We start from the raw sequence: 288,358 nt of genomic DNA on the forward strand, positions 1-288,358 counted from the left end.
CCAACAGTGAGCCAGCAAGATTGCACCATAGATGTGAGGAAGAAAATACACACCATCATTAGCTCTCTCAACTTCCACTCTGCTTGACTACCGCACGGAGCAGGCCTCCAGTTGTTCATACAATATTCTGTCAGCTAGAGTCGTCCTGGAAGGGGGGCCACGCAGCAGAGCTGACAGAAAGCATACTTCCCTTACTGATGTTAAGATGAATACTACTGTAAACCGCATACTGGAGGGGGAAATCACAGCGAGATCCAGAAATATCTGTTGAGTTCAAGTTGGGATTTGTGTACTATTGTATAGGGAGACTATGGCATAAAATACACATACAGGACATAAACAAAATGTAGGTTTTATGTTAAGACCTGAACAGTGTGACACATATATGTACAGTACTTGTGATGATTTTGCTGGCAAATTCATTCAACAATTAAAGCTGCAAGCAGCGATGAACGGGCCCTCGCACCCGGGCTCACCGGCAGTGAGTGGCTTTAGTAAATAGGTGAACAGTGAGAAATATGCATTTAAACTCATAAATATAAGTGGAATATATCAAAGTTTATTCATATATGTGCAAATCTTCCTGTTGCCAGCAGGAGGTGCTATCATTATAATGGAATATTGGCCTTCAGATGTGTTCAGGGCAGGACTCTTATCGAACGTGTGAAGTTTGGGGAAGATCGAACAAATTATGCCTGAGTTACAACAACTTCTCTTGCTGTGGCGAGACATCAAATTTTGTCATGGCGCCTTGAATTCACCCTTTAACAAAAACTCAAGATCTCCACAAGTTCACATTGCACAGGCCTTTAGATTAGACTGACCACAAAAAATACATTAATCTCAAAAAAAATTCTAGGAGTAGTTTGTCGCAGCGTAAAACATGTCACTTCCTGTTGCCAGCAGGTGGCGCTATGACTATAACTAAATATGGGCATGTAGATCTTTTAAGGGTAGAAGTCTTATCTAACGTGAAGTTTGGGGCAGATTGGACATTGTATGTCTGAGTTACAGCAACTACCTTTTTCATGGCGAAACATCGAATTTTATCAGGCTGCCATGGACACGCCCTTTATCGAAACCTCAAGATCTTCGCAATTTAACATTGCACAGGCCTTTAGATTTAACTGACCAAGTTTGGTGTTGATCTGAATAAATCTGTAGGAGGAGTTCGTTAAAGTACAACCCCTGAAAATGGCCAAAACAACGCCAATTTTGCAGAGAAAAGTCTAAATAACCGACTTCCTGTTGGGATTCGGATTTCACACCAAGCGACTTTTTTGTAGGTATTGGTGTGTTACATGTGTGTCCCGGTTTTTGTACATGTAAGTGAAACATAGTTCGAGGCGCACTCTGTAGAAAGTGTATAGGTGGCGCTATCGAGACATTTTGCCACAGCCGATGGAATATTGTCCTTCAGATGTGTTCAGGTCAGGACTCTGATCAAACATGTGAAGTTTGGGGAAGATCTGACATTTTATGCCTGAGTTACAACAACTTTTATTCCCTTGGTGAGACTTTGAACTTTGTCACGGCGCCATGGACACGCCCCTTAACGAAAACTCAAAATCTTCACAATTTAACATTGCACAGGCCTTTAGATTAGACTGACCACAAAAAAGACATTGATGTCATAACATTTCTAGGAGTAGTTCGTCGCAGTGTAAAATATGTCACTTCCTGTTGCCAATAGGTGGCGCTATGACTATAACTGAATATGGGCATGTAAATATGTTCAGGCCAGGAGTCTTATTAAACATGTGAAGTATTGGGCACATTGGACATTGTATGTCTGAGTTATAGCAACTTTATTTTTCATGGCGAATTAACGAAATTCGCCAGGCCGCCACGGACACGCCCATTAACGAAAACTCAAAATCTTCGCAATTTAACAATGCAAAGGCCTTTAGATTAGCCATACCAAATTTGGTGTTGATCTGAATAAATCTCTAGGAGGAGTTTGTTAAAAACTGAATCTAATCGATTCATGAATGATTCATTTGCATCATCACTCAAAAGTGTTTATGGAAGTCCGTGTGTGGCACTTTTGCATATTAAAATGTCTTGGTACTAATACATATATGTAGAGAAATGTGGCAGCTTATTGTTATTGGTCAAATGAAAATGATGAAATATCGTTATTCAGTATCAATTAGGGGTTTAACGATTCACTCGTTTTCTCGATGCATCGTTTACAAACCCTGTGGATTCATATGAATCGATCTTGAAACATGATTTTTGAATCGTGAATCGCAGATCTTGGACAGTAATCGATTCAAAATGCTAAGAATCGAATGAATCGCAATATCTATAGCGATTCAATGTTTTCAAAATGTATACACATTAAATTACTACACGCACAAATTAATGGAGACCTTGAAGAGTGTTCGTGAATCGTGCCTCTTATCTGTCCTTCACGCGCTCCACTGTTTACCGCCTGATGAGACTGTCACAGGATTGCGCTCGCACTCCGTTCATCTCTGATGCAGCTGACGTGTGATCCATAGGACTCGTGGCCAGTAATGCTAACGTGAAGTAGTTTTACTTTTCTGTAGTTTGTCAATGGCTCTCTGCATCTTACCATCGGAGTTACCGGAGCCGTCGACAGCTGTATTTATTGCATTGACGGAGCAGAAATGTAAGTGTCTAAATCATACGCACAGATCCATTGAATGATAAATGTTTTTAAACAATGCGGATGAACCGAATATACGAAGGAAACTTTTAAAATTAACCACAGCATTAACAACGACAACGATAATCAGATGCATGAAAGTAGCGTTTGTTTCATTAGCAAACAGACATCTGGCGCGTTTTCTCTAAGAATCATTCGCTGATGGAGAGGAAAAGTTAAATTGAGATGAAGGCGTTTTCACACTGAAAGAGAAGCGATCTCGCTCTCATAGACGTGCCAGGTATATCTGCTGCTAAACTGAATAAAAGCAGAATGAACTGATGAAACAAAAAAACAAAAAACCCACAAACAATTTATGAATGATGCAGTGCTAATTGACATTTATTACAGTACAGAAACTATAAAGTATATTTTCTACCTTATTCTGTGCAGAAAATTTAAATAATTGCTAATTAAATGTAGCCTAGTATATAAAACAATCATAAAATTGCCATTAGGAAAAAAATATGGATTACAAATGATTGATTATTGTCCAGCAGTGTATTTGATTTATTAAAGCTAATTAAAAGTAATTAAAAAGGAAAATAATTCCTTGTAAAAATAATAATAATAATAATAATAATAATAATTATTATAATTATTATTATTATTATTATTATTATTATCATTACATACATAAAATGCTTGTATTTGACATTTCTGTCACTTCTGAAATTATGGCTATGCCCCTGGTGTGACAAAATGTTAGCTTATACATAATACTCTTTAAGCTCTTTTTTAAAAACTTGGCTTACATACATGTTTACGTATGCCATGTCGCATCATTAAACTAGCATTTAACAATGGACAAAAGGTTTTTTTTGTTGTTGTTTTTTCCTAACCTATGGTTCTCTAACCATAAATGCTACTGTAATTTGCCCCCTAACTAAGCATTTAAATAATCCCGTGAATGCACTTAAAGAATGCACAATCGAATCGTTATAATCGAATCGAATCAAATTTAATTGTGTATCGAATCGAATTGAATCGTTCTGAATTTGCAAAAATCATTCTTGAATCGAATCGAAAACCTATGAATCGTAATCGAATCGAATCGCTGCCTTGCCAAAGATTCACAGCCCTAGTATCAATATATTTTATATCAATTTATTGAAAAACAGAAAAACATGGCTTGTTTATTTAAGCTGTCCTGCATTTTACTTCTTGCACGAACATTTAAACTTAACAATACCTCATAGTAATAATGATATTATACTGTAGCTTATTACAATAAAATAATTTTTAAAAAGTAATTTTAAAATTATTTTTTGTTATGTTATTCTTTTTTACTATTAAATCTAAATACAGTCATATCATTTTTAAGGACAAGTGAAAGACGTGACATTAACACTTTACACACGTGACACACTTTAAATTACAAGGGAAAAAATAAGCAAATATAATTTGATTCAGTCAATACTACTCTACATTAAGTGCTTATTTTGGTTCTGATGTGCTTATCGTAATGGCAGTGCAATTAGTCACACGAGGTCAGCAGGGTCAAAATCCTTCAGCCAATCATTCCTTGAGTGTAACAATCAGGCCAGTTACAGAATGACATGATGGTAATGGCACGCAGGGCCAGAAAAGGTTATTTTCGGTGATATGGATTGTTTGTTATAAACCTGGCAATCAAATTCACTAATTAAATTTTTTAAATTGGCAGGATTTGAATATTTATGTATTTCAATAAAATTAACTTTTTCTAATGGAGATGTCACAAAGGTCATGTCTGCCTTTTAAAATACTCACAGAAACAAGCTAGGGTCTACACAAGGGTTTTTCAAACTTTTTGATAATAAAGACCCACATATGAGAACTCCCAAACATGCATATGATTTAATAATATAAAAGTATGCATATTTTCATGCATAATTTGATACTGTATGAGGAAAAATATTAAGTGTGATATTGATATATATATTATATACTACTGCACATACAGGCTCATAGTAACCACACACATGAAAGTTAGGACATTCTTTTTGTTGTTGTTGGCAGGTCTGACTCTGTCCTTTTGTCACTAAAATTGGTCTGTTTTATCATCAGAAATAGTTTAAAAAAATACTTTTTATTTTGATATTATATTTATATTATGATTTTACACACACACACACACACACACACACACACACACACACACACACACACACACACACACACACACACACACACACACACACACACACAAACACATTCATATACATATATATACCGGTTTTTATAGCTAACTACATAGAAACCATTTATTTGACAAATTGATCTCTCAAATAATCTTTGAAGCTATACAGGTGAGCTTGTTGTTTTTCTTCTTATGCAGTAACAAAACGGCAAGAAGACTTGGAATCTGAAAAAAAAAGCTTTCATGTGTGTGGTTACTATGAGCCTTTCCAGGGAAAAGCAATTTGTTGTACGTGTGTGAAGTATAAAAGAAGAAAGCATGTGTATGTGTGTGCTTGCACGTATGTTGCCTCCATCCTTTTATAGCTTATCTCTTATCTTGACCAATACCTCAGTATCATCCCTTTGCAGCTGCACACATCAGTTGTAGCTCTTCCATAAACAGACCCATACAGTTTCATTAACCTCAGGCGGTAACAATGCAATTAATTTTTTCCATCTTCTCAAGTCTCACTCAAACCTTTCCTCATTATGTAAAGGGAAGGGGGAAAGTCTCCTAACACACTTGATAAGCGAGGAATCCTTGTGCAGTAGGTGCTGACTTACACAAGGGGATTTAAAGGGATAGTTCCCCCAAAAATGAAATTCTGGTAGAATTTACCCACCCTCATGTCGTTTCAACCCTGTATGTCTTTCTTCTGCAGACAATGAAGAAAAATATTTCAAAAAAGGTTTGTATATATATATATATATATATATAACATTCATACATAACATTTTCCTTCAAAATTTAAGTTTGAATATTTAGCAAGAGTTAAACACAATGAGTCAGTAGATACGTTTACCTTTTCTGTGAGATGATGTTTATTGCCCCATTTACAAAAAAATAATTGAGAAAACCCACAGACCTAGAACCGGAGGTGCTAAAATACTTGTTTCTGGATTTCAGCCTACAAAAAAAAAAAAAAAAAAAAAACCATCATCCCTGCAGCTCTCTATAGTTTCAGTTTTTGAACTACGCTTGTAAGACATTTCACCAAGGTGCTTCCTGCACCAAGCATCTCGTTTGAATCCTACGACCTCCTGCTCTTTGAATTATTAAACAAATCTATAGTCCTCAAGGCCAAGAACTCATTCGACTGGTGCATTTGTAACTAAAACATCTGAGAGTTACCTTGAAATCTCCATGTTTGTGGATGCTAAATTAAGTTATATCCAAGCCAAGCGTCTGACAAGTGGTGGTGAATTCAAAGCCTAAAGGCTTGCTGACTTTGGGCAGTTTGGGTGAAGTCAACTGAAGTCAGTCCAAACATGAATCCTCTGCTCAGGCAAAGAAAACGGGAGTGATGTGGTGCCATGAGCTGTCTGTCTGATCTAAGGCAGAGGAGAAATTAGCTTAGATCTCCCTGATATTCATGCCCATCTGGAAAATGAAAACAGATGTCCTGGTTCTACTGGTTTTCTGCTCCATCTTTATGGAAAAATGTTTGATTTGTGCCCCTAAGAACACACATGACTATTTATTCTATGTAACCAACATTTTTCTGAACACCCAAAATTATCTCATAATCTTCTGCAGTAATTTATGCACCTATTTTTTGAAATGTTATTTGCCTTACAGGATATAGCAGAGATATGTGCCGTGTCATTTAGCAATTTACCGTTGGTCTTTACAATACACGGGAAAGTGCAAATGGGGAGGAACGTGTGCACAAAAATTACGTTCCACTCTATTGTGGCCGTGTATTATGCAAACTACCAGCTCCGTTCCTTTCACATTGCATGATTGGGTTGAATATGCGCATGTCTTCACTAATTTCCACTACAATAATCCTCTCACTTTGTGCTCTCCGTAATTACAATCATCGGCTGCATAATTACAATTTTAAAACATTGTATAGGGGAGCATCAGTGTGACAGAAGCATAATAGAGAGGAGAAAACTGAAATCTGTTTTTTTCGGACAGTGTGTGAGATGCACAATTGGAACGGGCAGCCAGCAGCTGCTGAGTGGGCAGATGTTGGGCTTGCACTGCTAATGAACCCCGTCGTCAAACTTCACCTCACATTATACAGTACTTATATGATGTACCCTCAGATTAATGATTTCTAATATGAGGATTCATTTGGGGTTACATGAAAGGTTCGTTCAGAAAAGTTCACTGGTGTCTGGTACTCCCCCCACCAACTGTTCCTGCCAGTACCGAGACTCTAACCTGCATCCTTTGGGTTACAAGTTCGACCCTCTAACCACTGGTCAACACATCAGTATATGGTTTATCAATATATGGTTCATAATTTTCAGTCATTACCACATTGAGAAACCATCATTAATCAATCCAAAAAAATTTTAAGCTTTTCTCAAACCAAATTGAATTTAGTTTACATAAATTCAGGACAAACATATTTTTCAAAATAAAACAATAGACAAACTGTTTAAAATGAAGGAACTGGACATTTACTCTGCCAACACACCTGTGTAAATGTGAGGAGAACTGACTTCATACATCCAATAAAATAAATTGGCCACAAGTTGGCTTAAAATAATTGCAAAAACAGATCACAAAAGTAAGCAAGCTAGTTCTGAGAAAACCTCAGCTTCATTTGTTTGTAGATGCCAGTTGGTTTTATATTGTGTTGATCTAGTAAGAAACATCTACACTATTTTAAGTGTGGCATATGTCACTGTATGCACTTTTTTCAGTTTCATACTTATTACAGCATACTTCCACAGTTACAAGGTCAACACATATCATTATCAGTCATTACCGCACTGAGAAACCATCATTAATCAAACACAACACCATTCGTAGCCATCTGCAGTGGATAACAACATTCAACACAACATAAAATAAGTTTACCCACCATCAAAATGCATAATAAACCAGAGGAAATATGAACGGGGGGAAAACACACATTTTATAGAGACGCTTAAAAGAGTAGATAAAACACATTAGCTATGCAATCAACATTTCGATGCAATTTCAGGCTAACCCTCCCTGCAGTGCTAAGCCTTGATCCTTATAACGCACAACAGGACATAACATCAGGCAGCACACAAGAGCATCCTGCCACAAGAGTAGCAGCTAATGCTTGCCCGCAGGGCGTCTGGAGACACTATACGGAAAGCCGCTAGGAACAAACACTGCAGATTCATTTCGAAATGCCCCAACACTGTGGCTATCACGCTGTACCAATACACACGAAATGTGCTTGACACTGTTGAGCTGATGGTCACTTTCAGAGTCGCTATCAGCACTAACAGATGGCCTTGAGATGGCCAACCTTTCTTAGAAATCATGAAAACCTTTATCTAACTCCAATTCAGTAGCGACGGCTGCTATACATCGTTGTAATGGCCTTCCGAGAGCCCAATTTACACAGAGAGTTCATGGAAGCCCATCATATGATCTTATCAAGGTTGGGATTTCAACAGCTCAAATAGTGTTAGTGTGCTACTTCAGCTCCAATTTGTGAGCAAAATCTGACATCTAAATGGCAAATGAAACCATCTCGGGCCAGCTGATATGAGGAGTTACTCAAGCATATCCTCAGTAAATGTCCCCATCGAGTCAATAATATCGGAGCAATTCAGCAGCTAATTCAACGCCACTCAATTGCTGTGATGGTGTTAATGGTGACTATCAAATATGAAGCTATGTGAAACATTAGCATGTGGAATCTGGAATATCTGAGAGCAAACACATTTACACAACAAATAGATCAGAGTGATTGCACAGAAAAAGTATAATTTATCCTCTTAAATGAAAAATTATCATATGAAATTTGAAATGAAGTGACTCCCGCGGCTATAATGTGTTGTATTATCAGCATCAAGAGCCTTTCTATGGCTGGGTCCTCAAGGGATTTTAACGGCTCTGAGTGGATCTAAAGAGTGAAGAGTGAAGTACATCACAATGTTAGTTTTAATGTTTATATTTTAAAATGTTATATTTATTTACCATGAGTAATTATATAAAATTAAGGAATTATTAATTAAATTAAGCAATTATTATAATTGAAAATGTACATTGATGTCCCATTATATAGTGGGATTAATCATACTAAATTAACAAAGGATTAAAGGAGTGGTTCAATTTCAGAATGACATTTCTGTCATATTTTCTGTTGAACTCAAAAGAAGATATTTTGAAAGATGTTGGTATCCAGATTGTTGATGGGCATCACTGACTCCCATATAATGTTTTTACTAGTCAGTGGTGCCCATTAAATGTTAAAACAAATGTTTGCACACTATTTTTTAGGCTAAATATAATACATTCAGAATTTAAATAATAAAAATGGTTTTTCTGTGCTGCTAATGGGCATACACCCTAAACATGCAGCAAAGTAAGAGGCTTTTGGGTCAATCTCGATTTATTGCAATATTGAAGCATTCAGGTTTATTTCTATTTTAGAAAGCAGACATGTGATTGCCCTTCTCTCAACAAAGGTTTCTTGTTTTTCATTGGCATGTCTCGAGTGTTGAGGACTAGTGCATGTTTGAGCCTACATTCAGTATGAATAAAATACATAAGTACTATTAAAATCAGAAACTGATTATGACTTTACTAAAGTGGTATTACATCTCTGCACATGATCCTTCAGAAATCATTCTAATATTTTGATATACTGCTCAATAAACATTTCTTATTTTATCAGTGTTAAAAATGTAATACTTTTTTTACTATTATTTGATGAATAGACAATTAGAGCATTATATATTCTCATAAATAAAAAGCATTGTATTTGAAATGGTAAATCATAATAGGGCACTTAGAGTCAGATGCAAACAAAAGCAATCAGAAAGCCTCCAGCCTAATCAACATACCTCTGAAGACCCAGTGAACTTTGAAGTAATTATCTCATCATGCTCGGCTGCACATAAACCCAGGCATGCCTGAGTGTAAAACAGTATTGATCTCAGCATTTAAGAGGAGAAAACATGGAAATCATAACTGATGAAATTATCCTTTGAGCCTTTTGTGTTTTTTGCCTGTTTTCTTAAACAGATCAAAACATTGATTCATTAAATTGCTTTAGACAAAAACACTTAATATACAGTTGAATGGCCCAGACAAAACATTGCAAAATTTAGATAATCTGAACATCCACAAAAGGGCCTATATATTAATTATGTTTTAAAACCGAAAAAACGTTAGACATTTGTGAGGATTTTGAATGTTTGTTAGAAAGCTTGTCTGGATTAGGTTTAGAACATGGGGGTGAATAAATGAAGACAGACTTTTTTAAATATACGTTTTTTTTTTTTCTTCAGGGGAAGTATCCTTTTGAAGACAAAACCATAATTCCAGTAGTTGCCCAGTAGTTGGTTATGTGACTTTGTAAAGAAACTTGTGCACATCTAAAGACTGAATCTGTGAAAATGGTGACATCATGCACGTGTATATTACAGGAACCTTAAAAATAGCATAATAGGGGCACTTTAAAATGAAATCATGGCCACTTAGCCAATATTCTCATCTCTGCTCATCTTGTTCTTTCGTTGAGCATTAAAAAAAAAATGTCATCTATACTTTGTTTTCCCCACACTCTCATCATACTAAAATAACTCACAATTAGCTAATTTAGCACTGAACTGCCCTCACAGAAAGAGAAAAGCAGAGAGAGAGCGAGAGAGAGATAAAGCTACTCTTGTATCATTATGTAAAATGGCTCTGAGGCTGGATGCATTTTTTCCTGACAAAGTAAAACAAGCTAAAGTACAAAATTTGCTCCAAGGGCTATCAATGAAAAGGCATCTGAACAAAGTATTAAATATTTTAACCTCTGCTGTTGAGTGTGATCTTGCCTTGGGCACCAAGCTTTGTTAGAGACCAGACTCTATTGCTTCGGTCTTAAGTCACTCTAGCTACTTACAGAGTCTCTTACTCACACAAGACCACCAGATGGCTTCTGAAGCCATGAATATGTAAGGAATAATTGATGATGGGCTGTTGAATTGTTAGAAAATAATGCACAACTGAGGTGGCTACTGTCACACTACGCTGCTGGAAGGAACACAGAGCCGAGGATAATCAAAATAGTCTTTATTAACCCAACACAGGTGTAAATCCAAAAGGGAAAACAGGAGGAAAACACACGTATGGAACTGGTAGACCCAGTTAATAATAGATAATAGGGGAAACACAGGGGTATTGAATCAACTAACAATCAGACTAAACTAGGACAGGTAACAGACTAAATAAAACAAAACAGGAACTGAAACACATGACAAAACCGGTCCAATCCTGACATTTCGCCTCCCATATCAGGGAGTTGATGGTTCGAAGGTTTATGGTGGAGGCAAGGGAGCTAGGAGCCAAAGTGGATTCACTGGGACTATGGGCCATGGCGGGCCTCTGAGGCTGAAGGCTGAGGTGAGGGAGACCTGACCATGACATCACCGGAGGACACAATGGAGGACACTCTCTAGGAGCAGGCACTGGAGGACACTCTCTAGGAGCAGGCACTGGAGGACACTCTCTAGTAGCAGGCACTGGAGGACACTCTCTAGGAGCAGGCACTGGAGGACACTCTCTAGGAGCTGACACTGGAGGGCACTCTCTAAGAGCAGGCACTGGAGGACACTCTCTAGGAGCTGACACTGGAGGGCACTCTCTAAGAGCAGGCACTGGAGGACATTCTCTAGGAGCAGGCACTGGAGGACACTCTCTAGGAGCAGGCACTGGAGGACACTCTCTAGGAGCTGACACTGGAGGACACTCTCTAGGAGCTGACACTGGAGGGCACTCTCTAAGAGCAGGCACTGGAGGACACTCTCTAGGAGCTGACACTGGAGGGCACTCTCTAAGAGCAGGCACTGGAGGACACTCTCCAGGAGCAGGCACTGGAGGACACTCTCTAGTAGTATGCACTGGAGGACACTCTCTAGGAGCAGGCACTGGAGGACACTCTCTAGGAGCAGGCACTGGAGGACACTCTCCAGGAGCAGGCACTGGAGGACACTCTCTAGTAGTATGCACTGGAGGACACTCTCTAGGAGCAGGCACTGGAGGACACTCTCTAGGAGCAGGCACTGGAGGACACTCGCTAGGAGCTGACACTGGAGGGCACTCTCTAGGAGCAGGCACTGGAGGGCACTCTCTAGGAGCAGGCACTGGAGGACACTCTAGTAGTAGGCACTGGAGGACACTCTCTAGGAGCTGACACTGGAGGACACTCTCTAGGAGCTGACACTGGAGGATTGGTAGCCTCCTCAGGGCTGGACGAGGAAACCTTAGACGAAGGAGGGCTGGACGGGACCAGCGGAGACACTTAAGAGAGGAGAGGGGGCAGTTAAATTTCCAGTTCCGATTCCCAATCTACAAGATTCTCTTCCACATTTTGGCCCTTTTGGCGCTCCATATTCATTCCACCCTCAGCCGCAATGCAGGGGGCAGAGCTCCACTCTGTGCTCTCATTGTCCACGGCTCTCTCCCTTGAGGTGGGCACTGTAGGCGGCTCTCACGCCTGGTCTGATGGGTTGGACACATCATCCCCTTTGTTGGTGAGGGGCGATATGATCCAGAACAGTCTTGAGTGTGCCCCAAGCAAATTCTCTCCCTGCTTCAGCAGGAGGAGGAGGTATTCTGGGCGAAGAATGGGACTCATACAGCACAACGAAAAGAAAAAGGACTGGGGAAAAAAACACAGAAAACAAACGGAGGGTAGACAAGCAATTTACACTGTTTCGGTCAGGTCTTCATTCACACTATGCTGCCGGAAGGAACACAGAGCCAAGGATAATCAAAATAATCTTTATTATTCTAACACAGGCGTAAATCCAACAGGGAGAATAGGAGGAAGACACAAGTATGGAACTGATAGACCTGACAAAACTGAACTGAAAGGACTGGGGTTATAAAGGGGATAATAGGGGAAACACAGGTGTATGGAATCAACTAATAATCAGACTAAACAAGGAAAGGGAACAGACCAAATAACGCAAAACAGAAACTGGAACACATGACAAAACAGGTCTAATACTGACAGCCATGATGTGTAGTGGATAATGGACTGGAGTCAATTATTCCACTTATACTGTGGTTACAACACCTCAAGTCAAGATACTGCTCAAATGATGTAGGCCTATTTTTACCAAGGTCCCCCTCTGTAAAGATGACATTACGGGCCTCCTCTCCCTTACAATTGTCCTAACCTCTCCTGGGCTATGGCCCCTGATTACCGCTAGTGAGACATGTCATGTACCTTTTAAGTTTCTAAACCATTTTACTGATAAAATCATCAGAGAAGTGCTGACAACACTTTCTGTCCATATGTCTGCACTGTTTCAGGAAGAACAGGCAACAATAATTCCTTATCTTCAGCTGTGATTCCCCGGAGGGTTAGTACAGTACCTAAACTCTCAGTCATTTTCTGCACAGCAGGTAGTTTCATACTGTATCCTATTTTTTTTCTTTTGTTCAAACAGTATCTTCATGTTGCTGCAATTCTCATGTAAATTCACCGGAATGCTGAAATCAACATATACAAAATACATTATCAAAACTTAGAATAAATTTAATAAATTTACAATTTAATGAACAATTTAATCAGTGCATGGTATTGCAATGGGAAAAAGAGTTGCAAATGTCATTTGACTGTGCACACTTCAAAACAGTACCTTCACACTCAGAATACTTGTGAGACAAATGAATGCTGTAGGCTGATGATACTCTTATAGCTCTGTATTTCAGCTTAGGTGGTCATTGGCACAGTAGTTGCTTTTGTCTATGAATATCAACTCTAATTGAGTTGCTTGTAAAATTCCTGTAACATTTTATAAGACTTTTATGGGAACCAGTGTTGCCCAGCAGCCTTTCACTGTTAATGTGGTTGATACTTCTAACATTTATTGAACTTGTACTACAAATGTTGCAATTACAGAGAAAGGACGTATATTTCCAATTCCTGGTAAAGTGTAGATGAATCATAATAAGGCAAATGGCTTCAGTTTCTTTTCCCAACTTCAAAGAGTAAGCTTGGTGAGCAGGTAGGAAACTCTGAGAAAAATGTGCTTTATGGTCACCAACATATTTCAGTGTCGAAATTAACAGCCTCATGTTTTGATTTAACGTTTATTTGAGAAGTATGTGGTCAGTTGTGTGCAGTCTACAAGATTTGTTATTTTGCTAGAAAAGGCATGAAATAAATGCTCAATGATTTTTTTAGCTGTTTGCTGTTCATGCAGATGTTATTTCATATATATATATATATATATATATATATATATATATATATATATATATATATATATATATATATATATATATATATATATATATATATATATATATATATATATATATATATATATATATATATATATATATATATATATATACAGTATACTGGAAATGCATTTTCTTGCCCCTGAAATACATTTTGATAATTCTAATGTTTTATCCAATCAAATGCTCTCTAGAACCAGAATGTCCAACACTCTAACAAGTAGCTAATCAGGGTTCACAGACAAACAATTATATTAAACCGCCTGTTTGAACTACATAGGCACTATTTCACCATCTCTTTTGTTGCTTCCTATAATCTCCAGAGATTTTATAAGAGTCAAGATCCTGCATAATGGGATGCAATCCACGTCCACGATAGGAAGGGATTAAACCCCACGAGCTATATTTAGAGTGGAAAGTTTACTACTTCACAACTTGCTCGCACCTATCAGCAGCAAACTGTAACTGTGATGAATTTTAAAGGCTGCTTAATCCTTTTAAATCTCTGTCACATCCGATACATTGAGGTGCCCGCTAGAAAAAAAGAAAAAAAAAAAAATTTCAAACTGGCTTCCTGAATAGTGTCTGCGCTCAAAAGGCAACCTGTGTTGGGAATCTATGCTTGTGCTGCCTTGGCAGAGATAACCCAAACACTCCAAGGCTTTCATGGGGGATTATGGTGTGTCAGTGCCTGGCGGCTTTGACCAGAAGACCTCACCTTCAGAGAGCAACATTCAGCAGGGGTTCAAATGTTCTATCTGGGCCACTGTGGGATTAGGATGTGAGACAGGACCAACGACTGTGAAAGGATTCCGAATTCATCGGAACACCCATTTCCATGGAGCGACTCTCTTGAACGCCGTGGCTTAAATGGCTGAACACTGGATGTGCGATTAGTGTGAGAGAGTGGCGTTAATCATTTCTTGATTTCTACATCAAACAGGATTGTCAAGCTACAGATGCAGTGCTATCCTATAGTATATTAGCATGTTTTGAAGATAGTGTGCACATTATGTGTGGAGGGCAGGGTAAGATGTGCCACTTTGTGCCTAAGCTGTTCTCTAGGCAAGGAGAAATATGGGTCTGCTATCAACTTAAAGGGGGGTGGGGTACAAAGCTGTTTCATGCATTCAGAAGTTGTTTACACTGTTAAAGAGTTGGATTCTCATGCTACGCATTGACAAATAACGTTTTCATATTTTCAAAACAATTTGGACTTATGACATAGTATTTCCGGGTTTGTACAAGTTTCAGAGAGTTTTTTTCAATTATGGCTCTTTATGATGTAGACGAGGGTGGAACTCCTTATATGGGCACTTCTCCCAGAAAAACGAACTCACGCACAGATCGACTGTAGCGAGAGCGAAATCACGTCCATCAACAAGTTTCATCCGGCGGCAGCAGTGCACAGGACTTGCTCAGGAGGAATGTCTCCAAAGAAGTGTGTTTTTGTGGTTGAAAGGGAAAGATAAATTTGTTCAGCTTCCTAAAGAACACAGCGTAATGTAAACAGTGGATACAGTTTGTTTTCCCAGGGCAGCAACGCAGTTTCACAAGTGTGTTTGTTGACAAACATTTAATAAACAAGGCCCAGTTCGACGCTGGATTTGTACATCGTTTGATACTGAAAGATGGAGCGGTCCCAGCTGTAAAAGATCCTGGTCATGATTTAGAACTGCAGACGATAAGTGAAATGGAATGAAATGTCTGTTTTGTTGGCATTTTGTTGCTTAAGTGATATGATTAAACTAAAGACTTTTTTAATCTATATCTAGATTAAATACATTTAATATATAATTTATACTTTAAATCTGTATTGTAAATGTATGTATATATATATTAGGATATATATATTAGGGCTGTGAATCTTTGGCAAGGCAGCGATTCAAATCGATTACGATTCATAGGCTTTCGATTTGATTCAAGAACGATTTTTGGAAATTTAGAACGATTCAATTCGATTCGATTCACAATTAAATTAGATTCGATTCGATTATAACGATTCGATTCTGCATTCTTTAAGTGCATTCACGGGATTATTTAAATGCTTCTACTAAATTCTTTAAATGCTTAGTCAGGGGGCAAATTACAGTAGCAATTATGGTTAGAGAACCATAGGTTAGAAAAAAAAACAAAAAGCCTTTTGTCCATTGTTAAATGCTAGTTTAATGATGTGACATGGCATACGTAAAAATGTATGTAAGCCAAGTTTTTCAAAAAGAGCTTAAAGAGTATTATGTATAAGCTAACATTTTGTCACACCAGGGGCGTAGCCATAATTTCAGAAGTGACAGAAATGTCAAATACAATCATTTTATGTATGTAGCCTATATAATAATAATAATAATAATAATAATAATAATAATAATAATATATATTTTATATACTAGGCTACATTTAATTAGCAATTATTAAAATTTTCTGCACAGAATAAGGTAGAAAATATACTTTATAGTTTCTGTACTGTAATAAATGTCAATTAGCACTGCATCATTCATAAATTGTTTGTGGGTTTTTTTTTTTCATCAGTTCATTCTGCTTTTATTCAGTTTAGCTGCAAATATTGAGAATGAGAAGTTGTCGTCATAGCACAAAGCCCCTCCCTCGATATCACGGTCTCCTCCATGCTGGAAGCAGAAACAGAGGAAGCGGAAACAGGATTGTTTACATGTGTTGTTAAGAGGAGGTTCTCGCAATTCTGCACTGTTTTACCATGCCTGGAAGTTACTGCTGCAGTACCTCACACGATACATATGGAAAACATAGGAACAATGAAATAGTTTTTTTTAGGTTACACCAAGCGCAAAACAGCGGTATTTGGAGAAGCTCTCAAGCGGCACAGAGACCTGGACCATTTACCTCCACGCACACATATGGACATTAATGGGAATTATATAGTTTTTGGTTTAAGTTACTACACAATGCAGGAGTTTAAAAGCCACAAGTCTTTGGAAAGTTACGAGGCTTTTTGCATGGGTCCATCTACAGCAGGTGATGAAAACAGTGTTGTACTGGCCAAAGTAAGTTTATTCACATGCGTTTTAGCGTATTGTAACTACATTGCATTTAGAATGCACTTCTTGACCAAAATGACAAAGTAATTAACTGCGAATGAACACTAGATTGTAACGAGATGTTCAATGTATACGAACGTTTCCAACATGTTTTGATGTAGGCTAAAGCTGTGTATGTTTAGTTATAATTAGATTTTAACCCAATGACACATACTGTACCAGGTATTTTTTGTTGGGGGCTGCAAAGTGGACAAACCAGTTCTTGGTCAGCTAGGGTAGTTAAATGTGTGATTGCAAGATGTAAATGTCCTGGTTAGATTAAAGCAATTAACAGCGTGAATGCAAAGTGACTTACATTGTAAACAATATAATTCCCAATGTCCATATGAGGTATGTGCACTGAGGTAAATTGTTCAAGTCTCTGTGTCGCTGCAGGGAGCTGCCTGAGAGCTTCTCCAAACACCGCTGTTTTGCGATTGGTGTGAGCTTGTTCCTGTAAGGTCCCCTTTCTTTCGCCTTATGTTTTTGCATTGCTTTACTTTCTTCCTTTTCTTTCGCGTATTCGTAGATCCGTCTCGATCTGTTCCACCGACAAAATAAATGTGAAAAAATGAAAGCGCTCTGAAAAGTTTAGTCGCGCCTCTGTGAAGTTCTGAAGGCATTGCCCCTGGCAACAGATTGTGTATCCTGCCATCAGGGCCGACCGGCTCAGACATCTCCCAAATCAACCCAAATCGGCACGTGACTCCTCAATCTCAATAGCCTGGCACGTCTATGAGAGCGAGATCGCTTCTCTTTCATTGTGAAAACGTCTTCATCTCTATTTAACTTTTCCTCTCCATCAGCGAATGATTCTGAGAGAAAACACGCCCGATTTCTGTTTGCTAATGAAACAAACGCTCCTTTCATGCATCTGATTATCAGATAAATCTCGCGGTCTTATTTCAAGGTCGTTGTTAATGCTGTGGTTAATTTTAAAAGTTTCCTTCGTATATTCGGTTCATCCGCATTGTTTAAAAACATTTATCATTCAACGGATCTGTGCGTATGATTTAGACACTTACATTTCTGCTCCGTCCATGCAATAAATACAGCTGTCTCCGGCTCTGGCCACGAGTCCTATAGATCACACGTCAGCTGCGTCAGAGACGAACGGAGCGCGAGCACAGTCCTGTCTCATCAGACGTAAACAGTAGAGGTGTGCGATACCGCTAGATTTGGTATCGATCCGATACCAAGTAAATACAGGGCCAGTATCGCCGATACCGATACCAATATCGATACTTTTCAATAATTAAGGTGGATGCGTCTTCAACCTAAATCTAAATGAATTTTCATGACTTTTAATTTGTTTTTGTGATTTGCATTTTGGGTTATTAATCAGTACTACGAAAGCTTTTGTTCAGAAACAACTTTTGGTTACTTCTGATTTATTTAAATAAACAAAGTTACAAAATGATTACTTCACAAATATAAAAAATGTAAAAACAAATTCTCTTTTCAAGTAGCATGTTAATAAAAAAATGTTTCTCCTCTTGTGCACTTCTTTTCAGGATTGTTTTCTTAAAGTCACAACGTTTTACTTCACAATGTAAAACAAATTCTCCTTATACAAAATTCCTGAAGCCGACATCTTCCATTATGGAAAGAGGCTGCAGGTCCTTCACAATCATTTCTGATAGGCGCCTTGTAATATCCACTGCTCTTGGAGAATCAGTTATTGATAAAATAATAAAAAATAATTAATTCTGGTGCACATCTAGGTGAAGTTTAAATATAGAAACTAGTATCCCTTTCACAGCTAACACAAAAAGGGTAGATCGGCCTGAAAATACAGCCATACAACGCTCTTCTTTCTCTCCGCCTCTGACTGACTGCTGTTAGAAATGCGCGGCTGAGCGGTGCGCGCGCCTGACTGCTGGTGGTAGCGCTAGTGGTGAGTCACGTGACGGTACAACACAGGAGAGGGGGCGGAGAGCAGTGTCGAGCACGAGCAGCACTCTTAGAGCTTGCTCTGCTCTGTGACAGCAGCAGCATTTTGACAAACACGGCCAGGTGGCAAAACGAGAGAAACTGAAACTTAAGTATCGATATTTTCCCGTTGGTATCGATCAATACCGATACCAATGTTGGTATCGATATTATCGATATTAGTATCGATCTGCCCACCTCTAGTAAACAGTGGAGCGCGTGAAGGACAGATAAGAGGCACGATTCACGAACACTCTTCAAGGTCTCCATTAATTTGTGCGTGTAGTAATTTAATGTGTATACATTTTGAAAGCATTGAATCGCTATAGAAATCGCGATTCATTCGATTCTTCGCATTTTGAATCGATTGCTGTTCAAGATCGGGCAATTCACGATTCAAAAATCATGTTTCAAGATCGATGCATATGAATCGACAGGGTTTGTAATCGATGCATCTAGAAAACGAGTGAATCGTTACACCCCTAATATATATATATATATTAATATATAATATATATATATATATATATATATATATATATATATATATTTTTACTGTATGGGTCCAAAGAATTTTTCTTCAGTTACCTGTTTTTCTTAACACATAACTTATTTTACAACAAAAAAATGTCATAATATTGTTGTTGTTTTTCTGCATCTTCCTATATATCGTTCAAGTACAAAACATACTTATATATAACATTATATTACTTTTTGAATATTAAAATACATGTAATATATATATATATATATATATATATATATATATATATATATATATATATATATATATATATATATATATATATATATATATATTAGGGTTGGTAATTTAATGATCTACTGACTGCAATATTATTTGTAAAATAGGGTCTTTATAGAGCGTATGTATACATTGTTATAAATACAATCAAAAAGCAAAATGTTATTGATAGTGTAAAAATATCAATTTTGAAACACATACTGATTGATGGACTAGCACTGCTCAACATTACTTACCACTGTACCTTCCAGAAACACTACATTCAATGAAGGTAAAATAGTAAAAAAAACATAATAATAGTTCATTTAAATGGAACCAGAACCGGAAAAATTCTAACAATACCCAACCCTACTTATGAAGATCCGTATACTGTAATATATGTTGAATTTTGACATTGCCAACCTTTAAATTAAGTAATTTAAACAGATTTATTTTATTTTATTTTTATCGTAATATATATTCTACATATTTTAATAAAAATATACTTGTAAAAATAGATTTCTTGATAAATTAATTTAAAGAATATATTTTGAATTTAGTTTTCTTGACACATAATTGATCTTAAAACCTAGTATCATATAAGATCATTTTATTCTTGTGTTTAGCATAAATCTTGCTTACAAAACCATTGGAGAAATTGACTATTTTCCAGTGGTTTGGCTGACTGAGAGGTAAATGACAGATCAGCGCACTGTATTGAACTATTCGTGGAAATATCAAATATAATATAAAAGAGTTAAAATAGGTCAGCTACTGACAAATCCCCTTGTATGACGGTGAGGACGTGCACACAGAGGATTTTACAGTGAAGATACTTATAAAAAACGATGCAGAAAGAAGACATTCAATGCACTTTGTGTGGAGCTTTCATCTCACTGTTTTCAACACTCTCGGATTTTGTGATGGATTGCCCTGGGGTAATTTCAGCCACTTTTAGAGAGCTAAATAGAGAAAGCGAATGACAGAGAGGTGACATTTTAAGAATATTCACAAAAAAAAAAAGAAAAAAAAAAGAAAAAGAAAAAAAAAATTGGCAAGTGGGGATATTTTGTCCTTAAAATGCCTACAACTGACTCTGAACCTGAAACAAAGCTTCAAAACTGTAAGTTTTAGAATTTGAAAGTAAAACAAACATACAACTGTGGTCGAATAAATGCATTAAAAATAATTAAAAGTGGCATACAATTTCAAGTTTAATAGATTTTTAAAAATTCAATAAAAATTCTAGACTCCTTATCATATAAGTACATTTGTGACTGAATTTCGTCATATTTGGTTTTTCTGCCTTTTGCTTAAGTTTGCACAAAAATGACAATTCTGTCATAATTTACTTTTTAAAAACTTTAAAACTACATTCTTCGAAATGGATTTGATATATAATTTTTAATTATCATTTTTGGGTCAACTGCTCCTCTACACATAAATGGGCAAACCAAATATGAAGAAATTCACAATTAATACAAATTATGTTAATATTTGAATGTTACACTTAAATGATGTTATTATAATGTCAAATGTTTGGACCCCACAGAATCTTTAATAACTTTTTAATGAAATGTGTGTCAGAACTATTGACATTTATTGTAATTACTATTGTTATTAAGTTGATTTCATGGCCTTTGGTTAAAAAAAAAATAAAAAAAATTCTACTGACGCAAGCAAGATAAGAACATTTGGTAACACTTTAAAATAGCTGCACACTATTAATCATTAATTAAGCATTAGTAAACAGATAATTCATAATTTATAAAGCGTTAATAGACAGTAATAAGCAGTTTATAAATACAGATATAAATGCATTATTCTTGATTTAAAAGCATATCTATAATGTGTTTAATAAATGTATTTTCATACTTTATTCATGATCAATTTATCATTTCTCAATGAAGTATAGCATTATTTACAAACCAGCTATTTAGGAGTTGCCAGTGATTCATAAGATCACAAGAAATGTAGTAAATTCAGGTAGTTATGAAGCATTTAGTAGTGGTCAGTTAACTATTTATGTGAGCTCATCTAAAGTGAGGACTAGTTATGCCTTGTAAAGCATTTATAAAGTATATTTAAAGGCTCAGTTATCTTCTAAACAAAAAAACGGAAACAAACACAACACAGTGATACAGAACATATAAATATTAACAGCCTTTAAATCTCATTTGTAAAAGCTTTACAAGGCATAAATAGTCCTCACTTTAGATGAGCTCACAAAAATAGTTAACTAACAACTACATATGTTTTATAACCACCTGAATTAACCCTGAATTACAGTAGAAATACATGTTAATAAACCATTTATTAACACTATAAGTAACTATTACTATATGTCTGAATAAAAAGATGTATGAATGCACATTTAAATAATTTATTAATCATTTACTTACAATTTCTAAGTGATCTTATGAACCACTGACAACTCCTTAATAACTGGTGTGTAAATAATGCTATACTTAATTTAGAAATGATAAATTGATCATTAATAAAGTATGAAAAAACAATTATTAAACACATTATAGATATGCTTTTAAATCAGGTATAAAGCATTTATATCTGCATTTATAAACTTCTTATGAATGTTTATTAATGCTTTATAAATGATTAATTAACTGTTTCCTAATGCTTAACTAATGATTAATAGCATGCAGTTATTATAAAGTGTTACCGAACATTTTCCTATTGCAAAAATAATAATAAAATAAAATAAAATAAATCTACTGACAAACAAGACAAGAACATTTTCCCATTGAAAGAAAAAAACACATAAAAAGATTTTTGTTGTGGTTATACGCTTCCACAGCACAAATAAATTACAGTGGCAAGACACATAGAATAAGTAAATAATAATAATATACAACAAATATTTAAAACAAATTGATGACAGTCCCCTCAAGATATGTGTCCTGAACTGAAAAATATGAACCCAGAAAAATCTAAGTTTCACTTTGCTTTGTCTCTAAAGGTGTATAAATAATAATTTGATCACAACACCAATTGCTCAGGTCCACACAGGTCTGCACCTCACTCTAGGTTTTGAGGCAAGCTACTTTGAGAAAATGATATTGCATAAATGTCAATAGCCATTGGTTTGAATAGACACATTTACATAAAAGTCAAAATTCAATACCATTAGACATTTTGAGGGACTGTGGAGTGTACTGCTAGCATTTCTAAACCAATTTGTTGTTTTCCACCCTGTTTTGCACAACACATTGTGAAACCCAACAGAATTGCATTCACAATGCATGCGGGCATTCATTTTTCACAAGCCACTAGCAGAGTGAACTTCCTGGCACTTAACAAACACATCCTCAAAATGCGATTCAAATGCTCTCTCAGCTGCTCAACATTAATGTCAGTTCAGTTGTTAAATTAAAAGTCAACCTTATTCTCACTCGTCTTTGGATCACACTTGAGAGAAGCAGATAAGAAGATGAGGCAGGTGAGCCGTGATTTGCAGCTGATTCAACACAAAAGGCATTTTCTTTGCAGTTGCATCCAGGGGTGGGAAACAATCAGTCTTGGCTTTGACATCCTTGGTAAAAGCATCGATCGGAAGAGGGCGTGAGGTCCAGGAGTGTGTAAGAACCATATCATATGTCTGTCGTATCACTCCTACACCAAATCAGACCTTTCGCCAGCCCAATCATTTGGAGGGGGAGTCAAAAATCAATGGCCATTACAAAGCATTGCAATTATCTGGCCCAAGGCCATTTAGATCGACCATTATTTTTTGTTTGTTCAGCAAATTGCGAGACAGTCTGGCCGCTGTGGGCTTCTAATAGAAGCTTACTGGAACTTCCTGTTTTCAGAGAAAGTAGACAGGATGATTTTTTTTTGCCAATATTGCAATGAGAAATGGAATTTAAACCTCAGAGCTGATTGTTTCAGTTATGAGCAAATGTCAATAATCTATCAGCAATGTTAACGTTTCATTAGGGACAGTCTATCAGAGGTTTAGATACAGTTTACAATAAACAACATTAACCCTATAAAGCCTACTGTATCATGTTTGAGACACAAGTTTCTAAAGCCTCTAAATTATCAACATGATCAAAACTGCTGACAAACCTATTACATGTAATCTACAACATGCCGTTTGTGATTTTATTGATAGTTTATACTTTTTAATAAATAAAAGATCTTAGTGTAAACATGTCTTACATTTGAACAGATTTTTATAAAGTAAACGTAAAAAAGAACTTTTATATAGTTAGTAAAATTTCAAGATGATTTACTGGACTAAATCAATTTAGGTTTACTTATCCATTTATTTATATGCATTTAAGTAGTCTTTTATACTTTTTTAAAGATATTACTGATGTACATTACAAGCTATCAAATTTTCATCTAACTGTCTAGCCATATAAACATCAGTAACAGAATGGCATTCCACATGTTTGCTCAATTTGGGTCTCAGAATAACAGAAAAAAAAAAAAAAATTCCCTCATTGAGGAAGAGCTCCATATTATCAAACCATATGTACCATAAAAGCATGTATCAAAGCATGTATCAAATATGACAAAAATAAAACAATAATAAAAATAAAGTGTGCACAATTTGTGTAAATATTCACTGAAATGAAAGAAAAAAAAAAATTAAAAAAAAAAAAAATTTGTTTTACTATTATTATATGTTCCCCTTCAAGGGAACTCCACACTGCATCCCCTAGGGGACACTTTGGGGAATGCCATCAGCATGCACCTCATGGCTCGGGTCCCGCTGGTGCTGAGGCACAATGGAAGCTCTGGTTGAGGGGATCTTAGGATCTTTCTGTTTCTTCTGTTGCAAGCTCAAGTGAGCTGCAGAATCTGGATGTGCTCTTTTTGGAGTCAGCTGATTCGGCGGACAGCAGGCTGCTGGTGTCATCCAGTCGAGATGAGAATGTGAATGTAGTAGGTGATGACAAGGAAAGTGTGAGTTCTGAGTCATCCCAGCTTGCTAGCCCGCATACATGGAGATGTTTGAGATTACGGCTCGTGCTCCTAAGAGAATGGAGCAAGTTTAGGGGTTGAGAAACAGAAGCTTGCTCGTGGTTTTCTGTCGGGCCATGACTGTCCTTACCCCATGAGCCTTATGTTTCTCGCCAATCTCCATTCAGAATTTGAGAGACTGTGGTCAGGACTGTATTCAGCTCAGCTTCATTTTTTTTAACATGTTGATTATGGAAATGTTGAAGTTCTAGCGGAGCATGGATATGTGAGGATGCTACCTGTGGAAGAGACGTTTGCAGGCTATCTTTCCCAGGGCAAGTCATCCCCTTTGTAGGCTATACAATGTGCAGTGAACGTAAAACCAGTGTGTTCATAATTAAGATAATACATAAAATGGTAAATAAAAATAGCTGGACATGGATGAGACCCGAAGCCAGACAAATGGCCACGTCTGTTCTTACTGGAAAAATAAGGTGGATATTGTCAACAAAAATGTATGTGTAAAATGCTTACATTTATGATTAATGAATGGATAAATTATTGTAAAATTATTTCACACAAATTGAAATAAATTGAAAACATGAGGGTATCATGCAAAAATAGAGCATAGACATTTAGATATTAGAGAACTTGGCATAACAAAACAGACAGACAGACAGACAGACAAACAAACAAACAAACAAACAGTTACTCAGTCAACTGGACATTCACAGGAGTAGCTGTAGGGAAACACTATTTAATAATTTGGTTTTAAAACACCCTTGAAATAAATAACACTTAAGCTATGGTGTGAAAATTCATGGCTATGTTTATGCTCACAGGGACTTCAGCGCAGCTTGCTTGATTACATAAATTACATGTGAGAACGGCCTGAAGGGACTGTATTAACTTACTATTAACTATGACTTTTGCCTTAATAGACTCCTAAATACTGCTTATTAATAGTTAGTAGCGAGTTATTAAGTTTAAGTATGTAGGATGTAGAATATGGTCATGCAGAATAAATATATAAATAATAAATAAATTAATAAATTAATTAATATTTGCTTTATCTGTAATAAACTCAATATGCATGCTAATAATGAACTAGTAAATAGTGTGAATTGGTCCCTATACTGAAGTGTTACTGCATGTCTGTTATTTGTGATAATACAACATGTAATAAATGAACATGTTACAAATGAAGCTTATTTACCAGCTCATATTAGCACAGCAGATACAGGTAGCATGAAAACTATGATTGCAAAAAGTCATGTAAAATATCTCAATTGAAACACATAAATTGTGGAAAACTCACGTTAGTCCTCGTAAAATCTGGAAGTGGAAAATTGAGTGAAGTGGGCAAAAGAGAGTCCAGAGAGTGGTGAATCACAGTTCTGATTGCAGTAATGTCCTAAGGGACATGTCAATTTAAGATGAGATTTGCCCTGTTCAGGGCAGGATGAGTCTGATTCGCTGGTAGATTAGTATAAATTACTATAATCTTCCTCTGGGGAAAGCAGCAGTACATTGTCTGCTCACAAAACAGAGAGTGTAAAGAGCTTGGAGTCGTATGGATTTTTTTTTTTTAATAAGCAGGAAAGAAAATGTGTGTAAAAAGCTGGATCTTGAGTATAGGGCTGAGTTACAATGATCTAGATCTCACAAAATAAACGGGTAGCAGACATTTTATGTTTTACTTTAGTGGAAATAGCTATGAAAACCTTAATTGAAAAACATTTAGCTTTTGTGCAGGCATTTGCAGTATTCCTAAATTAACTTACCACCTTTCATTTTAGAAATAAGATTAACTTTTTTTATAATATAAAAATATCAGAAGTCCAAAATGTAAAATGTAAGGTCGAAATTAAAAGTGAAAAAGATAAAGATATAAACTATCATAAAAATTGGGGTCGGTAAGATTTTTCTTTTCTTTTTTGTTTTATAAATAGTCTCTTACAATCACCAAGATTGATCCAAAAATACAAATATTGTAAAATCATATTACATTTTGAAAATGACTGTTTGAATATATCTAAAAATGTAATTTATTCCTGTGATGCAAAGCTGAATTTTCACACATAATTGCATAATAAAATAAAATAAAATAGAATATAAAAATATATGAACGGTAGTTAGATTTTTTTCTAAAGAAAAGAATTAGAATAGTGAGTGCTAAAGTTAGAGGAAGTTGTGCTTCGAAGTTAGAGTTCACTTGCAGAACGCAAGCTTCTATAGGGCACATAAGTCTGAAGTAACGAATTTAGGTAAATGGGTGCAGAGCAAGTGGTAGTTTTGTAGGCAAACATCAATGCCTTGAATTTTATGCGAGCAGCAATTGGAAGCCAGTGCAAATTGATAAACAGAGGTGTGGATTAATTGTAAAGGTTTGATAGAACTGGCTGGAAGACCTGCCAAGACCTGCCAAGAGGGCATTGCAATAGTCCAGCCTGGACAGAACAAGAGCTTGAACAAGGAGTTGTGCAGCATGTTCCGAAAGAAAGGGCTTGATCTTCTTGATGTTGAATAAAGCAAATCTGCAGGATCGGACAGTTTTAGCAATGTGGTCTGAGAAAGTCAGCTGATCATCAATCATAACTCCAAGGCTTTTTTGAAGGAGTTATGGTTGATGTGCCTAACTTGATGGTGAAATTGTGATGAAACGATGGGTTTGCTGGAATCACAAGCAGTTCTTTCTCGGCAAGGTTGAGTTGAAGGTGATGCTCCATCATCCAGGAAGAAATGTCTGCTAGACAAGCTGAGATGCGAGCAGCTACCGTCGGATCATCAGGATGGAATAATAGGTAGAGTTGAGTGTCATCATAATCATTCTAATATTATGTTTTGCTTTACAAGAAACATATATTATTAATAATAATGATAATAAGAATATAATTATTATCAGCAATTCTGAAAACCATCATGCTGCTTAATGTTTTTTTGTAGAAAATGTGATGCATTTGAAATGAAAATCTTTTTAAAAAAGTGAAAAAAAAAAAAAAAAAAAATTGGTTAAGCACCAAGCCTTTGTTAGTCAAACCACAGCATGTAACATTAGCTAGATCAGCACCAAACCAACCCAGACCAGCCTGTGAGAGGAACCATCTTCATCTGATCTCCAGAAACAAAATAGCAGAAACAGGTGAGTTTGATCTTTTTCCAGCGCCATTGAACTGTAGCATGAAGGAACTGTTTCAGCAGCGCAAAATGGCACAGTCCCTTGAGATTAATATCTTTTGCAAACACGAGCATGAAAATGTTCTTCAGTGAGTTAAAAAAAGACTGAGAAGTGAAATGTATCTGGAGAGACTTCTCTAAACGCAGCACAGTTTGTCAAAAAGCACTCCAGTCAAGTCTATCCCCTCAAACATCTAAATACCATAATTTGTTCCTGTAACAACTTATGAGTGACTTGACACAGACATACAGATCCTCATTCCGTTTCTTAGCACATGCTCAAAAAAATGCTGTCTTTTAATGCTGGGAATACCAAGTGTCTAAATGAAACGCAGCTAAATGAAATGAGTTTTTATCAGAGTGATTAAATGTCTTGCGTTTCATTTACCCTCCATTTACTCACTGGTTCCAGCCAATAATATATTTTGTCAAGTCCTCAATTCGCTGGTACTTGACATCTACAATGGCATAGATTTTTGAGAGGCCTCATCTACATGAATTCAATATCGCAGCTAATCGTCCAAGCTTTCAGGCGGGGACTGATTTGTCTGTTTCAGCGGTGATAACACAAGTAATTATCTTCACTCTTTGAAGCCCCGTCTCTCTGGTTGCTCCTGGATTCAAGCATAATTTATGTTCAATATGATTCAAAGGTACTGGAGGAATTACAGTGGTTCGTCATTCTGAAAACAAGGAATTATAGTGAAATATCTGCTTTCAAGGAAAGACTATGGGTCAACAGCTCCAACTGACAACATTTTTACAATTTAAAGACTGCATGGATATTAATATGTATAGGGTCATTCGTAGTACATCTCCTTATATACTGGATGAAATATTACATAAAATATTAAAGTGTGAGAAATGGAACTCATTAATTTTCCTTTATCTTGGTATAACTGTTAAGTGAACATCACAGGAGAGAGTTTTAAATAATTTCACTAATTTGGTTTGAGGGGTGATATGCGCTCCTACAAAACAATAAATCAAAACAAAAACAACAACAACAACAACAAAAAACTGTATTTATTATAAAATGAATACCATGTTCTACATAAATAAAGTTTTAAATAGAGTTCAAACCCCTAATTTTATGTTTAAACTTCCCATTTAAAAAAATAAAAAAAATCATACTTTCCATTTAAATCTTTTTTTTTCATAATAAATTAACAGGAACTTGATGATTACATGCTATACTATAATTTAGAGTTATTTTAGTATTATTGATTTCCTATTAGTTTTTCTTTTTATTATTTTCTTATGTATATTTTCCATTTTTATTTTAAAGTAATTTTGCTTTTATTTTAGTTTGTAATTTCAGTTGTACTTTTATTTAGCTATAATCACCCTGTGTCAATTTATTAAATAATTTGTGTAACTTAAGGAAATGGGATGAGACTATTTGACTATTTGAACAAACTGACTAAGCGTGTCTGAGACACGGTACGATACATCACAGCTGTGAGAATGTAAACATTTTGCTCGTTCCTCCGCTGGAGGGAAAAGAAGAGCATCCTCTTTCATGTAAGCCTCCCAACAGTGATTCCTCTGTTAAGAATCAGTGATCAAAAACACCTGACGTCGAGCTGATGGAACTTCTGAAATCTCATTTTGACACATAAGAAAAACATTTCAGCAGGCCAGATCCCTTTTCCATATCTTATTTTTGTCAGCTCTGGTTGATGTTGTTTACTCTCAAGGCTGCGTTTTGACTGTGACATCCCAAATAAGCTTCATCCCCAGTCTGCTGGCGTTACTTGTTGCTGATAAAGCCGGCATGGTGAGAAGTTTAATTCAAAGAAGTGTGTGAAGATGACGTAAAACAAATTCTGGGAATGGAGCTTCTTCCAAGCCTCGCTGCAGGCAGAGATGTAAAGGGAAAGAGAGGAAGCAGTTGGCTGCAACATAAATGGTCACCAGCAATTGTCTCAAATGACTAATTTAGGTGTCATTCTCTCACACCGCTGTGAAAAACACAGCATACACCACTGTTCAAATGTATGTGGTCGGTGGGATGTTTAAAAAATGCCAGAAAACTGTGATTGTGAAATTAAATTAAATCTAAAACTGAAATCTCAGCATTATAACTCCAGTTATTTAGTGTCACATGACCTTCAGAAACCAAGTTATTGTTGAAAACTGTATTGCTTAATATTTCATGCAAACTGTAATAAGAAATAATAATACAATCACGCTAAACATTGTTATCGGTTTTAATAAGGTTTAAGTTCAATATTCTACATGATAATTTTGTAGAATTATTATTATTATAACTACACCTCTGAATGGTAGAAATATAAAATATTATGCCAAACTTTCTAATGCTAATTTTTTTTAAAATGTAAAGATTAAGAAAATAAAAACACACTTATGATAAAGTAAAGTAGAGTATAGTAAAATAAAGTAAAGTAAAGTAAAGTAGAGTAAAGTAATGTAAAGGTTCATGCCATTGACCCAGAAATGCCAATGCTACATGGAAAGTTAGCAAACTAAATACAAATATAAACAAGGGAAAAAGTAATCAAACTCTATGGCATTTCAGTCCAATTTCAATTAGATGTCTCCCAGGCCGAGACCAAATAACATAAACAACCTAAAAATGTCTGGCCTTTTAGGAAAGGTAAAAGCATCAACACTGACTGAACGTCAAAGCACTTCCAAACATAATCGCAAACTGAATGTTACTTATATCTGCATCGTTTCATACAAATGCAAAGAAGAGATCACAAAACGAAGAATCTCAATGCGCAGCAATGGCACTGAGTGAGATCTAATAATCTTCTCTCTCTTGGTGCGCATCTCTATCATAACAGGATTATGCACTTGGAAGCAGGCAAAAAATCATTACAGCAGCCCACTTGAATTTAATCACACACACTACAGCATAAACAGCTTAGATTTCTCATTAACCTGAGGTGCATCTCTAATCAGAGGAATACTTAAACAAGGCCACTAGTTAGAGGCGCATCACTGATGCATATTCAGATGGTGTAAAATGTTAAGATGAAGGCCCATCATCCTGCAGTGTACAGGACAAGGGTCACAACATTTACCCACCAACATTTTTTTTTTTTAAGAGAAATTGTGTTTTTGCCAAAAGTGTTTCTCTGTACAGTAAATGATTCTGTTATGAGTATCTTTTTAAAAACATGCATCTTCCATCTTTCCTCAAGTAGTGGAAAGATTTTTATAATTCATTTGCAAAATGAACAAACTGATTACATGCAATGTCAAAAATCACATTGAGCATGTGCTTCAGTAACATGGTGTCAAAAAGACTGGAACTAATTGTCTGGACTGCAGTCACCTTCTAAGATGATTAAAATTTCAATTAAGCATGACATCTACACCAAGGACAGTGGAGGAAAAGGTTATTTATAGTACAGTAACTTCAACCAGTCGTGCAGTATTTTTAAATGTTGGTTTCAATGTATCCCACCTCATTAATACTTTGTTGACATATTTTCTTTTGAAACAGGAAATGGATGGAGGACACATTTAATTACTCATCCCTTTTCTTTTAAAATTGCTAGTAAGCTTTAGTTTTTTCACAGTCATAAACGTTATAGCCAGTTGCAGGTGGAATTAGGGGCGGGGAATTCTATTTCTAGACAGCATCTGATTGGACAGAAATAGAGTCATCCACAGGGTTGAAAGGGGCAGAACATTTCCAGGAAATTTCCATAAACTTTCCAAAGGTTTCTAAAAAAAAAATCTGGAAAGTTTCTCAAAATCCCAGAACGTTTCTGGAAATTTACTGGAATTTTCCCACCCCTTTGCAAACCTATTGTGTGTTTTTGATCTGCTATTTTGCAAGATATTTTACATTTTAAGTGCATATCTGCTAAAACACAAATTATGTACAGAGTAAGTCATCAAGGTGAGTGCTGATGCACAAAAATGTATCTTTTAATATTTGGTTACTTTAGACCTTGGACATCTTGTTATTCATCATTAAACCTTCTTCCCTTTAAAACCATCAGTGGATCAGTACAAAACAAAATCTTTGTCATACAGCATCTCTATACATGTCTTTTATCTCTAAAGTGCCTCAACAGCTGAAAAACTATCCTTCTGCTACAGACTGGTTGCACTTCCCCAGTACTTACAATTAAAGCAATTCACACAACCATAAAGAGCAGCCCATTTCAGACAGCACAGTTGCTAGGTAACACCTCTGTCCATCCAGAATGAAGTACAAAATGACATATAAAGAACTTATTATTAAAGAGCTTATATTGCAGACATTCTGGAATGTGACAATTGCAGATGGATTTTTTTCCCACATTTTCAATAATATATACACCACCTTCTCTCTAAGAAGCAAAATGGCTATTCACATGTTTATATGTAAAATGTAAACCTCTTTATCTGTTATTATCATTCATGTCTTTTGCACATACACATCCATTAACCCTGGCTGGGCTCCCAAAGCACTTAAATTGCACTTAATCTCGACAGAATTCCTCGTTATCCAAGGAATATGTACAAACATTTGTAAATTAACGAGCATAGCACACCACTTGTAAGTCCATTATGTGAAACTTGATATATCTCTCGCAATACTTTCACAGTTAGTCAGAAACAAAACCACACTGTTGATCATTGCAAAGTCAGTGAACATTTGATCTAAATGTTAAATGTAAAATGTAAAGTAAATGTGTAATAAATTGCCTCAGAAATTTTTCCTCCAATAGCCTGTTCAAGTCACATCTGGATCATGGAAGTCACATACTGCATGATACAATCAAAAGTAACTATTGCACAGCACTTAAGCCTTGTTCAGACTGTCAGCCCAAATCCGTGCATATCTGTATGGAATCTGATTTGAATAACAGACTGCCCACACAGTGTAGTGCAACTGTTTATATCCGATTTGTGTGTCTATATGCTCCCTTTCATTTTTATGGAATGTGCATTGGTTTCTATGGTACTGCCGTTGCGTTGTTATGCCCACGCAAAAAAACAACAGTAACAACGATACAGTTTGCAATACTGACGGCATGACAACATGTACTGCATGTACTGTATTATTATATTTTGTTTTGTGAGGCAGCAGCAGAAATGGAGGAAGCTGGAATGTGTGGCTTCTTTCCCTGCTGCCATCTCCACTACATTCAAAACTCAAAGAGGTGCGTATACTATCAGTATATTGTGTTTTTCCGCTTGGCTTGCACTTCACAATGACACAAGCTTGTCTGAAGTGTTTACGCTTTACATGTCATGAGGGCGTGGAAAAACTATGCTAGATATATATGAATAGGATTTCCAGGAATGCAATTTGATTTGATTCCAAATCACATATGAATGTTGCTCAAAACAGATTTGCTAAAATCGGATTTCATGTAGTTTTTTGCCATTCAGACTTTCTAAATATGATCCGATTTCAGTCAGATTTGCACCAACATTTCTGACAGTCTGAATGAGGCTTTAAACTCCAAACCAGAAATTAACACATTACAGGTGCATCTCAATAAATTAGAATGTCATGGAAAAGTTAATTTATTTCAGTAATTCAACTCAAATTGTGAAACTCGTTTATTAAATAAATTCAATGCACACCCACCGACTGAAGTAGTTTAAGTATTAGGTTCATTTAATTGTGATGATTTTGGCTTACTTTTTACAAAAAAACACCAATTCACTACCTCAACCAATTAGAATATGGTGACATGCCAATCAGCTAATCAACTCAAAACACCTGCAAAGGTTTCCGGAGCCTTCAAAATGGTCTCATAGTTTGGTTCACTAGGCTACACAATCATGGGGAAGACTGCTGATCTGACAGTTGTCCAGAAGACAATCATTGACACCCTTCACAAGGAGGGTAAGCCACAATCATTCATTGCCAAAGAAGCTGGCTGTTCACAGAGTGCTGTATCCAAGCATGTTAACAAATAGTTGAGTTAAAGGAAAAAGTGTGGAGGAAAAATATGCACAACCAAACGATAGAACCGCAGCCTTATGAGGATTGTCAAGCGAAATTGATTCAAGAATTTGAGTGAACTTCACAAGGAATGGACTGAGGCTGGGGTCAAGGCATACATGACATGTCAAGGAATTTGGCTACATTTGTCATATTCCTCTTGTTAAGCCACTCCTGAACAAAATCAGAGGCATCTTACCTGGGCTAAGGAGAAGAAGAAATAGACTGCTGCACAATGGTACAAAGTCCTCTTTTCAGATGAGAGCAAGCTTTGTATTTCTTTTGGAAACCAAGGTCCTAGAGTCTGGAAGAAGGGTGGAGAAGCTTCTGGGTGGAAGGGTGGAGAAGTTTCTTGAAGTCCAGTGTTAAGTTTCCACAGTCTGTGATGATTTGGGGTGCAATGTCATCTGCTGGTGTTGGTCCATGGTGTTTTTTGAAAACCAAAGTCACTGTATCCGTTAATCAATACATTTTGGAGCACTTCATGCTTCTTTCTGCTTACCAGCTTTCTGAAGATGCTGATTTCATTTCCCTGCAGTATTTGGCACCTGCCCCACACTGCCAAAAGCACCAAAAGTTGGTTAAATGACCATGGGGTTGATGGCTTGACTGGCCAGCAAACTCACCAGACCTGAACCCCAGAGAGAATCTATGGGCTATTGTCAAGAGGAAAATAAGAAACGAGATAAAAAAAATGCAGATGAGCTGAAGGCCAATGTCAAAGAAACCTGGGCTTCCATACCACGCCACAAACTGATCACCTCCATGCCATGCCGAATTGAGGCAGTAATTAAAGCAATATGAGTTCCTACCAAGTATTGGATTAAATGCACAGTAAATTAACATACTTTCCAGAAGGCCAACAATTCACTAAAAATGTTTTTTTTTTTTATTTGTATTTTTTATTCAAAATGTTTTTTATTTTATTTAGCTGACACTTTTATCCAAAGCGACTTACAATTGCTACATATGTCAGAGGTCACACGCCTCAGTGGATTCGAAGCCGGGTCTCTAACACCAAAGGCATGTGTCTTATCCACTGCGCCAACACCACCCCACATTGGTCTTATAGAGTAATAATAACGTAATTTGTTGAGATAGTGAATTGGTGGGTTTTTGTTAAATGTGAGCCAAAATAATCACAATTAAAAGAACCAAAGACTTAAACCAATTCAGTCTGTGTGCATTGAAATTATTTAATACCCGAGTTTCACAATTTTAGTTTATTTACTGAAATAAATGAACTTTTCCACAACATTCTAATTTATTGAGATGTACCTGTATATATTCGGCCAAATATATTGAAATTATTAATTTAATTATTAAAGTATGCCTTAATAATGAGCAATCAATGTGCAAGTACTGGAAAAGGGAGATGATCCAATTTAAAATAATGTACAACAGCAGTAAACCATACAACCATTTACTCACCTGATCTCATCCAATCTCAATGCAATAGCTAGAACCAGAAAGTATGACCACATTCACCTGACTCTGTCAACACTGCACTGGCTCTCTATAAATCATTGTTTACATTTAAAAATATTGCTTATTATTTATAAAGCCCTGAATAGTTTAGCTTCTCAGTACTTGAGCGAGCTCATATCATATTATAGTCCTTCACATCCAATGCGATCTGAAAACTCTGGCCATTTGATAATACTTAGAATATCAAAATCAAATGCGGGCGGCAGATCCTATTTAGCACCCAAACTCTGAAACAATCTGCCTAGCATTGTGGGGAGGCAAAAACACTCTGTCACTTTAAATCCAGATTAAAGACCCATCTCTTTAACCTGGCATACAGATAATACACTATGCATTTCTATAATTCAAGGATTGTTAGGCTGAATCAATTAGGTCAACCGAAACTGGGAACACATCCCATAACAACATATGTACTCCCTACATCGTAAAAAGAATGGCATCTACATTAATATTTGTCTCGTCCATTCTTATTCTGAGGTCACTGTAGCCATCCAGATTCAGTCTATATCTAGACCACATGGTTTCAGCGGAGACCTTGTCACCTCGACAACCATCGTCACAAGACCGTGAGAACCAGATGAGTCCTCTGCTCAATCTGACCTGTACTGATGCCTGGAATTAAACGACACCATCCTGGTTTCATCTGGCTAGAGGATAAATGGCCCCCTGACTGATCCTGGTTTCTCCTATTTTACACTATTAAGAAATCCTGTCCAGAAAAATGTGGGCATATAGTTACCCTACCAGATTTCCTGGTTTATTTGTCAGAAAAAGTCTGCCGGATGATGCTTTTGCTAAAACATTCACATTTTTGTATTCCCATCTACAGACATTCAGATCGACCAAGGGGTCCAACATCAAAAGTTCATAATGGGTGTACTTGGCAAGTTTTTCTCAGTTTTCTCTAGTCATATCGCCTCATTTAAAACTTTTTCTGAGTGTCTTCTCCAAAGACAGTCACATTTTTTCTGAAGCCCATCTCGTCAGCAGTGAACTCCCGCTTTAAATAAACATGCTACGTTGACATTATGCCTGTGATATGGTGCATTAAGACAGAGAGAGGCAACTGTAAAGGAGGCAAAAGATCGAACAGACTGGGACAGTGATGCCCAAGAGTCCCCTCTAATTACAGTGGAGAACTGCCAAGTTGATGCAATGCAAATGCCCTTCAGACAATTATGTGCTGCCGACGCTTGCATTCTCAAATGTTTCTAACTCTAATTCATTCTAACTTTTCACTACATAATTATAAATGAGCAGCGCTGGAACTGAAAGCATCCAGGCTCATGCATTTGCTGTTATCCTGGCTCGGTTGCCCCCTTGTAGTCTACTTCATCAGACCACCATGCGTTGAACGGGCAGACACTGTAAATGGAAAATGAGCTCCTCTATTGACCTTCCTCATTTAATATAGCTCACACAAAAGACACAGCGGATGCGTTTTAATTACCCTGCCCTCTGATTACACATCATCATCTTGGGCAGCTGTTGTTGTAACATGATGGAGGTACAGGCTAATGCAATTTGTTGGAGCATCACAAATGTGGTATCAAGAAGCAATATGCGATTTGGGTGCAAATTATGCTATGGGGACAGAAAAATTATTAAGCAACATCTTCACACAGGTGACATTTAAATTTCGGTTTCCCAGTAAAATCTTATCTGGAGATAATGTAAAGTTCACTGCTGTACTTTGGTAAATATTGTTGTCAAAAGCCTCGATAATGCCTCATAATGTAATAGCCATATTAAAAAGACTTGTAATTTTAATTAGCCCTGGATGTTCCTCGTGGCTATGGAAACTAATTTCCCTCAGGCATGCTTCTGTACATAAACTGGAGGAGTATGAAAATACGCAGCTTATTATTACGAAATAATACAGCGCTAATCGAAGGTTGTTGTCTTTTAATAGGCATTGGGGGATTAATGGACTCAGACCATTTTAATGGATGATATGTGCAGATCAAACTCTTTGCTGTACTTTGAAAAAATGTCAGTTTTGAAAATGATAGAAAACATCATTTTCAGTTTCCTATCAAATTCAGAAAAAGTGATATAAATCCTCTCAGTGGATCTTTTTCACATTTCCAGGATTAGACGTGGAAGTAAACAGTAGCAGCTGCTGCACAGCATTGCAAATATTATTGCATTGAAGAAGAAGTCCTTGTTTCCACAACTTTACAAAAGAAAAAGAAAAGAGTGAAATTGACTGACTGTCAGAAGAGAGGAAGGTGCTGCATTTACTGTCACTGTCTTTGTCAGCTGTATATACAATATAGTTGAAGGCTATGAAACCACAGTCCAAATGTATTAAATAAATACATATTTTTTTTGTCATTATGAAAATGCAATTAAACATTTTTTTTAACTTTATTATTACTGTGGTCAATGTGTTATCATATACAATCATATCTCAAAAAATGGCAACATCAAACTACTAAAACTAAAATTCTGATTAAAGCTAAATAGAAATATACACACTCTCAGGAAAAAAGGTACAAAAGCTGTCTCTGGGGCGGTACTTTTTCAAGAGCTGCGCCTTGTAGTGTACAAACAAAAACAAAACTACTAAAAAAATACGAAAGCACAAAACACAACATCAGAAATTTTAGAAAATACTGTGATAAATTTTTTTTTTCCTTTGTTGGGTTTTTATTTGCACATTTGTGTCATTGTTTTATAAATGTAATATCTAAATTGTGGCCATGCGATATGGCTATATATCATGTGATTATCTACACCTGAATCGCACGCACACATAGTACAGAGTAAAATATAATTTTTACGGTACTTGCCTAACTCCACAGAAATTTCTTCATACATCTCATCACATCATGGAAACCTTAAACAGAAAATACAATTTAGAATCTACATCTATAAAGTGACCGTGAGTGAGTGCTGTCATCTGATCTGCACTTTGGAAAGTGACATATACTGAACACTTATAGCATGTGTGCCGTACCGAGGAGAAAGAGTGTTCCCAGAATGACTTTAGAGGTCATAATTATGATATTATTCAAAAATACCCTTCTCCTGAAAACCCTGCTTTCACTGTGAACCACGGATTGAGGTAAATGGACTCTGGGAATCCAAAAATGGCCTCTGCCTAAGAACATTAATAATGCAATCAGAATGACTGGCTAAAAACTTTTCCAACCAAAGTCAGATCAAAGAGTTTGAGAAAACGCTCCTGAACCGTTGGGGTCAGGAACCAAGGGAAAGGAGGATTTATTATAAAGACCTGCTGTAAACTGGGGATGAAAAGCACGGCGTGTAAGAGGAAGTAGATCTTTTGAAGCGGGGCCCAGTGGTGGAGTCTGTTCACTCACGTGTGCGACTATGTTGATTTTCAATCTTGCCCGAGAAGCATCTGCAGATTTCATGTAGTGATTCCTAACCAGAAATCTGAGTATCAGACACTTTAAGGATGCCAACAAAGAACTCACCTTTTTTATTATCACCTCGCCATTTATTTCTAGTCCAAGAGGGCTAAACATCACAGAAAGGAAGTTTTTTTTGTGTCCCTGTGGTAGGTTTGCCTGCAGTTACGCTTTTAAGTATGAAAACGTGCTGACGTGCGCGGCCCCCCACTAAGGAGAGAAACTACATTACTGACATCAGACCCTTTGAAGCACTTTCCCTCCCTGCAGCTTCGACTTCATTTATAATTTCAAACATTCGACGGTAACAATGAAGTGAACAAGGTGCAAACAACTGCTATGCTGTGTGACTTTTCCCCCACCCATTCACTATGGGTGCACATGTTCTTGCTACAGGGCTTCTGAGAAATAATTCAGCATCTGCCATGAGACGTGAGTGTGTATAAACTGCAAAGTGCAAAGAAGAACCCTCTGGGCGTATCTTTTGTGCATCTTTCTTTCCGCGTTGGCTATCGTTTCAAAGGAAGTTCAGCAGGGGTGTGCAATTACGGCCCAAGGCAATCAGGCGCTTATCTTTTTCCTAGACACTATCTTACACTAATTGTGACTCAGCTAGATGATGCACAATAACACAGACTACCCGAGGAACTTGGCTTCAGTGTTATCTAATGTCTGAGTGCAATCCTTCTCACTTTGCGTTTATATATACAGTGCCATTCAAAAGTTTGGGTTTGGTGAGATTTTGCTAAATAAAAGTATTAATTTCTAAGTAAAAACAAAAAATACAAATAAAAAAATAATAATAATAATAAGAACTTACTGGCACCAAACTTGTGAACAGTAGTGCACAGAGGAAAAAATAATCTGTTAATCTGAATTAGCCTAAATTATTAGCATTGTAGGTTCTTTCCAGACTGGTAAAAGAGGAAGATTTACTCATATTATGTAACAGTTTCATTACCCTCACAATGACTGCTGCATGCTGTTCTTTCAAGTCAGTGGATGGAGATCAGTTGAACTCAGAAGTCACCCTGAGGCTCTTTGTTTGAAAACACATGGCCAGAATCACAGCAGAAGTAAATGAAGGGTTTATGCAAAAGCATTTTTTGTGTTGCTACTGACAGGTCCCCAAATGCAGAAATTACAGTTATACAACAGTTAGTTCCACTTCTCAAATCTGATTGATATAGAGCACAACAGCACTGAGATGATTCAAAGTTTGTATGGTCCACACACACGGTGGATGTGTATTTAAATAACACACGTAATCTTTCAGAATATCTTGTGTTTCCCAGAAGAAAGAAGTCATTACGTTTTGGAATGACATAAAACATAATAAGAAAACTTCCTAGTCAGATATAAAAAGTATATATTATTGTATATTTTATACATTGTACTTTATTATATTGTAATTCATCCAAACATAAATATTCTGCCATCATTGACTACGTTTACAAGCTGTTAAAATTCGGGTTATGGTCGGGTTAAGGTTACTATTCGGGTTTCTGAAACATTCGGGATAACCCGTTTACATGCGTGAGCAGAGAGAGTTACTCCTGTATACATGGAATGTGTAATCAGTCGCCAATATCCCGATGTAAACGGCGACGCACGGTTAGCGTCTGGACGTACGGACAACATTAAGATGCAATATGCGTAATTTCCTATTCTTCTTCCTGTATCCAATTAAGCGCTTGAATCAAAAACAAATGCAATCTCACTATCTCTGTACTTTCTGCCATCAATAAAAGACATTATATTCTTGGTTTTCACCACACTAATAAAGAAATTGGTCTCCTCCTCGCTCCAAAAGTGTGGTGCTGTGCTGCGTCTCGCCATGTTAACCTCGACTTGTTTACTTCCGCTATACTGCACGCGGGTTTTTTTTATGCGCCGTCTCTACTCAAAAGACCAAGATTCCTTGCGAATAGAACATGCGCAGAACACACATTTTGATGAGGATATGCCGAAACGCGTTTACAAGACCAAATATTCGGGTTAGAAAAGGGGTACCCCAGGTATAATATCCCGTTTTTTAAAAACCGGGATATGAGCATATCCGGGTTTTTGCCGGTGTTTACATGGCTGTGCGCGACCGGGTTATTGCTAATACTGGTTATTGCTAATATTTGAACGGGTTATTGGCTGCATGTAAACGTAGTCATTTACTCTCATGTCGTTCCAAACCTGTAAGACTTTGGAACACAAATGAAGATATTTTCAATGAAATCAGAGAAATTTCTCTCCCTCAGTTGACAGTCTATGCAACACTTTGACGTATCAATACATTTATAATGCGATTGTAATTTCAATATTATTTAAAATTATAAATAATATGATAACATTTATAGTATTATAAATCATCAAGTGTCTGGGGTAAGAATGATCTGTGATTTTTTTTCAGGATTCTTTGATGAATAAAAAGTTAAAAAGGAAGAGCATTTATTTAAAATAGTAATATTTTCTAACAATATACACTACATCTGGTTTGGGGTCAGTAAATATTTATTCTTTCTTTTTTGTAAGGAATTAAAACTTTCAGCAAGGATGTAACAAATGGTGATAGCAAGTGATAGCAAAAGGTGAAGATTTATAATTTGAATAAATGCTGCTCTTTTTAGTTTTTTATTCATCAAAGAATCCTGAAAAAATGTATAGCAGTTTCATTAACACTTAAAATAAGCAGCACCACAAGGACGCAGACAGGACAGCTTGGAAGTCCCATAGTCATTTCAGAGCGGAGCACACATTTGCATCTCCCAAATTCTGGCAGAGAATCCAAACTCCCACCGGGCTTAATTTAAGCATCACATATTTATATTACCAGCTAAAAATGAAAGGACTGAATGGAGCTGTTGGAAATGTCAACATCATTCAAAATAATGCAGGACTTAGTGTGAATCTGCAGTTGAACGCCAATGTCACGTCCACTAGATAACTAAATAACTACGGCCAGATGCTGTTTGCACTTAATACCCTCTTTTCAATTTGTGTCGCTATGGCAACCATCTGTGAATAAGTCCTCTCTCTTTAACCTATTCGCTTCTTTTGTGTGCATGATTTTTTGGCGGCCTCCCCATGTTGTTTTTCCTCTTCATCCACTCAACATGTGTATTCTAAAGGGAAGTACTGGCAGTGGCAGCCTTGCTATTCCCCACTGTATCATTAAGCGTGCCTGCAGTAGTGCAGAGACTGTCGACAGCCTGACAACTGTCTCTCCAGCCAAGCATCGCCTGCCTTACGAGCACAAACAAAGACTTTCCTTGGCAAATTTTGCCTGGCAATTACCTAAAACGGCATGGGATTTGACATGATTAATTCAGTTGGTGTAAACATTTCATTACAACGCTAACAGGTGGATAAACAGATGTGGGTTGATATAGCATGGCTTCTCTGTCGTTTCTTGTGAGAAGATATATATTTTTTGTACATATCCTTTAATGAAAAGAGATGCAATCCAGTTGAAGGATACGATTTTAAATGACATTACTTCTGGAACTTGGATGACGTTTGTTTTCACTGCAGAACCTCCGACGGGATTTGATAAGTTCACATGCAAACCTCCAAAAATCTTTCTTCGAGATTTAGATCAACAGCTCTAGTTGGGGCCGAGTGTACTAAGGATGGAACATCAGATCAAATTTCCTTCTATTGAGGTGAAACACAAAAAGCTGGCATATGCATGGGTGCAAAAAGAATATAAAACATATGCAATGCATAGGACACCACAAAAAGATAGCAAAATCATACTGTAGATTATAACAGATGTATGTTCTTTAAGTACTTAACTAAAAGCACAAAGCATTTTTTTATTTGCAAAATGTCTGTAGCTTATTCTGCAACAAATGGAAGCTTGTTTAAAGGTCCCCTTCTTCGTGATTCCATGTTTTAAACTTTAGTTAGTGTGTAATGTTGTTGTTAGAGTATAAATAATATCTGTAAAATTCTAAAGCTCAAAGTTCAATGCCGAAGGAGATATTTGATTTAACAGAATTAGCCTACAAAAAACGACCCGTTTGGACTACAGCCCTCTAGTTCCTGTAGTAATGACGTCACTAAAACAATTTTTTTGACTAACCACCGCCCACATGAATTCACAAACGGGGGGCGTGGCTTTGTTGTGCTCCAACGGAGAAGAAGGAAGAGCTGTTTGTTTTTGTCACCATGTCGTTGAAACGCAGTTTTTTCATCTCTGAGTCCAATCACCTTTGTTTGGGCTTCCCAGGAACGCTGTACTTTGAGATTAATGGTTACAATTTATCTTTAACTCGGTTCCTGAGTTAAATATGCACATGTAAAACTATGTGCAGCTCATTTTGCTGAGGAGAGTTTGCTGAGGACAACTTTCTCAATCTCAATCAGTTTAATGCTGGATTTGCACAAAGATTATTCTTGAAAGATGGAGCAGTTCCCTCTTTGTCTGGACCACAACTGGTAAGTGTATTTTATTATTTAAGTTGGTGCGTTTAACAGTTTCTGTAACTTATTACACAAAGGGCAACGCTGTTTAGCTTTGTTAACTAGATGTTAGGGCTGTGCAAAAAAACAAATGCGGTTTTCATGCGCATCTCGTCAGTAAAAACGCTCCTGTGACTATAAATACATCTCCAGCACGTGCGTTCTAGCCCAATCACGTAACCAGGAGGGCAGCCTGCTCTCAGCTGCTGTCGAATCACAACACAGGAACCGCTGACCCAATCAGAACTCGTTACGTATTTCTGAAGGAGAGGCTTCATAGAACAAGGAAGTCATCAGCCCGTTTTTATGACAGTGAAAATAGCAGTATACAGATAGGTGAATTGTGTGAAAAATACTGTTTTTTTACACGCGAAACATGAACACATGTTAAATTGCACATTGCAAACACAATCAAAGCTTAAAAAAAAAACGGGACCTTTAAAGGAACGGATCACCGAAACAATCAAAACTTGCTGAAAATCTACTTGCCCTCAGACCATCCAAGATGTAGATGTGTTTGTTTCTTCATCATAACAGATTAGGAGAAATTTCTCATTACATCAGTTGCTCACCAACTGATTCTCTGTAATTAATGGGTGCCTCCAGAATGAGAGTCTTCACAAGATGTTAATTGGTGGATCTGAGTCATGTTGATTAGTTGTGGAATATTGTGATTTTTTTTTTTATCAGCTTTTTGGACTCTCATTCTTACGGCACCCATTCACTGCAGAAGATCCACTGGTGAGCAAGTGATGTAATACTACATTTATTCTAATCTGTTCCCTTGAAGTAACAATCTCATCTACATCCTGTATGACCTGAGGGTGAATATTTTGTCAGTGAATTTTCATTTTTAGGTGAACTATTTATTTTTTTAATGATTAATTTAATGAGTTCTTGTGTCTTTTTTTAAAGACTCACTATTAGACATCAATAGCAAAACAAGTCTGAAATTTTAAATATCCAATACTGTTCAATATCAATAAATGCGTTTTAAAAAAAGTTGTCCAATAATCAACATGGTACCGAAATAATGAATATTGTGCATCTTTACTTAAAACAAGGGAATAACGGAAGTTTCAACAGTTAATTCAAAGTTTGTGAAGGGCAATGTTGGTGTAACATACTCCTAAACAAATAGGTAGTCGTGTTAGGGCATATGAGAGACAAATACTTGTGAATCAGTTTAACCTTTGATGTAATGACCTGTTAAACAGTGACAGAATCCCCTGGATTAAGAGAAATGGATACAACAGGAGATAGAGGAGCAAAATCGAAGGACAGCAGTAAATAATGGTGAGGTGAATTAGTCTGGCCTTCAGGGTCAATGCTGTTGCACTGCAGGTGAATTTCAGCCAATTCTCAGTCAAAACAGTCTTGCAACTGTGTGCCTGCTCTCTGACACCATTAAAAAACATCCACACTGACCCTTAGCCAGCATTAAAAAATACAAGATAAATGAGCTCAAGATATATTTCACATTCTAGACATCTTGGGCTTCACACTTAAATTTGCTTGGGCTTTGTTTGCAATTAGTTTGAGTGCACTGATATAAAAATATTAAGAATTTATACATACCCCAATGTGTATTAAACTCTAACACTGACAATCTGAAATAATCCACATTCACAATTGCAAAACTTTTTGTTGAACAGTATATAAAGTATAAACTAGTTAAACAGATGAATATGCATGTGTACATCCCATGTCTTTTACAGTTCCATTAGATGTGAAGAGGCACTTTACAGCTGTAGCACCTGTTTTATATTAGTTCACAGAAAGCTTTTGTCACTTACTGAAAATAGTATACTCTACTGTGCAGCAGTCTGGAACTGAGATCCACAAAACACAATATTCTTACAAAATTAAAATGATTTGAAAATTCCCATCCAACAGTCTGTTTTATGCAACTTACTGTATATATATATTATCACTTTCGAAAAGAAAAAGCTTAGAAATCAACCTTATTGATACCTTGTATCTATTTGCTTACAGGTCACATTTGTAGTGGCCAGCTGTCTATGCCCCATTCACCATCAGCCTGTGTTTTGGTGAATATCCAGACACATGCACAAATGGGCCGAAACAATTGAAGACACCTGTCCCCTATTAAAACACAAAAGAACCAGTGGCACCCAGAAACACATGAGAATAACACGCACATTAATGGCCCAAAATGCAACTGCATGTCAACAAGAATTTTCCATATTTTAAAAACAGTGCTACTAGAAACCAGAGAGATGAAAATTGAATTAATAGTTACCACAAAAATAAAAATTTGCTGAACATTTAGCCTCCCTCTGGCCATTTAAAGATAATTAGCTTCTTTCTTTATGAGAAAAGGTTTAGCCAAATTTAGCATTACATCAGCTGCTCACCAATGGATCCTCTGCAGTGAATGGGTGCCATCATAATTAATGGAAACAGTGGAAAACAAATATCACAATAATCAACACAAGAACATTAAGGCATTTTAACTTTAAACCAGTAGACCTCCATCCTCAATATTGCTTTCTCTGGTGAAAAAGATCAAGCACTGTTTACAACCGAACAGTCCAAAACAGTTCTAAACAAATATGTCTGTGAATTTTGATGTAAGAGCACAATTAGGAGATGAACTTTTCAACGGTTTTAAATTAAAATGCTTTGATGAATTTATATATATATATATATATATATATATATATATATATATATATATATATGCTATATAAATGCTATTTCATGCATACTGAGTTTTTTACACTGTTAAAGAGTTGGATTCCCAAACTAAACATGGACAAAGTTTAAAAAATGAAGTTGTACGTTCGTTGTTCCAAAAATACTCCTTCCGGTTTGTCACAAGTCTCGGAAAGTTTTTTTTCGAGTATGGCTCTGTGTGACGTTAGATGGAGCGGAATTTCCTTATATGGGTCCTGAGGGCACTTCTCCTGGAAGAGCGCGCGCTCCTGTATAGCAGAGCACTGAGAGCACAACAGACTTCACTGATCAGAGCGAGAGCGAAATGTCACAAAAGAAGTGTGTTTTTGGTTGCCAGGGCAGGACAACCCTGCACAGATTACCAAAAAAAAAAAAAAAAAGCATTAAGGGACCAGTGGATGGAGTTTATTTTTACAGAGCATCAACGGAGTTGTGCAAGTGTTTTTGTTTGTTCCCTGCATTTCGAAGATGCTTGTTTTACAAACAAGGCCCAGTTTGACGCCGGATTTGCACATCGTTTATTTCTTAAGGATAATGCAGTCCCAACGAAAAAGGGTCACGATCGTGTGTTGGAACCGCATGCGGTGAGTAAAACGGCTTCAAATATCTCTGTGTTATTAACTTAGCTATCGGCGTGTAATCACATCAAGTAAACAACATGAGATATTGTCATCAAACTGCACGAGTAAAACTGCTTCAAATATCTCTGTGTTGTTAACTTAACTATCAGCGCGTAAGAACATCAAGTAGACAACATACGATGTTGTCATCAAACTGCACTTTCCCCATGTACACCTTAAAAAAAAATAAAAAAAAATAAAAGGAAAAATACGACATAAAGTGGAACTTAGTCATTTTCCAAAACCGCTAAGCAAATATATACAGTTTCAGTACATACCACATAGAGACGTCGTTGCTGATGCTGCTCTTGTTAAATTTCAGCCTCTGTATCTGATTCTGGATCATAAATATACGCTGAATCTGACTGTAAGCCATGGTTTGTTTTGGATGATGTTTTTGTCCTCACGGTAATGTCACAGTTTCCAGATGCTCTCAACGCAAAAGCCTACTGGCGCTAGTGATTCTTTAGCTCCGCCCACACGTCACGCCTCCAGCCGCTTGTGTTTTTCCGGGAAAAAAAACGGTACAGACTATCTTTCTCTTATAAATATAATAAAACTAAAGACTTTTTGGAGTTATGAAGGATCCAGTACTACTCTATAGGTACTCAAGATTAACAGGATATTGAGTGAAAACGAGCGTTTCACCCCGCCCCCCCCTTAACTGTTTTAGCTACTGAACTTCCACCAGACTTGGCCACTGATATAGATGACACGATCTTTCTCTAAAATCCCACCCTCCAAGGCAGACCCAATGAAACAAATCAGAGGGAGAGGACATTTCAGATCGGCTACCTTTCTTTTTTAGCTGTCTAGAGAACCTGTAGCTGTCACAGGGACTGACGTGTTTTCTCAGGAGACCTATTTTGATGATATCTGTGAGGAAGTCGAGATATTTTATGAGTAGTATATATATATATATATATATATATATATATATAAAAAAAAAATGCTTACAGCAACTTTAACTGCCACTGACAGGCATCTGTGGAGTATATGATAATACATTCAACTCGCAATGTAAAGGGCTGCCAGACATTCACTTTTTCTAATATTTCAGTGTTGTGAGACACATCAGATAATGTGCAGAAGAGCTGGACAGGCCCACAGTGCATCCACTTACATAACACCCTCATTATAGCCTATATATACATACACTACATCAGCTGTAATTATGGGATGTGCACATATGCATAACACCCACTCCCTGAGCCTCTTATTTTGATTAATTACTAAATTTCATTGATTCTACATCTATATGAACACCTCTACAGCTAAATGATCACAGACTAATAAAGGCACTAATAACATCAGTAGAATTAAAGGTCCAGAGCGCATTCTAGCTAACGGAAAAGCCAATGGCTAGAAAATCAAGATTAAAGTTCACAGTGTGATGACACTATTGATTATCTGTGAAGAGTAAAATAACAAACTCAAACTCGAACAGCCCCTCTACCCTTAGCTAATTGAAATGCACAAGGCTGTTTATTGCATATTAAACAGAAGCAGGTGAGTTTGTTTTCACGGAGCATGCCATTTGTTGGTCATAAGAATCCTTTTTGTTTTGTGTTTTTAAATGGTTAAGTAATTTCAGTTTGTTTGTCTTTTATACTTCTACCGTTTTGTTTATACACAATTATGCTTGGAGAAAAAAATATACACCGAATTTTGAAACAGTCTCCATGAAGGATGAACGATTTTAAAGGCATAGTGCACCTAGAATTGATTATCATTGTAATTATCATTATTTTCTCACCATCATGATTTTTCAAGCCTGTATGACTTTCTTTCACAAAAGAAAACATGAAATATATTATTTAAAGGCTGTTCTTTTCCAAATAATGAAATATAATGGGGAATGGGGCTACAAAAATTATATAAATAAAATAAATGAGTCCTACAATTCTAAAATAAATGAAAACAACTTGCTCGACAGCCCCAGTCCCCATTGACTTTCATTATATGTGTGACCATGATATTCTTCATATAATTCTCCTTTTTGTGTTCTAAAGAAGAATGTCATTTAGGCTTGGGACAACATAAGGGTAAATCAATGACAGCTTTTTTTGTGTGTGGTTTGTTCTATTAAACCCTGCTTTTGAAGCATGTCAGACCCAGTCCCCATTTACTTTCATTACAAGGAAATATGAGTGACCAGTATATTCTTCAAATAATGATCTACAGAATTCTACAGAATAAAGAAGTCATAAAAGCTTTGATCAACATAAGGACGAGTAAAGAACATATTTTTTGTGTGAACTGTGCATTTACACCCTGTATTTGAAGCTTGACAGCCCCAGTCCCCATTGAAATGAGAGGCTAGGGCATGTGGTCTGTTCCTTTAAACACTAGGGCTAGTTCAATGTGTTTCTCATGCTCTGGTTGAAGGAAATGAAAATCCACTGCCAGTGGTCAGACTCGTCAAGCGTTCAAAGCCAATTATTGTGGATACGGCCCATTTTACCATATAGTAGTGCATGCTTTCACCAAACCCTGTGAATGAATGCACAGTAATTTGTTCCAGAAGCAAACTGAAGTTGGCTAAAGTTCCACAGAAAACCACACAGCACCCGATGGCAGTGAAGGCTAATAGAGGCCAGAACCTCATAAGAAAAGATGAAGGCATGTTGTGCTAGAGCTTGAAGCTTCAGGACTCTCAAAATGAAATGTGGTGCTTCCACTTTGCACTTCGTCAACACAGCTGGGAATGATCTCATTGCTGCCACCACTGAGTTGTGAAAAGAAGGGACAGAATAACCTGATGTGGTGATATCAGTGTCAAGGAGGTCTATAATACCTGGAGAGAGCTATCTGTTAGCATAAACATTCATCTCAGTGGCAGTGGCTCAAAGTGAGGATTGAAAAAAAGATCTTGTCAAAGCATGTCTATTACCTGTCACCATGCTGAAAAAAAAAGTGACTGATGCCACTATTAAGAACAGCTTTAATCTGATTGGAGGATGGGAACTGGCATATTTTTCTCTCCTCTTTCCTGATGGGTCAATGACATGAAGGCAGATTATTTTTTTATTTTTTTTATAGTATTGGATCTATCAGATTTATAAAAATACAATTTATAATTATAATGACTTTATATATATATATATATATATATATATATATATATATATATATATATATATATATATATATATATATATATATATAGTTCATAGAATATAATTCTACAAGTTACACATTTTCAGTAGAAAAAAGTTATCAGCACTGTGGGTCAATATGATTGTTATAGTTTCAGTAGCTGTAGGTGTAGAAGCTGTGAGATGCAAAAAAGGCTTACAGATGTTATCTGTAATAAATTTGTGATCGATTGAAGTCAACAGCAACCCACTGTTCAGCCCCCATATTGTGTGTGTGTGTGTCCTCTGTGGCTTTTTAGATATGGATGGAAGCCCAGTCCATCACAGATATTTGCAAGAGGAATGCAGAGCTAGAATTCCATAGAGTATTATAGAATTTTCCATAGATCAAGCATTATTATGATTTAAGTCATGTTTTGGACATAAGCAAAGTTTAACAGTTAAAAAAAGCCTTTGTTTCTTACAAATAGGCAGCTTTTTATACTTTATAAGACTTTAATCGATGAACTAGAGTCGTGTGGATTATTGTGATTTTTTTTTAAATCTGTTTGGACTCTCATTCTGACGGTACCCATTCACTGCAGAGGAGCCATTGGTGAGAAGTGATGTAATGCTGAATTTCTCCAAATCTGAAGGTGAGTAAATTTTCAGCAAATGTATTCTCTGGAGTGAACTATCCCTTTAAACCAACCTACACTGTTCCAGTGACCAGAAAACCAGAATGATTTAAGATTTTAAGATATGTAAACAAACATGCATTTGAAAAATGTGTGTTCTGTATCTTAAAATGCTCTTAAGTAAGCACTAAACAATGCTGATGAAAGTAAAACATTAAGAGCTAGCACCAATAACGATAGTGTGTGTTTGTGAGCTAGACAATGATGGGTTGTGTTAAAGATGTGGGCTGATACTGTGATTTTTCCCACCGGTATGTCAGCATTTTTAACCTGTCCACACAAAGCAGGCATCAGTTTCATAGGCATGAAAATAATATAGCTGTGATGTTCAAATCTATTTCCCCTTATTACTTATACAGAAAAATGTCCCATGGACAACAGTGCATAGAATTATAGCAGATAACAATGGCTGAAAAAGTCAACATTGTTCATTTTTTTTCCTTTTAGGCATAAAGTCACGCATGCCAAAGTTTGGGGGAAAATTAGTTTTAACTTGTTCTTATTTTGTCAAATTATATTTGGCAGCAAAAATAATGATCGACCAGGTATCTTGAGAGACATACAATATCCCCACAAGCATATTTTAAAGTAATTTTCTTGCCATTCAAATAGGCACACATTATCCAGCCAGAATTCAAAACAAAGACAAACAATCACTCAAAATGCAATTTACCGCTATTTACTTGTCATCAAAAAGCTTTTATAAACATGTTTGAAAAGTCCATTCGATGCAATGTCTTTATCGTTCCCTGCCCATATTCGCATATACAAAGCAACTGACATTCACAAAAGTCAAAAGGTAGAAGACAAAGCAAAAGAATTGCTCTTTAAGAGAAAAGACGCTTGACCAAGAACTAATCTCACTATGCAAAAGACTTGCTGATATCCACTGAAAAAACAAAACAAAAATACATAAAAAAACCTTAAGACATACCAATCAGTGCAGAGATAAGGGCCAAATGCCCTTAAAAGTAATTAAAAAACTCAATTTAATCTTAATTGTGGTTAAACAGACTGCTTATCATTTTCTTGTAAAGTACCACTGATAGGTCCCAGGATTATAATGCCACTCAGATGATGATCTTTATAAAAAAAAGGTGAATTGTAAAATTGCGTATTGTTGTCCTTGCAACAATGAAACAATTTAGAGAACAAGGCTTTATTTCTGAGTGAATTTGCATTGAACTTAGAGACAGGCAGATGTCTGTGAGAAATGTGTCATCTTCTGCACTGTAGGTGCAGCTGTGTTTAACCAACAATGCATCTGTTGTTTGATATGCTCTGCTTATCAAAATGAGGCTGATATTAATTCTGGTGGCACAGTGGAGGAGCAACCAGCAGGGTATCCACTGGTTATAAATGTTAGTCAGGTGGAATATTACCGTAATGTGTGCATTGAAAATCACTGTACTTCCCGTTGCCAGTCTACATGCAGTAAGCTTTGAGACAGTGATGAGACAGATGGGATAGAATCCTGAGAGTGATACAAGAGTGAATTCATTTTTTTTGTGGTTATACCTTATCTGAGAATGAAAACAGTGACAGATGGAGGACAGTGAGCCTCCAGATGAGAAGCAGCAGCATGAATCTCAGTTCCTAGTCCTATTACATTAGCTTTAAGTGAAAATGCTTTGAAAGTGAGTAAAAAAACACTAATGAAACTAGAAAATGAATGAATGAATGAATACCTTCCCATAGCACAAATTTACAAATTTATCTATTATTTTTTTCCTAACACTTTTTTTTAACTAGCGCATTATACAATACTGATTATATGAAAGCAGCTTTACAGTTTCAAACAGGAAAATAGTTTGTAAGTAATTCAAAAGGACAATAACAGTCCTTTTTCATTAGTGGTTCAGTGATGTCATCATCTAGTTCAGATCTCTTCCAATAGTGTCTGTGCCGTCTTGAATAATTGTTGAGATGACACCACAACTAAGGGAGATAATCTGTGTAAAATACTGAATACTGCTACTACTAATACTTTATGAAAAAACAATGAACACAAATATTATATAATTACATTTATTTTAATAATTAAGATGTTTTTATGTTCTCAAAATAAGTAACATTGTGAAATAATGTTATAACTTACAATTTTAGAAATTCTAACATCTTAATAATTTATTCCTGGAAAGGCAAAGAAGATTTTACTGCAATCATTACTCCACTCTTTAGAAATAATTCAGAAAAACATGTTTTATATATATACATTTGTTTTTGACGCCATTTTTCGTGACCTGAACTCTAAGATCTAAGACTTTTTCTATGTACACAAAAGGCCTATTTCTCTCAAATATTGTTCACAAATCAGTCTAAATCTGTGTTTGTGAGCACTCCTCCTTTGCAGAGATAATCCATCCACCTCACAGGTGTGGCATATCAAGATGCTGATTAGACAGCATGATTTTTGCACACGTGTGCCTTTTGCTGGCTACAATAAAAGGCCACTCTAAAATGTGCCTCCTGGTATCTGTCCAAAAGAAAGGTCATTTTCTCTTTCATATCAGACAGGGTCAACCATAAATCAGCGGTTCTCTTCAGCTTTAATATATCATGTGCTTGTACTTCTTCTCCTTTATCTAGCTCTTTAAGCAAGTCGGGTTGGTATGCCTGCAACACAGCCATTTTGTGCAGACATGCACCAACCTGACCTGCTGCTGTGTAACCCTTGCCCACCAGCACTGAAGTGGTTTGCAGTGGCTTGAAGTGCAAGACCAGAGCCTTTAAAGATGATGCCACGCTCCCTCGAGAGCCAACTCAGCATGCTTCAGTCCCAAGCAGACCACGCACAGACTGTGTGTATCTCCGCTTGTGATGTAGTGTGGGTAGGGAGAAATACACAGTCTGTAACATGATCTGCTTTCACCCATTAAATGCTTGGTTTTACCCTGAGCCTTTTTAGACATATTAAACTTATATGTGCTGATTATGCTACTTTGACAGATAACATAAGACTCACAGAACACAAATTGTGACTGACACACACAGAGCACTTGCTGAATGACAGAAAGCTGATGCTGGTTCCACCTCACAAGCTTTTATCTCGCCCTTACATTGGACTGATTACACATATATTTCTGAGTGTGGTCATACTAGGGGTGTTACCATAGAGTTTTGACGCAGCTCAAGTTCTTGAAAGGGAACCAAACATACAAATAACGAGAAAAAAAAATGTATCTTCATTTTTATAATTACAAATAGTTTGAGAGAAGTTTATCTTCAATGTTAGAGTTTTTTTATTTTATTTCCATCACACCATAGATACGTCAACTACCCATATATATATATATATATATATATATATATATATATATATATATATATATATATATATATATATATATATCTCATGCATTCAGCCAAGGTACATTCTAGTTTAATTAGATGATCAGAATAGATTACTTGCTGAAAGATGTCCTTGCTTGACGTCAGCTCTTTACACTGCCATCTAGGTTATTCAGATTTCAGAATCTAATATAGAGCCTGTATGACTCCAGAGTGCTTTTACTCTCCAGGAATGTGCAATGATTGCTAGAGAAAACGGCAGAAAAAATATATGCAATGTTAGCCAAGTCTGCGTACACGTATCAATATGGATTTCTGTACATATAAAGGATGAACATAGAGTATCAACACACACCAAATCAGTGTTCGTTTCATCTGGAGTGTGGGGGCAGAGACAGGGATATCATGTATCATGGAAGAATACATGGGATTATTCTTTATATTATTCTTTGTATAATATATATATATTATATATTGATTGCTTATTGTATAGTTTCAGATAAATACCGTTTCATTATCTCTTAACCTGGTAATTGTTGGAACTGGAACTAGAACATGAACTGGACTGAACGGTATGGGGCATCCCGAACTTTAATCATCTTTGACCTATAAGCCTCAGCCACTACAGTGCAAAACTCCCCACGGAGCCTAACAAACCTCTCGCTCTCTCTCTCTCTCTGTCTCTCACACACTCTCTCATACACACACACACACACACACACACACACACACACAAAGAATAAAGAGAGAGATAACTTCCTCATTTCAGAAGTCCATTGCTCTGCACTAATACTGTATAGTTATAGCGTTACATAAATAAATTGCCATGGAGCATTACCTTGGAGGCTAATTTGCAGCTATGTATAGGAATAAGTCACTGCTGAAAACAGCATGTTTCTCACAGATATCACAGTCTAATCATGGGTTCTGAACACTCACTCTGCTTTCACGCCGAAAAAACGTCAACCTCCACGACAAGGATGACTGCTCAGTCAATAGTACTGGGCTTTCTTGGAGGTGCAGGCCTTTTTCGTCTCCGCTTTAGCCTTAGGTAAGAGAAAAACAAGAAATTGGGGAAGAATAATGCAAATATTAATGAAAACGGGAAAGTGAAGAGTGAGGCCACCAACAGAGTAAAATTGCATTGCACTTACCTGCCTATTATTGGAGTGATTTGATTTAATAGTCAAGGACATTAAGGATCATCTACTGTGCCATTATTATTATTTTTTTCTCTCATAACACCATGCCCTTGGAGTGATGACCCTGCCAACCATTCCTGTTACCATGACAACATATTCTGAAAGTGATTTGTTTTCCAAATAGAAGGCAAATGTAACATAAGGCAATGCTTGAAATACCAGGACATTAGACTCCTGGTGAAAACGAATGTGGCACAGGAAGCAGAAAATCCACTCTGGCCACAAATGCACCACTTTAATTGCTGTAACACTACAGCTGTCATCTATTATTGTCAGAATATCAGTACAGAGACCCGTAGGGGCTGCCCAGGACCAGTTTTAGGACACCGTCTATTTAAAGCAACCCATTAGACGCTGTCTAGATCAGTAAACGGGTCTCTCCAGTGGTACGGAAATGGCCTGTGGTCAAAGTCCTGGTCCTCAATCAGATTAGCAGTAGACTGTGTCGACGACGCTTGAAAACACCGGTCCGTGTTCACCACAAGGACACCGAGCAAGTCACCTTGGTGCATCGAGAGATAAATTATGATATAAATGGAGGCAGCCATTCATTAAAAACACATTGATTGCTCAATTAACTTTTGTTCAAGCCACACAACTGTGCTTTCCCACTTCCGTGGTGAAATCATCCCTCAAAACTTCTGATGCATTTTGGAGTCATAATAAATAATTTCTACTCAAAATTCTTATTGCTAGTCAAGAAAAAACTTCAAAATGGCACTCGCAATTATCCCTGCATTCATTAACCGGCATAGCACATTTGCAACTTGGCAAACTGGCAATATTTTTTAATTGTTTGTATGTTGTTAACGCAGTCTTTACTAGATTAAAAGTTTAACTTCAGCTGAAGCCTGGCTTCAAATACAGTGGATGTGAATGAAAAGTTGCAAACGAGCCCAAGATGAGGAATTACAGTACCATGGTCTGTTTCAAGCCAATTCTGCCATGTTTTTGGTGGGTGCATTTTGCTCCCTAGTTAATGATGGAGTTATGTGAAGTTACAGTAATTAAATGCTTGAAATGCCACATGGTGTTCAAAAACACACTGTTCCCATTTGGATAATGTCACATGCAGTTCTCCTACAAAATCCCCTTACAGAAATGGACAAACGCTTTAGGTCCAAAAATGCATAAAAAATACAATATTAAATATAATATTATGAATAGCCTGATATTTCCACAAAAGAAATATCTATCTATCTATCTATCTATCTATCTATCTATCTATCTATCTATCTATCTATATATATATATATATTTACATAATGCAAAACAAACCATTTACATACACAAACACACACACACTTATATACTGTATATATATATATATATATATATATATAGAGAGAGAGAGAGAGAGAGAGAGAGAGAGAGAGAGAGTAAATACAAAAAACTAAATCCTACAAAAAAGTGCATTTTAAAACCCTTTTGACTTCATAACCTCAATTTTTAAGAGTGCAATGATGAATATCCTCCGTTTATGAGATACTATGACAGCATCCTGTCCTAATTCTTTCCCTGTCTATATTAGTATAATGTCATGCATGACTTTTTCCCTCACAAATCAAGTAAATCATATAAATAAACTGGCAGTCTCCATCTGAAGCTCCTCTACCACCCATGAAGTTGATATAGCAGTCATGTTGCGTGTGGGACTATAAACCCCCACACAGATTGTTGGGAATGAGATGAGGCAGTTGATGGCTTCCTCTGACTGAAGTCTTCACGCTTCTCTTCGTCCTATTATGACAGTGCATTGTGCCTCACGGATAATGAAGTGGAACGCTACTTCCAGACCACTCGCTGTAATGGAAGCCCGGTCACAATGATTAATGTGCTATTCACCATGAACTCAACGTTTTTCGAAGCTTGTCAATTCTTCTGGCCTGCCACCGAACAAACATAACAAATGCTTTGGCTTTCCCTCATTAAAATGCAAATGCATTTACTCTGTTGTTGATTTTTAACCAATACATAGGACGCACACAATTTTAATGAAAGCAGATGTGACTAAAGTGTTGTAGCTGACGTCATACCTGCAGGTATGACTACACAGTTTTACATAATATGTAAAATTATAAATATATATTAAAGACTTTCCTGCATACTCTTTTCCTGTGGCTCAGTGGTAAAGCATTGCATTAGCAGCATAAAAGGTTGTGGGTTCAATTCCCAGGGAACATACATGCTGGTAAAAAAAAAAAAAAAAAAAATATATATATATATATATATATATATATATATATATATATATATATATATATATATATATATATATATATACACATATACATATACATATACATATATATATATATATATATATATATATATATACATATACATATATACATATACATATATATATATACATATACATATATATACATATACATATACATATACATACATACATATACATATACATATATATATATATATATATATATATATATATATATATATATATATATATATATATATATATATATATGTATATATATATATACAGTATATATACATATATAACCTGAATCCACTGTAAGTTGCTTTAGATAAAAGTGTCTACTAAATGCATAAATTAATTAAATAATAATAAAAAAATAATACTGTATACAGAGGCAGGAAATTAGTTAGTGATCATATAGTCATGCTATGTGATATTAATTTAAGGTGTTTGGTTAATTGTAAAATAATCGAGTTCCATTCAAAAGTAAGTTTTCTCAAGAAATGGATATTTATATTTAGTAAGGACACACTGAAGTAATCAAAAGTGACAGTCAAGACATTTATAATTTTACAAATGAATGCTGTATATCAATACAGAAAATAGTTCTTTTTAATTGTAATGATTAAATGCAGCTTTACTGAACTTCTTGAAAAATATGGAAAAGTAAAGAATGAATTTTAATGGTAAGGTCTAGAGGGAATCTGTCATTATTAAATTTGTGCACAGATACCATGTTTAAAATACCAGAACGACAGTGTTCTCTCCTAGTGATACTGTGATATCTGCACTGCTTTGACACCAGAGAGAATGAAAATGACTTATTATTCTATAAAACAGAAAGGAAAAGACCTTTCACCTGAGAGTTAGTTTATATCAAAACTCTTTCACATAAAAAAAAAAAAAAAAAAAACAACAACAATGCTTACTTCCACACTCCGTACATCGTTTTTTACTTTCACCTCAAGGGCACAGTAGAACTGTCAAATACAGTACATCTATATCAGATGACAATAATTCAACTATTTTTCATTTTCCCAGCCTTTTCACACCAGCTTGCCTTGTCCAATTTCCCTTAGCTTGAGGACATGAAAACAGTTAAAGAGTCTGCAACTGCAATGGCATACTGTATAATAATAATGATAATAATATAACATTTATATTTATATGATTATTAATTTGCCAACTTCTAACATGCAATCCAATTTGTGATCAAACTGCTAGACTTGCACAGTTATTTTTTACTGAATCAAACCAATTCACTGAAATGAATGAAACGAGTTGGACAATCAATCTGAATTGAACAAAGCATCATGAGTCTGAGTCATGGACTGAATCATCAGACAACTACATTTGGATTATTTATGCACTTCCTGAACTTATGCATTATGTACTGCATGACTCAGAATGAGCCAAGAATCATTACTGATCTTTCAGCCTTTTACTGGCTGGTTTTTAATTTGACAACATAACAGTCTAAATGTTTTAAACAGAGTATTGTTATCGTTAACTTGTTTTTAGGAATCGGTAATGCTAAAGAAAAAGTGGAAACAATTTAGTTTGGCGACCAATTCTCAGTATTAATTAGATTCTTTTTATAATGCATATTACTAGCAATTTGGCTGTTTATGACATATAAAGCCTTATTCTGCTTGACCATAGTTTAGCTCCCTTAATCCTACCCCATAACTAAACTTAACTACTACCTTACTATTAATAAGCAGCAAATTAGGAGTTTATTGAGGTGAGAATTGGTCCCTAAACTAAAGTGTGAAATAAATACACACATACAGTACACATAAACAAACAGATGACAGGTAATGAAAGAGTAATGCTATTTAATAATTGTTGAATGATTTGAAGAATAACAGACACTAATTAACAGATAAAGTAATCCTTAAGACTGCTCTCTGAATTAATCCAATATTCTTTAAAGGAAGGTCACATCAACACAAGAGTGTAGACAAAATAATGCAGCGTATGTTCACAATAGTTCGTTCCTGTCACACTCTCTTAGGTGTGAAATTCTAAATTCTTCAGACGCCGCCATTTCTGAGAGGAAAAAGCAAGTATATGCTTAGTGAGCTTTTTCGCTAAAATGCTGAATGAATATTTGCATTCCATTCCGAACAGAGAGAGAGCGAGACTCACAGATAAACTACAGCCACTGCTGCTCTCTCTGAAGAAAAAAAAAAAAAAAAACAGCAACAACTTTTTATTGCATATACATTCCATAGACTTAGCGTCATGAGGCTTGCTATGCAATTTTTCTTATCATATGAAGAAGAAAACCTAATATTTTGAGCTTTAGGCACTTCAATAACTGACATTTACAAAAATCTTAGAGTATATCATTCACACACAAAGAAAATGTACAGTTAGCTCAGGATAATGACAGATTAACTATTATTTAATGTGAAAAAACCTAAACAAATAAAGAGGATTATATATGTTTTTGTGAACAGACGACATTTGAATGAACATTATTTCTGTAATGCATTATTTCTTTTTCAGCTAAATGTTCTAATAGCAACTCTCTACCCAGTGATATGAAAAATCGGCATAAAGAGATCTTCCATGTAGCTTAAGTCACACCATTACATAACTGTATTAATATCTAGTCTGGAATGTAAATTACGCCATCTCTGGAAAAATTTGATTGCTTAAAGGTTGTTTTTTTCTCAATGTTAAAATTAGGCACCAAAGAGACAATAAAGACACAGATAGAGTTATAATATTATTGTGGTTAACATAGCTAAGATTATTTGGGATAACTGACTGACATATACATTTTATATGTTTATAATTTCATTATTGTATTTTTAAAATGATTTGTATTTTATTGAAAAAAATATATAAATGTATATTTTATTATTATTATTATTATTATTATTATTATTTCAAAGTCATATGAAGCAAACACGATTACATTTTGTTTGAGGGGGGGGTAAAATATATTATTTAAACATTTTTAAAAATAAATTTTTACGCAAAGATTTACACACAGACAATTGTAGTGAAATTGCAGTACCTGCTAAATTGTAATTATTTTACCTAAGAGGGATCATACAAAATGCATGTAGTTATTTACTAACCTAAATAACATATTTCTCATAAAAGATGTTTACATATTGTCCACAAGAGAAAATTATAGCTGAATTTATAAAAATGACCCTGTTCAAAAGTGATGTTCAGCAGTTCTTCTTAATAATAAACTTATTTTCTGATCATCAGTCACTAGAGCTCAGAAAATATTGTCATGGTGAAAAAGAAATTTAATTAAATGATTTCTTTTTATTTTCATTTTGCCATATATTTTGCATAGTTTTCTATAATGAAATTGTTAATATTGTTTGTATTTTCAATTTTATTATTCAGTAGATTTATTTTAAAATAGCGCTGAAGCCCTGATGCAAGTCAAGTGAAAGGGACTTGCAAATGTGTGACTTCAACATACCTGTCAGCATAATCTTACTGTAAGTGACAATAAACGTCAAATAAAGCATGAATTGAATGGTAATCTTTCACATCTTATCGAGCTAAAGATTCTGGTAATTGCTTCCATTTTGCGTGCCCTACTTAGAGAGAGGAGTGTTTGCCAAGAACATACATTTAAATGTCATTTTTTCAATGCTTTAATGTCCATCTATATAATGACTACCTTCCATTCATACATGTTACTTTCCCCTGCATATCTCATTCTGTTCAGCTTTTATTGATACCTTTTCAAATTAACTACTAGACTGCCACACGGGGAGAAAAGCAGTGCAAGTCTCAATCATGAGAAACTGGCCCACAGCAACAATTTATTAGACACCAAAATAAATCCTGCACTGTGGACTGGCTCTAAGCTGTGGAAAGATCAAGTCTACAAATCAATAACGGCATAAACGTGACAGCTCTCACTAATTGTCAATCCATACTTGGTGTTCAAAACGTGTTATTGAGATATAAGCCCATTTTTTCATGAACAATAATGGAATATATGGGTTCAATATAAATTATACTCAATCAACAGCATTTCTGGCATATTGTTGATTATCAAAAATATGTATATATTTTAGTCTCAATAATTCTTATTTCTTCTTATTTCGTCTTATTTCTTCTTATTTTCATATTTCTTTTTCTTATTTATTATTATAACAAATAGCAATTATTTAATTATTGTATAGTGCAGGGATATTAATCGCATTGTTATGCACAGAACTAATAATGCATTCAAAAGTAGTGTATTGTGCACTTTTTTTCCCCTTTAAAAGTAGGCCTACTGCTTTTTGAACAAAAAAAAAAAATGCTTTACCATCACATAAATAAATAGCATTTACAAATATATTAAAATAGGAAAATCTTACCGATCTAAAACCTTTGAATGGTAGTGTAAATAATACTAAAACGACACTAAGAGTATTGCAATGTTTACATACTGTTCTCATACACTTCCTTTGCAAATGTCATGAAAGATGTGGATTGAGCTGAACTTGCAATGAAGCTAAATTTAATTCACTAAAAATGATTTGTGCCAGCATTACCACCCACTTTCTGCAGGTGATAAAACCACAATGTGACTGAGTTTTATTAATAAGGCACACAACAAGCTCAATTTACATGAAAAAGGGAGGCATATAACTGTACTGACAAGCATAGCATCTAATGGTGGGTGGCTAGTGAATAAGACGCACATTTTTGTGCTGAAATAAAATGGCACACTAGTTCAGTAAACACACCCTCAATATTTTAGGGTGATGACACAGTAACAATTATTAATCACACTATAAACCTGAAAATGAAAATACTCTACCAGTGTAGCCGACTTTGAGTATAACGTAAGAGTTCTGTAATTACAAAAGAAAATTATTAATTTCACAGATGAATGATTCTGCAGGTTGATATTACTCCACCAAATCACAGTAATCAACATCCTCAGTAAGTAAACGGACACGTGCCTTAAACCCAGATTCACTGAGAATAAATACAACGTGAAAACATCCATCAGCATATTCAACATAATTACTATATATCTCTAAAAAGAAAGAAAGAAGAGGGGGGAAATCATTTTGCTTTGAAAAAGGGCTCTTAGATGCAACATTGGTCCCAGATTTCCCAGTAGTGAAGCACTGCAGTCATTTGTGATGAGTTCTAGACCTATTAAGATCGCACAGTAATCAACAGCCGGTGATGCTGTTGTATATAAGAAAATGTCTGAAGACTTCCAATAGCTTTTTAAACTGTTTTGGGAAAGTGGAGTGTGAGGAGAAGAACAAAGATGTTTTGTTCGTAGTGCAGCATAAAAAAAGTGAGACTGTCATGATTTTGTAAGAATTTACAGCATGTGTGTCCACTTTACGGAGGACCAGAGTTGCTAAGTGGGCTTGTAAATCATTTTACGGTCTCACTGTGCCTGTGTGTCCTACATTATGTCTCGGTTAAGGATACCCTCATTATACACAATGTGACAAATTTATTCCACAGCTGAACCAGTGCCCTGAAAAAAAATAGCTTTTATGTGGTGACCCTAATAGGGACATTCCCAAAAAGTGCAAATTTACCATACAAAAAAGTTGTTGAAAGTTGGTACTTTCAGTTTTGTGTGTTGTAATGGTAGATGTGAGTGATTATGTAGATTGAAAAAAGCAAACAGCTCAATTGAGACACAATTATTTCCAGCGCAGTACATGGCATCCGATGATTGGCTCAAAGCAGCTAGGACAAGCGGTGTGTTTGCATATGGCTATACTAATTATGCTTCACACCCTACACTTAGTCCAGCAAAATACGAGCACCCTGCTGTTCTTTAAATGATTGCACATTTTCATGGCTTTTGGGTCCCCAAAATGGGAAATGGGCGGAATCACACCAGGAGACAAGGCTGAATCAACTGAATGTGAACGGACTGTGACAAAGCAGTTATTATTTAGGCACTGTCACATTTACAATTGCTCAGGGCCCGGTTTCCCGATAACGCTCGCTCTAAGCGTGCTAAGAAGACCTCGAAAGATATATCTTAACAAAGTTGTTTATGTTCCTAAGTGTGTTCCCCGAAGTGTCCCTTAGGAAGCTTCTTAGCACGCTGCCTCTTACGTCCGACGTTACAAGAGCGCTGTCCAAAGTGAGGGTGCTGAATTAGTTGGCGTCGATTGCTCACGAATCGATTTTCCACTTCACACAAAGGTGCAATACAAGACAACACGTTCTATGCAAATGAAATATTCCTCAAATTATTATAGTAACATTTATTTTAACATATTTTAAGTTATCAGTAGAATATAGACTATAAATTAAATTCTCATATGGTCAGTAATATGTTCACACGATATGACGGTTAGACAAACTGGGTATCCCTCGCTAATCATCCACCCTCCTTATCCCGTTGTGACACTTGTGCTACTTTATAATACACTTTTATATTAATGGTAAGGTACTTTACAATCAGAATTGATTGGCAAGCAGCTGCAGTTACTTCTGTTTAATGCGGTATTGATTGCAATTGGTTTATGTTTTAAATAAAAAGCAACCTATCTACAATGAACAAAGAGAGAGAGTTAGATACAGAATATGATGGGGAAGCAATGTAAAAAAGGGCACCAAGCCTCTCGTCAGAGGAAGTTGAAGTTTTGGTGGACATTGCCACCAGGTCGGAGATCACACCCCTGTGGTCCACTATAACCTGCTCGTTTATGGCCGCGTCTCCCTTTCGCGATAAGTACCCTACGGCTGATCAGTCACTGATGGATTGGCGATAGGGATGAGTGTGCCATCCACCAGGATGTTATCCCCGGCATGGCGCAGAAGGGCGTTGGTGACAGTGTGGACGCACCTCCACACCGAGGTCTTGATTAGGCCGTAGCCCTCTCCCAAGACCTCGATGAATCTCTCTGTAGCAAAAAAAAAAAAAAAAAAACCTAGCGCTGAGCTTCAGGGTTTAAAGCAAAATCCCACCGCGTTAGCCTGGCAAGCGCAGGTCTGAGAAGGTCAAGCAGCTCCATAAAGAGTTGTCTTGGGAGGCAAATTTTATTTTAATATAGCCACGTCAGGCAAAATGTCAGAAGGGCTTAAGTTTTGCCGAATAAAAAAATTTACATGGACTAAACGGCTCCGCGTCCGGCTCCGTCTTTGATTCAATACAAGGACACGTTGGATCGCTGCTATAGTTGGTCCCTTACTGGACACCACCAGGCTTACCCATTTATAGATCTTAGCCATTTAGAGCCAAATTGTTTGCCAGATTTTAATTATCAAAAAATTGATTTCCAATTCACTTTAATTACATTACGAAAAAGCCATAGGCTAATTACCACCATATTAGTTCTGATACCACATAAAGTCAACTTCATAAATAGGCCTGTATCCATTGCGAACATAATTTATTATGAGTCTTAAAAAATAACATAAAATCATTAATGAGCCACAACATTGTCAACATACCATAGTTTGACTTGTACTGCGCTGCGCTGATTTCTAAAGACTGCTGTACAGTAGCGTCTTGAGCTCAAACAACGCTAAGAGAGAGCTTACGAATGGTTCAGACCAACCTTACGAAAGTGTGACTTACAGAAGATTACTTAGCATACGAACGTGTCGGGAATTGTGCCATAAGGTTAAGAGAGAGGTTAAGGAATAGGTTCAGAACTACTCAGCGATAATAACGTTTTGGGGAACCGGGCCCAGTTCATTTCAGTAGGAATCTACTATACAAGCTTGGGAATGTTTGCGTGAGGGTGTAACTTTTTACCTTTTTTTGCCTGCAAAATTTTGTTGATGTTACCATTTGCACCATTAGTTTGTAAAGTATTTGTACTTTGTGTGCCAGGGTTCCGCTTATCATCAATGACGGCAGGTCTTTTTCTGTCAGCTTACTCTCCATTGGCTCTCAGAACAATTAACACTTTCAGCAGATATAAATCAAAACTTTAATCAGAACTATCACTAAATAGCATTGTGTATTTGACCCATATGTATGATTATTATTATTATTATTACTTAGTTTGTGTTATATGTAACTATCTGTGACTGGATGGTAACATTGTAATGATTATTTGTTGTTTTGGTATACCTTGTAAAGCTTCCTTGAGCCTGGGAAAAGTCCTATTTAAATGAAACATTATTATTATTTTTTATGTAATAAAGTCATTGCTATAAACCATAAATAGTTACTAATAATGTATATAATACTTGGAGTAGGCTATTCATGGATAACAATGCTTTTTAGAACTAGATAATGTAGCAAAAGCTAACATAGATATGCCAATAAGCTAAATCCCTTGTTTGCTACTTGCTACTCCGTTGTAGATGGTATTAGGGATACATTCTCTTTATAGAGAGCATTTGATTGGAAAAACATCTGTGTTTAGTGTACTATTCATCAATATTTTTTGCTCCAAGGGAAATATTGTAGATGTGTTTATTTGCTAAAAGTGCATTTTGCTAACTTTACATTAACAAACAGACATTAGCTAGAAGCCACACAGTTCTCACTTTTAATTTCGATCTTTAAAGCAAACAAACTCCTATGATGTCAGATCAAACTGACCTAGCGGGTATCATTTTAATCTTATTGGATACAGAAGAGTCCAAGACTGTATTAGCATGGAGGTAAGCTAATGAAAGAAATAAATCTTGTTTCATTACCGATGGACATTTATGAGCCCTCTGAACTGTATAATGCTCCGATTTGAGTCCTAAGGGTTTTTACTAGCATAAGCTGGACAATGGACAGTTATTGTACAGTTTCCGAGTGGTGCTGACCAGACTGACATTAGCTTCTCCCTGTACTTAGATTACTAAGAAATCTTCACAGCAAAATAAGAATGTGCCTGTGAATAACAGTCTGGAGTAGACAATAGTAGTTTTAAAATCCTAAATGGCTATGAAATCTGGTCGTAGGACACAAATCTTAGCAGATTTTCTACCCTCAAATCTTGAGCATGCACACACTACAAGATTTGAAAATCATGGCGCATCACACACAACAAAATATTATTAGGATTATCATGACACCTCACCTGATCTCACACAGAGATAAAATTTCTACATTATACAAATTTCATTTCATGTTGATCATCCCGATTTAAAATAAATATCAAACATTATTGATATGATGAGGGATGCACCGATTTGTGTGCGAGCAGATCAGGAGGTGCAAGGTTGGAACTGTAAACATCTCACATGAAACCGGGTTCACACTAAAGCAGTTTTAGGCTGATGTATGCCAGATTTGCTGTACAGGTCTGTTGGATAGTGGAGATGGAGGAAACTGCATGTGGAAGTTTTGCAATTATGTACAAATTGCAAATTGTCTGTATTATGTGTCGAAAACGTACCACAACCGGAAGGATAAAAATGAATGGCCTCATCTTTGAACATTCCGGATGAGTGTAGAAAGTTGCTAGCACCCTAGCTAACATGTGTACAGTAAACATTAGTTGCTGAAACGCCAATGATGATCTGCTGCATAAAATCACACGAGGTGCTTTCAAACGCCTGTAGTCTGAAATCAGCTTTACCAGATGATCTGCAGAACCGATCGAGGTCCTCAACAAGATTTTTCTCCGATTCTCAGGTGGGGAAATTCTGGGATAAATCAGCCTAAAACTCCTGTAGTGTGAGTCCACCTTTATGTTGGTCCGATCTATAAATTTCAGAGAGCCATTTCACAGCTACAAAATCATGAAGTAGCCAATTTATTTCAAAAGTTTATCTAGCGTCTTTACTGGGGTCCAGTAGAAAGAGTTCATTATGTGCAGGAGAGGATACTGAATAAATGAGTGTAACGACTCTTGGCATGGTTCAGACTGACTAGAAAGATGAACACATCTCACAGCTAGCATTTCTAGCTCTCACGGAGAATCCACTTTGTTCACTGTAATAACGAAAATGTGCCCAAAGTACCCAATCAGAGTTTTATCATTCATGGTTTGGCTGAATACACCAGGTGTACTCCAGGCACAAGGTAATAAAAGGACCAGGGTGACCTAGAACTTCAATACTGTTTGCCCTGTGTCTGTCATTTATCTTAAATGCTGTAATTAATTGCAGACTGTGTGTTTGTGGCTGAGTAAGACCATTAAAATTCTCTTTATAGAATGAGAAAGCTCCTCCTCTAAATCTCCTTTAAACAGCAAGTAGCAAATCATGTATACAGCTGTGAAATACAAGCTGATTAGTAGTTTTCATAGGACCTTTTACATAAACTTCTATACAAGTTTAACAAAATACAATGCTTGTTCATGGCATAAAGGTGAGCAGAGGACAGTCTGTGAGACAGCAGAGGACACACAAACCCTCAGGGCCATTCTAAATATATTGTCAAGGCAAGTTTGAGTTAATTTTTTCTTTAAGAGAAATGTCCTAGGTCCTATGTAACTTGAGGACATAGCTTGTCACATTGACGTTTTGTAAACTTTTCCCCCATGTTCTTTTTAAATGTTCTAGTTATGAGATCAAAATAGCTTAAAAGAATATTAAATTAAAAGCAAATACAAAATTAAGTTCTCAAATCTTTCAAATATATGAATAAATAAATATTAATTTTGTCGCCTTGGTAACTAACAAATTACCTAGAAAAACAAAACTAAATAAACAAAAGGTATTTTCTACATGTGAATATTATAACATAAATTTATGGAATCCATTTCACTTGCAGAAGATCCATGAATGAATAAATGAATAGCAAAATTAAAGCTAATTTATCTTGACATTTATATTGATAGTTATTTATTTATTATTATAATTTTTTAAAACACTCCTGTTGGCTTGGTAACAAAACAAAAGAAAACAAAGCAAAGCAAAAATAAATAAAAGTTTATTTTTTATTTTTATGTGAACATTATAACAGGTAATTTAATGCAGTCCATTTCGATGACCGCATCATTGATTTGTGGTTATAGACACACAATGAGACACTATTAAATATAATTTTCAGTTGCAGAAGATTATGCATAGGATGAACAAAGTAATGAATATAGAATTATATAGGTTACATATAAAATAAAAGGATGGGGGGAAAAACTAATTAATTTTATCTCAGTTTTCTCACTAGGGAATGAGTTAAATTAAATTAAAGCTTAGTCTGTAAGGCAAATGTGCTGAAATTCATTTTAATTATAACTTTTCTATCAAGTTCTACATCTTCCGAGCTACAGACCATCCCCATCATTGTACCCAGCTCATATTTCCCACAGTCCCTTGGCTCCTTTTTGTGCTCTTGCTCTGTCTAATTATATTGATGGCTAAAAACGCTTTGGCAACAGGATTCTGAAAGAATTGCTTGAAGATATCAGCCCTGCTGACAAGTGAAATAGTGCTTGAAGCAGTCATAGAAAAGAACATTTTGTGCAAGGGAAATTGCAGTTATTATAGTCCACGTAATGCATGTCCCGAACTTAAAGACACAGTGCATCGACTGATAGGCAGCGAAGAGCAGACTGTAGATGGAGAACTCTGGGACTCAGGGGGATAGGAACAAGCTTGAAGGGGGGATTTATAAGAATAGGTTGTGACTTGAGGCTTATAGAGAAGAGATTGTACTTCTTTGTGTCTTTCCTGCCTGAGAGAACAACAGTTTTTGTTTTGAGTGAGTGTCTGGGTAAAAAGACCTAGTTTTAGAAGTGGTGAGGCAACAAAGTCAGGTACAAAAATACATCCCTTCCTGAAATATCTAGGTTTGAAGGGAAATGGAAGCATCTGATACTTTAGACATAAGTGTTACTTTTGTTGTATTGATAGAGGTAGCGACAGAATCACAGAAGGGGAAGAAGTAGCCAACTTCTGTGGAGAACGAATGTTTATAACAACAAAAAAAGAGAGAATTGACCTTTGATTTGTTCCAAAACCTTAGGTAGTTGACCGTTTAACAGCATCTTATCTGAAATGAACATCATAGAACACACTTGGCTCACAATTAACTTCAACAGAGTTTGGTTAAACTAATTCCGTTATGCTAAGCATAAAAATACAAAAGGAGATGCTTTTGTGTCAATGAGAGGAACAGGAATAGTTCACCCAAAAATATTAACTGCCTGAAAATGTACTCACCCTAATTGTACTCACAATTAACATCTTGTGAAGTGTAAAGTTTTGCATTTTTAAGAAACAATTCCATCATTATAATGTGTTTTAACATTAAACTCTTGTTTCTGGTTAAAATATGATGTGATGTAATGCTAAATTTCTGCAAAAAATCAAACCTGTTTCAGTGATGGGAGAAAAATAATAAACAAGCAAGCAAACAAACAAACAAATAAATAAATAAATAGAACTCATCTACATCTTGGATGACCGAAGGGTAAGTAAACTGTCAGAAAATGTAAATTTCTGGCTGAACAATTTCTTTAAAATACCAGCACTTTAGATAGCTTTCTTTATTATGTTAATAAATTGTTGCACTTTTTGCCCCAAATAACTATAGATAGATTTGATAGTTTACATAAAAGGCCTTTATGTAAGGCAATTAGCACATCTGCACTATTTTTTTCTTTTGCTTATTATTTGACACATGGTGGAGTCCTTTATGGCATCACAAAAAAAAAAAAATAAAAAAAAAAATAAATAAATAAATAAATAAATAGACTCTGAGATTGCCACTAATGAGGCAGCAAAAAGTCTCTCGAGACTTTGTTCACAAGTTTGCTAGCTTGGAAATTACTGATATCTTCCATAATATCGCTAGAATTATTGTTTATTGCAATCAAGGAGATTATAACAATAGACAACACTGGAGGAGAAGATGAGTGTTGAAGGCTGCTTCTTTTTAGTGAGAGAAGTCGTAGTTAGAAAGGCTACTTCAATTGGCTTAACATTAATTAAACAGCACAGACACTGAGTTTTTGGCATGCTTGACAAAATATTTAACAGTGCTATCGTTGGCCATTTATAATTAAGTAACGGATCAAGTTCAAGGCCTTTTTGCTATTTGCATGGTAATTGTCTTTAGTGTTATTGATTTGAGTATGTGAAGTTGGCTCAAACCGCACATTACAGTACATGGCTCGCCGCAATACTTGATTCTAATTGGTCAGTCATAACATTCTGAAGAAAAATATATTATACAGATCTATTTATCTATCTACAGTGGGAATAGAAAAGAATAATTCCCCTTTGTGTTATATCTTTGACTTGGATATTAGTAGCTGCACTAAGTAAATACAGCTGTATAAAACAAAAAATGTGCCCATAATCATTTCTGGCTGCAAAGCAACAAAATGTGATTATTTTAATGGGGCCAGAAAATATTAAGCAGCATGAACTGTTTTAAACATTGATAATACTAAGAAATTAGTCTTGAGCACCAAATCGTATTAGAATGGTTTCCACAATTTGGACCATTAGTGTATATTAAACTGAATAAACTGTTAGCTAAAACTCCTCGAAGTCCGAAGCAGAGTGGTTAATTGTCCACCGGATGCTTTCAGAGAGTTAGCACAGCCAAATTTCTCTGGCTTTTTCAATAAATCAGCCTTGCATTCAGCCACACTTTACCTTACAATCTCCCTGCTCTGATCTTTCATCAGAACTTACTTGAAGAACGGTATGGGGCATCCCGAACTTTAATCATCTTTGACCTATAAACCTCAGCCAATACAGTGCAAAACTCCCCACAGAGCCTAACAAACCTCTCTCTCTCTCTCTCTCTCTCTCTCTCTCTCTCTCTCTCTCTCTTACACACACACACACACACACACACAAACAAATGGCAGTTGTTCAGCAATCAATTTACCTGAAGCAGTACTGCTGAAAATTACTTAAGGAGCTCCTCCCAGCATGGCATGGCCTTCATTGCAGTGCACAATGAGGATGTTTTTCTTACAATTTGACAGGTACGATTGTGTTTTTCCCAATTATGTCAAATCACAAAACAATGACTGATTTTACATATAGACGTAAAATGTGGAATTTTTAAGATTACCAAATATGACTTTAGATTTGAAAACAACCTTGAATGTCACTGTGCTGACAGAACTTAGCACTAAACTAATGCAAATTTACCACCTGGAAGTCTTAGCCCAGTGGTAAATACATATGTGCTACTGAGTTGTGGTGCTCAAGAAAGAGATGCAGCTTCAATCTGATTTTCTGATAGCATTCTCACTGTTTCTACCTCATATCCATCTATTTACTGTACTTAGAAGTGGGAAAAAAAACCCCAAAAAAGGTAAATTCCACACTACATGTGTCACCAAAGTGTGGATTTGGAGAAAGACTGCAAGAACTTAAAGCCTGTTGTATCATATTTGATATGCAAGATCTCTAAATTAAAAACCACTTCACACTTATAACTGCATTTGGGACACAGTCTGCAGAGTAGAAATATACAAAATACAATGTAAATTTATATAAGAATTCATAACTCTGTCAAGTTGAGGTAGCAGAAAAAGGAGGAGTTGTTTCTCATTAGCGTACAAACAGCCTGTGTCGACCTACTGACAGCTGAACAATGTGGACAGTCTCTGTTGACAGAGAGTTTTCCACTCTGAAATTCTGTCACATCGTTTCCTTTCCCATCATCACAAACATCACCGCATCGCTGATGACAGATTAGTTGGGGGAATGCGCTTTTAAAGTCACCTTTGTCTCTGCTGATGACAAGGTCAGTGCTCTCAGATTTGGAGCCTAGGCAAGGACTGTTGCTATGTGACTGGTGGGTGATGTGTGTTGTTTAAATATGCCATTGCTTTTGCTGCTATAGTATGTCTCAAATAATAACTTTGCCATGTGGTCTACAAGCATGAAGTTTGATTGAACTAACCCACACAGATAATTCATACAAAATCATAGATTTTGCTATGTGCACTCAAAAATGCTACAGTAAAATTAATTGGTAAATACAGTAGTTTTAACATGAAATCATATGTAATTTAGATTACCCCCTCAAGTGTATAGTTTTTGTAGCTCAAATTTAATGAATTACCACATAATTTGTGGTGGATAAAAAAATAAAAAAAAACAGTAAAAGGATATTTCCAAAATGATATAAAATATATGTATATATATGTATAATGTAATGTATAATAATACATTAATATGTGCTTAATAAGTATTAATAACCAGCCAATTTGCTAGTAATGTATGCTAATAAGCAATAATAGTGAGATTAATAGTTAATAAATAAATAATAGTTAATAGTTGTTAATAGTGAGAATTGGTTTTTAACTACACTAAAGTTTTACATTTTTGTTCTTAATATTTTTGTAGTGTTTTGTTATCAATTAACAGCACATATTTACATAAAATATACAGGCATAAATGTGCCTTCCCTTGATACATGAAACACAGTTACCACATTTTTTATGGGTTGGGCAACCACAGCTGCTGTTTTCCAATGTTCTATCAATACACAGATAAAAACATACATTAAAATTGTGCTTCTTACACACAGAGACTCAACTGTTTGTAAATGTGTAAAAATTCAAGGAATTTTGTCCATCAGATCAAAGTCATGTGGTGCAACCAACACATAAAAAAATATAAAAGATGCATAAAACAGGAAATATCAGTGAAAGGACCCCCACAGACCCTTGTGACTGAGCATCAAGATCATCAAGTAAAAATATCAGAAAATGTGGCCTTCTTATGGTAATTTTGGTTCAGGTTGTAAAATTACATATGGTGCACAAAATTTGATACTGATTTTTATGAATTAAATAAATTATATGAAATTATATTTATAAATAATAATACAACAAAAAGTTTTACCTTTAAGTTTTTGAAAACAATGCATCGTGGAATACGCTTGTTAGTTGATTTCTTTGATTATTCCTTTATGCACTCATTTATTTGAATACATTTTTGAAAAAATAAAATGAATAAATTGTGTTCACTCACATGCATTCAAGGTGCAAGGAAAATATGTTTTTTTTTTTTTTTACTTTACATTACAATGGTTACACCACTTGACATTTTAATGTATTTCATTTTTTTGTGAGAGTTAATCGATTAAAAAAAAAGTTTTTTCAAAAAAGTTTTTTTCAAAAACGTTTTTCAAAAACCTACATGCATAAAGTATACTCCTATAAGAACCTGCCACAAGCTTTTTTGGCACATAGGTTTATTTATTTATTTTTTCAATCAACTCATTTATTATTGACCTATGTGCATATGCAGAACAGAACTGCAATGGAACAGCCTTTCTGTCAGTTCACTTTCATGTGTTTACATACAGCTCTTGACATTTCCAATATGGCCATCACACAGATGTTCAGTAATTAAAAATATCTACTAATGCAGCTTCTAGGTATTTATATCTATGACGTACACACCATCAGAAGCTAACCACATCCAGCTCATAGTTTTACTGACACTCTCTATTTCATCCAGAACTCAAAACTGTTAGAAAAACACCGTGAAGACATCATTAAAACACACAAGATGCAATCAAACGACTCAACTGATTGAGAATCTCGCAGGTTGAGTCATAGAATGACTCAGTCTGCATAATATACAATGTAAGATGGTGACTTATGCTATTGTGTTTGAAATATGAGAAGAGAACATGATTATTGCATCTGATAATAGTGACCAAAACACAGGCAGTTGCTCTTTTTCAGGACTTCGGAATGATGAGAGCGCCGAGCACGCCAGTTTGATCCTGTGGAGCGAATGCTAATGGCGGAGATTGAGAGATGAGCCAAAAAATATCACATGCTCTTAAACGACAACATCACAACAGTCTGCCGAGATAATGATAGTCCATCCTCCTCTGCAGTAAAAGCCTGCCTTATTTGAATACCTCCATTGGTTTTATATAGAACATTGAACAGCTGTATATAATAAATATTGACAGGACTGGTAACATCTAGTGTGTGAGACAACAAATCCGAAATCAGCATTTAGCTGTAAGAAAACTGGAAATCCTATTGCTTACAAAACAGTCATTTCACATTTGAGTAAAATCATTCAAAGTGTTTCACAGACGGTTGCACCCAGGTGAAAGGGATACATTGGTGCAAAGCGGCCTTGTTAAGCAATGCTGGAGTTGACAGAGAAGATGGGAGGAAATGTACATTACTGATGACTGCATTAGATAACTACATCAAAATTTCTCGGCTTTGTAGAGGATTCTTAGGGATCTTGAAGGCTTCTGCACAAAGAGAGCGAGACAATTATTTTCTTTCTCATAATGGGCTTGTCAAAGGCTGCTTTCTGCTCACTCAGAGGAGCCCAGGATGTCGTCTTTTATGTCGGTTGCCTGTTTCCCCTCTCTTCTTTAAAAAGGCTTAGGGGGGAGAATCTGCATGATGACATGCTGACAAAGTAGCCTAGTTTCTCCTCCCTGAAGGCTGATTTAAAAAAGCATTGCATTTGTTAACTATATCATTCCGAAGTGAGAGGCATGCATAATGACGGTCTAAATATCAAGCTAATTGAACAGAAGAGTTCTGTTTAACCCATTTTGCCTTCTGAAACAGACCAGGTACACGTTAGTACTTATTTTTATAATATTTTTTACACAGAGCTATTTGATTATGTACTGCAATAAATATCAGCTACACAAGGCACATTGTATTGTATTAAGGATTTTTTTCTGTGTGTGTTTTACCTGTATTTTCAATTTTCCTCTTCACATCCATAAAATTATAAACAAATTCCCCCCAAAAATATTTACATTTTATTTAATAGGGATTATCATAGATGCAATATGCATTTGCTCCTGAGGATATTTGAGAGTTAGCACATACTTGCTTAGAGTGATGACATTTGATTAAGCATCTGAATTGAATGCCTATCATACTAAACAGTTTGTTTATGACAGGCAATGTGCATTTACAAATTTACAGATTACAAATTGATCTCAGTTTATTTGGTTAATTAGCCTGACTCATTTAGAGACACCATTATACAACTGACATTTCCCTCATGTTCTCATTTAGACATACATATTGATTTGTTCAAACTTAAGAATCAAGTTGCTAAGTGTCAACCTTTTTACTAGTAGAAGGCTTAATAATAATGATAATAATATATTATTAATAATGATATTGCATTTGAACATTTGTGTTAGTAAATAACACATGATACGGGTATGATATATGAAAATGTGTCTTCATAGATAGATAGATACACATGGCATGGTATGGGAGACTGCTGTTTTAATTTCTAAACTCATAATATAAGCCAGTGCTAGAGAAAACATTTGACTAAAACACCTTACACAGATACTTGCCCGACCCCTTAATTCATTGGGGCCAATATTATCGCTGAAGCAGTTTAACACGCGATTTATCTCCATTAACTTGTCTCATTAACTAATTCGAGTGCTAACAAGTCATATTTAGACAGTGCAAGGTCGTGTCCGACATGACTGTCGATGCCCTTGTGCCCTGAGCCAGTGCGCAGCGGTCAGACTGATGCGGTGATATGTTTTCATTGCGTCCGCTCTGACGTGAAGAGCGACAGAGCCCCAAGGGTCGGACGTGTAAGTTCAGTTTCGTGGGAGAAAGCGTTTCCCTGAGCCTCACAAAACAGACGAGAAGTAGAACTGTGCCCTATTCCTGTTTGTTTTCTTCTATATCACCGACTCGGGAAACTACGGCAGTTCTGAAGCCACAGGCACGCTGGTGGACACATAAGGATTTTCTGATGAAAGTCAAGGTTGTCCAGCTTAAAGTCGAGGTTATCCAGCGAGGAAGATTTATTGCTTCTCACAGGAATCCGAAGATTTTATAGTTCACGCGAACAACAAACTTCTGTTTGAAAGGGGATGATATGCGTGTGGACGATAGAGGAATAACCGGTGATAATATGAGAGAGAAAAACGACGGTCGAAGTTTAGTCGTTTGTAACAAAATATCTCTGAAATAAAAGTTTTAAAGATTATCTAACGTTCGTATATTCAAAAATTAACCACGTTTTGGAAACGCGGATTAAAACGCAGGCTCGTCCTTTTTGTTCCAAATTTGAGGAAAGCGTCGACGCTCTTGTGGAAAGGATATTATTATTATTGTTTTTTAACTTCTCAAAAGTCCCAAAAGGAGATAAACAAGTACTGGAATTGTACGCTTTGAATAATTTCTGACGCTATTTTAACCGGCGACTTACTGTTGGAAATGAACCTGAGGTGTGACTTCCGTTAAATATCCGTTGGATTTGTCAGCGAACATTGACGGATTCTGGGATCGCAATAGCTCACTGGGAGCTCAAATGGGATCTATCATGATTTTACTGAATATTCTGAGCGTCCTGCTTTTATTGGGTAAGTGATGAATCGAATGTTTCATAAATGGCGCGAGAGACAAAAACCCATGCAGATGAAAGAATGATAAAAACCCACGCAGATAAGCATTTATCATATTGAGAGTGTAATCATGTGGTTTAACTGCCTGCGTAAAGTAGACATTTGACGGTCAAGGAGACCGTTTACAGAATGAATTCACTCTTTCATGCTGGCAGGCTTCCAGACTTTAATAGTCTCATATTCAACATCACTCAATCAGTGGAAAGATCAAAATTAAACAAACTGTGCAATATTACTGATGCTTGGTTTACATTGCAATGCTATGCTATGCTTGTTATTTTACGATGCAGTAACCCATGTTTCCCAACTAGAAGTAGATTGCTCATTATTTAGAAGAACTTCGGGACATCGTTACGTGAGCTGTTAGATCTAAAGGTGAACTAAGACCAGTGTCAAAACTTGAAAAATGGAGTGAAAATGCTGTCAAACGTTAAAAGTATAGCTTGTATGAAGCTTGTAATGCTGAAATTGAACATCTCTGAGTTTAATAAAATGAACAGATTTGGCCACGGAAATACAAAAACAGTGCAACATAAATTTGCTGATTTGCTTATTTATTTATTTTGATTGATTGATTTATTGATTGATTCAGGGTCCAGGACTCGTATAGGGGCAATGAATTGGGAACATTAATATAAAGTACATAAATACTTTTCAATGACCAAAATCCATAGAAACCTTTGAAAACAGAAATCGCGTTTGTCTTTAGTAACCATGGCAACAATACGCAACTCCCTCACTCTTAGTTTGGACCGGTGTCTTATCAAATGCTACACCGGCAAAATATAAATACATACATTTAAATAATCACAGTTTAAATACATCACCAAAACAGCAATTAAAAACTTTAAAAGATAGGGCCACACTACTACTGCTTGTTTTGCGACAAGAGGAACCTCAACAGTTTGTGCCCATTAACTATCATTGTTTGCAATTAGTTACTTATGCTTAAAGTAGACCTGCATAAACTAATGCCTTGTTATTGTTCTTGTAACTAAATTTAGGCCTAGCTAGTGTGTGGGATGCACAGACAGCTGCAAATTATCCAAATGCATTACTATTATTTATTAAGTGTCCTTTTATAACCAGTGAAACCTAAGCTAGTTAATTAAACAACGTTTTAACGTGCTAATTACATAATCACCCTTTTGGGAAACATGCTATAGAGATTTAGTAGGCTACTAAAGTGCTTATTAACATTCTACTTAGTGTTTCTGGAATTATAGCACAGGTTATTGGAACCCATAAGCATTGAGGGGAACTGTCCATGGTGCTGAAAAAAAAGTCAATGTAGCCAAAGGAAAAAAAAAAAAAAAAAAAAAAAAAAAAAAAAAATATATATATATATATATATATATATATATATATATATATATATATATATATATATATAATAAAAAATTATATATTATATATATTATATAAAATTATATATATATTATAAAATAACCTACAGGATTTTTATTTTATTTTTTATTTACTTGTTCAGGTTGTATTATTATATATTGTATAGTCAAATTTGACATGTTTTATTGAAATGTTTTCACATTGTGTTTCTCGTGAGAGTAATGTCGAGTTAATCAGTTCACTGTCATCTTGTACAGTTCCTTACCCCACCGACACAAGTCACTGTCGTTAGGGTTTAATGCTTTCTGCTGTATCACTTTGTGAAAAAATGGTAGACAAAAACTTTGGACTCTCTTGGGTCTCTACAAACATACAAAATAAATAATATTGTTTCTGTTCTTTTCCAAATTAAGTCTTATTAAAAAACAAATAAATAACTTTATTCACACAACCTCTTACCTGGTCTGATAATGCCTGTGCCCTTCCCACAGATGAGGTGGAACTTTCCATGGCTAGCCATCCTGGTTTGTCAGAGCTGGGAACTCATGGTTGGAGAGCCCCCATGGACTGCCTGAGGGCCAGTGAGGTGTGCAACCAAAACTCACAGTGCAGCTCACGCTTCCGCATCATGCGCCAGTGCCTGGTAGGTCGTGACAGGACTACCATGCTGGGCAACAGAGAGTGTCAGGCTGCCCTTGAGGTGCTGCAGGACAGCCCCCTGTATGACTGCCGCTGCAAGAGGGGCATGAAGAGGGAGCTCCAATGTCTGCAGAGCTACTGGAGTATTCATATGGGTCTTAATGAAGGTAAGACTGAGTTTTTCTTAAAGTGTTTTTCTGTCGCATCTCATACAGAGACAGCTATACATAAGCAATTTTAAAGGATGATTTCTGTGAACATTTTTTTAAATACTAGCGCTGTTTTTTTAGGAATCTTGCCCAGCCCAACACAACTGCTCGACCAATTGGGTGAGTTTTGGCCGGGACTATTCTGTTTGGTGAACATTGTGATACACTTTCCCTCAAAAGTGAATGTTCATCCAAAATTGAACATTTGGTCATCATATAAATCATGTACATGTGGATTGCCAGATTAAGGACACTAAACAGGAACAAGCTAAATTGACGAGTTTTACACTGTAAATTGATGAGTTGATTTATCCGCATTTTAATATTGCTCTGGTTATAGAGCTTTTTAGATGGATACAGCAGCCTTTTAGGTCTGGGCAGAAACTGCGATCTCTGACAAAGCTTGTTTGCTGGCTTCAGTGGCTTCAATATGCTGTGTTTTCCACTGACTGGCAACCCATGGAGTCAAAATACTATTGGGTAAATTGGCAGTTGGTGGAATCAAAAAAATCGAAACAAAAGCAGACATTCCAACATGGAATGCACATTTCAAAATAGAATAACTGTATGTAGCATTGTTTTGGAATAAACAAGCATGTTTCCTTAATATCTGCTAACACAATATTATTTTTATGTTTAAGTTTTTATATGATTTTATGCTTTCAAAAATAAGCATACAGCATCTTAAAGTAAAGCTATACATTTTTTTACATTGAAATTAAGATGAAATACAATAAAAATATTACACAAAAAGTTTTAAGCTATCGAAGGAAAAATAAGTTTGAGGAATTTCTAATTTAAAATAATGAATATCTATAAACGTTAATATTTTATAGGTCTAAAACAACAATTAGAATCCACTTACTTTCAGTGTATTTTTTACTTACTTTCAGTGTATCTTCTGCAGAGAAAAGAAAGTCATGTCATGTCATGTCGTTTCCACAACTTTTTAATTTGTTCCTTTGTTTTAATTCAATCGTGGCCACAAATTAAAAATTATTTCCCTCATTTTAGCATTAGAATTCTTATTTTGTGCCCATCATTTAAGTAAAACAAGGGTATGGAGCACAAATTCAAATTTGTGGCCTCAATAAATATATATTTGTCTGCATGTCATGTCCGGGCAGGATTGCTAGTTTTTCAGTCTCGAATCAAATCTAGCTCAAAACTAGTCCATTCACATTTCCAGGGGGTCCCCATTTAAAAATTGCTTTTGGGGGGTAAAATACATGTTTTACGTCGGGTTCCACTACATAAATTTGCATTCAAGGGGAACTGTTCTTTTAAGCGACATTTGATGTTTGAATTCAAAACTGTTCATCAAAACTGTCTTGGTGGAACCTTGTAGACAAACAAGTCAGTTGCTTTTCCAAGTGCTGCATAATACATGATTTGGTTTTTACTTGATGCAAGGCCGATCTGTAGCATAAATTTAGGGCAGTGTTGATGTGCAGAGCAGACAATTAACAAGAAAGTCAACACGCACCTTCTCTCTTTACAGTCAGTCCATTACAGAAGCATTTAGACTTCTGATATGGCAGTTAGCATTCGCTTTTGGGAGTGTATAGGGGAATCATTATAGGATTTAAGAAGTGCAAATCGGCCTAAATTATAACCCATCTGCTTTGGCAGTTGCTGCAGGAGCAACAACAAATAGGGTCCTATTGATGCGAGTAATCAGAGAGCCTTTTAAAGCAACTGCCCCTCTCAAGTCTGGCATTTCAATGAGGCATTGTGGACTGCTGGGCCTGCTTACTGCCTGCTGAGGTAAGGGAAAAAAAATAAATATCACACAGCTTCCTTTCATCAGAAGCTGTGTACAAACAGATTAGGTAAAATCACACAGAGAATAATAAGTGATGCAACAGATGCACAGATGAAGTTATTCATGCAAGGCATTAACAATTAGCAAGAAATTATTTGGGCATTCCAGAAGTTAAGAAGAATCTTGTAATATATAAACTTTATGTCGTCAGTTTCCAAACAAGTTATTTGCTTTTTGAGCACTTTTCTATTGATGTTGCTCCAGCACTTGAAAATGATTGGACCCATTTTTTTTTTGTCCTACTTTGGACAGCACCAGCCCCCATTATGATGTTTTTCTTGTGACTTTGCTCTTCAGTCCACTACAGCAATTTCATTGGGCTTCAGAAAAATATAGGTTGCTCTCAAGTGATGGTGAGGGACCATGCGGCAATGATTGCACCTTGACAGAACTCTATCAAATCCACAAACGCCACACAATTGGCCCAACGAACACACTCAATAATCACCCAAACTAAGAGAGGCCCCATCAAAGGTTAATTATTCTGCCATTCTGTTTGAATGGAATGGATTTTCTATTTCTAAAGAAACTGGCCTCCATAAACTGAGCTAGGATGTAGAAAAAAAGCATTGAAAAGAGAAAAATGGGAATGAAATTGGAGTGAGAAGTCGCTGAAGTTGCCGCAAGCTCAAAGACTGCGGGAGGTTTGAGTGTTTGCCAAAGCAAGCAGGAAGATGAAGTTCTCCCTCATCGCAGTGCTAAAATGACTCAGCGCTCTGTTGGAGCAACCCCTTCTCCTCAATCGCTCCCTCTTGCCGAGTCAAAGCCCTCACAGCATGGGCAATATTCATTCTGATCCATAACACAGACAGGCATGTTGTGGCATTCAGAAAATCACCAATAGTCACTGCCAACTAGGATGCCTGAGACATCTGCTCCAGATTTAGAAACACAAGCCAAGTTATGCTTTACAATTTACATGAAGCTCTCCATCTTCACTAAAATCTCCCGTTGATCAGGATTTACCAAACATAAGGTGGTGAAAGCAGAACCGTTAAAGGAATAGCTTATCCATTCACCTTTAGCCATCCAAGATGTAGATGAGTTTGTTCATTGGAACAGATTTGCAGAAATTTCACATCACTTGCTTACCATTTGCTGTGAATGGGTGCCATCAGAATGAGCATCTGATTAAAACTTCACAATAATCCACAAGTAATTGCTCTATCCAAGTTCTCTATCCAAAATATTGCTTGCAGTGATAGTCGTCTCATCTGAATCAGGAGAGAAACATGCACGGATCAAGCACAAGACAAGTGAAAACGGTTCCAATATGTTGGTGAATTTTGATGTGAGAGTCCGCCCGGAGATGTACTTTTTTCACTGGACTTTATTATGGATTATGAACTCATATTTTGGCCAGAAGCAATGGTTTAAAGTTAAAACACTTTAATGATGAATTTGTTTCTTGCAAACATGCAGCATTTTACGAGATGATAATTAATGGAGTGGAGTGGTGTGGATTACTTGTGGATTATTGTGATGTTTTTATCAACTGTTTGGACTTTCATTCGGACGGCACCCATTCACTGCAGATAATCCATTGGTGAGCAAGACAAAGAAACAAAGTCATCTATATCTTGTATGGCCTGAGGGTGATTATTATTATTATTATTATTATTATTATTATTATTATTATTATTATTATTATTTAGTTCTTTCTTTTAAGCAAGAATACTTGTGCAGCTGAAAACATCATGTTAAATGAGCTGTGGTGTCATGGTGACCCTAAAACAATAATGTTGATTTGTTTTGCACATAACAAACTAAATATTTGTATTTGTTAAGGTACATTTTAGCTGGTGGGCTTGTTTGTGCTGGGACACTAATGAATTAAACATTTAAGTGATTATTTAAAGCGTAATGATTAGTTTGTGCTAATGGCAAGATAATCACTGTTAGAATTATTCTAAATTATTTGATAATTAAGCATATTTGTTATTTTTATGGGAAAAGAACTGAACTTCTGCACTGCACTATTTAATATAATAAGGAGAAAGTATATTCATTACATTCTTTTGCAGCTATTACTGTAATCTTATAAAAACTTATATTTGTAGTCTTAAAACATTATTGGTAGCACTTTATTTTACAGTCCTTTTCCTCATGTACATACTATGTACTTATTATAGTAATTACAATAACTATGTAATAACTAGGTACTAACCCTGAACCTACCCCTAAACCTAACCCTACCCCATGTAGTTACCTTGTGTTACCAGAACTTTCTTATATAAATACAATGCAAGTACACTATAAGTACATGTTAGTACATGTACTGTAAAATAAAGTGCAACCACATTATTTTTACTGGTGTAATATGATAAAATTAGTACATGAAACAGGATATATGTACATATATGTTTGTATATGTACACCATGTAAATAAATATACATTACCATTCAAGTTTGGGGTAAGTAAAATATTTATAAATTTATTAATTAATTTATTTATAAATCAGCAAGGATCAGTGTTGGGGAGATTTACTTTTAAAAGTAATGAATTACAATATTGCATTACGTCAGAACAAAATTAATGGGCTACGTTACTTTTGAATTATTATTATTATTATTATTACTATTTTTATTATCATTATTTTTTTGAGCTTGCTTGTTTTTTAATAGAAAAAGTTGTATTTTTTGGCAAATGTAAAAGCTTTTCACACCAAAAGTGCAATGAATAAGCCTCAGGCCGAAAGAAATTTAAATTTATGTGTGTACAGTATAGAGGATACAACTCAAACAAACCTTGAATGAAGAATATGATGCAGGAGGATAAAGTTAAACACATTTCAGAAGTACTAATAAAATAAATAAATAAACAAGCAAACAAATAAATCATTAAGTCATTTTTGTTTATTAGTATAGTTGAATGGGATCAAAGGTCCAATTCATGTGTTTGTGTTATTTAACATATGGTAATTATTGCAGGTTTGTCATATTCTGAGTTTGTGTTCCACAGTTTTTATTTATTTTGGGGAGTACAGATTCAGAGTTTTTTTGTGTGCAAATGACATGTATAAATGTCTGGGGAAAAAGATGCTGAAAATTAAGCTTTGCATCACAAGAATACATACATTTTTTAAATAATATGCTAATTGAATACAGTCTTTTAAATTGTAATCAAATGTCACAAAATTATTGTTTTTACTGTATTTTTTGATCAAATAAATACAGCCTTAGTGAGCATAAGAGATTTCTTACTGGCATCTTACTGAACCCAAATGTTTGAACTTGTAAACATTTAAATGTATTTACTGTACCCAACAACAACAACAACAAATTTAAATAGGAACATCATCAATTGCAGTGTAATAGGTTTCAGAAAAACACTGTGTAAAACAGATATAGGGTATAACGATGAAACTACACTAAACCTAGTGCTTTCACTGGTTAACTTAATTTTTCTTTTGACAATTTTGATAACACATTTTTGCTTGCATGCAGTTTGCCTGTATCTCTGTCATTAAGCATGGGGGCAGTTATGTAATTACAGTCAAAACAGTGGCCTATGACCTCAGCCTGAGCATATGCAAATTTGTATTATAGCTGTCCATGTTAATTAGGACATTGTACTAGAGTTTAAATAAGGAGACTTTAGACTTTAAATAAAGCAACCCAGAATGTCCCCTTACATATAGGCCTTTCAAATACTTCTGTAATACGAGACTCAAAATTACACTTAGGCTAATACAAACACATTAGCAGACTGTTGTGGTTAAAACGTGTAAATTGAGAAGAGGAAAACATCCCTAACAGTATAAATAGATATTATAGTGACAGATTATTCAGGGCTCAACAATAAGGACTGCCCAATGGCCTGGGCCCAGTGTGAAAGACGCTCAGGACGTAATTTTTACCGATCGGGCCACTGTTGCATCGTCATGAAAGTTTATAATTTGCATGTGTTTTCAAGCCTTGCTAATTTAAAAATTCAGAATTCAAATTCAAATTTTAAGCATGTAAACAAGACACGCTGTGTATTCTATGTGAACAGTGCGCATACAGAAAACCATGCGGTGACTATAATATAATAAAACTATTTGAGTCTCCGGCAACATGCAGTCCCCAGATTGAGTTTCTTTATGCATCTTTTTGCACTGGAATTGACAAATATATACAAAAGCATGTTAGAATACCCGTCTCGGCATGTTACTTTGTAACTTTTACAATAAATAATCTACATTTAATATATTCAGTGGAGTACAGATGCAGCGGTCAACTGGCCATTCTTTGTTTAATTTCAACCTATCTTTGTTCTGGGCTTGCACACAAACTGCATTTCAATCATTTTCCAAAATGTTATTTGTGTGGAAAAAATATGCTGTCAGTCTGTAAATGACCATTAACAGAGGTGAGAGATGCTGAGAGGAGAAAATTGTACAGTGAGAGGAAGATCACTGTTCACAAAGTGTGAAATATTGTAAGAAAATTCTAAATATTGAATTGGAGGTGAGGATTTATATGAATGTATATCTGAAGGGAACTGACTGTTTTCAGAAAAGTTTACTGAAAAATCTTTTCTCTTTATAATGCATAAAGTAGAGTTTAAGAGCAGCGCTGCTTTGTTTACAGTGGTAACCAAGGAAATGTGTGTTACAGCTGTTCCATAAGCGCCACCTGCTGTCAGAGAGTGAATTTGCATCTCATTCAGCCCGTCTCCTGTTTTTGTTTCACGCAGATATGTTTTATGCATTCCATTCTGTTTTTGCTTCAAATTTGTTTGTTTGTTTTGATCCATTTGTGATTAAAATGCATTGGTTGCCTCTATTTTCAAATGGCTACATATAGTTTGGCATGTAATATACTCAACTGGGCTAGTAGAAAAAATCCTTAGTGTTGAGCTCTTAATGTGTATGTGTATATATATATATATATATATATATATATATATATATATATATATATATATATATATATATATTAGTGCTGTCAAAATTAGCGCGTTAACGCATTCGATTAATTTGAAATATTTAGCGCGTTAAAAAAAAATAACGCAATTAACGCGGTTGCAGTTTTTTTTTATTTCCAGTTGTGGCCTATGTGTGTTCAACGTGCAAAGAAATATGGATAAGACCAAGGAAGGACTTTTAGACGGAAAGTTTCAGTACAAAACTCTGCCGGATTACTCTTCAGTCTGCCACAAGAAACATTACTCTTCATTTAGTCTGCCACAAGAAACAGCAACATTAAAATCATGAACTCAAATGTCATTGTTTAAATTAGACCTTTCTGTAACGCTAACGTTAATAAGCTTAAACGAATATAACGAAATAATTGTGTAGCGGAGTATATTTTTGTACACAGTGCGAACTGTCAATCACTCCTGTACACGTGCATCACTGTTCTCCTCGCAGCTGCAGCAACTTGCGCTCTCTCTCTCTTCATCAAGCTTTAAAACAAAAAGGGAACAAAAAGATCATATTGTCTTTGTGCATAGGCTATAGATTAATTAGATAAATGAATATCTAAATTTGTGCCTTGCCGTCTACGGTATTTGTTTAGAACTTAGAAAAAAGATGCTGCAGCCTAATGAACAGCCAGCGGGGGCTGCAGGACGATTCAACCTCCGCAGACAGTTTTTAATGTTTATCAGACAATAAATACTCAAGATTTTGCTTTAGTATAACTCACAACGAGTTTCACACACCTTCTCCGGCCACGTTGAGTTGTTGACACTTAACAGTGGGGAAAGCGACACATGCGCTATTCACTTGTATAACTTAAGGGTGAATGGGTAATGTAGTTTCTGCTCTGGGTGGGACGAATTAGGAAGCTTGCATTGTGAAGGGCACTCTGAAAATCGGCAGTGCAGGTAAAAGATTACAACCTCTATTAAAACAGAGGTCCAAATGAGCGTACCGATACGCTACAAGCACGTTCTGGGCGCACGGAGAGGTGGCGGTAAGCTCAAGAGCTATATTTGGAAGTGGCGGTACCGGTGCATACTGGCCCACTTAAAGCACTGGCAATGACTATACTTTGGAATTTTTTTGCAGTCCACTTAGAATTCAACATGGAAATCATTTTTGTTTTTTTATTGGCATTGATTGTTTTGAAATTCAAATGGTACTTACATGTCTGTGTTTTTATTTCTGTAATAAATATGGCTTTCAAGCCAACAGTTAATTTGGAGGATATTGATGGTTTATTGCAGGTATGTTGTTTACATGAGAAAATCTGTGTTACAAGTTAAACAAAAATTCCAATAAACAATCATATTTTGAATTTAAATAGTTTCTTTGTCTTGAGTTTACATTAATTATTTACATTTTACATTTACATATCCAAAAAGTTTCAGTCTTTTAATTGCGATTAATCGCGATTAATCGCGATTAATTTTAAAAAATTGTGCGATTAATTAGTTAATTTTTTTTAATCAATTGACAGCACTAATATATATATATATATATTGTCACGGGAGGAGCACAAGACAGACACAGTGGGCGTGGCGTCAGGCCTCGGAGAGGCTTTTATTAACAGAAATCATAAAATAACAGGGAATAAAAGTGGCCAAAAGGGGGAAAGTGTCCAAAATAACAGGGAATCTGGTGTCCTCGTTGTGCTGCGGGATTTGTGTAGGTCGGGCAGTGTTCATCAAGGAAGGGTCCAGGCAAGGGGCGGAGTCCGGCGGCCGCACGCGCTCCCCTCCTTGGTCCGGGGCGCGAGGGGCGGCGGCTTCTCCTAGCGGCCGCGTCTCTCTCGTTGGCCGCGGCGCTGGTAGGGGATGGACGGCCCGGCATCCTGGCCCGTCGGCCGTGTATACGGGTGCGGTTCCCATCCGGATCGCGGGTCCGGCAGCTCACGTCTTGGTGGCGCGGGAGTCCCTCAACGCACCCTTCCTGGACCCACGAGGACACCAGTGTGCATGCACAGGGAAGAGACCGGTCTCCTGAGGAGAGGCGCGTTGGGCTTTTAAACAGCGGCGGTAATGAGGCTCCACTTCCTTCAGGTGTGCCCCATCACACGCCGCCAGCCCTGACTCGTCCAGCGCCCCTCCTCTCACACACCCACTCCAGTCGGGAGCCTGGTGAAGGGCGGCGATTTAGGACGGGGTGCCGGTGACAATCAGGGAGGAGGCAGCTGACTCGTCACATTCCCCCTCCCAAGCGACATCCCCGTCCCCAGGGCGCCACCCACACGGGAGTGCTACCATCCTCAACCAGGCTCCAAACGGTCGGAGTGGGCGGGGCTTCCTCTCCGGGCGGTCCTCCCTCTCGCAGCGCACCAGAACAGGGACAGAGAAACCGGGTTTTAGTGACAGCCTCAACCAACCACAGGGTAAAATGACAATGGAAAAGTCACTTACCCCTTGTGTGGCTGGGAGGCTGTCCCCAGTTTTCCTCCGTCCCAGTCTGGGTTCTCACGAACGTTTGCAAGCGAGAGGGGGGTGACGTCACCAGACGTTTCCCAACTGCGCTGTCTAGGCACCGCCTGCCCGCATTCTCCACCAGTGTCACGGGAGGAGCACAAGACAGACACAGTGGGCGTGGCGTCAGGCCTCGGAGAGGCTTTTATTAACAGAAATCATAAAATAACAGGGAATAAAAGTGGCCAAAAGGGGGAAAGTGTCCAAAATAACAGGGAATCTGGTGTCCTCGTTGTGCTGCGGGATTTGTGTAGGTCGGGCAGTGTTCATCAAGGAAGGGTCCAGGCAAGGGGCGGAGTCCGGCGGCCGCACGCGCTCCCCTCCTTGGTCCGGGGCGCGAGGGGCGGCGGCTTCTCCTAGCGGCCGCGTCTCTCTCGTTGGCCGCGGCGCTGGTAGGGGATGGACGGCCCGGCATCCTGGCCCGTCGGCCGTGTATACGGGTGCGGTTCCCATCCGGATCGCGGGTCCGGCAGCTCACGTCTTGGTGGCGCGGGAGTCCCTCAACGCACCCTTCCTGGACCCACGAGGACACCAGTGTGCATGCACAGGGAAGAGACCTGTCTCCTGAGGAGAGGCGCATTGGGCTTTTAAACAGCGGCGGTAATGAGGCTCCACTTCCTTCAGGTGTGCCCCATCACACGCCGCCAGCCCTGACTCGTCCAGCGCCCCTCCTCTCACACACCCACTCCAGTCGGGAGCCTGGTGAAGGGCGGCGATTTAGGACGGGGTGCCGGTGACAATCAGGGAGGAGGCAGCTGACTCGTCACAATATATATACTGAAAGGTCAATATATATATTGTGGCGGGGTGAGGAACTACACGACAACCGTTTGACAGAGAAAGTCCCCGAAGGGTGGATTTATTGAAGGTAAGTGCTCTGGGTGAAGGCGGTGCTCTCCTGTGGTGCTTCAAGTCCCTCGTGCTCGCTGTGTCCTGAGTGGTGTATCCCGTGCTGTGCTCTCCTTGGTGGGGCTGACGGTCACACGCTGCTCTCTGTAACAGAGGAGGAAAGGGTTAGCGTCCTTGTTGGGAGACATTCCTCACCACTCTGTCTTCCTCCTCTGTTTAAGAAGGCTCCGCTTGATGAGCTGCAGGTGCGGCCGCTCAGCCCGTGATGAGCTCGTGCCGGTGCTTCCCGTGTGTTGCCAGGGCGACGCTGACGAGCGCTCGGGACGCATGTCACACCCCCCCCCCCCTAAGCGTCGACCTGCGCCTGCGGTACAATGGGGAGATATGGGGAGGGTGGGGAGTGGAGCCTGACAGACCTGCGAAAGCTGCCCCTATCCTGGAGAGACCGTCCGCGTTGGCGTTGGCCGTCCCCGCCCGATGTTGTATGGTGAAGTGGAAGTCCTGGAGCGCAAGGAACCAGCATCCTCAACCAGGCTCCAAACGGTCGGAGTGGGCGGGGCTTCCTCTCCGGGCGGTCCTCCCTCTCGCAGCGCACCAGAACAGGGACAGAGAAACCGGGTTTTAGTGACAGCCTCAACCAACCACAGGGTAAAATGACAATGGAAAAGTCACTTACCCCTTGTGTGGCTGGGAGGCTGTCCCTAGTTTTCCTCCGTCCCAGTCTGGGTTCTCACGAACGTTTGCAAGCGAGAGGGGGGTGACGTCACCAGACGTTTCCCAACTGCGCTGTCTAGGCTCCGCCTGCCCGCATTCTCCACCAGTGTCACGGGAGGAGCACAAGACAGACACAGTGGGCGTGGCGTCAGGCCTCGGAGAGGCTTTTATTAACAGAAATCATAAAATAACAGGGAATAAAAGTGGCCAAAAGGGGGAAAGTGTCCAAAATAACAGGGAATCTGGTGTCCTCGTTGTGCTGCGGGATTTGTGTAGGTCGGGCAGTGTTCATCAAGGAAGGGTCCAGGCAAGGGGCGGAGTCCGGCGGCCGCACGCGCTCCCCTCCTTGGTCCGGGGCGCGAGGGGCGGCGGCTTCTCCTAGCGGCCGCGTCTCTCTCGTTGGCCGCGGCGCTGGTAGGGGATGGACGGCCCGGCATCCTGGCCCGTCGGCCGTGTATACGGGTGCGGTTCCCATCCGGATCGCGGGTCCGGCAGCTCACGTCTTGGTGGCGCGGGAGTCCCTCAACGCACCCTTCCTGGACCCACGAGGACACCAGTGTGCATGCACAGGGAAGAGACCTGTCTCCTGAGGAGAGGCGCATTGGGCTTTTAAACAGCGGCGGTAATGAGGCTCCACTTCCTTCAGGTGTGCCCCATCACACGCCGCCAGCCCTGACTCGTCCAGCGCCCCTCCTCTCACACACCCACTCCAGTCGGGAGCCTGGTGAAGGGCGGCGATTTAGGACGGGGTGCCGGTGACAATCAGGGAGGAGGCAGCTGACTCGTCACAATATATATACTGAAAGGTCAATATATATATTGTGGCGGGGTGAGGAACTACACGACAACCGTTTGACAGAGAAAGTCCCCGAAGGGTGGATTTATTGAAGGTAAGTGCTCTGGGTGAAGGCGGTGCTCTCCTGTGGTGCTTCAAGTCCCTCGTGCTCGCTGTGTCCTGAGTGGTGTATCCCGTGCTGTGCTCTCCTTGGTGGGGCTGACGGTCACACGCTGCTCTCTGTAACAGAGGAGGAAAGGGTTAGCGTCCTTGTTGGGAGACATTCCTCACCACTCTGTCTTCCTCCTCTGTTTAAGAAGGCTCCGCTTGATGAGCTGCAGGTGCGGCCGCTCAGCCCGTGATGAGCTCGTGCCGGTGCTTCCCGTGTGTTGCCAGGGCGACGCTGACGAGCGCTCGGGACGCATGTCACACCCCCCCCCCCTAAGCGTCGACCTGCGCCTGCGGTACAATGGGGAGATATGGGGAGGGTGGGGAGTGGAGCCTGACAGACCTGCGAAAGCTGCCCCTATCCTGGAGAGACCGTCCGCGTTGGCGTTGGCCGTCCCCGCCCGATGTTGTATGGTGAAGTGGAAGTCCTGGAGCGCAAGGAACCAGCGGGTTACCCTGGGGTTGGTGTCCTTTGCGCGGGCCATCCACTGCAGTGGCGCATGATCTGTCAGCAGGGTGAACCGGCGTCCGAGGAGGTAATAGCGTAGCTCCAGGACTGCCCACTTGACGGCCAGTGCTTCCTTCTCCACGGCGGCATACCGTTGTTCGGTCGGGGTCAGCTTCCGGCTAATAAAGAACACCGGGTGTTCCTCGCCGTCCTGGACCTGGGAGAGAACGGCTCCCAACCCCGTGTCCGAGGCGTCGGTTTGCACCAGGAAGGGGCAGTTGAAGTCGGGGGCTCGCAGGACTGGCTCCGTGGTGAGGGCGGACTTCACCTGCTGGAACGCCTCTTCCGCTTCTGGACTCCAGGCTATCTTCTCCGGTTGCCCCTTCCTGGTCAGATCTGTCAGGGGAGAGGCTAAGGAGGAGAAGTTAGGGATAAAGCATCGGTAGTATCCTGCCAACCCCAAAAAGGCTCGTACCTGGGTCTTGGTAGAGGGCCGCGGTGCCGAGAGGATAGCTGTCACCTTCTTTTCCTGGGGGCGGATGAGGCCACGTCCCTCGCAGAAGCCCAGGTACTTGGCTTCGGAGAGAGCCAGGCGACATTTCCGGGGGTTGGCGGTGAGCCTCGCGGAGGGGAATGGCTTCTGGGTAGCGGGTGGCATAATCCACGATAACCAGGATATGTTCATGCCCCCGGGCGGACTTCGGCAGCGGCCCCACCAGGTCCATCCCGATGCGCTCGAAGGGCACCTCAATGATCGGCAGCGGGATCAGCGGGCTAGGGGGAGGAGTATGTGGCGAGGTCCGTTGGCACGTCGGGCACGCTTGGCAGTACCGCTTGACATCCGCCTCCAGTCCTGGCCAGTGGAAGCGGTCCCGGATCCGTTGCACCGTGTTTTGGGCGCCGAGGTGGCCAGCCATTGGGTGGGCGTGGGCGAGTTCCAAGACCGCCGGGACTTTGCTCCGCGGTACCACCAACAGCGTCTTTTCCTCCCCCCTCCGCTGGCCGACATAATAGAGCAGGCCGTTTTGGATGATGAAGTGGGGTGTGGGGTGGGGAGCTGGTTGTAGATCCTCCCCTTCCGCCACCCGCACTTGAGACCAGCAATGCTTGAGGCGCTCGTCCCCACGCTGCTCTTTGGCGAGCGTCCCCCCTCCCGCTATCTGCTGGAAGACATCGAAGAACAGGTTAGAGTTTTGGGAGGGGGACTCACCTCCTCGAGGGCTGTCCGACGTCAGCAGCGCGGGGCCTCGTCGAGGGCGCCTTGCTGGACTCCGGCGTCGGCGGTTCCCGGCCGGGCTAGCAGGCTGTGTGCTGGAGGTGAGGAGCTGATCGAACCCCGGCCAATCCCGGCCGAGGAGAACGGGTACCGGTAGGTTCCTTAAGATTCCCACTTCAACGGGCCAGGAACCAGGGGTCGCGGTGATGGTCACTCGCTGGGCCGGCCGTTGATGCGCACCTTGGCCCGTGGTGCCTTCGGCGCTGGACCGTGGACTGAACAGCCTGCTAGCCATGTCCGTCCTGGGGAACGCGGCGGCTCGGTGGGCATTGGCTCGTCCTGGGGGCCGGGAACCGCAGGCCTGCTCACGGGTCGCTGGGTGCCCTCCGGCGAGCGTCGCTCCTGGACCACCCTTCGGGGAAAAGGCGGCGCTCGCTCCCCTATCTCCCGGTGTTGGGCGGCCTCCGCCAGCTCAATGGCCTCCACGAGCCCGTCGAGATCGGTGGGGTTCCTCATGCCAGCCGCCTGCCTCAACGCGCGGGGGAGGGCGCGGAGGAACCGGTCGATCACCACACGCTCAGCTACCTGGTGTGCGGAGGGACCCCCGGTCAACAGCCAATGTTGGGCCAACCGGGATAGTTCGGCCGCCTGGGCGCGAGCGGGCTGACGAGCTCGATATTCCCAGTCATGGAACTGCTGCGCCGCACAGATTGGGGAAAGGCCTACCCGGCTCAGGATCTCCTTTTTCACCTCTCCATAGTGCTGGCTTCTCTCAGTCGTCATGGTGAAATACGCCCGCTGCGCTTCCCCGGTCAGCAGCGGCGCGAGGAGTCAGGCCCACTCGTCCTCTGGCCACGCCTCCCGGACTGCGGTGGCCTCAAACATCTGAATATACATCTCCACGTCATCATGCGCCGTCATTCGTGGCATCAGCTGGACGGCCTGGACACGGGGGGTCAGGCAGCGGCGTGCGGTGGGTGGCGGCGCGGAGGGCGGCGAGCTCACGTTTGGCGTCTCCTTGACGTGAGGCCATATGTTCCATTATTTGCTGCTGGCGGATGCTCACCTCGGTGAGGTGTTTTAGCAGTTCTTCCATGCCGGGGGAGGAGCGGCCGCCTGTGGAAACAGAGCAGATAAAAATGAAAGGGGGAAAAAAAGAAAAACCAAAAAACAAACGGGTGGCTTTATCGGTCTCCTCAGGGGTCGGTTGTCGGTGTCCACCTCACACTATTGCCCGCATTCTCCACCAGTGTGGCGGGGTGAGGAACTACACGACAACCGTTTGACAGAGAAAGTCCCCGAAGGGTGGATTTATTGAAGGTAAGTGCTCTGGGTGAAGGCGGTGCTCCCCTGTGGCGCTTCAAGTCCCTCGTGCTCGCTGTGTCCTGAGTGGTGTATCCCGTGCTGTGCTCTCCTTGGTGGGGCTGACGGTCACACGCTGCTCTCTGTAACAGAGGAGGAAAGGGTTAGCGTCCTTGTTGGGAGACATTCCTCACCACTCTGTCTTCCTCCTCTGTTTAAGAAGGCTCCGCTTGATGAGCTGCAGGTGCGGCCGCTCAGCCCGTGATGAGCTCGTGCCGGTGCTTCCCGTGTGTTGCCAGGGCGACGCTGACGAGCGCTCGGGACGCATGTCACAATATATATATATATATATATATATATATATATATATATATATATATATATATATATATATATATATATATATATATATATATATATATATATATATATATATATATAAAATTTTTGAATGAAGAAAAAGTGAACAGCAGTTCTTGTTACATTTTTGCCATAATATGACATTGCGATGACAAACCTCATGTGCAATGTTATCACCTTTATATCTCAGAGAAATACAACAGTTAATGTGCTAAAACTACCCGTTATCACTGCACTGACATCTAAAATAAAACTGTTTATTGTTATTCGGCATTCATTCATGATCCAATCAAATATCCAATGATCTAATCATGTTTCACCCCACAATTTATTTTTCTCATTAAGCATCCTGTGTCAGATTACTTAAGTAAATGTGTTCCTGTTAACTAAATATGCAGTCCCACATGAGCGCTGCATTCATGACCATTTCTGTGCATATTACACTGGTAATCAAAATATTGACATTTTGTCATAATGTCCCAGTAAATGATAATGATACATGAGCAACCCTATCTCAACAGTAATGAGTGGAAATAAATATAAATAACAGACCATCATTATGAATTTACCAGCTTAACTTATGCTGATTTTGTACTAATTACATTCATAAAGCTTATCAAAAGATTAGTATTAACAAAGCAATGTTTTATAAGCTACACTGATTGAAGTGCACAGTACACCAGATAGTCCAGGACTCTACCATAATGGAGGTGCAGGTTTTAAACAGCATGCTTAATCAAATATCAGTGTAGTCCACGCTTTCTCAAAACTTTAATTAAACAGGCATGTAGATATGAGGGATGGGAAAAGGGCAAAATTCATTAGCTATTGTGTAGCTGACAAATTATGAAGCGAAACTGGGCCCTTTGCTGCTAAATCAATTTGCTATTTGGTATTTGTGGATTAATGAATCTGCTTAGACTCTACTACAGATTTACTTTGTTCCATCGAGGCAATGTATCAGGCAGTTATTCTTTGTTTGCTAATTGCATCCTTTGATTCCCACAAGGCACAACATGGGGGAAACATAAGCCCTACCTCCTCCTGAAAATAAGATAATAACTGTCTCCAGACTCTTCAGATATATTTTCATAATAAATCTTACCATAACAAACAATTTCTCATTTAGCCATCTTACAGCATCTTACTTTGCCTGGGTTATTCAATTACACAACCCCATGCAAAATTAAATTATGATGATGTGAATGATGACATGAATGATGTAACCCTTAATTCTTTAGCAAAACATAAGAACTAAGAAAAAAATTAAGAACTAATACATTGTTAACTAAAATACATCTATACACACACACACACATATGTATATATTAGTGCTGGGCAACGATTATATTTTTTTAAATTGCGAGGAATCTCATTATTGCAATATATTGTTAGAGGGACATGTGTTTCCATGATTTGTCATTAAAAATGGCCTTACTTTAAGAAAATTTATCCTCAGTTGCTGATAAATGAATGTCTGAGTCTGGTTGTGTCTGAGTATTGAACTCTGAAAGGTTTCTTTAGTCCCAGTCTAGTCTTCAGAAGACTAGAAAAGAGTCTCTAAAATAGCATACTAAATGTATGTGTACAAATACAAACGAGACTTTGACATCACAAGCTGTCTTTTACAAGATTTGTTCAAACAGGAAATTTGTTTGGTCTTACTGATTTTAAAAGAAGAAAGCAATTTCAAAATCATCCGCTAAAGACTCTTTCTCAACAGTGTTGTTGTTATTCTGATCACTCCTGACAGGTTTGGTTCATATCTGGGGGTGGTAGGAGTAAAGAAACACAGTTACAGAGCCATGCTCAGCTAGACTGAACCAGTTCAGATAGTGATTATAATAGATCAGGCTCATATATGAAGCACAAACACTTAAGGTCCTTGCACACTGAGTCCGAAATTCTGAATTTTTGCACACTAAAAATTAAAAACAACCTCATATTGTGTCAATCACATTTACACACTGCCTCGGAAACCTTCATCCATCATAAAAATTATTTGGATCAGGTTGAATAAGCATTTTGAAAATTCAAAGCCACCAGACAAGCGAATGCCAAAATCCAGAATGGCGTCTTACAAGTTGAACCATTTCATCTTGCAGCACAAAGCAATGAAGTAAACTTTGAATTGCTCAGGATACTCCCGCAGTAGAATTTCCACTTCTTGATAAGGAGGTGGTATTCTCCTTCCTCACAACACAATCTCAGGATTGGATGGACCCAATATTTCCTTTTTCTCTTTTTAAGAAGAGAGGGGACAACAACATCATCCTCACTTCTTGAAGACTCTATTTCGTATTGTTTTGTGAATTGTTTTGCAACGGAGTAATTAATATGCATCAGACTTTCTGTCGTATATTTTTAGGAGGATGAATATGAAAAAAACATACAAAAATTTCGGACTCAGTGTGCAAAGACTTTTAATTTAACAGCACAGAGACCCTCTTGCTGTTTGTGATAGACACCCTTCTCTTACATTCACATACATCCACCTGATAATCTATAATCTTAGCTTGTTTCAGTTCATAAATGCAAGCCATCCTAAATGCAACTTTGCCTTTTTTTGCATAAAAACTATTCAGAGTGCACGTACTGGCAGTGATTATTCATTGTAAGATCTCAAAAGCTCAAACTGTTTTATCCAGTCAGATCCTGGTGCTTCTCAATAATGGATCTGACTAATGGATTCTTTAAAAAAAATCATAGCAGGGACACATTTTCCTAAAGACAGTTACTGTTTTTCTCAATGCAATAAGGGAGTATAATGGGCTTGTGTGGCTTATAATAAGTTATAATAAGTTGTGGCATCACATGTGCATATTTGGAAAGTAAGTATATCACGAACTGTGGTTTCCTCAAGAGCCCTTATTATATGTGGGATCATCTATGAGATTTATGCCATCTGAACAGTTCTGGGAATAAGTGATCCATTAAATAATTTTCCTTTTCTGTCTTGAATGCATTTGAATTTTTTTTATTATTATTTTAATGAATTATTTGAATGATCTAAGCACATGCTTTAAAGTGCATGTCAAAATTGTGCTTAGGGCGTGTCCGAATCCACTTCAGTGGGTTTAGCGGGCTGGGCGCATGGTCTTAGAGGATAGTCCCTATTCTCTTAAAGGGCTAGTTCGCCCAAAAATGTTATGTAATTAATAACTCACCCTTATGCTGTTCCAAACATGTAAGACCTCCTTTTATCTTCGGAACACAGTTTAAGATATTTTAGATTTAGTCCGAGAGCTCTCAGTCCCTCCATTGAAGCTGTGTGTACGGTATACTGTAGTCCAAAGTAGTCCATGTGACAGAGGGTCCGTTGGAATTTTTTGAAGCATCAAAAATACATTTTGGTCCAAAAATAGCAAAAACGACGACTTTATTCAGCATTGTCTTCTCTTCCGTGTCTGTGCGAGAGAGAGTTCAAATCAAAGCAGTCTAGATATCCAGTTTGCGAACGAATCATTCAGTTCACCAAATCGAACTGAATCGTTTTAAACGGTTCGCATCTCTAATACGCAATAATCCACAAATGACTTAAGCTGCTAACTTTTTTAATGTGGCTGACACTCCCTCTGAGTTCAAACAAACCAATATCCCGGAGTAATTCATGTACTCAAACAGTACACTGACTGAACTGCTGTGAAGAGAGAACTGAAGATGATCACCGAGCCGAGAAAGATAACGAACAAAACATTGACTCGTTCATGAGTCAAGAACCGTTTCTGTCAGACGCGTCCGATTCGTGAACCGAGGAGCTGATGATACTGCGCATGTGTGATTCAGCGTGAAGCAGACCGACACACAGAGCGTCTGAACTGAACTGATTCTTTTGGTGATTGATTCTGAACTGATTCTGTGCTAATGAGCGCGGGTAAACCGAAGGCTTGAATCAAGGGCAATCATCGCAAATGACGGCATTACGTCGAGCGCAAAAGAACCGGTGAACGGTTTTCTTCAACCGGTTTATTGAATCGAACTGTCCGAAAGAACTACTGGTGATCCGAACACCGACGCAACCGGTTCTTCACTTGTGAACGAGTCAGTCTATTGTTCGTTATCTGGCTCGGCTCGGTGTTCATCACAGCAGTTCAGTCAGTGTACTGTTTGAGTGCATGCATTACTCCGGGATATTGGTTTGTTTTAACTCAGAGGGAGTGTCAGCCACATTAAAAAAAGTTAGCAGCTTAAGTCATTTGTGGATTAATGCGTATTAGAGATGCGAACCGTTTAAAACGATTCAGTTCGATTTGGTGAACTGAATGATTCGTTCGCTAACCGGATATCCAGACTGCTTTGATTTGAACTCTCTCTCACACAGACACGGAAGAGGAGACAATGATGAATAAAGTCATTGTTTTTGCTATTTTTGGACCAAAATGTATTTTCGATTCTTCAAAAAATTCCAACGGACCCTCTGATGTCACATGGACTACTTTGATTATGTTTTTCTTACCTTTCTGGACATGAACAGTATACCGTACACACAGCTTCAATGGAGGGACTGAGAGCCATCGGACTAAATCTAAAATATCTTAAACTGTGTTCCGAAGTTAAAAGGAGGTCTTACATGTTTGGAACAGCATAAGGGTGAGTTATTAATTTCATAATTTTCATTTTTGGGCGAACTAACCCTTTAATGAGTAATGGGTGTGTTTTAGGTGTAACGTGCCCTAAACTCACATCCCATTCCCTTAAAAGCCAGCTCGCGCCATGGTGGGTTTGCTATTTACAGTACATGGCGGAATTAAATTTTTCAATTTAAACATTTTTGTGTTCTGCTGCGCATCCTTGTGTGTGTAATAAGCAAAGTGTACCCGCGTTGTGCAACAACCTATAGGCTCTTATTACTAACGAACTCTTTAAATTACAATGTTTTAGAACATGTTTTTGTTGGTCAATGGAGCAATCTATTTCAGTTACTTCAAAATATCTATGTGCCAGCAATGCGCCTGAACTCACCTCATTATCAGACCAGCACACCCATGGGTGCATAAATGGGCACAAATGTATTTGCTATTTAAACAATGTGGAGTAGTATGTGTAAATGACAACTGTGTCGGGTTGAAACTATAAGTTGCATTTAGTTCAGTGTTTGGTTGTCCGGTCTCTTCGATGTATATGTGTGTTTTCTGCCTTTTACCTGTGGATTATCCCTGTATGGATATATAGGGATATATCTATACATAACTGAACCGTGCTCTTGCCCACATCTTCCAACCGAGCCAGGGACTGCTAAACAGAACTTGTTTTTTTTCTATAATAAACTATAAAATATTTTCTATAAAAACATTAATGTCCTTGCAGTGACATATAGCTTGTTTTATATTTCATTTAATTACATTAATGTTATAAGTTGAGATTTAGGCTACAATAAATATTTTAACTGCTACTATATAAAAGGAAAACTACTGTAAATAACAACTTATTTGTTTACAATGTTTGCAAACCAAATGTTGTTACACTTTTGTTCATAAAGCAGTAGGCCTACATTTAAATGAAAAAATTTCACTATACACTACTTTTGTGCATAACAATGCGATTAATCGCAATAAAAAAATAAAATAAAATAATAATCATTGCCCAGCACTAATTTTTAGACATTGATTATTATAGAGATTAATTAATAGATTATAATTAATGTTATACCCCATTCATTCATTTCTAATTTATATTTATCATAAATATATACATAAAGAATAAGCATATTTCATATTAAATTTGACAAAAGTTTGAAAAATGCTTAATTATTTAGATTTAATGTTGTTCTAATTGAAGCTAATTAATAAAAAATAAAATTAAAATTAATCTCATCCAGGTAACAGCTGAAGAACTGTGAATGTGTGTCCAAAATAAGAACGTTAATACATTTAGAAAGAATTTTTGTTTTGCTCTGCATAACCTGAACAATTAAAAATATATTTTTTGCTAAGAATGAACTGAAATTAAAACATTTCATTTTTAATCTGCGTATTTAACAGCCAGGGAGACCTTCCCAGGGCAGTACCCTGCCTCACAGACTAAAATCAGGGCACACACTGGTTGCCACCTTTAACGAGCTAAAATAAGGGACACCCATTCATTTTATTTTTAGTGTGTTTTTAAAATCATACAGAAAACGAAAATATGCAATTAATCTGTAAAAATGTGTTACTGTGGGTTAACAAATGTACTTAAGTAGACTATTTATATGCTTGGATACCCATAGAAACAGAGTCTGGGTCAAATCTGGTTTACATTCACTTCTGGCTTCAACGTTGTTGCTTTTTCAGTCTTGATTGCAAAGGTTGTTGTTTTATTTTGGGGATGTACGATGGATGCTCTCTGTGAACTCTGGCACCGACCATGATGGTAATGCTAAACAACATCCAGTATTATATGAGATAAAAAGGAACACATTTCTGCTCTAGTGTGGATGAATGGTTTTTTGAGTCTTACAGCGTGTATACCCTGGGCACGATGTGACAAAATACTATAGAACACATTATAATCAGTATTTTGGTCTGCAACACGACAAAACCCAGACAATAAACTGCTGCCTTGTTCTATTTATGACGTACTGACATAAAATTAAAATGATTTGCAAATGATTTGTAGACAGACAATTAAAGCTGAATGCGAGTTGAGGATAAATACAGGCTGATGAGAGGATTTTTTTTAATGCTGTGACATCATAAGGAAGAAGACAGACTGTTGAAATCCAGATATGGGGACAGTCTTTATCTGAAAGTCTAAATTATGATATTGAAGATGTTTCTCCAACAAAGGCCTTAACTTACACTTTGCTCAAGGGCACCTCAGTGGTGGTATTGCTGGCCTGAGACTCAAACACACAACCTTAGGGTTAGGAGTCAAACTCTAACCATTAGGCCACGATTTCCCCAAAAAAGTGAAAGTCATACATTTGCCAAGTATGGTAATCCATACTTGGAATTGGTGCTTTGCATTTAACCCATCCAAGTGCACACACACAGCAGTGAGTAGGGAACACACACACACACACACACACCGTGAACACACACCTGGAGCAGTGGGCAGCTATTTACTCCAGTGCCCGGGGAGCAATTGGGGGTTCAGTGCCTTGCTCAAGGGCACTTCAGCCACTGGTATTGAGGGTGGAAGAGAGCACTGTGCATTCACTCCTCCCACCTGCCAGCTCTGAGACATGAACCTGCGACCTTCAGGTTACAAGTCCAACTATTAGGCAACAGCTGCGCCCAATTTTTCCCAACATTCCTCTTTTTTATTTCTTCCGGAAAACTCCCATAATTTGTATGACCCAGACCTTGTTCCTGGGACCCAGGCATAGAATTTTGTCATCTGTAGTGGACATTATATTTTAGCGAATTTATTTGAAAACATACCTGCCACATCAAATGTTTGGAGGTTTGATCATAAACACTCCATCTCTTTGGTCTTTAAAAATAATTGATATTTAAGAATTATCAAATTTAACACTTTTAGGGAAATATGATAATGTTTTGTAATTTTCATTTAAATCTGGATATATATATATTTTTTCATAAGTAAACATCTCCAAAAATGTTTCAAATCGGAAAATAACTTTTTGTTAGGAAACAGGTCATAATTTTCGTACATATCTTCTGTAAAAATCACAAAACTTTTATTTTTTCCTCTGGTTCTATTATTTCAAATTTGTCCAGTTGCCAGATTTTGTATGAAATGTACCCTACTCACACAATCATACAAATTTAGTTTTAATCGTTTAATCACCACCACAGCGTCTTGTCTCCATTGGCAACATACATGATTTGTGTAGATTGCAAGTGATGTCACAGGTAGCGGAGAGTGCAAGTGGCGATTGCAAGTGACATTGTAATTTATTTTTATTTTTTCTTGTCTTCACCACCTGGCTACTGTTGTAAAATATTGAGAGATTCAAACAAACAGTTATCAATAAATAGAACAAAATAAAAAAATAAAGACTGCAAGTGATGTCATTAGCGGAAGTGCAAGTGTCTGAGAGTGCAAGTCTGAGAATGCAAGTCTGAGAGTATACTGTAAGTGCATGTCTGCAGCCAGACCCTTCTCAGATTCATCACAAGGGATGGAAGGAGGCAGAAACCGCGTTACAGGTGGAAGTTTATTTTTGTTAATTTGGCCTGCCTCTGCCATCCAGCATCGGGGTAGAATACTTTTTCAGTCACATGTGTTCAAGGGTCAGTGTGAATAGATCTAGATTTAAATTCAAAGAGAAGTCTATGCATGGTCTGGCATTTTATTTGCATCAAAAATGAGGAGATGTGAACATTGCAGAGCATTAAACACTCAAATTACATGAACTATCCAGAATCTCTGGTTATCTAAGTTATCTGATCTATTCATTCATTTTTTCCACAATGACTTGAAATTTGATGAATATGATTTAAAATTAATGTGGAGAGTTGACTGCTCTTTGGCAAAAAGGTTTGATGTTTCAGATCTTCAGGCATTTGCATTTAATGCAGCCTCCCACCAAGAATCCCATCCTCCAGAAAAGGGTCAAGTTTGTAAATACTGCTGCTTTTTTTAATACCATGCCCATTGTTCAGAGACATAATTTCAGGTTGAAATTATTGCTTTTGGACAAAACATACTAGCACCTTCTCGGCATAAATAAGAGCCTCAACTGAAAGAGCTTTATTTCCAAACTGAGCTTTATCTTCAGTTTTCTTGTCATTGAACCTGTCCAAATTGTGAGGATCAGTGCTTTGTAGATGGAGTGAGTGTGCATCCATTTTCTTTTGGCTCAATAACCAGAGCATCCTTTTAAACTTCAGAATCCACACAGTAGCCCTTTCAAGGCTATTCCATGTAGGGAAATGCTTGATAAACTTGTTGACAGGATCAAGGCCTCTTGTCAGAACTGTATAAAAAGCCATAGCTTCCTTCTTTATTTATGAATCATCTCCAGATATGTCAATTTGTTCCTCTGCTGGAAAGCAAGACCAATTTGATTCAGAAAGTGAAAGAAATTCTGCACCACTCAACCATCCGTCTGAACCAAAGAATTAATCAATCAAAAAGCCATGTGATACGGCATCTGCAGAATTCAGAAAAGCCATTGATGTAACACCACTGAGATTTCTCAGACAATGCACATATTTTTCTGACTCTATTTGCAATGTTTTGAATTGTGTTGTGCCATTAAAGATGTATTTCAGAACAAATGTACTATCTGTCCAGAAATCCAGATTCCATAAATGTGATTTCAATCTCTTTCTTGAGCATCCTTTCAACCTGAGCAGCAAGAACGGCGGCTGCCAACTCCAGCCCTAGAGATAGTAACATAATTTAATGGAGCAACTATGGCCTTGCCCAATACAAAGGCAACATGAACAGCACTGCTACTTCTCTGCCAGTGGATGACTGATGTCAAATTTGGCTACCACAGTAATCACAACAACATCCTCATTGGAATCGAAGGGTAATTTCTGGTTTAGAGATGTGCCTCGAAATGAAGACCCACAATCAAATACAACTCTAATTTTCTCCTTCCTCTTATGGTACACACTGTGATGGGGTATGTACCAAACCTTTCCAGATGTTCCTGAAAGCTGATCTCCTGGCACCCTTTCAGCATGCCTTTTCTCCAAGATCACTCATGAATTCCTTATAGTCAGCAAAAAACACATCTCTTTGGAATCTCTTCTTAAGGGTAATAGCTCGCTGTTCAGCTACCTTTTCTATTATTAGGCAGATAGACCTTCTTTTGACGGAATGGAAGTCAAATTTGATAGTGGCCATCTTGTTCTTGTTTAATTTCAGAATCTGCTGCAATTTTGAGGAACATACTGTCCTCAATTGAATGCTAAGGCTTCTCATGTCAGGCATTTTCAGGAAAATTATGATTTAGATGGCTCACGAAAATATCTTCCAAATTGGGTAGCTGTGGAAAGAAATTGTGTTGTTAACATGATTTAAAATGGAGATTGAAGATGAGCTGTTTTGCCGTTGTTTATACTTTTGCGATGAAGTTGATAGTTCGAACTTCGAACTGCGTTCTCTAGGGGGCGCTATGGGGAACACCTTGTCGTGATCCGTGTCTGAAGTATACTTTGAAAAACACCAACGCATTGGCCGGCAACATTTTTTAGTGAATTGTTGGCCTTCCTGGAAAGTATGTTCATTAACTGTGCATGTACTCAGTACTTGGTATGGGATCCTTTTGCCTTAATTACTGCCTCAATTCGGCGTGGCATGTAGGTGATCTGTTTGTGGCACTGCTAAGGTGGCATGGAAGCCAAGGTTCTTTGACAGTGGCCTTCAGCTCATCTGCATTTTTCGATCACTTGTTTTTCATTTTCCTCTTGACAATACTCCATACACTTGCTCTCATCTGAAAATAGGACTTTGGACCACTGGACAACAGTCCAGTTCTTCTACTCCTTAGCCAAGGTAAGATGCCTCTGACATTGTCTGTGGTTCAGGAGTGGCATAAGGGGAATACGACAACTGTAGCCAGTTGTGTGGTGGCACTTGATGCCTTGACCCCAGCCTCAGTCCATTCCTTGTGAAGTTCACTCAAATTCTTGAATCGATTTTGCTTGACAATTCTCATAAGGCTGCAGTTCTCTTGGTTGATTGTGCATCTTTTTCTTCCACACTTTTTCTTTCCACTCAACTCTCTGTTAACATGCTTGGATACAGCACTCTGTGAGCAGCCAGCTTCTTTGGCAATGAATGTTTGTGGCTTACCCTATCTTGTGAAGGGTGTCAACAGTGGTGTCAAAAGTATTGGCATTCATTACTCAAGTAGAAGTATAGATACTAGGGTTTAAAAAGACTTTTGTAGAAGTTGAAGTATCAACTCAAGCTTTTTAATCAAGTAAAAGTGTAAAAGTGCTGGTTTAAAAAACTACTTAAAGTATAAAAGTAAAAGTAATGTAAGGGAAAAAATGCCATTAAGAACAAAAGCTTGGGCCATGCCACAGGAGCCTATTGTGCACTACCCCACCTCCTCAAAAACAAATTTTTCTAAAGACTATAATGACTATAATGTTATATTAAAATGTTCATGTTGAAAAATTTGGGATCCATTAGGCTACCTGTTTCAGCCGCATATATGACCATTGAAAATTAACACATTTTAGTACAATGCAAATACATTAAAGATCTAGAGATATGATGACTAGTTGCCTCTAATCATTGTATTGGTGCAAAAAGTCAAACTTCAGAAGCCTGTCATCAATAACCTTTAATGGAATGTAAATGTACATCCAAGCTTAGCTGCAGGAATCTGCGAGGGCAATGGACAAGAACATTGGTGCAGGCTTAGTAACAATTACTCTTGTATGGTTGTCTATATACAATAAACATTATAGTGCTGTCAAAATGAATGATTAATCCAAGTGAGTAATCAAAAACTAAAAATAACTCATAATCCTGATACCTTCTTGATTGATAGCTTCTTGTATTCATTACATACGTCTGTTATGTCCTGTGTTCGGGGGGTAACGAGTTACAAAGTTGGTAAAGCCTAATTATCACAACATTGTCAATTGCGTCATCAATCGCAAACGATAATTTATTAAAACGTCTACAGTATTAAAACCTACAGTAGCTTTATTTGTGGAGGAGGAAGAGAAAGCGCACATTTGGTAAATGAGCCAGTGAAAAAAAATAACTTTTAAGTTGGGTCCAGTGCCTTTTCGATAATTTTAAAATGGCACCGGTGCCTAAACGGTGCCTGAACCGATACTTAAAAAAAAAGAACCTCAAAAAAAACTATGGATAACTTTAAAGAACATTACAAATATTTAAAATAAATCCATAGCTTTCACCTTGGATGCTCTCATTTCCCAAGTTGTGCTTTCCTTACTCTAAGGCTAATAAATGTATTTCACAATCTGGGTCATTATTTAATACAAAAGCACACATAATGTTTCTACTGTATCTCTGTCACTCACTCTGATATTTAGTTAAGATGAGTTCTGTCTTTCACTGTCTTTAATCAGTTCTGTGAATTACTGTATGCTCATTCTTTATAAAGTAGAAACAATGTCGTTTTTAAAATACAGTACTGTGCAAAAGTCTTATGGAAAAGAAAAAAAAATTATTTTCACCCCAAAAAAGGGTTTTAAGCCAGTTATTTATATCTTTTGCTGTAGTGTGTCAGTAGAGTAATATCAGTTTGCCATTAATTTTTATAATAATCTAGTGCGATTTTGAATGCACCAGCAGTCTGACAACGGCAAAATGAATGTTTGGAAATGTAAACTGATAATTTCTACTGACACACTACAGCAAAATATATAAATAACTGGCTGAACACCATTCTTTTAAGTGAAAATATTAACGTGCCTAAGACTTTTGCACAATAGCTAGTGTATGTATAAAGTATGTAATGATTAATGTAATGATTAAATTAAGTATATTTAAATAAGTGTAATTAAAGTATGTGTTCGTTCATATGTGCTAAGGGCTAGATTTTCGCTGGAGGAAACGGCTGTGATGAGCGGTGACAATCGAAAACTTTACAGAAGATGAGAAAGCGACTGCTTCTTCGTGTCCTTTTGTAAACTGTATTTATGACAAAGAACTGCACAGATACAGATATTCTAACAATCTATCGATGAACACACACCTTGTGTCCTCTGTCTCTGTTTGAGCTCGCGCTGCTCCGCCATGGTCTGCGGATTGAAGAGCGCGCTGAAAGAAGGGAGGAGACCGGTCTGACGCCGGTTTCATATTAAATTTAAGCAGACTGACTCTGAGGCGATTGGATACTGGTTCCATACCCAACCCTACTTTTAAGAAATATATTTTTTGACAAACGAACCCAACACTGGCTTTGTCCTTGCTGGAGTGTGATGTGATCTGTGTCCTGTGCAGGTGGGATGGATCGCGTACAAACCAATAGGGTGTCGGAATGGTATCCGTTTATACTTCTCATCCAACCACAATCAAATTCACTCCATCCGAATGGCGCAATTTAGTTAGGATAGTGTTTTTTTTGAATGATGACAAGGCAGAATGAAAACAAGCCGAAATGAAATAGCAGTAACGAAGCTATTTTTAAAATGTAAGGAGTAGAAAGTACAGATACTTGCGTGAAAATGTAAGGAGTAGAAGTAAAAAGTCGGCTGAAAAATAATTACTCAAGTAAAGTATAGATACCCCAAATTTCTACTTAAGTACAGTAACGAAGTATTTGTACTTCGTTACTTGACACCTCTGGGTGTCAATGATTGTCTTCTGGACAACTGTCAGATCAGCAGATCTGATATTGTGGGTATACTATTCTATGTTATTGTTGAGCCCCACAAAAGGCACAAAAACATTATTTAGCACCAAAAAACAAGTGTTCTGAAGCTGTTCCATAGTTCCGTGTGAGGTACAGATTAATAGTTATTAAATTCAGTTCAAATAAACTCTTCTTTCTGCTGCACCTGTCTGTCATCCTCTATTTAGCAATCAAACTGCGTTTGGTTACTACAGTCAAAACGATGAAACTTTCATTATGAGCGCACAGTTACTGAGGTTTCAAAGAAAAGGCTCAATAAACTAACACACAGATTTAATACATTACATATCAATATCTCTTCCCTTTGTACTAGTGATGTCTGGTTTACAAACTAATTGTTCGATTTAACCGGTTCTTCTTAGTGAATCGGTTGAACCAGTTCACCAAATTGGACTGAATTGTTTGAACCAGTTTGCGTCTCCTGTAATAAAAATCCGCCTCTCTGGGTCTAAATTAACCAATATCCAATATAACAGTATACTGACTGAACTGATGTAAAGAGAAAACTGAGAACTGCACAGAATGCACACTGTTACTATATTGTTTCAATTTCATCATTCTGCACACAGGATGTGCATAAGCGCTCTGTGCCGCTCAAGTATTTAGTAGTATAAGCCTTTAGTATTTTAATACTTTTCTGCGCAATCAAAAATTATTACAGTTTTTCTTGATTGCTTAAACACATTTCTTGAAACTATGCCTCATATTTTCAAAACAGTAAACACAAATACATGACATCTCACCCAATTCCCCAAACATCCTATTTTCAGGTCAAAATGAAGCTCTACACTCAAAACCACTCTTGCTGAAAAACCAAACATTGCCCTCAGACATCACACACAAGCACTCAAAAACACACACACTACAACATAGTCTTATACACTGGTTTGATCAATTCAAAACAATACTACAAAAACCAGTAAGAAGTTGTCTTGCTTGTGGTTCTCCCCCTCAAGGAACTTTTTATGTGTATACATTTGCAAATTTTCTATTCCTTAATGTACTGTACAGTACAATACAACAACAAAAATATTCTACCCCAGCATCACATCTTTGGTCTTGGTCAGACCAGAGAATCTCGTCAACATCACAGGCTATACTGGCCCTAGCCAGGCAGCGGGTATAAAATCCTCTTGCATTACTGATCCATCCCTGTCACACATCAACAGTAATGTCTAGTCAGGCTTCTTCCATTCCATCGTGTCTGTGTCCTGTAAAAATAGAATAACTGATTACTGTAACTGTAACACATACTTTTTACAAAATGGAAGCAGACAGAAAGTATATCTATATGTAAGACATGAGATGTGATGTGTTGTAACAGAGTACAGCTCTCAAAAGTTAAAGTAGAGTACACTGAGGTACACCTACCTGAATGTTCTTATGATCAAGGCGACTGTGAAGAAGCTTACAGTTTTTCTCAGTCGCTTTGGTGCATTTCTCGAATCATCCTTAGTAGGATGAAGCTGGTTGGTTAGTTCTTGTCACATGACCCGTGGTGCGCCTGCGGCATTCTGAAAAGTTGAGATGTTTTTAACTCGATGAAGCCCCCTGGGCCTCGAGCCCTGTCTCGACAGTATGTCTGCTCCCACAGTCAATCTCCCAGGAATATATACTGCTCCGAACGAGAGGAGTTTGTCCTGGGACCACAGAAGGATCTGGTGTGCCAGCTTGTACAAGGGGCGCGAATGCAGATCTCTCTGGTGACTGATATGAGAAATCGCCAATGTGTTGTCGTGGGCACAACACATGGTGACCTCTCAGGTCTGGGAGGAAATATTTAAATGCTCGATGCACAGATAGCATCTCTAGACAACTGGTATTCCATGTCAGGTGGCGAGGTGCGGACGCACCTGGAAAAAACGAGCGCGTCGCACCATGTGTACGTCGCTTCCATTATGAACGCGCATACCGCGTGTCTACACTGGAAATAACGGACTTGAGCGCGCAAAAGACGTGATATGTGAACGGCCCCTTAGACAGAACTTTGCTTTTGAGCACAACACTGTATGAGGAATTGAACTGCACCTCCTGATATGCCAGTCTGCTGGCCCACAGATTCTTATCTACATCATTATGAATATCTTTGTGGAATTGCAGTCAAGTGAACCATCTCACAACTTCATATAAGTGAATGAGGCTGTCTTCAACTTGACCAAAAGCAGAAGGTGTTTTTAAAATGTCACTGGGCACTTATCTTAGACTGTTTTCCGAAGATAAATGGAGGTCTTACTGGTTTAGAACGACATGAGGGTGAGTTATTAATAACATAATTTTCAGTTTTGGGTGAACTATCCCTTGAAAGGGAACTCAGTCTTTAACTTAATATTCATTGTTGTATAAGATCTTGAATATTGCTGAAGACAGGATCCTGCAGTATTTTTGCCTGCCTTTCAATGAAAGCAACCACATTTATCTCTACCGTGTGACCTTTCTAGAATGTTACATGCAGTAACAGTGCTCGCACTGGACACGTACAGTTTTTTCTGGTCTGGCTCCCGAAAGGGAGGAGGGCAGAAGGCCTGTAGTACAATAGGTTGTGGTGTAACAGAGGGAACCTTAGGAACATAACCCGCTCGAGGGTATAAAAATGCTTTGGCCATACCAGGGGCAAAGTCTAGGTAAGTAGGGGCCACCGAAAGGGCCTGAAGATCTCCAACTCTCTTTAGCGAGGTTATAGCCAGTAACAGGGCAGTCTTAAGTGTCAGATGTCTATCTGAGATATCAAGTATCGGCTCGAATGGAGCTTTACAAAGAGCCTCTAAAACCACAACCAAGTCCCAGGGGGGAACACGGGACCGTACTGGAGGTCTCAGCCTCAGCGCACCGTGGAAATGTGTAACTAGGGGGTGTCTACCCACTGACTGACCGTTGAAAGGGATGTGGTAAGCAGCCATGTACACATTTAAGGTGGAGTGAGTTAACCCCGCAGAGAGCCCAGCTTGGAGAAACTCCAGAACTTTACCAACTGGGCAGTTAACAGGGTCAAGCTGGCGGTCTCTGCACCATGAGGTGAAGAGCTTCCACCTCAGGGCGTACAGTTTCCTTGTAGAGGGAGCTCTGGATTGGAGGAGGGTCTCAACAACCTCGGTTGAAGAGACCGGAAGCTATGAACTGTGTCCCCTCAGGGACCACACCCACAACTTCCACAACTCCGGGCGAGGGTGAATTATTTTGCCCTGCGCCTGAGAGAGTAGATCTGTCCTGATAGGAATCTCCCATGGAGAGCTGTCGAGGAGAGAGATCAGATCTACAAGCCATAACGAGAGCGACCATAACGGGGTTACTAATAGAAGACTGACCCCGTCCTGGCGTACTCTCGCCATAACTCCCTGGAGCAGAGCGATAGGGGGGAAGGTGTACAGATGAAGCCTCAGCCTGGTCTGTACCATAGCGTCCAGTCCCAGAGGAGCTGGATGAACTAGAGAGAAACAGAGGGGACATTGCGATATCTCTTGAGTCACAAAGAGGTCCAAAAACTCTCCATATCTACTTCACCACCTCGGGGTGAAGCCCCCTGGGCCTCGAGCCATGTCTCGACAGTATGTCTGCTCCCACAGTCAATCTCCCAGGAATATATACTGCTCCGAACGAGAGGAGTTTGTCCTGGGACCACAGAAGGATCTGGTGTGCCAGCTTGTACAAGGGGCGCGAATGCAGATCTCTCTGGTGACTGATATGAGAAATCGCCAATGTGTTGTCGTGGGCACAACACATGGTGACCTCTCAGGTCTGGGAGGAAATATTTAAATGCTCGATGCACAGATAGCATCTCTAGACAACTGGTATGCCATGTCAGGTGGCGACTGCTCAACGGACCGCGGGCAGGGTGGCCACTCATGACCGCACCCACACCAGTGAGGGACGCGTCTGTCGCTAGAGTCACCAAGAGCTCCCAGCACCGTGCCCTTATTCAAGAACCAAGAAACTATGGCAGTTTCAGAGACTGCCATAAGCCCTAACAGTCTCTGAAACTATTTGACAGTGAGTGACTGGCCTTCTTTGACCCTCTCGACTGATGTGAGGATCGACTCGATCCGAGCAGGAGACAGACGTGCCTGCATCGTGGTCGAATCCCACACTACGCCTAGATAGATGGTTCTCTGAACTGGATAAAATACACTCTTCTTGGCCTTTAGTCTCAAACCCAGCTCCCCCATATGTGCGAGAACGACATCTCGATGTCGAACCGGAATTTGCTCTGATTGAGCTAAAATCAACCAATCGTCGATATAGTTAGAATGCGGATGCCCTCCATATGGAGGGATACCAGAGCCACATCTACACATTTTGTGAACGTGCGGGGTGAGAGTGCAAGGCCGAAGGGAAGTACTCGATATTGGTAGGCTTTGCCCCCGAAAGCGAACCTCAGAAACTTCCTGTTTTGTGGAAGGTTGGATATGGAAGTATGCGTCTTTGAGATCTATTGTGACAAACCAGTCCTCTGATCTGATCTGAGCTACAACCTGTTTGACAGTGAGCATTTTGAACTTCAGTGACATTACTGAGAGGTTTAGATGACATAAGTATAAGATCGGACGTAACCCTCCATCCTTCTTTGGAACTATGAAATACCGGCTATAAAACCAGGACTCCCTGTCTAGAGGAGGGACCACCTCAATGGCCTCCTTCCTTAATAGGGTATTCACTTCTTGTTCCATAACCAGAGCCTGCCGGGGGCCGACTATTGTCGGTGTAACCCCATTGAATGTTGGTGGTGGATGGCCGAACTGAATGCGATAGCCTCTTTCTACTGTAGGCAGGACCCATTGAGATACATTTGGCAGTAGTTTCCATGCTGCTAACTAATGTACTAAGGGAATCAGTCTCTCGAGACTGACCTCTGGTGTAAGGGGCCCCCGAAGGGGCGGTGAGCGTCTCAGCTCCGCTACGCTCACGGGCGGAAATAACTGAGAGCAGTGCTCGCTGGAAGCAGCTGCACCCTGAAACTCTGGCAGGGTCGGCAGACCCACCTCCCGAGGGCACTGAGGTGAGACGGGCACCGTGTAATAAGGTGGACACCGCTCTACCCCAGTAGTCGTGACTGAAATGTGTCATGACTTCTTGGCCATGGACCTCCCAGCCTGAAGTACAGCTCCATCGGCTTCGGATTAGGCTGAGAAGTCACTGGCCCAGAGCGTTGCTTAAGCCTCTGGTCCCGAAGCGGGGACCACGGGCAGCAACACTCTGTTTGTACGCGGAGGGGGCTAGCAGTCCCTCCAGTACATCTAACTTCACGAGTCAAATAACTGTCATTATATTCCTCAGAATTTAATGCAATCAAACAATCAGACAAGTAAATATGGTCTGGATTGTGATACATTACATATTGAAGTGATATATGGACTTCTTAAAGTCATTTTATTCCTCAGAATTTAAAGTAATCAAACAATCAGACAAGTAAACACGGTCTAGATTGTGATAAAGTTCACATTGAAGTGATAGAACTAACTCCTCCTTATTAAATGGAGTTTAGATAACCAGACACGCAGTCGGGTATGGAAAAATTCACATCAAAACTGAAAATGATGTAATACAAGTGTTGCCTCGACAGCGCGCAAATAGCTTAGTCACAAAAACAATATTAATCCTCTCGGAGATTAAATAGCTGTTCATTAACGCTGCCTGTATAATTTTAGGCATAATACTGATTGTTGTATACTGGTGCTTATGCAACTTGTATGTTTGTGCAACTAACCGTGTACTCTGGAGGGATGTTCTGAAATAAACTATGGCCACATTTTGGATGACAGTTACTGTATTGAACAATATCCCATATGCTTATGTATGCCATATATATATTTCAAAAGTACACAATTACACATTGCTGTATGCGGGATATTCATTGAAAAAGACTCGAAAGAAATCCCAGTTATACTTTTACTCATGGTCTGACCAAAAATAATAGTAAAAAAAACCTTTATCATCTAAATTATCTTCATTAGTCACAATTCACTTGCACAATTCATGCCAAATATAAAAAAGTCTAATAATAATAATCAAGTATCCAGATATCAATAGAATCAGCAAGCCACAGTATGCACATAAGCATCGACTTCTTGTATCATGCTTTGATCAAAGCCAAAATTCTCAACAGCAGCTCATGAATTGGATGAGTTTTCAGAATCCTTTGAATGCTGCCAATGCATCCACAGATGGCTTGGTCATTCCATAACGCAGGCCTTGATTGGGCCTACCACATGCCTGTATGTCCTTCTTGGGCGTTTATGTCCTTCTTTGGGACAAATTAAAATAACATGTTTTAAAATCGGCTGAAAATATCAAACATGTTTGATATCCTCCGACCAAATGAACTGGAGTCTGTGACAGTCATATTCTATGTGATTTTCTATGGAATCTGTCAACTCAAATCTGCAGACTACCTAAGACCTTAGCTGACATTAGAGCCAGTGGCAAATTCCAGAATATCTGGCCGAGGTGAGGTTACGAGGTTGGGGCGGCAGTGGCTCAGTGGTTCATGTAGGTTGTCTACAAACCGGAAGGTTTGTGGTTTGATCCCCGGCTCCACCTGACCAAGTGTCGAGGTGTCCTTGAGCAAGACACCTAACCCCAGCTGCTCCCGACGAGCTGGATGGCGCCTTGCATGGCTGACATCGCCGTCAGTGTATGATTGACTGTGTGAATGGGTGAATGTGAGGCAATTTGTAAAGCGCTTTGGATGGCCATGTGGTCTGTTGAAAGCGCTATATAAATGCAGTCCATTTACCATTTTACCCTAGTCTCTCAGCGGGTGCTGAATGGCTGCTGACACCCTGGAACTGACATCTCTGATTTTTTTTTTTTTTTAAATAGACATTATCTTTATTAAAAAACCACATATTTGAAGTCTAAATAACTAAATTTCTCACCTTATAAAAAAAAAAAAAAGCTTAAAATATTGTTGCGACTATGGCGACTGCCAATTACATTTGCTGTGCGAAATGCTGCAAGCGGAGTGATATAAACGGTTTCTGTGGTGATATTGGGTGAATATCTCATAGGTGGAAAGACCTCTCAGCCAGGCAGATTCGAGGACCAGAAAGAAGGTTTTATTATATTATATTATTGTTGGTCACACTTTATTTTAAGGTCCAGTTCTCGCTCTTACCTGTACCAATTCATTAACTATGACTTTTGCCTCAATAAACTTTGAATTTGCTGCTCATTAAAAGTTGGTGAGGAAGTTCTTAAGTTTGGGTATTGGGTAGGATTAGTGACGTAGAAAATGGTCATGCAGAATATGTGCTTTATAAGTAATAATAAATAGCCAATATTTTAATAAGTTAATAAGCAACTAGTTAATAGTGAGAATTGGTCCCTATTACTAAAGTGTAACCATATTGTTATACACTCTTAAAAATGAAGGTTCCAAAGTAGTTTTTTTTTTTTTTTTCACAGTGATGCATGGGGTATGGGGTATTAAGGGACTCCATCTACTCAATTTATGTTTCGATCATCATTCTGTGTCCAATCTGTAAGTTGTCTTAAAAAAATAAAAAATTCTCAGTTCTTTTTGGAGGGTTGTTCAAAATATGAAATGTAGTTATATTTTTAGATCTGCTGCCTAGAAATGAGCAAAGGATTTGGGATCGTAAGAACTCTGCCAATTATGTCAATCAGTAATTGTCCTGTGGCTGCAAAATCATTTTTGATGATTGAAGGGCTTTTTATCTTATTTTATTTGAAACACAATTCATTATAAACTCCTCGTTAGTGCCATACAAATAGAGTAAGAATCCTGATAGGTCATTTGTACGAGTCTAAAGTATGGCAGTTCATGCATTTGAAATCTTTCCAGCATCCCAATGCCAAGTCTAATTTCAGTATCTTAGGAATGCTCTCCATCTGTTGAACTCTTCAAGTCACAGCATTTTTTAACAGTGCAATGGACAAAGTCAGCGGCAAGGACGAAGTCAGCATATGCTTGTGTTCTCTGAATTGTTAAATCTGCTTACTCAAGTAACTTGCGGCCAATAAGCACTCTTTTGCATTTATCATGTGAGCATCTGTGCTCTGTAATGCCCTGCTGAAAACTCTCAACAGGATCAAGTTTTGAAGATTACACTCACCTAATTTATGCTAAATACATGCCTAGTACACTCCACGAATGACGGGGGACAAACGCCTTTATCCCAAGATTTATGTGCACACTTATTTTATGCCAGTAACGGTCCCCCCTCTGGAACTTCTCAGTATTTTCCCCTGTGCAGCCACTGTGGGCTGTTACGTCAGAGATTAAGGCTGTGTGTGCAGGATAAACTCATTGAGGAGCAGAACATAAAGGTGGCCACACAGCAGCAGCAGAGCAGGGAGGCAGATAGCGGAGAGCTACAGTGACACAGCAGATAAATTCTTGATCCAGGATGATCCCATAAAAGAATTCTGAGCCAGATGTACATTTGGGGTGCACACAAAGACACTGTTGAGTCCAAAGGGCCCCCTGAGCTCATTGGGCTGGGAATACGGACACACAAGCTGGGGTTGATGATGTTGTTAAGAACCATCATAGGGTGATGGGAGGACCTGGCATCATGGTGTGGTACTGTGACCAGCATATGGCACCTAAACCCAGCCAATGCACGCAAGTCATTATTTACAGCTGGACTAAGTGAATCTCTGACTGATGTGATCTTGATCTATACTATTTTTCAAAAAATACAATAAAAAAAACAAAACACTTTTACTGGGTTTTACAGTCACATGTTTTTACTAGTAAATGAAGATTAAAAAAAAATAATGAAACAAATGGCTTTTACGGTTTAATAACAATAATAATATAGCATTATAACATTAAATCTCAACTAATTATTAATCATATTCCCTTATACTGTATACCTTGGACATAAAAGCCGTCGGCACGATCAGTGGCATTTTATTCCAGATAACAGTAGAAACAACTTAAAGTATGCCATGATTTCTGCTCATACTGATAAGAGTAATAAATTATTTGAAATTTGTAATGTGGTTTTGTAAAATAAAGAAAGCAGGATGTGCATTCTGTCATGATGGTTTCAGTGAACTTGAGCGCATAACAAAAAAATGGATCCTCTGCATATAGGCTACATGAGAAATATCTATAGAAAGTCTGAAATGTATTAAAGGTGCATTTCTGGCAAGTCATCACCATCAACTCTATCTTTGCAGCCACACTGACTCAGAAAACACTAGTTTATTAATAAATAATTAAAATATGTCCTTGCTATTTTTCCCAACAGTCATTACCTTTTCCACTGCTTTAAAACAAGCTTTATGTGTGCCATTGACCATGGAATCGGCTACATAGGCTCATTAAGGTTTAGTTCCCCACCCCCATTATTTATTTAAGTAATTAAATTACTTTCCTTCAAATTTAGTCAACTACTAGTCCACTAGTACCAGATTCTGAAAAAATATATGTCAGTCTATGGCTACCATCAAAACCATGTTTGGTTTCCAACATTCGTTAGGGTGAGACAGGGTGCATTCAATCCTACATTCCCCAAATGAGCACAATGTGTTAATGTATATGGAAAATTTGTGCTAACCACCCAGAAGGAACTTTTTCTATGGATCTCAAAGGAAAATATTAAAGAGCCAGACAGCTGGAAGTCTTCATTTGAGAGCCTCAGATCAGTCTCTTGAAGATCTAGTGTCACAGTTTTCATTGTTATAGCAGCACCTGGGACCAGTTAGGAGATTGGTTGCACTTCTTTGTGGGCTCCAGCTCATGGCCCTGGATAAGAAAACAGCAGACGTTCTGGACGCAACCAATGGGATGCAACACTGGGGAGTTAATTAGTGATTGCTGGCCAGTACAAATCTGGACAAAAGACTGCTGAGCTTTAATTCTTGAGAGAGTGTGTACTCTGTGTACAATGTTAGATTTTATACGAGTCTGGCCATTATTTATACAAAGCATTATTTTAAATAATTAAGAATTTGTATTTATCCACATAACCATTGCAAGATGTACAAACCGATTCCCAAAAAGTTGGGACACTGTCCAAATTGTAGAAAATGAATGGAATAATTTACAAATCTCATAAACTTATGTTTTATTCACACTATAATATAGATAACATATCAAATGTTAAAAGTGAGAGACATTTTGAAATGTCATGCAAAATATTGGTTCATTTTGGATTTCATGAGAGCTACACATTCCAAAAAAGTTGGGTAGGTAGCAATAAGAGGCTGGAAAAGTTAAATGTACATATAAGGAACAGCTGGAGGACCAATTTGCAACTTATTAGGTCAATTGGCAACATGATTGGGTTTAAGAAGAGCCTCTCAGAGTGGCAGTGACTCTCAGAAGTCAAGATGGGCAAAGGATCACCAATACTGAAATGGCCAGCCTGCAGTCCAGATCTTTCACCAATAGAAAACGTTTGGCGCATCATAAAAGGGAAGATGCGACAAAGAAGACAAAAGACAGTTTCGCAACTAGAAGCCTGTATTAGAAAAGAAGGGGACAACATTCCTATTCCTAAACTTGAGCAACTTGTCTCTTCAGTCTCCAGACGTTTGCAGACTGTTATAAAAAGAAGAGGGGATGCCACGCAGTGGTAAACATGGCCTTGTCCCAACTTTTTTTTTTAGATGTTTTGATGCCATGAAATTTTTAAATCAACTTAAGTTTCCCTTAAAATGTTTATTTTTTTATTTTTTAGTTTAAACATTTAATATGTCATCCATGTTGTATTCCAAATAAAATACTGAAATTTGAAACTTCCACATCATTGCATTCTGTTTTTATTTACAATTTGTACAGTGTCCCAACTTTTTTGGAATCGGGTTTTTAGATGCATTCGTAAAGTATTTGTAAAATACACTACTTATTAATTAACCCATATGCCCTGTCCTAAGCGTATTATATTCCTGTAAAACCAAAACAATGCTAATATCTAATATTTCTCTTTTTTTTTGAAGGAGAAGAACTGTATGAGACCTCCCCATATGAACCGATGCATCTCTCTGATGAGTTTCGACTCGCCTCCATTATTTCTGGTAAGTAAAGAAATCTTAAGAGCTTTTCTATGTTTTTCAGTGGTTAACTAAAGCCCAGACTCTCTGTTCAAGGTTAGCACTGACCTTTATTTTCATACATATTCTCATACTCTCAGATAGTTTAAGTGTGAATAATTGATTTTTACAGACCTGCAGTGCAGCTTGATGTTATATTGGCACAGCCAGCATGATGGAAATGTCCAGTTGTATCCAGTCAGCAGTGAAAAGAACTATTGCTTGCATATGCCTGTATGCTTCAATGTCCCCAATTGACAGCAGTGACAGCAGTGATCACCATTCTTTACCAATTTCAGTCCATGTAAACATTTCTAAAGAAAATTGCTAAATAAAAAGACAGATGTATTAATTAAATACTTTCCATCAAACATAAATATTCTTAGGACAATTATGTGCTATACACTAATTAAGCAGTGGTCACCCTCCATTCACTGAAGCACAACCTCAATTCATTTGCTCAATAAATGGTTCTGTGTATTAGTCATGGTGGCCACTTAAAAAGACGTACAAGGAGAATGAAATGATTCCATATTAATCATAATTGCAGCTTTGAGAAAAGGCTATGAATAACATCTTCTGTGATTCATACGTTTTACCTTACAAGTTTTTCTTTCTCATTGGTTGTCACCTCCAAATGTTACATTTCCTCACAAACCAGCCTCATGTCACAATTACATGCTGGGGCTGTTGGAATACGGTCCATGGGAGGCAGAAACCTGTTTGCAGGGCTTTAGGTAAAAAATCTGAACAGAGAACACATACAGAAAATAAAACACGCTGTGGTCTCGCTTGATGGCTTTTAACAAAAGCTATCCCTGACACGGCCACAAAAAAGCTATTTTTATGTCCCATTCCTTATGCCGCTGTTCACATTTCCCATTTTTTGAATCACAGCAGAGGTAATCTGTAGCATTATATAAAACGGACGAGGATGCCATCTGAAAAACCATCTCTACAGGCTGCAGATGTTTTAGTATCACATGCAGGCACATATGCAATCATATCGAGAATTATTTGCAAGTCAGGGACATTTAAGGTAGTAAATGCACTAGGAGAAAATGTTGTTTTCATATGTTATAGGCAAGGACATATTCTGTAAGAAGAAGAGTGGCAATTTCAATTATTTCTGCAGCATTTGTCTTACACCTGTTTTGCGGTTCTGCCCTTTTATATTCCCACATAAGAAATACACATCATGAAATATAAATTTGGATTTGGCACTTCATTTTAGGTCTCATATTAGAGACAATTGCTTGAATACCGTCAACTATGAACATTTGTTTGATAAATATTCTGTCCTGGAATTGGTATTTTAAGCATTTTTGGTGCAAAATGGCAGAATACTGTATCTAGCTGTATTATTTTATGTGTTCTAAATAATCCCAATTAAATATGTTCACACTATTTGCAGCTTAATTGGAAATGAGGTTCTACAAAATTATTCTGTTCAAGAGAAACATACTTGGATTTTTCTGCACATATTTATTTTCAAGGTCTTCACACACTATTGGTAAACGTATGAAAGGACAAAAATAAATAAATAAATAAATACATAATATATATGACAGTGTTTTTAATGTTTAACTTTAGAGATTATTATTGTTAAAAACAGAAACTTAAAATAAATAAAAAAAATAGAAATGTTGCTATGGCAAGTGACTGAAATAAAAAAGTACAAAAATGACTAAAGAAATTAAGCTAAATAGGCATTTAAAAATAAAAACTATTATAAATGACAAAATTGCTAAAACAAAATATTTTTTTTAAATATAAAAATCTAATTCACAATATGAATAAAGCTATAATGGTATATGAATTATACTCAAATAACAGTGATATGAAAACAGTGGGTTTATTTCTCTCTATTCATTTCTTTCTGATTAACATTTTGTGATGGATTTTCATATTTTAAGATCGAATGTTCAGGTTCATGTATGGAAAGCATTTAAAAAGTAGAAAAAATAATTGGAAAAGCCTGGTGAAATGTTTCTAATACAATTTTAATGTGACTTAACATAACAAGAGGAAAAAAAGGCGTTAGTTTTAATATAAGTCAACCCTTGGGACACAAATGTGCCTGTAATTGAAGAAACACTCATTTACATTTTTGTGAAATAAAATCTGAACCCGAAATAACCTGAAATAACGTTTCTCAAAGAAAGAAAGAAAGAAAGAAATTAATAAAGGACTAAATACTTGGACAAGCAAGCACACTCAAGATGGTGTTTGTATTAATAATTTACTAAGTGACCTGAATACACAGAGCAGCACTGGATCCTTGAGTATTTCTATAATGTGCATAGATTGTTCCTTACTTCTTAAGTGTCTGTTTGCAACGATAAAAAGCGCATGTAACGTGAATAAGTGCTCAAATTATTACTATACACTTTAACAACTGCATTATAAGCAAGTCTGTACATAAATGTTAGACACATTTGAATGAATTCTCACATGTATTGCATTGATTTATATCGTACTTTTGCTTGTGTGCATCTTGAAATGAAAATCTACTCAAATGTGAACAATTTGATATTAATCAAGCATCACTGACAACATTACATTGCACTTTGGAAAAATCTATGTAGTTGCAAAGCTATTGCAGATGTAAAAAAGTAAAAAAACTTCATTCAGATTAGTCCAGATATCTGATGACAAATGTAATAATAATCATATAGTTTTTACCCTTACTGGTCTCCCCTAAATATGACTTGTGGCTTCAATCTATAGTTAAAATGGTGAGACAAATACAAAATGTGCAAGATGTGGTCTAAAATCAGCAGATTTTCTCCAGTTAGAGCTGAAGCCAAAACTAAATCAAATATTATCCATTCATAATTCCTTTCCCTCTCTGGTGAAAGCCACCATAAGGTGGCTCTCCTTGAGGATTTGTAGAGTCCCTTTCCTTCTGACATGAGATAAGATGAATATCAGGGCCAAAACAACAGACCCGAGAGCACACGTTTCGCTTCAAAAGCAGGACTGGAAAACCACTCATAACATAAAAATAATCAGACATCTTGTTACAAGGCTCTTCTGTTCATTTGTCAATGAACAGATGACCGCTGATATCTGCTTGGTTCTTTAAACCAAAGAATTGTCATCGAACCCAGGTATGATAGATACTCAAGACAAGAAGCGGAGCTAAGAGGATAATAGAAAGGGACTTAGAAAATAAATAAATAAGGCCACACTAGAGAGAGCAGTGGAACATTAAAGGATGTTTTCAAGGAGTGTTTCCAATTGATTACTGTGGAACAGTCAGCTAAGATGGGAGTGATGTGGAAAGAGTGTTTATGCTCTGCAGTTGCCAGCAGATTTGAAAGCAAGAAAAGGTTTTCAGGAGTATGGATTATTTTTTAATTTACCTTGGTACCGGGTGCATGATAATCAGATTTAACTGAGATAGTTTATGGTGAGTGTGATGAATTATAGAAAAGACAGTTTCAGGTGTATGGACAGCACTTTTAAAACGAAAGATATAAACATGGAAAGAAAGAGAGTCCACATAAGAATCTCAAATTTAGTCCTTTAAAAAATTCAAAATCAACATGATTTGAAGATCTTAGAAAATCTATAATAGCTGGAGGGAGTCACCCATTTGGATACCCATTCACCATTAAGCCAGTTAGCTTAGCTATTAGGATGTGCAGGAAGTATTCGGTAAGAATATTTTTGAATGGCCAACAATACAAGCATTTTATTTATTCAGCGCATATACAATAAATTGGCTGTAATGATAATTTTACAAATAATAATAATAATCAAAATAAATAAAAGCTGTTCTTTTGAGCTTTCTATTTATCAAAGAATCTTGGATGAATCTTTATTTTATGGTCCTGTTCTGCATGTACATGTACTTAAAGGGTACATAACATACACAGTTTTACCTAATCGTATGTTAATCTTGAGTACCTATAGAGTAGTACTGCATCCTTCATATCTCCAAAAAGTCTTAAGTTTTATCATATTTATAAAAGAAAAATAAAGCTTTCTGATTCTCTCTGGAAAAAGCCGAGCTCCTGGAGGCGTGCATTAACATATGCCACGTTTCCACCGAAATTACCCTGAACAATTGTACCAGGAACTTTTTTCACCAGGAACTATTTTCCCCCCAGACCAGTTGCTTGCTGCGTTTCCACCGTGGTGTAAAGTACCGGGAAGATTAGGCAAATAGACTGGTGAAGTAGGTCTGCGCGCGTTTCTCAATACAAAGTACGCTGATTTAGGTAGTTCAGACTTTGTGCATTCGACTTGGGAGTGTGATGTCCGCGACGACGCAAATCCGGTAATTCATAACTTCAATCAGCTGACCATGGCTACTGCAATTTTCCTCTCTGTATATTTACAATAAAACAAAATAGGATATCAAACACCTCTGCCTCCTTTCATTTTCATTTAAACGTAATGACAGCTGAAGAAATGTTCTTAGTTCAGGGATATGTGTGTGTATGTATATATATATATATATATATGAAACGAAATACTATATAAATTTGCCTTTTTTATTTTCATTTTAAACGTATAGATAAATTGAATAAAGACCAAAGATAACCTGTTAGATTTACAGAAAATGAATTATATTTTATGTTTAACCACTAAAGAGACATCAGAGCCAGCGGCACACATCAGAAGGTCTAGCCGAGGTGAGGCTGCTCTCGGCGGATACTTGAGGATTGAGCTCTTGCTGATTGCGTAGAGCTTACCGTCTCCGAGATCTGCGAAAAACATTTTTAAATAGGCGCTGTCTTTATAAATAAACCACAGATTTGAGTTTTAAACAACTACATTCTCGCTTGAAATACTTTTAAAATAACATTTCATGACACAATAACAGAAATATTTTGAAAATGATCCGAATTAATGGTGGTTGAACTCAACCAATGCTGAGTGAACTCAACCAGTCAGGATGTTTAATGTCCAACATTTGTCACTGAAATTACGAGAACAAGCAAATGCACTTGCTACACTACATTGCTGCTCTGGAAAAACAAACTGCATTCACTGTTCATGTAACGCTGGGTTCTTTGGGAAGCTGAACATGGTAAACTTTCCTTCACATCCAAAAACATACTTATTTGGAGACATTCTCAAACAAATCCTATGCAGCGCTGGCGATGATTTCCCGATAAAGCATGTTGATGGGTGTGGTCTCGCTCTCCTCTGGTCGACGTGTGCGCGGGCGTGCTTTTCTGAGAGAAATACTCATATAAGGAGTTCCACCATCGTCTATGTCATTAGATCCACGATCAAAAAAAAAAAAACTGCCAAAACTTGTACCAACCCGGAAGTAAGATTTTCGGCACAGAAATTATCTGTCCTTCATCCAAATAATTTTTTTAAACTTTGGCTATGTTTAGCATTAGAATCCATCTCTTTAACACTGTGAACAACTCTGAATACATGAAACACCATTGTAGCCCCCCATTTAATATAGCAATTACTATAACTGGGTAATAAGAAGGTACTAAACCTGAAAGTACTCCTAGACCTAACATTAGCCAATGTAGGTACCTTACTACAGTACTTTTCCTCATATAATTTTATTAACATAAAACTACTCTTTGAAATTGCTTGAATAAAGAGGATTTTAGTGCACCAGTGGGAAACATAAATCACAAGAAAGACTAACACCAACAATATTAGCAGTTCTAAAGAGAGCTCAAACCTAGATTACTTCATGCACCCTTAAAGGCGACATATCATAAAAATCTGACTTTTCAAGCTATAATCAGGTCCCCGGTGCATCTACCAACCAAGAAAATGTTAAAAAGATGAACCCAGTAACTTTGTTTTGGTAAGCCTTTTTCTGCAGGCTATAAAAATCTATACGATGTTTGATAGGGAGCCAGTGCAGTGTCGATAGAACCGGGCTAATATGGTCATTATGCACTTCCTGGTTCTAGTAAAAACTCTAGCTGCTGCATTTTGGACTAGTTGTAGTTTGTTTACTAAGCATCCAGAACAACCACCCAATAAAGCATTACAATAATCTAACCTTGAGGTCATAAAAGCATGGATTAACATTTCTGCATTTGATATTGAGAGCATAGGCCATAATTTAGATATATTTTTGAGATGGAAAAATGCAGTTTTACAAATGCTAGAAACGTGTCTTTCTAAGGAAAGATTGCTATCAAATAGCAAACCCAGGTTCCTAACTGACGACAAAGAATTGACAGAGCAGCCATCAAGTCTTAGTCAGTGTTCTAGATTATTACATGCAGAGTTTTTAGGTCCTATAATTAACACCTCTGTTTTTTTTCAGAATTAAGCTGTAAGAAAATACTCGTCATCCAGGTTTTATATTGACTATGCATTCGGTTAGTTTTTCAAATAGGTATGTTTTGCCAGGCCATGAATAAATATAGAGCTGAGTATCATCAGCATAACAGTGAAAGCTAACACCATGTTTCCTGATGATATTCAATTAAATCCAATTAAATTCAAGTTTATTTGTATAGCACTTTTTACAATACAAATCGTTACAAAGCAACTTTACAGAAAATGTTTCTACAATATTTAGTAATAGCTTATAAGTGGTGACTGTCAGTTTGTGCACATATGACAAGATTTTTAGAAAAATGTATACAAGACGTAGTCAGACAGACGATGAACATTATTAATATTATTATTAATTAAAGGGGGGGTGAAATGCTATTTCATGCATACTGAGTTTTTTACACTGTTGAAGAGTTGGATTCCCATGCTAAACATGGACAAAGTTTCAAAAATTAAGTTGTACGTTTGAAGGAGTATTTTTGTTCCAAAAATACTCCTTCCGGTTTGTCACAAGTTTCGGAAAGTTTTTTTCGAGTATGGCTCTGTGTGACGTTAGATGGAGCGGAATTTCCTTATATGGGTGCTAAGGGCGCGTCTGCTGGAAGAGCACGCGCTCCCGTATAGCAGAGCAGAGAGAGGCTGTGCACAGACAATCACTCATCACAGCGAGAGCGTCGCGAAATGTCACAAAAGGAGTGTGTTTTTGGTTGCCAGGGCAAGACAACCCTTCACAGATTACCAAAAGAGAAACAGCATTAAGGGACCAGTGGATGGAGTTTATTTTTTACAGAGCATCAACGGAGTTGTGCAAGTGTTTGTGTTTGTTCCCTGCATTTCGAAGATGCTTGTTTTACAAACAAGGCCCAGGTTGACGCTGGATTTGCACATCGTTTATTTCTTAAGGATAATGCAGTCGCAACGAAAAAGGGTCACGATCGTGTGTTGGAACCGCAGGCGGTGAGTAAAACTGCTTCAAATATCTCTGTGTTATTAACTTAGCTATCGGCGTGTAAGCACATCAAGTTAACAACATGCGATGTTGTCATCAAACTGCACGAGTAAAACTGCTTCAAATATCTCTGTGTTGTTTACTTAGCTATCAGCGCGTAAGCACATCAAGTAAACAACATGCGATGTTGTTATCAAACTGCACTTTCCACATGTACAGCTTAAAAAAAAAAAAAAAAGACGACAAAGTGGAACTTAGTCATTTTCCGAAACCGCTAAGCAAATATATACAGTTTCAGTACATACCACATAGCATACCGCCTTTGCTGATGCTGCTCTTGTTAAATTTCAGCCTCTGGATCTGTGTGTCAGCTTCCAGACGCGCTCAACACAAAATCCTACTGGCGCTCGTGATTCTTTAGCTCCGCCCACACGTCACGCCTCTAGGCGCTCGTGTTTTTCCGGGAAAAATCGGTACAGACTATCTTTCTCTTATGAATATAATAAAACTTAAGACTTTTTGGAGTTATGAAGGATGCAGTACTACTCTATAGGTACTCAAGATTAGCAGGATATTGAGTGAAAACGAGCATTCCACCCCCCCTTTAATAATTGTTATATGATGCAGTCACACTTGTAGCAAAATTTGTTAGTTCTGTTTGTTGATTCAGGGTTAGCATCATCTGTGGTCCTCTGATGGTCAGCATCATCTCTTCTCAGGTGTTCTGGATCCAGACTGGAGCTTGTGTAAATCCCGTGGCAAAACATAGAAACAAATAGAGACATCATTAGCATAGCTGCTGATCCAACAAAGTAAAATTAATTAGTTTAACCCAAGCTAAAGAATAAAAATGCGCATTTGATCAGATGCAACTACACTCACAATTTAAGATACATTATTCGAATGCTTGGTGAAAGAGATGTGTTTTTAAACTATAGATTTAAAGAGAGAGAGTGTGTCTGAACTCCGAACATTATCAGGAAGGCTATTCCAGAGTTTGGGAGCCAAATGTGAAAAAGCTCTACCTCCCCATATCTCCCAAGGATAACATGTAAAGCGTGAAGAGTAACGGCCCTCGTACTGAGCCTTGAAGTACTCCATACTGCACTTGCGATACCATTTAGTTTAAACAACAAGTTTAAGTTTAGATTAAGTTTAGTTTAAACACAAGTTTAAACAATTTAAACTTCCATTAATGTCAACAAAGTTTTATAGTCTATGCAAAAGAATGTTGTGGTCAATAGTGTTGAACACAGCTCTAAGATCCAATAGCACTAATAGAGAGATACAACCACAATCAGATGATAAGAGCAGCTAATTTGTAACTCTAAGGAGAGCAGTCTCAGTACTATGATAGGGTCTAGATCCTGACTGGAAATTCCCACAGATACCATTTTTTCTCTAAGAAAGAATATAATTGTGAGGATACTACCTTTTCTTTATATTACATTATGTAAAAAGGAGAGAATTATGACACCTTTAAATACAGTAGTTCACCCAAAAATTCTGTTATAAGTTACTCAACCTTATGTCATTCCAAACACATAAGACCTTCGTTCATCTGCGGAACACAAATTAAGGTATTTTTGATTAAATCTGAGAGCTTTCTGACCTTCGTGGTACTTTCATGAATGGATGATTTTAAAGGGATACTACATCCCAAAATGAAAACTTTGTCATTAATCACTTACCCCCATGTTGTTCCTAATCTGCAAAAGCTTTGTTAATCTTCGGAACACAATTTAAGATATATTGGATGAAAAAAAGGAGGATGCAACTGTCGCATTGACTGCCAAATAAATAACAGTGTCAAAGTCCAGAAAAAAATATGAAAGATGCCGTCAGAATAGTCCATCTGCCATCAGGTTCAATCTAAATTTTATGAAGCAAGAAGCTGTCTGCATTTAGCTCATATTCTCCAAAATAGCATTATGCGTGATGTGGAGAGACACAGAGGGGACAACTTGTTGAATAAAGTCGTTATCTTTGTGTACAAAAAGTATTTTCGTCATTTCATAAAATTCAGATTGAACCACTGATGGCAGATGGACTATTCTGACGATGTCTTTCATACTCTTTCAACATTATGGTATTTAATAAGATTCAATGTCCTGGGGTTTCTGGAGAAGAAGTGAGAATGTGTTTGTGTCATCAGTCATTGGGAAAGAGGGGTGAGGAGCTGATATCTGGCAAGAGAGCAGGGATATTTTTGTGAGGCAATCAGTGGACAGGTACAATTTCCCCTTACATGACCTAGTGAGAAGCGAGACCTCTGTGAGATCTGTTTTGAAGCTCCTGGCTGATTCCCTCAGCTTTAACAAAACATGTGTGGCGCTCGCAGCAAGGAAGCACTTTGAGCCGGGAATACTGTGAAAACCTTATCTGTCAGAGAGATAACAAGGTAGCTCTGGCGTAGTGCTAATTGGCCATTGCGTTTCTATATGTAAAGAATATCTAGACTTTATGCAAGCCTTGAGAGCATTTCCTTTTTTGCCCACTTAAACAGTTTTGCCCTTTGCAAACTGTGAGTTTTAACAGCACATTTGAAGATGCAAAATGAGATGATGAATTTTAGAAACATGAAGAAAATGTTGGCTGGTGTTCCTTTGGAGTGGGATGTTAAGACTCTTTAACAAGCGCACAATGGTTAAACTAAATCAGAACATTGACACTCATTACACATAAAGGGGTCCTCCGGGGTACGTGTCTCTACTGCAAGACCCCCAACAGGCAAAAATATTGTGTATGGCCCAACAATATATCAAATGTTGGTTTGATGTTTTACAGCAACAGTGTGCTTAACAGTTTATTATTTCATTACATTACAACTTACATTACATCACTACTCTTTCATGCTGCTAGTTCTGACCCACTAAAAAGAACCTGTTTCCCAAAGTGTCATTCATTTGTGAGGCAGACAACAAATGAGAAAAAAACTTTAAACACCAAGAAAAAAACTTTAAAAAGATCTCTTCTCTTGGGAATTGGGGTACACTACTGTACCACTAATTATTAATTCATGAATTAATTAATTTAATCACTAAAAAAGATTCATTTTTTATTCACTTAAAAGAACTCAGTCTTAAGAGCCATTTTTTTAGGAATAAGAACACAATGTTTGCTTGTTTCTAAATCGCCAAAAAGTTCAAAATATGCATTCATTCAGGAATCAGACCACACTTGTCACATTTTATGTTATAGATTCACACAAAAAAAAAAAGGCTCATTAATGTAATACTTTTAAAAATCAAACAACAATGGTTGCACTACATGTTTTTGAGTCACCAAGAAGAAAAGGTTCAAATTATTTATTCATTCAGGAACCACAGTGTTTACACTGGATTGATTCAAAATAGCAATAATAATTAAAGCTGCAAGCAGCATTTACCGGGGTTCAAGCACATTAAGGCCTCTGAGGTGGTCTGAGCCAACCTGGATGCATGGATGACATTTAAACACATCCAAAATGGAGAACAGGTTAACAGACAGACACACACACTGAAAGTAAATGATTAGACTAATATATGTATACTCTATAAGCATATGCACACACACACACACAGAAAGACACACATATACATGCACAAACATTTTGTTGCAGATATAGGTATTTGAAATAAGTGATAGGTGACAATAAACTTATTGCAAGTCTTCTCTTTTTAAGAGTTTAGATGTCATTTTCAGGTTAAACTGTAATCACAATGTGGCAAAATAGTAAAAACTGATATATCTGTAAGAACAAAATGGAAAACATTGACTCAATGAGATTTAAAATGTTATAACAGTTACATTTTTAATGTTTTGGGATGAATTCATGAATCCTTTCAACAGTACTGTTCAACTTAACTGAATGAGCCCATTAGTGGTCTTCCACTGCCATCTAGAGGTTATAAATTGCATTTACTCAAACAACACTGTTTTTAAACATAACTGTTATAGTGTAAAGTTTTTTGCCCAATCTCTCTTAAATTTTGCATGCTTGTTTAGAATGAAATTATGCATTGTTTTACACAGTTTTGATAATGTGTGGGCTTTCTGTTTGTATTAATAGGCCTTTGTGTACACTATGAAAAGAACATATTATAAAATTACTGGTTTATAGTTGTCCAAATGCAATTGTTCAACATGTTTTTGATAATTATTGACCTTCAGAGTCTACAGAATTGTACTTCAGTGGTTTTATTGATTTTCATCTTAAACCGTATCACAAGTATGCCAAAGTAACTTTTTTAAATAATCTTGAATATTTAATTAACAGCTTTATTGACAACATTGGTCCCAGAGGCAAAGTTGTTCAGAATGAGGAGATCTATCATATGATATGAAGATTTAGTGTTTTTGAGTGAATATATGAGCATTTTCAAACAATTTGGGGCCATTTACCATATAAATCTTGTGTTTTGAGACCTTTTCTACTGTTATAGCGCCACCTATGGTCTGATCTCCATGAAACTTTGCATGCTTGTTAAGAGTCACCTGATACATGATTTCACTGAGTTTCATACAGTTTTGAGTTTTCGTTTAGGTTTTATAGGCTTTGGGGTATGTTTGGCCACACCCCTTTTTCTAAATTACCCCTTTACAGCTAACCAAAGGACAAAATTCAACATTTTTTTGATAATTATTGATCTAGAGAGTCCACAGAATATTACTGCAGTGGTTTGGTTCCGATCGGGCAAAATATCTAGGACTAGTTCGCAAAAGTAGGTTTTTAACATATTTGTGAATAACAATTGAACGATTTGATTGACAGCAATGGTTCTTGAGGCAAAGTTGTGCATTATGAGGAGATCTATCAAATGATATGCATATTGTGTTGATATGTGAAACACCACGTGATTACAGAGCCATAAAACTCGTTAGCGCCAACTAGTGGCCGATTTCTTTCAAAATTCTTACAGACCTTAAGGTTCATGAGTCGAACGTACCCAGCGAGTTTCGTTCTGATCAACATCCGTTAACCCTTTCAAATAGGTGCTTAAAATTGTTTGGCCAATGGCGGCCATGTTTTTTTGAGATATGCAAATGTCCTCATAGGTACTTGTGCCCCTTCAGACCAAGACACTGCATACCAATTTTCAAGTCGATCGAGCCAACGGTTGCCTAGTTATAGCAATTTATGTGTTTTTTCTATCTTATAGCGCCCCCAAGTGGCAGAGACGCACAATTTTTTTGATTTGACCAAAGACTGAGCTCATACATATGTGTACCTATTTTGGTGAACATATCTCATTCCGTTCAAGAGTTATAGTCAAAATAGCATTTGGCTAACGTTAGCATAGACGCTTTTTGGTGTACTGTTTCGCGTAAGAATTGAAATTTCCACTTTTTTTTGATAATTATTGATATTGAGTGTCCAGGGAATATTCATGAAGTGGTTTGGTTCTGATTGGTTGAAAATCCTAGGACTAGTTCGCAAAAGTAGGTTTCGGATATAGCTCGATTTTGCGAGAAAACGGTGCGTCGTAGACCCCAAAAAGGCGCCGTGCACTTTTGTTCGGGCTAACCCAAGGATTGCAACAATGCCATGTTTTTGAGTCTATGGCTAACGGTTTACACTTTACGGCCAAAAAGGTCCAAAATTTTTGTTTTTTGCGCTGTAGCGCCCCCGTTAGGCCGATTGGGCCGGTTCTTTGTATCTGAGTAGCGAGCAAGACTACTACGATCTGACCAAGTTTCAGCTCTCTAGGCCTTACGGTTTGGGCTGCACGTTCAGTTTTAAGGCGGAAGAATAATAATAATTAAAGCTGCAAGCAGCATTTTACCGGGGTTCAAGCATTTAAGGCATCTGAGGTGGTCAGAGCCAACCTGGATGCACTGATGACATTTAAAGACATCCAAAATGGAGAACAGGCTATCAGACAGACACTAACACAGAAAGTAAATGATTAGAGTAATATATGTATACTCTATAAGCATATGCACACACACACACACACACACAAAAACACACATATACATGCACACACATTTTGTTGCAGATATAGGTATTTGAAATAAGTGATAGGTGACATAAAATTATTGCAAGTCTTCTCTTTTTCAGAGTTTAGATGTCATTTTCAGGTTAAACTGTAATCATAATGTGGCAAAATTGTAAAAACTGATACATCTGTATGAACAAAATGGAAAACATCAATTCAATGATATTTAAAATGTTATAACAGTTAATTTATTAATGTTTTGGCATGAATTCATGAAAACAGTACTGTTTAACTAGCTGAATTAGTGGTCTCCCGCTGCCATCTAGTGGTTATAAATTGCATTTACTCAAGCAACACTGTGTTTTTAAATATAACTGTTATAGTGTTGTTATTTTTTTTTGCCCAATCTCTCTTAAATTTTGCATGCTTGTTTAGAATGAAATTATGCATTATTTTACACAGTTTTGATAATTTGTGGGCTTTCTGTTTGTATTAATAGGCCTTTGTGTACACTATGCAAATAACATATTATAAAATTACTGGTTTATAGTTGTCCAAATGCAACTGTTCAACATGTTTTTGATAATTATTGACCTTCAGAGTCTAGAGAATTGTACTTCAGTGGTTTTATTGATTTTCATCTGAAACCCTATCACTAGTATGCCAAAGTAACTTTTTGAAATAATCTTGAATATTTAATTAACAGCTTTATTGACAACATTGGTCCCAGAGGCAAAGTTGTTCAGAATGAGGAGGTCTATCATATGATATGAAGATCTAGTGTTTTTGAGTGAATATATGAGCCTTTTCAAACAATTTGAGGCCATTTACCATATCAATCTTGTGTTTTGAGACCTTTTCTACTGTTATAGCGCCTCCTATGGTCCGATCTCCATGAAACTTTGCATGCTTGTTAAGAGTCACCTGATACATGTTTTCCCGAAGTTTCATAAAGTTTAGAGTTTTCGTTTAGGTTTTATAGGCTTTGGGGTATGTTTGGCCACACCCCTTTTCTTAATTACCCCTTTAACGCTAACCAAAGGACAAAATTCAAAGACACTGCATACCAATTTTCAAGTCGATCGAGCCAACGGGTGCCTAGTTATAGCCATTTATGTGTTTTTTAAATCTTATTGCGCCCCCAAGTGGCAGAGATGCGCAATTTTTTTCATTTGACCAAAGATTGAGCTCATACATATGTATACCGAGTTTGGTGAAGATATCTCATTCCGTTCAAGAGTTATAGTCAAAATAGCATTTGGCTAACGTTAGCATAGACGCTTTTTGGTGTACTGTTTCGCGTATGAATTGAAATTTCAACTTTTTTTTGATAATTATTGATATTGAGTGTCCAGGGAATATTTATGAAGTGGTTTGGTTCTGATTGGTTGAAAATCCTAGGACTAGTTCGCAAAAGTAGGTTTCGGATATAGCTCGATTTTGCGAGAAAACGGTGCGTCGTAGACCCCAAAAAGGCGCCGTGCACTTTTGTTCGGGCTAACCCAAGGATTGCAACAATGCCATGTTTTTGAGTCTACGGCTAACGGTATACGATTTACGGCCAAAAATGTCCAAAATTTTTGTTTTTTGCGCTGTAGCGCCCCCGTTAGGCCGATTGGGCTGAGACTTTGATAAGTTCTCCCCAAATTGAGCTCTACGATCTGTCCAAATTTCAGCTCTCTAGGCCTTACGGTTTGGGCTGCACGTTCAGTTCTAGGGCAGAAGAATAATAATAATAATAATAATAATAATAATAAAAATCCTAACAAATACAATAGGGTTTCAGCACTGCGTGCTTGAACCCCTAATAATTAAAGCTGCAAGCAGCATTTTACCGGGGTTCAAGCATTTAAGGCATCTGAGGTGGTCAGAGCCAACCTGGATGCACTGATGACATTTAAAGACATCCAAAATGGAGAACAGGCTATCAGACAGACACTAACACAGAAAGTAAATGATTAGAGTAATATATGTATACTCTATAAGCATATGCACACACACACACACACACACACACAAAAACACACATATACATGCACACACATTTTGTTGCAGATATAGGTATTTGAAATAAGTGATAGGTGACATAAAATTATTGCAAGTCTTCTCTTTTTCAGAGTTTAGATGTCATTTTCAGGTTAAACTGTAATCATAATGTGGCAAAATTGTAAAAACTGATACATCTGTATGAACAAAATGGAAAACATCAATTCAATGATATTTAAAATGTTATAACAGTTAATTTATTAATGTTTTGGCATGAATTCATGAAAACAGTACTGTTTAACTAGCTGAATGAGCCCAGTAGTGGTCTTCCGCTGCCATCTAGTGGTTATAAATTGCATTTACTCAAGCAACACTGTGTTTTTAAATATAACTGTTATAGTGTTGTTATTTTTTTTTTGCCCAATCTCTCTTAAATTTTGCATGCTTGTTTAGAATGAAATTATGCATTATTTTACACAGTTTTGATAATTTGTGGGCTTTCTGTTTGTATTAATAGGCCTTTGTGTACACTATGCAAATAACATATTATAAAATTACTGGTTTATAGTTGTCCAAATGCAACTGTTCAACATGTTTTTGATAATTATTGACCTTCAGAGTCTAGAGAATTGTACTTCAGTGGTTTTATTGATTTTCATCTGAAACCCTATCACTAGTATGCCAAAGTAACTTTTTGAAATAATCTTGAATATTTAATTAACAGCTTTATTGACAACATTGGTCCCAGAGGCAAAGTTGTTCAGAATGAGGAGGTCTATCATATGATATGAAGATCTAGTGTTTTTGAGTGAATATATGAGCCTTTTCAAACAATTTGAGGCCATTTACCATATAAATCTTGTGTTTTGAGACCTTTTCTACTGTTATAGCGCCTCCTATGGTCCAATCTCCATGAAACTTTGCATGCTTGTTAAGAGTCACCTGATACATGTTTTCCCGAAGTTTCATAAAGTTTAGAGTTTTCGTTTAGGTTTTATAGGCTTTGGGGTATGTTTGGCCACACCCCTTTTCTAAATTACCCATTTAAAGCTAACCAAAGTACAAAATTCAACATTTTTTTGATAATTATTGATCTAGAGAGTCCACAGAATATTACTGCAGTGGTTTGGTTCCGATCGGGTAAAAAACCTAAGACTAGTTCGCAAAAGTAGGTTTTTTACATAGTTGTGAATAATTAATGAACGGTTTGATTGACAGCAATGGTTCTTGAGACAAAGTTGTGCATTATGAGGAGATCTATCAAATGATATGCATATTGTGTTGATATGTGAAACACCACGTGATTACAGAGCCATAAAACTCGTTAGCGCCAACTAGTGTCCGATTTCTTTCAAAATTCTTACAGACCTTAAGGTTCATGAGTCGAACGTACCCAGTGAGTTTCGTTCCGATCAACATCCGTTAACCCTTTCAAATAGGTGCTTAAAATTGTTTGGCCAATGGCGGCCATGTTTTTTGAGATATGCAAATGTCCTCATAGGTACTTGTGCCCCTTCAGACCAAGACACTGCATACCAATTTTCAAGTCGATCGAGCCAACGGTTGCCTAGTTATAGACATCTATGTGTTTTTTCTATCTTATTGCGCCCCCAAGTGGCAGAGATGCGCAATTTTTTTTTATTTGACCAAAGATTGAGCTCATACATATGTGTACCATGTTTGGTGAAGATATCTCATTTCATTAATGAGTTATAGCCTGTTGCGTAAAATTGGTCCTCGACTTTCGAATGTTTTGGCATCCCATTACGACAGTGAGTCGAAATTTCTACTTTTTTTTGATAATTATTGATATTCACTGGACAGAGAACATTTCTGCAGTGGTTTGGTTCAGATTGGGTGAAAAACCTAGGACTAGTTCGCAAAAGTAGGTTTTGGACATACGTCAAATTTGCGAAAAAACGAGCCCTCCTAGACCCAAAATCAGAGTGACCGTTTATAATTTCGCATGACCCACGGATTCCAGAAATGTTAAATTTTTGGCTCTATCACAAGCGGTTTAGGAGCTATTAGCAAAAACGCATTTTTGATCACTGTAGCGCCCCCCACTGGCCGATTGGGCCGGATCTTTGCGCCTGAGTAGCGAGCAAGACTACTACCTTTTGACCAAGTTTCAGCTCTCTAGGCCTTACGGTTTGGGCTGCCCGTTCAGTTTTAAGGCGGAAAAATAATAATAATAATAATAAAAATCCTAACAATTACAATAGGGTTTCAGCACTGCGTGCTTGAACCCCTAATAATTAAAGCTGCAAGCAGCATTTTACCGGGGTTCAAGCACATTAAGGCCTCTGAGGTGGTCAGAGCCAACCTGGATGCATGGATGACAGTTAAACACATCCAAAATGGAGAACAGGCTAACAGACAGACACACACACTGAAAGTAAATAATTAGACTAATATATTAATACTCTATAAGCATATGCACACACACACACACACACACACAAAAACACACATATACATACACAAACATTTTGTTGCAGATATAGGTATTTGAAATAAGTGATAGGTGATAATAAACTTATTGCAAGTCTTCTCTTTTTAAGAGTTTAGATGTCATTTTGAGGTTAAACTGTAATCATAATGTGGCAAAATTTTAAAAACTGATATATCTGTATGAACAAAATGGAAAACATTGACTCAATGAGATTTAAAATGTTATAACAGTTCATTTTTAATGTTTTGGCATGAATTCATAAATCCTTTCAACAGTACTGTTCAACTTTACTGAATGAGCCCATTAGTGGTCTTCCGCTGCCATCTAGTGGTTATAAATTGCATTTACTCCAAGAACACTGTGTTTTAAAACATAACTGTTATAGTGTTGTAATTTTTTTTTGCCCAATCTCTCTTAAATTTTGCATGCTTGTTTAGAATGAAATCATGCATTATTTTACACAGTTTTGATAATTTGTGGGCTTTCTGTTTGTATAAATAGGCCTTTGTGTACACTATGCAAATAACATATTATAAAATTATTGGTTTATAGTTGCCCAAATGCAATTGTTCAACATGTTTTTGATAATTATTGACCTTCAGAGTCTAGAGAATTATACTTCAGTGGTTTTATTGATTTTCATCTTAAACCGTATCACAAGTATGCCAAAGTAACTTTTTAAAATAATCTTGAATATTTAATTAACAGCTTTATTGACAACATTGGTCCCAGAGGCAAAGTTGTTTAGAATGAGGAGATGTATCATATGATATGAAGATTTAGTGTTTTTGAGTGAAAATATGAACATTTTCAAACAATTTGAGGCCATTTACCATATAAATCTTGTGTTTTGAGACATTTTCTACTGTTATAGCGCCACCTATGGTCTGATCTCCATGAAACTTTGCATGCTTGTTAAGAGTCACCTGTTACATGATTTCACCAAGGCTCATAAAGTTTTGAGTTTTCGTTTAGGTTTTATAGGCTTTGGGGTATGTTTGGCCACACCCCTTTTTCTAAATTACCCCTTTACAGCTAACCAAAGGACAAAATTCAACATTTTTTTAATAATTATTGATCTAGAGAGTCCACAGAATATTACTGCAGTGGTTTGGTTCCGATCTGACAAAAAACCTAGGACTAGTTCGCAAAAGTAGGTTTTTAACATATTTGTGAATAACAATTGAACGATTTGATTGACAGCAATGGTTCTTGAGGCAAAGTTGTGCATTACGAGGAGATCTATCAAATGATATGCATACTGTGTTGATATGTGAAACACCACGTGATTACAGAGCCATAAAACTCGTTAGCGCCAACTAGTGGCCGATTTCTTTCAAAATTCTTACAGACCTTAAGGTTCATGAGTCGAACGTACCCAGCGAGTTTCGTTCCGATCAACATCCGTTAACCCTTTCAAATAGGTGCTTAAATTTGTTTAGCCAATGGCGGCCATGTTTTTTGAGATATGCAAATGTCCTCATAGGTACTTGTGCCCCTTCAGACCAAGACACTGCATACCGATTTTCAAGTCGATCGAGCCAACGGTTGCCTAGTTATAGCAATTTATGTGTTTTTTCTATCTTATAGCGCCCCCAAGTGGCAGAGATGCGCAATTTTTTTGATTTGACCAAAGATTGAGCTCATACATATGTATACCGAGTTTGGTGAAGATATCTCATTCCGTTCAAGAGTTATAGTCAAAAGAGCATTTGGCTAACGTTAGCATAGACGCTTTTTGGCGTACTGTTTCGCGTAAGAATTGAAATTTCAACTTTTTTTTGATAATTATTGATATTGAGTGTCCAGGGAATATTTATGAAGTGGTTTGGTTCTGATTGGTTGAAAATCCTAGGACTAGTTCGCAAAAGTAGGTTTCGGATATAGCTCGATTTTGCGAGAAAACGGTGCGTCGTAGACCCCAAAAAGGCGCCGTGCACTTTTGTTCGGGCTAACCCAAGGATTGCAACAATGCCATGTTTTTGAGTCTACGGCTAACGGTATACGATTTACGGCCAAAAATGTCCAAAATTTTTGCTTTTTGCGCTGTAGCGCCCCCGTTAGGCCGATTGGGCTGAGACTTTGATAAGTTCTCCCCAAATTGAGCTCTACAATCTGTCCAAATTTCAGCTCTCTAGGCCTTACGGTTTAGGCTGCACGTTCAGTTTTAGGGCAGAAGAATAATAATAATAATAATAATTAAAGCTGCAAGCAGCATTTACGGGGTTCAAGCACATTAAGGCCTCTGAGGTGGTCTGAGCCAACCTGGATGTACGGATGACAGTTAAACACATCCAAAACGGAGAATAGGCTGACAGACAGACACACGCACTGAAATTAAATGATTAAACTAGTTTTAAGAGTTTGGATGTCATTTTCAGGTTTCACTGTAATCATAATGTGGCAAAATTTTAAAAACTGGTAAGTCTGTATGAACAAAATGGAAAACTTTAACTCAGTGAGATTTAAAATGTTGTAACAGTGTTTTTTTTTTTTATTGTTTAGGCATGAATTCATAAATCTTCTCAAAAGTACTGTTTCAATTTGCTGAATGAGCCCATTAGTGGTCTTCCGCTGCCATCTAGTGGTTGCATTTACTCAAACAACACTGTTTTTAAACATAACTGTTATAGTGTAAAGTTTTTTGCCCAATCTCTCTTAAATTTTGCATGCTTGTTTAGAATGAAATTAGGCTTTATTTTACACAGTTTTGATAGTTTGTGGGCTTTCTGTTTGTATAAATAGGCCTTTGTGTACACTGTGAAAAGAACATATTATACAATCACTGGTTTATAGTTGTCCAAATGCAATTTTTCAACATGTTTTTCATTATTATTGACCTTCAGAGTCTAGAGAATTGTACTTCAGTGGTTTTATTGATTTTCAGCTTAAAGCCTTGGACTACTTTGCCAAAGTAACTTTTTTAAATAATCTTCAATATTTAATTAACAGCTTTATTGACATTGGTCCCAAAAGTTGTTCAGAATGAGGAGATCTATCATATGATATGAAGATCTAGTGTTTATGTGAATATATGAGCATTTTCAGACAATTTGAGGCCATTTACCATATCAATCTTATGTTTTGAGACCTTTTCTACTGTCATAGCGCCACCTGTGGTCCGATCTCCATGAAAATTTGCATGCTTGTTAAGAGTCACCTGTTACATGTTTTCACCAAGTTTCATAAAGTTTTGAGTTTTCGTTTAGGTTTTATATGCTTTTGGGTATTTTGGTCACGCCCCTTTTCTAATTTAGCCAGTTAAAGCTAACCAAAGGACAAAATTCAACATTTTTTTGATAATTATTGATCTAGAGAGTCCAGAGAAAATTACTGCAGTGGTTTGGTTTCGATCGGGTAAAAAATCTGGGACTAGTTCGCAAAAGTAAGTTTTTAACATATTTGTGAATAACAATTGAACGATTTGATTGACATCTTCGCTCCTTGAGGCAAAGTTGTTCACAAAGAGGAGATCTATCATATGATATGAAGATCTAGTGTTTGTGTGAATGTATGAACATGTCCTACAAATTGTGATCATTTTCTATTGAAAATGTTTGTTTTTGAGGCTTTTTCAACTGTTATAGCGCCACCTATGATCCGATCTCCATGAAACTTTGCATGCTTGTTAAGAGTCACCTGATACATGATTCCACGAAGTTTCATAAAGTTTTGAGTTTTCGTCTAGGTTTTATAGGCTTTGGGGTATGTTTGGCCACACCCCTTTTACTAAATTACCCCTTTACAGCTAACCAAAGGACAAAATTCAACATTTTTTTGATAATTATTGATCTAGAGAGTCCACAGAATATTACTGCAGTGGTTTGGTTCCGATCGGACAAAAAACCTAGGACTAGTTCGTAAAAGTATGTTTTTAACATATTTGTGAATAACATTTGAACGATTTGATTGACAGCAATGGTTCTTGAGGCAAAGTTGTGCATTATGAGGAGATCTATCAAATGATATGCATATTGTGTTGATAAGTGAAACACCACGTGATTACAGAGCCATAAAACTCGTTAGCGCCAACTAGTGGCCGATTTCTTTCAAAATTCTTACAGACCTTAAGGTTCATGAGTTGAACGTACCCAGCGAGTTTTGTTTCGATCAACATCCGTTAACCCTTTCAAATAGGTGCTTAAAATTGTTTGGCCAATGGCGGCCATGTTTTTTTGAGATATGCAAATGTCCTCATAGGTACTTGTGCCCCTTCAGACCAAGACACTGCATACCAATTTTCAAGTCGATCGAGCCAACGGTTGCCTAGTTATAGCCATTTATGTGTTTTTTCAATCTTATAGCGCCCCCAAGTGGCAGAGATGCGCAATTTTTTTTGTATGACCAAAGATTGAGCTCATACATATGTGTACCAAGTTTGGTGAAGATATCTCATTCCGTTCAAGAGTTATAGCTAAAATAGCATTTGGCTAACGTTAGCATAGATGCTTTTTGGTGTACTGTTTCGCGTAAGAATTGAAATTTCAACTTTTTTTTGATAATTATTGATATTGAGTGTCCAGGGAATATTTCTGAAGTGGTTTGATTCCGATTGGTTAAAAATCCTAAGACTAGTTCGCAAAAGTAGGTTTCGGATATAGCTCGATTTTGCGAGAAAACGGTGCGTCGTAGAGCAAAAAATGCAGCTGTGCACTTTTGTTCGGGCTAACCCAAGGATTGCAACGATGCCTTGTTTTTGAGTCTACGGCTAACGGTTTACGATCTGCGGCCAAAAATGTCCAAAATTTTAGTTTTTTGCGCTGTAGCGCCCCCGTTAGGCCGATTGGGCTAAGACTTTGATAAGTTCTCCCCAAAATGAGCTCTACGATCTGTCCAAATTTCAGCTCTCTAGGCCTTACGGTTTGGGCTGCACGTTTAGTTCTAGGGCGGAAGAATAATAATAATAATTAAAGCTGCAAGCAGCATTTCACCGGGGTTCAAGCATTTAAGGCATCTGAGGTGGTCAGAGCCAACCTGGATGTTTGGATGACATTTAAACACATCCAAAATGGAGAACAGGTTAACAGACAGACACACACACTGAAAGTAAATGATTAGACTAATATATGTATACTCTATAAGCATATGCACACACACACACAAAGACACACATATACATGCACAAACATTTTGTTGCAGATATAGGTATTTGAAATAAGTGATAGGTGACATAAAATTATTGCAAGTCTTCTCTTTTTCAGAGTTTAGATGTCATTTTCAGGTTAAACTGTAATCATAATGTGGCAAAATTGTAAAAACTGATACATCTGTATGAACAAAATGGAAAACATTGACTCAATGAGATTTAAAATGTTATAACAGTTAATTTATTAATGTTTTGGCATGAATTCATGAAAACAGTACTGTTTAACTAGCTGAATGAGCCCATTAGTGGTCTTCCGCTGCCATCTAGTGGTTATAAATTGCATTTACTCAAACAACACTGTGTTTTAAAACATAACTGTTATAGTGTTGTATTTTTTTTTTACCCAATCTCTCTTAAATTTTGCATGCTTGTTTAGAATGAAATCATGCATTATTTTACACAGTTTTGATAATTTGTGGGCTTTCTGTTTGTATAAATAGGCCTTTGTGTACACTATGAAAAGAACATATTATAAAATTATTGGTTTATAGTTGCCCAAATGCATTTGTTCAACATGTTTTTGATAATTATTGACCTTCAGAGTCTAGAGAATTGTACTTCAGTGGTTTTATTGATTTTCATCTTAAACCGTATCACAAGTATGCCAAAGTAACTTTTTTAAATAATCTTGAATATTTAATTAACAGCTTTATTGACAACATTGGTCCCAGAGGCAAAGTTGTTCAGAATGAGGAGATTTATCATATGATATGAAGATTTAGTGTTTTTGAGTGAATATATGAACATTTTCAAACAATTTGAGGCCATTTACCATATAAATCTTGTGTTTTGAGACCTTTTCTACTGTTATAGCGCCACCTATGGTCTGATCTCCATGAAACTTTGCATGCTTGTTAAGAGTCACCTGTTACATGATTTCACTGAGTTTCATAAAGTTTTGAGTTTTCCTTTAGGTTTTATAGGCTTTGGGGTATGTTTGGCCACACCCCTTTTTCTAAATTACCCCGTTACAGCTAACCAAAGGACAAAATTCAACATTTTTTTAATAATTATTGATCTACAGAGTCCACAGAATATTACTGCAGTGGTTTGGTTCCGATCGGGCAAAAAACCTAGGACTAGTTCGCAAAAGTAGGTTTTTAACATATTTGTGAATAACAATTGAACGATTTGATTGACAGCAATGGTTCTTGAGGCAAAGTTGTGCATTACGAGGAGATCTATCAAATGATATGCATATTGTGTTGATATGTGAAACACCACGTGATTACAGAGCCATAAAACTCGTTAGCGCCAACTAGTGGCCGATTTCTTTCAAAATTCTTACAGACCTTAAGGTTCATGAGTCGAACGTACCCAGCGAGTTTCGTTCCGATCAACATCCGTTAACCCTTTCAAATAGGTGCTTAAATTTGTTTGGCCAATGGCGGCCATGTTTTTTTAGATATGCAAATGTCCTCATAGGTACTTGTGCCCCTTCAGACCAAGACACTGCATACCGATTTTCAAGTCGATCAAGCCAACGGTTGCCTAGTTATAGCCATTTATGTGTTTTTTCTATCTTATAGCGCCCCCAAGTGGCAGAGATGCGCAATTTTTTTTTATTTGACCAAGGATTGAGCTCATACATATGTGTACCGAGTTTGGTGAAGATATCTCATTCTGTTCAAGAGTTATCGTCAAAATAGCATTTGGCTAACGTTAGCATAGACGCTTTTTGGTGTACTGTTTCGCGTAAGAATTGAAATTTCAACTTTTTTTTGATAATTATTGATATTGAGTGTCCAGGGAATATTTATGAAGTGGTTTGGTTCTGATTGGTTGAAAATCCTAGGACTAGTTCGCAAAAGTAGGTTTCGGATATAGCTCGATTTTGCGATAAAACGGTGCGTCGTAGACCCCAAAAATGTGCCGTGCACTTTTGTTCGGGCTAACCCAAGGATTGCAACAATGCCATGTTTTTGAGTCTATGGCTAACGGTTTACGATTTACGGCCAAAAATGTCCAAAATTTTAGTTTTTTGCGCTGTAGCGCCCCCGTTAGGCCGATTGGGTCGAGACTCAGTATCTGACAAGAAGGCCGGACTACTACAATCTGACCAAATTTCAGCTTTCTAGCCCTTACGGTTTAGGCTGCACGATCAGTTTGAGTGGAGAATAATAATAATAATTAAAGCTGCAAGCAGCATTTACCGGGGTTCAAGCACATTAAGGCCTCTGAGGTGGTCAGAGCCAACCTGGATGCATGGATGACAGTTAAACACATCCAAAATGGAGAACAGGTTAACAGACAGACACACACACTGAAACTAAATGATTAGACTAATATATGTATACTCTATAAGCATATGCACACACACACACACACACACACACACACACACACACACACACACACACACACACAGAAAGACACACATATACATGCACAAACATTTTGTTGCAGATATAGGTATTTGAAATAAGTGATAGGTGACCATAAACTTATTGCAAGTCTTTTCTTTTTAAGAGTTTAGATGTCATTTTCAGGTTAAACTGTAATCATAATAAGGCAAAATTTTAAAAACTGATATATCTGTATGAACAAAATGGAAAACATTGACTCAATGAGATTTAAAATGTTATAACAGTTCATTTTTTAATGTTTTGGCATGAATTCATGAATCCTTTCAACAGTACTGTTCAACTTTACTGAATGAGCCCATTAGTGGTCTTCCGCTGCCATCTAGTGGTTATAAATTGCATTTACTCCAACAACACTGTGTTTTTAAACATAACTGTTATAGTGTTTTTTTTTTGCCCAATCTCTCTTAAATTTTGCATGCTTGTTTAGAATGAAATGATGCATTATTTTACACAGTTTTGATAATTTGTGGGCTTTCTGATTGTATTAATAGGCCTTTGTGTGCATTATGAAAAGAGCATATTATAAAATGACTGGTTTATAGTTGCCCAAATGCAATTGTTCAACATGTTTTTGATAATTATTGACCTTCACAGTCTAGAGAATTGTACTTCAGTGGTTTTATTGATTTTCATCTTAAACTGTATCACAAGTATGCCAAAGTAACTTTTTTAAATAATCTTTAATATTTAATTAACAGCTTTATTGACAACATTGGTCCCAAAAGTTGTTCAGAATGAGGAGATCTATCATATGATATGAAGATCTAGTGTTTATGTGAATATATGAGCATTTTCAGACAATTTGAGGCCATTTACCATATCAATCTTATGTTTTGAGACCTTTTCTACTGTAATAGCGCCACCTGTGGTCCGATCTCCATGAAAATTTGCATGCTTGTTAAGAGTCACCTGTTACATGTTTTCACCAAGTTTCATAAAGTTTTGAGTTTTCGTTTAGGTTTTGTATGCTTTTGGGTATTTTGGTCACGCCCCTTTTCTAATTTAGCCAGTTAAAGCTAACCAAAGGACAAAATTCAACATTTTTTTGATAATTATTGATCTAGAGAGTCCAGAGAAAATTACTGCAGTGGTTTGGTTTCGATCGGGTAAAAAATCTGGGACTAGTTCGCAAAAGTAGGTTTTTAACATATTTGTGAATAACAATTGAACGATTTGATTGACATCTTCGCTCCTTGAGGCAAAGTTGTTCACAAAGAGGAGATCTATCATATGATATGAAGATCTAGTGTTTGTGTGAATGTATGAACATGTCCTACAAATTGTGATCATTTTCTATTGAAAATGTGTGTTTTTGAGGCTTTTTCAACTGTTATAGCGCCACCTATGATCCGATCCCCATGAAACTTTGCATGCTTGTTAAGAGTCACCTGTTACATGATTTCACGAAGTTTCATAAAGTTTTGAGTTTTCGTTTAGGTTTTATAGGCTTTGGGGTATGTTTGGCCACACCCCTTTTACTAAATTACCCCTTTACAGTTAACCAAAGGACAAAATTCAACATTTTTTTGATAATTATTGATCTAGAGAGTCCATAGAATATTACTGCAGTAGTTTGGTTCCGATCGGACAAAAAACCTAGGACTAGTTCGTAAAAGTAGGTTTTTAACATATTTGTGAATAACATTTGAATGATTTGATTGACAGCAATGGTTCTTGAGGCAAAGTTGTGCATTATGAGGAGATCTATCAAATGATATGCATATTGTGTTGATAAGTGAAACACCACGTGATTACAGAGCCAATAAACTCGTTAGCGCCAACTAGTGGCCGATTTCTTTCAAAATTCTTACAGACCTTAAGGTTCATGAGTCGAACGCACCCAGCGAGTTTCGTTCCGATCAACATCCGTTAACCCTTTCAAATAGGTGCTTAAAATTGTTTGGACAATGGCGGCCATGTTTTTTGAGATATGCAAATGTCCTCATAGGTACTTGTGCCCCTTCAGACAAAGAAACTGCATACCAATTTTTAGGTCGATCGAGCCAACGGTAGCCTAGTTATAGCCATTTTTGTGTTTTTTCTTTTTATAGCGCCCCCAAGTGGCAGAGGTGTGCAATTTTTTTTATTTGACCAAAGTTTTAGGTCTTACAAATGTGTAGCAAGTTTGGTTAAGATATCTTATTTCTTTCACGAGTTATAGCCTGTTGCGTAAAATTGCTCCTCGACTTTCGAACGTTTTGGCATCCCATTACGACAGCGAGTCGAAATTTCAACTTTTTTTTGATAATTATTGATATTCCCTGGCCAGAGAACATTTCTGCAGTGGTTTGGTTCAGATTGGGCGAAAAACCTAGGACTAGTTCGCAAAAGTAGGTTTTGGACATACGTCAAATTTGCGAAAAAACGAGGCCTCCTAGACCCAAAATCAGAGTGACCGTTTTTAATTTCGCATGACCCACGGATTCCGGAAATGTAAAATTTTTGGATCTATGATAAGCGGTTTAGGAGTTATTAGCACTAACGCATTTTTGATCACTGTAGCGCCCCCTTTAGGCCGATTGGGGCGAGCCTTTGGATCTGACAAGAAGGCCGGACTTCTACCATCTGACCAAGTTTCAGCTCTCTAGGCCTTACGGTTTGGCCTGCACGATCAGTTTGAGTGGAGAATAATAATAATAATAATAATAAAAATCCTAACAGATACAATAGGGTTTCAGCACTGCGTGCTTGAACCCCTAATAATTAAAGCTGCAAGCAGCATTTTACCGGGGTTCAAGCACATTAAGGCCTCTGAGGTGGTCAGAGCCAACCTGGATGCATGGATGACAGTTAAACACATCCAAAACGGAGAACAGGCTAACAGACAGACACACACACTGAAAGTAAATGATTAGACTAATATATTAATACTCTATAAGCATATGCACACACACACACACACACACACACACACACACACAAAGACACACAAAGATACACATATACATGCACAAACATTTTGTTGCAGATATAGGTATTTGACATAAGTGATAGGTGACAATAAACTTATTGCAAGTCTTCTCTTTTTTAGAGTTTAGATGTCATTTTCAGGTTAAACTGTAATCATAATGTGGCAAAATTGGAAAAACTGATACATCTGTATGATCAAAATGGAAAACATCAAATCAATGAGATTTAAAATGTTATAACAGTTAATTTATTAATGTTTTGCCATGAATTCATAAAAACAGTACTAGCTGAATGAGCCCATTAGTGGTCTTCCGCTGCCAATCTAGTGGTTATAAATTGCATTTACTCAATCATAATGTAATCATAATGTGGCAAAATTGTAAAAACTGATACATCTGTTTGAACAAAATGGAAAACATTGATTCAGTAAGATTTAAAATGTTATAACAGTTCATTTATTAATGTTTTGGCAATAATTCATGAAAACAGTGCTGTTCAACTTAGCTGAATGAGCCCATTAGTGGTCTTCCGCTGCCATCTAGTGGTTATAAATTGCATTTACTCAAACAACCCTGGTTTTAAACATAACTGTTATAGTGTTGTTATTTTTTTTTACCCAATCTCTCTTAAATTTTGCATGTTTGTTTAGAATGAAATTATGCATTATTTTACACAGTTTTGATAATTTGTGGGCTTTCTGTTTGTATTAATAGGCCTTTGTGTACACTATGCAAATAACATATTATAAAATTATTGGTTTATAGTTGTCCAAATGCAATTGTTCAACATGTTTTTGATAATTATTGACCTTCAGAGTCTAGAGAATTGTACTTCAGTGGTTTTATTGATTTTCATCTTAAACCGTATCACAAGTATGCCAAAGTAACTTTTTTAAATAATCTTGAATATTTAATTAACAGCTTTATTGACAACATTGGTCCCAGAGGCAAAGTTGTTCAGAATGAGGAGATTTATCATATGATATGAAGATCTAGTGTTTTTGAGTGAATATATGAACATTTTCAAACAATTTGAGGCCATTTACAATATAAATCTTGTGTTTTGAGACCTTTTCTACTGTTATAGCGCCACCTATGGTCTGATCTCCATGAAACTTTGCATGCTTGTTAAGAGTCACCTGTTACATGATTTCACCGAATTTCATAAAGTTTTGAGTTTTCCTTTAGGTTTTATAGGCTTTGGGGTATGTTTGGCCACACCCCTTTTTCTATATTACCCCTTTACAGCTAACCAAAGGACAAAATCCAAAAAATTTTTAATAATTATTGATCTACAGAGTCCACAGAATATTACTGCAGTGGTTTGGTTCCGATCGGACCAAAAACCTAGGACTAGTTCGCAAAAGTAGGTTTTTAACATATTTGCGAATAACAATTGAACGATTTGATTGACAGCAATGGTTCTTGAGGCAAAGTTGTGCATTATGAGGAGATCTATCAAATGATATGCATATTGTGTTGATATGTGAAACACCACGTGATTACAGAGCCATAAAACTCGTTAGCGCCAACTAGTGGCCGATTTCTTTCAAAATTCTTACAGTCCTTTAGGGCTATGAGTCAAACATGCCCACCGAGTTTTGTTCCGATTGACATCCGTTAACCTTGTTAAATAGGTGCTCAAATTTCTTTGGCCAATGGCGGCCATGTTTTTTGAGATACGTGAATGTCCTCATAGATACTTGTGCCACTTCTGACAAAGACATGACATGCCAATTTTCAAGTCGATCGGACCAACGGTTGCTTAGTTATAGCCATTTATGTGTTTTTTCTGTCTTATTCCGCCCCCAAGTGGCAGAGGTGTGCAATTTTTTTTATTTGACCAAAGTTTTTGCTCTTACAAATGTCCAGCAAGTTTGGTTAAGATATCTCATTTAATTCACAAGTTATAGCCTGTTGCGTAAAATTGGTCCTCGACTTTCGAACGTTTTGGCAGCCCATTACAACAGTAAGTCGAAATTTCAACTTTTTTTTGATAATTATTGATAGTCACTGTCCAGAGAAAACTTCTGCAGTAGTTTGGTTCCGATTGGGTGAAAAACCTAGGACTAGTTCGCAAAAGTAGGTTTTGGACATACTTCAAGTTTGCGAAAAAACGAGGCCTCCTAGACCCCAAATCAGAGTGACCGTTTTTAATTTCGCTTGACCCAAGGATTCCAGAAATGTTAAATTTTTGAGTCTACGACAAGCGGTTTAGGAGCTATTAGCAAAAACGCATTTTTGATCGCTGTAGCGCCCCCCACTGGCCGAATGGGCTGGATCTTTGTATCTGAGTAGCGAGCAAGACTACTACCTTTTGACCAAGTTTCAGCTCTCTAGGCCTTACGGTTTGGGCTGCCCGTTCAGTTTTAAGGCGGAAGAATAATAATAATAATAATAAAAATCCTAACAATTACAATAGGGTTTCAGCACTGCGTGCTTGAACCCCTAATAAAAATCCTAACAATTACAATAGGGTTTCAGCACTGCGTGCTTGAACCCCTAATAATTAAAGCTGCAAGCAGCATTTTACCGGGGTTCAAGCACATTAAGGCCTCTGAGGTGGTCAGAGCCAACCTGGATGCATGGATGACAGTTAAACACATCCAAAATGGAGAACAGGCTAACAGACAGACACACACACTGAAAGTAAATGATTAGACTAATATATGTATACTCTATAAGCATATGCACACACACACACACACACAAAGACACACAAAGATACACATATACATGCACAAACATTTTGTTGCAGATATAGGTATTTGAAATAAGTTATAGGTGACAATAAACTTATTGCAAGTCTTCTCTTTTTTAGAGTTTAGATGTCATTTTCAGGTTAAACTGTAATCATAATGTGGCAAAATTGTTAAATCTGATACATCTGTATGAACAAAATGGAAAACATCAATTCAATGAGATTTAAAATGTTATAACAGTTAATTTATTAATGTTTTGGCATGAATTCATAAAAACAGTACTAGCTGAATGAGCCCATTAGTGGTCTTCCGCTTCCATCTAGTGGTTATAAATTGCATTTACTCAAACAACACTGTGTTTTTAAACAGAACTGTTAAAGTGTTGTTTTTGTTTTTTTGCCCTATCTCTCTTAAATTTTGCATGCTTGTTTAGAATGATATTATGCATTACTTTACACAGTTTTGATAATTTGTGGGATTTCTGTTTGTATTAATAGGCCTTTGTGCCTCTGGGGTGGTCTAGGCCAACCAGGATGTATGGATGACATCTAAACACATCCAAAAGACAGACACACACACACACACACACACTGAAATTAAATGATTAAACTAGTTTTTAAGAGTTTAGTTGTCATTCAGGTTTCATTGTAATCACAATGTGGCAAAATTGTAAAACAATGATGTGTCTCTATGAACAAAATGAAAAACATTGATTCAGTAAGATTTAAAATGTTATAAGAGTTAATTTATTAATGTTTTGGCAAGAATTCATGAAAACAGTGCTGTTCAACTTAGCTGAATGAGCCCATTAGTGGTCTTCCGCTGCCATCTAGTGGTTATAAATTGCATTTACTCAAACAACACTGTGTTTTTAAACATAACTGTTATAGTGTTGTTATTTTTTTTTTGCCCTATCTCTCTTAAATTTTGCATGCTTGTTTAGAATGAAATTATGCATTATTTTACACACTTTTGATAATTTGTGGGCTTTCTGTTTGTATTAATAGGCCTTTGTGTACACTATGCAAATAACATATTATAAAATTACTGGTTTATAGTTGTCCAAATGCAATTGTTCAACATGTTTTTGATAATTATTGACCTTCAGAGTCTAGAGAATTGTACTTCAGTGGTTTTATTGATTTTCATCTTAAACCCTATCACAAGTATGCCAAAGTAACTTTTTTAAATAATCTTGAATATTTAATTAACAGCTTTATTGACAACATTGGTCCCAGAGGCAAAGTTGTTCAGAATGAGGAGATGTATCATATGATATGAAGATTTAGTGTTTTTGAGTGAATATATGAACATTTTCAAACAATTTGAGGCCATTTACCATATAAATCTTGTGTTTTGAGACCTTTTCTACTGTTACAGCGCCACCTATGGTCTGATCTCCATGAAACTTTGCATGCTTGTTAAGAGTCACCTGTTACATGATTTCACCGAGTTTCATAAAGCTTTGAGTTTTCCTTTAGGTTTTATAGGCTTTGGGGTATGTTTGGCCACACCCCTTTTTCTAAATTAACCCGTTACAGCTAACCAAAGGACAAAATTCAACATTTTTTTAATAATTATTGATCTAGAGAGTCCACAGAATATTACTGCAGTGGTTTGGTTCCGATCGGGCAAAAAACCTAGGACTAGTTCGCAAAAGTAGGTTTTTAACATATTTGTGAATAACAATTGAACGATTTGATTGACAGCAATGGTTCTTGAGGCAAAGTTGTGCATTACGAGGAGATCTATCAAATGATATGCATATTGTGTTGATATGTGAAACACCACGTGATTACAGAGCCATAAAACTCGTTAGCGCCAACTAGTGGCCGATTTCTTTCAAAATTCTTACAGACCTTAAGGTTCATGAGTTGAACGTACCCAGCGAGTTTCGTTCCGATCAACATCCGTTAACCCTTTCAAATAGGTGCTTAAATTTGTTTGGCCAATGGCAGCCATGTTTTTTGAGATATGCAAATGTCCTCATAGGTACTTGTGCCCCTTCAGACCAAGACACTGCATACCGATTTTCAAGTCGATCGAGCCAACGGTTGCCTAGTTATAGCAATTTATGTGTTTTTTCTATCTTATTGCGCCCCCAAGTGGCAGAGATGCGCAATTTTTTTTATTTGACCAAAGATTGAGCTCATACATATGTGTACCTAGTTTGGTGAAGATATCTCATTCCGTTCAAGAGTTATAGTCAAAATAGCATTTGGCTAACGTTAGCATAGACGCTTTTTGGTGTACTGTTTCGCGTAAGAATTGAAATTTCAACTTTTTTTTGATAATTATTGATATTGAGTGTCCAGGGAATATTTATGAAGTGGTTTGGTTCTGATTGGTTGAAAATCCTAGGACTAGTTCGCAAAAGTAGGTTTCGGATATAGCTCGATTTTGCGAGAAAACGGTGCGTCGTAGACCCCAAAAAGGCGCCGTGCACTTTTGTTCGGGTTAACCCAAGGATTGCAACAATGCCATATTTTTGAGTCTATGGCTAACGGTTTACACTTTACGGCCAAAAATGTCAAAATTTTTTGTTTTTTGCGCTGTAGCGCCCCCGTTAGGCCGATTGGGCCGGTTCTTTGTATCTGAGTAGCGAGCAAGACTACTACGATCTGACCAAGTTTCAGCTCTCTAGGCCTTACGGTTTGGGCTGCACGTTCAGTTTTAAGGCGGAAGAATAATAATAATAATTAAAGCTGCAAGCAGCATTTTACCGGGGTTCAAGCACATTAAGGCCTCTGAGGTGGTCAGAGCCAACCTGGATGTTTGGATGACATTTAAACACATCCAAAATGGAGAACAGGCTAACAGACAGACACACACACTGACAGCAAATGATTAGACTAATATATGTATACTCTATAAGCATATGCACACACACACACACACACACACACACAAAGACACACATATACATGGACACACATTTTGTTGCAGATATAGGTATTTGAAATAAGTGATAGGTGACAATAAACTTATTGCAAGTCTTCTCTTTTTTAGAGTTTAGATGTCATTTTCAGGTTAAACTGTAATCATAATGTGGCAAAATTGTAAAAACTGATACATCTGTATGAACAAAATGGAAAACATTGATTCAGTAAGATTTAAAATGTTATAACAGTTAATTTATTAATGTTTTGGCAAGAATTCATGAAAACAGTGCTGTTCAACTTAGCTGAATGAGCCCATTAGTGGTCTTCCGCTGCCATCTAGTGGTTATAAATTGCATTTACTCAAACAACCCTGGTTTTAAACATAACTGTTATAGTGTTGTTATTTTTTTTTGCCCAATCTCTCTTAAATTGTGCATGCTTGTTTAGAATAAAATTATGCATTATTTTACACAGTTTTGATAATTTGTGGGCTTTCTGTTTGTATTAATAGGCCTTTGTGTACACTATGCAAATAACATATTATAAAATTATTGGTTTATAGTTGCCCAAATACAATTGTTCAACATGTTTTTGATAATTATTGACCTTCAGAGTCTAGAGAATTGTACTTCAGTGGTTTTATTAATTTTCATCTTAAACCGTATCACAAGTATGCCAAAGTAACTTTTTTAAATAATCTTGAATATTTAATTAACAGCTTTATTGACAACATTGGTCCCAGAGGCAAAGTTGTTCAGAATGAGGAGATTTATCATATGATATGAAGATTTAGTGTTTTTGAGTGAATATATGAACATTTTCAAACAATTTAAAGCCATTTACCATATAAATCTTGTGTTTTGAGACCTTTTCTACTGTTATAGCGCCACCTATGGTCTGATCTCCATGAAACTTTGCATGCTTGTTAAGAGTCACCTGTTACATGATTTCACTGAGTTTCATAAAGTTTTGAGTTTTCGTTTAGGTTTTATAGGCTTTGGGGTATGTTTGGCCACACCCCTTTTTCTAAATTACCCCTTTACAGCTAACCAAAGGACAAAATTCAACATTTTTTTGATAATTATTGATCTAGAGAGTCCACAGAATATTACTGCAGTGGTTTGGTTCCGATCGGGCAAAAAACCTAGGACTAGTTCGCAAAAGTAGGTTTTTAACATATTTGTGAATAACAATTGAACGATTTGATTGACAGCAATGGTTCTTGAGGCAAAGTTGTGCATTATGAGGAGATCTATCAAATGATATGCACATTTCGTTGATATGTGAAACACCACGTGATTACAGAGCCATAAAACTCGTTAGCGCAAACTAGTGGCCGATTTCTTTCAAAATTCTTACAGTTCTTAAGGTTCATGAGTCGAACGTACCCAGCGAGTTTCGTTCCGATCAACATCCGTTAACCCTTTCAAATAGGTGCTTAAAATTCTTTTGCCAATGGCGGCCATGTTTTTTGAGATATGCAAATGTCCTCATAGGTACTTGTGCCCCTTCAGACCAAGACACTGCATACCAATTTTCAAGTCGATCAAGCCAACGGTTGCCTAGTTATATCCATTTATGTGTTTTTTCTATCTTATTGCGCCCCCAAGTGGCAGAGATGCGCAATTTTTTTTTGTTTGACCAAAGATTGAGCTCATACATATGTGTACCAAGTTTGGTGAAGATATCTCATTCCGTTCAAGAGTTATAGTCAAAATAGCATTTGGCTAACGTTAGCATAGACGCTTCTTGGCGTACTGTTTCGCGTAAGAATCAAAATTTCAACTTTTTTTTGATAATTATTGATATTGAGTGTCCAGGGTATATTTCTGAAGTGGTTTGGTTCCGATTGGTTGAAAATCCTAGGACTAGTTCGCAAAAGTAGGTTTCGGACATAGCTCGATTTTGCGAGAAAACGGTGCGTCGTAGAGCAAAAAATGCAGCTGTGCACTTTTGTTCGGACTAACCCAAGGATTGCAACGATGCCTTGTTTTTGAGTCTACGGCTAACAGTTTACGATGTGCGGCCAAAAATGTCCAAAATTTTTGTTTTTTGCGCTGTAGCGCCCCCGTTAGGCCGATTGGGCTGAGACTTTGATAAGTTCTCCCCAAAATGAGCTCTACGATCTGTCCAAATTTCAGCTCTCTAGGCCTTACGGTTTGGGCTGCACGTTCAGTTCTAGGGCAGAAGAATAATAATAATAATAAAAATCCTAACAATTACAAGAGGGTTTCAGCACTGCGTGCTTGAACCCCTAATTAAAGCTGCAAGCAGCATTTACCGGGGTTCAAGCACATTAAGGCCTCTGAGGTGGTCTGAGCCAACCTGGATGCATGGATGACATTTAAACACATCCAAAATGGAGAACAGGCTAACAGACAGACACACACACTGAAAGTAAATGATTAGACTAATATATGTATACTCTATAAGCATATGCACACACACAGACACACACACACACACAGAAAGACACACATATACATGCACAAACATTTTGTTGCAGATATAGGTATTTGAAATAAGTGATAGGTGACAATAAACTTATTGCAAGTCTTCTCTTTTTAAGAGTTTAGATGTCATTTTCAGGTTAAACTGTAATCACAATGTGGCAAAATAGTAAAAACTGATATATCTGTAAGAACAAAATGGAAAACATTGACTCAATGAGATTTAAAATGTTATAACAGTTACATTTTTAATGTTTTGGGATGAATTCATGAATCCTTTCAACAGTACTGTTCAACTTAACTGAATGAGCCCATTAGTGGTCTTCCACTGCCATCTAGAGGTTATAAATTGCATTTACTCAAGCAACACTGTTTTTAAACATAACTGTTATAGTGTTTTTTTTTTTTTTTTTTGCCCAATCTCTCTTAAATTTTGCATGCTTGTTTAGAATGAAATTATGCATTGTTTTACACAGTTTTGATAATTTGTGGGCTTTCTGTTTGTATTAATAGGCCTTTGTGTACACTATGAAAAGAACATATTATAAAATTACTGGTTTATAGTTGTCCAAATGCAATTGTTCAACATATTTTTGATAATTATTGACCTTCAGAGTCTACAGAATTGTACTTCAGTGGTTTTATTGATTTTCATCTTAAACCGTATCACAAGTATGCCAAAGTAACTTTTTAAAATAATCTTGAATATTTAATTAACAGCTTTATTGACAACATTGGTCCCAGAGGCAAAGTTGTTCAGAATGAGGAGATCTATCATATGATATGAAGATTTAGTGTTTTTGAGTGAATATATGAGCATTTTCAAACAATTTGGGGCCATTTACCATATAAATCTTGTGTTTTGAGACCTTTTCTACTGTTATAGCGCCACGTTTGGTCTGATCTCCATGAAACTTTGCATGCTTGTTAAGAGTCACCTGATACATGATTTCACTGAGTTTCATACAGTTTTGAGTTTTCCTTTAGGTTTTATAGGCTTTGGGGTGTGTTTGGCCACACCCCTTTTTCTAAATTACCCGGTTACAGCTAACCAAAGGACAAAATTCAACATTTTTTTAATAATTATTGATCTAGAGAGTCCACAGAATATTACTGCAGTGGTTTGGTTCCGATCGGGCAAAAAACCTAGGACTAGTTCGCAAAAGTAGGTTTTTAACATATTTGTGAATAACAATTGAACGATTTGATTGACAGCAATGGTTCTTGAGGCAAAGTTGTGCATTACGAGGAGATCTATCAAATGATATGCATATTGTGTTGATATGTGAAACACCACGTGATTACAGAGCCATAAAACTCGTTAGCGCCAACTAGTGGCCGATTTCTTTCAAAATTCTTACAGACCTTAAGGTTCATGAGTCGAACGTACCCAGCGAGTTTCGTTCCGATCAACATCCGTTAACCCTTTCAAATAGGTGCTTAAATTTGTTTGGCCAATGACGGCCATGTTTTTTGAGATATGCAAATGTCCTCATAAGTACTTGTGCCCCTTCAGACCAAGACACCGCATACCGATTTTCAAGTTGATCGAGCCAACGGTTGCCTAGTTATAGCAATTTATGTGTTTTTTCAATCTTATAGCGCCCCCAAGTGGCAGAGATGCGCAATTTTTTTGATTTGACCAAAGATTGAGCTCATACATATGTGTACCGAGTTTGTTGAAGATATCTCATTCCGTTCAAGAGTTATAGTCAAAATAGTATTTGGCTAACGTTAGCATAGACGCTTTTTGGCGTACTGTTTCGCGTAAGAATTGAAATTTCAACTTTTTTTTAATAATTATTGATATTGAGTGTCCAGGGAATATTTATGAAGTGGTTTGGTTCTGATTGGTTGAAAATCCTAGGACTAGTTCGCAAAAGTAGGTTTCGGATATAGCTCGATTTTGCGAGAAAACGGTGCGTCGTAGACCCCAAAAAGGCGCCGTGCACTTTTGTTCGGGCTAACCCAAGGATTGCAACAATGCCATGTTTTTGAGACTACGGCTAACGGTATACGATTTACGGCCAAAAATGTCCAAAATTTTTGTTTTTTGCGCTGTAGCGCCCCCGTTAGGCCGATTGGGCTGAGACTTTGATAAGTTCTCCCCAAATTGAGCTCTACGATCTGTCCAAATTTCAGCTCTCTAGGCCTTACGGTTTGGGCTGCACGTTCAGTTCTAGGGCAGAAGAATAATAATAATAATAATAATAATAATAATAATAATAATAAAAATCCTAACAATTACAATAGGGTTTCAGCACTGCGTGCTTGAACCCCTAATAATAATTAAAGCTGCAAGCAGCATTTACCGGGGTTCAAGCACATTAAGGCCTCTGAGGTGGTCTGAGCCAACCTGGATGCATGGATGACATTTAAACACATCCAAAATGGAGAACAGGCTAACAGACAGACACACACACTGAAATTAAATGATTAAACTAGTTTTAAGAGTTTGGATGTCATTTTCAGGTTTCACTGTAATCATAATGTGGCAAAATTTTAAAAACTGGTAAGTCTGTATGAACAAAATGGAAAACTTTAACTCAGTGAGATTTAAAATGTTGTAACAGTGTTTTTTTTTTATTATTGTTTAGGCATGAATTCATAAATCTTCTCAAAAGTACTGTTTCAATTTGCTGAATGAGCCCATTAGTGGTCTTCCGCTGCCATCTAGTGGTTGCATTTACTCAAACAACACTGTTTTTAAACATAACTGTTATAGTGTAAAGTTTTTTGCCCAATCTCTCTTAAATTTTGCATGCTTGTTTAGAATGAAATTAGGCTTTATTTTACACAGTTTTGATAGTTTGTGGGCTTTCTGTTTGTATAAATAGGCCTTTGTGTACACTGTGAAAAGAACATATTATACAATCACTGGTTTATAGTTGTCCAAATGCAATTTTTCAACATGTTTTTCATTATTATTGACCTTCAGAGTCTAGAGAATTGTACTTCAGTGGTTTTATTGATTTTCAGCTTAAAGCCTTGGACTACTTTGCCAAAGTAACTTTTTTAAATAATCTTCAATATTTAATTAACAGCTTTATTGACAACATTGGTCCCAAAAGTTGTTCAGAATGAGGAGATCTATCATATGATATGAAGATCTAGTGTTTATGTGAATATATGAGCATTTTCAGACAATTTGAGGCCATTTACCATATCAATCTTATGTTTTGAGACCTTTTCTACTGTCATAGCGCCTCCTATGGTCCGATCTCCATGAAACTTTGCATGCTTGTTAAGAGTCACCTGATACATGTTTTCCCGAAGTTTCATAAAGTTTTGAGTTTTCGTTTAGGTTTTATAGGCTTTGGGGTATGTTTGGCCACACCCCTTTTCTTAATTACCCCTTTAACGCTAACCAAAGGACAAAATTCAACATTTTTTTGATAATTATTGATCTAGAGAGTCCACAGAATATTACTGCAGTGGTTTGGTTCCGATCGGGTAAAAAACCTAAGACTAGTTCGCAAAAGTAGGTTTTTTACATAGTTGTGAATAATTAATGAACGGTTTGATTGACAGCAATGGTTCTTGAGACAAAGTTGTGCATTATGAGGAGATCTATCAAATGATATGCATATTGTGTTGATATGTGAAACACCACGTGATTACAGAGCCATAAAACTCGTTAGCGCCAACTAGTGTCCGATTTCTTTCAAAATTCTTACAGACCTTAAGGTTCATGAGTCGAACGTACCCAGTGAGTTTCGTTCCGATCAACATCCGTTAACCCTTTCAAATAGGTGCTTAAAATTGTTTGGCCAATGGCGGCCATGTTTTTTGAGATATGCAAATGTCCTCATAGGTACTTGTGCCCCTTCAGGCCAAGACACTGCATACCAATTTTCAAGTCGATCGAGCCAACGGTTGCCTAGTTATAGACATTTATGTGTTTTTTCTATCTTATTGCGCCCCCAAGTGGCAGAGATGCGCAATTTTTTTTATTTGACCAAAGATTGAGCTCATACATATGTGTACCATGTTTGGTGAAGATATCTCATTTCATTCATGAGTTATAGCCTGTTGCGTAAAATTGGTCCTCGACTTTCGAATGTTTTGGCATCCCATTACGACAGTGAGTCGAAATTTCTACTTTTTTTTGATAATTATTGATATTCACTGGACAGAGAACATTTCTGCAGTGGTTTGGTTCAGATTGGGCGAAAAACCTAGGACAAGTTCGCAAAAGTAGGTTTTGGACATACGTCAAATTTGCGAAAAAACGAGGCCTCCTAGACCCAAAATCAGAGTGACCGTTTTTAATTTCGCATGACCCACGGATTCCAGAAATGTTAAATTTTTGGCTCTATCACAAGCGGTTTAGGAGCTATTAGCAAAAACGCATTTTTGATCACTGTAGCGCCCCCCACTGGCCGATTGGGCCGGATCTTTGCGCCTGAGTAGCGAGCAAGACTACTACCTTTTGACCAAGTTTCAGCTCTCTAGGCCTTACGGTTTGGGCTGCCCGTTCAGTTTTAAGGCGGAAAAATAATAATAATAATAATAAAAATCCTAACAATTACAATAGGGTTTCAGCACTGCGTGCTTGAACCCCTAATTAAAGCTGCAAGCAGCATTTACCGGGGTTCAAGCACATTAAGGCCTCTGAGGTGGTCTGAGCCAACCTGGATGCATGGATGACATTTAAACACATCCAAAATGGAGAACAGGTTAACAGACAGACACACACACTGAAAGTAAATGATTAGACTAATATATGTATACTCTATAAGCATATGCACACACACACACACAGAAAGACACACATATACATGCACAAACATTTTGTTGCAGATATAGGTATTTGAAATAAGTGATAGGTGACAATAAACTTATTGCAAGTCTTCTCTTTTTAAGAGTTTAGATATCATTTTCAGGTTAAACTGTAATCACAATGTGGCAAAATAGTAAAAACTGATATATCTGTAAGAACCAAATGGAAAACATTGACTCAATGAGATTTAAAATGTTATAACAGTTACATTTTTAATGTTTTGGGATGAATTCATGAATCCTTTCAACAGTACTGTTCAACTTAACTGAATGAGCCCATTAGTGGTCTTCCACTGCCATCTAGAGGTTATAAATTGCATTTACTCAAGCAACACTGTTTTTAAACATAACTGTTATAGTGTTTTTTTTTTTTTTTGCCCAATCTCTCTTAAATTTTGCATGCTTGTTTAGATTGAAATTATGCATTGTTTTACACAGTTTTGATAATGTGTGGGCTTTCTGTTTGTATTAATAGGCCTTTGTGTACACTATGAAATGAACATATTATAAAATTACTGGTTTATAGTTGTCCAAATGCAATTGTTCAACATGTTTTTGATAATTATTGACCTTCAGAGTCTACAGAATTGTACTTCAGTGGTTTTATTGATTTTCATCTTAAACCGTATCACAAGTATGCCAAAGTAACTTTATAAAATAATCTTGAATATTTAATTAACAGCTTTATTGACAACATTGGTCCCAGAGGCTAAGTTGTTCAGAATGAGGAGATCTATCATATGATATGAAGATTTTGTGTTTTTGAGTGAATATATGAGCATTTTCAAACAATTTGGGGCCCTTTACCATATAAATCTTGTGTTTTGAGACCTTTTCTACTGTTATAGCGCCACCTATGGTCTGATCTCCATGAAACTTTGCATGCTTATTAAGAGTCACCTGATACATGATTTCAGTGAGTTTCATAAAGTTTTGAGTTTTCGTTTAGGTTTTATAGGCTTTGGGGTATGTTTGGCCACACCCCTTTTTCTAAATTACCCCGTTACAGCTAACCAAAGGACAAAATTCAACATTTTTTAAATAATTATTGATCTAGAGAGTCCACAGAATATTACTGCAGTGGTTTGGTTCCGATCGGGCAAAAAACCTAGGACTAGTTCGCAAAAGTAGGTTTTTAACATATTTGTGAATAACAATTGAACGATTTGATTGACAGCAATGGTTCTTGAGGCAAAGTTGTGCATTACGAGGAGATCTATCAAATTATATGCATATTGTGTTGATATGTGAAACACCACGTGATTACAGAGCCATAAAACTCGTTAGCGCCAACTAGTGGCCGATTTCTTTCAAAATTCTTACAGACCTTAAGGTTCATGAGTCGAACGTACCCAGCGAGTTTCGTTCCGATCAACATCCGTTAACCCTTTCAAATAGGTGCTTAAATTTGTTTGGCCAATGGCGGCCATGTTTTTTGAGATATGCAAATGTCCTCATAGGTACTTGTGCCCCTTCAGACCAAGACACTGCATACCAATTTTCAAGTTGATCGAGCCAACGGTTGCCTAGTTATAGCAATTTATGTGTTTTTTCTATCTTATAGCGCCCCCAAGTGGCAGAGATGCGCAATTTTTTTGATTTGACCAAAGATTGAGCTCATACATATGTGTACCGAGTTTGGTGAAGATATCTCATTCCGTTCAAGAGTTATAGTCAAAATAGCATTTGGCTAACGTTAGCATAGACGCTTTTTGGCGTACTGTTTCGCGTAAGAATTGAAATTTCAACTTTTTTTTAATAATTATTGATATTGAGTGTCCAGGGAATATTTATGAAGTGGTTTGGTTCTGATTGGTTGAAAATCCTAGGACTAGTTCGCAAAAGTAGGTTTCGGATATAGCTCGATTTTGCGAGAAAACGGTGCGCCGTAGACCCCAAAAAGGCGCCGTGCACTTTTGTTCGGGCTAACCCAAGGATTGCAACAATGCCATGTTTTTGAGTCTACGGCTAACGGTATACGATTTACGGCCAAAAATGTCCAAAATTTTTGTTTTTTGTGCTGTAGCGCCCCCGTTAGGCCGATTGGGCTGAGACTTTGATAAGTTCTCCCCAAATTGAGCTCTACGATCTGTCCAAATTTCAGCTCTCTACGCCTTACGGTTTGGGCTGCACGTTCAGTTCTAGGGCAGAAGAATAATAATAATAATTAAAGCTGCAAGCAGCATTTACCGGGGTTCAAGCACATTAAGGCCTCTGAGGTGGTCTGAGCCAACCTGGATGCATGGATGACAGTTAAACACATCCAAAATGGAGAACAGGCTAACAGACAGACACACACACTGAAAGTAAATGATTAGACTAATATATGTATACTCTATAAGCATATGCACACACACACACACAGAAAGAAACACATATACATGCACAAACATTTTGTTGCAGATATAGGTATTTGAAATAAGTGATAGGTGATAATAAACTTATTGCAAGTCTTCTCTTTTTAAGAGTTTAGATGTCATTTTCAGGTTAAACTGTAATCACAATGTGGCAAAATAGTAAAAACTGATATATCTGTAAGAACAAAATGGAAAACATTGACTCAATGAGATTTAAAATGTTATAACAGTTACATTTTTAATGTTTTGGGATGAATTCATGAGTCATTTCAACAGTACTGTTCAACTTAACTGAATGAGCCCATTAGTGGTCTTCCACTGCCATCTAGAGGTTATAAATTGCATTTACTCAAGCAACACTGTGTTTTTAAACATAACTGTTATAGTTTTGTTATTTTTTTTTTGCCCAATCTCTCTTAAATATTGCGTGCTTGTTTAGAATGAAATTATGCATTATTTTACACAGTTTTAATAATTTGTGGGCTTTCTGTTTGTATTAATAGGCCTTTGTGTACACTATGCAAATAACATATTATAAAATTACTGGTTTATAATTGTCCAAATGCAATTGTTCAACATGTTTTTGATAATTATTGACCTTCAGAGTCTAGAGAATTGTACTTCAGTGGTTTTATTGATTTTCATCTTAAACCCTATCACAAGTATGCCAAAGTATCTTTTTTAAATAATCTTGAACATTTAATTAACAGCTTTATTGACAACATTGGTCCCAGAGGCAAAGTTGTTCAGAATGAGGAGATTTATCATATGATATGAAGATTTAGTGTTTTTGAGTGAATATATGAGCATTTTCAAACAATTTGAGGCCATTTACCATATAAATCTTGTGTTTTGAGACCTGTTGTACTGTTATAGCGCCACCTATGCTTCGATCTCCATGAAACTTTGCATGCTTGTTAAGAGTCACCTGATACATGTTCTCACTGAGTTTCATAAAGTTTTGAGTTTTCGTTTAGGTTTTATAGGCTTTGGGGTATGTTTGGCCACACCCCTTTTTATAAATTATCCCTTTACAGCTAACCAAAGGACAAAAATCAACATTTTTTTAATAATTATTGATCTAGAGAGTCCACAGAATATTACTGCAGTGGTTTGGTTCCGATCGGACAAAAAACCTAGGACTAGTTCGCAAAAGTAGGTTTTTAACATATTTGTGAATAACAATTGAACGATTTGATTGACAGCAATGGTTCTTGAGGCAAAGTTGTGCATCATGAGGAGATCTATCAAATGATATGCATATTGTGTTGATATGTGAAACACCACGTGATTACAGAGCCATAAAACTCGTTAGCGCCAACTAGTGGCTGATTTCTTTCAAAATTCTTACAGACCTTAAGGTTCATGAGTCGAACGTACCCAGCGAGTTTCGTTCCGATCAACATCCGTTAACCCTTTCAAATAGGTGCTTAAAATTGTTTGGCCAATGGCGGCTATGTTTTTTTGAGATATGCAAATGTCCTCATAGGTACTTGTGCCCCTTCAGACCAAGACATTGCATACCAATTTTCAAGTCGATCGAGCCAACGGTTGCCTAGTTATAGCAATTTATGTGTTTTTTCTATCTTATAGCGCCCCCAAGTGGCAGAGATGCGCAATTTTTTTGATTTGACCAAAGATTGAGCTCATACATACGTATACCGAGTTTGGTGAAGATATCTCATTCCGTTCAAGAGTTATAGTCAAAATAGCATTTGGCTAACGTTAGCATAGACGCTTTTTGGTGTACTGTTTCGCGTAAGAATTGAAATTTCAACTTTTTTTTTATAATTATTGATATTGAGTGTCCAGGGAATATTTCTGAAGTGGTTTGGTTCTGATTGGTTGAAAATCCTAGGACTAGTTCGCAAAAGTAGGTTTCGGATATAGCTCGATTTTGCGAGAAAACGGTGCGTCGTAGACCCCAAAAAGGCGCCGTGCACTTTTGTTCGGGCTAACCCAAGGATTGCAACAATGCCATGTTTTTGAGTCTACGGCTAACGGTTTACGATTTACGGCCAAAAATGTCAAAAATTTTAGTTTTTTGCGCTGTAGCGCCCCCGTTAGGCCGATTGGGTCGAGACTCGGTATCTGACAAGAAGGCCGGACTACTACATTCTGACCAAATTTCAGCTTTCTAGGCCTTACGGTTTGGGCTGCACGAACAGTTTGAGTGGAGAATAATAATAATAATAATAATAATAATAAAAATCCTAACAAATACAATAGGGTTTCAGCACTGCGTGCTTGAACCCCTAATAATAATTAAAGCTGCAAGCAGCATTTACCGGGGTTCAAGCACATTAAGGCCTCTGAGGTGGTCTGAGCCAACCTGGATGCATGGATGACAGTTAAACACATCCAAAATGGAGAACAGGCTAACAAACAGACACACACACTGAAAGTAAATGATTAGACTAATATATGTATACTCTATAATCATATGCACACACACACACACACACACACACACACACACAGAAAGACACACATATACATGCACAAACATTTTGTTGCAGATATAGGTATTTGAAATAAGTGATAGGTGACAATAAACTTATTGCAAGTCTTCTCTTTTTAAGAGTTTAGATGTCATTTTCAGGTTAAACTGTAATCACAATGTGGCAAAATAGTAAAAACTGATATATCTGTAAGAACAAAATGGAAAACATTGACTCAATGAGATTTAAAATGTTATAACAGTTACATTTTTAATGTTTTGGGATGAATTCATGAATCCTTTCAACAGTACTGTTCAACTTAACTGAATGAGCCCATTAGTGGTCTTCCACTGCCATCTAGAGGTTATAAATTGCATTTACTCAAGCAACACTGTTTTTAAACATAACTGTTATAGTGTTTTTTTTTTTTTTTGCCCAATCTCTCTTAAATTTTGCATGCTTGTTTAGAATGAAATTATGCATTGTTTTACACAGTTTTGATAATGTGTGGGCTTTCTGTTTGTATTAATAGGCCTTTGTGTACACTATGAAAAGAACATATTATAAAATTACTGGTTTATAGTTGTCCAAATGCAATTGTTCAACATGTTTTTGATAATTATTGACCTTCAGAGTCTACAGAATTGTACTTCAGTGGTTTTATTGATTTTCATCTTAAACCGTATCACAAGTATGCCAAAGTAACTTTTTAAAATAATCTTGAATATTTAATCAACAGCTTTATTGACAACATTGGTCCCAAAGGCAAAGTTGTTCAGAATGAGGAGATCTATCATATGATATGAAGAGTTAGTGTTTTTGAGTGAATATATGAGCATTTTCAAACAATTTGTGGCCATTTACCATATAAATCTTGTGTTTCAAGACCTTTTCTACTGTTATAGCGCCACCTATGGTCTGATCTCCATGAAACTTTGCATGCTTGTTAAGAGTCACATGTTACATGATTTCACCAAGGCTCATAAAGTTTTGAGTTTTCGTTTAGGTTTTATAGGCTTTGGGGTATGTTTGGCCAAAACCCTTTTCCTAAATTATCCCCTTACAGCTAACCAAAGGACAGAATTCAACATTTTTTTAATAATTATTGATCTAGAGAGTCCACAGAATATTACTGCAGTGGTTTGGTTCCGATCGGACAAAAAACCTAGGACTAGTTTGCAAAAGTAGGTTTTTAACATATTTGTAAATAACAATTGAATGATTTGATTGACAGCAATGGTTCTTGAGGCAAAGTTGTGCATAACGAGGAGATCTATCAAATGATATGCATATTGTGTTGATATGTGAAACACCACGTGATTACAGAGCCATAAAACTCGTTAGCGCCAACTAGTGGCCGATTTCTTTCAAAATTCTTACAGACCTTAAGGTTCATGAGTCGAACGTACCCAGCGAGTTTCGTTCTGATCAACATCCGTTAACCCTTTCAAATAGGTGCTTAAAATTGTTTGGCCAATGGCGGCCATGTTTTTTGAGATATGCAAATGTCCTCATAGGTGCTTGTGCCCTTTCAGACCAAGGCACTGCATACCGATTTTCAAGTCGATCGAGCCAACGGTTGCCTAGTTATAGCAATTTATGTGTTTTTTCTATCTTATAGCGCCCCCAAGTGGCAGAGATGCGCAATTTTTTTTGATTTGACCAAAGATTGTGCTCATACATATGTGTACTGAGTTTGGTGAAGATATCTCATTCTGTTCAAGAGTTATAGTCAAAATAGCATTTGGCTAACGTTAGCATAGACGCTTCTTGGCGTACTGTTTCGCGTAAGAATCGAAATTTCAACTTTTTTTTGATAATTATTGATATTGAGTTTCCAGGGAATATTTCTGAAGTGGTTTGGTTCCGACTGGTTGAAAATCCTAGGACTAGTTCGCAAAAGTAGGTTTCGGACATAGCTCGATTTTGCGAGAAAACGGTGCGTCGTAGAGCAAAAAATGCAGCTGTGCACTTTTGTTCGGACTAACCCAAGGATTGCAACGATGCCTTGTTTTTGAGTCTACGGCTAACGGTTTACGATATGCGGCCAAAAATGTCCAAAATTTTTGTTTTTTGCGCTGTAGCGCCCCCGTTAGGCCGATTGGGCTGAGACTTTGATAAGTTCTCCCCAAAATGAGCTCTACGATCTGTCCAAATTTCAGCTCTCTAGGCCTTACGGTTTGGGCTGCACGTTCAGTTCTAGGGCAGAAGAATAATAATAATAATAATTAAAGCTGCAAGCAGCATTTACCGGGGTTCAAGCACATTAAGGCCTCTGTGGTGGTCTGAGCCAACCTGGATGCATGGATGACATTTAAACACATCCAAAATGGAGAACAGGTTAACAGACAGACACACACACTGAAAGTAAATGATTAGACTAATATATGTATACTCTATAAGCATATGCACACACACACACACACACACACAGAAAGACACACATATACATGCACAAACATTTTGTTGCAGATATAGGTATTTGAAATAAGTGATAGGTGACAATAAACTTATTGCAAGTCTTCTCTTTTTAAGAGTTTAGATGTCATTTTCAGGTTAAACTGTAATCACAATGTGGCAAAATAGTAAAAACTGATATATCTGTAAGAACAAAATGGAAAACATTGACTCAATGAGATTTAAAATGTTATAACAGTTACATTTTTAATGTTTTGGGATGAATTCATGAATCCTTTCAACAGTACTGTTCAACTTAACTGAATGAGCCCATTAGTGGTCTTCCACTGCCATCTAGAGGTTATAAATTGCATTTACTCAAGCAACACTGTTTTTAAACATAACTGTTATAGTGTTTTTTTTTTTTTTTTGCCCAATCTCTCTTAAATTTTGCATGCTTGTTTAGAATGAAATTATGCATTGTTTTACACAGTTTTGATAATGTGTGGGCTTTCTGTTTGTATTAATAGGCCTTTGTGTACACTATGAAAAGAACATATTATAAAATTACTGGTTTATAGTTGTCCAAATGCAATTGTTCAACATGTTTTTGATAATTATTGACCTTCAGAGTCTACAGAATTGTACTTCAGTGGTTTTATTGATTTTCATCTTAAACCGTATCACAAGTATGCCAAAGTAACTTTTTTAAATAATCTTGAATATTTAATTAACAGCTTTATTGACAACATTGGTTCCAGAGGCAAAGTTGTTCAGAATGAGGAGATCTATCATATGATATGAAGATTTAGTGTTTTTGAGTGAATATATGAGCATTTTCAAACAATTTGGGGCCATTTACCATATAAATCTTGTGTTTTGAGACCTTTTCTACTGTTATAGCGCCACCTATGGTCTGATCTCCATGAAACTTTGCATGCTTGTTAAGAGTCACCTGATACATGATTTCACTGAGTTTCATACAGTTTTGAGTTTTCCTTTAGGTTTTATAGGCTTTGGGGTATGTTTGGCCACACCCCTTTGTCTAAATTACCCGGTTACAGCTAACCAAAGGACAAAATTCAACATTTTTTTAATAATTATTGATCTAGAGGGTCCACAGAATATTACTGCAGTGGTTTGGTTCCGATCGGGCAAAAAACCTAGGACTAGTTCGCAAAAGTAGGTTTTTAACATATTTGTGAATAACAATTGAACGATTTGATTGACAGCAATGGTTCTTGAGGCAAAGTTGTGCATTACGAGGAGATCTATCAAATGATATGCATATTGTGTTGATATGTGAAACACCACGTGATTACAGAGCCATAAAACTCGTTAGCGCCAACTAGTGGCCGATTTCTTTCAAAATTCTTACAGACCTTAAGGTTCATGAGTCGAATGTACCCAGCGAGTTTCGTTCCGATCAACATCCGTTAACCCTTTCAAATAGGTGCTTAAATTTGTTTGGCCAATGACGGCCATGTTTTTTGAGATATGCAAATGTCCTCATAAGTACTTGTGCCCCTTCAGACCAAGACACTGCATACCGATTTTCAAGTTGATCGAGCCAACGGTTGCCTAGTTATAGCAATTTATGTGTTTTTTCTATCTTATAGCGCCCCCAAGTGGCAAAGATGCGCAATTTTTTTGATTTGACCAAAGATTGAGCTCATACATATGTGTACCGAGTTTGGTGAAGATATCTCATTCCGTTCAAGAGTTATAGTCAAAATAGTATTTGGCTAACGTTAGCATAGACGCTTTTTGGCGTACTGTTTCGCGTAAGAATTGAAATTTCAACTTTTTTTTAATAATTATTGATATTGAGTGTCCAGGGAATATTTATGAAGTGGTTTGGTTCTGATTGGTTGAAAATCCTAGGACTAGTTCGCAAAAGTAGGTTTCGGATATAGCTCGATTTTGCGAGAAAACGGTGCGTCGTAGACCCCAAAAAGGCGCCGTGCACTTTTGTTCGGGCTAACCCAAGGATTGCAACAATGCCATGTTTTTGAGTCTATGGCTAACGGTATACGATTTACGGCCAAAAATGTCCAAAATTTTTGCTTTTTGCGCTGTAGCGCCCCCGTTAGGCCGATTGGGCTGAGACTTTGATAAGTTCTCCCCAAATTGAGCTCTACGATCTGTCCAAATTTCAGCTCTCTAGGCCTTACGGTTTGGGCTGCACGTTCAGTTTTAGGGCAGAAGAATAATAATAATAATAATAATAATAATAATAATAATAATAAAAATCCTAACAAATACAATAGGGTTTCAGCACTGCGTGCTTGAACCCCTAAAAATCCTAACAATTACAAGAGGGTTTCAGCACTGCGTGCTTGAACCCCTAATTAAAGCTGCAAGCAGCATTTTACCGGGGTTCAAGCATTTAAGGCATCTGAGGTGGTCAGAGCCAACCTGGATGTTTGGATGACATTTAAACACATCCAAAATGGAGAACAGGTTAACAGACAGACACACACACTGAAAGTAAATGATTAGACTAATATATGTATACTCTATAAGCATATGCACACACACACACACAAAGACACACATATACATGCACAAACATTTTGTTGCAGATATAGGTATTTGAAATAAGTGATAGGTGACATACAATTATTGCAAGTCTTCTCTTTTTCAGAGTTTAGATGTCATTTTCAGGTTAAACTGTAATCATAATGTGGCAAAATTGTAAAAACTGATACATCTGTATAAACAAAATGGAAAACATCAATTCAATGAGATTTAAAATGTTATAACAGTTCATTTATTAATGTTTTGGCATGAATTCATGAAAACAGTACTGTTCAACTAGCTGAATGAGCCCATTAGTGGTCTTCCGCTGCCATCTAGTGGTTATAAATTGCATTTACTCAAACAACACTGTGTTTTAAAACATAACTGTTATAGTGTTGTAATTTTTTTTTTGCCCAATTTCTCTTAAATTTTGCATGCTTGTTTAGAATGAAATCATGCATTATTTTACACAGTTTTGATAATTTGTGGGCTTTCTGTTTGTATAAATAGGCCTTTGTGTACACTATGCAAATAACATATTATAAAATTATTGGTTTATAGTTGCCCAAATGCAATTGTTCAACTTGTTTTTGATAATTATTGACCTTCAGAGTCTAGAGAATTGTACTTCAGTGGTTTTATTGATTTTCATCTTAAACCGTATCACAAGTATGCCAAAGTAACTTTTTTAAATAATCTTGAATATTTAATTAACAGCTTTATTGACAACATTGGTCCCAGAGGCAAAGTTGTTCAGAATGAGGAGATTTATCATATGATATGAAGATTTAGTGTTTTTGAGTGAATATATGAACATTTTCAAACAATTTGAGGCCATTTACCATATAAATCTTGTGTTTTGAGACCTTTTCTACTGTTATAGCGCCACCTATGGTCTGATCTCCATGAAACTTTGCATGCTTGTTAAGAGTCACCTGTTACATGATTTCACTGAGTTTCATAAAGTTTTGAGTTTTCCTTTAGGTTTTATAGGCTTTGGGGTATGTTTGGCCACACCCCTTTTTCTAAATTATCCCTTTACAGCTAACCAAAGGACAAAATTCAACATTTTTTTAATAATTATTGATCTAGAGAGTCCACAGAATATTACTGCAGTGGTTTGGTTCCGATCGGGCAAAAAACCTAGGACTAGTTCGCAAAAGTAGGTTTTTAACATATTTGTGAATAACAATTGAACGATTTGATTGACAGCAATGGTTCTTGAGGCAAAGTTGTGCATTATGAGGAGATCTATCAAATGATATGCATATTGTATTGATATGTGAAACACCACGTGATTACAGAGCCATAAAACTCGTTAGCGCCAACTAGTGGCCGATTTGTTTCAAAATTCTTACAGACCTTAAGGTTCATGAGTCGAACGTACCCAGCGAGTTTCGTTCCGATCAACATCCGTTAACCCTTTCAAATAGGTGCTTAAAATTGTTTGGCCAATGGCGGCCATGTTGTTTGAGATATGCAAATGTCCTCATAGGTACTTGTGCCCCTTCAGACCATGACACTGCATACCGATTTTCAAGTCGATCGAGCCAACGGTTGCCTAGTTATAGCAATTTATGTGTTTTTTCTATCTTATAGCGCCCCCAAGTGGCAGAGATGCGCAATTTTTTTGATTTGACCAAAGATTGAGCTCATACATATGTGTACCGAGTTTGGTGAAGATATCTCATTCCGTTCAAGAGTTATAGTCAAAATAGCATTTGGCTAACGTTAGCATAGACGCTTTTTGGCGTACTGTTTCGCGTAAGAATTGAAATTTCAACTTTTTTTTGATAATTATTGATATTGAGTGTCCAGGGAATATTTATGAAGTGGTTTGGTTCTGATTGGTTGAAAATCCTAGGACTAGTTCGCAAAAGTAGGTTTCGGATATAGCTCGATTTTGCGAGAAAACGGTGTGTCGTAGACCCCAAAAAGGCGCCGTGCACTTTTGTTCGGGCTAACCCAAGGATTGCAACAATGCCATGTTTTTGAGTCTACGGCTAACGGTATACGATTTACGGCCAAAAATGTCCAAAATTTTAGTTTTTTGCACTGTAGCGCCCCCGTTAGGCCGATTGGGTCGAGACTCAGTATCTGACAAGAAGGCCGGACTACTACAATCTGACCAAATTTCAGCTTTCTAGCCCTTACGGTTTAGGCTGCACGATCAGTTTGAGTGGAGAATAATAATAATAATAATAATAATAATAATTAAAGCTGCAAGCAGCATTTACCGGGGTTCAAGCACATTAAGGCCTCTGAGGTGGTCAGAGCCAACCTGGATGTTTGGATGACATTTAAACACATCCAAAATGGAGAACAGGCTAACAGACAGACACACACACTGACAGCAAATGATTAGACTAATATATGTATACTCTATAAGCATATGCACACACACACACACACAAAGACACACATATACATGGACACACATTTTGTTGCAGATATAGGTATTTGAAATAAGTGATAGGTGACAAACTTATTGCAAGTCTTCTCTTTTTTAGAGTTTAGATGTCATTTTCAGGTTAAACTGTAATCATAATGTGGCAAAATTGTAAAAACTGATACATCTGTATGATCAAAATGGAAAACATTGATTCAGTAAGATTTAAAATGTTATAACAGTTAATTTATTAATGTTTTGGCAAGAATTCATGAAAACAGTGCTGTTCAACTTAGCTGAATGAGCCCATTAGTGGTCTTCCGCTGCCATCTAGTGGTTATAAATTGCATTTACTCAAACAACCCTGGTTTTGAACATAACTGTTATAGTGTTGTTATTTTTTTTTTCCCAATCTCTCTTAAATTTTGCATGCTTGTTTAGAATGAAATTATGCATTATTTTACACAGTTTTGATAATTTGTGGGCTTTCTGTTTGTATTAATAGGCCTTTGTGTACACTATGCAAATAACATATTATAAAATTATTGGTTTATAGTTGCCCAAATGCAATTGTTCAACATGTTTTTGATAATTATTGACCTTCAGAGTCTAGAGAATTGTACTTCAGTGGTTTTATTGATTTTCAGCTTAAACCTTAACACAAGTATGCCAAAGTAACTTTTTTTAATAATCTTGAATATTTAATTAACAGCTTTATTGACAACATTGGTCCCAGAGGCAAAGTTGTTCAGAATGAGGAGATTTATCATATGATATGAAGATTTAGTGTTTTTGAGTGAATATATGAACATTTTCAAACAATTTGAGGCCATTTACCATAGAAATCTTGTGTTTTGAGACCTTTTCTACTGTTATAGCGCCACCTATGGTCTGATCTCCATGAAACTTTGCATGCTTGTTAAGAGTCACCAGTTACATGATTTCTCTGAGATTCATAAAGTTTTGAGTTTTCCTTTAGGTTTTATAGGCTTTGGGGTATGTTTGGCCACACCCCTTTTTCTAAATTACCCCGTTACAGCTAACCAAAGGACAAAATTCAACATTTTTTTAATAATTATTGATCTAGAGAGTCCACAGAATATTACTGCAGTGGTTTGGTTCCGATCGGGCAAAAAACCTAGGACTAGTTCGCAAAAGTAGGTTTTTAACATATTTGTGAATAACAATTGAACGATTTGATTGACAGCAATGGTTCTTGAGGCAAAGTTGTGCAATATGAGGAGATCTATCAAATGATATGCATATTGTGTTGATATGTGAAACACCACGTGATTACAGAGCCATAAAACTCGTTAGCGCCAACTAGTGGCCGATTTCTTTCAAAATTCTTACAGTCCTTAAGGTTCATGAGTCGAACGTACCCAGCGAGTTTCGTTCCGATCAACATCCGTTAACCCTTTCAAATAGGTGCTTAAATTTGTTTGGCCAATGGCGGCCATGTTTTTTTGAGATATGCAAATGTCCTCATAGGTACTTGTGCCCCTTCAGACCAAGACACTGCATACCGATTTTCAAGTCGATCGAGCCAACGGTTGCCTAGTTATAGCCATTTATGTGTTTTTTCTATCTTATAGCGCCCCCAAGTGGCAGAGATGCGCAATTTTTTTTATTTCACCAAAGATTGAGCTCTTACATATGCGTACCGAGTTTGGTGAAGATATCTCATTCCGTTCAAGAGTTATAGTTAAAATAGCATTTGGCTAACGTTAGCATAGACGCTTTTTGGTGTACTGTTTCGCGTAAGAATTGAAATTTCAACTTTTTTTTTATAATTATTGATATTGAGTGTCCAGGGAATATTCATGAAGTGGTTTGGTTCTGATTGGTTGAAAATCCTAGGACTAGTTCGCAAAAGTAGGTTTCGGATATAGCTCGATTTTGCGAGAAAACGGTGCGTCGTAGACCCCAAAAAGGCGCCGTGCACTTTTGTTCGGGTTAACCCAAGGATTGCAACAATGCCATATTTTTGAGTCTATGGCTAACGGTTTACACTTTACGGCCAAAAATGTCCAAAATTTTTGTTTTTTGCGCTGTAGCGCCCCCGTTAGGCCGATTGGGCCGGTTCTTTGTATCTGAGTAGCGAGCAAGACTACTACGATCTGACCAAGTTTCAGCTCTCTAGGCCTTACGGTTTGGGCTGCACGTTCAGTTTTAAGGCGGAAGAATAATAATAATAATAATAATAATAATAAAAATCCTAACAAATACAATAGGGTTTCAGCACTGCGTGCTTGAACCCCTAATAATTAAAGCTGCAAGCAGCATTTACCGGGGTTCAAGCACATTAAGGCCTCTGAGGTGGTCAGAGCCAACCTGGATGTTTGGATGACATTTAAACACATCCAAAATGGAGAACAGGCTAACAGACAGACACACACACTGACAGCAAATGATTAGACTAATATATGTATACTCTATAAGCATATGCACACACACACACACACAAAGACACACATATACATGGACACACATTTTGTTGCAGATATAGGTATTTGAAATAAGTGATAGGTGACAAACTTATTGCAAGTCTTCTCTTTTTTAGAGTTTAGATGTCATTTTCAGGTTAAACTGTAATCATAATGTGGCAAAATTGTAAAAACTGATACATCTGTATGAACAAAATGGAAAACATTGATTCAGTAAGATTTAAAATGTTATAACAGTTAATTTATTAATGTTTTGGCAAGAATTCATGAAAACAGTGCTGTTCAACTTAGCTGAATGAGCCCATTAGTGGTCTTCCGCTGCCATCTAGTGGTTATAAATTGCATTTACTCAAACAACCCTGGTTTTGAACATAACTGTTATAGTGTTGTTATTTTTTTTTCCCCAATCTCTCTTAAATTTTGCATGCTTGTTTAGAATGAAATTATGCATTATTTTACACAGTTTTGATAATTTGTGGGCTTTCTGTTTGTATTAATAGGCCTTTGTGTACACTATGCAAATAACATATTATAAAATTATTGGTTTATAGTTGCCCAAATGCAATTGTTCAACATGTTTTTGATAATTATTGACCTTCTGAGTCTAGAGAATTGTACTTCAGTGGTTTTATTGATTTTCATCTTAAACCGTATCACAAGTATGCCAAAGTAACTTTTTTAAATAATCTTGAATATTTAATTAACAGCTTTATTGACAACATTGGTCCCAGAGGCAAAGTTGTTCAGAATGAGGAGATTTATCATATGATATGAAGATCTAGTGTTTTTGAGTGAATATATGAACATTTTCAAACACTTTGAGGCCTTTTACCATATAAATCTTGTGTTTTGAGACCTTTTCTTCTGTTATAGCGCCACCTATGGTCTGATCTCCATGAAACTTTGCATGCTTGTTAAGAGTCACCTGCTACATGATTTCACTGAGTTTCATAAAGTTTTGAGTTTTCGTTTAGGTTTTATAGGCTTTGGGGTATGTTTGGCCACACCCCTTTTTCTATATTACCCCTTTACAGCTAACCAAAGGACAAAATTCAACATTTTTTTAATAATTATTGATCTAGAGAGCCCACAGAATATTACTGCAGTGGTTTGGTTCCGATCGGGCAAAAAACCTAGGACTAGTTCGCAAAAGTAGGTTTTTAACATATTTGTGAATAACAATTGAACGATTTGATTGACAGCAATGTTTCTTGAGGCAAAGTTGTGCATTATGAGGAGATCTATCAAATGATATGCATATTGTGTTGATATGTTAAACACCACGTGATTACAGAGCCATAAAACTCGTTAGCGCCAACTAGTGGCCGATTTCTTTCAAAATTCTTACAGACCTTAAGGTTCATGAGTCGAACGTACCCAGCGAGTTTCGTTCCGATCAACATCCGTTAACCCTTTCAAATAGGTGCTTAAATTTGTTTGGCCAATGGCGGCCATGTTTTTTGAGATATGCAAATGTCCTCATAGGAACTTGTGCCCCTTCAGACCAAGACACTGCATACCGATTTTCAAGTCGATCGAGCCAACGGTTGCCTAGTTATAGCAATTTATGTGTTTTTTCTATCTTATAGCGCCCCCAAGTGGCAGAGATGCGCAATTTTTTTGATTTGACCAAAGATTGAGCTCATACATATGTGTACCGAGTTTGGTGAAGATATCTCATTCCGTACAAGAGTTATAGTCAAAATAGCATTTGGCTAACGTTAGCATAGACGCTTTTTGGTGTACTGTTTCGCGTAAGAATTGAAATTTCAACTTTTTTTTGATAATTATTGATATTGAGTGTCCAGGGAATATTTATGAATTGGTTTGGTTCTGATTGGTTGAAAATCCTAGGACTAGTTCGCAAGAGTAGGTTTCGGATATAGCTCGATTTTGCGAGAAAACGGTGCGTCGTAGACCCCAAAAAGGCGCCGTGCACTTTTGTTCGGGCTAACCCAAGGATTGCAACAATGCCATGTTTTTGAGTCTACGGCTAACGGTATACGATTTACGGCCAAAAATGTCCAAAATTTTAGTTTTTTGCACTGTAGCGCCCCCGTTAGGCCGATTGGGTCGAGACTCGGTATCTGACAAGAAGGCCGGACTACTACATTCTGACCAAATTTCAGCTTTCTAGGCCTTACGGTTTGGGCTGCACGAACAGTTTGAGTGGAGAATAATAATAATAATAATAATAATAATAATAATAATAATAATAATAATAATAATAATAAAAATCCTAACAAATACAATAGGGTTTCAGCACTGCGTGCTTGAACCCCTAATAATAATAATAATTAAAGCTGCAAGCAGCATTTACGGGGTTCAAGCACATTAAGGCCTCTGAGGTGGTCTGAGCCAACCTGGACGTATGGATGACAGTTAAACACATCCAAAACGGAGAATAGGCTGACAGACAGACACACGCACTGAAATTAAATGATTAAACTAGTTTTTAAGAGTTTGGATGTCATTTTCAGGTTTCACTGTAATCATAATGTGGCAAAATTTTTAAAACTGATAAGTCTGTATGAACAAAATGGAAAACTTTAACTCAGTGAGATTTAAAATGTTGTAACAGTGTTTTTTTATTTATTGTTTAGGCATGAATTCATAAATCTTCTCAAAAGTACTGTTTCAATTTGCTTAATGAGCCCATTAGTGGTCTTCCGCTGCCATCTAGTGGTTATAAATTGCATTTACTCAAACAACACTGTTTTTAAACATAACTGTTGTAGTGTAATGTTTTTTGCCCAATCTCTCTTAAATTTTGAATGCTTGTTTAGAATGAAATTAGGCATTATTTTACACAGTTTTGATAATTTGTGGGCTTTCTGTTTGTATTAATAGGCCTTTGTGTACACTGTGAAAATAACATATTATAAAATTACTGGTTTATAGTTGTCCAAATGCAATTGTTCAACATGTTTTTGATAATTATTGACCTTCAGAGTCTAGAGAATTGTACTTCAGTGGTTTTATTGATTTTCAGCTTAAAGCCTTGGACTACTTTGGCAAAGTAACTTTTTTAAATAATCTTGAATATTTAATTAACAGCTTTATTGACAACATTGGTCCCAGAGGCAAAGTTGTTCAGAATGAGGAGATCTATCATTTGATGTGAAGATCTAGTGTTTTTGAGTGAATATATTAGCATTTTCAAACAATTTGAGGCCATTTACCATATAAATCTTGTGTTTTGAGACCTTTTCTACTGTTATAGCGCCACCTATGGTCCGATCTCCATGAAACTTTGCATGCTTGTTAAGAGTCACCTGTTACATGTTTTTCCCTAGTTTCATAAAGTTTAGAGTTTTTGTTTAGGTTTTATAGGCTTTGGGGTATGTTTGGCCACACCCCTTTTCTTAATTACCCCTTTAACGCTAACCAAAGTACAAAATGTAACATTTTTTTGATAATTATTGATCTAGAGAGTCCACAGATTATTACTGCAGTGGTTTGGTTCCGATCGGACAAAAAACCTAGGACTAGTTCGCAAAAGTAGGTTTTTAACATATTTGTGAATAACAATTGAACGATTTGATTGACAGCAATGGTTCTTGAGGCTAAGTTGTGCATTATGAGGAGATCTATCAAATGATATGCATATTGTGTTGATATGTGAAACACCACGTGATTACAGAGCCATAAAACTCGTTAGCGCCAACTAGTGGCCGATTTCTTTCAAAATTCTTACAGACCTTAAGGTTCATGAGTCGAACGTACCCAGCGAGTTTCGTTCCGATGAACATCCGTTAACCCTTTCAAATAGGTGCTTAAATTTGTTTGGCCAATGGCGGCCATGTTTTTTGAGATATGCAAATGTCCTCATAGGTACTTGTGCCCCTTCAGACCAAGACACTGCATACCAATTTTCAAGTCGATCGAGCCAACGGTTGCCTGGTTATAGCCATTTATGTGTTTTTTAAATCTTATAGCGCCCCCAAGTGGCAGAGATATGCAATTTTTTTTATTTGACCAAAGATTGAGCTCATACATATGTGTACCAATTTTGGTGAAGATATCTCATTCCGTTCAAGAGTTATAGTCAAAATAGTATTTGGCTAACGTTAGCATAGACGCTTTTTGGTGTACTGTTTCGCGTAAGAATTGAAATTTCAACTTTTTTTTTGATAATTATTGATATTGAGTGTCCAGGGAATATTTATGAAGTGGTTTGGTTCTGATTGGTTGAAAATCCTAGGACTAGTTCGCAAAAGTAGGTTTCGGATATAGCTCGATTTTGCGAGAAAACGGTGCGTCGTAGACCCCAAAAAGGCGCCGTGCACTTTTGTTCGGGCTAACCCAAGGATTGCTATGATGCCATGTTTTTGAGTTTATGGCTAACGGTTTACGATTCACGGCCAAAAACGTCCAAAATTTTTGTTTTTTGCGCTATAGCGCCCCCGTTTGGCCGATTGGGCTGAGACTTTGATAAGTTCTCCCCAAAATGAGCTCTACGATCTGTCCAAATTTCAGCTCTCTAGGCCTTACGGTTTGGGCTGCACGTTCAGTTCTAGGGCGGAAGAATAATAATAATAATAATAATAATAATAATAATAAAAATCCTAACAATTACAATAGGGTTTCAGCACTGCGTGCTTGAACCCCTAATAATAATAATAATAATAATAAAAATCCTAACAAATACAATAGGGTTTCAGCACTGCGTGCTTGAACCCCTAATTAAAGCTGCAAGCAGCATTTACGGGGTTCAAGCACTTAAGGCATCTTAGGTGGTCAGAGCCAACCTGGACGTATATGGATGGCTGTTAAACACATCCAAAATGGAGAATAGGCTAACAGACAGACACACACACTGAAATTAAATGATTAAACTCGTTTTTAAGATTTTAGATGTCATTTTCAGGTTTCACTGTAATCATAATGTGGCAAAATTTTAAAAACTGATATGTCTGAATGAACAAAATGGAAAACTTTAACTCAATGAGATTTGAAATGTTTGAAAAGAGTGTTTTTTGTATTGTTTAGGCATTACATCCTTTCAACTGTACAGTTTAAGTTAGCTGAATGAGCCCATTAGTGGTTTTCCGCTGCCATCTAGTGGTTATAAATGGCAATTTCTCATACATCAATGTGTTAATCCTTTTAACTCTTAGTGTTTTTTGCCCAATATCTCTTAAATATGGCATGCTCGTTTAGAATGAAATTATGCATTATTTTACACAGTTTTGATAATTTGTGGGCTTTCTGTTTGTATTAATAGGCCTTTGTGTACACTATGCAAATAACATATTATAAAATTACTGGTTTATAGTTGTCCAAATGCAATTGTTCAACATGTTTTTGATAATTATTGACCTTCTGAGTCTAGAGAATTGTACTTCAGTGGTTTTATTGATTTTCAGCTTAAAGCCTTGGAATACTTTGCCAAAGTAACTTTTACAAATAATCTTGAATATTTAATTAACAGATTTATTGACAAAATTGGTCCCGGAGGCAAAGTTTTTCAGAATGAGGAGATCTATCATATGATATGAAGATTTAGTGTTTTTGAGTGAATATATGTGCATTTTCAAACAATTTGAGGCCATTTACCATCTAAATCTTGTGTTATGAGACCTTTTCTACTGTTATAGCGCCACCTATGGATCGATCTCCATGAAACTTTGCAGCCTTGTTGAGAGTCACCTGTTACATGATATCACCTAGTTTCATAAAGTTTTAAGTTTTCGTTTAGGTTTTATAGGCTTTGGGGTATGTTTGGCCACACCCCTTTTTCTAAATTACCCCTTTACAGCTAACCAAAGGACAAAATTCAACATTGTTTTGATAATTATTGATCTAGAGAGTCCATAGAATATTACTGCAGTGGTTTGGTTCCGATCGGGCAAAAAACCTAGGACTAGTTCGCAAAAGTAGGTTTTTAACATATTTGTGAATAACAATTGAACGATTTGATTGACAGCAATGGTTCTTGAAGCAAAGTTGTGCATTATGAGGAGATCTATCAAATGATATGCATATTGTGTTGATATGTGAAACACCACGTGATTACAGAGCCATAAAACTCGTTAGCGCCAACTAGTGGCCGATTTCTTTCAAAATTCTTACAGACCTTAAGGTTCATGAGTCGAACGTACCCAGCGAGTTTCGTTCCGATCAACATCCGTTAACCCTTTCAAATAGGTGCTTAAATTTTTTTGGCCAATGGCGGCCATGTTTTTTGAGATATGCAAATGTCCTCATAGGTACTTGTGCCCCTTCAGACCAAGACACTGCATACCAATTTTCAAGTCGATCGAGCCAACGGTTGCCTAGTTATAGCCATTTATGTGTTTTTTCTATCTTATTGCGCCCCCAAGTGGCAGAGATGCGCAATTTTTTTTATTTTACCCAAAATTGAGCTCGTACATATGTGTACCAAGTTTGGTGAAGTTATCTCATTCTGTTCAAGAGTTATAGTTAAAATAGCATTTGGCCAACGTTACTATAGACGCTTTTTGGCGTACTGTTTCGCGTAAAAATTGAAATTTCAACTTTTTTTTGATAATTATTGATATTGAGTGTCCAGGGAATATTTCTGAAGTGGTTTGGTTCTGATTGGTTGAAAATCCTAGGACTAGTTCGCAAAAGTAGGTTTCGGATATAGCTCGATTTTGCGAGAAAACGGTGCGTCGTAGACCCCAAAAAGGCGCCGTACACTTTTGTTCGGGCTAACCCAAGGATTGCTACAATGCCATGTTTTTGAGTTTATGGCTAACGGTTTACGATTCACGGCCAAAAATGTCCAAAATTTTTGTTTTTTGCGCTGTAGCGCCCCCGTTTGGCCGATTGGGCTGAGACTTTGATAAGTTCTCCCCAAAATGAGCTCTAAGATCTGTCCAAATTTCAGCTCTCTAGGCCTTACGGTTTGGGCTGCACGTTCAGTTCTAGGGCGGAAGAATAATAATAATAATAATAATTAAAGCTGCAAGCAGCATTTTACGGGGTTCAAGCATTTACGGCCTCTGAGGTGGTCTTGGCTAACCTGGATGCATGGATGACAGTTAAAGACATCCAAAATTAAGAATAGGCTGGCAGACAGACACAAACACTGAAATTAAATGATTAAACTAGTTTTTAACAGTTTAGATGTCATTTTCAGGTTAAACTGTAATCACAATGTGGCAAAATTGTAAAAACTGATATATCTGTATGAACAAAATGGAAAACATTGACTCAATGAGATTTAAAATGTTATAACAGTTAATTTTTTTTATGTTTTGGCATGAATTAATGAATCCTTTCAACAGTACTGTTCAACTTTGCTGAATGAGCCCATTAGTGGTCTCCCGCTGCCATCTAGTGGTTCTAAATTGCATTTACTCAAGCAACACTGTGTTTTTAAATATAACTGTTATAGTGTTGTTATTTTTTTTGACCAATCTCTCTTAAATTTTGCATGCTTGTTTAGAATGAAATTTTGCATTATTTTACACAGTTTTGATAATTTGTGGGCTTTCTGTTTGTATTAATAGGCCTTAGTGTACACTATGCAAATAACATATTATAAAATTACTGGTTTATAGTTGTCCAAATGCAACTGTTCAACATGTTTTTGATAATTATTGACCTTCAGAGTCTAGAGAATTGTACTTCAGTGGTTTTATTGATTTTCAGCTTATACCCTATCACTAGTTTGCCAAAGTAACTTTTTGAAATAATCTTGAATATTTAATTAACAGCTTTATTGACAACATTGGTCCCAGAGGCAAAGTTGTTCAGAATGAGGAGATCTATCATATGATATGAAGATCTAGTGTTTTTGAGTGAATATATGAGCATTTTCAAACAATTTGAGGCCATTTACCATATAAATCTTGTGTTTTGAGACCTTTTCTACTGTTATAGCGCCACCTATGGTGCGATCTCCATGAAACTTTGCATGCTTGTTAAGAGTTACCTGTTACATGTTCTCACCACGTTTCATAAAGTTTTGAGTTTTCGTTTAGGTTTTATAGGCTTTGGGGTATGTTTGGCCACACCTCTTTTCTTAATTACCCATTTAACGCTAACCAAAGTACAAAATTGAAAATTTTTTTGATAATTATTGATCTAGACAGTCCACAGAATATTACTGCAGTGGTTTGGTTCCGATCAGACAAAAAACCTAGGACTAGTTCGCAAAAGTAGTTTTTTAACATATTTGTGAATAACAATTGAACGATTTGATTGACAGCAATGGTTCTTGAGGCAAAGTTGTGCATTATGAGGAGATCTATCAAATGATATGCATATTGTGTTGATATGTGAAACACCACGTGATTACAGAGCCATAAAACTCGTTAGCGCCAACTAGTGGCCGATTTCTTTCAAAATTCTTACAGACCTTAAGGTTCATGAGTCGAACGTACCCAGCGAGTTTCGTTCCGAACAACATCCGTTAACCCTTTCAAATAGGTGCTTAAAATTGTTTGGCCAATGGCAGCCATGTTTTTTGAGATATGCAAATGTCCTCATAGGTACTTGTGCCCCTTCAGACCAAGACACTGCATACCAATTTTCAAGTCGATCGAGCCAACGGTTGCCTAGTTATAGCCATTTATGTGTTTTTTAAATCTTATTGCGCCCCCAAGTGGCAGAGATGCGCAATTTTTTTTTATTTGACCAAAGATTGAGCTCATACATATGTGTACCAAGTTTGGTCAAGATATCTCATTCCGTTCAAGAGTTATAGTCAAAATAACATTTGGCTAACGTTAGCATAGACGCTTTTTGGCGTACTGTTTCGCGTAACAATCGAAATGTCAACTTTTTTTTGATAATTATTTATATTGAGTGTCCAGGGAATATTTCTGCAGTGGTTTCGTTCCGATTGGTTGAAAATCCTAGGACTAGTTCGCAAAAGTAGGTTTCGGATATAGCTCGATTTTGCGAGAAAACGGTGCGTCGTAGAGCAAAAAATGCAGCTGTGCACTTTTGTTCGGGCTAACCCAAGGATTGCAACGATGCCTTGTTTTTGAGTCTACGGCTAACGGTTTACGACCTGCGGCCAAAAATGTCAAAAATTTTAGTTTTTTGCGCTGTAGCGCCCCCGTTAGGCCGATTGGGCCGGTTCTTTGTATCTGAGTAGCGAGCAAGACTACTACCATCTGACCAAGTTTCAGCTCTCTAGGCCTTACGGTTTGGGCTGCACGTTCAGTTTTAAGGCGGAAAAATAATAATAATAATAAAAATCTTAACAATTACAATAGGGTTTCAGCACTGCGTGCTTGAACCCCTAATTAAAGCTGCAAGCAGCATTTTACCGGGGTTCAAGCACATTAAGGCCTCTGAGGTGGTCAGAGCCAACCTGGATGTATGGATGACAGTTAAACACATCCAAAATGGAGAACAGGCTAACAGACAGACACGCACACTGAAAGTAAATGATTAGACTAATATATGTATACTCTATAAGCATATGCACAAACACACACACACACACACACACACAAAGACACACAAAGATACACATATACATGCACAAACATTTTGTGGCAGATATAGGTGTTTGATAAAAAGTGATAGGTGACAATAAGCTTATTGCAAGTCTTCTCTTTTTTTAGAGTTTAGATGTCATTTTCAGATTAAACTGTAATCATAATGTGGCAAAATTGTTAAAACTGATACATCTGTATGAACAAAATGGAAAACATCAATTCAATGAGATACAAAATGTTATAACAGTTAATTTATTAATGTTTTGGCATGAATTCATAAAAACAGTACTAGCTGAAAGAGCCCATTAGTGGTCTTCCGCTGCCATCTAGTGGTTATAAATTGCATTTACTCAAACAACACTGTGTTTTTAAACATAACTGTTAAAGTGTTGTTGTTGGGTTTTTTTGCCCTATCTCTCTTAAATGTTGCATGCTTGTTTAGAATGAAATTATGCATTACTTTACACAGTTTTGATAATTTGTGGGATTTCTGTTTGTATTAATAGGTCTTTGTGCCTCTGGGGTGGTCTCGGCCAACCAGGATGTATGGATGACATTTAAATACATCCAAAAGACAGACACACACACACTGAAATTAAATGATTAAACTAGTTTTTAAGAGTTTAGATGTCATTCAGGTTTCACTGTAATCACAATGTGGCAAAATTGTAAAAAATGATGTGTCTGTATGAACAAAATGGAAAACATTGATTCAATAAGATGTAACATGTTATAACAGTTAATTTATTAATGTTTTGGCATGAATTCATGAATCCTTTCTACAGTACTGTTCATTTTAACTGAATGAGCCCATTAGTGGTCTTCCGCTGCCATCTAGTGGTTATAAATTGCATTTACTGAAACAACACTGTGTTTCTAAACATAACTGTTATAGTGTTGTTATTTTTTTTTTTTTTGCCCAATCTCTCTTAAATTTTGCATGCTTGTTTAGAATGAAATCATGCATTATTTTACACAGTTTTGATCATTTGTGGGATTTCTGTTTGTATTAATAGGCCTTTGTGTACACTATGCAAATAACATAATATAAAATTACTGGTTTATAGTTGTCTAAATGCAATTGTTCAACATGTTTTTGATAATTATTGACCTTCAGAGTCTAGAGAATTGTACTTCAGTGGTTTTATTGATTTTCATCTTATACCCGATCACTAGTTTGCCAAAGTACCTTTTTAAAATAATCTTGAATGTTTAATTAACAGCTTTATTGACAACGTTGGTCCCAGAGGCAAAGTTGTTCAGAATGAGGATATTTATCAAATGATATAAAGATTTAGTGTTTTTGAGTGAATATATGAGCATTTACAAACAATTTGAGGCCATTTACCATATAAATCTTGTGTTTTGAGACCTTTTCTACTGTTATAGCGCCACCTATGGTCTGATCTCCATGAAACTTTGGATGCTTGTTAAGAGTCACAAGTTAGATGATTTCACCGAGTTTCATAAAGTTTTGAGTTTTCGTTAAGGTTTTATAGGCTTTGGGGTATGTTTGGCCACACCCCTTTTTCTAAATTACCCCTTTACAGCTGACCAAAGGACAAAATTCAACATTTTTTTAATAATTATTGATCTAGAGAGTCCACAGAATATTACTGCAGTGGTTTGGTTCCGATCGGACAAAAAACCTAGGACTAGTTCGCAAAAGTAGGTTTTAAACATAGTTGTGAATAACAATTGAATGATTTGATTGACAGCAATGGTTCTTGAGGCAAAGTTGTGCATTATGAGGAGATCTATCAAATGATATGCATATTTCGTTGATATGTGAAACACCACGTGATTACAGAGCCATAAAACTCGTTAGCGCCAACTAGTGGCCGATTTCTTTCAAAATTCTTACAGACCTTAAGGTTCATGAGTTGAACGTACCCAGCGAGTTTTGTTCCGATCAACATCCGTTAACCCTTTCAAATAGGTGCTTAAAATTGTTTGGCCAATGGCGACCATGTTTTTTTGAGATATGCAAATGTCCTCATAGGTACTTGTGCCGCTTCAGACCAAGACACTGCATACCAATTTTCAAGTCGATCGAGCCAACGGTTGCCTAGTTATAGCCATTTATGTGTTTTTTCGATCTTATAGCGCCCCCAAGTGGCAGAGATGCGCATTTTTTTTTGTTTGACCAAAGATTGAGCTCATACATATGTGTACCAAGTTTGGTGAAGATATCTCATTCCGTTCAAGAGTTATAAATAAAATAGCATTTGGCTAACGTTAGCATAGACGCTTTTTGGTGTACTGTTTCGCGTAAGAATTGAAATTTCAACTTTTTTTTGATAATTATTGATATTGAGTGTCCAGGGAATATTTCTGAAGTGGTTTGATTCCGATTGGTTAAAAATCCTAAGACTAGTTCGCAAAAGTATGTTTCGGATATAGCTCGATTTTGCGAGAAAACGGTGCGTCGTAGAGCAAAAAATGCAGCTGTGCACTTTTGTTCGGGCTAACCCAAGGATTGCAACGATGCCTTGTTTTTGAGTCTACGGCTAACGGTTTACGATCTGCGGCCAAAAATGTCCAAAATTTTAGTTTTTTGCGCTGTAGCGCCCCCGTTAGGCCGATTGGGCTAAGACTTTGATAAGTTCTCCCCAAAATGAGCTCTACGATCTGTCCAAATTTCAGCTCTCTAGGCCTTACGGTTTGGGCTGCACGTTCAGTTCTAGGGCGGAAGAATAATAATAATAATAAAAATCCTAACAATTACAAGAGGGTTTCAGCACTGCGTGCTTGAACCCCTAATTAAAGCTGCAAGCAGCATTTTACGGGGTTCAAGCATTTAAGGCCTCTGAGGTGGTCTTGGCTAACCTGGATGCATGGATGACAGTTAAAGACATCCAAAATGAAGAATAGGCTGGCAGACAGACACAAACACTGAAATTAAATGATTAAACTAGTTTTTAACAGTTTAGATGTCATTTTCAGGTTAAACTGTAATCACAATGTGGCAAAATTGTAAAAACTGATATATCTGTATGAACAAAATGGAAAACATTGACTCAATGAGATTTAAAATGTTATAACAGTTAATTTTTTTTATGTTTTGGCATGAATTAATGAATCCTTTCAACAGTACTGTTCAACTTTGCTGAATGAGCCCATTAGTGGTCTCCCGCTGCCATCTAGTGGTTCTAAATTGCATTTACTCAAGCAACACTGTGTTTTTAAATATAACTGTTATAGTGTTGTTATTTTTTTTGACCAATCTCTCTTAAATTTTGCATGCTTGTTTAGAATGAAATTATGCATTATTTTACATAGTTTTGATAATTTGTGGGCTTTCTGTTTGTATTAATAGGCCTTAGTGTACACTATGCAAATAACATATTATAAAATTACTGGTTTATAGTTGTCCAAATGCAACTGTTCAATATGTTTTTGATAATTATTGACCTTCAGAGTCTAGAGAATTGTACTTCAGTGGTTTTATTGATTTTCAGCTTATACCCTATCACTAGTTTGCCAAAGTAACTTTTTGAAATAATCTTGAATATTTAATTAACAGCTTTATTGACAACATTGGTCCCAGAGGCAAAGTTGTTCAGAATGAGGAGATCTATCATATGATATGAAGATCTAGTGTTTTTGAGTGAATATATGAGCATTTTCAAACAATTTGAGGCCATTTACCATATACATCTTGTGTTTTGAGACCTTTTCTACTGTTATAGCGCCACCTATGGTGCGATCTCCATGAAACTTTGCATGCTTGTTAAGAGTTACCTGTTACATGTTCTCACCACGTTTCATAAAGTTTTGAGTTTTCGTTTAGGTTTTATAGGCTTTGGGGTATGTTTGGCCACACCCCTTTTCTTAATTACCCATTTAACGCTAACCAAAGTACAAAATTGAACATTTTTTTGATAATTATTGATCTAGACAGTCCACAGAATATCACTGCAGTGGTTTGGTTCCGATCGGACAAAAAACCTAGGACTAGATCGCAAAAGTAGTTTTTTAACATATTTGTGAATAACAATTGAACGATTTGATTGACAGCAATGGTTCTTGAGGCAAAGTTGTGCATTATGAGGAGATCTATCAAATGATATGCATACTGTGTTGATATGTGAAACACCACGTGATTACAGAGCCATAAAACTCGTTAGCGCCAACTAGTGGCCGATTTCTTTCAAAATTCTTACAGACCTTAAGGTTCATGAGTCGAACGTACCCAGCGAGTTTCGTTCCGATCAACATCCGTTAACCCTTTCAAATAGGTGCTTAAAATTGTTTGGCCAATGGCGGCCATGTTTTTTTTAGATATGCAAATGTCCTCATATGTACTTGTGCCCCTTCAGACCGAGACATTGCATACCAATTTTCAAGTCGATCGAGGCAACAGTTGCCTAGTTATAGCCATTTATGTGTTTTTTCTATCTTATAGCGCCCCCAAGTGGCAGAGATGCGCAATATTTTTGATTTGACCAAAGATTGAGCTTATACATATGTATACCGAGTTTGGTGAAGATATCTCATTCCGTTCAAGAGTTATAGTTAAAATAGCATTTGGCTAACGTTAGCATAGACGCTTTTTGGTGTACTGTTTCGCGTAAGAATTGAAATTTCAACTTTTTTTTGATAATTATTGATATTGAGTGTCCAGGGAATATTTATGAAGTGGTTTGGTTCTGATTGGTTGAAAATCCTAGGACTAGTTCGCAAAAGTAGGTTTCGGATTTAGCTCGATTTTGCGAGAAAACGGTGTGTCGTAGACCCCAAAAAGGCGCCGTGCACTTTTGTTCGGGCTAACCCAAGGATTGCTATGATGCCATGTTTTTGAGTTTATGGCTAACGGTTTACGATTCACGGCCAAAAACGTCCAAAATTTTTGTTTTTTGCGCTATAGCGCCCCCGTTAGGCCGATTGGGCCGAGACTTTGATAAGTTCTCCCCAAAATGAGCTCTACGATCTGTCCAAATTTCAGCTCTCTAGGCCTTACGGTTTGGGCTGCACGTTCAGTTCTAGGGCGGAAGAATAATAATAATAATAATAATTAAAGCTGCAAGCAGCATTTACCGGGGTTCAAGCACATTAAGGCCTCTGAGGTGGTCAGAGCCAACCTGGATGTATGGATGACCGCTAAACACATCCAAAATGGAGAACAGGCTAACAGACAGACACGCACACTGAAAGTAAATGATTAGACTAATATATGTATACTCTATAAGCATATGCACACACACACACACACACACACACACAAAGACACACAAAGATACACATATACATGCACAAACATTTTGTTGCAGATATAGGTATTTGATAAAAAGTGATAGGTGACAATAAGCTTATTGCAAGTCTTCTCTTTTTTTAGAGTTTAGATGTCATTTTCAGATTAAACTGTAATCATAATGTGGCAAAATTGTTAAAACTGATACATCTGTATGAACAAAATGGAAAACATCAATTCAATGAGATACAAAATGTTATAACAGTTAATTTATTAATGTTTTGGCATGAATTCATAAAAACAGTACTAGCTGAAAGAGCCCATTAGTGGTCTTCCGCTGCCATCTAGTGGTTATAAATTGCATTTACTCAAACAACACTGTGTTTTTAAACATAACTGTTAAAGTGTTGTTGTTGGGTTTTTTTGCCCTATCTCTCTTAAATGTTGCATGCTTGTTTAGAATGAAATTATGCATTACTTTACACAGTTTTGATAATTTGTGGGATTTCTGTTTGTATTAATAGGTCTTTGTGCCTCTGGGGTGGTCTCGGCCAACCAGGATGTATGGATGACATTTAAATACATCCAAAAGACAGACACACACACACTGAAATTAAATGATTAAACTAGTTTTTAAGAGTTTAGATGTCATTCAGGTTTCACTGTAATCACAATGTGGCAAAATTGTAAAAAATGATGTGTCTGTATGAACAAAATGGAAAACATTGATTCAATAAGATGTAACATGTTATAACAGTTAATTTATTAATGTTTTGGCATGAATTCATGAATCCTTTCTACAGTACTGTTCATTTTAACTGAATGAGCCCATTAGTGGTCTTCCGCTGCCATCTAGTGGTTATAAATTGCATTTACTGAAACAACACTGTGTTTCTAAACATAACTGTTATAGTGTTGTTATTTTTTTATTTTTGCCCAATCTCTCTTAAATTTTGCATGCTTGTTTAGAATGAAATCATGCATTATTTTACACAGTTTTGATCATTTGTGGGATTTCTGTTTGTATTAATAGGCCTTTGTGTACACTATGCAAATAACATAATATAAAATTACTGGTTTATAGTTGTCTAAATGCAATTGTTCAACATGTTTTTGATAATTATTGACCTTCAGAGTCTAGAGAATTGTACTTCAGTGGTTTTATTGATTTTCATCTTATACCCGATCACTAGTTTGCCAAAGTACCTTTTTAAAATAATCTTGAATGTTTAATTAACAGCTTTATTGACAACGTTGGTCCCAGAGGCAAAGTTGTTCAGAATGAGGATATTTATCAAATGATATAAAGATTTAGTGTTTTTGAGTGAATATATGAGCATTTACAAACAATTTGAGGCCATTTACCATATAAATCTTGTGTTTTGAGACCTTTTCTACTGTTATAGCGCCACCTATGGTCTGATCTCCATGAAACTTTGCATGCTTGTTAAGAGTCATCTGTTACATGATTTCACTGAGTTTCATAAAGTATTGAGTTTTCGTTAAGGTTTTATAGGCTTTGGGGTATGTTTGGCCACACCCCTTTTTCTAAATTACCTCTTTACAGCTGACCAAAGGACAAAATTCAACATTTTTTTAATAATTATTGATCTAGAGAGTCCACAGAATATTACTGCAGTGGTTTGGTTCCGATCGGACAAAAAACCTAGGACTAGTTCGCAAAAGTAGGTTTTTAACATATTTGTGAATAACAATTGAATGATTTGATTGACAGCAATGGTTCTTGAGGCAAAGTTGTGCATTATGAGGAGATCTATCAAATGATATGCATACTGTGTTGATATGTGAAACACCACGTGATTACAGAGCCATAAAACTCGTTAGCGCCAACTAGTGGCCGATTTCTTTCAAAATTCTTACAGACCTTAAGGTTCATGAGTCGAACGTACCCAGCGAGTTTCGTTCCGATCAACATCCGTTAACCCTTTCAAATAGGTGCTTAAAATTGTTTGGCCAATGGCGGCCATGTTTTTTTTAGATATGCAAATGTCCTCATATGTACTTGTGCCCCTTCAGACCGAGACATTGCATACCAATTTTCAAGTCGATCGAGGCAACAGTTGCCTAGTTATAGCCATTTATGTGTTTTTTCTATCTTATAGCGCCCCCAAGTGGCAGAGATGCGCAATTTTTTTGATTTGACCAAAGATTGAGCTTATACATATGTATACCGAGTTTGGTGAAGATATCTCATTCCGTTCAAGAGTTATAGTTAAAATAGCATTTGCCTAACGTTAGCATAGACGCTTTTTGGTGTACTGTTTCGCGTAAGAATTGAAATTTCAACTTTTTTTTGATAATTATTGATATTGAGTGTCCAGGGAATATTTATGAAGTGGTTTGGTTCTGATTGGTTGAAAATCCTAGGACTAGTTCGCAAAAGTAGGTTTCGGATTTAGCTCGATTTTGCGAGAAAACGGTGCGTCGTAGACCCCAAAAAGGCGCCGTGCACTTTTGTTCGGGCTAACCCAAGGATTGCAACAATGCCATGTTTTTGAGTCTATGGCTAACGGTTTACACTTTACGGCCAAAATTGTCCAAAATTTTTGTTTTTTGCGCTGTAGCGCCCCCGTTAGGCCGATTGGGCCGGTTCTTTGTATCTGAGTAGCGAGCAAGACTACTACCATCTGACCAAGTTTCAGCTCTCTAGGCCTTACGGTTTGGGCTGCACGTTCAGTTTTAAGGCGGAAGAATAATAATAATAATAATAATAATAATAATAAAAATCCTAACAAATACAATAGGGTTTCAGCACTGCGTGCTTGAACCCCTAATTAAAGCTGCAAGCAGCATTTACGGGGTTCAAGCACATTAAGGCCTCTGAGGTGGTCTGAGCCAACCTGGATGTACGGATGACAGTTAAACCAACCAAAACGGAGAATAGGCTGACAGACAGACACACGCACTGAAATTAAATGATTAAACTAGTTTTAAGAGTTTGGATGTCATTTTCAGGTTTCACTGTAATCATAATGTGGCAAAATTTTAAAAACTGGTAAGTCTGTATGAACAAAATGGAAAACTTTAACTCAGTGAGATTTAAAATGTTGTAACAGTGTTTTTTTTTTTTTTTATTGTTTAGGCATGAATTCATAAATCTTCTCAAAAGTACTGTTTCAATTTGCTGAATGAGCCCATTAGTGGTCTTCCGCTGCCATCTAGTGGTTGCATTTACTCAAACAACACTGTTTTTAAACATAACTGTTATAGTGTAAAGTTTTTTGCCCAATCTCTCTTAAATTTTGCATGCTTGTTTAGAATGAAATTAGGCTTTATTTTACACAGTTTTGATAGTTTGTGGGCTTTCTGTTTGTATAAATAGGCCTTTGTGTACACTGTGAAAAGAACATATTATACAATCACTGGTTTATAGTTGTCCAAATGCAATTTTTCAACATGTTTTTGATTATTATTGACCTTCAGAGTCTAGAGAATTGTACTTCAGTGGTTTTATTGATTTTCAGCTTAAAGCCTTGGACTACTTTGCCAAAGTAACTTTTTTAAATAATCTTCAATATTTAATTAACAGCTTTATTGACAACATTGGTCCCAAAAGTTGTTCAGAATGAGGAGATCTATCATATGATATGAAGATCTAGTGTTTATGTGAATATATGAGCATTTTCAGACAATTTGAGGCCATTTACCATATCAATCTTATGTTTTGAGACCTTTTCTACTGTCATAGCGCCACCTGTGGTCCGATCTCCATGAAAATTTGCATGCTTGTTAAGAGTCACCTGTTACATGTTTTCACCAAGTTTCATAAAGTTTTGAGTTTACGTTTAGGTTTTATATGCTTTTGGGTATTTTGGTCACGCCCCTTTTATAATTTAGCCAGTTAAAGCTAACCAAAGGACAAAATTCAACATTTTTTTGATAATTATTGATCTAGAGAGTCCAGAGAAAATTACTGCAGTGGTTTGGTTTCGATCGGGTAAAAAATCTGGGACTAGTTCGCAAAAGTAAGTTTTTAACATATTTGTGAATAACAATTGAACGATTTGATTGACATCTTCGCTCCTTGAGGCAAAGTTGTTCACAAAGAGGAGATCTATCATATGATATGAAGATCTAGTGTTTGTGTGAATGTATGAACATGTCCTACAAATTGTGATCATTTTCTATTGAAAATGTTTGTTTTTGAGGCTTTTTCAACTGTTATAGCGCCACCTATGATCCGATCTCCATGAAACTTTGCATGCTTGTTAAGAGTCACCTGATACATGATTCCACGAAGTTTCATAAAGTTTTGAGTTTTCGTTTAGGTTTTATAGGCTTTGGGGTATGTTTGGCCACACCCCTTTTACTAAATTACCCCTTTACAGCTAACCAAAGGACAAAATTCAACATTTTTTTGATAATTATTGATCTAGAGAGTCCACAGAATATTACTGCAGTGGTTTGGTTCCGATCGGACAAAAAACCTAGGACTAGTTCGTAAAAGTAGGTTTTTAACATATTTGTGAATAACATTTGAACAATTTGATTGACAGCAATGGTTCTTGAGGCAAAGTTGTGCATTATGAGGAGATCTATCAAATGATATGCATATTGTGTTGATAAGTGAAACACCACGTGATTACAGAGCCAATAAACTCGTTAGCGCCAACTAGTGGCCGATTTCTTTCAAAATTCTTACAGACCTTAAGGTTCATGAGTCGAACGCACCCAGCGAGTTTCGTTCCGATCAACATCCGTTAACCCTTTCAAATAGGTGCTTAAAATTCTTTTGCCAATGGCGGCCATGTTTTTTGAGATATGCAAATGTCCTCATAGGTACTTGTGCCCCTTCAGACCAAGACACTGCATACCAATTTTCAAGTCGATCGAGCCAACGGTTGCCTAGTTATATCCATTTATGTGTTTTTTCTATCTTATTGCGCCCCCAAGTGGCAGAGATGCGCAATTTTTTTGATTTGACCAAAGATTGAGCTCATACATATGTGTACCAAGTTTGGTGAAGATATCTCATTCCGTTCAAGAGTTATAGTCAAAATAGCATTTGGCTAACGTTAGCATAGACGCTTCTTGGCGTACTGTTTCGCGTAAGAATCAAAATTTCAACTTTTTTTTGATAATTATTGATATTGAGTGTCCAGGGAATATTTCTGAAGTGGTTTGGTTCCGATTGGTTGAAAATCCTAGGACTAGTTCGCAAAAGTAGGTTTCGGACATAGCTCGATTTTGCGAGAAAACGGTGCGTCGTAGAGCAAAAAATGCAGCTGTGCACTTTTGTTCGGACTAACCCAAGGATTGCAACGATGCCTTGTTTTTGAGTCTACGGCTAACGGTTTACGATCTGCGGCCAAAAATGTCCAAAATTTTTGGTTTTTGCGCTGTAGCGCCCCCGTTAGGCCGATTGGGCTGAGACTTTGATAAGTTCTCCCCAAAATGAGCTCTACGATCTGTCCAAATTTCAGCTCTCTAGGCCTTACGGTTTGGGCTGCACGTTCAGTTCTAGGGCAGAAGAATAATAATAATAATAAAAATCCTAACAATTACAAGAGGGTTTCAGCACTGCGTGCTTGAACCCCTAATAATAATAAAAATCCTAACAATTACAATAGGGTTTCAGCACTGCGTGCTTGAACCCCTAATAATAAAAATCCTAACAAATACAATAGGGTTTCAGCACTGCGTGCTTGAACCCCTAATAAAAATCCTAACAATTACAATAGGGTTTCAGCACTGCGTGCTTGAACCCCTAATAAATAACAATAAAAATAGACCAATGCAAGGAATGTTAAACAAAATTCACGAACATCATTTGGTTTCGGTATTTTTTAAAGATTCATCCAGCTCCACTAACAGACAGACTTCAGTGTGAAAGAGCATTTGCATCACCTTTCAAACCAAAAGCACAACAGCATTAACATAAAAAGTTAAATGATACTAGGTAAATTTTGACTAAAATAAAAACCCTTCCCAAAAGTAGATAATTAAATATGATTCACAAAATCATGCTAATGTGACCAGCCTCATCCTGGAGCATCACGATGACAAAGCCATCTCAGCAAGATTTTCTAACTCAAAAAAGACTGAGACTATCTTCTAAATGACAAGCAAGAGCTAGTTCACACTGAACCACCCAAGACTTCTAACAATGGCTAATCCAGCAGTTCTCATTGGGTAAAATCTAATGAAAATGCTTCAAAGAACAAAAGGCTGACTCACACGAAGCCGGCTGTGCATGTTCAAATGAATAACGCTATTACAGTACATGCTAGCTCTTCTCAAAAAGTCAGAAAAGGTCATAATATGTCACGGTTTTCAAGTGGAGATGTGAAAAGAGGCTAATTTGGTGGATGCAAGCACAGCCAGGGTCATATTTGATAAATGTGCTTGTCTTGATTATTTTCAAATACGAGTATTGCAAAATACCTTTATTAGAGGAATTTGTGTGCATTGACATTTACATGCTCAAAAGCTGAAGCAAGCAGACAGTGTGTCATCTGTGTGCCTAAGTAGACACATCTAAATATGTATTTTCACTTGAATCTGACTTGTCTCTGTTTAACCAAGCATGCTGACCCTCACTGCTCTCCTCTATCTGTGCTGACAGCCATGGACTCTGCTTCTGCAAAAGGGAATCTGTGTTCTGACACGGGCAAGCCCTGCAATCCATGCCTGGATGCAGCAAAGGCCTGCAACCTCAACGACACCTGCAAGAAACAACGTACTGCACTCATGGCCACCTGCAGCCCTGCAACTCCCATTCAGCAAATGCATGAACCCTGCAACCGAAAACGCTGTCACAGGGGTCTGCGGCAGTTCTTTGATCGCGTGCAAACTGAATTCAGCTACCCATTGCTCTTCTGCTCCTGTCGGGATAAAGCATGTGCTGAACGTCGCCGGCAAACCATCATGCCTGGGTGTTCTTATGAGGAAAAGACAAAACCCAACTGCCTTGAGCTAAGGAGGACCTGCCGTTCAGATCCACTTTGCAGGTAAGGTTATTTAGACCGGGTCACGGCACCAGAAAAATGCAACAAATATGGTTACTTTTTTTTAGGGCAAAAAAATAAATAAATCAATTCATATCTATAATGACTTGAATACACTTTTCTTTTTTTTTTTGCTAAATTTTATTTTTATATTTTTGCTCTGCATTTAGTCCTTCCAAGTACACACATACCATAGTGATCACACCCATACCGTGAAAACACATCTGGAGCAGTGGGAAGTCATTTTTGCTGCAGTGCCCAGGGAGCATTTGGGTGTCAAGGTGTTGAAAGTGGAAGAGAGCAATGTACATTCACTCCTCCAACATACAATCCCTGCTGGTACAGAGACTCGAACCTGCAAACTTTGGGTTACAAATCAGACTCTCTAGCCATTAACCACACCCAATAGTATAATAATTAACCATTAATAGTATGTTAATAATATTTAAGGTAGGGGTGTTCCGATCACGATCGGCCGATCGTTATGCGTATCTCCTCAGTAAAGCCGGTTTTCTAATCAGCGGTTAATTCCATCAGGTGCGTGATTTCACATAGAGCAGCTGTTACTACACAGAGCCGTTGTTAACAGAGAAGATGCGCAAATTACGTTAATTTTCAGCGTTTATTGGCGCATCTTCTCAGTTAACAATTACTCAATGTCAGAAGATCAAAAATCAGTGATGAATCAACCAGTGAACACTTGTGGTCTATTAGCAACAATTAGAATGGGTGTTTTATTGATTGGGGAATGGTAATTAACCTTGTATGTTGAACTAGGATAAAATCGATGGGTTATGTGTCAAATTAACCATTCTCATTTGAGCCAGTGCTCATCTCTCCCCAGTTCATGTCTCATTTATCAATAGTCCCCTGGGACTGCAAGAGATTGCCTGAACATAAACCTGTCTTTAAAAGACAATGGATGAAAAAAGCAACTCAAAAGCCAGCTTCTTACTCATGCTTTAAAAGAAGCTATGGGGTCACAGACACTATTTAATTGAATTGCAAGACCTGCAGATAACATTAAATGAAATGCCACAGTGCTGTAGTCAATGAAATTTTTTTTTTCTGTCATAAAATAATGTATGGTTTTGTTCTTTTTATGCAGACCTTTTATGACCAACTAACTTTTAAAACAAATTAAAGTATTGTAAGTTAAAGGTGAAGCACTGAAATAAAAAACAAACCAAGTTTCACGAACCCCAGGTGAACAAATAATCTGAAACCCAATGGACAGACAGCAATTACGTTTGGTGCCATTTGTTACACAAAAAATGATAGACTTTACCTTTACCTTATAAATGCACAAAGTTTTGTTGTTATTATGTCTGTATACAAAAAAGGAGACCCTTTACAGACTCTATTGATGTACTGTTCTTATCTGTACAATCAAAACTGAAAGTGTAATTTAAGTTCTTTTCTGGATTATCAGGAGAAAATGCCTTTTAATGTGTGTACGCGTTAATTGACTCCAAAGGGTTAAACTGACTCTGAAAAGTAAAAAATTTAAAAAAGTCTTTCACCGGGATGCAACACTCTTGAAATATCTAAGATATTGGAGCATGATCACAGAACCACCACGTTTTGTAGCAAATAGTCAACAGGGTCGCAGGAAACGTGTCGAGAAGAAAAGACTAAAAAAAGATTTGAAAAGAATCAAACATGAAGCTACCAGGAACCCATTATCCTCCAGTGCTGCCATATTCCACAACTGCATCCTACCTGGAGTGTCAAGACGTATGAGGTGTTCAGTTTCAGAGACATGGCCAAGGTTAGAAAGGCTGAAACCCGAACACCTCTAAACAAGACACATAAGTTGAAAGGTCAAGAATGTGCCAAGAAATATCTGAACACAGATTTTTCAAAAGTTTTGTGGACTGATGAGATGAGAGTGACTCTTGACGGACCAGATGACCAGATGTAACGGACACAGAGCTCCACTTCAAATCAGACGCCAGCAAGGTGGAGGTGAGGTGCTGGTATGGGCAGGTATTATTAAAGATGAGTTAGTTGGACATTTCCGTTTTCCAAATGCACTCAAAATCAACTCTCAGAACTAATACCAATTTTTACAAGACACTTTCTTTAAGGAGTGGTACAGGAAACAGTCTGCATCTTTCAAGAAGAATTTGATTTTTATGCAAGACAACGCTCCATCACATGCATCAAAGTACTCCACTGCGTGGCTGGCCAGTAAAAGCCATAAAGATGAAAAACTAATGACATGGCCCCCTTCTTCACCTGACTTAAACCCTATTGAGAACCTTCTTTGAGCCCTTCTTAAGCAGAGAATTTACAGTGAAGGTAAACGGTAAACCTCTCTGACCAGTGTCTGGGAGGCTGTGGTTGCGGCTGCGGCTGCACAAAAAGTTGATTCTGACCAGATCAAGAAACTAACTGACACCGTGAATGGCAGGCTTGTGACCAGTATCGAAAAGAACGGTGGCTATATTGGTCACTGAGGTTTTCTTTTTGAAATTTCAGACACGTTTATTTGTAAATTAAGTTTGTGTATTATTCTCATTTTAACAGGTGAAAATAAACAAGTGAGATGGGAAAATCTTTGTTTTTCGTTTAGTTGCATAATAATTCTGCAAACTAATAGTTGCTTAATAATGGTGTACATGTAGATATTCTCTTAAGAACGCCAAAACTTCACTTTTACTACTTACATGTTCAGGTTTGAGGGTTTGTTAACATTTTGGATTGACCAAGAGCACTGTAGTTGTACAATATTACTGTTTAACTCTAGGGGAGTAAGAAAATTAACCTATTTTCAAAAATAGTGGAGTGTCCCTTTAAAAGTTTTCTTTTATATATATATATATATAGAGAGAGAGAGTGTTAAATAACATGATAATATACAGTATTATCATATTAACAGATATGGGCACATAAAAATTTACTGCATTGTGAATGACCCATATATAAAACAAGCCAAAATACAACAACAGGGTTAGGAAAATGCATGCAAGCTCGCATGCTGCATCCTTAACTCTCGAACTTATTACATGTATGGTCACTGGCCTCCAGACTCTTTGTCCTCAAACACTGTGTGATGTGTGAACTGGGAGAAAAGCGAGGGTCCCCACCAGGCCGACCTGAGGACTTTGGCTGCCCTTTCTATCTGTCATAGCCTCCAGATATCACCTTGCTTTTCCCATAGCAGGAGACTGGAGGACATCCAACAACAGAACTGACTCAGTGCAGTGGCCAGGCTGAGGATACAGTAAATATATTGTTATGCCTCACTTGAATAACTTTGTGAGGCCCTGTCATTAATTTTGTCCTATGTAAAGGGCATTTTGAACATGAGAACATGCTTTCTTGGTCACTGGTCTGCCGTTCTCCACTCATCATGCTCTTTTCCTCCTGACAGGCATCCTTGCTGATGAGGCTTGTTCGGGGCGATCAGTGGTCTCTTGGTCTCTCTGCGGTTTCTGCATTTATTTAGTTGCTACACTTCATAAGACTACTTCTTTTGCATAGCATGAGTATAAAGCATCTAGACCATTGTTAGATTTAGCACAACTGTGATTAAACTGGACCAAATTTAAAACAGTAAATCTGAAATGTTTTAATTTATTTGATTCAGATATATTTTTTTTAAACTGCTGAAATCAGTTTAACCAAATACTTTCAAAGTTAAAAAAAAAAAAAAAAAATCCCTGTAATTTTTTTTTCTGTGTCTCTTGTTCATCATCTGCAAATCACCACTGGCTCGAATAACTCTAGTTATGGAGAGATTTCTGCACATGATGTTTGTCAGCACGAGGTTGACATCTATTTAAAGTTGACCCTGAATGACATAGCGACTTATGATGTCTCCTGGGGGGAGAGGGTAACATTAATGCTGATGATGATGGTTTAACACACCAGCCCGGCAAACCTGTTACCAGGGGCATTCAGCACCCTTGAGCCAGCTAGAATGTAATTAACAATGTAAATCATCAGCTCCACTGATGGATTCATTAATTTCGGCAATCATTGTTATTATGTTCCTGGTTTAATAGGAATACAAGACTTTTGTGCCAAAAAAACTCAAACCACATCATACAACCATATTATGCAACTGTATGAATGTTCCTCAGATCCAGAACAGTTGTTTAATTAACATATTTTTGAGGACATTATATATATATATATATATATATATATATATATATATATATATACATATATATATATATTAATTTTGCTTTACACAGACTTTAAACACTTCACATTAAACAGATTTTCTTCAAATCAAAGAAATAAATGCCAATGAATAGACCTAAATACACTGGATTTAAAGAATGGGAGTATTTTTAAGGGTCGGATGCAATAGAAAAAGCTCCTAAAGGTAAAAACATCAAGAATATTTACTGCCACATCTACGAGCTTCACAAACCTGCTTCAGGACATGGCTGTCCAAGTTCATGGGGTTGAATCATGAGGTTAGACTGATAGAATATTCATGATCTCTGCATAGAACTTGAACTAAGTGAGGTGATATGCTGAATTCATGATTTAAAAAAATCTGTGGCCTTAAAATGACTTTACATATGTTAGTTTAAAAATCCTGCTTTTTTGATTAGATAAGATAAAAAGAATCATGACAGGATCCTGAGAAAACCCATATTTATTTCAATGACTTTAACTGTGTTTTTGTTTGTTTGTGCTGCTTTTTGATTCCCATATTTGTTTTCTACATACAATATTGTTAAAAAAAATGTTAATGCTTTGAAATAAGTTCTTATGCTCTCCAAGGCTGCATTTATTTGATCAAAACTACAATCTAAACAGTGAATTTGTGAAACATTACATTTTAAATAAACTTTTTTATTTATTTATTTTTTTTATATATTTTAAATGTAATCTATTCCTATGGTGCAAAGATGAATTTTCAGCATCAGTATTCCAATCTTTAGTGTCACATGATCCTTCAGAAATCATTTTAATATACTGATTTGCTGCTTATCAATGCTGAAAACAGTTGTGTTGCTTCATATTTTTATGTTAACTGTGGTAAATTATTTCAGGCTGCTTTGATGAATAAAACATTTGATGAATAAAATATACCAAAAGAACAGCATCTATTTTATATAGATACATATATTTTTATCTGTCTAATAATTCCATGATGATTTTTTTTTTCTTCTTCTTACTAATTCCAAACATTTAAATGGTAATGTATGGATAAAATGTGTAAAAAAAAATTAAATTTATTATTCAAGATGTAGTTGGGAATTTAAATAATTGAATAATATATTTGAACTGCTAGTGCCATAATTTGGGAGCACTTCAGTTAGCCATTTCACAACGGGTTCACTTTGAATTTCAGTCTCATCAGCATGTGTCACTGATTTTACATACCTTGCTGCCTTTGCCATTTTTGGTAGTGGTTATATAGATATAAAGCTTGGGGTAAAAATACAGTACAAAATGCAATAGAAGAACATCCATTTCCATGTCAATAAAGCAGAGCAGAAAGGATGACCTTTTCGCCCAAGGCCCATAAGAGCGATGCAGATACCATTCTTTGTTCTGTGAGGTAAACACTCAGTAGGCAACACCTGTGGACCCAACAGCAAGAATGGTTTGGTTAATATGCACACAGTAGCTGAGTTGGTGAGTCAGGGGTGATACTGCCGTGTAGGAGGATTCACTATTAATCAAGGTCTTGCAAGAGGGCAGCAAGCCTGAGATCTCCATCTCACTGGCGTTATTTGAGGGAAGTATGCACGGGGATATTATGTGCGTGTAAAGTGCTAGGAAAGAGAGTTCTTACTCTAGAATAAGTACTAATGTGACCCCCTGCCCACCTCAGGTCTTGTACTTGGATCAATCTGTTTCTGAATGCATGTAACCCCCTAGGAAGAGGCTGTTTAAGGCAGATTGCTTGACTTGGAGAAATACCACATGGAGTCGAGCAGAAAATGGCCTTGAATTGGAACCCCACTAGACACTAGTTAGGACTGACAGAATGCATCTCATATTGCACATTAACTGCTGCATATTTTTTTTTCAATCTTGGATGTTAGAGCATTGATGATGGCAGATGTAGCCGTAGCGATAAATAACTTTGAAAATAAAACTTCCCCTATAACTTGATCCAAAAGCATCAGACTATTGGAGCACCTTATTCTTTGGCAATATACAATTCCATCCTTTCTTCAGCATCATGTACTGTAAACATGCTTTATAAATAAAGAAATACTAGTAGCTTATTCAAGCGTGCATCTAAATCTTATTTTGTCAAATGTGCAAAAAAAAAAAAAAAAAAAAAAATCAGGCCTCTTAAATTCTATAATTTTTGTTTTTGCTCTAGATCCAGGCTGGCAGACTTCCACATGAATTGCCAGACGACACCACATTCAATAACAAGCTGCCCTAATGATAACTACCATGGTTGTCTGGTGTCCTACGTTGGACTCATTGGTGAGTGATTTTTGGAAAAATCTGATTTACTGCAGTAATAAGAATTCAGAATTGCATTTTAATGGACTGACTGTCTGGAACATGTATTTTGCCTTTTTTCATTGTTTGAATTTGAATTAGTGATGCACCAGGAATTTTACTTTTAAGAAAGATTATACAGAACAGGAGAACAGATGAAGGCAAGGGGTATTCAAATGTTTTTAAGCCCAGGACACCAAATATAACAATCCCTTTGGGGTACCCTTTCCTAAAATATGAATATAACTATATATAAATGTATAGTATATGTAATACTGTTTTATCATATATTATATATATGAAATTTGACCTTTTTTAGGTTTTGGTACCTTATGAAAGTGGAGTTCAAGTCCTTTCCAAAACTGTTTTCATTTCTGTCCAAAGCTTGAACGTAACAAAAGTTATGTCATTCTGAAGTTGTCTGTTAGAAAAAAATTCTGTTGTTTAACGTGATGGACATAGTCTTTGAACTTTTGATCACCCCTTGTATGTTTGGATAGCACAAATAGTGTACCTTGTAGTTAGAAATGTGAGCGCAGCGTACCTGTGCATATAACGGACTGTCATCGGATTCCTCCTCTTTAGTAACATCATCATATGATCCTTCATCTCTGGATGTGAAATAGTCCATTATAACATTTATTAGGGCACTGACATCACCACGATTGAGCAGACAGAGACGTGCAAGATCGTCTAAGTGAGCAGCTTCAGAATGCGTTGTTTTCTTGCACTCAGACCTCTCACAATAGTTAAATAAATAAAAACTTTGCATGGCATAGTTTACACAGGACTGGCAACGCAAAATGTGTATTGATACACATTTATCATATACGTTACTTGATTTATTTTGATAGGTTAACTGTTTTAGTGGTGTTAAGAGAAAGCACCTCCACAGTGTGTTCTTAACATGAGAGAAAGACAAGTATTTTCTGCTTGCTGCAATAAATCGCTATTTTTCTGCACTAAAAAAGTTAATTTTGCCAATATATTTTCAGAGATGATAGACAAGATGTTATATAATAATAATTGAATGAAACCTTAATTTTAACAAAACAATTTACATACATCCTATTTGTTGTATTTCCTGAAAACGTCCTTAAAATCAAACACTGAAATGTATTAATATTTCCATGAGTGCAAAGGACCAACACAGAGCCAAATATTGTACTAGTACTAGCTATTTAACAAAGTAACAGAAGAATTTGCATCAAAATACAATAAAGTTTACGAGTTATGTCGTGATGACATTAGGGGTTTATGGAAAACACCACAACTTGAACACTATCACAACCCTGTGGCACTGCAAATGTTGACAAGCCATAGTGTGTCGAAACAAAAGCTATGCTAAGGTCATAACCTTCCCAAAGCCCCAGCGCAAATTCACTGATCTTGGTACCGAAGGGGACCACTATTCCACTATGTTCTTTCCAAAACTTAGACGAGTTGTACGTACCCCTCCCATCTCAGTGCGTACACTCAATCACTCTAGTGTGTGGCGCTATATGCTAGCATTTAGCTTAGCACCATTTATTCCTTAGGATCCAAACAGGGATGAATTTAGAAGCCACCAAACACTTCCATGTTTTCCCTATTTAAAGACGGTTACATGAGCAGTTACACAAGTATTATAATTGTATATTATAATAACTATAGTGGTTTCCCCGAGCATTGCAATTATTTCATATTTAATAGAATTCAACCTTTCACCAACTAATTTTTGAGTCTGTCCTGAGCATGGTATATTATTTATTCTGCACAGTCGCAACATAAGAGGCGAGCAGTTTAGAGGGAACATTGGACCTGAGGCACAAATTAATTATTTTAATGTATATTTGCCTTTTTAATAATAATAAAAAAAGAATAATTACTACTTCTACTGTGTAAATTAGGCATAAAACCCATCAGATAAACTTTTAAATTGCATTGTTTGAGCCTTTTACCTAAAATGAATTCTGGAGAGAGCAGACCAACAACCTCTGGCCATTATACTCAGCCAAACAGCACATTATACTGCAGACAGTGAGATCTATAAACCAACATTTTCCCACCTAATTCATATTTATGAGAATCTCTACCCTTGGCCTTACAGGATCAGATGTGACTCCAAACTATGTGGATGCAAGCCACACCAACATCACCATTTCCCCTTGGTGTGGCTGTCGAGGCAGTGGAAATCACGAAGCTGAGTGTGAGGCCTTCCTCCGAGACTTCAGAGAGAACACTTGCCTGAGTGAGTGGAGATGAAACCTCATGTAAACTCATGGCTCACGGCCTGAACAGCCATCCTTATGGGCTTAACCTAAATAGCACATTACTGAGAAATCCTCTCTACAGGAATGTGATCTATTTTGCTGGGGGTCTTTTTTTCCCACATATACATTTTTTTAATGGCCTTTTCATGCATGTGTTTTCATTTGCATATGTGTGCATGTGTTTTGGTGTGCAGGAAACGCTATCCAGGCATTTGGTTATGGCACGGATGCGGGTCTTGTTCCCATCACGGAGTCTCAGCCGGCAGCACCATCAGTACAGACCAATCTGCAACCAGCCATCATCACCAAACATGTCATTAACTCAAATGATGTCAAGCAAATAGACAGGTCATGTGTTTTCTCCACATGTGCCAACCTTCAGGTAGGTCTTAAAATTTGGGTTGTTCATTGCATTGTGCTCTATTATTACCCAGTGACTCCAAGGCTTTAAAAAAATTAAGGAATTTAAAGATGAAGTGTGCTGTTTTTTTAATATATTTTTTTCAATATTAAAATACTTTTTCCTAATTGCCTAGATTCTTGGTAAAAAAAGGTAGAAGCTTGTTATTAAGCCGGTAACCTTTTAAAAAGTACCGATATGTATACATTAGGTACTAAGATGAACCATTTAACGGTAAATAAGCAGTATTGGGGAAAGTTACTTTTAAAAGTAAAGCATTACAATATTGTTTTACTTTATAAAAAAGTAACTAATTGCATTACTTGGTTACTTTTTATGGAAAGTAATGCATTGTTACTTTTGTGTTACTTTTTGTCACCTGAGCTGGGTTTGCTTATTTATTTTGAATTAATAATAATAATAATAATAATACTAATAATAATAATAATAATAATGAAAAGTTATATTATTGGTAACTGTAAAGGCCCTTTCACACTAAAAGTGAAATTAATAAATCTTAGCCGGTGTCTGCACCAATTTCTCAACTTGGGGACAGGAGAACTGGGAAAACAGTTGTGTAGACTGCATTACTTTACTAGTTACTTGGGAAAATCTAATCTGATTACATAACTCGTGTTACCCTAAACACTGTAAATTAGTTACAAAAATGTTCCTTTAGCTTTTGAATGTTATAGGGCACCTCCCCAGTGACAGCTTTGTACCTTTTTTCTGAGAGTATAGTATGCAATGACATTTATAAATAAGCTATTTGCAGGTTTATTTCACTCAAAAAGTGTAAACACTGACATGCTGAGGTGTTTTCCAAACGTAGTTTGTTTGAGAATCCCAACCAACCTGACACAACAACAGCTCAACCAATAGTGTCATTTTTATTTTTCTCTGGTTAAAGGTGTGACATATTGCATTAATTATATTTCACAACAATGATTGTATTGGATTATTTTACTCAGCCCAATTTATATTCTACCAATGTACAATGTTTTTCAAGAATTTCATGTCTTCCAAACTGTATTTCTAGTGTGGGAGTGCTATCATTTTAGTTATGGTATTTTGGCTACACTGAAAAAAGCTTGGTGTAGAAACAGTTTTCACTCTGAAAGTGCTAGTAAAATTCACAAATAACTGCAAAGAAATGGCAAGTAAATTTCCAAGTAAAATTCCAAGTATATTCTTATAAAAAGTAGTTCAATAATAATGTGTATGCACATGGTTATTATTATTATGGTTTTCACTTTTTGACTTTTTGATGAGATGACTCCAATGACTCAGTTATTCTAAATGTAACCCCATAGTTTTATTGTCATCAGACTAATTTTGATTGTCCAATGGGTTGGTTTGTTTACAAATATCTGGCAACCCTCATGCTAGTGAAAATGAACCGTTCACTTTTAAAGTCATAAAACACATTCATTATCTTTTTTTTTTTTTTTTTTTTTTTGGTCAGTGTAAAGGGCAATAGTGCTGGTATTTCTGTAAACCTACATTCAGTTTGGTTAGCCCTGTATTTGGCATAATAGCTTCAAAATTGCCATGAATGTCAAGATTGGTGCTAAAACCTTTATCGCTGCTTTGTGCATGTACAAAAGCGAAAAACACAAAATCAATTTAACCATGCGTAATTCCAGGCTGAACCTTGAGGACATCATCTATTACAATTATTAAAATTAAGGGACGCAGAATCCAGTCACGGCACTAGAACCTACAGAGTGTCAGTAGGCGTTTGGTATCAGTATAATTTATTTTTGCCTATAAAACAAAGTATTTAGTATTAGTAATTAGTAATTCACAAAAAAGAAAAATGTATTACGATTTTCCATTGGCCCGATCCACATCAGAACTGGTTCTAGCAGAACACCAACCTGCTAGAACAGCTGACGTCTTACTCTAATTGAACCTTCTCAGTAGAGTATCTTTCCATTCATCTCGAAATTTTCTTGTCAAGTCCCTTTCAAATGTCAGTTTCACTAAATGGGCCTTTCGCTGATGTAGCATGCTCCTTTGATTGTTGGTGAACAAATGTTTCAGGGTAGAAAACGAGTTTTCGTATGTAGCTGTAGATGCTCCAAATGTCACATTTCATTGCAGCGAGTACACTAGGTATAGCTTCAAGCTTCATATCTTGTACGACTTGCTCATCCAAGAATGTGCTGTCATACTTTGGATCAAAAGCTGAAAGAGCTTCAATTAACTTGCGATTTCTTTCTCCTAATCGCTCCGAGATTTCTGCAAGCACAGCATCCAAAGATATGTAGTATAATCGTCTGAGCTCCTATGTGATTTCCCAAAACCTTAAGCCTGGCCAATGCTTTCCACCAGCAGATATTCTTGAAGGCCTTTGTTGATGGTCCGCTTTCATTTGGGAGCTCTTGTCATTTCAGTGTCGTCAGGATTCTTCCACTGCTCTATGAAGTCAGATTCACTGTGCAATTTCTTAAGTCATTCTAAACCACATGTAACTAATTTGACTGCACTTAGAAGGTCCATGTCCTCTGACTGCATCAGTTTGTTTGGAACATCAAGCAGCTGTAGAATCTTACACACCATGTGGGCAAAAAACTTGTAGCTTATCTCTGATACTTCACTAATCAGGCCAGCTGCTTCCATGCACACCTCCATCTCGTATCTGCAGTTTCCATTGATCTTGGCTAACAGCTCAGTAATTGTTTTCAGGAATTGTTTTGACCATTTGAAGATGCCATGTCCATCGCTGTTCAAGTAATCTCTTAAGCTGCTGCCCTCTGTACAAGACAGCAACGGTAGGCTTCTTTATCAATTTATAAAGCAAGTTACACATATTAAAGAAGTCTTCAACCACAGGCTCTGTGGATATTGCATGAACTACCACAAAATGGAGCTGATGATTGAAGCAATGCATGTACGGAATCACTCTTCGTAATCTGTCCTGCAAAATTTTCTGTACTTCTCCATTTTTTCCATGAGACAGGCCCCATCATATACCTGGCTCCATATTTTAGAAGTACTGAGCCCATTCTTTTCAAGCTCTGTAATTATTGTGTTGGTCAGGGTGTGGACATCCCCTTTTTAATGTGTTGTCATGGAAAGACGTCACCCTGTGACTTGATAATTGTCCTTAATAAAGCAAACACAATATTTTCCATACCAGTTGGGTAACGTGTGCCATCTACTTTGATTGTGTACCATGAGTCTTTTGTAAGCAATTGTAAGAAGCTCCCTGATAGGCTTGCGTTACTAGGAGACAAATCTCCGCCTACCACCAGTCTGACAGTCATGCCAGATTTTTGCCTGATATTTTTTTGTGGTTATGTTATGATTAAAACTCGATTCAAAACTTAGTGTTGCCCCTTCCAGTGCCCTGTGCGAGCTGCCTCTGCCCATATTTGGTGTAGGCTGGAGCTCGGAACAAGTATTTCCACTTACCATTGTCAGAGCACTACCACACTAAGTGAGATTGAATAACACTGGGAAAATGATTGTATTGATTGTAATGATTGTATTGATAGATGACTGTAACCCTCTTGGGAAGGCAAAAGTCTGCCAAGAAAACACAGGCTCTAAGGCTATACTGTGGACTATACACATGCAAGTACTGCTTAGGTCTCAATATCAAAACCAGCCTTACAGTTCCTACAGATTCATCATGAAGGCCTGGCGCTGGACGTTCTGCCATGTCTGGCTGCCTAGGGTGATGGAGGATCTTGACAGGGTCTACAGTACAGACACTTTGGAGCAGTTTTAGCAAGCCGACACTAAACAGGTCCTCTCAGTGCCACTGCCCATTTGAGGTGAGAACACAGGCGGATACCGGCTCTACACGAAGGCTATAGAATCTAGAGAACATGTTGGGGGTCACCCAGCCAGCAGCCCTACAAATATCTGTCAGCGAGGTGTCACGAGCCAAAACCCAGGAGGATGCAACACTTATCCTTGAGTGAGGTCCAGGACCAGGTCTGAGTGGGCCAATAAGTTGAAACTAGCAAGACTTGTTCCTTTTTCTCCCAGACATTGCACAGTGTCTGTGCGGGAACGCTCACCGGGGGAAATGCAAATTTGAACAACAGGGAAAGGAAAGGTCTCTGGAGAAGCAAACAGGTCTACCTGAGTGGCTCCGAAACATCTCCAAATCAGCTGGACCTTCTGGGGATTGAGTCGCCATTCTTCCTGGAGCATTGCTCGAGACAGCTCATCGGCTATATGGTTGAGCAGGTCCGGAATGTGACCTCAGACCCTTCCGACTCCAAAGGACGAGGTGGCAGGTGAGTTGTGACGTGACAGGAGCACAGACCTCCTTGTCGGTTGATGTACGCAAAGGTCACTGTATTGTCCATTCAGACCAGCACGTTCTTGCCTTTTAGATGGTTCAAGGCAAGGTGCACAGCTAACAACTCTAGGTAATTGTGCCAATGCAGCTGTGGGCCCATCCAAACCCCTGAGACTGTATGCCTGTTCTACGTGGTCCCCCAGGCGGTGGTGGAAGCATCTGTGGAAATAACAGCATGCCTGGAGAACTGTTCTAGGGGCACCCCTGCCCGCAGGAATGTAAGATCTGACCACAGGGGGAGGGTTTGATGACAGGCCAGTGTAACTTGGACCCGGTGAGTGCCGCACTTCCACGACCATCTCGCGGCTCAGCCATAAAGCCAGTACTGGTGCGGTGTCATATGTAACAGACTGAGCGGTGTAAGTGCTGCTGTGGCCGCCATATGCCCCATGAGCCTCTGATTTTATGTTGACCTGGTAAGCTCTTTATGCACTCCTGGGAAAAAAGGCTCTTGGCCGGGGAGCAGGCCACCTCTAGATACCAATCATCCAGCCTCGAGAGTTCGGGACGCGGTAGAAGTTTCCACTTGAGCCCTACCCTTTCAGTGGCCCGGGAAAGAAAATAACCATCATCTCCGTATCCAATTCAGGCTTTGCTACCATCCCGGAGGGTGGCAGCGTGGCTGAATCTTCATCGGTGAGCTCTCCCTCCGATGCTGAGATTGACTACTGGTCAGGAGAATGTCCAATGAATGCTGCTGGTACGCTCATTGAAGAGGGCCCAGCATGTTCCGTGAGTTGTTCCACTGGATTGGAGGTGCTGGAGGAGTGGTGGGTCCCAGAGGGTTGGTTCCCTGTGGGGTTTGCCACCACTGTAACTCTCAAACCACCTGCGCTACTGCTGGAAGTGGTTCTTATCTGTCAACCACAAGAACGAGCCCCAAATTGTGGCAGCGGCAACAGGACTGCAACAGTCCCCTGAAGGTAGCGCAGCCTGATTCGCAGCTCCAAGATGGTTATCTTCTTGCAGTAGGAACATGACAGGGGAGATGGCCGCTTGCAAAACGACAGGGGGTAGTGCAGCCTGAAGTACGTCATCCACTCGACTCTGGAAAGACCACCGCTGAAGCACCATCTCGCCAACACAGGAAGCTTCCGAGAGCGTGCTGAGCTCATAGTTCATGACTGGACACACAGTTGAGCAGAACAATACAGTCGCTTGCCTCCGAAGCGAAAAGCCAATATGCATTGCACCTGCTGCCTTATTATACTCACACTGTGATCAGCAGCAGCTGGATGCAATAATTGCATGGCAATGTGCATTGGCTCACTTAGTTTACACTCAGAGTAGATTGGTCTACCGAAGCGATATCCCAATTTGTCAGTCACCAACGTGACGTTGAGAGTGACCGACTGAAAGGCATCTTTTTTGTATAATTCAGTATCCAGGGTGGATAATTTATATATTGAGAGCATTTGTCAGCTAATGCAGGGGCCATTCAGAGCAGACCAGCAGCATGCTGTCCATGCCAATGAGGTCTGTAATACCTACAAATATTGAGCCTTGATACTCAGATGGAAGATTAAGCTTTGAATCTGGCTCATGAAAATCATGTCTCTATAGTCAACTAGACAGTGTATGTTGATTGTTGCTTTGATTTCATGGATGTCAGTATGATTTGTCTTGCATACATGCAGTTATGTAATCCTATGTAAATGAGTGATGTCATCACAAACACTAATTTGTCAGCTAATCCAAGTTTGAAGGGGCCTGCATTATAGAGATATGACTTAGTGTGACCGCTTCCATCCTTTCGTGCCTCACAGTTCTGTCCTAAGTGCTGAGGATTCAGTTATAAGCCCCTGGGTACTGAAGAAAATGACTTTACTCTCTCATCCATGCTGAAACAAATTATGAAAACTCCACAGACAGAAATATCATATAGTCGTGCGGGAAATAACTATTTTAATGTATGTCTCTGGCAACTGTCGTAGGCGGTAATAGTCAATCTGTGAAAAGTGGTTATCTGAAATGACTGCTCGTATCTACTCAATTACTTGGTGCGTTTACAAGTTGAATGTATTGAACTTGTGTTCCCAGTAAAGATTTTTTATGGAAGAGTATGGAATGTTTTGATTGAATATGCAGCCCTACTCAAAAATGTCAAGTCTCTGATTATGTGTGTATCTCATTGAAAATATAACACCAGCTTGGGAGAAAACACATCAGTCTCCATAATAGTTAGATTTTCACTTGATACATATACAGCATCATGATTTTCTTTGTCATTAAAACTACATAAAAATTTTGCAAAAAGTATACTTTTAGCGGTACAATAGCTTGTCACTGGGGCAGTAACCTTAATGGAACACCTTTGTACCTTCTTTACACCAAAATGATGTATATTAATACCTTAGAGTAGTAATATGCATGGTACTAAATGTAAAATTTTAGCACATTTTTTCTGAGACCAGAAACCAGAAACAATTTGGACATTTTGGGGTGAATATTGTCATGCATATTGCATCAGATTTTGTTTGTTTCAAGATCGCTTTACTTGATAATTGTGCTGGCTGATTCTCTGTTCAAATTCTATTCCATCCAAGTCAAAAAGGAAATAATGTGATAAATTATTTAAATAACGTATAGGTGTACATCACGGTAGAATGATGGATAGAGGGCAGCCAGACACAATTAACAATAAACAGTATAGTGTGCAGGTTATGGTCATGTGATCATAAGAATAATATGTATTTCTATTTTCTCAGGACAGTCAGCAGAAGTGTTCTAGCAGTTTTGAATGCGCTGATGAGGTAAGACATTTCACCTGCACAATTATCAAACATAATTATAGGTCTTTCCTACCTTAAAACTTCATATTTTTCTACCAATCTGACAAGAACGATTCTCAGAACGTTGGCAAACTTTCTGGAAAGGTTCTTTTAAAGTTATTAACAAATGTTCATCATGAACAAATAATTTAAATAACATCAATACAATGTTCATTCAGAGCTATCTAGTCTTTACAAATTTCCTCAAAAAAGAAAAGAAAAACTTATTTATTTGCATGTATACATCAATCATGGAATGTTTTAATTAAGTTTTTTTATTATTTTTATGATACTGGTTGTTTCAGAACTTTCACAGAAAATACACGAGAAAGATTCCCACAAAAAAAAATTTAAAGATTGTGAAAAAGAAAGAAAGAAAGAAAGAAAGAAAGAAAATATGTTTTGAGTGTTTAGAGAACATTCATAAATAAAGTTTACATAGCTTCATGGGAACATTAGCAAAATGTTCTTAGAACATATTTTCTTTAGCTGGATAGGCGTATGTATTCTGGGCAAATTATTAAATGCAAAGTTCTTAAAGATGTAAATTATTAGTACCACTGTATCATAATTCAATCACTATGGGTCTACTATCACTATCATTTTATTTATTTTTTATTAACTTTGTAATGATGCTGCACTCATTTCTAAGATGAAAAACTGGTAAATTTACAAAAATATATATATTCCACATATTTAAATTTTCTTTCTTTTTCTAATTAAATGTTCTTGCCAATTATTTCACAGTTGATTCAGGTGTCCAAAATATCACTTTACATCTTTTAGACTAACTTCAATGACATTATGCACCAGGAAGAGACATCATTCAGGAAAACAACAACCAAAACATGAAGTCAAAGTCCTAAAAATAATCATGTTAAAATTAACAAAGTTTAAGTGTCCGAACACATTTATGAAAGTCTCCAATAAGCTTTTATAGAAATACCACAAACATGCCCATTTTTAAACATTAGTGAGTACTGAGCAACAGGAATGACCTATAATCCTAATATTTGAACTGAAAAAAAAAAAAAAAGCTTGTAATATTTCCTCAGAATGTGCTGAACCCCAATATGGAGGGATCCATTGACTCGGTGGGCTCTCAACAGGCTGACAACAACAGAGCCAGACATTCATCTGTGACTTCAATCAGTGTTTCTGCCGCCATACTGACACTGGCCTTTGCACTGGCCAATCAGGTTCTGTAAACACAGCCTGACTCTACAACTTCAGGAAGCATCTGGTGGATTCTTCTGACCTCAATCAAAGAAATTCTCTAAAGTGACATTGATCTCGCTCTCTCTAAGTGTGTGTGTATGTGAGCATCACACACCATCTTTGAAAACCAGTCAAAACAAAAAAATACCACAAATCCTTCGAAGGAGCTTCTAAAAGACTCGAAACACCACTAGGAACCACCGGCGGCAGACACTAAACACAGAGAACTTCTACAAACATCTTCATATGCCAGAAGGAAAGTAGCCCACTGTGTTTTTCTATATCATGACAAACGGTTGATCGAGAACAGGCTATAAAATGCAATCATGTGACCCACTGATGAACTCTCTCTGTATATTTACCTAGAGATATCCATTCATTATAAAAAAAATAAATAAGTAAAAACTCTATGCTATCTCCCCCGCGCACATCAGTACAATACTGCTCACTGCCTTGGTCATTATCAATAATTCCATGTAAATTTTTCTTTTGTTCAATGAAAAAAAAAAAAAAAAAAAAAAACATTTTGTTCCCTTTTTAATTTTCAAATTTGTTTCCGGCAAATTACAAGTGTTCATCCGCAATACATTTGGATCCTGTAATCTGGTGAGATTTGGATCATACTGCCCTGTGTACAATGTGTATAATGATGTTTGTAAGTATATGAGATTCTTTTTTTTTCTTCCTGTTTTAACTCTAAAGAACCTTTAGTATTTGCAGAAAAGCCAGTGCGATGTTGGGAACTGGAACAAAAATGGAGAACCAGGTGAATCAAATCACCATGGAGAGCCATCAAGGCCAATGATGTTTGTCTTAGGCTGTTATTATGTATACTAATTTCTTTCTTGACAAAAGGCTTGGATTATATTCAAAGAAAAATGCTCTGGGGAGAGCGGAGCAAAAGATACATTTGCGGAGAGGGTCAATTGTTGGTGTATTTTATAGTGTGCAATCTATCGTGTGGCCTTACTTTTTTTTCTTTCTTTGCTCTGTTCCTCTCTCTTATGTAATGGTTTCAGACCGTACACTTGCATAGTACCGCAGAGACAGACTGAGAGGATTTCAGACGTTCAAAAATAGTGGCTCCTATGACTCAAAAAGGTTTTGATTCATTTGTGATGCTTAAAATGAGGCAAGACAGAGGCTCAAGAATGTGTCGGAAATATTTGTTTAGAGGTGAATAAAAACATCCTAGTAATGTCTCAAAGAGTCTTGACTTTAATAGTATCTATTGCAGAATTCAATTAGGTCTGAGTGATTATCTCACAATAAGTTCGGAAAGACTTCCTGTAACTTGGACATTTTTTTAACAATATTTTAATGAAAAATGCTTTCATAGTTTTTATCAGAAACTACCAACTTGATCTTCACCTAAAATGATGATCTTCACCTAAGCTGATGATTTCAGGGGCCTTGGTTCTGGTGGTATTTTTCCATTCATTTATTGCAAAGGGACATTTTTACGGTATTTGTTAAGAAGTTATAAGCCATGAAACAAAGCAACCAGCTATGAGGTGATTCATAACATAAGAAAATATAATTTGAAACAAAAGTGTTGATGGAGGTAACAGCTTTAATGAGGGAAAGAGGTATAATCCAATGAAACATTAAACTTAACATAAAACAATGGATAACTATAGAATTGTTGCTTGAAACATGTAAATTAAATATATTTTAAAAAATTGTTTATCTTTATTGCAAAAACTGCGCACACACACACACACACACACACACACACATATATATATATATATATATATATATATATATATATTTAAAACAGTTGGGAGTCCACTTTTTTATCACAAGTAATAATAAATAAATAAATAAATAAACTAATTAAAATGGTTAAAAATAAAAGTTAAAAGTTAAATAAGCTACCTCAGTTGATGCTGCAATAATATATATTTGTGGTGAAACAGATTTAGCAAGCACTTCATTGTGTTTTTCAGTTTGACCTCCATTCTGATTTACATGATTCTGTGATTCTCTCTGAAGCTGCAGTTGACATAGTGATACAAGCACGGGACAAAAACATGACATGTCAAAATAGATATGTGAAATGTAAAAGCAGTCTAATACATTATTATAAAAATATTTGGATCAATATATATATATATATATTTTAAACTCGATTCAAATTATTTGTAAATGCCTTGTAAATAATCTTAAATGTCTCACTGCTATTTCTTGTATAGTGGAGCTTTTGCTTTCATATTACATCTGCACTTCATTAGGAAATCCTCACTAATTTCAGAAACTCTGTGATTTGATTCTTCATTGTCCATTTCAACTACAAGAGCAGGTTAGAACTAGATCCATATGCCAGCAAAACAATACAATCAGTTTTGTTTGTGTTTTTTTGAGACAGTTTTCATTACATATTACATCAATAACATAATTAAAGTAAAATATGTAAATATATTTAAATAAACAGATTTTGAATCACACAAAAAAAAACTTTTGCATAGAATAAGTGTATATGAAATATATGTAGAAATATGTAGCTAATCTCCTTATATCAGTTTATACAGTTTTACAAATTGAATACTAATTTTTGACACACCAGTTAGCTTTCTAATGAAAACATACTCAGAATATATAATAAAAAAAAAACTGTTGATATGCACAGATAGTGGAAATTCATAATACTTATTCTCAACTTTCTGTGCAGATCTGCCTTTCATTTGATGTAATCACTTAAGCATAGTCATATGCAGGTATGTGTGAACTCGTCCATTTAGCTTTCATTCAGCCACAAGCACTGCCTGCAGCCCTTCTGGGAGTTCATCATGCCTGCTGGTTAACATCAGCTGATATTTTGCATTGCACTGCATGATAAAGTGCCAAATAAAGAAGAGCTTACAGTATGCAAAACTATAGCCAACGTCAAATAATAACACTGGGGTATTAATGAAAGCTCATTAATATGCATTCGTAAGTACACATTTTACAGGTCAAGTAATATGGCTTTCATATTCACATGTAGTTGTTACCTGGTGCTGGGTGATGGGTGACAATCTCTGCCTCACGTGTCTGGGCAAACATGCTGAGGCGGAGTTCATGGATGAGTCATGTTCTCATCGCAGGAAGATGACCGTCTCTGAGCTCCAGGCCAGGCTCCATTTCTTCAAGGGGGCGGATCTGCGCTGCCGTGATCTAAGGTTTGTCCTGGCGGCTGACAGGTGAGAACTATTTCCAGCAATGGCACAGGTAGTTTTGAGGATCACAGTGGTGGCAAACCCCTCTACTCAGGGAACCAGCCCTCGGGGGCCACCATACCTCTAGCGCTCCGATCAAGCGGAGTGGCCAAAGGACTGTGCTGGGCACTCTTCAAAGATCGTACCAGCGGTATCTTTCGGTGCCCCTTCCGAAAACTGGATGACGATCGCTACATTGGAGGGAGGGATCTCTGGGGAAGATTCGGCTGCGCTGCCGCCTCCAGGACAATGGCAATGCCTGAATCGGATCCAGTGATGACAGCTATGCTTTCCTGGGCCTACTAGAAGGTAGGGCTCAAGTGGAAAAATCCACTGCGTCCCAAGCCTTCAAGGTTGGACGACTGTTTTTTTTCGGGTTGGCTCACTCTGGTTCTCTGCACCTCGCCTTGGTGCCTTTCTTCCCGGAAGTCCATGAAGAGCTCACCAGGTTGTGGATGGCAGCTTTTACTGCCAGAAATCAGCCTGATAGTTAGAGAGGGGGTATACCCATTACACTTACTTCATTGTACCCAAGAAAGGCAGTGGGTTATGACCAATCTTGGAGTTGCGAGTCTTTTACAGGGCCCTTCATTGGTTAACATTCAAGAGGTTGATGCAGAAATGTATCTCCAAGATTGGTTTGCAGAGATTCACTTGAAGAATGTGTGCTTTCATGTCCAGATCTCTGCACAACAGACCTTTTCTGCGGATTACGTTTGAAGAACATGCACATCAGTATAAGGTCCTGCCCTTTGGGCTGTCCCTGTCCTGACGTCTCTTCATGAATGTCGTGGAGGTGGCTCTTGTTCCCCTCAGAGAGCAGGGTATTCACATCCTCAACTATCTCAACAATTGGCTTATACTATCACAGTCTTTGGATCAGTTGTGCAAGCACAGGAACCTGGTGCTCCAGCACCTCAGCCTGTTGGGTCTTCAGATCAACTGGGAAAAGAGCAAACTCTCCCCGATGCAGAAGATCTCTTTTCTCTGTATGGAGCTGGATTCAGTTGAACAGACAGCATGCCTCACAGAGGAACATGTATAGTTGGTGCTGACCTGCTTGAATTTGTTCAAGTCCAGGATGGTGGTCATACTGAAACCACTTCAGAGGCTACTAGGGCAATTGCAAATATAACTGCTTCAGCATTGGATTCATATCCAAGTCCTGAGGTGGGCATGGAAGCGTGGCACTCAGCAGGTCAAAGTTACAATGACCTGTCATCAAACCCTCACCCCGTGGTCAGATCTCCAGGCAGGTGTGCCCATGAAAAAGGTCTCCAGGCATGCTTTGGTTTACATGGATACCTCCACCACTGGCTGGGGGGCCATGTACAACGGGCATGCAGTGCACTTACGAGGCAAGCACGTGCTGGTCCGAACAGACAACACAGTGACCATTTTGTACATCAACCAACAAGGTGGTTTGCACTCCCATCACATTGCCATAGTTGCTGTACCACCGCAGCAACAACCTGGTATGCATTGCACCTGCTGCCTTATTATACACACACTGTGATCAGTGGCAACTGGATGCAATAATTGCATGCCAATGTGCATTGGCTCTTTACATTTATACTCGAAGTAGATTGGTCTATCGAAGCGATATCCCAATTTTGTTGTTACATATGGTAACCCCTCGTTCCCTGAAGGAGGGAACAGAGATGTCACATTGGTGACCAACGAAATTGGGATATCGGCTGGGTCACCGACTCGGATCCTCAGCGAAAACGTCCCAGGTTACGAATGTAACCATGGTTCCCCGAAGGGAATGAGACACTGCATCCGAAAATGCTATGGAAACGCCCTTCAGCGTGACCAGCTCTGACTAATATGTGAAATCAGTCTCATGAATGGGTGTGACGTCAAGGCAGGTGACGTAGCGCCCAGGAAGCTAAAAAAGAATGTGAGGTGGACCGAGCGTCAGCTTCTAGGAATTAAGCGAACTCTGGCACGGATGCTGGAAGTATGGCTTTTAGACACAGCATCTCGTTACCTTTTTGGGGAACCATGGTTACATACGTAACCTGGGAGGTTCCCCTTCAGGACCTCGAGTTGCGTTCGAAAACGCTATGGGAATAAGAATGCCCACACCGCCAGACTTGCAAGTCCCTGCCTAGTGTGTATACAAGGAGCACAGCTAAGGCAAGAGAAAGAAGAGCCGCGAGTGGCTTGCAGATCTAAAACCATAAAATCTGATGAATGTGAGGGGCGTGGACCATCCAGCTGTGTTGCAGATGTCCTGTATAGACACACCTGACAAGAAGGCCTTGGAGGCTGCCATACTTCGGTTCAAGTATGCCTTGACACCCAATGGTGAGGGGAGATCATTAGACTCAAGGTTTTAGGATAGCATCCTGATCAACCACTTAGCATAAGCTTCTTCTGGCCGGAGGCCTCAGCCTCAGTGCACCGCAGAGGAAACATGTAACCAGAGGGTGTCTGCCCACTGAATGGAAACCAAGAGGGGCCTGGTAGGCTGTAATGGCCGCCACATAGACACTCAGGGTGGAATGGGTCAACCCTGCAGAGAGAAGGGCCTGCAGGGACTCCAGAACTGTCCCAACTGTGCAAATAACTGGGTCGAGCTGGCAGTCTTCGCATCAGGAGGTGAAAATTTTTCACCTCAAGGTGTACAGTATCCTCATGGAGGGAGTTCTGGATTGGAGTTTGCCCTGGGACCACACAAAGATCTGGTACGCTAGTTTGTACAAAGCACAGACCCCTTGGTGGTTGCTATAAGAGACCACTGCTGTGTTGTCGGTGCACACCAACACATTATGACCTCTTAGGTCTGGGAGAAAGTAAAGTAGTGCTCAAAGCATGGCCAGCATCTTCAGGCAGTTGATATGCTATGTCACATGACGGCCACTCCACAGACCATGGGCAGGGTGGCCACTCATGACCACACCCCAGCCGGTGACGCATCCGTCACTTGTATTAAGTGGCGACAAGGAGCTCCAAGCACCGGGCCCTGAGGCAAGAACCAAGATCTCCTCCACATGTCTAAGGCACATAGGACCACCATGTGACCTTGAACATGTGAAGCAGGTTTCCCTTCATGGAGAACCCCTTGGTCTTTAGCCACCACTGTACAGAGGTATCAAGTTGGACGCAGCTGCCATCAGACCCAGCAGTCTAGAAATGTTTGACAGTGAGTGACTGGCCTTCTCTTACTCTCGTGACTGCAGTGAGGATCGGCTCGATCCGAACAGGAGACATCTGTGCCTGCAACGTGGTCAAATCCCACACCATGCCCAGATAAGTGGTTCTCTGTACTGGAAAAAGCACACCTTTCTTGGCATTTAGTCTTAACCCCATGTCTTCCGTGTGAGCGAAAATGACATCTAAATTCCGAAACGCCATCCATTCTGATTGATTTAATATCAACCAATCATCGCACCATTTGCTTAAATTGTGAAAGTGTGAGGTGAGAATGCAAGGCCAAAAGGAAGAACATGTATTAGTAGGCTTTTGCTCCCAAAAAACAATTTCAGGAACTTCCTATTATGGGGAAAGATGGAGATTGCATCTTTCTAGATCAATCGTGACACCAGTCCTCAGACGTGATTGTCTGCTTTTAGTGTAAGTGTGCTGAACGTCAGTCCCCTGACTGAGCGGGTTCAAAAGACGCAGATCTAAAATAGGATGTAACCCTTTATCCTTCCTTGGAACGGTGAAGTACTGGCTTTATGACCGGGACACCACTACGGCGAGGAGGGACCACCTCGATGGCCTTTGTCTCCAGAGGGTGTCTACTTCTGTTCATTACCAGAGCCTGCTCGGGGCCCACCAGGCTGGAAAAAGCCCCGTTGAATTGAGGCAGAGGAGAACCGAACTGGATTCTGTGGCCTCTGACTACAGTGTGCAGGACCCATTGAGACATGTTTGGCAGTAGTTTCCACTCTGCTAAATAGTCTATTAAGGGAACAAGTCTCTCGAGACTGATCTCTGGTGTAATCAGAGCTGCTGGCTCGGTGCCCTGAGGCTAACCAGCAGGGGAGAGCTGAACTAGCTGCTTAAGAGACCTCTGTGGAGCTCATGAGCCTCTAAGCACGTTTCCATGAGCCTCTACATTTCCGGGCAGTAACAGAGAAGTGTTCGTTTTATGCTGTGTATTAGAAGTGTTACCCCCAGAATGAGGAGCTGGAACACGATAGGTTGGGACTGCTCCGCCCAGCAGCCCCTGCTGACCTCCTCAACCTCCTCAAAGGAAGAGAGGTAAACACATGCTCTTATTTAAATGATATATCCCATGAGCTCCTGTATATCTGACTTTTCAAAGTGAGATAAATGTCATTATATTCCTCAGAATTAAATGCCATCAAACAATCAGACGAGTAAACATGGTCTGGCTTGTGATACAATTCATATATAAAAAATGATAACTTCTCATAGTCAGATTAATTCTTCATTTAATTCCTCATAATTAAATGGATCCAAACAACCAAATGAGTAAACACGGTCTGATGTGGTAAAATTCAGATCAAAACTGAAAATGATTTAATTCACACGTTGCCTCGACAACATGCAAGCCACTTAGTCACACAATATAAACAATGTTAATTTCCTCGGAGATAAATAGCTGCAGCAGCGAGTTCAAGTCAGAGGTAGAAACCGCCTTCCTCTAGCGCAGGCTTCTGAGCCTCGAAAATGAGCTTTAGATCTAGGGAATGCGGGTGGAGATAAGAAGAACTGTCTCCAACCCATCCACCAGATCTCATGCAATCCCCACGATCTTAGTCCCGCCTGCCTCAGCAACAGCTGGACCGGAATCGCAAGATTACAAGCACCGACACACTCCTCGGAGCGTGCCCGGCGAGGGCGGAGAAGCACAATCAGCACCCTTATTTTCTTTTTCGAGAGCCGACTGCACGAGTTATGCTCCTCATTAATGCTGCTCGTTATAATATTTAGCCTTGTGTAACTGACACTTGTGCAAGTGATGTTTATGCAACTGATGCTTGTGCAACTGCGAGCTCATCGACGCCCTCTGTATCAATCTCCATTGGAGAAAGACAGGAGGAGGAGCACGAAAGTGAAACCCGCGAGAACAGCCACCGTTCCACCTGGGCAAAAAGCCGATGCTTGTTCCACCTCACATGTTTTTATAGCTTCCTGGGCACTACGTCACCCGCCTTAATGTCACGCCCATTCACGAGACTGATTTCACATATCATTCAGAGCTGAAAATGCTGAAGGACATTCTCATAGCGTTTTCGGATGCAGCTCGAGTTCCTGAAGGGGAACCTGGTATGCATTGCACATTGGCTCATTTTGTTTACACTTGAAGTAGATTGGTCTATCGAAGCAATATTCCAATTATTATTATTATTTAAATCAATAGTTAGCATGGTCAGTGTACTCAATACCTACTAAACCTACAAAAAAGAAAAAAAAAGAAAAAGGAGCATACTGTATCTTTAGCTGTTTAAAAACGTTGCTGAGGTGAAAATGATACAGAACTGTCCACTTGACATAAACAAAATTAGACTAATTAAAGCTGCGGTAGGTAACTTTTGACGCTCTAGCGGTTAATAAACAGAACTGCTTGCGTCTTGCGGAAGAACATCGTAGCCGGAACTACTTCTCTCTGTTTATGTCTATGAAGAATCACTAAGGTACTGGGTTACTCCGCCGCGGTACCCCCGAAGCAATCTAAAATAGTCCGAATATAAACACTTAGGTGTACCCTAGTGATTCAGTACAAGCTTAAAACGCGGTTTGGAAAATGGATTCATGGTGTACTTGCTTATTATGTTCATTTTTCTACATTTTGAACACAAACAAAGTTACGGACCGCAGCTCTGATTGGTTGTTTTTTACCGGGAGTGGATGAATTTCTGCAAATGGCAATAGGACCACTGGGAGGAGCCAGAGGAGCTTGATTTTTTTCACAGATTATCCGTCTCATATTCTACTGTCAGGACATAATGACAGGTTTAATAAATATGTAAAAAATATTTTTTTTTTTTACAAAAGTTCCCTACAGCACCTTTAAGTACATTAATAATTAAATGATGGATGTGTCTACTCAGTAAGTTCAACTTTAAGTGTTCCCAAAGTACTGATGCTTGAGTCTCATTTAAAGCAAGAGTACACCCAAAAATGATTTACTCCCCCTCATGTCATTATCTTTATGACTTTGTAGAGTAGAGTGACATATTTGAGCTTCACAGCAAGAAGCTCCCCAGTCCAAAACCCTGAGCTAGGATGCCTCTCTGCGTGGAGTTTGCATGTTCTCCCCGTGTATGGATGGATGGAGAAATGCTTTTTTGATATGTCTTTAAAATAGCTGTGGAAAGTAAATGAAATACATTTGCTTCAGTTAATTTTGCTTAAATGCTGATATCTTTCTGAGATACTAAATTGTTAATTTAGTACAGCTACACTTGGTAGTAAGGGAAAACTCCATTCTGCCTCAAATTGCTAAGCAACGAGAACACAGGGATTATAGTAATTGTCTAATCCATGCAGTACCACCATCTTGAAGACCTGAGGGAGTTCAGACAGGCACAAGTGGCTGATTAGAGAATATACGCTCTGAGGCCATGATGTGGTGTCAACTACTGCCAGATTTTGGGGCTACTGACACTGGGTGCCTGGGGGAATTTAGTTATCATTATCAAAGCAATAGATTAAAAAAAAAAAAAAAAAGATCTGCTTTTAGGAGTTCATATGTGGTGTGTAAAATATGTGAGAGCATGACATATTTCACTTTTCTAACCAACATAATCATTTTCAACAAAATCAATATGTTTCTTCTTTTGTAAAGTCATAGAAGTGTTATCATAATTTTTTTTCTATTTTGGTATTGAAGCAAATAGGAACTCAATTTTTTTTAAATATGTATTTTTGTAATTTCTGTTCACATAACTTCATCCAACTATGACTACTGTTGTTTCTGAGAACCTAAGAAATATAAAAAAGGCTCACTGAAATTGATTGAAAGACAAGTCCCTCAATTGGAGTTCTAAACATTTGAGCTACTACTTAAGTAAAGCATCCTACTGTAAATCATCACAGAGCAAAGATTACACATCCATTAGGATGCTGTCTTGAGATCTTTAGGCAGTGAGGCAGCTCACTAATATGTGGGACAGAGCCATATTCTGGCTTTTGGTCAAAATTGCAGCATGTTTCAATGAAAGCACCCCATTTAAATAACTATGTGAACATTTATGTCACTTTTAAATTAGAGTTCCTCAGTGCTGAACTCTTCAACAATATTATATTAGGTGCTCTATTATGTAGACGTAAAACATGTATGCGGCTAATCAAGCTGATACAAAAGGTGACATTGTGAAAGAACTCAATAGGGTGGAAATTACCAGCTCAGTTGGCACATGGGCTTTTGACAGAAATATTGAGCCATAGAAGTCTGAAATGGTTCGGTCAGAATAGACAAAAGTACTAAAAAAGAGCAGCAAATGCAGAAAATCAAATCAACAGCTGACAGGTTTGCCATCCCCGGGGAAGGACAACATACACAAACACTAGAGCAAACATTAAAATAGAGAGGAAAACACTAAAATAGTCCATGGTACAGATATGCTGTCTGCATGACAGAGATATGCACATTGCCCTGACAGGTCAGTAAAAGCTCATTTATAGTAGTGTAGTGGGCGATCAAAGGTTCCTTCGGGGAATGACATCAGTAATTATCATCATGGCACGGCACCATTTTATAGAAGAAATGGATATGTCAAGAAAAAAAAACAACCTTCCAATGGCCTGAAACGTCAGCTTCACAGCAATCTTCACAAGAGGAAGTGTCGACTGAAAGACTTTTTAAGAACTGAAAGAGAGGTTTGATATAGCCACTTGATTCCAGAGGATAAAAAAAAAAAAAGATTAAAACATGACACATATACATCTTCATTCTTGACACACTTGATGCTTATTCATTAGCAGTATAGCAGTTATGCTCTGATTGGTCGTTTAGATCCTAAGTTACAGATTGTATACACGTCGTAGTGAAAAAGAGGGTATGAGAAACACATACTGGAACAGCTGTGTAGATGGTGTAGACTTGATTTCTCACTCTTAACAGGCTGTGCACATAAGGCTTTTTAGCACAAAATTAACATTGAGAAAATGTGACAAGAAAGAGGACTGTATGTGCAGAAACATTTAATTACAACTGAGTGTGTGATCTCACAATTCTACAAAGAATCTTTAATTAGCAAACTTTTTCTTGGTTCACGTGTTAACCTTATCTAATTTTATAGTGATTATCAGCAGAATTGCTTCAGCTTTTACTTGGGGAATAAATGGCAACTTTTTTTTTTTTACCTAAGATACATTTTCTGATGAGTTTAAAATAATTGACTATTTAAAACAGAAATAAATTAGAATAGAAAACCGAAATCAAAAAAAAAAAAAAAAAAAATGTTTGGAGTTAGTAATTTTTTTTATTTTTTTTGAACCTTTAATACCTTTTTTCAGGATTCACTGATGAATAAAAAGTTTAAAAGAAAAAAAAAAATTAAACAGAAATAGATTACAATAGAAAACATAAATCATAAAATCATAAATATGTTTGGAGTTAGTAAATTATTATTATTTGTGTTATTTGTATTTTTATTATTTATTTATATATTTTATTTATTTATTTTTGTAAGACATTAATACTTTTATTCAGCAATGATGTGTGAAATTGACAAAAAGACTTCTAGTAAAGACATATTTTTAGAAAAAACATATTTATCACAGGTCCAAAAAAAAAAAATTATATATTATATATATATATATATATATATATATATATATATATATATATATATATATATATATATATTAAGCAGCACAACTTAGAAAATTCAGCTTTGCATCATAATGATTTTATATTTTAATAATTCTTGATTTAACTGTAATAATATGTCACAAAATCACCTTTGATTTATTGTTGTTGTTTTTTTGTTTTTTTGCTTTTTTGATCAAATAAATGCAGCCTTGATTAGTGGAACAGCAGTGCACATTAGTAAATAGACTAATGTACAGTAAGTCTCATAAACCTAAAATATACATCATGCAAGAATTCCTATTTCAAATCTGACATAACCAAAAATGATTCAATCAGCTATGAGCAGACAACTCTGAACGATTACCCTGAATGAATACCTGTTCATACAAAGAACAATAACTATAATAATTTTATTATGAGTTTGAATAACAGTTCTACTTCTATGTGAATAGAAAAGTCCACACCACAACTATAATGTTAACAACACAGAAGGATTATATAATTGGACTCACTTTCAAAAGGTTTTTTTTTTTTTTTTTGTCACAGCTGATGAACAATAAAATTATTGACAGCCAATCAGAATCCACCCTACTTTAAAGGTTATTTAAAAGGGCAGATGACATTACGGCAGCATACTATTACTGTATAAAAAACAAAAGTCATTGGTTGTTGGTGTGACTGCATGGATTAAATATTTTTGTTGGCCAAACCTCAGAAACAAGATAGCATTTTAGCACTTGTGGATCCGTCAACCTGAAGTCATTGGGTTTTGAATAGATATTTTCATGTTTTATTCTACTAAAATCTGCTTAGTCCAAAATTCAAAGGAAAATCCTGTTGGGTTTTTGTTGAGAGAACCAGGGTGATGCGAACTTATACAGTAGGTTGGCCTATAAGAATGCATCATCACTGCAGTACTCTAAAGTGGCTATACACAGTAATGGTCAAATGTTTTTTTGCAGTGACATAAATCTTGTGTTTTGCAAAGTTTGTGGTTTTCATTTACATTGTTTCTAGATCATTGTGTAGTGGTATCAGGTGCATTTTAAATAACTGCTAAAAGCTTAATTGGCCAAAATATAAACTTTTCACAACAATAAATAAATAAATAACTAAACACATACATAAAATTCACAGTTTTTTGATCCTGACACTCCATGACAGCAGGTTGGTGTGAGAGCATCTGTATCCACAGTAAGGCCAAGACTTCCTGTTGTCAAGAAGGGCTGCAAAGAAGCCACTTCTCTCCAAGAAAAAAGAAAAAAAAAGAAAAAAAGAAAAAGGATTCGACAGCAGAAGACTGGTGCGAAGGCATTTCCTCTGATGAAGCTCCCTTCCCACTGTTTGGGTCATCTGAAAATGTTATTGTTCAGAGAAGAAAAGGTGAACGCTACCAGGAGTCCTGTGACGTGCCAACAGTGAAGCATCCTGAGATCATCAATGTGTTGGGTTGCTCTTCAACCAAGAGAGTGGGCTCTCTCATATTTCTGCCCAAAAACACTGCCATGAATAAAGAAGGGTATCAAAACGTCCTGCAAAAGCGACTTCTTGCCACGATCGGTGAGCAATTTGGTGATGATCCGTGCATTTTCCAGCATGATGGAACTTCATGTCACAAAGCTCATTACATTGAAATTTTGGATCTTTGGCCAGGCACCTCCCTGGAACTTAATCCCATTAAAAAAAAAAACTGTGGTCCTTTAACAGTCATAAAATGACTATCATTGCTTTTTAGTATACCATAGAAACGTGGAAAAATAATCTATAGTTTTCACATGTTGCCTGAAGTAAATCTGTAACCAATGTTATAACCGTAATATGGATTTTTTTTTTTTTATTATTCTTACATCTCATACAAAAAAGAAAAGCACAAAAATCATTCTCTCTCTCATTATGTTTTTAGTCTGTAATGTGCCCAAGCACAGAGTCAATTACAAGGCAGATACTGTGATTGTGGAGGATGACTTTGTAAAGCCAATTAATGTCCGAGTATTTGATCAGAGCTTTAAAAAAACGTTCATCACTCCAATACTGCTCTCCTAACCCTTCCATTAATTAGCTTTTATTAATGTGAGCAGTCAGGGGACTGTTCAGCTCCCAGGGATAAAGCATTTAGAGTAATCAGCAGCCATGAATGTGAATGATGCTGAGCCCAGATTAATAATTTACCAAGTACATGTAAGGACAAGATCATTCTTGGCCCAACTCATCCAGCAGAAAAACGGTTTCCTCATGCTGACACTGATGCTGGGACAAAATTATTCTCTGCCATAAAACATCTCGACAAATGGAGTTAACCAGGCTTCAATGTCCACTTCTCAGAAGCCAAGCAATGAAGATTTATGTGATTGTAAGTAACGTGCCATGGCCAAAAGGGTCACTGCTTGGATACAGTGCTTTGAGAACATGTTGAGCTTATTAAGATTAACACTGAAAGTCATATAAAGACCATTTTACATAAAAAAAATTGATTAGATGAAAAAAATAATAATAATAATAATTTGTATTGCCTCATAAAAGCTGTTTATTTTACATGGGTTGGGTCATCTCATGAGGGCTTCCGTAGAGGTCACATGACCGGCCGTATTCCCACGTTAATGGACAGTTTTTGCTTACAGAATTGATCAATCATGGGTGACTGCAAATATTACCCCATTGATTACGTTCCATTGTTTGTGATGCTGCTTCCACACCTCTAGGTGTCAGTTCAAGCCCAAGACGACTTAAACAAAATAAAATAAAAAAAACACTGTCCAAAATCAAAATCATACACCAAGTAGAAGTTACATTTGATTTTTGATTTAGAACGAACTTCATGATTATTATAAAAGCATGTTTTATTTTTTTATTTTTGTGTGTGTGTTTGTGTGTGTGAAGGTGTGAAGTTAATTGCACAAAGTCATCCTCCCGTGATGTGCAAGCTAGATTCAAGTGATCATTACGTTTTGGAATATGGATATTTTTCTTACAAAAACGCATCGATTGGCTACAGGAGGCCTTTGTTCACCCCCTGGAGCCATGTGAGACTTTTTTTTAATGGGAGAGAATGGTAACCACATAGCACTTATTACAGGAGCAACCTGGTATTAATGTTTTTGCACAATAATAAGCTCATGCATCACCCCATATGAGGTTAAACCAATAACCTCTAGCTTTCCAACTCAGATATTTAACCATTATTCACCATTACAGTTCTCAGAAATATAAATAGCATGCAAAGTACTCCATCTATTATAGTTATAACCCATTGGGAGAACAGTATTAGTGTCATTTTTGTTGGTCATCTGCAAGGCCATCATCCTTATCTTTTCAAGCATTTCCTAATTTAAGACTCCTTTAGCATGTTGCTTTTAATTAAATGAAGGACAGCACTTGACCTTGCTGTCAACATTAATTAGGCTTGATGTATTTGACACACTGTGTACACCTCAAATTATCATGTTACAGTCTGATATAACCTTTAGTCAGCCTTACAAATTCCGACACAGCTTTGCTCAATACGAGCTGCCAGGTAATGAGTTACCCAGTTAGACACTGACAGCTGCTCCCATCTGACCGGAGCTGAGACGAGACATGGGAGCAGAGAGACGTCCAAGAGGGTGACAAAAAGTGATGAGGTGTTCCGACAGAGAGGATGGTGAAAGGAGAGCTTAAAAAAGCACAATTATAGGTAAACTTTGTCTAGTGAAGAGAGCAACACAATGGTTTTTGTAATGCCATTGAGCTGTTGCCTTCTTCTATTAAATTAGCACAGGTGCTTTATAACTTGTTTGAGCGAGCACTCGAGCTGACCCTTTTTAACCTTGCTGGAGCTTGATTAAATTAAATCAGCCATGTAATTGTTCATTTTAGCTTCCAACAACTTCAAGGGAGTGTGTTTGTAAAGTTCACCCAATTCCTGTAGGAAAAAGAATCAATTGCGATTACGGCCAAAATATGTTGCACAAACATTTGTGTTGCATTTGCACAGTGATCCAGAAATAGGACGGAAAACCACCAGCATGAGGTCTCTTATGGGGTTATGTTGTAGACAGAAGTTGAAATTTGAGATTCTGGTGGAAAAAAAAAAAAACACACACACACAATGCCCGAGAATCAAAACACATTTTTGGGAAACACACTCAGACAAGGAAATACCATGAAACGCATGTTTCTTCTGGTATTAAGATCACATTTTCATTATTTATAGAGCAACTAATATATTGGCAAAAACATAAAAAAAAAAAAATTGTGCATATATATATATATATATATATATATATATATATATATATATATATATATATATATATATAAATGAATTATGATTACAAAGCAGGTTATTTGTGGGGAAAAAAAGCTCATTTTTGCCTGATTCCTTGCTCAATACTATGACCTCATAATGCTTTTACCATAGTGCATGATTCATACTATCATATTATCAACTAATACAGGAAGGACCCTTTAATGTGTTATGTTGTAATGGAAGTGTAGAAGAGTTTCTATTGGGTTTTAGAGTTTTGTGGTTACTGCTGGGCTGAAGAGAGGGGCTTGTGCTCATGATGCATGTTGTTTTACTCAGTGAGAATCTATACCCATAGCAGTACTAAGACCAGTCTATTCTTACTTGCTCCTCTCATGTTACATACAGTAATTAATGTAATTGTCTTTCCAAACCACCATAATAGTACAACAAATAATGTGATAAAATGAGTATGATTCACATCCGTTTTGGATTCAATTGAACATGCTTTTAGTGCCAATCACCGGACATTTCTTTTACAAACTGGTTATCAGACCTGTTATACTCCCATAAGAGTCACAGTGAAGAGGGTTCACCAAAACCCCAAATAAGTTAAATCCTCAAAGTTTCAATTAGAAAATAACACAGCAAACTTATTCGACAATCTAGTTAAATGTGTGCAGACCACATACTGCTCTGGTATAAATGATCATAACACTATGTCTTCTTTTAACAAGGCCTGTGTCTAATGGTTCTTATCAGAGCCAGACAGTTCTTGAAATAACCCTCTCATGTTGAAAGAAAGACTTGCAGCTTTTTTTTTTCTCCTCTGTGTATCTCAGAGATCATTTTCACAGATAATGAGATTTGTTAACTTGGGAGATCAATAGAAAAGCTAGACTGTTTCCGCTTCTGCAGGCTAAGAGATTTGACCTAAACAGCGAAACCTTTAAACAGACAATTTGTCATTATGCACACAACAATGTGTATATAACAGTATCATATGATGGAATTCAGGGCTCTGTGGTTTTTTTTTTGTGTGTGTGTGTTTTTTACATTATTTTATTTTATTTTTTCTATAATATTAATGAGTATTCATCATTTAATTTAGAAAACTTTATATCTAGCTCACTGTTATTAAATGCAATGTAAATGTGCCTGAAATTGCATAACAGCTTTTAAGTGGATTCTGTTTTTTCGGGGCTCCTTGGCATCCAAAAATTTGAAACACCCTGTTTTATACTGTACATTACTCGTTCTCATATTTTGGGGATTTATTTTGTTTCTGCACTGTCAGTTATTGTCTCGTCTGAAATGTTGGCAATGCCTTCCTTGTCTAAAGAGAATACTATGCTTTTATCCAATAATTATGCTTAGATTTTTTATCTCAAAAGCTACACATCACTCAAAAGTGAATAGAAAATAAATCTGAATATACAGAAAACATTCGGTGGCACTTTATGACAGAATGCAAAAGTACTGTATGGCAGTTGAGTGGAAACTTCTGGACTTATAAGGCATGTAAATGTACCCAATCAATACTTACATCTGTTTTAAATAGAATTGAATTAATAATTTAATAGCAGATATAATTATTTCATTGCAATATCAAAAACATGAACATCTCCACAACTTAGTGCACTGCACCTGGAGCTGCATTTCAAAGCTTCGCTTTATGTCTTTAATAGTGCTAATATTTATAGTAAAATGACTTAACACTGAAATGTTTACTGAAATGCTGAAATATTTAGAAGGACTTTAGAAGGACCTTACCTTTGTAATGTTTTGGACACTGGTGGTGGCACAGGATCCTCTCAAGTTTCCTCAGGATCAGCTCCACTGCAAAAATCTGCAACTGCAACATCAAATAAATCTCTTTCAAATGAGGTTTATATAATATTAGTCATGTTTAGAATGCACAGACACAAACCATCTTGGATACATACTTTATACAAGAGTTAAATCCCAGATAATAGTAACTGCGTTCCCCTTCCGGAACGCTGTTGCAAACAGACCCAGCTCTGGCCCCACGTCAGCTGAACATGGCCCTGTTTCCTTGCATATAAGTTTAATATCCAATAGAAATACATAAAAGGCCATTCAGGCTTGCACGATTGAATTTGCTTGTTTGTCTTTCATCATTTGGTCAAATTACCCAGAGCAACTGCCTGTTTGTTTATCAAGCCAACAGAACATAAAAACACAAATCACATCTCATCAATAATACGCTGCTTTCTGACTCAACGTCAAATTAACAGAATTTTGGAAAATTGAGAAAATTAGACATTGTGACGAAAAATATTTATTTCAGGCACATTATTGATTGTAACGATTATCATTAGTAAATGTTTTGATTTAATCGCTGGACAGTAGAATGTGAGTGACACAAGTGACTTCTACAGTAAAGCTCAACAGCAGTCAGAAGAATTATAGAATGTTTAACAACAATGAAATAGTTAATATTTATATTTTTGTACCTAAGAAAATGATAGGTGTATATATAAAGCTCATCTCAATTGCATTTAAAGAGCAAACTGAAAAACTGAACTGAAAAACTCAAATCCAATCCAACAAATTAAAACCGAGAGTTAAATAAACTTGATGCTTTGTTAACAGTAAATTAAATTGAAAACCATCTGGTAACCCAACTCATCTAAAAGCAAAATGATTTTAAAAAAGACAATCTTCACCTTTCTGTTTATTGGAAGTGTGATCATACGAGAGCTGCTAAGATGGCATGAGTCATCGGGGCCAGAGCACTTAAGCGGAGCCACGGAGGAACACGTAGGAGTTACACCTCAAGAGGAGTGCTGCAGATGAACTAAAGACTGAAGCCAGTACTACAGATGCCTGTCTCACTCCAAAAAAAAGTTTGATTGTTTGTTTTTTTCACAAGTGAAATATGCATTTGTATTTAATCAGGTCATTTCCCAAAGTCATTTTTTGCTCACAGCTGGTGCTCATCTCTGATTTAAAAGTTAGTGCAGATAACTTGATGCATTTGAAAGTAAAACTGCATCTATTTACTGAATCAGACTATGGATATGTGCATTCATATAACTGAAATGCTGTGAAGGCGTCATGCTGTTGTGTGATCTATAGGAGTTCTTTATTCATTGTTATGGAGGCCACGTAAAGCTGCTTTCTCCTGTGGTGTGGTCAGCGTCAAGGTCATTTTAAAGTTTAGCTCTCACTACCACTTTCTCTGAAAGGTTTTACACAAGCCATTAACCTGATCTGAATTTAGACATTCTGTATACGTTTGTTTAGAATATGGAGGCAATATTAAGTATATGGATGTATGCACTATACTTCCTATCCTTAAAGACAATTCTTTACATAGATAGCAGTATGCATACACATACAGCAACACAAAACACATGAAACACACCTTTATAATAATTCATTTGAAAACATGATTGCGGCAGGTATGAATTATTTCTTATACTGTAACTATTTGATTTACACAAACGGCGTTTAAATATCCAGCCAGAAGGATGCAGTTGAAAATCAGGACACAATGGGTGGGTGACATCGGAAAGGACTAACTGACCCTCCCTAGCCCCCTTATGTTCATAAATTTGAAATGAACTTGAGCAGTTCTGCAAAGAAGAGTAGGCAAATATTCCAAAGTCTAGGTGTGCAAACATAGTAGAGACATATCCCAACAGACTAAAGGCTGCAATTAGAGCAAAAGGTGATTCAGCAAAATATTAATACATTAAAATGAACATTTTTAAGATAAAGATTGTTGTTGTGTATGTGTGAGCAAAGTCAGTAGATTTTAGATTACATTCACATTTTTAGGAAAAAGAAATCCTCTCAACATGAAGGTTAATAAATAGTGAGATGCCTGAATCTGTATATTTATCCATGGCACCGCTGTTACTTTCTTATTTTTAGTATCACTTTCTTTTTATTCATATCAATGCAATTGCTGCCATTTTGTTCGCCACGACATACAGTAAGACACATACGGCAGTTCCTTTCCAGCCAATTCAGACAACAAAAAACTTTGTCTGAACAAAGTCTTTGCCATTTTGATAATCTGCCATGGTCCATTTGTCTTTTTATATGCATTTTTTTTGTAAACAGGTTTGATTGAAATCTTTGACAATCCACTTATGATTATCAGAACAAGTCTGTGTCTAGATGTGTCGCAGAGTTGGTAAAGCCATGCATGACAAATAAATGGAAGTCGGGTTTGACACGAGATGTTTATTTCCATTAAGTATTTCCATTATGCAAGTTATTACTTTGTTCCCATTATGGTAACTTTGTCATAATACGATAATATTATGATACAACTAATGCATCATCAATACAAGCCACACAATCTACAGGAATTAAGATCCTAATGATTGCGGCACAAAAAAAAAAAAAAAAAAAGAGAAAGAAACAAAATGAACCAGCAGTTGCTAGGAGATAGGCTGGAATAATTCTGTTGCTGTGTGGCTTCAGAATAAGATCTAGTTTTAAATTTTCCACTAATCCAAATTAGTTTTCCCCTCGTGTTATTATTGTCATTTTTCTTTGCGTCTGCAGCCCCTTGCTGTATCCTACTGGAGTCTGTCTAACATTATGGACAGATGTATTTTCTTTTGACAAGCTCCGACACCTTAATGGTCCTTCCATAACGTGTATGGTTTCTAACCGCTGACAGCAGCATACAAATAGCATCAATTACCATGTAGGACTACAGCAGGGTGAAGCCGGGTTAAGTATAGCTGTACTGTACCTGCCTGAGCATTATTTCTATTCACAATGCAGCTAAGATAGGAGTCAGCAAGACAAACGGGATTTAGAAATCAATCTTTTGGTGGAGCAAGTTTTCTCTTCTAGACCAATTAAAATTCACAAAGTAAAGCAGAATCCCTGCAACTTGCTCAATACAGACTGATTTAATAGCATAACATGTCTTTATACTTTGATGTCTTAACACGGTCCGCCAATGGCTTCTACTTCAAGTCTGCAACTTGGGAATTTGAATTGAAAGAGTTATTCTGAAGATATTATCCTGTAGTCAACAATTTGAATGTGAAAAATAGAGATGCCACAATTCTCTTTATAATATTAAATCATTCCGTACGACATCCACGGTTCAATACAATACTTGTCAAATATTTATTATTTTATTTTTTTTTTGGTTTGTGCTCAAAATGTTTGTTCATAACTTTGAGGAAACTTTGCCAGAATATTAGCCAAAGTTTTGAGAATGTTTCCTGTTAGCTGGGTAATTCTTTTCAGTGTAAACATCAATTTTTACTCCAGATAAGATTATTATAGAATAATTGTATTCACAAATTCAGTATCTGCCATTGCTAGATCAAAAGATGTGTCCAGATTTCTGTTACTAATACATAATAGTAGTTTTAGAAGAAGTAACGTCTGCTTCGTCCATTTCTGAGGGTAACAGATAGGAAGATATAGCTTTAATACAACAGTTTAATAAACTAGAGCTTAACTCACATTTTAGACAAAATATTGTCAGTTTCTTTGTCAATTTTTTTCTCCACCAACAAACATTAAACTGACAGAACCATCTCAACAGAAAACAGTAGTGTTGTTTAGTCCCTGAATAAACTGCTAGTTTTGAAAAAATCAGTTGAATTAATGATTCAATGACTCGCTTACAGAGACATTGGCTCTGATCGAAATCACACACTGCATAGGTACTACATTTAACTGTTAAGAATGAATGCTCATATAATATCTTTCTGTGTGTAGTAAGAATGTGATTAAAACAAACCCTGGAGTGATTGGTTTGATATTGCAGTTCATTTGAGTAAGTGTGAACACTGCCATCCGAATGCTGGTGAGAACCAAACCCGCTTTAAAGGTGGGTCTCGTCTACTTCCAAATAAACTCTGGTGCAGTTTGGATTAAATATGAAAATAACATGAACCAAAGACATGAAAACAAACCAAAAACAGGATATGATGCCATGAGATGTGACCCTAAAAGGACAGAATTCTCAAGCATACCTGTTATTTCTCGTCATATAGTTGCGATGTTGCCCATCAAAGTTCGGTACAGGCATCAAAAACCATGTTTCCTCCCAGCGTCGTCTCTTAGCTGGTCAAAATCATATCTAAATGATTAAAAATGGATTTCAGTTTATATTTACTGCTGTGCTTTTTTCAGGAAAATCCTGTCATTTGTTCACAAAGGACTGGAGGTTGTCTGTGATATTTGGCCTTATAGAACAGTTTGTTTGGAACCAACAATTTCGTTGACAGTGGACTCAAATTGACAACTTTCAAAAAGACAAAGTCTTTTACTGCCCAATGCAGACATGACTGTCATCAGGCTTATGCTAAGCTTGAAAATTATGGTGAAGCTGTTTTTATTATTGATTGATTGATCGATTGACTGATTGATTGATCAGTAACTTTGTGAAATATTATTTCAATTTAATATAACTATTGTCTATTTTAACATATTTTAAAATGTACTTTATTCCTGTGATGGTCAAACTGAATTTTCAAGAATCATTACTCCTTCATAGATCGTTCCAGTATGCTGATTTGCTGCTAAATAATTAATATTGGTACTCAATTATTTATAATCAATAATTTATTATTAGTGTTTGTTGATTAATATATACATGTTTAGGATTATTTAAATCTTATTTAAATTCCAAAAAAGCATTTATGTAAAATATATATCTTTTGTAAAATTATAAATGTTTTGCTGTCACATTTGATCAATTGAATGCGTCCTTGCTGAATAAAAAGTATGAATTTATTTCCTTAAAAAAAAAAAAAAATTATATATATATATATATATATATATATATATATATATATATATATATATATATATATATATATATATATTATAAGAAAATATATATATGAATATGATACATTTAAAATATATAAAAATAGAGAACAGTTATATTTCACTATAACTCTTGTTACTGTATTTTTGATCAAATAAATGCAGCCTTGGTTTTAACAATCATCCTTTTATTCTATGAATGTTTTACAATTTATTGTAATATATAAAGTTACTCACAGTATTCATTGATTCAGATAATCAATAACTGAACATATTATAACATTTTTTTTTACTGCTTCCAAACCAGAAGATCCCAGGGCAACAGACTAATGCTAATGAAGCTTGTCTCTTCATTGAAGCATTGCATTAAAGCAATTATCAGATGAAACAAGAAACATAACTGCTCATGAATTATTCTTGTGTTCAGATATGCTGAAGAACACATGATTGCTCATCTTGACTGAATGTGAAATAAGAAACACAGCAAGAACGAGAAGTACAACTGAAGAAAAATTTACAAGTAAAATGTGCCATGGCAAAGGGAAGTCTAAATATTGATGGTGTCACCTTAAGAACTGATGCATCTGGGTCACTGTTGTGCTTAAATGCATGAATATTCATAGCATGCATATTCAAAGCAATGCTGTAACTGCATCCACATTAACCATTTACTATGCTCCAGTTTGCATAAGTGACAGAATATAACCTCTCAAATTTCTCACTACACACAATCAACAGACAGAATTCAGAGCCTTAATATTGGAGATAGTTCACCCAAAATTTTAAATTCTCTCACCATGTAATATCATTTCAAACCTTGATGACTTTCTTTTATTCTGTGGCACACAAAAGAAGATTAAATTATTATGATTACTATTACGGTTAATTTTTATTTTTTGTTCATAAAATAAAGTCAGGGGGTTCAATGTTCTTCAGAATCTGCTCTTTTGTTGTTATGTATCAGTGGTCAAGTATTGCAGGCGAGTAACATACTGGCGGTGCTCTGTGTGCTTAATTTGTTCAGTATGTGGTTCGCAGTTTTGACTGTAGGCAGAAACCTGAGTGCATTTTACATGTGCTCCGGTTACTAAAACATCATTTTTTAGAACTGATTGATATGTAATGATGATTGAGGTCAATATTTGATTCTGAGAAATAGCAGACCAGTTATTTGAAAACTGCTGCTAGCATAAAACCAAGAATTATTGGCTCACATTTCCTTTTAGAAGCACTAATTATGTGAACTGTGAATAGTGTGACAGTGTCTTGTTAGTAAGCCCTAAAGCTCTGATCTAACTGTGCTTGATTACATATACCCATAGAAATGTACAGATATCCAAATGCCTAAGTGTTGAATTATTTAAGTACTGTATGAGTGGGAACAAGTGAAAAAGCAAAGTTTAATGTTTGAATTTAATGTATTTTGTCTACTTCTCTGTGCCATAATTAATGGGCACTATTTAAAGGAAGAAATGAAATTTAACTGAAGATGTAGATGAGTTTGTTTCTTGAACAGATTTTGAGAAATTTAGTTTTACATCACTTGCTCACCAATGGATCTGTAGTGAATGGGTGCTGTCAGGATGAAAGTCCAAACAGCGGATAAAAACATCACAAAAATTCACAAGATATCCACACCACTCCAGACCATCAATTAACATCTAGTGTTTGCAAAAAACATTAACATTTTACAGTGATTAATATTCCTAAAACTAAATTTGTGGCAATACTAGAGCTGGCTGGTGAATGAGTGGACAGTTATGGTCCAAAGAGACCAAATGAGATCATGCATCATAACCTGCCATTTCAAATTCTCAATATACAGCAAATTCACCTACAAAATAATAAAATAAAAAGCTGCATCGATTCACACTACTTTGTATTTTAGCATAAACTGCAACCAGTCATACAGCACATCTTGCAAATCAGCACACTAAATAAACTCATAATTCCAATTTAGCATCTACCTAAGTTGTCTGAACTCGTTTGAGCTCACATAATTACAGGCTCATTCTGTGTCAAATAAACCAAATTTCAGAAACTTCCCAGGTTTTTTTTATTTATTTATTTTATTTTGCTAATATTTTCTTTATTTTTCTGAAGAATGATAAACACGTGTAGTAGTGAAAGTCAAACTATTATGTCACAGATTCAAATTTAGCAAGTAGTCCACTATTTTGTAGAGGGTAGTCAAAATTGTCATTTTCACCTGCGATTCAGAGCCAAATTACAGGGGGTTAAAAATAACTTCAGAAAGATGGCAGCTTTATAATGTCACTTTTACACAGAGATTGGTAGGTCTATTAGTAAAATTTGTTGACTTTAGCAATCTTCGTTGCATTATGTGGCAATGACAATATTTTTCTCTCTTTCACAAACACAATACAACAGTTACACCTTCTAAAATCCTTCATTGCAGGTTCACAAATTCTATGCTTTGAATCCCAAAATTACCTAAACAGGCAGTGATGTAGAATCAGGGATTGATTTTCTTCTGCGGAGGTGGTGTTTAGCCACACTATTGCATCAGAAAGTGACACATTCCTCAACCTGGTGTTTTTAGACTAATGAGAAAGTTCTGAGTTCATAGTAAAATGACCTCTTATATTGTACTGTATGTCAAAAGATCAAGAAAATTTTGTTTTCACAGTTCATGACCACTTTAATATTTTGGCATTCATCACTATACATGTTAATCTTTCTTCAGAAATACTATTAAGAAAAATGCAGGCATTAGCATGAGCAAAGGACTTCTGGTTGAGTTGACACGGAATGAACCTATAGTGATGTTTAGTAGGCACAAATGTTGAAAACATCTGGCTAGTCCCTCAATTATACTAGCAGGCCTTCCAAAGTATTGTCAAAGCTAGTGGGGCATGGTGAATTTACAGTCTACTTTTAGTTTTTCTGTGTTATGTGATTTGCTTACCCTTAAGAAATCGATCCAAGGTTTTAAAATAGTAAAAGTGTAGCAACAATGTTTTTTTGCCATATTGATTAAAGTTTTAAAGTACAAATACCTTGGTTAAACTATGGTTAGTGTAGCAAAACCATGGTTAAATTATGGTTACCGTGATTTAACTACAGTAACTGTTTATTTTTATTTTTTATGTGTAGTCAAACCATGGTTAATTTTTGTAAGTTGTTGCTCACTGTCAAAATCTGGCATGTTTATTTATATCATCATTATATGTTAGCATAGCAGTTGTGACTGAATCCCAGTTTGACAAGGATACAAGAAGAAACTTGTGAAAACTGAAGATTGCCGCTGAAGATTTAGTGTCACAGTGTCTGGGTTGTTGTTCCCCGGGGTTCCACTAGATGTCCTCCTTCTCACGGTGTCTGTCCCAGATCACTTCCTGTTCCCTTATATGGTCACCTTCCTCCTTGTTACGTGTTTGATTGTTCACCCCACCTGTCTCCTGTTTCCCAATTATCCTTCTGTGTATAAATACCCAGTCTGTCTTAGTCCTTGTTACGGAGTCCTTGTTTGATGTCATTACGTTTCAGGTCCATCAGTCTTGCTTTGCCTTACCCTATGTGTCTCATTCTCTCGTTCCACCAGACTTCCTCTACCTTCCCGTTCTTCCGAGTTCCCCGTTTCATCCGGTTCCCTTTTTGTTTGATTTGTCTCTCATGACTGTTTATTTTGTATTTACCCCTCTGTTTAAATAAAACCCTTACCTGCATTTGGATCTACCCTCTCTTTGTGTTTTCCCAATACCAATCGTGACAGAAGGACTCCGTCATGCCTAGATCCAGCGGTGTGGGATTTCGAATCGGTTCCCCAGCAACCATGGAGGAACGGAGGGGGAGATTCCGGAACTTAATCACCCTTCATCAAGAGGGAAGTGAGGTGGGTGGCCTGGCGCAATTGTTTTGGACTATGGCAGTCGGGCTAGGTTACAATGATGCAGCACTAAAGGATTTATTTAATAATTGCCTGGATGATCCTTTACCTCAATGGGAGATGAAGGGGTTAGAGATACTGGACTTTTGGGGGTTTACCAATTACCTGCACCATCGTGCCCAGTGGGATGCAACAACCACACCAGAGTGTCCAGACAAGGCTGCCAGCTCAGCCCCACAGCACAAGATGGCCGCCACCCCAACCCCACAGCACAGGATGGCCGCCAACCCAGCGTCACAGCCCAAGATGGCGGCCAGCCCAGCACCACAGCACAAGATGGCCGACTCAACGCCACCGACTCCCCATCGTAGAGGGCGGAGGAGGAGACAGGCAGCTACTGTTCCTCAGGACCCGGAGAACGTTCCCGAGCGGGCCGCTGCCGTCCATGAGGCCATGGCCGAGGCCGTTCCCGATGCGGTGCCCGCTAATGTTCCGGAGGCCGAGGCGGTGCCCGATGCAGTCTCCGAGGCGGTGCCCGATGCAGTCTCCGAGGCGGTGCCCGATGCTGTTCCCGAGGCGGAGCCCGAGGCAGTTCCCGAGGCGGTGCCCGATGCTGTTTCCGAGGCGGTGCCCGATGCAGTTCCCGAGGCGGAGCCCGATGCAGTTCCCGAGGCGAAGCCCGATGCGGTTCCCGATGCAGTTCCCGAGGCGGTGCCCGATGCTGTTTCCGAGGCGGTGCCCGATGCAGTTCCCGAGGCGGAGCCCGATGCAGTTCCCGAGGCGGAGCCCGATGCAGTTCCCGAGGCGGTGCCCGATGCAGTTCCCGAGGCGGTGCCCGATGCAGTTCCCGAGGCGGAGCCCGAGGCGGTGCCCGATGCTGTCTCCGAGGCGGTGCCCGATGCAGTTCCCGAGGCGGAGCCCGATGCAGTTCCCGAGGCGGTGCCCGATGCTGTTCCCGAGGCGGTGCCCGATGCTGTTTCCGAGGCGGTGCCCGATGCAGTTCCCGAGGCGGAGCCCGAGGCGGTGCCCGATGCAGTTCCCGAGGCGGTGCCCGATGTTGTCTCCGAGGCGGTTCTCGATGCAGTTCCCGAGGCGGTGCTCGATGCAGTTCCCGATGCGGTTCCCGAGGCGGTGCCCGATGCAGTTCCCGAGGCGGTGCCCGATGCAGTTCCCGAGGCGGAGCCCGATGCGGTTCCCGAGGCGGTGCCCGATGCGGTTCCCGAGGCGGTGCCCGATGCTGTTCCCGAGACGGTGCCCGATGCAGTTCCCGAGGCGGAGCCCGAGGCGGTGCCCGATGCAGTTCCCGAGGCGGTGCCCGATGCTGTCTCCGAGGCGGTGCCCGATGCAGTTCCCGAGGCGGAGCCCGATGCAGTTCCCGAGGCGGTGCCCGATGCTGTTCCCGAGGCGGTGCCCGATGCTGTTCCCGAGGCGGTGCCCGATGCAGTTCCCGAGGCGGAGCCCGAGGCGGTGCCCGATGCAGTTCCCGAGGCGGTGCCCGATGCTGTCTCCGAGGCGGTGCCCGATGCAGTTCCCGAGGCGGTGCCCGATGCAGTTCCCGAGGCGGTGCCCGATGCAGTTCCCGAGGCGGTGCTCGATGCAGTTCCCGATGCGGTGCCCGATGCTGTTTCCGAGGCGGTGCCCGATGCAGTTCCCGAGGCGGTGCCCGATGCAGTTCCCGAGGCGGTGCCCGATGCAGTTCCCGAGGCGGTGCCCGAGGTTGTTCCCGAGGCTGTTCCCGAGGCGGTGCCCGATGCTGTTCCCGAGGCGGTGCCCGAGGCGGTGTCCGTTACAGTTCCCGAGGCGGTGACCACAAGGCCGTGGTGGTCTTCGGCTCCGCCCTGGGAGACTCTGGCGGTGACCACGAGGACGTGGTGGTCATCCGCTCCGCCCTGGGGGACTCTGGCGGTGACCACGAGGACGTGGTGGTCGTCCGCTCCACCCTGGGGGACTCTGGTGATGACCATGAGGACGTGGTGGTCTTCTGCTCCGCCCTGGTGGACTCCGGCCTCGACCACAGAGACGTGGTGGTCTTCCGCTCCGCCCTGGAGGGCTTTGACTTTGACCACAAGGCCATGGTGGTCTTCCGCTCCGCCCTGGAGGGCTCTGGCCTTGACCACACGGCTGTGGTGGTCATCTGCTCCGTCCTAGTGGACGCCTCAACATGTCCTTCATGGACTTATGTTTTGTGTTTTTTGAGTTCTGTTTCTGTCTGTTCCTTTTAGTTTAGTCTGGCCCTCCGTCCCTCCCCCTGTACCTCCTCCGGTCCTCCTCCCTCCTGGTCTCCCGGTTTTATGTATCATTTCTGGTGTTTGTTCCCCTTGTGTTCCTTTTCTGGCCCTCCGTCCCTCCCCCTGAGCCTCCACCTGTCCGCCTCCCTCCTGGTCTCTGTGTCATGTTTTGTCTTTAAGCGTCTGGTAGCCGCTCCGTAGAGGGGGGGTACTGTCACAGTGTCTGGGTTGTTGTTCCCCGGGGTTCCACTAGATGTCCTCCTTCTCACGGTGTCTGTCCCAGATCACTTCCTGTTCCCTTATATGGTCACCTTCCTCCTTGTTACGTGTTTGATTGTTCACCCCACCTGTCTCCTGTTTCCCAATTATCCTTCTGTGTATAAATACCCAGTCTGTCTTAGTCCTTGTTACGGAGTCCTTGTTTGATGTCATTACGTTTCAGGTCCATCAGTCTTGCTTTGCCTTACCCTATGTGTCTCATTCTCTCGTTCCACCAGACTTCCTCTACCTTCCCGTTCTTCCGAGTTCCCCGTTTCATCCGGTTCCCTTTTTGTTTGATTTGTCTCTCATGACTGTTTATTTTGTATTTACCCCTCTGTTTAAATAAAACCCTTACCTGCATTTGGATCTACCCTCTCTTTGTGTTTTCCCAATACCAATCGTGACATTTAGATGTTCCTGCTTCTGTAGGTTTCATAAGCTATATGGAACAAGCAATCCCAAAGTTTGTTACCCATCTCACGGCTTAATATATTGTCAATAATGTTCAGGAATGAACAAGAACTCTGGTATACTCACTTATTCGCTACAAGCTCTGCTGAATAGTTTAAGCTGTTCATTATTCAAACAGCTCTGAGGATAAAGCAAAATATATTTCCCATGTTTTGGTGCAGTATGCTTTAATGAGTTTCATTAACCAATTCAAAAATTCATTTCACCGCCAATGCCAAAAGCCGCATAAAGTTGTAGATAGCGTGAGCATATGGGCCCGAATCTGCTGCTCCCGTTTAATAAGCTCCATAAAGAGAACAAACAGCTTGAATCAAATCCATCCCATGTGATTCCTAACTTATTAAAACACATTACTTCCAACAATCCCTTTCTCCCTGAACTAAATCAGTGAAGAACTTGGTATCTGAGCGCAGGATGTTTTGCTATTTCCATTAGAGAAAAAAAAAAAAAATGCTCAGACTCTTTATTCCACTACTTACAGAGCTGGTAATAATTGTATTGGTTTGCTTGGACTCTGTTTGATCCGGGGTTCTTTGATGTCGGATGCCACAAAATGCTCACAAGATGCTCTGTCAGAGTTGATTATTGTAGAAAAAGGTGTTAATAAGAAAGAGACTTCTCTCCCGCAGGATTTTTGATTCACGATAGGAGCAGAATGTATAAATGTCTCACATTTGGTTTTAAGACCCATGGTCAAGGAAGGGATAAAAGAAGATTGTAACTGTTATGTGGTGTGTTTTTTTTTCTCCCTCTTCCGTCTTTAACTGGCTGTTAATCATCATTAAGGACGTGGTCTCTCCTGCCAATCCGGTGTCAGCCTGCTGGTTAAAAGTCATTCGGCGTACTGCGCTGAGTGGCTAAGTGTGTGTTCAGGTGTTTGATCTGAGGCTTGTGGTTAGCATTTTGTATCTTTTTGTTATGATGTCTGAGCCTAATGCTTGTCCGTTGTACTAGTTAGTGTCTGATTTTGAATGGTAACTGTTCTCCTTTTATTGGGGAAGAGATGGGGAACATATTGCCCGCAGCTAACAGGTGTTAGACATACTAGGTAAGTGGTGAGCACCCTCTTTGTATTTTTGGTTTTGTAGTTAGGGTAGTTTAGTTGAGGCGTCATATACGCTGAAGGTTTCGGGTTTGTTTAATCACTCAAAAGCAAAGCTCTCCCACATATTTTGCTGTTCTATATTTGAATATGGCAAGGATTTTCCAGGATTTTTTTGTGACTTGAGTGATTCAAAAGTCCAGAGATTTTGGCTTGTGATGTCAGTGTGTGTGCTGTAATCTCATTTGTTCAACATCAGATTGTGCGCCACTATCTCCTTTGTTTATAAATTAGAGAACTGCTTTACTGACGAGATGCGCATTAACGATCGGCCGATCGTGATCGGAGCAGCCCTACTTTTGATTAAATGAAAGCAACTTATTGCTGTACTTATTGCTTTCCTTAAGTAGGGGGGAAAATCGGAAAAAAATTGGAAATCGAATTAAAAAAAAAATTAAATCGGAGATTTAATTTTTAGGCCATATCACCCAGCACTACAACAGAGGAAAATCACAGTTCATAAAAACACCTGTGTACATGTGGAGTAGGCATATGTGTGCTTAAAGGGTTTCTCCACCCCAAAATGAAAACGGTCTCAATGACTTACACCCATAGACAGTAAAAGAAATGGACACAGCGACAAGTGAAGCCCATTTTTACCGATTTTTAGCACTTCCGTTTCTGATGCGCAGACTCAAACTAAACCTGATGACGTCAGCAACCTGCCTGACAGATGTAAATCTTCTAGTAGCTGTGCGTGCAAACTGCCATCGTTAATCTTGCAGAGACGGCGAGCTTGAGCGGGGAGTTCTCAGCAAACAGAGAGCAAAAAAAAACAAGAGTTTCAACACACATCCAAAAAAATGGAACACAATTGGAAACATGTAACAATATTTAAGATGTGTCAGGTACAGTATGACAAGAATAACTTGAGAGAATAAAACTTGGCTGAAAATTCTAATAGGGAACATGTTTGAATGGGAATGACACATTACTGTAATTCTAATACAGACCTACTTATATCATCTGTGAAATACAATTGTCCACAAAGTAATTTCTGTTTTGAGGACTCCCATTTACAATATTATGCCTCTGGCCAAGTTCAAACGTAGAAACTGTTTTTCCTCCATCTGAAAATAGGGGAAACTCATAAATGTTTAAATATCCAGGCATTTTTTTTTTTTTTAAGCTTGATGACTGAAAAAGCCTGAGGTGATGTTTTTCTTTGTTTTGTTTTTTTAAACTGCCTGAGGATTTGACAGAGGCAGGCCAAATATTCATGATAAAGGTAGAGTAAGTCATTACTTACAAGTTATAAAGTACAAGGTGATGTACAGTACAATGCCAATTCATTTTTTGAAATTGCGGCAACAATATGGCAATAAATACAAGCATTACACCTTATGTCCTTCAGGCATTCGGTCTCATACGGGCTTGACTTGAGCTCTCTAATTCAAAAGCATATTGGCCCATAATATCTCAAAATGTATTCATAGTTGTAGGTTGCATACTGTAATATAAAATATTGTGTGCGTACATATGTTAACGTTGCTGAGCTGCATAGTCCACATATGATATTGTTGACTATGTTCATTATTGCTACATTTGCTTATTATTCTGTTGCATGCTGCTCTGAGTTATAGTGTAACATCAGCAGAACTATTTTGCAGGAAACAAGAAGTGTTGGACATTACAAACAAAGCAGGAACCTGATTTACAAAAACAGGACTGATAGCCGTATCTTGCTGCTGTTTGGCAAAGGCCTAGAAATATCAAGTCCTAGAATGACTTCACAACCTGTTGTGCTGTCTGTCCCCTGAGGTCCCCTGTTACCCTATCTTAGGACTCGATAAGAAGCAAATGTTATAAAACACATAGTGGGTACACTTCTTTTAACATGTATTTTCCAATATCAAAATTACAGCAATGGTTGAATTAAGGATACAGTTGCAGCTCATGCACACAGATTTATCCAGACTTGACAATATAAATGAAAGCTGAAAAACAGCAGCAATACTCACATACAACCTTGAACATCAATACTTGGCAAAGATAAAATAAAATAAAATTAAATTAAATTAAAAAATTAAGTAGAAAAAAAGGAAAAAATAAGACAAAAAGGGGGTGGTAACCAAATTCCATGTTGTAAATGTCTATGAATATTTTTATCAGTACTTATTTCAAAACTGATAATATAAAAATATAATTTCAGTCTACTTTTTGTGCACTTATTAGAGATATAAACAAATATATACTTTGCTGATACTGACAAGTACAGAGATAATAAAAATAATTGTAAAATATAAAATAAATAAATAATCTGTGAACACTGTGAACACACACCCGGAGCAGTGGGCAGCCATTTATGCTGCAGCACCCGTGGAGCAGTTGGGGGTCTGGTGCCTCGCTCAAGGGCACCTTAGTCGTGGTATTGCTGGCCCGAGACTCAAACCCACAACATAAGGGTTAGGAGTCAAACTCTCTAACCATTAGGCCACAACTTGCCCCATGTGTGTGTTTGTGTGCTCTTGTTTTTGTGACATATCAGGACACAACTCTGTATAAGGACATGGGTATGACACAGGTATTACAAGGAGAGGGTGACTTATGAGCACATAAACCATGTCCTCATTTTTCAAAATGCTTATAAATCATACAAAATGAGTTTTTTTTGAGAAAGTAAAAATGCACAAAGTTGCCTGTGAGAGTTAGGGTTAGGTGTAGGGTTGGTGAAGGGCCATAGAATATACAGTTTACAGTATAAAAACCATTACCCTATGGGATGAACCCACTTTTCACAAAAACAAACGTGTGTGTGTGTGTGTGTGTGTTCACATTGAGGCTGTCTAATCTTAGCATGAATGAAAAATTTCAATGAAAAAGAATCAACCCAAGAGGAAGGCCTGTTCAATTTATCTGATGTCTCAATCAGCAAACCTGTTTTAACAAGGCATGCCTTATTTAGTATGGTCTATGAGCAGTTAAATTATTTAAAATGGAAGTAGTTTCTTAATGCATGCTTGTATCATCTTTATGAGTCTTCAGGTAATACTGTAGATCACATTATCAGACAGGCACAAAAGTCCAATTTAAGCATATTTGAACTAAAACAATTCATTTACAAAAGATACACAGCAACACAAACTGCTTTTTTTTTTTTGTACTGATCAAGGGATAAATGATTTATTAAATATGTATTTGTCTTTGACCTTAAACTCACAATACAAATAAGTAGAAATATCTGTAATGACTTTGTTCCTTTCATTATGCTCATTGTTACTAGTCGGTCATTTTATTGACATTTTGTTCCCTTTCTTTGCGTTAGAGGATGAATTCTTTTAAACAAATCATTCTTTTTTTTCTGTCTTCGTGCTTTTGTCTTTTCAAAAGTGTTTGCAACAATGTCACATTGTGACTTTCACTACAGGATTAATACCGATGAAATATTGACATCCCACATTCTAAGTATCTCTTAATAGCTCGACCTTGGCTTCTGATTTCATGTATTTTGTAGATCTTGAAAAAGAAAAGATGGCGACTAAGAGGAGTATTTCAAAAATAAAGAAACTAATTTTTTAAGTGTTTTATAAACCTGCTTTTACAAACGTCTCCTAGACTATTTGTCCAATTAATGCCAACATTTTTATTATCATCTAGAGACCCTGTTTACCGACAAAAATATATGAAAAGATTCATCAAAAGGTTTGAAGATATAACTTAATAAGTGAATGGAGCCATGACTACAAAATGAATTGGCTTATATCTTCTAAACGCTAATATCTTCTAATTAAAGGCACAATATGTAATTTTTTGCCTCTAGAGGGCGATATTCAAAAACAAACAAACAAGCAAAGATGTAGTTTGATGAAACCATGACAGAGTGTGGAATCATGGGACTTGTGGTCTTCATTCCCACAACCGATGTAATCCAATGGGATTTGGGCAGAAATCATGTTCATGGATTTGCTAATGATTTATTAATGTAGTAGAATAAAGTAGGGTGAGGCTGAAATCCTTCGGAGCGAAACGAGGCCAATGAACAAGCGCGGCACATGGCTCGAAGAAGCTGAGCTATTATAATGCCACAGTCGACCACTTCTGCACTTTTTTTTTTTAAACGTGGGGTCATGTCATCATTGGCAGGTGACACAATGACACTATGGACACGGTCTGTGCCACTAGTTAAACTTGCTTATTTCTCTGGATTTAAACATTTTTCGAAACCTTTGTGATAAATGTAAGTAAACAAGTCAGCAAAATATATAACACTGTTCTGGTGGTTTAGGGATATTTACAAACAATACAGATTTTAAACAAATCTGACATATTATGCCTTTAAAACTTATTTTGATATTAGTGTGAATAGATAATACATGCAAAATTTTGTGAGAATCAGTCAAGTGGTTTGATATGAGCGAAAAATAAGTTTTTGTCAAAACAAAACGGCCGACAGACTTACAACATGTTGTACTAATGTTATCCACTAGAGGGAACAACAGGATAAGAAATCCTTTTTTTCTATCTGTTTCCACCAGTCCGAATTTTTATATTTTTGTCTTCCTTTACATGTTAATTTACCAATTGATGTCTGTGGTTCACATAGACAATACTCACCGAGGGTGTCATATAGCCTAATTAACAATGCATATCTTTTACGAGGGTTTCAGGAATTACTCAGAGATCAACTGTTAATATCAATTTGAATGACACATGAAAGCTCAGAAACTGAAATCTGTGTAAATGGTTCAGAATAATGACTAGTAGTATGCAAGATGCAAAAATAATATACAGTCTCATAATTAATCAATTAATTAATTTGATCAGTTTGTGGTCTCCAAAACACTAAACACACAAAAATATATCAAATGTAACCTTGATTTAAATATTCCAAATAATATTGAAAATATTTGTCAAGCTGTATGACATGAAAGTGAAAGTGAAGTGACATTCAGCCAAGTATGGTGACCCATACTCAGAATTTGTGCTCTGCATTTAACCCTTCCGAAATGCACACACACAGAGCAGTGAACACACACCCGGAGCAGTGGGCAGCCATTTATGCTGCGGCGCCCGGGGAGCAGTTGGGGGTTCGATGCCTTGCTCAAGGGCACCTAAGTCATGGTATTGAAGGTGGAGAGAGAGCTGTTCATGCACTAACCCCACCCACAATTCCGTCCGGCCCGAGACTAGAACTCATAACCCTTCGATTGGGAGTCCAACCCTCTAACCATTAGGCCACGACTATTTTTTGGCTGTCCAGTTAAAATGAAAAGTTGCCTCATTTTGTTACAGTGGCCTATACATATTGCTGCCTTCAAGTATACTCATGCCAGCCAACCAGAAAACACAACATGGATGTCAACCATTTATATAAATAAAAATGAAAGATAAAGGCTGTAATACTAATATTGTCCACCGGAGGCACAAAACAAATGATTTTAGGCCATAGTTACACTGCATGGTTCAAGTGTCCCAATTCTCTTTTTTTTCTCCCATGTGGCACAGTTTGGATATGGCCAACGAATCTGTAAGCAGAAAATAATGTGCATGGGTTCTGATATTCTCAGATCACTTCTAGGCCTCAATCATAAATGGACATAAATCGGATACATATGTTTGTATATGTGCATTTGCGCCTGCCATGTAAGCAGACAGATTGGATATTCCTCTGTTAATTAGAAAAAAATATTTTTTATTTATTTATTTACATCTCGCAGTGCAGATATATCTAAGACAAATGAAACAACTACAGTTGACTAGCAGATTATTCATTTTGTTAGTTTGTGTTAAAGCAGGGGTGGGGAACGTTGACCCTGGAGGGCCTGTGTCCCTGCTGAGTTTAGCTCCAACCCTGAAAAAAAAAAACCTACCTGTATTCTGAAGACCTTGATTAGCTTGTTAAGGTGTGTTTGATTAGGGTTGGAGCTGAACTCTGCAGGGACACAGGCCCTCCAGGATCTAGGTTCCCCACCCCTGTGTCAAAGGGATAATGAACTGAGAAATCAAATTTCCCTTGATCTTTTGACATATAACTGTAAGTTTCAAAAATCTAAACTTGTTAGTATAAAAACAGCTTTTATTGAAACCAATCTCAGAAAAGCCTGGTTTTGGAATGTGCTTTTATGATGTAATAGTGTGTTTAAGCATAGCCTCCAGGATAAGTTCAACGCCTGCTTCTACAGCACTGCCTCTTTAGTCCCGCCCACTGATATGCACTTAGTAGTAGGCGAGGAAGCACTAGAGAGACACAAGCACAAAATTAAGAAGACTGGAAATATAATTACATGGACAACTTTTATAGCTGCCTTTTTCCTTTGAAGTATAGAGAAGACATGGAATTACTTTTCAATCTAATTTCTTGTTCCATGTAAGAAAGTAAGTAATACGGGTTTGGAACAACATGAGGGTGAGTAAGTAATGACAGAATCCTCACTGCTGGAGATGATTTAATGCTGAAGTTGTATGAGGTTTTACCATATCAAAAGTTTATCCTGCTATTTGATTCACAGGCATAGGCCTAAGGCAGAGCTGGAATTGAGCAGTTTCTTTGCTCCAGTAGCACAGCAGACCCTTTCAACCTCTGCTGTTTATTTGATTAGAAGTCTGCCGTTGTCATGAGAGAAACGCTGGATGTTAGCATCCGCAAATTACCACACAAAACAGCAGCCTCACGAGCAAGAACACCATTTCACCCACAGCTTTGCTACTCATTACCACAGCACATTCTTTCAACATTGTGCCAACACAAGGTCAGCAGAAAAAATGATTATTATTACTGATAATTGAAAGGAAAACTGGCTGATATACAGTATGTGGCATTTGAGAAATATTTACATTTATTGTAGCTTGATTTAACCTCCCTTAGTAAAGTTGTTTATTATGAACTAAAGACTAAAATTTCACACATAGGTATTAGCTTCAGGGGACTTGCAATGTAGTACATGATTCATATAAATTACACTCTTATGGTGCATTTGTCATTTTTGGAGCTTGACAACTTTTAGTAACTACAGTTGCAGCTCAAAACAGAAATGCAGAACATTAACTGCTAATGCTTTAGGCTAACTTTATAATGAGAGCACTACTGTAAAAAAATAAAATAATAATAATTGATATAGTTTCGTCGAGTGTTAGCTATCTGTTAAGCAAAACATAAAACATTATTACCCTGTTTATATCTGCATTGTGCTCATTACACATTGTCTCTGTGTAATTATGTTCATCGGTAATTATGTTAGTCGAATGTCTGACTTGACTCTTGTTAATGTGTTTTGCCCCGCCCCCAAACATATGATTCGACTATCAGTCGAATTTCGGCAAAATTCGAGAATTCCAATTCGACAATGAAACTCCTTAGTCGGGGACACCCGTAAAATATACACATTTAAGTGTAAAGGTCATGTTACCATGTTTTCTAATTTATAGATACTAGGGATGTCAACGATTAATCGATGATCGATTAATTGTCGATAAGAGATGCAATCGATTAAGGCTATCGATGGTCGGTTAACCGATTCAATGTTGGGCTGCGTGCGGCTCATGCGCACTCAACACGTGCGAGCGGCTGTGAGTGACGGTGACGATATATAAAAGCATCATCATTCATTCACAATGTACAAATTAAGCTTTTAATGTGATTTAAACTTTAAAGTACATTAAAATAGAAACAACATAAAAGTTATTCAACATTAAAAGCAATAGAAATGTAGTTACTAATCATTTCATCAGATAACTGTTTTATATCGTGCGCTTTGCAGGGCTGCGGGACACAGTGACAGGACAGGTAGTCTATTAATTCCTACAACTTGTTAATTCATTCCTACGAATTATTAATGTGGCAATTGTACATGTTTCATTAATTTTGTTCCCTAAATAACCCATGATTTAAGTGAAATAAGGGAACAAATTAATAAATCGAACGAATTCTTAATTCATGAAATCTTTAATTTCCCTTCCCATGTTTACCACAGTAAGAGATGCGAAAACAGTTATTAAAAGCGAAAGATAATAAAATAAACCTGGGAAATTAGAGGGTTAGACTATGAAGATTTAGGAAAAGAAACAATGCCTAAATATACTGAATTTGTGGAAATTCGTGACCAACCGGCAAACCAGAACAAAGCCGCGTAAATGAAGACTATGGGGTCCAAAAGCATGGTCGCGATCTAACATTTTCCAGTTAACCTATTATTCCTCTAATAAACAAAGCTTTTATACCACACTTGTCATAATCAGATCTTATAATTTCTAAATAAATAATTGCTGGATTCAAAACGGCGATTAATAGGCGCTGTGACCGACACATTCCTGGAGCATTCACTGCTGTCACTAAACGGTGACGCCGAGCATCGTTCACAAGTTTCTGCATGGACCTGACTAGGGCACAGGTTCTAAGCCCTGGGACAAAATGGGATGCTTTAAGGAAAATGTATAGCCTACTAAGTAATAGGCCCAACATAAAAATAACAATTTGTTTTCATGTTTTTTTTTTTGTTTTTTTTTTTTTTAAATAGGCTATGCGAAATATATCCGACTTAAATAATTAAGATTAACGGATTTAAAACAGAAGTGTGGGCGTACCATAAATTCACACACAAAAAAAAAAAGGATGACAACGCATTCTGTTTGTTTGCTTTATTTTACAAGAGCACAAATCTTCTGTTTTTATTGTGAGTGTGCACAAATGAAAATAAACACTTTTGCGGAAAATATATATATTTTTTTAATGTCTCAGCTGTTTCGATCGCCCCGGAGCCTGCTGCACACGTATATTCTAGCGATTCAAACTTACATCGCAGTCTGTTCATTATCAAAATAAAATAGTCAACTAAACATTAAAAGGTTACACTGGTCAGTTTAAATTAGAGATGTTCCGATACCCTTTTTCTCTTCCCGATACCGATTCCGATACCTGGGCTCAGGGTATCGGCCGATACCGAGTACTGATCCGATACCTGGGTGTGTATCTGTATATACAGCTGTATATACTACTAGCCCTGTGTAAATTGCTAGAATTCTTTTTATGGTGTGCTTCAGACAGATCCCTCAATAAAACATGAACAAATACATGGTGAACTACTGTATTTATTACAGTATTTTTATTATCTAACATGAATTTGACAGTATTATTTATTTTCATATGCAAAAAAGAACTTCAAATGCAGCCAAAAATCTAACACCGCAAACTAAAAAAGGTATTTAAGTTTTACAATATAACTGTATAAAAAAACTGCAACAAATAAGTCTAGGAATATAAAAAAAGATCTATTAATCAGATAATCTCTTTACAACAAAACAAGTAAAAAACAAGCAACCATCTAGGCATAATTATTATTATTATAGAGACGTATTATTATTACTGTAGGCTACAACAGTAGCTTTATATATTGTCAATTTACTCATGTAAACCAAACATTTATTTTAATGGGCTGCCATGAAGATCTTTGAGTGTCTGTGTTTATGATATGACAGTATTCTCAAATGAAACGGTAAATTCTCATGAAGTGACGGTTTATGCGTTCGTGTCCTCATGACACACAGCAGAGACTACAAAACAGCGAGCTCTCGCGCATCTGTGCCAGTCACCCACAGAGATGTAGATTTTGCGGGAGTAATATTTAAATAGTATTTTGCAGTTTAATATTCACAGACACTAGTATATATTCGGCTACTGTCTGGAGCCCTGCGCTTTGACTTACACGGAAGCGACTGAACGCAGCTGCCGGTACTGAATATACTTGAGAGTCTGTAACTACCGGTACTACAGAGACATACTGCTAACCACTGATCTATAATATAGAAGCGGCTTCACTGTCTTTTGGCAGTTTAGAATGTGATGAGTGATCCAGTCATATATAGATCAGGGCTGCTAACGCGTTTTCATTTCTTCTTCGCTGCTCTAAACAGGGGTTGCTTGTGGCAACACAGCACAACTTCCTGTGTTTTCAATGCATTTTGAGCAGCGAAGAAGAACCGTGCAGCAGTTAGGCAAAGCTTGCGGTCATAACTAGGTATTTTTTAAGAAAATGGTATCGGATCGGTATATGGGTTCATGTACTCGCCGATGCCGATGCCAGAATTTGTTGTGGTATCGGAGATATTTCCGATACTAGTATCGGAATCGGAACAACTCTAGTTTAAATAGACCGTAGTATACCGGTCCACTCTGCTGTTATGCCAAGGACGTTTTTGCTCATATGAAGAGGATCATCTTTTCCGTCTATATGCGAATGCGTGTTAAGTACAAGCCTAGTTTACATTATAAATAATAGTTTAACATTCAAATACATTGCGAATATGGAAACATTTCGATTTGTGCCGAATGAGACATGAGCAATAACCTCCAAATAAATCTAGCCAAAGCTGCGCTCGCTCATCCTCGTCTGCACGCATGCACTGTCACGATCTAATGCGCTGTATGCCGGATTTTTAAAAATCTGACATTTTCTAGGACAGAATCCAGCAGGATCAAATTAATGTGAGCAACAGTGTGTTTTGGTGCAGCAGCGCCGATGTAGTTCACTTAATGTGCAGCGCAGTCACACGCGCTCCACATTTCGGATAATTTTATTTTAAATACAATAATGTCAGTTGAAAACATTGCAATTGTGCTTTAAAATACAACAACGAGCACCACAAAACCATTTAAAGAGGCGCGTTCAGCGTTCTCCGTGCGGGATTGGAAACTGTCAACAAAGTAAAATGACCTCAAAAGTATGGCGCGCTCTCTTCATTTTATCAAATGATCATAATCGCATCTATTCATTTTATAATCCTGCTACTAGCATCATTTTATTCAGACTAAAACCTCTTTAATTCAAGTGAGAAAGCGTTTTGTGTGTGTGGCTTTTGCACATCCTGTCATACCGCTGACTGCGTGCCTGCAATAGACGCATTTTGCAGTATTATGGTTAACGATTAATCGATTAATTGATCGTTAATTTAAACGACGATCGATCATGGAAATAATCGAAATTTGACATCCCTAATAGATACATTTATCTTTTCTTTTTTTTTCATTGCAATACACTCCAGTAGGGGTGTCCATGGTTAACCGATTAACCGATTAACCGTTAAAAATTGCATAACCGAGTGAAACATTTTGCTCGGTTAAGTGACGTCAATGGCGTGCATTGAATTTAGTTGTAATACATTTTTGCACCACTAGAGACCGCCAGAGCGCTCCCAGACATTTGTAATGTCCACAAGAAGAAGTCATTTTTCTAATATGAAGCGGGCAAAGAAAAGTACAGCGTTGGATCACTTTAAAATTGAGAGTGACGGGGCAAAATGCAAGTATTGCAATACAGTGCTTAGATATACTTCAAGTACAACCTCGTTGTTGTAATCTCAACAGCCAACACCCGGGCATCATTAGGCCGGCGACACACTGGATCTGTGGCGAAAGCTTCTCAGCTGCGTGGCGTGTCTGTTTTTAATTCGGTTCCCATGTTAACAGGTTAGAGCTTGCCGACTGCCTGCGTGAGTCGCGTGGCTCATGCGCGGCTCGACGCATGCATGCTAGAAATAGAACCGACGCTTTGTTGGAAGCATTTCCAGGCAAAATATAATAGGAAAATATGTTTATATGTCATGTTTATATGTCATGTCATACATATGAATTCATGACATTTTGATATTTGAAAGTCTATAGGTTGACATAAATTCAGATATAAATGTAATAAAAAATAATAATAATTATAGATTTTCAAATATTGTACCTGTCAAACATAGTCATAGTCATAGCCTTAGCGAGGCGGCCGCGGAGCCTGCTTGTTACCTTCGCCTAAACACGGAAAGTTACATAACTATTACTAGAGCCTGTTCCTTTATAACATAGCCAAAGGTCGGTGTATATTTGCTTTATACATTTTAGGCTTATTCTCAAATTCAGATTGTGTTAGGGGGCGGGATTATTAGGCAGTTTTAATAGGACAATTTGACCGGAGAGATTAAATTTTGTCGGATATTTCTTTTTTTTTTCGGCCAATGTCCGGCAATTACCGGACAACGGAAACCTATGGCACACTATGGTTAACCGAGTATTAACCGCTAAGGGCCTCGGTTAACGGTTAATGAAAAACTTGAAAACGTGCAGCCCTACACTCCAGTGATTCCTAAAATAGGTCTAATAACTATCAGGCCATTAAACTACCTTCCTGCCTGCTGTACTGTGTGGTCACCCAATCAATCACTGCTCTACATGGTAATTGTAGTTTAATTGCAAGACAACTGCCCAGAGAGTGTGTTTCTTTATAGCTACCCTGTAAACCCATTTGTAACCATGACATTATGCATGACAATTACCTGCAGATCTTTCAAATAGATTTAGACATGGATGTGGGGGAAGAAATAAAGTTTCTAATTAACATCTAATTAACAGAGAATGTTATAATCACATCCAAGACACCCATTACACAATCAAAGTGAGGGTGTGTGGTGAGTATCAACACAGCTGCTCAAAGCACCCGTTGGTATTCAACACATGTAAACGCGAGCAGACTGACAATTACCATGCACCACTGAAAATGCACACTTGGCTCAAATTCAGATTAGTTTCTGGATCTGCCTCTTCATTATTCACAAATTTTACTATTGAAGATGCTTCTACAAAAAAAAGTGTGCTTTCAGATAGGCAGTTATTTGATAATACACTAGAAATAAAATGGGCTATAGTTGGATTTCAGGTTTAAGTGTTCCTTCTTTCATCGCCATTGTTTTTGGCCTGACATGTGAACGTGTTCACAGATGTGTAGAGGAAAAAGGTGACCTCAGCTGTTTGGATGAAAATGTAATTGATTCTACGATCACATTTAACTCTGCTTTGTGCCCGCACGTATCAAATTAAATAAAGTTGAAGATTAAGGTCAAAATTTTGAATCAAATGTTGGTATTTTCATTAAAGGCAGGGTAAGTAAATTGATTTGGGGAAAAAAAAACACATCCTAATAGCAATTACTAAGTTAAGTAGTCTAAAAGTATTTGTATGTATTTATATCATCTGGCGTAGTACCATAAAATGTTTGTCCAATCATATTGCTCGGTCCAAGAGCTACACTAGGCTGTCCTGCCTTCTTGTCAATGCATGTATTTGCATTCCTCCCCACACCCTGTTTGTGCAGATATGATATGTCATCAGTGTGGTCCATTATGCTGTTGCAGACATGGAAGGCATAATTATTATTATATTATGCGTTTAGTACTGTAACGTTTTCTAACCGATGAATTGTAAATAACCATAAGTATATTCTGTTACTGAAAAATATAATTTATTTAGAAATTTTTGTATTGCAATGGTTGACTACTGGTCTTAAGCTACATGCAATTATTATTATTTTTTCTTCTAAGTTTGGGAGGCACAAGCGCTCTGGCTAGCGCAGTTTAGTTCCTAAATACGGCAATAACTTCGACCCAGAGTCAAACTTAAACATCTAATTCATACTTGCAGCCCCTCATAAGAGGCAAAAGGTATGTTAAATCAGTTGAGATATGAGCATTTTGTCTGTTAATGTGTTCGTTTTGCACAAATGTATTACAGCAGATTTCTGAACAATGTAAGCTGATCAGTTAAATGTTTTGTATACATTTCAGCTTTTACGTTGGTGATATGGTGAATGGATTAAGGCTCAAAGGATTAAACATCATAAAACCATCAGTAAAAGTCTCATCCTTGTTCCGGGGGCATGCTACAAATGAGACATGAGCTAATCTTTTGAGCTAGTCTCTCATGGTGTTGCTGGTTAGCCTCTGTTCGGCCTGTGCGCGTTCATGTGTTTTAGAGGAGGCGTGGCTTCGGAGAGTGATTTGCAGAGAGGGTGGGATGTTTTGTTTTCAAAGCTAGCTTGCTATAGCCTTCCCAAAATCACTTACCCTACTTTTAATTTATGTTTGCTGAAATTACAAATTATTAAAGGGGGGGTGAAATGCTCGTTTTCACTCAATATCCTGTTAATCTTGAGTACCTATAGAGTAGTACTGCATCCTTCATAACTCCAAAAAGTCTTTATTTTTATTATATTTATAAGAGAAAGATAGTCTGTACCGATTTTTCCCGGAAAAACACGAGCACCTAGAGGCGTGACGTGTGGGCGGAGCTAAAGAATCACGAGCGCGAGTAAGCTTTTGAGTTGAGAGCATGTGGAAGCTGTGACACAGATCCAGAGGCTGAAATTTAACAAGAGCAGCATCAGCAAAGGCTTCTCTATGTGGTATGTACTGAAACTGTATATATTTGCTTAGCGGTTTTGGAAAATGACAATGAAAATGAGTTCCACTTTATGTCGTCTTTTTTTTTTTTTTTTTTTTTTTTTTTTAAGCTGTACATGTGGAAAGTGCAGTTTGATGACAACATCGCATGTTGTTTACTTGATGTGCTTACGCACCGATAGCTAAGTTAATAACACAGAGATATTTGAAGCAGTTTTACTCACCGCATGTGGTTCCAACACACAATCGTGACCCTTTTCCGTTGGGACTGCATTATCCTTAAGAAATAAACGATGTGCAATCCGAAATGCAGGGAACAAACAAAAACACTTGCACAACTCCGTTGATGCTCTGTAAATGTAAACTCCATCCACTGGTCCCTTAATGCTGTTTCTGTTTTGGTAATCTGTGCAGGGTTGTCTTGCCCTGGCAACCAAAAACACACTCCTTTTGTGACTTTTCGCGACGCTCTTGCTCTGACCAGGCTGTGCTCAGCCTCTCAGTGCTCTGCTATACGGGAGCGCGCGCTCTTCCGGCTGAAGAGCGCGCACTTTGGACCCATATAAGGAAATTCCGCTCCATCTAACGTCACACAGAGCCATACTTGAAAAAAACTTTCCGAAACTTGTGACAAACCGGAAGAGGTTTTTTTGGAACAAAAATACTCCTTCAAACGTACAACTTAATTTTTGAAACTTTGTCCATGTTTAGCATGGGAATCCAACTCTTTAACAGTGTAAAAAAACTCAGTATGCATGAAATAGCATTTCAACCCCTCTTTAATAAAACAGCGATTTGATTTGTTTTTCTTCTGAAATGTGCTAGAAACTCTTTTTCAGAGGTCCATGTCTTAATTTATGATCATCATCAAGGGTCACCTGGTTACATAAATCATCCAGATTAATAATTGACATGATTTTAAGCTTGGAGTCATATCCAAGCGCAAGATAATGTGTTTCCTATTGTAAAGTGGGTTTAAGTCTAGGCTCTGATAGACCATGCAAGGGAATTCACCTTTTACTCCTTCAACCACTGTGTGCTCAGTTTTGCTGTGTGCTTTGGGTCATTGTCATGTTGGAAGGTAAACCTTATTTCCATTGAAAACTTTCTGGCAGAAAGCAGCAGATTTTCCTCAAGAAATTTGATGGTATTTTGCCCCATCCATTTTTCCTTCCATCCTGACAAGTACTACAGTCCCTTTTGTTCTTTTGACAATGTGTTGCCACCCATAGCTGATTGTTTGCTTCAGTTGCACTACCAAGAACTGAAATGAACCAGGAAAGCTCTTTTCATGCTGAGCTATTCAAAATGACCAGCACTACACTATTACTGTACGTTTCCTTTACTTTTGGCCAGTTTCCTTACACTCCAAACAAGCTCTAATGTGCTTGGGAATCAGGCCATCTAATCAGTCATCTGCTAGGATGCAACCTCTTAGCCTGCACCCTGACGCCCTCGTCCTCAAAGCCACTCACTCAACTCGCACGTGTCAGTGTTTATGAATAGATTAAATGAAACGGGACACATTTAATCTCGACAATCTATGCATCCTTATAAAGATCTAAGTCTCAAGCATCGACGACAGATCACTGTTTTTCAATGGAAAGCTTATAAAGACTGTATTTGCTATTTGTGTAAGCAGTACACATAAAAAAAAACATGAACAAAGGGAAACGCTGTACATACCAGATCCGTAGTAATAACCAGTCATAAACACATCCACAGCTGTAAATCCCGGTTTAGTTAGGAAGGTAAGGGTCCACTGAATGACATCTCATGAAGCACGTTTAGTCCAACGAAGCAATGACGTTGTAATATGGATCATAATTCCTTTGTTTACATTTCATTTCTTCAGCGACAGAACTGTTTGCGTCCGTTATGGAATAACTCACGGTTGGAAACTGCGTCTTGGTAGTAAAAACACTACGTACAGTGTCACAAACAGAATGAGGCGATCCACCGGAAAAAAAGAATGAACGAAAAATAGGCGGAACATAGTTTATTTGAATTTGGCGCTCCCTCGTGACCCGCACTGACGCACCTGTCAGCTGATGGAGGCGGAACTTACAGCGATCGCATTTCCTTTTTCTAGTGCTCAAATAAATCACTTATATGATGTCTAAGTTTCTGTCTAGTTTTTTATAATTGTTAAAAAAAATATATGCAGTGGTATGTTTACTGACTAAATAGTTTGTAGAAGCCTTCAATACTATTTGGAAATATATTTTCTTATATTTGGGGGGTGGGGAGTGTAGACATAGTCTCATAAAAATATTTGCATAAGTCTCATTTATCATAACATTTTATTAAAATTTGAAATAGTAACTCATGTGGCTTTCAACCCATTACTTTTCTAGATTGCTCCAGGACTCATTTCATGTATTTTATATCAAATAAAAAAATATTTAAGAGTGGTAACAAAAAAAAAATTCAAGGCACTTCAGTGTCTTTAACTTTTAATATTTTTGAGCATTATCAAATCTGGCTGATAAAAAAGTGAAGCCCAACGGGTATTCTTTCTAAAGACACCACAATTATGTTTGTAACACACTGGATTAGGAAACTATTACAATTACAAGTGAGCACTTTCATCTGTGAGTCCCATAATGGGGGGTCAGGTTAACAGAGAGCCAGATCACTACTCTCCATATGTTTGCAATACTGAAGCTCTGCCAGCTCTGTAAGATCTTTAGCTCTTAAAACACACACACATCCCCCACCCCCCACCTTTTTTTATCTGAGCATTATTCCAGCTAAAGCATTACAACACAACCTTGAATCACATTTCTGTATGCCTATGGCATTCTTCTGGGTTCAACACACAGTCAAAAGAGGCCACAATCTTCTCAGAGTTCAGTTTAAGGGCATCATAAATTAGATTTTTATTGTCGGTTGTAGCTTTTTCTTATCTCCTCTCAGCCAAATGGACAGTGAACAACATACAATTGTTAGAGAGATCTGATTGCCGAAGCATTTAATTTTATTGTACAAAAGGCATTACTAGACCCTGATTTGCTTGTCTTTTATTTCAGAATTATTTTTTATTGATTTTTAAATGAATAGGTGTCAGGAACACAACTGGACACAGATGCAGGTATGGTGTGAGAATTTATTCAAAAAAAAAATCCAAAAGAAAAACTCCCTCCAACTAACAAAAACAGGCCGGGAAATAATAGAAAAATGTCCAGCAGGAAAATAAGAGGCTTGAATGTCCTTTCGTAAACACCCGGCAGGGGGCGCCCGATGGCGCGGCCGCGTAGGAAGTGGAGGAGGGAGGAGAACACGAGAGAGCCCGTCACGGAGCAAACCAAAACACTTCTGAGGAGTATAGGGGTCCGGTCTAGTAAATGAGGGAGGGGAAAAAATAGAAAAAGCAAAACAAAACCAGTAGCAGCAGACAATGGCACGACAGAGCAGGACTAGACAGAATGACTACACATGGGCTGTAGTCGAACGACGATCTGGCACCGATTGGCGCGACAGACGGGAATAAATAGAGGAAGAGATGGACAAACATTGAATGCAGGTGAGTGGAGTCAAACAATTAGAAGCGGAAACTGTAGTAATGAGGGGGAGGGAGGAACGCCACAGATAGTTGCAAGACGAACGATCAAAACCAAAACAAAACACCATGTGCGCATGAAATGACGACATAAACAAAAACACACACCGAAAAACAGGGTGATCAGACAGCTGACATGACAGTACCCCCCCTCTGACGGACGCCACCAGGCGCCGCAGGAAGGGGCTCACCTCGTCGCCGGTAGAAGTCCTCGACCAGTGTCCGATCCAAGATGTCCCGGGCCGGGACCCAGCTCCTCTCCTCTGGGCCATAGCCCTCCCAGTCCACAAGGTATTGAAAGCCCCGCCCCCTACGTCGGACATCTAGCAACTTCCTCACCGTATAGACCGGGGAGCCATCCACTAGACGGGGGGGAGGGGGGGTTGGGGCAGATGGAACAAGATGGGAATGGAACACAGGTTTAACCCTGGAAACATGGAAAACAGGGTGTACCCGACCAAGCGTGGTAGGGAGCTTGAGCTGCACCGCCGCCGGACTCAGGACCTTGGTGATCCGGTATGGGCCAATGAACCTGGGTGCCAACTTGCGTGAGGCTACCCTGAGAGGCAGGTCCTTGGTGGAAAGCCATACCCTTTGACCACACACATAGCGGGGGGCAGGAGTCCGGTGACGATCGGCCGCTGCTTTGGTCCGCCTACTAGCCTGGGCCAAGGCCGCCTTAGCTTTCTTCCAGGTGCGTCGACACCGTCGGACAAAAGCCAAAGCAGACGGGACCGCAGCTTCGGGTTCCTGTGTGGGAAACAAGGGAGGTTGATAACCAACAGAACACTGGAATGGGGACATACCTGTGGCAGAAGCCGGAAGGGAGTTATGGGCGTATTCTACCCAGGACAGCTGTTGACACCAGGAGTTGGGATTGTGGGATGCCAGGCAGCGAAGAGTGCGTTCCAAATCCTGGTTTGCCCGCTCGGACTGCCCGTTGGTCTGGGGATGGAAACCTGATGACAGACTCGTAGAGGCCCCGATCTGCCGACAGAACTCCCTCCAAAACCGAGAGACAAACTGGGGACCCCTATCGGAGACCACATCGACCGGAAGACCATGAATCCGGAATATGTGATCAACCATCACCTGAGCAGTCTCTTTGGCAGAGGGGAGCTTGGGAAGGGGAATGAAATGGGCCGTCTTAGAGAAACGGTCCACCACCGTAAGAATGACGGTGTTACCCATGGATTCTGGGAGGCCAGTGACAAAATCAAGGGCCAAATGTGACCAGGGGCGGGAAGGGATGGGCAACGGGTGGAGCAGACCAACGGGGGGCGCATTGGAAGTCTTGTTCTGAGCGCACACAGAGCAGGCAGCCACGAACTGCCTGACATCCTTGGCCATGGATGGCCACCAAAATCGCTGACGGATGGCAGCCAGCGACCTCCGGACTCCTGGATGACAGACTAGCCTGGACGAGTGACCCCACTGGATCACTTCAGAGCGCAACTTGGTGGGAACAAAGAGATTACCCGCTGGACCCCCCTTCGGCACAGGACCCTTAAGTAGAGCCTCCTCTACTCGTCTCTCGATGTCCCAAGAGAGGGATGCCACCACCACCCCTTTGGGCAAGATGGTGTCTGCAGACTCCCTCCCCTCAGGAGCCTCGAAAAGACGAGAGAGTGCATCGGGCTTGATATTCTTGGACCCGGGCCTGTATGACAGGGTGAAATTGAACCGACCAAAGAAGAGGGCCCAGCGAGCCTGTCGGGAGCTCAGCCTCCTGGCCGAACGGATGTACTCGAGGTTCTTATGATCCGTCCAGACCAGGAAGGGCTGAGCTGCGCCCTCCAACCAGTGACGCCACTCCCCCAAAGCCAGCCTGACTGCCAACAACTCCCGATTACCTATGTCGTAATTCCGTTCTGGGGGACTCAGGCGGTGGGAGAAGAAGGCACAGGGATGCACCTTACCATCTTCGTGTGACCGCTGAGATAGGACCGCGCCCACACCGACATCTGAGGCATCCACCTCAACAATGAATTGACGTTCAGGGTCTGGAATAGACAAGACAGGAGCAGAGATAAAACGGGACTTTAATTTATCAAAGGCCTCCTGTGCCCCAGTATTCCACTTGAACAGTACCTTGGGAGAGGTGAGTGCCGTTAAAGGTGCAGCAATCTGACCAAAGTTCCGGATGAACCGCCGATAGAAGTTGGCAAACCCCAGGAACCGCTGCAGAGCTTTACGAGAGTCAGGAGCTGGCCACTCGGCAACGGCCCTTACCTTACAGGGGTCGGCTTTGATCTCCCCTGCCGAAACAACGAACCCCAGGAACGGAACCGACTGGGCATGGAAAACGCACTTCTCCGCCTTAACATAGAGCTGGTTCTCCAGCAGCCGTTGTAACACCTGGCGAACATGCTGAGTGTGTACCTGCAGAGATGGGGAAAATATCAAGATATCATCAAGATACACGAAGACGAATTGATTCACCATGTCTCTCAACACGTCGTTAACCAGGGCCTGGAAGACAGCTGGGGCGTTGGTCAGACCAAATGGTAAGACCCGGTACTCAAAGTGTCCCGTGGGCGTGTTGAAAGCTGTCTTCCACTCATCCCCCTCACGTATACGAACCAGGTGGTAGGCATTTCGAAGGTCCAGCTTGGTGAAGACCTTGGCTCCCTGCAATAGCTCAAAGGCAGACGACATAAGAGGCAAGGGGTACCTGTTCTTAATAGTGATGTCATTCAGGCCTCGGTAATCTATACAAGGACGCAAGGAGCCATCCTTCTTCTTGACAAAGAAGAAGCCAGCACCTGCAGGAGATGAAGAGGGTCGGATGAGACCGGCTTTGAGGGATTCATTAATGTATTTGTCCATGGCCTCTCTTTCAGGGCCTGAAAGGGAAAACAAGTGACCCTTGGGCGGAGAAGTGCCTGGGAGGAGCTCAATGGCACAGTCATAAGGACGATGTGGAGGTAACGAGGTGGCCCGGGACTTACAAAACACCTGGCACAGGTCGTGGTACTCCACTGGGACCCCCTTCAAATCAGCAGCCTCCACCTGTAAGACAGGACACACAGACACAGGAAAAGAGGCAGCACCCAAACAAGACGCATGACAAAACTTACTCCAAGACAAGACAGAGTTGCTCGACCAATCCACGTGAGGGCCATGTTGCACCAACCACGGGTGCCCCAGGACAATGGGAGCACTCGGGGATTCAAGAAGGTACAGCGTGGTTACCTCACGGTGATTGCCCGAGACTATTAGACTGACAGGAGGGGTAGCATAGGAGACAGTGGTGATCAAAGTGCCATTCAATGAACGGGCAGGAATAGGTTCAGGAAGAGGAATGACCGGAATCCCCCAACGGGTGGCTAGGGAGAGGTCCATAAAGTTGCCCTCAGCTCCCGAGTCAACCAGTGCTGCACAGGAGTTAGAAATATCACCAAACTGAATTGAGACAGGAAGGAGAGTGCGAGAGGAGGGGGAATGCAATAAAGGGGTAGCGCTCACCAGGATCCCCCTCTTTACTGGTGAGCCTTGACTTTTAACGGACAGCCTGCTGCGAAGTGACCGGACTTGCCACAATACAGACATAGCCCTTGGGTGAGTCTTTGCTGCTTCTGTTGCGGAGTGAGCCGAAGGCGCCCCACCTGCATAGGCTCCGGCTCAGTGGTTTCGGTGGGGGAAACAGGTGACGACTCCTCGGTCCTCCAGGGTGGACGAACTGCCAGGCGCTGACGGCGGCGGCGAAGGCGACCCTCGATCCGCAACGCCATATTAACGAGATCGTCAAAGTCCCGTGGCAAGTCCTGAGTGGCCAGCTCATCCTGGATGTCATCATCAAGCCCTGCACGGAACATAGCTCGACAGGCCCCCTCATTCCAATCGCAGGTCGCTGCCAGAGTCTTAAAATGAATAGCGTAGTCCGTTACTGAGCGACCCGCCTGACGGAGCCGTGCTAGCTGGTCAGCCGCTTCCTGACCTCTGGCAGAGCGGTCAAATAGCCTCTCCATCTCCTGGCGGAAATCCTTAAAAGAGGCGCAACAAGGGGCTTGAGTCTCCCAGACGGAAGTACCCCAGTCTCTAGCTTTACCAGTTAGAAGAGTCAATACATAAGCCACTTTGGACATCTCAAGAGCGTATGTGCGTGGCTGCAAGGCAAACACCACCGAACACTGGGACAAGAAGGCCCGGCAGGAATTGGGGTCTCCATCGTAGGGTGGTGGGTTATTGCATCGGGGCTCAAGCTCATGGCGAGGAAGATGGTGAGCTGCACCACCCTTTGCAGCCTCTCGTTGCAGCTCTTGGATGCGGGTGGTCAGCTCAGCCACTTGGTTGGTTAAGAACTCCACCTCCCTTGTGGTGTTCGTCAATCTGGCTTCGTGCTGGCCTAAAAGAACACCCTGCTGGGTGACTGCGGTTCTGACAGGATCTGCGCCTGCTGTGTCCATCTTGGCCAGATCGTTCTGTCAGGAACACAACTGGACACAGATGCAGGTATGGTGTGAGAATTTATTCAAAAAAAAAATCCAAAAGAAAAACTCCCTCCAACTAACAAAAACAGGCCGGGAAATAATAGAAAAATGTCCAGCAGGAAAATAAGAGGCTTGAATGTCCTTTCGTAAACACCCGGCAGGGGGCGCCCGATGGCGCGGCCGCGTAGGAAGTGGAGGAGGGAGGAGAACACGAGAGAGCCCGTCACGGAGCAAACCAAAACACTTCTGAGGAGTATAGGGGTCCGGTCTAGTAAATGAGGGAGGGGAAAAAATAGAAAAAGCAAAACAAAACCAGTAGCAGCAGACAATGGCACGACAGAGCAGGACTAGACAGAATGACTACACATGGGCTGTAGTCGAACGACGATCTGGCACCGATTGGCGCGACAGACGGGAATAAATAGAGGAAGAGATGGACAAACATTGAATGCAGGTGAGTGGAGTCAAACAATTAGAAGCGGAAACTGTAGTAATGAGGGGGAGGGAGGAACGCCACAGATAGTTGCAAGACGAACGATCAAAACCAAAACAAAACACCATGTGCGCATGAAATGACGACATAAACAAAAACACACACCGAAAAACAGGGTGATCAGACAGCTGACATGACAATAGGCTGTTTAAATATTGTAAATAATACATATACATTATATATACATATACAAATACATTATTTTCAATAAATTTTAACACTGATTTTTGTTTTAATAAATGTTGCTTAAACATTTTATATAATATATTTTTAATGTGTATTTTAAATTCAGTTGATTAATTAATAATACATTTCAGGACTGATTTTCCTGTTGAAAAAAAAATGTTTCTTACATATTTTAGATAATAAATATTTTAATAAATATTTTAAATAAATATACGTTTGAACAAATTACATTTTGTTTAATTTTAATTTATATTTTAATGATTTTATTTGACTTCAAGTAACAAGTCAAGCAATCTGACCTCTTGCACTTCAGATAACTAATTTTCCTCATCTGAGTCACAACACCTTATGCTCAGCCTTGCTGTAGACTAAAATCTTTGAATCACCCTGGGCATGATCTTTGAGAAACTATTTTAACTATTTAGATTGCTTAAGCATTTTGCTTGCTTGCATCAGCCAGGGATTGAAAAGCACATTAATGCAACATTTTGCCAGGGACTTTATATTAAAATTTATGAGCAAAAGGGCAGCAGACTGACAAATACACTGACATCATTAGAATCACTGAGGATGCAAACAGTATAAACATAATCCAGCAGGACTGCTGCATTGAGAGGTTGCACCAGAGCCCCAGGACACCAAGGAAATTATGTGACTGTACATGGATATGTGATTAATGTTCTCATAAAGGAGGGCAAATATTGTTGCTAAGAGAGCTCATTGGGATTGTAAAGCTGTTAGGGAGGCCAGAGAAGATAATGATGATAACTGTATCATAGCACATATTCAATATGCTACACTTTACATCTCTTCATATTTAAATGATATTATGATGAATTGATACCTGAAAGGAATAGGGGGGGGGGGGGGGTTGGTTTTCCTTCTGCTGTTCTCATGTATCTCTACATGTACCATGCAATTCGTTGTAAACATATGACATCAAAAGGTGATATGTCACGACAATAAGCCATGCTAGCTGATATTTGGCACCAAAATGCAGCCACCTCCTGAGGACTGCTGACACATCTGTCCATGATAGTGGCCTTAGTGTTTGGCAGACGCATGTTGGCCTATGGGATGTGACAATGATGTCACACTGAAGCAGCAGGAGCAGGATGAATGATTCTAATGATAATTACAAAAATGGAGAGATGAGCTGCCAAGTGGAGCACTTTGTGCCAGGATTTGTCCCATTGCAAAAGATACGAGTGGTACAAGAGCTTTCACCAAAAACATTTCTCATTCACAAAACCCTGCTGGTTGGCTGTAAAGAGCCTGACAGATGCTCTGAAGTGAGCATTTAGTCAGAGAGCGGGAAAAGGTCTATATGCTGATTGTGATTTATTATCATTCTCTCTTCATTTTTTCAAAGTTCTGCTATATAGATTGAGCAAACTGCCAGAAGTCTTACAGCAGTTCATATAGAAAGCATTTTTGTGTTTAAAAATCGTGAATACAGTCTTGTTGTGCATTTAAAAGTTGGACTTTTAATTTGACACAACAGTTTAAAAATGCAGCGTTCAAGCATGAGCAAGAAGCGTTTGTGTAGAAAATAATAAAAGCAATGGATCCTCTTCAGTGAATAGCTGCTGCCAGAATAAAAGCAGCATTTTGATGGAAGATCGAACAAGATCACAATCATCAAATCTCTAGTAAATGTAAATCAATATTATAGAGTCCAGCCTTTAAATTCAGCTCATGTTCTCTGTTTATTGTACGGTGTTATTACAATTTGTTGTTATGCATTTAAAAGTTGGACTTTTAATTTGACACAACAGTTTAAAAATGCAGCGTTCAAGCATGAGCAAGAAGCCTTTGTGTAGAAAAAAATAAAAGCAATGGATCCTCTTCAGTGAATAGCTGCTGCCAGAATGAGAGTCCAAGCAGCTGATGAAAACAATATTTTGAATCCACAAGTAATGCACATGACTCCAATCCATCAGTTAATGTTTTGTGAAGTGAAAAAGCTGCATGTTATCAGCTGTTTGGACTCTCATTCAGACGCCACCCATTCTCACTAGAAGATCCATTGGTGAGCAAGGGATGTAATGCTAAATTTATAATTTAAATTAATCTACCTCTTGACTAAGGATGAATACATTTTTGGCCAATTTTCATTTTTGGGAGAACTATAGAATAGAGCAATTGAAAGAAAAATATACCCTCTCATTATTATATTATATTATTTATTAAGACATGACAAATATGGTGAAAAATTAAAATGGTAAATTTAAGGCGACAAACAACTTATAACATATTATGCTTCATCAGTATTTAACCGGGGAAATAAAAAAGTGAAGATGCATGAAAAAAATGGACATCATTTCATCAGTTCATCATAGTTTGAGAACATTGCTGTCCAACTTCAAAGGATACTAAAATTTTAATTCTTTAATTTACTGTCATCATCATTTTGTCACATTGGAACGTAAAAGGAACATAAAAAGTTTTTTTTTTTTTTTTAGTTTAATCATGTGGTTCCAAGTATGAGCCATATGATTAAACTGAATTTTGGATTGGATAAATTTAAGATTTAAAAAAAATATATAATAATTACATTCCCTTTACGTTTCAAGGTGATAAAATGATGACAAAATAATTTTTTTTATTTATTTATTTTTTTTTTTTTTTTGGTACGGTGAGTATAGTTTTGGGTGTTTTAGGAAGCAGGTTTTTTGGGGTAGTGTTGGACATTCAATGAACATCAGTTCTAATGTTTCAGCCGTTCAGTTTTCTGGTGTCCTTTGGGTCATTGTCCTGTTGTATAACCAATTTCCGCCAAGCTTTAGATGTTGGACAGATGACCCCAAATTTGTCCCTAGAATACTAGTTATACAGAGGAGTTCATGGTGGACTTTGGTGGATATTGTGGCTGCAAAACGAGCATAAAGCATCACCCTTCACCAATATGCTAGATATCTCATCAAAACTTTTGGTGTTTTAAATTATACATTTTGTTAGGGTTGTGCTGAAAATGGCATTGTGCATTATGGCCAAACACCTTCACTTTAGTCCATTTTTTTTGGACTGTGGTCTTCACTTTTTATCTTTAGATACAAACACATGGAAATAATATTCCAGCAAAATCCCAGGAATTGCCAGAAATTTCATACACACAGCTGGACACAATGGAAAACATAAACTGTATGTCCTATAAAGCAGCATTTTGACGGAAGATCGAACAAGATCACAATCATCAAATCTCTAGTAAATGCAAATCAATATTATAGAGTCCAGCCTTTAAATTCAGCTCATGTTCTCTGTTTATTGGACAGTGTTATTACAATATCATCAGACATTAACATTCTCATAATGTTTATTTCATCAAATCAATCTAAACCGCTGCATAATTTCATATTTACAACGCCATGTTTATGTTGTCCACTAAATGTCTCAGAAACGGTAAACTGCAAGACAACCCAATGAGAAATGGATTCTTTATTAGAGTTTATGACTATTTTATGATTTTAATGACCACAGCGCCACTCTGTGGTAGCTTCCTCAATATCATATACAGCTGTTTTAAGCAGTGGACAAATGTAATAGAACAGTTGGAATTTGAGAAATTTAACTCAAAAGATAAAAGCCAAATCTAATATTGTCATTGGTCAAACACAGAAGGTGATGTTTTAATATATTTGTATTTTGTCCCCTGGAGTCTTTTGGCAGTAGAACACTGTAGCATTACCAACTATAAAACAAACTAGTTTAATTTGTGTATTTTTTTATTTAATCAAATATACAGCATATTGAACATGTTGAACAGAACATACATATACAATAGCACTGATACATGTAAATAAACAAATATTACGCAAGGCACATATACAACATAGATGCAATAAAAATAATATTCATTCTGGGAAAGAAAAAGAAGAAACAAGTGTTAGTAGTCCCTTCATTCCTTTTCTAATAAATCAAGTTTTGTCTTCATTCAGTTACATTTGTGAAGAAACACATTGCCCAGAATCAACACTGCATAATGAAAAAATAATTATTTTTATCATCTAATAACATTCCAAACATAATGTGCTTTCTAACAAAGTTGGGCAGTGACTGAATTTTAGTTTCCAACCAATAAGAAATATTTTCCCAGAAAATTCTGGAATACATACAAAAAAGAAAAGATGATCAGTTGTCTCTATGTCAACTTGACATAAAGAACAGGCATTTTCTTCCAAATTGAGATTTTTTTATTTTTTATTTATTCATTTTTTTTTTCTTCAGGAGCCACTGGAAAGCTAATATATTGTTTTTGCAATCTCTTAATAGCTGGCTTATCATAAGCTTGGGAAATACTGTTTTGGTAGAAGGATGTAGGATATAGGACAGAATTGAAACGAGCAAATAAGTTTGTTGGGAAGCATTGCTTTGAGTTTATTAACATTAAAGAGAAGTGTCAGGAGTTCACATGAACCATCGGGTATGTTGAAAAAAAATTTTGTTCTAGATTTATAAAACTTTTTGGAATGTAATTTAAAACATGCTCAAATCATTTACATTCAAAGTGCTAGGTGTATTTGGAACAGAAGTCATTGAAGGATAACAAACTCCTTGAACTCCTCATTGAGTGAAAAACTGATCAAAACACTCTTTTCAAGCCAATCAAGAACACATAGAATAATATTGTGTGGTATCGTCAGTCATAGACCGGCCTCTAATCAATCCAGTTTGCATCTCCCCAATACGTTTTGATAAACCTAATTTTAAACAATTATTATATACAGTACATGAGTTAATATTTTAAAGTCAGTGTTTTAGTAAGGTTAAAGGTCGTTAGTTGTCCAACAATCTTGAGTCTTTTCCTGGTTTAGCAATGAGTTTTATTAGTCCTTGTCTAATTGAATAGGCATAATAAAAAATTTATTAATTTCCCAAAAAGCTGCAAAAAGAAATTCCCTTAATGAATCCCAATAATGACGATAAAAATTAGACGTAATACTGTCTGGTCCAGACGATTTATCTAAAGATAAACACATAACAGCAGAATCAAGTTCCTCAATTGTAAACTGTGCATCACTTATCATTTTAAATTGTTCATCTATATGAGGGACAGATTCTCTGTTTGGTTCAAAGAGGGAGTTAGCCATTAGACTGCCATTTTGAATTTGCCCTGGAGAAGGCCACAGAAGCAGAAACATGTTGGCATGTTTTTAATTTTTTTACAAGCAGATAAGTGATTGTACTAACAAATTTAACCATCTTTTCACTTTGCTGCCATCTGTTAAGTGCTTCCATGGCCTGATCGCAAAAACCGAAATACTTAGGAGGAGTTTCTTCCCCCAGTGCAGGCCATCAGGCTCCTAAACTCAAAACCAGCCCCTTAACATCTACGTTTCCACGTAATATTCACTTTATCTGATAAATATTCAGCATTTTCTATCTCACACTGACATACAGACAGTGTCAACCTGTTTGCACAATCACCTCTTGTACATTCCTGTGTATCTTAATATTTAAGACTACAGTAAACTTTCATGCATATTATTTTCTATTATATATTTAATTCTTCAGTATACAGTATATCTTTTAAAAATATTTTCGTATATTTTTATTGTTTACTTTTATTTAATTCTTTCATAACTACATTTTTGTATATTTTCGTCTGTGTTAATAATTGCACGGTCAATGGAGCAGACCTGACTCACATTTCATTGCTGTTTATATATGCGCTATATAATCGTGTACAGTATTGTTCAAAATAATAGCAGTACAATGTGACTAACCAGAATAATCAAGGTTTTTCGTATATTTTTTTATTGCTACGTGGCAAACAAGTTACCAGTAGGTTCAGTAGATTCTCAGAAAACAAATGAGACCCAGCATTCATGATATGCACGCTCTTAAGGCTGTGCAATTGGGCAATTAGTTGAATTAGTTGAAAGGGGTGTGTTCAAAAAAATAGCAGTGTGGCATTCAATCACTGAGGTCATCAATTTTGTGAAGAAACAGGTGTGAATCAGGTGGCCCCTATTTAAGGATGAAGCCAACACTTGTTGAACATGCATTTGAAAGCTGAGGAAATGGGTCGTTCAAGACATTGTTCAGAAGAACAGCGTACTTTGATTAAAAAGTTGATTAGAGAGGGGAAAATCTATAAAGAGGTCCAAAAAATGATAGGCTGTTCAGCTAAAATTATCTCCAATGCCTTAAAATGGAGAGCAAAACCAGAGAGACGTGGAAGAAAACGGAAGACAACCATCAAAATGGATAGAAGAATAACCAGAATGGCAAAGGCTCAGCCAATGATCACCTCCAGGATGATCAAAGACAGTCTGGAGTTACCTGTAAGTACTGTGACAGTTAGAAGACGTCTGTGTGAAGCTAATCTATTTTCAAGAATCCCCCGCAAAGTCCCTCTGTTAAAAAAAAGGCATGTGCAGAAGAGGTTACAATTTGCCAAAGAACACATCAACTGGCCTAAAGAGAAATGGAGGAACATTTTGTGGACTGATGAGAGTAAAATTGTTCTTTTTGGGTCCAAGGGCCACAGGCAGTTTGTGAGACGACCCCCAAACTCTGAATTCAAGCCACAGTACACAGTGAAGACAGTGAAGCATGGAGGTGCAAGCATCATGATATGGGCATGTTTCTCCTACTATGGTGTTGGGCCTATTTATCGCATACCAGGGATCATGGATCAGTTTGCATATGTTAAAATACTTGAAGAGGTCATGTTGCCCTATGCTGAAGAGGACATGCCCTTGAAATGGTTGTTTCAACAAGACAATGACCCAAAACACACTAGTAAACGGGCAAAGTCTTGGTTCCAAACCAACAAAATTAATGTTATGGAGTGGCCAGCCCAATCTCCAGACCTTAATCCAATTGAGAACTTGTGGGGTGATATCAAAAATGCTGTTTCGGAAGCAAAACCAAGAAATGTGAATGAATTGTGGAATGTTGTTAAAGAATCATGGAGTGGAATAACAGCTGAGAGGTGCCACAAGGTGGTTGACTCCATGCCACACAGATGTCAAGCAGTTTTAAAAAACTGTGGTCATACAACTAAATATTAGTTTAGTGATTCACAGGATTGCTAAATCCCAGAAAAAAAAAATGTTTGTACAAAATAGTTTTGAGTTTGTACAGTCAAAGGTAGACACTGCTATTTTTTTGAACACACCCCTTTCAACTAATTGCCCAATTGCACAGCCTTAAGAGCGTGCATATCATGAATGCTGGGTCTTGTTTGTTTTCTGACAATCTACTGAACCTACTGGTAACTTGTTTGCCACGTAGCAATAAAAAATATACTAAAAACCTTGATTATTCTGGTTAGTCACATTGTACTGCTATTATTTTGAACAATACTGTATGTGATGAATAAAAATCTTGAATCTTGAATAAATGCCAAATTAATCGAGCACAGTGTTAGTTCAGTCAGGCCATAACCAGTTGATACGGTCAGCTGTCAAATGGCCCCAATCACTACCAACCTCCAATTAGACAAGGGGCATACAGTATATATGTGGCACTACTGTTTGGTAAGTATGCTCAAATGGCTCACAAGGCTCAAACTGCTTGCAATAGCTATCACTCACTCAGGAACTAATCAGATGGCGAATCTATCTCCATAGGAAGCATTTAAATCAGGATTTTTTGGCAGGATTCCCACAGAGTATTTGAACATGAATTCGCCGGGTTGTTTGTCAAGCGATGGACTGAAAGTGATATGAGCGAGCACTTGATATAGACACTCTGCCCATGATTCATCGCCAAAGTTGTACTAATATGACTGAACCAACAACTTTACATGAGATCTGCTCCTCCGCTGATACAAGCAAGATATTCAAGAAGAATCAAAGAATCCAAGAACAACTGGCCATCTCACCTTTAATTAATCTCTGGACGTCTTCATGAAGCTAAGCAAAGTTCTTTCATTTTATTGCCTAGTGCTATGTTGGCGGATATGCTTCAGACATTGCTCATTGTCTAAGGCTAATTGTTCAGTTATGTTTGCGAGGCATGCTATCATATTACCACACCGGTAGCACTACCAGTTAAATATACCCTAGAGCTTGTTAATCTGTCAAGGCTGTCGATATGAATGGGCTGCTGCTTCAGGCTCATCTATTGGGGATGCTTTCATTAAACTTATCCGCCTATTTCCAACACACTTGGTTTAAATCAGTGATCTGCTGTTGCTCATGCTAGTGTATCGATAAAGAGCTTGATACTAAATGTACAGATCATAAATTTTGCTCGTATCAATGTTAAAACTTTATCCAAACAAGAGCTAATGCTGTTGCCTAAATTCAAGTACTGACCATATGGCGTACTGCTTTAAAGGTGCATGCTGATCTTTTTAGCTGTTTTAAAAGAGCGCACTTTACTACTTCTATTCTTCTGTAAGGGGATCCTTCCCCACTCTATGTCTTTGCTTAAAGCTATCAGGGAATTGGGACTGCTTGCTTCTTGAGGCTTATCTAGTGTCCAGTATCAGGTGCTAATCCTGCCGTTGCGTAAGCGGGATTTATGCTTTCGCTAGCTCCACTTGCGAGCCTCTGCTGACAGCTCGCGCACCTGACCAAACGGTCAAGGCTTTATACTTGCCGCATTGGCCATTGTACAGGGTCATATGGGTGCTTGAAATCCTCGAAAATGCTTGAAATTTAATGCAGTCATTTCAAGGTTTGATTAAAAATGCTTGGATGAAAATGCAGTGCATTGGGTCATAATAATTTGCTTTCTTACTGAATGGTTAATCATGGTTTCATAAAATAAAATAGAAGAGAGGAAAAAAAAAACCTTGCCGAAGGTTGCTGCTTAGGTCAGTGATGGCTTGGATTGACAAATAATGGTAAACTGAGAATGAAATATGAGTAGCCCTGTGATATATGATTATGTTGAACTTTTATTCTTTAAAAATATGGCGCTGTATTAAGCAGTATATAAAAGTGTTTCTGTTGAAAAACGTTTCTGAAACTGCTGCGTATTTGACAAATACTGCATTTTATTTACTTCATCTGTGATAATGTATGCAAACACTGCGAGAGTGTCACTAACGGGAGCAGAAGTGTCAAGCTGATTTCAACCTCATGAACTGATTTTGGACAGGCTTCTGAGGCAGAGTGATGGTATACAGCATTATCTACTGCTAAATAAAGGAAGTTGGTGATGACTAAGTGGATATTTCATATAAAACGTACTTTATACGAAGAAAATAAAGGCAAAGAGCCTGCTGTTTTCTCTGGCTGGAGAGAAAACCCTTGCTGCTATAACTGTGGGGGCCTGCTGTTCTATCCCTCAGCGAGGGAAGAACCCCCTCAAAAAGAAAAAGGGCCTGCTGTTTTCTCCCGCTGGAGAGAACACCCTTCGCTATTATAGCTGCAGGGGACTGCTGTTCATCCCTCAGCAGTGGATGAACACCCCTGCTACTTAAATTAAAGAGGGGTCAGCTATTCTCTTCCTCATTTTTAGATGGGAGAATACCCCTCTCCTAGCCAGTAGGCTGCATTAAGGACATCTCAGTAACATTGCCTTTCTCTTTTGCAGAAATGGAACAAGGACAATTTTGGGGGGTCTTCATGCTGCTCACCTACCCCTCATGCCAAGCTCAGGGACATGCTGCTTGTTCTTGCGGTTCTCCCGCTGGAGAAAATACCCTTCGCTGCAAAACTACAGGGGCCTGCTGTTCTATCCTTCAGCGAGGGACGAACACCCCTCAAAAAGGAAAAGGTCCTGCTGTTTTCTCCCGCTGGAGAGAACACCCTTGTTGCTATAAATGTAGAGGCCTGCTGTTCTATCCCTCAACGAGGGACGAACACCCCTCAAAAAGAAAAAGAGCCTGCTGTTTTCTCCCGTTGGAGAGAACACCCTTTGCTGCTATAGCTGCAGGGGACTGAACACCCCTGCTGCTTAAATTAAAGAGGGGCCTACTATTTTTTCCCTCCTTTTTAGAGGGGAAAATACCCCTCTTCTAGCCAGTAGGCTGCATTAAAGGGATAGTTCACTTTCAAATTAAATTTTGGTATGTTTTAGCTTACCTCAAGGGCATCCAAGATGTAGTTGTCTTTTTTGTTTCTGCAGTAGTTTCCATTTTTATATTTTTAGGTAAACCCATTCTTGTCTGTGACTCATAATGCAGGTCTTTGGTCACCACCTCAAAGAGTATGCACAGAGAAGTCCAAATTAAACAATTCCCCATCATAAGTACACATTGATGACCTAAGACACGCACACAACGACGTCCAAGTGATCTGAAGGCGCGCGTGCTTCCTGGCGTGTGACATGTGCGCATGCTCTGGCTTAAGTCTGCGCAAGTGCCGGAAAGCTCGGAAGTGATCTCTCGCGTGTGTCATCACATCGGAAGCGTTACCTTTTACTGTGAAGATCTAAACATATTTAGACACACAGGAAATCACAATGGAAGATGATTTCGATATATCAACAGACAACATTTAATTTTTTTTCACAACCATATTTATTTGAACCAGAATTCACAGATCAAGTACTCAGGACCGATCCGCTGCAGCAGCACGTCTTCAAGCGTCAGAGAGACAGAGATCTCTTCAAAGTTGGTGGTGTTTTAGTAGCAAGTGTTGTGAGGAGCCAACAGAAGTGGAGAGCATATGTTGTCATGAATGGAACATAGCAATGCCACAACTACAAGACGAAAACGAGGACATTGACAGTATCACACACCTGACTGACTGAAGATCCTGAGTTTTCTCCGCTGTTGAACCGCAGCATTTTGCACGTTGTGTTTAGTTTGCCATGCATAAACTGGAGGCGAGATCCAAGCCCAGAGGTACCCAATGGCACGCTATCAATAGAGTGAGTAATGTGTTGTAATGATTATAGGGTGCATTATAAACCAATTAATTAATAACAATTACTGCATTATATATCAGACAGTGCAGATTGGTGGTGTATCTTGTGTTAAACAGTAAACAATGCGCAGACTAAGCCAGAATGCGCACACATTAGACACCAGGAAGCACAAGCGCCCTCAGACCACTTGGACGTGATTGTGTATAGCAGGTATAAACTATATAAATACTGTCCGTTTTCTCACACAAACCGATCGTTTCATGTCTTAGGCCAGTGGTTCCCAAACCTGTCCTGGCGTACCCCCAACACTGCACGTTTTCTTTGTCTCCCTAATTAAACACATCTGATTCAACTCATCAACTCATTATCACATGGGTTAATGAGCTGATGAGTTGAATCAGATGTGTTTAATTAGGGAGACAAAGAAAACGTGCAGTGTTGGGGGTACGCCAGGACAGGTTTGGGAACCACTGTCTTAGGCCATCAATGTGTACTTACGATGGGGAATTGTTTCATTTGGACTTCTCTGTGCATGCTCTTTGAGGTGGTGACAGACAAGAACAGTTTGACCTAAAAATATCAAAATTGAAACTACTACAAATTCACCTACATCTTGCTTACCCTTGAGGTAAGCTAAAACATACCAAAATTTAATTTGAAAGTGAACTATCCCTTTAAGGACATCTCAGTAACATTGTCTTTCTCTTTTGTGGGAATGGAACATGGATATTTAGGGGGTTCTTCACGCTGCTCTCCTACCCCTCATGTCAAGCTCAGGGACATGCTGCTTGTTCTTGCAGTTCTCCCGCTGGAGAGAATACCCCTCTCTTCTATAATTCACTACTTTAATTAAAGAGAGGCCTGCTATTCTCTGCCTCATTAGAGGGGAGAATACCCCTCTGCTAGCCAGTAGACTATATAAAGAATATCTCAGTAACATTGTCTTTTCTCTTTTATAGGAATGGAACAAGGTTGGTTTTGGGGGGTTCTTTTTCAGGCAATAATACCTCTCATTATGTTTGGGGGGTTGATGTTTAACCCTCCTGTTACCCTCAAACCTCTCATTATGTTTGGGGGGTTGATGTTTAACCCTCATCTGTTACCCACTGGGGTCATTTTGACCGGGAAAAACAAACACAATTTCAAACATTTAGAAGGGTTTTATTTTTAATCAGAACATCATCACAATCAAAACATCAGTAAGGAACACAGAACAGCCCTTTTTGTTATCAAGGATTGCAACATACATAATGTGTGGGGTCAATTTGACCCCAAGAAAAACGTCCTAGGTTACGTATGCAACCATGGTTCCCCAAAGGGAATGAGACGCTGCGTCCGAAATGCTATGGTAACACCCTTCAGCGTGACCAACTTATAATATGTTAATAATATGTTAAATCAGTCTCATGAATGGGCGTGATGTCATAGGCAGGTGACGTAGCGACCAAGAAGCTATAAAAGAACGTGAGGTGGAACGAGTGTCAGCTTCTAGGAATGAAGCGAACTCTGGCAGGGAGAGAACTCTGGCAGGCCGCCACATAGACCCTCAGGGTGGAGTGGGTCAAACATGCAGAGAGAAGGGCCTGCAGGAACTCCAGAACTGTCCCAACTGGGCAAATAACTGGGTCGTGCTAGCAGTCTTCACACCAGGAGGTGAAAGGTTTCCACCTCAAGGTGTACAGTTTCTTCATGGAGGGAGTTCTGGATTGAAGGATGATCTCAGCAACCTCGGTTGAGAGACCAAAAGCTACAAGATGTGCCCCTTCAGGGACATATTGCATTTTGTCCTTCCAGTGTCAGCATTCCAAAGGCTTGCTGTTGCGTCTCCTTTTGCCTTGTAGACTCCTGCCAAAATGAGCAACCCAATGTAGGCTTTCAAGTTAGTCACATCAAAGTCTTTCCAACCATCCCCATACACACGCCTACCCTCTAAGTTTGTCATTTCAAGTACATTCTTTTCAATTGCTGGTGTGATGAAAAGATGAAATGCTGATTTTATATCTTGGACATGTCTGACAGTATATCTAGTGGGCCCTGGAACCATTTTGATGACATTAGCAGCACTAAGTCTACCCTGTTGCTCAGGTGGTTAGCGGGATCATGATAACTTTCCATTTTTGGAAGGTAATGGGTTTGTGGGTGGTTGAGAGACAACAGGAGGGTCAACATTAGGAGTCTCATTCTCATCTGAGGAGGATGCCTCATAATCAGGGTCCTCAATATTATCATCGGTCTTAGACACAATCTCCTCTGTCACTTTCATTGTCAAAATCTCATTGACAGAAAATCTTTGCTTAGATTTAATTTTCAAATGAGAGAGATAGAGAAAATATAGAGCACACAGAGCACAAAGAGAAATGGTTTAGAATGCTTCTGTTCATGCTTTTATAATGTTTGCTCCTCCCCTTTGTTTGGTAAACCATGAGAATTAGCTTTTCCCCTCCCCACGCCACAGGAAATATCAAAGTTCTCGCAAAAATTATGTTTTCCCCTCCCCTATGGCACGGGAAACATCAAAGTTCTCATAAGAATTATGTCCCATGTCATGTGAACTACTTCAGATACGGTTATGTTAGGTTAGAGCCCTAAAACAGATGGAAGTTTTTTGAATATAATATTGAATATGTAAAATTATAGTGAACATTATATAATTATAACATGTTATAGTGACCTCAAAAAAACAACCGAAACAAATGTGTGTGAAATTTTAATATTTCTTATGTTTTATACAGCTAAAAGAGCCTGGGGTGAAATTGACCCCAAGGAACACAGATGCTATAAAATGTGTACAGGACATTGAAAAAATATCAGCAGATTTATTTTATGTTTACAGAGTTGTCCCCATTAAATTAGGAAAATTCATTAAATGTAATTTTTTGTATTTACAGACGTTAAATATTAAATAGTTTTTAATTAATCATTTAATTAATTTATATATTTATAAATATATATATATATTTATTTATTTTTTGTACGCTGTGCATTTGGAGAACATCAAAGTATTTCTGTGAGAAAGAATTTCCTTTAGGATAGATAGACAACAGCGTCTACTAGGGTCACAGAATTCAGTGTAACACCGGCACTTCTGGCTTCTCTGATGAGTAGCCAAAGAGCTGCACGCACCCTCCGGTCCTCAGCTGACAGATCCTCTGCTAACCTGATTCCATGGTCAGTGTGAATTCTTTGTAATTTTCCAGAGTTAGTCTTGGTATCTTCGCATGGCGAACTGAACAATTATTTGATGGTGTCTTCCACTTTCCTTTTTCCCAATCCGGTGAACCAAGTCAACAACATCTACCAATTTCTGTACCAGTGTAGGGCTACGTTACCCAAAAGTATATATATAAATGCTATTGGTTTTACTAAAAAATTTACAGTAAACAATTTTACAAATGGTGAATTTAGAAAAAGAAAATAAGATCCACAGGCCTGTATTTTAAACCTTTTTTTTAGCGTCATTTTTTAAACAATAATAGGGCCATATAAAATTTCCAAAAATTTTCTGGTAATCAGATGAAGGCAATGTATCATAATCAACTGAAAAACCCTTTTATTTTTGTACAAAAGAGGTTTACGGTTTTAAAATGTGATTACTCTTTTAAAAATAAAGATTTATTATTTATTAGAAGTAGAAGTAGCTTAAGACTGTTAAATAGTAATATTTATTCAAGTGAAACAACTTTTATTTTGACAGTTTGCCATGAGGACATTGCAGCTGGTGTGTCTGTATGTGATATGATGGTACAGTAGTTTCGTCAGATTAAATGTTGAAATGCTAATGAAGTGACACTCAGAGCAGCTGGGGATGAAATTTGTGTGTTCACATCATAGTGAGACAACAGAGACTGAAAACAAAGTGAGTGTTGTCCGGGCTTGTATAAACAAAACTGTGCGTTGCACCATCGGCCATTCATTAATTGTGGAAATTATGGCACCCTTACACATGTCAAATACTTATGCAGATTATTACTAAAAAAATCTTTGTTTTTGTCAACGGTATCTTTCTCCATGAGAAGCACTGAATGACTAAAAGGCGTTGCACAAGGTAGCCTAAAGAAGGTGGCATTTAGTTGAGAAGACTAATAAAAATATTGTCAGGTCTTTTAGAGGTTTGCTTAACCACAAAATATCAATTTGGTTTGAGAATGTAAATGTTGAAGCAACATTTTTTGAAAAAAAAAAATTAATAAATACCCAGGCCTAATTTTGACAGACTTTGTTTGACAAAGGTTATCATTCTTAAGTCAATGTTGCAGAGCAACACAAGTGGTTAAAATCGGTGCATCAATGGAGACTGGTGTCGGATTGTTCTAAAGCCTTGATACAATTCTGTACATTTGCTTCAACGGTTTCAGTGATTCATCAAGTGTCACCCTACCCATCCTTACGGTCACAGTAAATGACCTGTTACTCTCTATTGCAAAAACCTCACTTGCGTCTGTCAGCAGAAGTAAATCCTGGTGGGTAGAGACCACCCACTGAGATACAGCACAACTCAAGCAGAAAAAAAAAGAAAAAAAAAAGAAAAAAAAACCCAACCCACACAGCTTAGATTCCAACTTTTATTGGGGTTTCAGTTCTTAAATCTGCAACACTTGCATCATAGCAGTTTACCAGAGCACCCTTTGGAGGAAGAGAAACCGCTTCGGTGAACGGTGCAGTAGAAGGACCAGCAACAGCTTGGGGTAAGGACCGGGATACACTTGCATAGGACTGAGACCCAGGAGCAAAAGTCACTTGTGGTATCTTAAGGCTGAGATGATCCACCAGAAGCAGTGCTTCTTCGCAGGATAGCAGTAGAGGACCTTGCATGGGTGCCGGAGCTGCCTACGAAGGAAGAAGCAAGCCGCTTCAGAGAACCCTGAACATTAGTAGATGGACCATCTTTGGGTGATGACAGCAATACACTTGCATAGGAGGAATGAGGTCCCTGGCCAGATTGGCTTGTGTCTTGAGTTTGAGATGAACCACCATAAGCTGTGCCTCCCTGAAGAGCATGGGGAGTAGAGGACCCTGCCTGGGTACCAGAGCTGCCTGCAAAGTTAGAGGCAAGCTTCTTCTGAGAGCCCTGAATAGTAGATTGACTGGCAACACCTTGAGATGGGGATAATGCACATGGACATGAGTGAGGAACAGGGGAAAATTGACTAGAAGTACCTGGAGGCTCTGGTGATCCATCATAAGTGATACTTCCTTGCAGGCTAAAGGGACTAGAGAACCCTGCCTGGGTGCTAGGGCTGCCCATGAAGGTAAAGGCAAACTGCTTCAGAGAACCCAGAATAGTAGATAGACCAGCTTGGGGTAAGGACAGTGATAAACCTGGATACGAGGATGGATACCCAGGGGAAAACTGGCTAGCAATATCTTGAGGCTGAGGTAATCCACCAGAAGCAGTGCTTCCCTGAAGAGTGAAGCTGGATGGTCCTGCCTCGGTGCCAGAGCTGCCCATATAGCTAGAGGCATGTTGCTTAAGAAAACCTGGAAATGTAACTGGACCAGCTTGGGGTGAGAATGATAAATCTCGATAGGAGGATGGAGATCCAGGGGCAAACTGGTTGGTTGTACCTGGAGACTGCAGAGAACCACTGTAAGAGCTGGTCATTTCTTGCGAGGCAAAATCTGCTGAGGCCCCAATCTGAGCTCCAGAGCCTCCCTGGTAGGCAGAGGTAAACGGCTTCTGAGAACCCATAGTAGTAGATAAACCAGCTTGGGGTAAGGACAGTGATAAACTTGCATAGGACGGAGACCCAGAGGCAGACTGACTTGCAGCAGCTTGAGGCTGATGTGATCCACCATAAGCGGCTTTTCCCTGCAGGATAGGAGTAGAGGACCCGGTCTGGGTGTCTGGGCTGCCCATGAAGGTGAAGGTAAGCTGCCTCAGAGAACCCGGAACAGTAGATGGACCAGCTTCTGGTGAGGACAGTGAAACATTTGCATATAGGGAAGTAACGGGAGCAAACTTATTTTTACCTTTAGACTGGACAGAACCACTGTAACCACTGCTCATGTCTTGTGAGGAAACATCTGTAGAGGCTCCAAACTGAGCCCCAGAGCTGCCCTGGTAGGCAGAGGTAAACTGCTTCGGAGAACCCAGAGTAGTAGATGGACCAGCTTGGGATGAGGACACTGATAAACTTGCATAGGACGGAGACCCAGGGGCAGACGGACTTGCAGCATCTGCAGGCTGATGAGGTTGTCCACCAGAATCAGTGCTTCCCTGCAGGATAAAAGAGGTTGAGGACCCCATTTGGGTATCTGGACTGCCCATGAAGGAAAAGGTAAGCTGCTTCAGAGAATCCGGAACCGTAGATGAACCAGTTTGGGTTGAGGACAGTGATGAACCTGGATATGAGGTTGGAGACCCAAGGGAAAACAGGCTAGCAGGACCTTGAGGCTGAGCTAATCCACCAGAAGCAGTGCTTCCCTGCAGAGTGAAGCTGGATGATCCTGCCTGGTTGCCAGAGCTGCCCATATAGGTAGAGGCATGTTGCTTCTGAGAACCCGGAACAGTAGAAGATGGATCAGCTTGGGATGAGGACAGTGATCCACTTGTATAGGAGGATGGAGACTTAAAGGCAGACTGACTTGCTATATTTTGAGGCTGATGTGATGCACCATAAGCAGTGCTTCTATGCAGGATAAATTGAGTTGATGATCCTGCCTGGGTGCTAGAGCTGCCAGTGTGAGTAGAGGTAAGCTGCTTCCCAGAAGCCTGACCAGTAGAAGATGGACCAGTTTTGGGTAAGGAGTGTGAAACACTTGCATATGGGGAAGCCCCAGGGGCAAACTGACTTGTGGTACCTTGAGACGGGACAGAACCAGTGTTAGAGCTGCTCATTCCCTGTGAGGCAAGACCAGTAGATGCCCCAAACGGAGCCCCAGAGTTATATTGCTTACGGGAACTCAAGACACTTCCAGCTAGTCCACCAGTGCTGTGGGGTGAGGAAAAGGGCTTGGAGTAGCCAAGAGCATATTGACTAGAGGTGGCTTGAGACTGTGGAAGCAACCCCCTGTAATACTTCCCTCCCAGTGATGTAAGTGGACCAGAAGCTCCCATTTGAGACAGAGAACCAGCCTGTGAAACTGCTCTATATGAAGACCTGCTGTTTCTGGTAGCTTGGGGTGCAGACATTGGAGCACTTGCATATTTTGTAGGGGACATGGGAGCATACTGACCCAGAGTGCCTGTAGACTTGTGAGATAAACTAACAGATCTATGATCTTCTTGCACAGGGATAAAGTATCTGGAAGTTGCAGACCGAGTGCCAGACCTACTCTGGGTGCTTGATGTAGACAAACTGGGTGAACTCTGAACATTTGTAGACTGGCTAGAAACCCCCAGGGGTAAAGAGTCAGGCTTTTTAGCCATAAGGGATCCTGGAGTATATGGACTAGAGGTACTGAGAGACTGCAACATACCACTGTAATAGCCACTCCCTACTCGTTTGGGGATAGAGTTTGCAGACAATTTAGCCCCAGAGTTGCCCTGAGAATTGGCGGAGCCATGAGACTGGCTAGAGAAGCTTCTGTAAGAAACACTGCCCCGAGTGTACAGAGGTGTAGCATCATCGGTTGACTTTGAACTACTCTGAGGTCTAACCATATGTAAACTAGGGGAGCTTTGACTATTAGTAGACTGGCTGGATACCACCAAGGGCTGAAACTGACTGGACATCTCTGGATATCGCTCTAAACTTAATCCACCAGAAACACCTGGAATGGTTGATCCAGAGGATGCCGAACTGCTTGAAGTCTGTTGATTCAGGGACAGAGGCAAGGTAGTGGAGACAGAGCTGCTTGAAGCAGTTTGGGCATGGGACGTTGACCGATAGATGCTGGAACCACCTTTAACAAACTGAAGTGGATTCAACTTAGACTTGCTTTTCAGGGTTTTTTTAGGGAACAAACTGGAGCCCACTTCTTCAATAGGCAAATTCTTAGTCACATAGACCTCTGACATAGAAGACTGGACTGCAGGAGGTGAGAAAGCATCAGAAGGCTGACCCCACCCATGATTGGAATGTGTCCCACAAGTCCCACTAAATGCACATTCCTTGAAATTGCTAGGGCTGGGGGGAGGGGGGTAGCTGTATTTAAATCCATCTGCAATCCTCCAAAACAAAAAGAAGATTACTGGCAAGAGCAACCTGCAAAAATAAAAATAAAAGATAAGTATTGTAAATGTGTGCAGTCATTTACAAACACAGACTGAATGAACAAACTCACCCTGTCCACCTTTGATCCATGACAAATAAAAAATACTCCAAATACCCAATGTTCTAGTTTTCAAACCACCACACAAAATACAAAATTCCAAACATATGTGCAGTTAGAGTTAAGTGTATTTTAAAGGTGTTCACCAGTCCAATAAGAGCAAATGACTAATTATATGAAATACTGTTCACCTGGGAAACTGGTCTTTAGAAGATTGCTTGCTTTGTGAAGGCTGTGATACCCTCTGCAGTTAAAACATTTTAAAGCAGCTAATTAATCCCAGAACATTACTTTCACAGTGTATGATATCCTCATACAAATATACCACATCATATTACATAAAAAATATAATTATATTACTTTTATCAAACTAATTTTGATATTAAGATCATTAGTTTGCAATGAATTATACCTTTTGTTCATTTTGTTATTTGGCTATTTTGTTTACTTATTTACTTTTTTTTTTGCTCAGTCCTTTCTTTTGCAAATATGTGGCATTGATTTGCAGAGCTAAATTATGTGGAGATTCAAAACAGTCCCATTACCTTTTATTATTGTCTGTTGTCCCATCCACACAGACACGCGTTTAGCTGTATGCGTAAATATTTTGTATCACCTAATAATAGCAAGGCAGCAGAGCACACTGCAAAGTGCTTTAATAGCAACCTGACAAAGGCAAATCAACCAGTATTCATACTGGGAGATTTTAATACTTTTTTGTTAAGAGAGACTCTTCTAAACCTGCAGCAATATATTGATAGCTCAACCATTTTCTCATGCGCATCGGATCTGTGGTATGGTAACATTGAGGGTAGGGCATTATGTAGAGCACACACTGGCAGACTGGTTCATAAGGTGATCCATCTACTGCCAAAATACAGAAAACCTGTTAGAAATGAGAAACCGGTAGAAAAGAAAATCCTTGTTTTGAGCAAGGATAAAGTGGACGTTACAGGATTGTTTGCACTATAAACTGGGATATGTTCTTTGATTCACGCAGAGATCCTCATGAGTTATCAGACTATATCACATCTTATATTAAATTCTGTGAAGATACTGTAATTGATACTAAAGTGGTTAAAATCTTTTCAAGCCATGGTTTATTAAAGATCTGAAGAAATACCTTAATGAGAGCTTTACATTTCTAGTCTATTAGAACCCACTGCACTTAAACCAACTATGTGGAAGAGCATTTCTATTGAAAGTGACGTGGCATTCAGCCAAGAATGGTGACCCATACTCAGAATTTGTGCTCTGCAATTAACCCATCCGAAGTGCAAACACACAGAGCAGTGAACACACACCCGGAACAGTGGGCAGCCATTTATGCCATTTATGGTTCCATGCCTTGAACACCTAAGTCATGGTATTGAAGGTGGAGAGAGAACTGTACATGCACTCCCCCCACCCACAATTTCTGCCGGCCCAGGACTCGAACTCACAACCTTTCGATTGGGAGCCCGACTCTCTAACCATTAGGCCACAACTTCCCTTATAGTTATTGAGTGACTATAGTGCATTGCAATAGGTAGCATCTCAAAGTTAATACTGAATAAAGACTAATTAGCACATTTTGTTAGGTTTACACATGAATTACACTCTAAAAACTAATTCATTGGACTTTTAGTCATTACTTAAAATGTATATATTGTTGTGAAATACAAAATCAAGTTCTGAGATACTGTTAGACTTTTTAATTGTAATTTTTATTTTATTGAGCTGGGATGACACACAAATTATGCTTATTGATGAAATATACTATCAAGACTTGTCAGAGTTTAACATTTTCAGTTAATCAAAAAACAATTTAACTTTAAGTTCTGTTAAGGTAAAAAACTATGTGATGACCCGTAAACGGCCCACAGTTTCCACGCGCAACCAGATGACAAGACGAGTGAAGCATGTGGTGAATGGTAAGTAATTTTTCTTAATCTCCTGTTAATCTTGAGTACCTATAGAGTAGTACTGCATCCTTCATATCTCCAAAAAGTCTTTAGTTTTATTATATTTATAAAAGAAAGATAGTCTGTACAGTTTTTTTTTTCGGAAAAACACAAGCGGCTGGAGGCGTGACGTGTGGGTGAAGCTAAAGAATCACGAGCGCGAGTAGGCTTTTGCGTTGAGAGTGTCTGGAAGCTGTGACATTACCGTGAGGAAAAAACCATCATCCAAAACAAACCATGGGTAACAGTCAGATTCATCCGTATATTTATGATCCAGAATCAGATCCCGAGGCTGAAATTGAACAAGAACAGCAGCAGCAAAGACTACAGCAGGACGTCTCTATGTAGTATGTATTGAAACTGTATATATTTGCTTAGCGGTTTTGGAAAATGACTAAGTTCCACTTTATGTCATCCGTTTTTTGAAATAGGGCTTATTCACATTATTTCCTACATTTAGATAGGTGGGCAAATGCATTTTTGTGTCAGTGCATGCATTGTTTTATATTGACTGGGTCGGCGTTAGCTTAGCTTAGCACAATGAATGGAATCCTTTGTTGCCAGCTAGCATGGCCGGAGTAAAAGTGATCAAAAAAAAAAAAAAAAACACAGAATTACTTATTTTGGCCTGCGTATTCACAACGAGTACAAATAGCGATCCAGATTAACACTAGGCGATTTCCTAGGCAGATATTGACTTGGGACTATATTATGGGGAAGCACAGGCGAAGCACTGCTACTTCGGCGCAGAGAATCACGCAACACATGAAAACATCAACTCTATGTGAATACAGGTATAATATGGGTCGATCTATACATGCGTCATGATTAAAATAATCACTTACTTCATCTTGATCTGACGTGTTGAGCCTGGTCATCAATGGCAAAAACATGTCCCACTCTCTACAGCACAGACACTCTATTTCCGTCGGTTATAGATTGGCATATTCCCCCACATTCACACCACCAGTTCATGTTGGCTCTCATCCTCACGTCCTCAGGCTGTTGAGCGAACGCAACCTCCTCCTCCTGTCGTTCTATTTCCAAAGCACGCAGCTCGTCTTCTGTAAACTCTGGTTCAAATAGGTATGGTTCTGGTTCTTGACTGTCTGAGAAGTCACCCTCTTCGTCTCTCTCAAAATCAGCCATGTTCATCGCCATTCGTGTACTGTAAGGAAAATAGCCAGGCAGCTACTATTCACGCCGGTATGTTGACGGAAGTCGTGGGATTTCATGTGTTGCGTGATTCTCTGCGCCGAAGTAGCAGTGCTTCGCCTAAGCAGCAGTGCTTCGCCTGTGCTTCCCCATAATATAGTCCCAAGTCAATATCTGCCTAGGAAATCGCCTAGTGTTAAACCGGATCGCTATTTGTACTCGTTGTGAATAAGCAGGCCACAAGAAGTAATTAGGTGGGTTTTTTTTATATTTTTTGATCACTTTTACTCAGGCCATGCTAGCTGGCAACAAAGGATTCCATTCATTGTGCTAAGCTAAGCTAACGCCGACCAAGTCAAACTAAAACAATGCATGCACTGACACAAAAATGCATTTGCCCACCTATCTAACTGTAGGAAATAATGTGAATAAGCCCTATTTCAAAAAACGGTGGAGTGTTCCTTTAATACTGTTTTTTTTTTTTTTTTTGGTAATTTGTGCAGGGTTGTCTTGCCCTGGCAACCAAAAACACACTTCTTTTGTGAGATTTTGCTCTCTCGCTCTGGTCAGTGAATGTCTCTGCTCTGCTCTATGGGCGCG

At 38.0% G+C, this 288,358-nt stretch overlaps 2 protein-coding genes and 5 long non-coding RNA genes across 11 annotated transcripts; 4 read left to right on the forward strand and 3 right to left on the reverse strand.

Moving 5' to 3' along the window:
- Window positions 1–75,206: 75,206 nt before the first annotated feature.
- On the forward strand, window positions 75,207–213,639 carry gfra2b (GDNF family receptor alpha 2b). Its single transcript, XM_052608424.1, has 9 exons — window positions 75,207–76,110; window positions 77,991–78,305; window positions 117,528–117,605; window positions 194,210–194,594; window positions 200,902–201,011; window positions 203,119–203,259; window positions 203,476–203,663; window positions 210,711–210,755; window positions 211,829–213,639. Exons 1-9 carry the CDS (start codon window positions 76,059–76,061, stop codon window positions 211,979–211,981), a joined length of 1,467 nt encoding a protein of 488 aa, XP_052464384.1. The 5' UTR covers window positions 75,207–76,058; the 3' UTR covers window positions 211,982–213,639.
- On the reverse strand, window positions 135,433–168,926 carry LOC128021310 (uncharacterized). 2 transcript variants are annotated; one of them, XR_008185517.1, is made up of 5 exons: window positions 168,774–168,926; window positions 165,544–166,270; window positions 154,607–156,024; window positions 140,895–141,224; window positions 135,433–135,809 (listed from the first exon to the last, which is right to left on the reverse strand). It is a non-coding gene; the product is annotated as an uncharacterized LOC128021310 (long non-coding RNA). The 2 variants fall into 2 exon arrangements; XR_008185518.1 differs by lacking the exons at window positions 135,433–135,809; window positions 140,895–141,224; window positions 154,607–156,024; window positions 165,544–166,270 and adding exons at window positions 149,228–149,699; window positions 152,086–152,362; window positions 161,944–163,875.
- LOC128021311 (uncharacterized) lies at window positions 145,401–172,066 on the forward strand. 2 transcript variants are annotated; one of them, XR_008185520.1, is made up of 4 exons: window positions 145,401–145,481; window positions 151,089–152,203; window positions 159,400–159,783; window positions 171,921–172,066. It is a non-coding gene; the product is annotated as an uncharacterized LOC128021311 (long non-coding RNA). The 2 variants fall into 2 exon arrangements; XR_008185519.1 differs by lacking the exon at window positions 145,401–145,481 and adding an exon at window positions 147,881–148,196.
- Window positions 160,157–163,073, forward strand: LOC128021314 (uncharacterized). Its single transcript, XR_008185522.1, has 2 exons — window positions 160,157–160,298; window positions 162,685–163,073. It is a non-coding gene; the product is annotated as an uncharacterized LOC128021314 (long non-coding RNA).
- On the forward strand, window positions 172,812–189,571 carry LOC128021315 (uncharacterized). Its single transcript, XR_008185523.1, has 3 exons — window positions 172,812–172,876; window positions 182,285–182,496; window positions 187,709–189,571. It is a non-coding gene; the product is annotated as an uncharacterized LOC128021315 (long non-coding RNA).
- LOC128021313 (uncharacterized) lies at window positions 172,825–181,054 on the reverse strand. The gene is made up of 3 exons (XR_008185521.1): window positions 180,581–181,054; window positions 176,211–178,326; window positions 172,825–173,860 (listed from the first exon to the last, which is right to left on the reverse strand). It is a non-coding gene; the product is annotated as an uncharacterized LOC128021313 (long non-coding RNA).
- A 67,355-nt stretch (window positions 213,640–280,994) lies between the features above and the next one.
- On the reverse strand, window positions 280,995–284,804 carry LOC128021317 (mucin-19-like). 3 transcript variants are annotated; one of them, XM_052608429.1, is made up of 3 exons: window positions 284,673–284,804; window positions 282,417–284,593; window positions 280,995–282,353 (listed from the first exon to the last, which is right to left on the reverse strand). In XM_052608429.1, the coding sequence occupies exons 1-3, from the start codon at window positions 284,690–284,692 to the stop codon at window positions 281,194–281,196; spliced, it is 3,357 nt and encodes a 1,118-aa protein (XP_052464389.1). In that variant the 5' UTR covers window positions 284,693–284,804; the 3' UTR covers window positions 280,995–281,193. The 3 variants fall into 3 exon arrangements, with proteins under 3 accessions (XP_052464389.1, XP_052464388.1, XP_052464387.1); XM_052608428.1 differs by having other exon boundaries at window positions 280,995–282,356; XM_052608427.1 differs by having other exon boundaries at window positions 280,995–284,593.
- Window positions 284,805–288,358: the final 3,554 nt, after the last annotated feature.

The sequence above is a fragment of the Carassius gibelio genome, chromosome A10 (genome assembly GCF_023724105.1).
Source record: "Carassius gibelio isolate Cgi1373 ecotype wild population from Czech Republic chromosome A10, carGib1.2-hapl.c, whole genome shotgun sequence".
NCBI classification, from domain to species: domain Eukaryota; kingdom Metazoa; phylum Chordata; class Actinopteri; order Cypriniformes; family Cyprinidae; genus Carassius; species Carassius gibelio.

Coding starts and splice junctions, on each gene's coding strand:
- gfra2b (XM_052608424.1), top strand. CDS start 76,059: ATGGGATCTATCATGATTTTACTGAATATTCTGAGCGTCCTGCTTTTA. Junction 117,606..194,209: donor ACTCGCCTCCATTATTTCTG/GTAAGTAAAGAA, acceptor CTGTGCTGACAG/CCATGGACTCTGCTTCTGCA. Junction 210,756..211,828: donor GTTTTGAATGCGCTGATGAG/GTAAGACATTTC, acceptor ATATTTCCTCAG/AATGTGCTGAACCCCAATAT.
- LOC128021317 (XM_052608427.1), bottom strand. CDS start 284,692: ATGGATCAAAGGTGGACAGG. Junction 284,594..284,672: donor ATGGATCAAAGGTGGACAGG/GTGAGTTTGTTC, acceptor TTATTTTTGCAG/GTTGCTCTTGCCAGTAATCT.